We start from the raw sequence: 262849 nt of genomic DNA, 5'->3' as shown, positions 1-262849 counted from the left end.
GGGGGATTTTTCTTCAAGAGGAAAAATAGAGGCGTCCGGTTTCTCTTGACGAGAAAAGCAGAGTTTGTACAGGCGTCCGGTTTCGGATCAACGGACTAGCTTGACGGCCGCCCGGGCTTGTCGTGACCCGTGGTGGCCTAGGCTCGCGGGCTGCTTGACCAGGATGGCGGCTCTGGCCAGAGGCCCCCTGGGGACGGGGGGGCGTTTTCTTGTCCCTGGTCAGCTCCAGCCGGTTTCCCCGGGCCGCGTCCGCCGGCTCCTCGGGGTCGCTTGCAAGGTGGCCGGCGTGCGCCTTCCCACTGCCCAGCCCTTCGGGGCACCCCTTCTGAGCCATCGACCTCCTTCCCCTCCCTCTTTTGTCTGTTCATCCCATTCATTCAATTAACACTACCCAATAGCCCCCCTACTAATGGGGAAGGTTAATTAGCCCATGGGCGACTGGTGCCACCTTAGTTAGGGGGCAAGTGCCCCCCCAGGGACCAGTCAGCAATGGGGGGGAGTCCTCCCACGGCCAATCTCACCAATGGGGGGGTCCCCCACGGCCGATCACACTGACCAGGAAGCGGCCACAGCGCTCCCACTCCCGAGCTGGCGCCCGCAGGGGGAGCACCAACGCTCCCGCCTGCCCCGCTTGCCTGTCACCTACACCGAGAGTGCAGCCGGTCAGGGGATGCACCCCTACACATCGCCACCGGATTAACCGCTGCTGTGTGGGCCCGTGTTCCCAATCGAATGACTTGCGGCAACCCCCACTTCACACTTTCGCTTAGTGCTATTTCACTATAATGTTCATTTTAAATTGATACCTGATTTCACTTAGCACTCAGTGAGTTTCGTTATAATGCTCACGGTCACCATCTCGGGTCATTAAAAACAATTGTGGTCGTGGGTCATCAAATACGTTCGGTTTCGCTTAACGCTTGGTTTTTCGGGAACCAATAAACAGCGCTAAGCGGAGGTTGCCTGTAATGACTGTTTTGCAAATTATAAAGACTCATGGTGGAAGTCCTGTTGCAAACGTAGCGCCCTGAAGGACAAGACAAGATCTGAGCATTAAACAATAAACTTTTAGCTTTGTTTTTTTGAGGTTTGATTTTTAAATCTCAGTCACTCCCAGGGAAAACACATGGAAGTGGTAAATATTAATCAGCAATGTTGCCTGTGCTTCTCTTTATTGCACTAGGAGCTCTTTGCATTCCTTACATGTGCTGTCACTGCTGATTTTAGATATGACTTGCCAAAAATAGGATTGGTCATGTACGCCATTGATTTGTGCCTGAAAAATTAGAAATCAATTTGGTGAACAGAAAAAACGTCACTTTCAGATTTTTTCAGCTGCATTTTACAAAAGTGTCCTGAAGTTGACAGTAATGCTGAACATTAGGAAATTCTTGTTTATGCAAAACTTGTCAATTATTTATTACTAGTGGATGTGCCAGTTTTTTAAAAAGCTGAACTAAATGCATACATTTCAAGCTTATTTTTATGTGGCCACTTTCATGATTTCTTACACAATTCTTTTTCTAATGCAGTATAACCTATGTACTTTCACTGAAATCCTTGCACAATCATGGAACGATGACCTGACTGGAATAACAGAGACTTGGTGGAAGCGCGCATGACTGGAGCACTGTCACGAATGGGTACAAACCGTTCAGGAAGGACAGGCAGGGGAGAAGAGGAGGAGGAGTTGCGTTTTGTATAAAAGAACTGTATGATTTCTCAGAGCTCCGGTATGAAACTGAAGTTAGGCCTGTTGAAAGTCTCTGGGTTAGGGACAGAAGGAAGAGCAACAAGGATGATGTCACGTTGGGTATCTGCTATAGATCACCTGACAAGGAGGATGAAATGCATGAGACTTGCTTCAAACAGCTAGCGGAAGTTTCCCAATCACAGACCCTGGTTCTTATGGGGGACTTCAATTACTCCGACACCTGCTGGGAGTGCGTACAGCAGTGCGCAGGCAATTCAGGAAGTTTTTGGAGAGTGTTGAGGACAATATCCAGGTGCAAGTGCAGAAGAGGCCAACTAGGGGCTATGCTCTTCTTGACCTACTGCTCACAAACACAGAAAAATTGGTGAGGGATGTAGAAGTAAATGTCAATTTGGGCAGCAGCAACCACGAGATGACTGAGTTGAGGATCCTGAGGAAAGGAAGGAAGGAGATTAGCAGTGTATGGACCCTGGACTTCAAAAAAGCAGACTTTGACTCACTTCAGGAACTAATGGGCAGGATCCCTGGGAGGCCAGTCTGATGGGGAAAGGAGTCCAAGAGAGTTGGTTGTACTTTAAAGAAACCTGAAGGAACCCAATGCGCAGGAAGGACTAGCAAGCATGGCAAAAGAACAGCTTGGCTTAGCAGGGAACTCTTCAGTGAGCTAAAACACAAAAAGAAAGCTTACAAGGAGTGGGAACTTGGACAAACAACTAGGGAGGAGTATAAGAGTATTGCTTGGGTATGCAAGGATGAAAACAGGAAGGCCAACGTGCAATTGGAGTTGCAGCTAGCAAGGGACGTGAAGGGTAACAAGAAGGGTTTCTACAAGTATGTCAGCAACAAGAGGAAGATCAGGGAAACTGTGGGTCCCTTAATGACTGAGGCAGATGATGTGGAAAAGGCTGAAGTACTTAATATCTTTTTTACCTCTGTCTTTATAGACAAGATCAGCTCCCAGACTGCTGCACCTGGTAACAAAGTTTGAGGAGAAGGTGAGCACCCAACAGTGGTGAAAGAACAAGTTAGGGACTAATCAGAAAAGCTGGACTTGTACAAGACCATGGGGCTGGACGCGATGCACACAAGGGTGCCGAGGGAGCTGGTTGATACGATTGTAGAGCCACTGGCCATCATCTTAGAAAACTCATGATGATTGGGAGAGGTCCCAGACAATTAAAAGAAGGCAAATATAGTACCCATCTTTAAGAAAGGGCAGAAGGAGAATCTGGGGAACTACAGACCAGTCAGCCTCACCTCAGTCCATGGGCGCCTGGTGCCTTCTGAGTTGGGGGGGCACTTACCACCCCCAGTGGACAGTCAGCAATCGGGGGGGAGGGGTCCCTTGCTGCCAAACGGGGGAGGGTTTCTCCTGTGGCCAGAACAAGTGAAAAGGGCAAACCGCACTTTAAAAATTGGCTCTAAGAAAAGTAGTAAGCCAACAAGACAAAGATTGACAAAGATTAGGGCTTTGCAACAAAAACAACAGTTGCCCATGAAATCACTCCCTACTAAGCCATGACTGGCAGAAAAAAATGCAGATGCCCAAGCTTTAAAGGTAAAATGTAATCAGATGGACAGACAATTTGGGCCACTTGAAAACCTGTCAAATGGAAAGTTGGTGCCCTGGTCATGTACCAGGCTTACTGGGGGAAAAAACCATGTATTGTGCTCCATCAGGGCTGGACCTGCCATAATTGTAAATAAGGCTAGTCCTACTGTATATCAAATTAAAATACAGTCAAAGAGAAAGGAAATCAAATTGAAATGGGTCCACACATCACAATCAAAGGCTTGAAAACGGGGCAAAACCCTAATAATTATAACCAGATGTTAAGTGAGGCATCTGCCCTGGCAGTTTCTTAATTTTGTTTTGCAGGCTAAAATGCATTTCCCATGTAACATTACACAAAAGGAAAAATCCATGGCCTTCCAACAATTGAGTTAGTAAAATGCTTGTTATACTGTGCAAAGGGGAAAAAAACAAAAAAACCCCTGGGCAAGATGTGTTAGTAAGTACAGGTGCTTCTTTTCCTATAAGTAATGAGACCTCCCCTTTCCAATTCTGGAAGGCAAATATAGTATTAAAGGATTCAATGAGAAGGAAACCAAAATGCCTTTACCAAACCAAGACATTTATTTTTACAGGGAAGCAAAAAATAATTAATCTACATGTAATTCTTCAGGGGCAACAGTGTGCAGCCTTTAAAATAAATCAGGTTTTGGAGTTGCCTTGGGACTGAACAGGGGATGTTAAAAAATGTTAGCCAGCCAGCACCCAAAGGGGTAGGCTAAAAATAAGCTGAAATGTGGGAACAGTTGCCCGATCAATACTAAACTGCAGTTATACCCTATGTAGATGATGTTTTAATTCATGGACCCATGCAAGAATTTATGAAGTCATCTGTGCACTATTATAAATTATTCAAGATACAGGATTTAAAGTTAACAGACAAAAAACCTCAACTAGTACAGCAGGGGGTAATATATTCAGGAATCAATGGCACGGTCGAACTCCAGGTGCCTAGTGGGTAGAAGTGATTGAAAAATTGCCAGCTCCCACATTCATTAAGGGCTGCTGGTACCCTAGCTATAAGCTATCTAGCCTATCATTGGATGTTTGGGATAAAAAATGGCAAAAAGTAAAATTATTAAATGGCTAGCTTTAATTGAAGGCTACAATAACTTCCCTATCAAAGGGGGGAGCTCTTTGTTTTATGTTTCTTTATAGGAAGGCTGATGAACTGTGAGGCCTCGAAACCAACCCTGAGGAGGGAATCGGGAAGCAGGGCTTAATGAGCGCAGCCGCAAACCGATCAATTACCGGCAGGGAGCGGCAGCGTGAGAAAAGAAGAAGAGAAAACCAGGGAAAGTCTCAGTAACATGAGGGAGGCTGAGCACAGGCAATACTGACCAGCCCCAGCCAAACCTGGAAGGGTAACCAAAAAAGAGTTGCCCGGGGTTTTACGCTGGCAACAGTGCAAAGAGACTGTAGCTGCACTAGCTAATGAGTTAATTAGCACCACGGAGCACTGGTGGGACTTACCTTGAAGTTCCCAAGGGAAGGAATCCACTCCAGAGCTGACGAGCGGTTCTGGGAGAAAGTTGACAAGGCTGTTGCCTGCAACTCGGGCCGCTGTAAAAGAAAGAATAAAAAATACGCGGAGTGACTTAACATGTCGGGGGAAGTTATCCTGCAAGTACCAATTAACTTCATACCAATCTCTTTCCTCCCCTCATAAGACCAAAGTTGTGGCAGGAGAGTACAAGAGGAAACGGGTGGTATTGCGCAACCCCGATAACACTAATAATGCCCAAGTCCACATACGAACAAAGTGTTATGTGCTATTGACCACAGTTGCTAGAGCAGGACTTGAAGTAGCTGTTTTATAGATAGTGCCAATATCAAAATTTTGGCAAACAAATTGAGCTACACTACTGCTGAAGTACAAAAGATTAGAAGGTCCTTTGTTGGATCATTATCCCGCCTAGGAAGACGAACTGGTGGGAGACATTCTACTCATGTTACAGAGGATAATCAAGTGATTATCACTGCCATTGGCACACTACTTTGATACAATGTCTCCCTGCCACTAGCTTGCATCCAGGCACAGGTCCTAAGTCAAAGTACAGTTATCCAAATATTTTGTTCAGGCTTTCAGGGTCACCTTCCTATTGAACTGAAAAAAACTGTGTGGGATCACACCTCTGTGGCAGAAAGGGACCTTTCTGTTTTGTGGAAGTTGATCTCTTTTGTCTATGAGGAAGCACAACGAATTGTTACTTATATAGTCACTTGATGCTAATTCTCAAATTACTATATACCCATTGGTGTCGGTGGGTCAAGTTAGTGAGGGACTTGTCATGTATCCACGATACCACCACCAGTGGGCATATAAAGAGTGGGTGCATGGAAAACAAGTAATATGAAAGTGTGCCTGACTCATGAAGATGTGGAATGTGTGTAAAGATAATAATCCAGGGGTTGGCAAAATGCAGCCTGGGGGCCAGATGTGGCCCGCCAGGCCATTCTATCTGGCCTGCGGGGCCCCTAAAAAATTTAGAAAATTAATATTTATCTGCCCCGGCTGCCTATCATGCAGCCCTCGATGGCTTGCCAAAACTCAGTAAGTGACCCTACGCCCAAAATAATTGCCTGCCCCTGTCATAATCTATATGAGCAACATGATGTGCAACAATATGTTTTTGACATGACTAGTGAAAACCATTCTGCAGTAGTTCATGCTGAAAAAGGGTGTATTTGTATACGAACACATTCTCGCTATGTAATGCTTGATCAAATTTGATTGTATTTAATGACATTTTCCATTAACCAAAGTTTTTGTAATGTTTCATCTACCAAAAGCTGTAATTTCAAATACTTTGTGCCTTGTTGGCTGACAGAGTATCCGGGCTAGACTATGGGTTTATAAAACCATTACTCCAGTTGAGTTAGGTTTAAATTTGCCAATGTTAAAACAAGTTTTGTCTCATCCCGATGTGCATGCCATGGTAAATTCTATTAAACAGCGCAGTCATGAAACCATAGTACAGATTAAACATAATAATAAAAAAGTTTTGCAGGTAATGGAAAAAGTCCCAAGACATTCTCGGTGGGCAGTTTTGTTGAGATGGAGCCCTACTGCCCAAGGAGTTTTAAATCTAATGCTTCACTCCACTGTGGAGATAACCCAAATTGCTATGGTCATCTTTGTTGTTGTTTTAACTGACTGGACATACTGCCAAGCTTATCAGTTTCACAGAGGTTGTGTTAACCTCTACTAGACCCCCACTATGAGTCTTTATATCGGAGGAACAGAGGTATACGCTCCACAAAGACGAGGTACATTGGTGTGATAACCCCTCCATGGAGGAGTTGTCACAGGGGGGAATTGCTGGAATCCAAAGGCCTTTAGGTCTGGGTTTGATGCTTGGGCTCAGCTCAAACTGCATGCTGAGCTTGAATTGTGGTCAAGACCTGTACCCAGCAAAAGGAACAAATGGAAAAAGACTGTCCCTGACTTGAAATAGGAAGTTGGCTAACTAAATTGAATCAATGTAACCTGGGCAAAAGAGGAACAGTCAGAGCCAAACCTACCCCCACCTAAGAATGAAAAGATTTGCTCAGAATAGAAAATTCCAGTTAAAGGTAACCATATTTGGCAAACAGAAGCAAGATTATTAATACGCATTAGGAGGAAGGCTTACGTTAATGTTATATATTAAGTAATGCAAGTTATATGGTATATAAGGAGAGGTGAGAGAGCGTACTCTTTGGAACGCTCCTGAAGAGATCCTGTCATCAGTCCAAGATCCTGTCTTGACATCAGACATGGGAGCCAGGAACCCCGGGCAAAACTTCACAACCTGATCAACCAGTGAAGTTGCATTCACAACATTTCAGGGTGGTGAGCATTTGCTTTGACTAGCTACAAACCTAAAATTTTTAAATGGCTACTTTAATTTTAATTAGGATTGTATTTGTTAGGGTTCAATAAACTTGCCTTTAGTTTAGGACAACCGTGTCTTAGTCTCCTTGCCTGGCATAAGACCCATTATAGCATCATAGGGATGCAACAGGTTGGATGAATGGACTGTAAGGTGGATAGAAAAATGGCTGGATCGTTGGGCTCAAAGGGTAGTAGTCAATGGCTCAATGTCTAGTTGGCAGCCTGTATCAAGTGAAGTACCCCAGGAATGTTCCTTTAAATATATCCTTTTTCCTCTCTTACCCATTGCTGTTAACTTCTTTTAGGTGACTGTAGAAAGCTATCTGACTTTTAGTGACAAATTTATTTATTGTGCACAATGGTGAAATAATACATCATTTCTGTGCTTCACAGTACCAAAAGGATATAAGGAGGTTAGAGGCATATCTTTAACTGATTGCAGTAAGAATTAGATTTTTACCCTGTTTAAGTGCTTTGAAAATCCTACCAGACATCAGTATTTTGAAAATCTAACCTTTAGAAATATGGAGTAATTTAAAACTGGATACACCTCTAGAGGGGTAAGAATGACATTCTGTTTTATAAAGTTTCACCCTGATGTTTAAGCAGCAAAAATCTGATTCTACAAATCTTACAAGACTCTTGCATATAAATAGCAGAAGGGTGAAGATATCAATAACCACTACAAGAGATTTATTTCAAGGATTGGACTTTTCATCAAATGGTTTATTACATTCTTTTGGAACAGTTATATCTGAACACAAATTGTTATCAATGATTCATCAAACCATTTTAACAAATCAAGACTACTGAAATGCATTTACTAGAAGAGCCTGTGCTCTTCAATCTACTGACCAAATGGCCCAGCTAAGATGACATATACAACCCTTAAAATACAAGAAATGCATTTGCTGTGGTTGCTGATGTGCTAGAATTATTCATTGTGGTAAATACTTAGTAAATGATTTGTAAGGGATTTAGAGGCAAGTAATTTACAGACTGAAATTCCCACTGAGAAGATTATTAAATACAGTTACTCTTTTAAGGATTTGTAGGAACGGGTCCTTATACATTTCTCTATATTATATATATTATCCTTATAAATAGTTTTGTATGTTAATGAACAGCATTATTTAGAGTTTTTAGTTTACTGCAGTCTTATGTTTCATTCAGGAATTCTTCAAAAATTAAGAATCTTATTAAATTGGAGTCAAATTCTTATCTGTTCTTTAATGCTCTTGCCCAAAATATAGAATATAATAAAGTATAAGGAAAAAAAATCAAGCAGTTTTCGAAGCTTGTAAGATAAAACTTGTTTCCACAGCTTCTGTAGATGACAAAATATTTTAGAATAAATAAGGGTCTGATTTGTAAGATTCCTAATATTTTTCAAGTATAATGTTGAATGAACAGGAGTTAAGAATCCTTGGTAGCTCATCCTTATAATTATGTAGTTTTCTTTATAAATCCACATAAAGTCATTTTTTTTCAGATGTAATCATTAGGCAGAGTGCGATATATGAGGATGTTTCAGAAACTAATGGCAATATGCTGCCAATGCTGTATGTTTGTGATAAAGTGGGAAACTACTCAGCAACAGAGAACAACGATAGCAGCATTGTCACACTCACCCATCATTTCATACCAAATACATGTGTGACGCTAGTGAACACATAAACAACATGGCTGCATAGGTGTTAGTGTGCACCAGAGGAGACCAGTGTTCATTTGGTTTTTGTGTGTTGAAGGCATGCCGCCTAGTGAAATTCACTGTAGGATTGTATCATAGTATGATTAGAACTGTATGGTTCAATGGAAGGTCTGTGATAGGGTGGAAAAGTTCAAAAACAGCTGCACATCTGTGGTGGATGGGCCCTGGGCAGGATGACCCAACACAGTCACACTGAAGGACAACATTACCAAGGTTAACACCACCCTGCACGTGAACAGGCAAGTGAGCATTCCTGAAGTAGTGGCAGAAGTAGGCAAAAGTGCTGGCAGTATCCACCCCATTTTGCATGAGCCCCTAAATTGCTAGAAAGTGTGTGCCCATTGGGTGCCAAAGCAACTGACATAAACAATACATATGGAAGTGTGTACCCAGCTTCTGCAACATGGATGGGATGAAGGTGAGGGTTCCTCCTACACATTGTCATGGGGGATAAGACCTGGCCACCATTTCAATTCCAAAAGCAAAAGGCTGAGCAGTGGAAAGGCACGTTGCCCAAAAAAATTCTGCACTCAAGCATCCTCTGGCAAGGTCTTGCTCATTCTGTTTTGGGAATGCATGAGACCACTACTTGTCTACTTCAGGAAGCACGGGGTCACAATCAACAGCAACACCTACTGCCACATTCTCCCAAACCACCTGAAACCAGCTATTGAGACAAAACTAGAAAGCTCAAACAAGATGTTCCTCTCCAGTTTGCAAGGTTGCAAAGTGCATGGTTGATTGTTAAGACTACGTGGACTGGGCTTTGAAATCTTATCACATCAACGCTACAGTCTTGATCTAGGGCCAAATGATTATCATCTGTTTGGACCATTGAAGGAGGCTCTTTGTGGGCACAGATTTGCCAGTGATGCAGAGATGTAACTCACAGTGCAGGAGTGGCTGTCACAGAAACCAAAAAGCTTTGAGGACAGTATCAAGAAGCTTGTGACACACTGGAATACCTCTGTTACGAAGCAGGGAAAGTGGGTGGAGAAGTGATGTGGTCCAGTTAATAATCATTGCTCTTTTGGTCTCCTTTGCCACTTCTCTCTGTATGCTCTGTATAACTGACTTGCTTTGTAAAATTGACTTATACTCTTCCATCTTTTTTGTCTACAAATGTGTTTTATAACCCCATTACCTGTGCCAGAATACTCATCTATAATGTCACTACCACTCACATATGGTTTGCAGCACCTCAAAGCAGTTTGAGGTGCCACAAACCACACATGGTGCACATGCACCCATTGTCATTCTTCTAATTTGCAGTGCAGTGGGGGTTTTTTTACACCGAGAGATCCCGGGGTTAAAAATACCACCACTGAAAAAATCAGCGTGGTGCACATGGCAGCAGTATGCACTGCCAGAAAGGGAGCCTGACCAGCCAGTCACGCTCTGACTGCTGACCAGGCTCCGAGTGGATGGCTTGGCACCACTGCTACCCCAGGAAGCCCCCAGCACCCCAGGTAAGGCTGCTGGGGCCTTCCCTACCCTACCTGGGGCAATTTGCTACACACCAGAGCATGTTCAGGGGTGTGCCCAGGGACAAACAGAAGTGGCAAAAATATGAGCCTCTGCTATTTATCTCATGGGAAACATACCCCTGCACGTGTGCTCACAGGGACGCACCCACTCTGATCATTACAATTCCCTTCTCTATCACATTCCCAAGACAGCTCTCCAGATTCCAAAATGTGCCAAATACTTCTGTCCATCTTCGTACATATTTCATATACCACCGCATCCTCAAAGAAATGTCAATTCTCGTTCATTTATGAATGCTGTTAAAATTGCCTCTCTTCTTTGAAAAATCTGATGCAAACCTTGGTCCAGGCCCTTTCAAGGACCTTCTGTTCTTTCTGCTTATCACCCACAAGTCATCCAGCCCTTTTGCGCAATCCCAGCTCTGCAGGTCTTCCACTGCTTTTTCCATCTGATACAGCCTTCTTTTATTTCTCTGTGTAGACAACTGACAATGATATATGACATTTAATTTCTTCTTGTCCTATATATCTGCATTTTTACACCTTCAGCTAGTATTTATGAACTCCACAATTGTATCTTATTATTCTATAAGGCACTGTGGATTACAATTTATGTGTAAGATGTTATACACAATAAAGATGTATTGTACCTAGTTTTTTTAGATATACAAATTCTGATGTTGTAATATGTCAAGATCTACTAGCAAAGCAAAATGCTTTAATGTGTAACAACATACCTGTGTATCTCAAAATGAATATATTAGGCATGCAAAATCATTCTCACATCCCAGCTTTCACAATCCTATTTAATTTTGTTTGCACTTGCTCACATAGTGCAGATCAGCAGCAGAAACTGCCATTACTGGAAGTATGACAAACTGCTGGGCTCAAAAGTGAGCTGTGTCTTTTAATCCTACAGGGGAACTATTATAGCTTATTCCCTATCCCCTCATGAGGCATTTGTGTGCTTTGAGGAGATGTCGTGGGCACCCTAGGATGCATGTAAATTAATCACAGACCCTTGCTAAGAGTTAGGAAGTTATTCTCTGATCCAATAGAGAAAGAAATATTTCCATTTCAATCAAAACAGTAATTCTCTGAAACAAGTGAAAGATTTGTTTTTTATTTCTTTCTGATATTTTAAGAAATTGACATTTAGTTTCCAAAATATTTAGATAAAACACTGCAGAGAGAGCAAATCCACGGTTCTACTTGATGTCACACTGCAGCTTTGAGTCACCTACTGTGCCTCCTGCCTATAATTCATGCCATGAATAATGCAGTAATCTAAATGTTCTCTGTTGACTATACTAAGGGAAAAGCCCTTATTAAGCACTATGGTAACAGTTGGATAACAGTACGAAACTCTTTAGTTTAAGCTTTTGAAATCATTTTCTTACTTTAAATCTATGCTTTACAGACAAAGCTGCATTACCCAAACCTCAGGTAGAAGGACGCAGGATTCCTGATATGATTCAGCAAAGAAATAGAATGACTGATAGGGATTTGATTTTCTTGCATTAGTTCATTTCGTAAACAGAGTAAGCACTTACTCTTGAGTTGCCGAACAGCTGCTGGCAGGTTTGTGTGTGAAGGGAAATGAAGCAAATAAAAAGTGTTAAAGGTCAGGAAAGAAAAGGCCAGATCAGATCAATTCTGTGAGTTAGCCATTTCTATACATTATTGTTACAAAATGCAGGGATGCTCCCTGGTTTGGGAGGTAGACACCAGGTTAATTTTTGCCTCTATTTGTATAGATGTTCCTGAAAAAAAGGCATCAAGAGTTGCTTTTTAGGAGAAAATACCCTTAGAAAGACTGGGTTCCTAATTGAGTTCATATGGCTGGGACAAATCCTCAGTTAAAGCATTAGTTTATTTTGATTTCTTGATATGTTATTCTTTAAGGAAAACGCTTTGATGACTGTGTCTGCTTTTCCTACCAGGTAGAGATGATATTAGACTTGTGGAGGCCTTGAGCGGAATCTAAGATGCGGGCCTGTGTCTTCCTCCATTCACAATTATTTGCACTGTCTCCACCAAATGGTATCCAAAGGCCTGACTCCCCACCAGGCTATTGTCCCAGTTGTTTGGCCCTAATGTTGTCTCTCCTGTCAGGTCATTTGGCAGGTTTACAATCATAGTATATCACTAATATAGAAAGCTTCCTTATTTACCATCAGAATGGGTCTCCCTTTGGCCATTGCAGCCTAGAAAGTTGAAATACGGAAGTCTAATCATTGGGTACTGCAGACAATTGCTATTAAGCTGTGTAAAGAAAGGAGATCCTTTCCCAGCTCATCATTAATTCCTTATACCAACCTCAAGCATGACACAAATTAGCTTCACACCCTTCTTAAATGCCACTCCAATCTTCTTCCTTTGACCAATCTGCTGCTCTGTTTTCTGCTCCCTGTCCTGTGCTCCCTGCCTGATCTCCTGCTCTGCCTTCTGCTGTAGCCCATGCCCCTCACTTTACAAGTAACCCTAGGCTCCTAGAAGATATATCAAGGCCCAGAGACTTCTGGAAGAACCTGCCTTTTGCTGCTGCCTTTGCAAAAAAAGTAACCTTCAAGTAACCCTTGAAGATTATGAAACAATATAAGAGTAATTATCTATCACAGAAACTATTTGTCAACTGTAGGATGATACGCTTCAGACAATAATATAACATAAATAGCTATATTGATGAACCTTAAGTCAGCATTATATACATTATCTATTATATATATAGACTAAAACAAAACAGGATGTCTCTGGACTGACCACAACAGGGAAGGGGGAAAACATACATCGAAAGAGAGAAGTACGTGAAAAAAAATGGTTAAAGTCATACTGTGGCCAAAGCTGGCAAGCTGAGAGGGGGGCTATTGAGTTATAAAATAAGAAGTAAAGAAAAGGAAAAAAACCCAAGTGTTGTCACATAGTCTGGATAAAGAAGGAAGGAATATAAAGAGGAAACCATTTGGAGTACAGTGGGAACTGACTGGGATCAAAGACATAGATCAACCATAGACAAGGACAAGAAAGCCTGGTGCCTGATGCTGATTTAGCCTGTCCAGCAACATCACTGAGCAAAAGATCACTCCTCTCATACGTAATGTATCGTACCATTTTGCTTCGTTTTGTTTAATCTGCCAGTACATCAATGTATCCTGTATGACTGGAATGGGCTGAGTGCTCATGTATTGTTGCTGCCTCAGGCACCTCAAATCCACCTGCAGTTCAGGTGTAACCTTGTTTCCTGACCTACCTGCTACTGGGCTGCCTGTCCTCTCCCTTATGTCACACGAACACACAGAGGCTGCCCATTCCACTTGTGCCACAGCCTGGCCACCCCTACATTACAGAATCAAGGTTCAGTTTTAAACAGCTTGGGTTTTCTGAATCTGAACCCCACAGGAATTTTGAAGCATTCCTAACCAGGTTTTGGGGTGATCTCATCCCTGTTCTTAACTTTTCGTTCTTTATGATGTTCATGGATCTGCTGCACAGTAGAAAAGATGGGAACACTAATTAAACCCTCTTTCACATAATTCTCTTACAGAAGCATCTTAGCTTATTAAAAGTCAAGCTATGCCTAGAGAAATTAATTGTCCAACTTGTAAATGGAAGCCGTGTTTGGTAGGGATTTAGACAGGGATTATACACCTGGCAGTAGGCATGTCTTCAAAAGATGCTTTACTGCACAAATTACTGCATGGTAAGCATCACCATCTACACATGCAGACCCTTACTGCACAGTAATTTGCTCTACTCAGCGCCTGGACATACAAATAGCAAATTAACTAACAAGTAATTACTGCACAGTAAGGCATGTGTAGATGGCTGACCAGGAGGAAATCTGGTTTTAATTCTACTTCAGAAAGTGGTAGCTTTATAGGGTTCTGTGAGGCAAAAAGGCAAGTTTCAGCCTATTGAGCATCAGTGATAAAAAACTGTCCTTTAAGTTTGAAGGCTTCAGCATATTTCTAGAAGAAAATACCTTTGTCAGGACATTCTTTACCACTTTTTGAGTAAGTTTAAGTTAGATGCATTTTCTTGCAAGCGAAAATGCTTTATGTCATAGTTTATGGCTCTGATAATGTATCCCTACAGCCCTCTTTGCCTGTAAATGGAACAGCCTTTTAATATTTTTGCCTTTTCTGTTCTACAGAGTTTGTTCCCTTGAGAAAAGGTCATGTTTATACCCAACTGTTATACTTTACAAGGGGAAGTGTCCTGTGTTTTAAGAAGACACTCTGGTTGACTGGTTGCCATTTGACCAAATGATTCCTAGCTTTACAACCTGCCACAGACACTATATTTCATACTTACAATTTAAGACTGCTATTGAATAATTTTCACAGAGCACAGACCTCAATAATCAATGCTTATGCACATATCTTCCAGAATGCAGCATACAAGGAGTCAGGATATAGCAGTTAGAATAGCTGCCTTTCAGAGTCTGTGTTTACATCCAGAGGGTTTATCCTGGGAAATTCGAGGCTTCTACCGAGGCTCATCCCCAGATAACACAAAGAAAAACTTCCTCCAATTTCTTCAATCATTTAATAAAACAAGAAAGCAAAAGAAAAAAAAGCAGACATCTATGGTCTACATAAAATTTCCAGACACCCATGGTCTACATAAAATTATAAGGTATCAATTAAAATTTCCTCCTACAATATTAATGTGTTGGAGATCCCTGACTGAAAGAGGCAACAACTTTTCCATGTCTGTGAAAGATCTTTTACCTATATGAAGTATAGCTTTTATTGCCTGCTGGCTGATTAGCAAATCAATGAATGGAGAGGGCGAAGTTACGTACAGGGGTACCTGTGGGAAGTGTGCCCTATACGAATATGTCAGCGACTGTCTTGACTTTCTCCAGTATGAAAAATTCTTGGGTGTTTCCAGCCCAGACGGGAGGGGAACCAAGCAACCAGCAACAGAATTAAGCAGAGGGCAGAACCGTCTCACAGCAGACTTCTCTTGCTCTCCAAATCTACAATCAACATGCGGTGAATGTGGTGCACAGAGATAAAAAACTTACTACCGTCACTGAGGGACTTTTGCAGTATTACAGCCACTGTGGCTTACAATCCAGGCTCTCTACGACAAATCTGTAATGCTAGCACCAGTATGAAAATGTATTAAATTGAAAGGAATAGGGACACATGCACTCATGCCTACTAAGCCTATAATACCGGATTTGATTTTTTTTCCCGGGACTTAAAATAGAACTGAAATAAACCGTAAGTTACATGTTTAATGTTTCCCTTTGATTTGAAGTCTCTCATAGGTCACCCAGTACAGGAGGTGGGAAATAAGCTGGGTCGATAAAATTCTGCCACTTCTGCCTTCATCTGAACCTGTGGCAGCTCTGTATCCTCCGCAAGAATAATTGTATTCATTATAACCTGGGAAATCCTCCCACTAATGCTGCAATTTCTTCTTTAATAACAACACAGATGTTGAGAGCCACTGGCTTGGCTCTGGTTGTGTTGCTGTTTTTCTCCACAAGCTCACGTTTGAACAGTTCCTCAGATGAGAGGTCTGTCCATCCAGTCCATTCAACCATGTGGTCTGTTGTAAGCAGCTGATCTGGTTGTGAGACCTTTTTTTGTTCCTCTGCTTCTACCGACGCCTAGGGCTACGGGCTTTCACCATGTCATGCATGACTGTGCTTCTCTACTCGAGGGAAATGTTGAAAAGTGGTCCAACTCCTCATACTAGGAGCAGTTTGGTGAATAGCTGCTATGGATATCCTTTGTCTTGCAGTAGGCATTCAAGGTTTTTTAAACATGCCTCAACACTGCAAAACCAGCATCATGCTGGTATTGATTTTGGGTGCAAGTTCCTTACTGGGGTGACATGCTACTCCCACCGAAGGGAAAGCAGAATTTTGTTGTGTGATCCTTTGGCCAGCCTGCAGCCACCCGGGCTGAGAGTCTCTCACCCAGACAGCACCTTCTTGTTCTGTGCGGATGAGATAAGCTGCACAGAAATGGAGTAGGCAGAAGGGTTTAAGTGTTCCTCAGGTGTGTGTGACTGTGCCAGAAAATGAATGAGGTAGGTAGAAGACCCAGAAAATTAGCCATGGAAAGCTGGAGAAATACACTGGAGGAGTGTCCCAAACATACGCGGATGATACAGCTGCATGCATGTAGCAGAGTATCAGTAATAGTATTAATAGCCATGTTAAAGCAGAATCCTAGCTCTAAGCCGTATCCTATCTGACCAAGCAAATACAAGTTCAACACACATTTAAAGTGTTTTGTGAGTGCTAGAGGGTTGGTTAAACCCTGGGTAAGAACTTAAGTCTGGAGTCAACATAACCTGTCCCAGAAGCAGGCAGAGAAAGAACCACAGAAAACCAGATTTCTGCTGAGAAATACCCACAGTGGGTGCATCTATATGCGTGCCTTACTACAGAGTTCACTAATTTAATTAGCTCCACACTAATGCATCACAGTCTGCACGTACACAGGTATTAGGGCACAGTAAACTAATTAACTTTGTCATACTACTGTTGCGACAGTACTATCTTATGGCGGAGTACTTTATTGTGCCAAAATGCATGTGTAAACACTGATTGGGCATGTTGATTGTGCCCGGTCAGCCCAGCCAGCCAGAAACCTGGCTCAAATTGCTCTGGTCTACATGGGTGCACATGTAGACATTGCGCCTGGGAACAATTGACTGCGGCATGAATAGCTCCGGAGTTTACCACATTGCATTAATTGCACATAGAGATGTATGCACTGTGTCCTTGAGAGGAAGCCTTTGGGACACAGTGCTGCCTGGGAAGACAAACTCATGATAAAGGAAATTGCCTCCTGCTGTTTTATCCTTACTGAGTTCAGAGGAACAGGACTTCTTGAACACTGCAAACGAACAGGACACCATCACAGGAATACTCATTTCTATCCTTCTCATAACTGAAGACCCGGAATACTTATTAAGCCCGACTAAAAGCGGGTTGCAGAAAAGACAATTTTATAGTCCATTCCATCACAAAATAAGATTTCTGTTCCGGTAAAATATTCTCATGTCCTGAGCATGCTCCTAATTGTTGTGGTAATTCCATTGATTTGGAAATTAGCTGGAACTAGTTTGTGATTAATAAAAGAAAATAATAAGCACAAAGAGCTTTTATCTTTCTCATTGTCACATTTTAATCCTTTTAAGAACTCTTTTATTGCAAAGAGAGCTCAACATTTATTTTGTCCTCAGAGGGTTGATGAGACACTTCATTGCAAAGTAGCATAGTTTAATGCACAGCATAGGTGACACATAGGGAGGGCACGGGGGGGCGGGGAACATGCCCCCCCTAAAACTGGCCACTGCCACCTGCGTCACCACCTGTGAGTGGTCACCGCTCCACCGTCCCCCACTGCCAACACCACCATGGACGCTTGTGAGCAGTCCCCGCTTGGCCCATCCTCACTGCCAGCACCACCATGGACACTTGTGAGCAGTCCCCGCTTGGCCCATCCTCACTGCCAGCACCAATGCAGCCACCTGCAGGTGCTCCCTGCTTGTTGCCAACATGGCCCCACCGCCGACACCGCGCCTGTGGGCAATCACTGTGCCCCCCCAGCCTCAGGAGGCACATGTCATTCATGCTGCACAGTAAGCATGTACGTCTACATGTGCACGTTTACTGCACAGTAAACTTCACTAATCACAAGTCAATCTGCTACCTGCAAATACAAATAGCAAATTTACTCACAAGTAGTTACTGCACAGTAGCACTCATGCAGACGCCTGACCAGGAGCAAATGTCAGCCACCAGGGAGTGGGAAATTGCTCCCTGCCTCTGGGCAGCTCCAAGCTCCCTGCTCGAGATTGTAATCAAGGAACAGGGGCTGGGAGATCCTTATCTCCATCCCCCACTTCAGCATCACGATCAGGGAGCAGGGTGTTGGGAGGCCCTTACCTCTCCGTGCAGTCTCTGCGGTTGTGGGGCCAGCACTGTGAATTCCCACCCAGGTGGGGGCTCACTGCTAGCTGCCCCAGCCATGGATTGGGGTAGGGGGCTGGGACCTCCCCTCCCTTGCAGCTGGGGCTGGGAGCTCCCTGTTGCCAGGGCAGAGGGATATTGTCCTTGTCTTGGCAGCAGGCAGCGCCCCCCAGGAGCAGGGAGCAATGTCTCAGCTCTGGCCAGGAGCTACCCCTGGTGGCAGCAGGGGCCCATTGCAAGGCCCCAGGAAGCAAGAGCAGTTTGCTGACATTTTAGCAGCAAATGTGCTCCCCCTTCCCTACACATGTAGATGCCTGCCTGGGAGCATTTACTTGGGAGTAGCTTACTCCCAAGTAAACTGCTTCCAGATCTAATGCACATGAGGCTCATTTTTCCTCCTTGGTGTAATGAAGAAGCAGCACAAAATATACGCAGTGATTGAAAACTTGACTTTTGTTCTTTTTGATTATTTCCTTAATTCATAACAAAGCAGAACATACGTTTTTTGACTTTTGTATATGGAAACATAAGTTCATCAAAATTACCCTGTTTTTGTAATGGACTTTAAGCATCTAAATGGAAAAGGCTGAAAGTCTAACTTTAATGAAAGCCGTCAGAAATGATAAAATTATTTTGCAAAAAATGTGGAAATATCAAAATTGTCTCCATCTGGCAGAATTCAATTTTTAAAACATTTTCTGAGATGTCCCACATTATTCCAAAATGTTCATTTAAGTACATATAGATTTTGGTAAAATATATAGATTTTGCTAAAAAAAAAAATTTTCAAAAAAGGTTTTAATAAAGTGTTGCCAAGCTTTTTATCTAAAAAAAAAAACAACAACTCAGGAAACTTTTCCCCAAACCTAAAAATATTTTTTTCCCTTTTTTTTTTTTTTTTTTGCAAATAGTCTAATTTTCGAAAATAGGTTATTTTTCAATTTAAAATCTTTTTGTGAAACATTTCTGCTGTTGTAAATACATGAGCTGTAATATCTCCAGATTCTCATCAGGAAAAGAACAGTATTACCCTTTCATCCAAGACAAAATTTGGGATTTTAAAATTTATTCCAAGTAGGAGGGGAAAATGGTAATGGGCTCAGGCATCTGATGCAGTTCCTTTTACGTACAAGAATGTAGATCGCTCTGCAATCCTGAATGCAAGAGGACTGGAACAACCAGAGATTGTTTCCCTATACACAGCTCCAGAGCTCTTTCAGCCAGAACCCCTGCCCCAAACGCCCACACTTCTCTCAGAGCTGTGCACATGCTGTTCAGACTTACTGACACTTCCTTGCCTCTCTGTCCATGTGTTATCCGATTCTCCACCTACACACAACTAAGCACACCTGCTGTCCTAAACAATTCCCAGCCAAAGACCCTTTACCCACAGCATATGAATTCTTCAACAGCTTTCCATATGTTTTTGTTTTGAGCCTAAATATGTTCCTTGCAGTAAGCTTAAATAAATTGCAGTGGGTAAAAAAGTGCCTAAGATCAATTATTCCCCTGATCTGGGGTGGAAGAAACAGATGGACTTCCAACCTGGCATGTGATAGCTACTGTGATGTGCCAAGTCTCTCTTGTGCTACAAAACTCTCCACTCTTATACACTCGCTTCTCTCACAACCCAGAATATAACAGGTAAAAGTCGGTGCTGTCTTCATGGTGTTGTATGGCAGAGGTTCCTAACTAGCTGCCAAGTCATGGCACGAGCCCCCCACTTGGACCTCCGGCTGCCAGCCCAGGTGAGCAGTTTCCGCTGCCAGCAGTCATGTGCTGGGCAGTGGGGCAGCCCCAGGTGGGAGGCAGCTGGCTCCATGTGCCCTGTCCCACTCCTGTGACAGTCCACAGTATAAAAAAGATTGGGAACCACTGCTGTATGGCATGCTGAATAGCCAGTGCTCCACTGAGGAAGCATTTTGCCCACTATATACGTAGACTCATATGTAGAATGGAGTAGGTATTGCCTCATGTGGATTAAAAGTTCTTTAATTTGGGATACAGAGAAACTTCCATTCAGGGACAAAACGCAAATACAGGACAAATGCTTGGCAGCAAACTAACCTAAGGACAAATGGAACAGCCCTCTAATCAATAAAAGGCAATAACATAGAGATAATAGGTTTTCTGCAAAAAAGAGAAAGAACGTGTTAACATAAGTCTGGAAAAAACAGTGCAAATTTATACATAGGCCAGTGGGGTAAATTCTGTTTTTGATTATATGCAGGTAATTCAATTGATTTTCATAAGAACTGAACACAATCAATTTTAAATTAAAGGATGGGTCCAGCCAAGTATCATCTTTTTTCTACACCTAGACAAATGTTGGGACATAGTTTCACATTTCCTAGCACAATCTTTTGCAATCTAATTACTTGCTATAGCTAATCTACCAATATTGTACCAGTCCATCTGCAAAGGGAAGTATTTTCAAGTGACATGATTGTTTTTACTGCTAAGTAACCAGAGAGACCATTAATCTTGGTCCAGTGAACTACTCACTGCTTCCCTGTTCTGTTTCAAACTCTGAAATAGAAGTGGGCCAAGCTGTTTGGGAATCAGAGTCAGCCTGACTGCTCTCACCACAGATGTAGTGCTTTTTTTTTGCTTTCTAAAAAATATTTTAATCCCTGTAGTCACACTTGTTAGAAATGAAGGCACTGTATTGTACAATACCCAAACTTTGGGAACTGAATCTTGATTTTGTCATGTAGGGCTCACCAACCTGTGGCACAAATGGGCAGCTGGGATGAGAGGCCAGCCCGAGAAGGACTGGTAGAGCCTGATGGGGAAGAAAATCCACCTGGGATCCTTATAGCCACTGCGTTTGAGTGGGTACAGACCCAAAATCCACTGGTAGGGAAGCAGAGGTCACAGAGGATCCTTGAGAGCGTGAGAGGACATAGCCTGAAGTACTGGGGTAAATGGCCGGGTGCTGTCACAGGGCACTAAGGTGCCTGCTCCTCTAAGACCAGAAACTGCTTGGGGAGAGAGCCCAAAGAGCCAGCCAGAAGCCCACAGGTGTAGGTTACCATGGCAACAGGCTAACGAGCAAATTAGCCTGCACCTGCACCTGGTCAGCTGACTGGAAGAGGCAGGGCCCTGGGCTCATATAAACCCCAGGGCTGAGACCAGAGAGTCAGTTCTTTGCCAGTAGTCAAGGGGGAAGGAGCTCTTCTAGAAAAAGTTAAGGGAAGAGGCCTGACTGTCTTTTTGCTTCTGGTAAGATTAAGGGACTTTGGGAGCTCACCAGATACCCTGGCCTACAAGGCCTGTAGTGCTGGGGAAGAGTGGTTCTTTTCAAGGGACAGAGCACACCCTGAGCTGCTTGAATTATGTTATAGCCCAGGGGCTTGTATTTTGATTTCTGTTTGTAAGGCCAGTAGACTGGGCTGAGGCTATTGGGGAAGGAGGAGGTCTCATTGGGGACCCACTACAGTGTGGGGACCCCAGCGCCAGTGTGGGCGCAGTATCTGGGGTGCATGGATCCTAGCACCGAGGGGTGTGGAGAGAAGGAGACAAGGCTGCGGAGAGCCCAGTGCTGACCAGACGCCAAGTGAAACTAAGGCCTTGGAGGGACACTGTGTGAATGCCATCTGTGAGGCTTGGGGCATGGTAAAGGGATGGTTTGGAGCCATGCATGTAGCCCATGAAGCTGAGGGTGTCCTGAGACATCCCTTTTGGAGCGGGACCCAAAAAGCGTCCAAGAACCCACCGGGTTCAGTAGGGTCCATCGAGACCATGTCCAAACAAATTTGAGGGCAGCTTCCCTATTTCATAAAGTTACATGAAGATGTGGCAGGCAAGAAAAGGTGCCCATTGGGCAGGATTGGCATGGTCAGGGAGCCATAGGGGTATCACGGCCATCCCTGGTGACCCCATCCCGTGACAGGTGTCAGCAGGCCTAGGATCCCAGCTTGCCTGGGGAACACCCACAAAGGGAAAGCCAGAGGAGGCCAAGTGAAGTCTGCCTTGCTGAACACAGAGCACTGGAGTGTTAGGTGCAGGCACCAACAATGCCCTGCCTGCCTGCACCATGTGTGCACTTTTAGTTTCATTATTAAGTTGTGCGTTTGTCGGCCAAGAAGGCCTCACCACGCTCCCACAGGGGACCGTGTAGGCAGCTGTGCCAGGAGAATGGGCAATGCCAGCGACCCATCCCAGACATCGCCAAGACCAGAGTGGACCACCTGAGTGGAAAGGGGTGAGGTGTCGGGGTGGTGGAGCCCAACAGAAGACCTACTGGCTGAGCCACCAGGGGCCAGAGGAAAGCACTGAGCAGCACCTGCAACTAATCTCAAACAACATTAAGTTGTGGCAGGAAAATAGGCCTTGGGGCAGTGCTCAGGTGGGCAGGGCATGCCAGTGGTGGCACTGCAAGCATGAGCCTGCCATGGTCATCCAGCAGTCATGAGGCCCCTTTTCTCTTATGGTGCCAAAAAGCAGTACAACTTACAACAGTTAGCATACATATAGCCTAGCACAACCAGAACTCCCACATTATATGTAACTGTGTATGTATACACATACAGGTACTCGTATATCTACACCCCCATAGATGGATAGCTATAGCTATATATAGATTAAAAAAAAAAAAAGTGTGTGTGTATCTAATGGGAACATATATACCAAGTAATATATACATGCATATCCATATACAGGTTTCCCTTGCTTTATGCTGTACATGTGTTCCTGGAAAATGGCACAAAACTCAAATTCGCATAAAGGGATCCCACTTTACAATGTAACAAATAGGGTACGTTCCAAGACCTTGAGTGTACTGACCTCCAGACCCATTTCTACCACTTTTGCAAGACAATTTTGGTACTCACCAACAGCAGATAGTACACACAAGCACAGGGCACTATCATAATGGGGATGGCAGCTGCAGAAACACGTGTTGCGGGCAACGAGCGAGAAGCACAGAGCAACACAAGAGACTATATTTTGGCATCCGCCACTCCCACAACGCAAAAAGCAGCTGACTGCGGGCTTCCACTGCACTGATTGCTGATATAAGAGTGAATTTACCTTGCATGTAACACATTTTTGGTATAAAAAAGGTCATCGCATGAGAGTGAGTTTGCATATACAGAACCCGCATAAAAGTGAGGAAAACCTGTACAGGTACCTGTACACGCACATTTACACACAAACATATGTCACTATATAGTAACTGTATATGGAGGTTTCTCTGTGTCCTGAGTTAAAGAACTATATAGTTACTGTAACCATATAGATAGATCGATAGCTTTATGTGTATATATATCTTTATCTATCTATCTATCTATCTATCTATCTATATGGTTACAGTATCTCTTTATATCTCTATATCTATCTATCTATAGATAGATAGATATAGAGATATAAAGCTATCTATCCTATACTTACATAGGTATAGATATATAGGTATACGTGTATAGATAGATCTATCTATATAGTGGTCTAGGTATAGATAGATCTATAAATAGATAGTGACATGTTTGTGTGTGTGTATATGTGCATATGGATGTGGTATGTGTGTGTATATAGGTATGTATCTATTACACCTACACACATCACACACATGCGTATCCATAGACAGATATACGCGCACACACACGCACAAATCCATACACACGCGCACGCACGCGCACACCCGTGTGTAAGGAGAGGCGCGGGGCCGGCAGGGGGCGCTGCGCGCTCGCCTACGAGGAGGGCGGAGGGGCTGGGCGCCGCCATCTTCTCGGCGGCCGCGCCGGAGCCGGTGCTGGTGCTGGTGCTGGTGCTGCGGGCGGTAAGTGCGGCGGGGCAGCGTGAGGGGAGCGGCCCCGGCCCGGCCCGGCCGGCTGCTCCGGGGGGAGGGTCGCGGGTCGCGGGCGGCCTCTCCAGCCGTGTCGTGCCGCCGGCGGGTGCCGGGTCCCCCGCGCTGGGGGTGGGGTGCGGGTGCGGGTGCGGGGCCCTTCCGGGGCGGCAGCCCGGCCTCCCCCGCCCGGGGCCGGTGCTGCGGGCTCCGCCGGGGCCGGGCTGCGAGAGGCCGGGGCTGGTTTGCCGGCTCCCCGGGGGCACGGCACTGGTGTGGGCCGGGCCCCCGCGGCCCTGTCAAAGACGAGACTTTCGCAGAAGCGTGTCTCGCGTGGGAAAGCTCCTCCAACTTTCATCGCCACCGCCCCTTGTCCCCATCGAAGACGGCCCCTCGGGTCGCCCTCGCCTCTCCCGGCCACGCCGCCAGTCTCTTCCCGGTGAGGATTACTCGAGAAGAGCTGAATTAGGGATTTCCTCGTCCAAAATAAGGTTTTCTTTCTTTCTTTCCCACCCCGCAAATGTTTCCAGCGTGCCCTGCCGCCTCCTGCGCAAAGAAATCACTTTCCACATTTGTTCGGGTCTCCTGTGATCTCGAAGGCCTGATGCGAGAGAGACGATACTGCTTTCATTTGAGACTCGCACTCCGGTTCGGGGATGTACGTGGTAGCCGCGTTGGTTTGAGACCCAAAGAAAGGCAAAAATCGAGAACTCTTGGTGCCCTAAAATGATCTTTGCGCATCCTCTGAAGTGCGCAGACGCACGCACGCCGTCACGCAGATTCCCGTTCCTCTCTCGCCGTTCCCCTTCTTCGCCCATCGTTAATTAGAAACCATCTCCTGTTGGTTTGCCAGCGCTGAGAAACTCCTTTGCAAGGTCCTGTTGCTCGTGCGGTTGTGCGCTGGATCGGTCTCTTCTCTGATCTTCCTCCCTACGTATTTAATAATGTGATTTTTATGTTGTTTATTTATTTATTTTTTATTCAGTGGTGGTCTGTCGTGCTGATGCTTTGTGGTGGATGCATTGCAAGGTAGTTTTCAACTGTTTGCATGCAACTCGGTCTTTAAAGGACATTCACATTTCATCGTGGGTATGATTTCGGTGATATACAGCATCCTAGAACTGCTAAACATCATTTTTACTAGAAGTGCTGATGTTCGTTCCCTAAAAAGGCAGGCGTGTTCAGATGTGTTAGCTGTCCTTTTGGTGGGTCTTTATTTTTCTTGTCTGTTTTGTTTTTATTGGGGGGAGGGGGAGTCTGACATGTGAGACATCTTGCACAAGGGGCTGCTTCTACCTCGCCGCCGTCATACAAGATGCAGACCCTGTGGCGCAGAGCGGATGTCTAATCCCAGCCGTGGTGCTTCAGCAGGTCACAATATTTATTGTAATGCCTTGAACACAACAGGGCTGTTGACTTCATGCAGGAAGCGGTGCTCCTGCGGGGGTCCAAATTTGGCCAAGTTCACCTATTGTGAGAAAAACCAAACGTGTTATGAAGATCAACCACATCAGAGAGATGCCTTCCTGCTTCCTTAAGCCTATCATGATTGATGTCGATACAAAACTGTCTTTTGGGGTTTTCTCTAAAGTGATGGGACCTGGTTAGCTTTCTCTGTTTCTCTTCCTTGTTTGCTGGGTGCTCGTGCTTGTCTTGGCCTGTCTTGTTTGTATGAGCTTGCTAAACTAAGCTCATTTTGCATTTTTTAAGTGTCCTGCTTTCTTCCTTACCTACCTATGCTTGTGGATGTAACCTTGTTTGGTGTTGTGCAAGGATCGTGCAACCGTTCACGTGCTAGAAGCTATATACATGGCATGGGAGCCAAGCTGATGAAAAGAGCCGCAGGCCAGAACTGGTTCAGGAAGTTCTGCACATCTTTCCTTGGCTTCCGTAAGCAAAGGTGGGAGAAATTTTCTCTGTGGCAGAAAGAACGGTCATTAGTGCGCTCCAAAACCAGGTCCATCGCAAGTACTGTGAGGCTAATGTGGTATCTCATTGATGTCAGAAAGCATAAAAATGGGCGTTATTTAAAAGGGCTCTTTACCAGCGTGCAATTTTTTCCTGTTGGGTGGCTTGGAAAGCTCTTTCAGTAGAGTTCATGGGTAATTCTGGTAACATTAGATGCTAAAAGTGCTGTTTTTCTATTTATTGATAGCACATCCGTGGTGGATGAGAGTAGGACAAAGTAATGGGATGAGTAAACAAGAATGGATGAGAGTTTAGGTCAGCTGAGGAAGAAATAAAACAGAGATTTTTTTTTTTTTTCCTCTAAAAATGTTACCTTTATCTCTCAGAAGCGTTGCCTCTGAGATGCACTGGTAGGAAGGTAAAAGGAAAACTGAATCATCTGAACTGCCTTCTGGTTCTTCCCCTTACTTCACTTTCTACCCCCCCCTAAAAAAAGTGGACAATGACTTTTCCTCTTTGAAATCATGGCTGGAAAAATCCTTCATTTGATTTACTGATAGGGTAGAAGAAACATTCCTTAGAGAATTCTGGTCATCCATTAATTTCTGTAGAATTTAACATCACTTAAAAGAAATCAGGGCTGCTTGCAGACATTGTGGGGGGAAAAACCTAGTGCTTTACTTTAAACTTGGTGCATTCCTGTGCCAAGCCCTGTGTAAACCCAGAGGAGGTGGACCTGGCTTGCCTGAGGTCTGTAAAAATTGGGTGGTTTAGTGGGGCTTTTTTGGTGCTTTTATCTAATAGCTGATTGAATCTGTTAGCAAAAAATGCCCCACTGAAGTGCCTGACCTATATAGGTGCTACAGAGCTGGTTTGAAGCAATATGCTGCTGCTTCTAGTGAGGAGTGGGTTTTTTTTTTTGTTTTTTACTTGTTTTTTAAATACCTGCAAGTTTCTAAGTCTTTAGGGTTGTGAGAGAGAATTTGTGAGCTGATGTCATGTCATTTCCCTCAATTTAGAGACAGCTTAACAAAACACTGCAGTGTAAAGACTGTTGGCGACCTACATCCTAGCAGCGTAGTGATGTGGTCAAGAATGCCTTTGGGGCTAGGAAAGACATTTGCCACATGATTTTTTTTTTTACTTTACATTAAAACTCATACCAAGGTGCAGGATTTTTGGTCCCAAGACGGTGACCACGGCGCAGGGCACCTGTCATGTGGCAGGGTTACCCTTGTGGCCCTCAACAGCTCACTAAAACTCATTAAGCAGCCCTCCAGCCAAAATAGTTGCCTGCTAGGCTTGTGCAAAATTTCACTGTTTTGTTCCGAAGCTGTTTCGACACATTTCAAGCTCGAAACAGCAAAATCAAAATGAAACAAAGCATCAAAACAGCTTTGAAATGAAATGAGGGCACTTGAAACATTTCGAAGTGTGTTGAACCAGCCCGGTGGTGAGAGGCAGGGGAGAGCCAGGGCTGCACTCCAAGCGGCTCTGCAGCCCCATGTAGCTCAGCCCAGCGCGGAGCGCAGCCCTGGCTCTCCCCACCTCCTGCCACGGGCTAGACCCTGTGGGGCCCACGGAGCTGATCGGAGTGCAGTGCCAGCTCTGTCCACCTCCCGCTGCCGGGCTGCGCTCCAAGCAGTTCCATGGCCCCATGGAGCTCAGCCCGGGGCAGGAGGCAGGCAGAGCTGGGGCTGCACTCTGCCTCCCACCACCAGGCTGAGCTCCATGGGGCTGCGGAGCCATTCAGAGCTCAGCCCAGCGGCAGAAAGTGGGCAGAGCTGGGGCTGCACTCCACCTCCTGCCACCAGGCTGAGCTCTATGGAGCCTGCCGCTGGGCATGGACTGCTCCCAGCGCTGGTCCCAGGTGGCAGCAGCAGCCTCCTATCATCCAGCACAGATCCAGGGGCCTGCACCCCCAGGAGGAGTCCAGCACAGCCCCACAGCTGGCAAATTTTGCTTTCAAAACTTTGAGGTGCAGTTTCCGAGAAACCTCTGCACCCATCTCTTTGAAACTTGGCAGGCTTCATGCCCTCAGAAGGGGCTAGCATCCCTGCAATTTGCATCTAAATCAGGCAAGAAAGACAACACTTTAGGCATTTTCATGATTCCCATTATAGCCTATGGGCAAAATATTGAAACCATTTTGACAAAACGAAATGAGACAGTGCTTCAAAATGAAATGACAAAACAAAACACTGTGCCTTCAAAACGGAAGTCGAAACGAGATGGTGGTGTTTCGCACAGCCCTGTTGCCTACCCCTGCTCTAAATCCTCTTCTGTGAAGCACCATTTCTACTTTACTTTTTGCTGAGTAAGTTAGCCACCTGCTGCACAGCCGGTAAAAGTTGTAAGTGAGTTCTCATTGAAATCAGTGCTTGTTAAGGAAATGAGTTATTTTATCAGTATACCCTATGTCTGTTGGTCTGGCATCTCAAGAGGCTTCAGCTATCCTGATTTATTATACACCAAGCCTGCTTTCAATTATAGTACTAATAGCAAATTTTCTTTCAAATTAACCTATAATTTTGGTCATTGCTGGAGGAGGGAGGGAATATATATATATTTTTCATTTTCTATTTTGTTAAATGTATCTTGTCAGGAAAAAAATGAAATGCATTAGTACTCTCTTCTTGTATACCTTTAGATAATCTTATTTCCTTGGTGTGAGTCTTAATGTAAAGTAAAAAATACATAACAGATTCTTTCTCTTCTTGCATTGTCTGAAAGAGCTTATACCTTTTCCTCAAGGGTCTAAGATAGGATCAGTATCTCAAAAAGAAAATGTATTTCAAGGAAAAGAAATGCTAGGAATGAAATTAAATATGAAATTATATAAAATATTCAGGGGCAGTTGCATAAATTTGCACATAGCCATGTACTTCAGGGCACTGATCTGGCTAAATACCTTTTAATTTAGGTCAACATGTTGCTTTTAAAGGAAAACACTGGCAGTTTTTCATAAATTTGTACTTCCTTAAATTCACCTAGGTCCAGATTCAGATTTGTATATTTTTTGAGTACAGCTTAAAATGTAGATGAATCGCAGTGAAATCTAAATATTTCTTTGAGCTTGAAATTAAAATAGTGACATGAAAAAATAAAACTAATAGATGGGGAGAGGTAAAAATAATTTATGGCTGCAAGGGGATATAAAATTGCAATAACTTAACATGCTTCCGAACTGAGTGGTAACTAATGTACCTAGTTGATATTCTCTTTCAATGTATTTTGCCTTTTCAAATACCGCATCACTTCTCTGTTTGACTATCTCATCTCTTTTTTTTTTTTCTCCCTTCCTCTGACTACTGCACCCACCAGTTTCATTTTTCTGTCTCCTGCACTCTCATCTGTCACTTTGAGAGTCCACTGCCTCTCCTTACTTCTGGTTTAAAAAAAACAAACAAAAAAACAAGGTCCCAATTTTAGCCTTTCTTTTAACTCTTCCCTTTGTATCTTCTACATGCTTCCTTATTTCTATCAATACTTCTTCGACCTTTCCCTTACCAGTCCTCCTTTACTGGTTCACCTATTTTTTCTTCGAGTTTTAACGTCAGAAGGCAGCATTATGGTCATCTACTCTGATATTCTGCAAAACACAGAAATGACTGTTTCATTTCCAAAATCAAAGCTACCAGCCATGCCTCTTGGCACCCAGGAGCCTGAGTACCTAGATTCCTGGTACCTGGCATTGTGAACATTAGCATTTGGTGCGCACAAAGCACTTATCCTTTATGAATAGCAGAAGTGCTTTGTTTCGTTGCAGTGTGGTGTGCAAGTGCATCATGTTAGCATCCATGGGTTGCTATTGAAGCCTCCTTCCTTGTTCACTGAAGCAGGTGGGGGATGGCAGTGTTTGGGGCTCCTGTCCCATTTTGTGAGAGAATGACCAATGTAATGCTTAGAGAAACTGTGAAAGGGAAAACAAGCGTGGACCCAGCAAAACAGAGGTAGTTACTTTAAAAAAAAGTATTTCACTGGTTTCATCTGCTGTGCATCTCTTATGATCGTGAGCTTGGGATTGCTGTGGATAGGTAAAACTGTGCATTTGAATTGACATGGTAGGTGCTTAAATTGCGTTTTTTTCTTTGGCTTAATTAGTTTGAAGTTGTTTGGAGGAAAACTTATTTATATTACCTTATAACAAAACTGTGACTTCTAGGCCAAAGTTTTCAGAAGTGGTTAATGATTTTGGATATGTGAACTTTGGAGCGTCTAACTTGAGATGGTTGAAAGTAGCCTAATTACTCCCCCGCCGTATGTGAGTACTTAACGAGTGCTGAAAAAACAGAGCTCTTTAAAGACTCTCCAATATAGTATGGAGAATTACTAGTCAGCTTTTAAAATCTGGGTATTAATCTTCAAATTTGGAAACTTTCATAATTAGGGGCTTCTCAGTTGGTAGTTTGGGAGAAGGAATAGAACATATTTTCTTTCAGGTTTTTTAGCCTGTAGCTGTGATTTGATAAAAGCTGCTGATGGTAAATTGTTTCCGAAGCTCTGATTCCTTAACTATATTGAAAATAGGGGTTATGTTTTACCTTCCTTTGGGAAGTCTATTCCCTTGCTATTTGCAGGTAACAATGTCATGTAACACTTTTCTTAAAATGAACAGTCCAGTCCCCAGGAAACTTTCAGACATGGGTACCCAGAATTCAGCACCAAAGCAGCCAGGTTTTTATGCTCAGCTACTACTGCTTAGACTCATTAAATGGGAGATGACTGCTACATGCCACAAAACATGGTCTTACAGCAACCAGTAGGGCAGAGCAGTGATAAATGAATTATTTTGTATCATGTGGGAGGTTGCCATAGTAGCTGTGTACACATACAGTGTTTCTTCCTCTTTCGCAGAGCTTGTCACAGGATTTGTTGTTGGTTGCAGGTCAGCACCCTGCAGGTCACTGCATCCGCAGCAAGGAAGAGCTGAACACTTTAACTCATCTGATGAAGTGAAATTCTACAAATCTAAATTTGAGAGCATTCCCTTTTTTAGAAATGAAAATGGTAATACTGGGTGTGCGCAACTTAAAATAGACTGCCACAGGAGCCTACGAGCTTCTAAGTTAATTTTGGATTTGAAAACTCTCCAGACTTCTTAACTGGGATTTTGATGTTGAAATCATAATTAAGGCTAGTTATGTGTACGTGTAACCCTGTTAATACATATAATACGAAGGTATATGCTTTTAAAATCAGTCTTCCCATTGCATGTTTTGAACATGTCTTTTTTTTAACCAAAATGTAGGTAGCAGTTTAAATGGAAAAGGCAACAGGTGCAGCCTTAGCTTAGTACTTATGGTACAATATTCTAATCAGGATTAATCATCAAATCCTAAAAATTGACTGATATGCTGTAATATTTTCTTTTTAATTTGAAATGAATATTCATTTTAAAATTTTCTCTTGCATTATAACAAGAGCTCTATTTATATGTATTCATACACAGTTATATAAATGCACTTATTCATACACATTAGTGACATACTCATTTCCCTTTTGTGGTCGGTCCCTCCATACATTTTGTATTGACGTGGACAGTATCGAAGTCCTACTTCTCGCTTCTTAATTTGAGGTTATGCATGTAACACTCCATGATTGAATGGTGCAGAAACAGGAAGTAATTAGGAAGTCAGCCTCACTTCATTTTTTCCCCTAGAAATGTAAGCTCCCTCTCTGCACCAGGCCACGGATCCAGCTGCGGCTGCTCTGGCTGCTGCTCTGTGGCTCTGAGCAGTGCCCACCCCTGCTGTTCTGCACCCACATCTGTGCCCAGGTCTTAACAATCCCCATGCCCTTCCTGGGAAACCCCGGACAGGGGCTCAGGGACTAGGCTGGGCTGGGCCTGCCTCTGCCTGGACAAGCTCCCTTCCCTTCCAAGCTAGCCTCCCCCTGCACAGGCTGCTTTAGTGGGTCAGGGGGGCTCCAGGCCTGGTTCTGGAGACTACTTCTACCTGGAGTATCCCCTCCTCCCCATCTTTCTCCCTTATACACATCCCCTGGCCCATCACACACTCTTACACACCCTGTTGCCACCTCCCCGCACTTGCCTCCCCCAAGCCCATCACAACTCACCTGAGTGGTTCCCAGGACCAGAAGCCCCCTCAGGACTGGCAAAGCACCAGGCCAGGCAGGGCAGCCTGCCACCTAGCCAAGCCACTCTTCTCCCCTCCCCTCCCGTTCCCTTCCCTCCCCGTGCCCTGCTACACAGTGCGCCCCCAGCCATCACCTCTAGTGCTAACCCCAGCAGAGCTGCCAGGAGCCATGCAGCTGTACACTAGTGGGATATGGTGCGTTGAGTAGCAGAGCAGCAGCCACCGGCACAGTGGATGGGCACTGCTCGCCTCCAACACCCTGGCCTCCGGCCACCACCCTGGCTGGGTAGCACCCAAAGCTGCGGTCCCCAACCCTGCCGCAAGGGTGCCTGGTCTGGTGGGCAGGGGCACAGCACGCACTCCCTCCCTCCCTCCCTTCCTTCCTCCCTCCCTCCTTCACTGAGCTACTGCCACTTATGCCCCAGCTGGGCAGTGCCCCCAGCCTGAGCCCATCTGGGATGAGCCACAGCGAGATGAGGCATCCTGCCCCTGCCCTGGCCTTGGCCCATGGCACAGGACAGGGTGATTGCTGACCCAGGCCCCCCGGCAGCACAACCCTCGCCTGACCCACAGGGGTCTTCCCCAGCCCTTTTGGAGAGGGCCCCCAGTGCCCCACCCCTTACCCACCAGGGCCCAGTCCCCAAAGGTGGCAGAGGGAAAGTGAGTGTGAGCCAGCCCTGGCTAACCCAGGTTCTCAGGCATTGCCCCTCCCCCCCTGGACAGGGCTTATGGTTTCCCACTCTTCTGCAAGTACTTCTTAAAAGCTGGAACTCTGCCGGCCGGTAGAGAGCTGTTTGCAATAGGGGCAAACCCGCGTTTTCCCACTTCAAAGTGGAAAATACACGTTTTTCTCCCTTAAAGGGGGAAATCCGCGTTTTTTCACGGGAAACCTGGATCCCTGCTTATGACCGACTAACTGTGAGCGTGTGCTATCCTTAGCGATGAAAACACAAATAACAGCACAAGCAGTGGCAGAACATGATCAAACCCAAAATAATACAAATATTCTAGAGCAAGTAGTTACCATTTCGCAGGTCATTTTGAATACATTTTACATAGAGGGGAAAATGTGATCATCATGGATGGCTAATTTGCCTTCTGGGCTTTTTCAAACACTTCCAAGTTGGGGGTTTTTTTGCAAAAGGAACCAGATGAAGTTTCACTTACTCTGAATTACAGTATCAAAATGCTGAGGTATTTTTTTTGTTGAATTTAAGCAGAAAACTGACTTGATTTTTAACACAGTTCTGAATCTATTTAAGCTAAATGGCTATAGAGCATTAGATAAAATGGAGTAGGAAACAAAAATAGGCAGGCCTGGCAGGATTTTCACTCATTAGAGGAATAGGAGCAGTGCGTATGGGCGGGGCAAGGCCTAGTTATAGCAAAGAATTGGATTGCTAGCCTCAGGAAATTCAGAGTCTTCATTCCCTCAATCTCAAGTTTTTGTTACCTGTTTACACTGTTGTGCTGCGGTCTTTGTAGACATAACAGAGGGGCTTTAAGCTCTTGAGATCTGTACTGCTCAGCTGTGGTGGTATGGTGCTCAGTATGGGATGCAAAACTAGCTTGAGAAGCCAGATGCTTTCTTTTTTTTTGTTCTTTCTCATGTACAATACACCTCTGAATAAGGTACATACCTTGTTTTCCTTCATTCTGCCTTTCAAAAACAGCTATTTCCTTTAAAATATTGGTAAGTGGCAGCAAGTAACTGAGTAGCAGCAGTGAGGAGCCCAGCATGCTTATTGTGCTGTTCCATGTGGAGCACATGCAGCCTTATTTGTTTTAAAAAAATTGGGTGTCAAAGCAACAGAAAAAGAGGAGTTATTTAAAGCATTTAAATACCTTGTAAGAGTCTGTTAATCTTAAAATGTCTAATTTCTTGCAAGGATTTGATAGGGTCATCTCTTTTATTGGGCTAACTATGTAGTTGGGCTAAAGTTAGACAAGCTTTTGAATTCCAGACATTCTTTCTTGCAGACTTTATGATGGCTTTGCATTATAAACATAAGCAGTTTGAGAGTAACAGTAAAAGATTTAAAAAATAAATTTAGTTTTACAACTAGGCATTCTCTTCCATGTGGGTGGAGCTAGAAACAAGCTTGGTAGAAAATATTGGTTAATCTCCTTAGTGGTTGGGACTAATTTTCAGAATTGAAAGACATTCCAGGCTCTGGTACCAGGATCTGGTAAAAAAAAAAAAAAACAAAAACATTTTTGTGTTGTATTCATCAACTTTTATACCTGTTAGACCAAGGGGGGAAAATGATGGGTAGAGTTCATGTGACTTCCTAATGTTAAGGCCAAGGAGTGGACTTATAATGCCTGAAGTGATAGGCCTATATGTTACATACTAGAGCACCTTGCTTCAATATTTATGGCTTGGGCCACAAGTGAAACAGAAATACCATTTAGAGGTTTTATAAAGTGCTTTGACATCTGCAATGGTCCTGTGGCTCATGCATCCATGTGAGTATGGTAAAATCTCCGGCATCCCCATGGTGAGGGGATTGGCAGTTACGTAAAAATAACCCAGCAGGGGTTTTCAGATAACTCAGAGCCGGGGGTGGCGACTGCGCATGGGGGGGGGAGGGCAGGTGGCAGCAGGCACACACCAAGCAGTGGCAGTGCAGGGTAGTAGGTGGTGACAGCAGCTGCCACATGCAAGTTTCCCCCCCTTGCCCCCCTGCATCCGGCCGGCCAGAAATTCTGGTTAGTAAAGTGTGCTAGTTAGTAAAATGCCAGATAACAGGGATTTTACTTTATCTGACATGTCAAAATTAAAAAAAAAACACTATTTAGAAAACTGCTTATAATTACTGTTTACTTTGCCCAAAACATTGTCTAATAAAAACCCTGGTAATGTTTTCTCTTAATAGAGAATATTTGGATATCTGAACGGAGATATTAAAATCTCCTTTCACTTATGTTACTACTTCTAACTTCACAATCTCCTGTGCCCCTGTTCTTGTTTTTGGCACAAGGCAGTCTATTGTAATGATTTCTAGCCATGGTGGCACAGGCTGCCACATATTAGCACTAAGTGGTCAAACACCTACACACGATTCACAAGATTAAACCCAGAGTTTTCTTATAGGAATCTACAGCACCAGAAACATTCAAACCTGTTGTGGTCTTTCTGAGTTCCTTGTAAAAGAGAGAATTACTCAATTACTCTTCCATGGTCAAAAAATGAGTGAAAGCAAAACCTTGGCATTTTCTGAGGGTTGCCCTGAGTTTAGCTGGGCATGTCTTGAATCTAAAATACTGAAAACCACTGGGCTCTCATAGTAAATGTGTCTAAATAGTTCCATTATTTTTTTTCTTTGGGTAGACACTTCTCCTAACAATTTAATACATCATAATCTTAACAATAGGCACTTTCCTTGAGGAAAAAATAACCCAGTGAAAGCTAGATCTTTATGATGGTTTTCTTTATTGTCCATGGCAGCTAGTCTGCAGATCACAACAGGCCTCTTCCTTGCCGTTCCAAATAAAAGTTTGATGAGGGTGCATGATGATCTACAAGAAATCTTGACATAGGATTGACAGTGATCCATTGATTCAGAAAGTTTGGGAAGTAATATCAAAGACTAAAAATATCTGCTTGTCAAGGTGAGAGGATAAAAAGCCCTTGTGACTAGATCCAAATGCTAGGAGCCTGGAGGATTTAAAATTCTGTGACCTGAAATGGGTGAATAGTTGTACCCTTTAAGCCAAGCCAGAAAATTAAGCAGGGCCTCTGGAAAAGTCAGATAAACAAAGCTGAGCTGAGCTTTCCTGGAGAAATAAATGTTAGAAAAAAGTCCGCATTTGACTCAGCACCTGCTCTAGTGTGTCTCAGTATTTTGTCGCGCTGTGTACCCGCTTTGTAAAAATAAAACAAGCACTCCAACCGCAGCACAGCTTTCAAAATTGCCTCTGGTCTTTGAAAATAAAGGCTTTCATACTTTGAAACATTGACTTTTTAGCAAGCATGTTATTAAAACATTTTTCCTTAAGCATTTCAACTGTTAGTAACTGCTTTCCTGCTTGATAGTTGCAGCTGCACGGCTGCAAAGTGAACTTCAGCAAAGTGACACGAGAACTGTTCGTGTCAACGGGTACAGTATGTTCTGCACCGTACTCATATTTCAAGATCAAGTGCATATTAAGCTACAGCATTGTTCTTGCACTTAAATGTGAGTTGTGAGAGCATGAGGATGTACTTCTCCCTCTGATGCAAAGGATGCATTTGTTTTATTTAGGCTTGTTACATGGAAAAGGGAAAGTCTGCATTAAAAACAAGTCTGTGCTTATCCCTATCTGTCCTGAACATGTGATTATTTACTGTCCTTAATCCTCATAAAAAGTACCTGAAAGGAAAAGTAGGCACTTGTCATAGAATTGTTGCATCTCAGAGTCGCATTGGGAATGTGGTGGCGTTATATGAAATCGTGCCTGTTACGACTTGTCAGTTAAATCAGAATTGGTTTCATTTACAAATCACAGTTTGCAGGTCTTCCATTTGGATGATTTTCTCATTTATTTCTAATGTTTTTTCATATTAATCTTTGTTTTTTCTGACAATTGTAAAGAACGAAATGTTTTCGAACATTGACTGCAATTTGGTATCTCTTTCTTTTTTTTTACTTCAAAGTGGAAGTTTCCTTTTGCCTAATTCTTTCATATATTTAAAAGCAGGATTAATGTTTCTTAAACTCCAGGAAATAAGTTCTGCTAAAAACAAGTTTTGTTTAGTTCATGTATTATTAGATATTTTGCATTGGAAAACTTTATGCAGTATAGATGTGCTGATTTAAAGTTCTGGTTCATCAAAACTTAATTGTTGAGTTTTGTCAGATTTTTTTTTGTATATTTATAAAATAGGCCTGGCTATCCTGTACACACAAAATTGACTCTCTGAATTCAGGCTAGCTAACTGGCTTGCATGGTGAAGTATTATGCCACAGCTGTTAGGTGGGAGCTTGTCTTTTTCCTTTAATATATGCATCTCAGCAATTAATTTTTTAATTGACCTTGTGCTTCCATAGGACAAGGTATTAAAACTCAACTAACAGAAAAGTAGTACAGAATGACTTATTTTCTATAAAACCTTTTTATAGAAATTTACTTTTATGCAGCAGTGCAATTTTAATTTCCCTTTTACATTTTTTAAAGGTAATTTGAATACCATTGTGTTATGGAACAATGAGTTTGAGCATAAGCCTCAAAGCAAATGTTCTGCATAAGTAGGAAGTCACTTGAATGCCACGTGTTTGAAATGGAAAGATGTGTGTTAAGTTATGAGTATTGTCTTCTCTCAGGCAAAAAGGTATTCAGAAAGAGAGAGCAGTATTATTGAAGAGAGTGTCACAATGGAGGCTCTTTGAAATTTAAATGGAGTATGTGAAGGACTAACTGATGTTTGTGATGTATTTGTAATGTCTCTGCTGTTGTGATTAGAATGTTTTACTATGTAGGTGGCAAGTCCCCTGCCCCATAGAGATGAAGGCTATTTCCTTCATTCCTTTGAAATATTTAACAAGAAAGAGGTGATGTGTCAGGCAGCTAATGTAATTAAAACAATTGCCATGTGTTAAGAAATCTACCTACGTTGGTTGAAGGTTTAGCAATAATTAGCACTCAAAAACTGTCATGTTGCTCTATGCTTTTATGCATTATTTTGGCAATATAAGGTATTAATGAGGTTTAAGATGGTACATTTCCAGGAAAAAGCTAGATGTTGCAAAAAATATTTTCAATAGTGCCTTGTGCATAAACATGGAATCAGTCTGACAAGACGCTACTGATTTGAAATGTTTGGGTTGACATGCCAAGTTCTCAGGAGCATAATGTACTGCTTGAAGATTCCTCTGTATCTGTTGCAAGGGGCTGTTTAATCATAATATTCTGGCTAAAAATCTAAATAAATGCATGAATTAGAGCTTGCCTACCTTGCTTGAGGAGGAAAATATATTTAAATTATAGTATTTTCCCCCTTGGCTACTAAGCTGGAAAGTATCATTTGACTACTACGAATTGTATTGGGAATTGTTTGAAATGGCTACTATTTTATTGTCTTGTTTTGTTTTTTTCTCCCTGTGGTATGTAAAGTGATTCTTCTGTATATGCAGGGTTGAAGACATTCCTCTATCACATCCCTTCAAATAGAGAGAAGTAGGAATTTGAGACAGAAAGGTCAGCTGTTTTTTTTTTGCCAGGCATTGAAGTAGCAGTTGTAAGTGATGTTCATTTGCATTAGACTAGATCTACTGTGCGTTACTTCAATGCCTGTGCATTAACTTTGTCCACCATGCTAATGTGCCATGGGTTTAGTCTAATGTGCTCAAAGCGTCTCATGTAGACGTGCCCAGTGTAAACTAGTGCATTGATGTTAGCGAAACTTCAGTCTTGGTAAATATGAATGTATTTATCTCACTGTGTTCAGTATTGCTCAGCACAACGTGGAGAGGACAATGCTGAGAATGAAAACACGCAGCTGATGACAACCGCAGTGTTAAAGGGTTTTGTGGTCTGATGTTTATGAACCAATATTAGCTGCATGAGATGTTTGTATTTCAGAACATGTGAATGAATTATGGGGGTTGTAGCCTTGGATTACTGTGCATTTAGGATATTTTTGGAGAAATATTTTTTTTTTTTTGTCAACAAATAGTTTTTTCCCTGTTTTAAAATGTAAGGTGTGTGTGTAGTGAACTCCTAGTGGTTGTATGACACTTTTACTGTAGCAGAACAGGATGCTTTACCAAAAAGCTGTGCATTTAAGTTGACTTGCATATTTAAATTATTTTCACATAAAACGATTGAAAGGTCATTTGCATTAAAATATCACTTTGAAAGGTTTAATTATGCTTAAGCTATTTTAAAATGGCACTACAAAGACCAATGGTTAAGTTCTGATTAAAAAAGCTATTAGACTTATTTGTTTAATGCATGTTTCTATTCTTTCTGTTTTTGGCGATTAAAACATCCCCATGTATTAGCAGTCCCCACCGTGTGTATTTGGCTAGTGTGAGAATAGGAAAGTGAGAGACTAGAGTCCAAATGTAAATGAAAGTAAAAGCCAGCTACTTGTGACCCTTAGATTGAGTCACTGTTCCAGGCCTGCTGGGTTCTGTCCTCTTTACACCAGGTGAAGAATTTGTGCAGAACATGTTAATTGGTATCTATATTTCCATACTTTGAACCTTTTCATGAACTTGAGTGGCAGGTTGAGTTAGCAGGGGAGTGCCTGGAAACTGTCCATTGGTGGAGAGAGGGGCCAACAGAGGGATTTTGGGTGAACTGTTTTGTGATGTTTGGCAGGCATTTAAGGCTGGTGAAGAAACAGGAATAATTGGGAGTGGGACAGAAAGGCAGAGCTCAGGTGTGGGAGTGAAGAGGAAGTAAAAATGTATGCAGTTTAGTGGTTCACCATGACTTTGAAAAAGATGGCAGTGAGGAGGACTGTGCTTAATAGGTAGAACCGTATGTCTCATGTAGTAATCCTATCCCTGTGGTAGGTTCTTGTGTTTTATAGTTAAGTACTTTACCTGGCAGGGGAAACACCCTGTATCTGGGTTTATGAAGGCAGTTTTCCTTAAGCATTCCTGGGGAAAACTTCTTCTGGCATGCCTTAGTACCTGCTGAGGTGTTGGTGCTTAATGCCTGTTTTGTGGAAATAGGAGGTTCCTCCCTAACTCGATCCTGCAGCCATATGTTAAGTCTTTCTGGTCCATGTCCGGGTTTGCCACCAAGTATGCAGGGGGGGCCCCCCCGCGCTCCTGTGGGATACAAACCGTGCCCGGCAGGTCAAGGTATGTAGAAAAAACATTTAAAGCTGTGTCTATGGCCGAATTGCTGATTCTCCAAATCAGCATCGAATCTTCAGATTCAGTTTTAGCCAAATCGAATTGGAACAGCGATACGAATCAAATCGCTGCCCCTGATTTGGGCCGAAACCCAATCGGGTACGGCCCATTTCACACACCCCTAGTAAGTATGCAATGAGCAGGTTAAGCAAATGGAGTTGGAAAACGGTTCTGTTTACAAGCTGTAGTCAGAGGCACAAGATAATTTGAGTATATCCCTCCAGTCTTAAATCCTAGCTTTAATCACCAGTGATTTTATAAGTGCTTTATTGACCTCTAAGCTTGATACTATGGATCTGTTATATCTTACTCTTTATTTGCCTACCTCTTCAAAGAGCTAAATCAGCTGAATTGCGTATCTGACCTAGATAACTATTTTGACTTTTGAAGGGCAAAGCCTCCCAAGTAATTAAGCACAAGATGTTTGGAATCTATTACCTACTTTGAAAAGAAAACCCTCTTTTACATACTCAGAAGTGCAAAGCTCATGACTGCCTTTTTTCAGTATTTCCTGAATTTTGAAGTACCTTAGGACCCTTACTAAGAAGAGCCCAATACAAGCGTAAGGCAATACTGTCATATTACTGCTACTACAAATCATTTGTGTAATACATTAATTTCACTCAAATATTTCAACTGTAATGCAAAAAATATATATCCAAAAGCCATCTCAATAGAAAACTAGTGAAATCTATCGTGAGCATAAGGCAATCAGGACTTGTAGTAGAGAGATCTTTTATTAGACCAACAAGATTTTTGCAAAAAAAATTCTTTAGTTGTAAGCTTTTAAGTTTAATGAACTGCTGAAAGTCTCACAGTAAATTGGTCCACTTCTGGGTGTGCTGCCCTGCGTGCGGGGGACTCCCCTGTGCTCCTGTGAGGCACTCCATCCACTCCACCATCTCGGCATCCACAAGCTTCCTGGTACCTTGTGGTATGTGGAAAAAACATTTAAAGCTCTATCTTTGTCCAAATTACCAAATCTTTCTGAATCTCTCCGAATCAGTTTGGAGGGTTCTGATTCGAATCGGGAGACCCTTTAATTGATCCGGATTCAGAGATTTGACCACTGAATCAGGCCGAATCAAATTGGCAACCAAAGCTTTGCACAGCTTTGCAATACTTACCTTTTGTCTCTTTGATAACACAGGTGCAATATTCTTTATTTCATAAACCTTTTTTTAAAGGTTCTTCCCACATTTCTTGGGTGTTGAATGCAGTATTGTTTAACAAAGTGCAGTAATTTTATAACCTGGGTTGGCCTTTGAAAATAACGTATGAATATTAATGCAGACTGGAGAGAGAAGAAAAAAAAAAAAGCATCGCCCCCAAGACAGGAAACTTTGCAGCCAGATAAAGGCAAACCTTTATTAGATAGCTTTTGAGTTAGTTTTTAAAAGTTTTTGCATCTTGGTCTCGAGAGTGAAAGCTTCTGCTTCAGTGCATGGAGTCAGGCATAAAAGTTTTTGCTTTCTAGATGAAGCATTGAACCAGTATCTTTGATGCCAATAACTGCTGACAGTATGGAGAATATTTTGTAGAAGTTTGAGTACAGGAAGTATTGACTGCATACAATATTTGCCATCTTTTTGCCTTTTGTTCTATAAGGCACATGACAGGAAAATACTGCTTGATGATTTTAAACCGTAGGGAAAAACTTCTGCTTTTTTTTTTCCTTCACAGTTTATCCTTTGTGTCCAGGGCTAGTACATACCAATTTATTGTGAGACTTTCAGCAGTTCATGAAACTTAAAATAAATAAATAAATAAATAAATCCTCTCCAATAATGTAATGCTTAATTTGTGTATTTAAAGACTTGCAGTTCAGAATTGCTACTCAGTGTGGGGCTGCATGTATGACTGTAGTCCTCTGTAGTGAGAGATCTGAGGATGGCTCAAATTTTGCTCTTAATATTGAGTTTCATACTGAGATCCTTCAGTATCCTTTTGAAGTCAATGGGCGTAGAGGGTTGTCAGCTGCTGGCAGAAAGGTCCTTTAGCTCTGGAATCTGATGACTGGATGCTTCCTGTAATGGTAGGATGTGGTTAGTGTGATTTTTGTGTATTGTCATATTGTTAGGTATACAGAGAGACATTTATTTATAAGCTTTTCATATGTGAAAAATTAATGCAAATGTGCCATTATAACCTGCCTAACATCTGACTCCCCAAGTAACCTCTCTACTATTTACCAGCTATATTCATTCCTCACCACGTGTCTTTCACCCACTGACTTCCTCAGTTTACATTTTCACTGCCCATCTTTCTCCTATGTGTAATGGCCTCTGGCTTCTTTTCTGTTCCATCCAGGAAGAGCACACCCCAACTGCAGATGCTTCCTCAGCCTGATGAAGGGTATTGCAAAGAAGAAAGCTTGCAAAGGATTTTTCCAACTATTTGAGTTGGTCTAATAAAAAATATTGGATTTACCCAAAGAACCTTGTCTGCCTACGTCCTCAGACCAACATAGCTACAACCTATATGCCACTTTTAGTTTGTCACTGAAGCACATTTTTGTTCTTGCATGTTTCCGTGGCCACTGTCAACAGAACAGTGGTTCATAGGGTGCTAGAAATACTCCAGTACATTCCTGAAGAAAAGCCAGGAATTACAGCTCACTTTCTAGCTTTGGTGACCCTAGTTATGCAGACAGGGCCATGCTTAGCTGCTGTCCTCTGGGAAGCTCCTCAGTTCATTTCTATGAGGGTGTTCATAGTAATAATGTTAAGCATGTCTATAAATGTGTCCAGGGTGAGAACCTTTTATAGCAAAATTCTGTTCATTAAAAGATAACTAGAGTTTAGCTTGTGGAAAAATAAAGTGGACTTGCTTTTTTTTCATTAAAAACATTCCCAGCAAAGACCAGTAGTTCATGAGGATAGTTACTGATAGGGGATCAGAAGTTTTAAGTGACTTGCTTCTTAAGTCTTAAGGGTTATTGCAGTAGGCAGGCTCTTGTGCTGTTTTCTCTGGCCTAGAAGGGGTCATTATTACTGTCTGTGTACACCTGATATGGATATGGAAATGCTCAGAAATGGCTTATTGGGGGATATAAACTGTTTCTTTACGTCCCCAAAAGATTTCTTTTTTTCCCCTGGAGAGCATGGTGTAGGAATGATGGGGCTGGGGGAGGGAAGTCTTGCCTTTAAAGTTGTCTTTGTCTCTCTTGAATGTTGCAGTCCCTTTCACAAAAAGGGTTTGAGAACCACTGACCTAGAACAGCTTAAAGTCTTCACTGAAATCTATATTAACATAGCTGTAGGAGAAGTGAAAAAAGTTCATGCTTTGGTGAGGACACCTCTAAGATGCTGTTCCCCCCAGTTCATCTAATGCAGTGGTTCTCGCCCTATTTGCCGGAGCGGTCCACACTTGTAGCTGTCAGTGTGTTCTGTGGTCTGCGCACGCTCAACTTACTTCCTGTGTATCCATTTAAAAAATGTTTTGCATTTGTTATCTGACAGTAATACAATACAAATCAATGTTCTGTAATACCTCTCACTTCTACACTGTCAAATATCTTTACTTTTTTTTTTTTTTTTTTAACAGGATGTCATATGGGCTGCAGCAGTGTGCTGTGGGTTGGGAACCACTGGTCTAATGGAACCCATATTTGTTTCTTCTAGTCGTGTCTTACTGTCCTAAAATGACACATGCAGTGTTACCAAATCTTGCAATTTTAATCATGGGTTTTGTAATGCTTAGTGCTATTAAATCTCTGATTGCTATAGCCATGTATATATGAGCATCTCTGCTTTAAAAAAATTTTTTTTTTAGTGTGTAACCTTTTAGTTTCATCGTGATAATGGAGATAGAGGATTGAAAATAAATCCTGCAGGCTCAAAACCCAGAAGGCAATTAAAAAAAAAAAAAAAAGCAAGCATTTATCATGACTAGTCTGACTCTTGTTTTACTGCTTGGGTTGACGACACTGCTTTTAATTATACTATGTATAAATTTGCATATACACACTCAGTACATCAATAGTTGATTACAAACTTAAATATTTTAGACTTCTCTACAATATTTGTAGCTACATAATACCATGTAAAGCATAACGGTGGCAACTTTAAAAAAATATCCTGTGCACAAAATTATATTTTATAACAAACTTTCTTCTATTGTTCCACAAACCATGAGTTTGAAACTATTACTAATCGAGACCGTGATGCATAATGAGTACATTTCCACTAGGAAAAAACCTTACGCAAATGTGTTTTCTCCAGTTGGTGATCCCGAGAGTCCAAGCTAGTTAACTGATGAATTAAAAAGTGTGGCCATAAGGCTTGAGTAAACAGCAGCACTTTACTAATGTAGCAGTATCGAGACTGTGATCTGAATACATGAAAATCTTAGGATAGCTAGGAAGCCAAATGTATGTGTAAACATTTTCCTAATGTATTTTGTTTTGTATAGTTGAATTTTATGCTTTAAACCATGTGCACTTTTTTTCTTTTACAAAATTTGTAAAAAATTGGTGCACTTGTCAAAACACATGATTAAATAAATCAGGAAAGTAAATGTAAGAGCTCATCATCTAGGGGCTGAGGTCAGGATACCTTTTGCTATGAGTCTGTTTAGTCTGGTCCTTGGGACTAGAGTTGCCTTCTCATAGTTGTTAAAGCACCGAGTTTGCTTATCCTTCAGTGAATAATATAAAGTCTCTGTTTGCTCAGACATTTACCAAGGTCCTGAAAATTTTGGGGTATATTTTCATAGTTGAAAAAACAAAACAACCCTAGGGTTTGAACTTAACTTTAACATTTGCAAATAGATGTATGGCATGGGGAAATGTGTAGTAGGCACTTAATAGTTAGAAAAGAGAGTTAATGCTGCTTGTGTGAAAACGATACAGTAGGCCAGTGGTGCCTGACCTTTTTGGCCTGTGGGCCAGATGAGCGGTCCCAGATCTGGCTGTGGACCCCATCTGGTGTATAGTGCTGGCCCAGCCAGAGGCCAATTTCAGGTATGTGGGAAGGTCCTGCCTTCAGGACATAATGTGGCTGGACCATTTCCATGTGGCTGCATTGGGCCTTGCTTGATTCACATGAATACCAGCTCCACAGGGCTTGGAAATTTGGTGGTGGAGTGGTGGCGGCAGTAGTAATTGCCACCACTTTCCCACTGCCAGTTTCCTAGACCTGTGGGGAGACCTGCAGGCCACAGGTGGCCCATGGGCTGGGAGTTAAGCACGCCTGCATTAAGCTAATTTTGAGTAAGGGGTCCTTCCAAACTGGAACACATACATAAAAGTCTGGGATAGGCTACATCTGCTGTACAATCAATGGGTGCATCTACATGTGCCATTAAAGCGATGCGATAAACTCCGGTGCAGTTTGTGCCATAGTTTATCACAGCGCCTTAATGGCACTTGTAGATGCTCAAACTGCTGTGGCCCAGCGCGCACATGCAAGTGCTGTGCAGTTTGAATCAGGGTGGGTCAGCCTTTGGCTGACAGGTGTCCTAGGGGTCAGCCCCAGGCTCCAGTAGGCATCATCTGACAGCAGAGGGGCTGGCTGGGGCACGAGAGCGCCCCAGCTTGCCGAGTTCTGTGGCTAGGTGGCAGACAGGAGTCTGCCCCCCTGCTACCTGGGCTGACCAGGCACAATGGTTAGATGGCACATTTATACATGGTTAGGTTACAGGTGCACTGATACATCGGTCCAATATTGGATCGGCACTGATATAAAGAAAATTGATTGCATAGGAAATCGGCCTGATGTAGCCAATAACTTGGCTGATAAATGCTCGTGCACGCATGCAGGTGGCAAGGAGCACAGCCCGGCAGCTTGGAGAGCTGCGTGCAGCTGGTAAATCTGTTGTGGTGGAAGGGGAGTGGGGAGGGAAGGAGTGTGGGGGGTCAAATCAAGGCCCCCTGTGGTGAGGGAGGGAGTGGGGCTTGAGCTGGGAAGAGGGCTGGGGCAGACGCTGCCCTGCCTTGCGCGGGATAGAGCCTTGGCTCATGCAGGGAGGGGGGAGTGGCTCCTGCAGCTGTGTGCACCCTGGGAGGGCACGTGAGGGTTGTGCCCCCAGATCTCTGCAGCAGGGGGGTGGGGCTGCACTGAGCTTTTCCCAGCGCATGGTGGGGGGTGGGCTACACTTAGGGCAAGTGGTGGCGGTGGCATGGGGGGACGGGTTGCGGGGGGCTATGGTGAAATTTGGGGTGGCTGCAGCCTACTCCCAGCACTGCTGTTGCCCAGCCCAGCCCCTGCAGGGAATAGCCCAGCAGGGCACCTACTGGCAGCTTCAGCTAGCCCTGTCCTGCCCCATGTGGATCCAGGGGCATGCCCACCCCCACCCTGTGCGCTTCTGGGGTGTGCACAGCAGCAGGAGCTGCCCCCCCTGTTCCCTGCCCCGTCCAGCCCCAGCTGGGCAGCACCTGCCCCAATCCAAGTCCTACTCCCTCCCTCATCATGGGGGGGCCTTGCTTTGCCCCCCATGCTCCTTCCCTCCCCCTTCCCCTTCCACCACAACAGACTTACCAGCTGCACACAGCTGTATTGGATATTGGATTGGTATTGGCTGATATGCTTCCTTAAAAATCGGCTACTAGTACTGGTCCCCAAAATCTCTATCAGTGCACCCCTAGTTTAGGTGATGTTCTTTTCACTGCCATAATATAGTACTGTCCCCAACAGTACTGTCTTACATTGGCAAAAAATAGTTTGCTGCAGTCTAATAGTGTCGCATGTAGAGGCTGTGATGCTTTACACTGCAGCAAATTAGTCTACTGCTCAGTTAAGCACGTGTGTAGATGCGCCCAGTGTTAACGTAACAAGACTTGAGGCTTTTTTTTAAATGTTGGCTCATACTGCTTTGGCTCTCACCTTCCATTCCTGTTACATTTTGTAATCAGCCTTGATCTCCTAAGGTTTGCCAAGGGAACGTTCATCTTGGGCTACAAACTTCTAATACTTTGTAGCCTCCTGTTGACCCTTTGCTGCTGTTCAGGTTACAATTGATGATAACAGTAATATGTTACTAGAAAACTTCTTGCTAAAGAATATTCATTGTTTTTCCTCCCTATTATTTCTACTAGAATGTTACTGTTTTTTAAAACATTGCTTAAAAAAGGGTAAAATTAAAAACAGAATTGTAGACTTAATTGAAGGAATTCATATTTTCATCCCACTGGTTTTCGAATATGTGCATAATTGCTGTGTCGGGAGTATGATACATCTGTGTAACGTTAAAATATCTGCTTTTGTTTAGGAAGTCTGAGAGCACCTTCCTTCTGCCAGACATGACACACACAGGTCCAGAAAACTCAGAAGCTTGTGCCACTCTAGACACCGACCATGACCAAGAGTTGGCTCAAGAGTGCCACAGACTGAAAACTTTTGTCAGCTTTCCAAGTGGCTGTCCGGTCTCTGCATCAACACTAGCACGTGCTGGTTTCTTTTACACGGGAGAGGGAGACAAAGTGAAGTGTTTCAGTTGTCAGGCAACTGTTGAAGGATGGGAGCATGGAGACTCGGCAGTAGGGAGACACAAAAATATTTCCTCAGACTGCAACTTTCTTACTGGATTTAACTGTTTGAAAAATGATATGCATCCTATCCTCCAAAACTGCCAGCTCAGAATTGAAAATTGTTCTGGAAATTCAAGCCTTCAACACGCTTTTGACAGTTCATCTGACCTAAGAGCAGATTATCTTCTGAGAACAGGGCAGGTTGTGGACATGTCAGATGCCTTGTACCCTAGAAACCCTGCTATGTGCAGTGAAGAAGCTAGGTTAAGGTCTTTTCACAACTGGCCAAACTACGTACCATTAACACCAAAGGAATTAGCCAGTGCTGGGATGTATTATTCAGGTATTGATGATCAAGTGGAATGCTTTTGTTGTGGTGGAAAATTGAAAAATTGGGAACCTTGTGATCGAGCTTTGTCAGAGCACAAGAGGCATTTTCCCCGGTGCTTCTTTGTCTTGGGCCACGATGTTGGAAACATCCCAAGTGAATCTAATTGTGCCGAGGTCAGCAGGGATAGTTTATATGATGCAGAGCATCCAAGGAATCCCTCTATGGCAGAATACGATGTGCGACTCAGGACATTTTTGAATTGGCGATACCCAGTTAACAAGGAGCAACTTGCCAAAGCTGGATTCTATAGCATAGGTAAGCCAGACCTCGAGCTTATTTGCGATGCACGATTTCATCAGAATCTCCATTAATCTAATGGAGAACGGCTTGCCAGAACTAATGTTTTGCTTGAGACTTAAAGTAAATGAACAAATCTAATCTTTTAGTTTACATTTCTATGTTATTAAATGATTCAATATGCTTGCCAAGTTTATAAAATACGAATCATCATCTTCGATAATAATAACATTTGAATCTTAATTAGAAATTCCTTCCTAGCAATAGTATGTTAAAGAAAGGGAGGGTTTTAGAATGAAGGATTCTTTATTTTGTAAGCCCTTCTTAAGATGTATAGCTACTCAAGTTTCCATCTTGAAAAATACCTTGAGAGACCATTATATTGTTTCGCGTTACAAAGAATGAAACACTGTCTTACAGGTATCATTTGTTGGCTTAAAGGGAAGGACAGTATGTTTCTGGTTCACATGCAGGATTTGAAATCAGGCAGTCTGTGCTCCGCTCTTCTGTTTTCACTCCTTTGTGTGTTTTCATAGTGGCAGCACTGAGCAGCCCCAGTCGGATCAGAAGCCCACTGTGCTACAGGATTTACAAATATCCTTCTGAGTACTGGGTCTTCAGGCCCCAGAGCCTTCAGTCTCACACATGCAGGGTGCATCTTTTTGTGAATCATTTTTTCTACCTATAAAATGGGAATAAATTAACCGATGGGCTTAATTTGATATTTTGAAAGCACTTTGACATTTATATCAGAAACATAGCATGCAAGTGCCAAATAATACTTACTATTGATTTACAAAGAAAAAGTGATTTTCCAGGATAATTTCTAGGTGTCACCTTCACTAGCTGTTCTTTTCATGGTTCTTAAAGATTTTCCGTTCCATGTTTTCTTCCTCTCTCTCCCTGGCCCCCAAGTAAAAAGTATGATCCTGTCTAGCATGTCTGACATACAAACATGTTACCACCAGCTATGCAGACTTCAATATTACCTGTATTATCTCAGGATTCTCAATAAAGTTTAGCTCCTCCAAAGCAAAGTGAGATCTGCAGAAAATGGGTAGCTTATCAGGCCATCTGGTTGTTGAGTAATTCCAGGAGGACCATGTAGTTCCTGTAGGCTGAGAAGGGTTTAGTTTCTGTGGAAGAAATCTATCCATGTCATGTCATTGCAATTAACTTAATATATTAGCAGTTTCTAATTGCATCTTTATAATATCCAGTGCAGTAGAGCTGTGACAATTTAATAATCTCTCATGTCACCGCTGTTTAGAACTAAAGAAGGAAAGGAAGAAAATTATTCTGGACTAGTGAAAATGATGACCAAAAAGGTCTCTTTGAACAAGCATTCTATTATTTCCACTCATTTTAAGGGGATACTGAGATGTGATACAGAATACAGAGAAGACAAAGGAAATAACGTCAAATCCTTTTCCCCTAAAATTTTGTGATGCTGTTTTTATGCCTTATTAGTTGAGCACTGAAAGAATTTTGTAATAGGTTTATTAATAGTATTTCTGAAATATGTAACTGCCAGATAACATTGGATGAGGAAGCATTTCTGTGTAACTTTGGGTTTGTAGGGTTTTTTTAGTGTAAGTCAGGGATAGGCAACCCCCCCCACCCCAGCACACATGCCAATTAGTGGCACATGGAGATATTTTCCTTGGCATGCTAGGTGGTGTGCGAAGAAATTGTTTTAAAAAGTTTTATATTAAGTTGCTACTCTGGGCTCTCTGGAGTAGCCACAGGTCCCAGTGCCGCAGCAGGCACTGGGGGACAGAGGCAGGGGCGGTCTGCTGCTGTGCCCCCCAGCCTGGCCCAGTCCCGGGAGAGGACCGGAGGGTGGGTGAAGCTGTGGCCCATACAGGTGCTGCGAGGACCGCTGTGCTGGAGGCTCCTGGCTAGCTCAGCCCCAAGCGCTGCCCAAGGTGGCTTTTCCTGGGGCCCAGGCTCCTGCAACAGGGGTGAGTCCACCCTACTCTCACTATGCCTGGCATGCAGGGAGGTGGAGCTGGGAGCTCCCCGAGCTCTGTGTCCTGCCCCAGCTAGGCAGCATCCCCTTGTAGGCAGGACAGTTGCGGCCCATCCCTGTGGAGCTGCGCGGGCCGAGCCAGGCCCTGTTTTGGGTGCCACTGGGCGCCCCAGCCCACTCACCTGCTGTGGCCTGAGTCTGCGGAGCCCTGGGGCACCCCTGCTTCCCACCTGGGCCCTGCCCTGCTCTGGATTCTGCCTTCCCAAGAGCCCAGCCAGGCTGGTCTGCCCACGGCACCTCCCCCTGTGCCTGCTTTTCCCCATGCCACCCAGACCCTGCTCTGAGCACCTGGCCCCAGCGCTTGGTGCCCCAGTGCTGCCCCCACCTGTGTGGGACGGGCATCAGTCTGCCCAAGCCCTGGCTGTGCCCCCACTTCCAGCCCTGGGCTCAGGCTCTCCCCACTCCGGGACCATCGGGGAGGCCTGAGAGCCCTGGCCCTGGTGGCTGCTGCTGGGGTGTCACTGTCTTCCTTTGCTGAACGTTGCCTTGGACCAACCGGCCTGAGCTGCAGTCAGTTGTGGTGTGAGAGGTGGGCAGGAAGGGCACACCCTCTTTCTCCCCTTCCTTTTTTTCCTCTCTTCTCTTTCTTTTGCTTTCCTGTTTTTCTTCTCTTCTCTCTCTCTTTTCCCCTCCTTTGTTTTCTTTTTCTTTCTCTCTTCTTTTTCTCTTCTTTCTTCTCTCTTTTTCTTTCCTTTTTTCATTTTCTTTCTTTATTTCTTACTCTTTTTTGTCTCCTCTCATTTTTCTTTCTTTCTCTTCTTTTTCTCTTTTCTCTCTCTCTCTTTCTCTCTCCACTTTTTGTCGTCTTTCTCTTTTTTTTCCTCTCATCACAACATGCTTAACAAAAAAAAGAATACATAGGAATAAAGGTATTATATGAAGTTTTATTTCTCGTCACCAGGTTTAGCATTTTTAGAAAACCCAGTATTTACTGTAAAAAAAACAAAACAAAAAAACAAACCAAACAAACCCCCCATTTTTTATTATTACCTATATTAATATGCAGTGCAATGTACCCCCCCCCATCCCAGTTTTGTTTTTCTGGCATGCGGGGACTCTAGCACCTTACAAGGTAGACATTGTGGTTTTTCAGCACTCCGGCCAAAAACGTTTCCAACCCCTAGTGTAAGTATTTTTTTTTCTGGACGTATGCCTTACTACATTTCATACTACTGTACTTACCTGACTCCAAGACCACTTTGAATTTAAGATGATGCCCTAATAATTAGACTCCAGATATGGAAAATAAATAGATTTGTTATATCTTTCCATATCTACAAGGTAATTATTGGAGTGTTGTCTTAAATGTGTTCCTCTCCTGCTGTGGGAAAGGGAGTGGCAGGGGGGCAGGTGGTGAGGAACTCGAGTGGTCTGATCTCTGCTCCTTGCCTCACTGCTACCTGTATGCCCCAACACCCCCCTGCCCTCCACAGTGCTTGCTTCCGCTGCTGTCTGCATGCCCCAGTGCCTCCCCCTCCCACAGTGTGCTGCTACCACTGCCTGTGTGCCCTAGCAGCTGCTGCTCTGCCACTTCCCTCCCTCTTCTGCCCGCCCCCCCCATGCCTGCAACCCCTGGCACATGTCCTCCCCCAGCCTCTGTCCCTCACCACCTCTGGCTCCTTCTCCCTCCTTCCACGCTTTATCTTCCATCTCCAGCACTGCTCCAGCCCTGTCCCTGGCAGAGGCATGGAGAACATGGTTGCTCTGACCTCTGCCTGGCCTCTGGGGTCAGAGCCTGGGTTGGAGGTGCTGCTACCAGGCTGGGCTTGGCCAGAGCAACCCTGTGCTCCATGCCGCAGGCCAGACTCCTGCCTGAGCCATAGTAAGCGATGGGGGCAGGTGTAGCTGTGACTGACCCTGACTGGAGTTGGAGCTGAAGCAAATGCCTTGCACTTGGATCCAAGACCCTAGTTGAACAGAAATGTTGAATGAGGGCAAAAACCTCAACTTGTATTTGAGTAAATGCAGTATCTGCAGAATCTTTTTTTCTTCTTAAATGCTCACTACTTATTTGACACAATTTTGCTTCTTTTTTTCTGTAATAGAAGCTTTTTACTGAAGACTTATTGATCAGTTCAGGGCCAGTTTATTTTACAAGCATACATCTCTCATTCACATGTTTCCTTAGGTAATGAAGATAGTGTCAAATGCTTTCATTGTGGTGAGGGACTGCAGGAGTGGAAGGAGGATGAAGATCCTTGGGAGCAACATGCTAAATGGTTTCCAGGGTAAGGTACTTTTTACTGTTTTGCTGCATGCACTTGACTCCTGTTTGCAGCGTAGGCTACATACACATCAAGGGAGAGTGTATCAACTAGAACCACAAACACTCAATTTGACTAAATTTCCATGGGTTGATATGCCTTTGTCCTATCCTCCTTCAGCATCTGCCCTAGTTTGTCATGGGGGGCAAGTGCACTTCTTGGCACTAGCACTCTCCCTTCCTAGCTTTGTTTTCTTCTCTGCCTTAGGAAGCAAGGCCTTCAAGGAACATTTCACTGGGAGGCTTGCACCCTCACTCTCCCTGCAATACACTTCTGTAAAGCTGTCTGTGATGTCTACCTGCACTAGACACATCTTGGTTATTATGTAAGAAATGAATGAGCCACCGCTTGGAAGCCCAAAGGGGGGATGGAAACTGCTCTGCATGTAGCACAGTTACCTTGGGCATTTTTACATGTGCTCTTGGAGTGGGGGGGGGGGTCACTTTAATTAGAGCAGCTTTCAGAGCTAATTAAAGTTCCCAGACCATCTTGTGTATCAGCGTCCCTGTGCTTCAAAATGGCAGTGGGGGCACTTTATCTAAAGTTAGTCGGATGAAGCGCCCCTCTTGCCATTTCGGAGACGCTGGTGCACAAGACGCAGAGGCTGGCTGGAGCGTGGTAAATGCAGGGTGTCATAGCCACCTCCCAGGTCGTGTACAGGCACCCATTGTACTTGTTTTTCAAAAATGAATTGCGGTTTTGGATGTCTTCAGTTTTGGTTAACGAACACTTTACCTCAAAGGGGGATACTAGTACATTTTGTTTCCTTTCTGGATCTCCAGCTCCTTTGAAGTGTCTCAAGTTGGGCACTTTAAAATTGTTTGCCAGTTAGTCCAAAAAAGATAGAATTTAATCCTCTTTCCAGATTTTTCTGAGCAAGTACCTGGGTATAGCTTCTTCCTGCTGACTAATACAAGTCATTCGGGTCTTACTGAACCTGTCTTTGGCTTTCAGAGTTCACCCGTGTGTGTTTCCAGGAGGATGAGCATCCTGCCTGTGCAGGATGGGGGATGCCCAAGAATATTTCTGCTTAAATGTTGGTCCAGAGCAGCATCAACAAAAAGCAAAACTAGAATAGTCCAGTGTGCAAGCTGCTTTTGCAGCAAGATGTAAGGAGGCCTTGAGAAATCTCATATGCTAAACATCAGTCGTATGAAGAACACAGCCGGCTGTCCCAGGCAGGACTCCAGGGGAAGTGCATGTGCTGCCAGGATTGTTCACACACAACACAATGCTGTGGCTTTCATCTTGCCAAGGAAGAGGTGACTTCAAGGGGACTGGATCATTTTTAAAGAAGGGTCAAGATCTTGTATAGGCTTGGTCTTGCTGTTTGTTTGAGAGGTCACTTAGGACTTGATTTAAATCTGTGGCAACCTTGGTAACAAGCAGAAAGCTATAAGTAAGCAATGACCTGCCCTCCGGGCTCTGAAGCCACTCAGGTTTTTCTTTAAAGTGGGCTTAGAGCTCCAGGAAGTTTGACAAGTTTGGGCAAATAGAAGGAACTTCTGCAATCCTTGAAATGACAGTGTTATGCCTATGCCTACAAATGTTTCTAGTAATCAGATGGTATTCTGGGGAGACAGTTGCAATGTGGGAGTTTATTTGGCCTTTTCAGTGTTTGTTTCTTAAATATTATTCTTTGGTCCTGGATCTAGAATGGAATCTGAGGAGTCAGCTCAGCCTGAACTTTTCTACTTGGAAATATCTTGTTATGATTTTGCTCCTTGTTTTTTGGCCATGAAATAATATTGCAGTATTCCCCTCCCATTTCTGGCTCAGAATAGGCAGATTGACCACTGGATTGTTCACCTTCTTTGTCTAGACTGGGACAAGGTGCCCCTGGCCTGCAGAACTAATAAAAATACCAAACAGAAAAAACTCATCTGGTAACGAGCAACCTGTTGAGGCAGAACCCATTTTGCAGGAAGGTTCCCTGGTTCATTAAGCATATGGCATGAACATTGAAAGTGCTGAGAGAGGTTTTTTACCAAGAGGAAATGCCTCTTGATAAAGATAATCACAAGCAATATGTGCTCTTGCTGATATATTATATCCACTGTAAGATGCTAGGATTTGGAATCCAGTCTCATGCTTTTGTGTCAGTTCACTCCTTCTAACAGTCCACTCTATTAGAAAGTTAGCTGTCTAATGGGATGAGACTGTTGCTGGAGAGTGTAAAAACAAACCAGCAGACTTGAACAGTCTTCACTGTTAACATTCTCCAAATGCTACAAGTTAATGTTTAGACACCACTTGTGAGGGTGGTGGGAGGTACAGCTGGTGTTTGTTGGTCTCTTCATTCTTCATCTGTTCTTCGTTGTCTTTTTATGCCAGACCAGACCCTTTCATTTCAAAGTTAGCATGGTCTTGCACAAAGATTTTCTTTACATACCAAGTTCATTGCTACCATTTCAAGGTCTCAACATTGTACGGCATTCCTCCTGAACTCTTTAAAAAAAGAGACAGCTAAAAAATCAGGACCCAGAAAATGATTATAAAGACCACTTAGTATTCTGTCTCTGTCTTCCAGTAGGGATGAACTATACCCAGAGGCTTGAGCTGGTTTTGAAGGTATTTAAAAACAAACAAACAAACAAACAAACAAAAAAAACAACCAAAAAAAGGTAAGGAATATTATTATCTGACCAAGTCATTACTTACTGCCTGGTTAAAAGAATAGAATCTTCATTTAATTCTTCACAACTTGTATAATAAATCAATTGCTTCCTGTTGTGACTGAAAAATATTTTTGGTTTCTGGACCTAAGACTGTCAAAAATGCATTGCTGAAGAGCGTAACTTCTTTTTGCTTGCTATGTTTTTTAAAAATGTTTAAATGATACTATTGGCGATTCAGTTCTTTGAGAAAGGACTCCAAGAGCAGAAGCACTGCTTGCACCAGAATTATACAAAACCTTTTGAAATTTGTATGCATTCAGCTATTTTTCTGCTTGCGTAAGGTTTTTTATTTTTGTAACTAAAATTCTGTTTGAAAATAGATGCAAATATCTGCTGGAAGAGAAGGGGCAAGAATTTGTAAATAAAGTTCACTTAACACGTACACAGAGGGATTCCACAGTAAGTTGTCTCTCTTCACCAGCTACTTTTTTTTTTTTAGTGATTTTGATGGAGAAATAAATTTAAAAATGTTAACTGCAGAGCAGAGTATATTTTTAAAATCTTTGTGAAGTTGCTTTTTATCATGTGAATACAGAATGTACTCATCTTGCTGGGGTGATCTGACCCTAGCTGACTCCCTGCCCTTTGGGCAGGGGGCCTGGACCCAGTGATCTTGCGAGGTCCCTTCTAATGATCTAGATTTCTAATGTCTATGAAATCTAGTGACTGAAAGCAATTTTCACATACATTTTGGGTTGCTTATGAAAGTTAAGTGATTCAGTTGTATTTCAGTTGCGTAACAGAATATTTAGTCTGGGAGTGCTAAGTCCCTGAGGGCCTGTCTGTGTTGAAATCTTGACAGTATGGTTAGACTGGGGTGCACAGATAGTATCGTCCTTTATCATGTATAGGATTGCACTCTCCAATTAAATAATATATTGCATTAAAAAAAAAATTAGCTGTTTTACAGCTGGGATTTGATAGTTTGAAATGGGCTTTGCTGATATTTAAGTGTAACCTAAAACTTTTGTTTCCTGTCAATATTGGGAACTGTGAAAATTGTCTTTGAACAGACTGAATATTACTTTAGCAATGCCTTGATTGTGGGGTAAAGATCAGGTACATATGGTTTACTGTGAGGTAGAGATGGAATTGTTTGCAAAGTCATGTGAAGGATGAATAATGACAGCACTGATCCCTGCTGAATCTGAAATGAATCGTAGGTCCGCAGCCCTGTTTAGCATGATGAACAAACCACTGCCCTTTTCGTGTATTTAACCTTCCTTGAAATTCCTTTCTTGAAATTCTCTCATCTGTGTTTATCTTTCTCTTTTAGATAGAAGCTGCTGAAAAGACATCACTTACGGAAGGTATCGTTTTTTCTAAATAAAAGCATATGTTCTTTTATGCATTCTTCAGTGGTTTTATTGTTGTGGCTCAAATATATGGTGCGAGTAAAAGATAGTCTTGCTACTATTTTGTTTTCAAACAATTCAGTAATAGAGACTGCGCATGGTGACTGATCAGAGAACCTTACTGTTTTAAAAAAAAAAAAGCAGCAAAGGGAGCGGGGGAGGAGGAAAAGTGAGCAAATTCTTACTTCCCTGAGGAAGGAAGCTGGTATTGGGCTATTGGCTAAATACAGAAAAATAATAGAAGAGCAAACAGTAATCTAATGCATAACTCTATTCTGCAAACTTCCGTAGCCAGTAGGCACACCATAGTTAATGCTAATACAATAGGAGGAATACTGAAATTAATTTCATTGGGTTTCTTCCCAAATTCAAATTTTGGCGTATTTTAGAAGTGGGGGGAGGGGTGAGCTGGCTTGAATAAGAGTCTAATAGCCTCATTCCTGTATTAGATGTTCTAGCCCTGTTTCTTATAAAACAACAAAAAGTTGAGAAAATAGTAGAAAGACTATTTTACAGCTGTTCAGGGACCTACGCAATGAGGAAAGCTTTCTGTCACTGATAATCATCTTATGACACTTTAAACTTAAAATTACTTTAGAAGTTCAGGCTTCCAAAGTACATTCACATTTGAGAGAGAGCTTGGCTCTGTAAGCAGCCTCATCAAGGAAAGAGGAGTTGGATGACTCCTAAATTTATTCAGAACAAGGGGAAATAGCAGCTGCGCTGCTAGTATAGCTATACAGAAGTTTCCATTGAGGGAGAGGAGAGAAAAATAATGGCTGAAAATAATTTCCTGAAATCATTTGTTTATGAAGATCGAGGCCTGAAGCAGATAGCATTACAGTATTCTTGGTTGTACTGCATTTTGGTTTTCAGTTTTTAAATAATCAGGATGTTACTTGGGCTGCATATAGGTGGTTTTTATATAATCTAAAATGAAAGAAAATAAATTCACTATTAATTTGTGCTTAGGGATTTATGAAGAGTCATGCAATAATTTGGCTTTAAGTGTAGAAATACATTGTTTGAAGCAACCGTTTTCTTGGAAAAGATGCAACAGAAAGGTTAATTAACTTGTGATCTCAGGGGTTAATCTAGGACTGTAATATCAGTCAGAAGGGCTGAAGGAAGAGTTAATAGTAAAGCAGATCTCTGAGGCCTCCTTGTTTCATGTTTTGTCTTCCACAAGGTTAGCTGGATGGTTACTAGTCAGAGTTTGAATGTACTAATTTTTGGGTAACTGTTTTAACTGAAAAGGACTCTCCAGTGAATACTGCCAAGTACTGCCAATTTGCCCTTGGTTAAATTGTTTTCTCCTTCAACTTTCATTGCAGATGAATTTTTACAGAGTCATTTGGTACAGAATGCAATGCGTATGGGCTTCAATTTGTCTGAGATTAAGAACATTATAGAGAAGAAACTGCAGACATCTGGAGAAAACTATACCTCTGTTGAGGTTTTGGTCGCAGACTTAATAAATGCTCAGAAAGCAAACGCACAAGAAGGATCCAGTGAGAACCCACTGATTAAAGGTGAACATTTTAAAAGGCAAAACATTTATGAAGACTGCTTAGTATTGTATGAAAAAAAAATCCTATTGGTGCATTACTGTTGCCACCTTTAACTTCTGTCTTGCTTTCCAGAAAGAACAGGCATATAATATATGTAATTTTGAGAGAATTTAATAAAGTAGTGATGTATGCAGATCACTTAAAACCAAGTATTTTTTAAATATTCTCTCAGACAGTTACTCGCAAGCATGTTCTGCTTTATACTACAAAACAGGCACACAACTCTGACTCTGCGATAACTTAGAGAGGTTTTATAATCTGCAGTTCTGAGTTTTCAGAGGCATTGTCTATTTGAAATCTAACCACTTCCAAAAATTTTGTTTAAAAGTATTTTCAACTTTTACCCCCAGATCCTGAGTTGCCCTGCCAACTTTTGTGGTCTTGTGTTTTCCCCTGTCTCGTCCCAGCCCCCCAAAAATATTACCTTTCTGTGGCTAAATAATTCTCTCTTAGTAAACGGTGTAATGACTATTTACAGAAGAAGCCATGGAATAAACTGTGCCAGGAAACGGACTACACAGAGTACTGTCAAATGTCCATTGAAAACACACAATGAAATAAAAAGAAACTTTTGTTTCCTCTGATCTTTCCATTATAAAGCTTTTTTTTAATAGATTATATAGAATCATAGAAAATGAGGGTTGGAAGGGACCTCAGGAGGTCACATCTAGTCCAACCCCCTGCTCAAAGCAGGACCAGCCCTGACTAGATCATCCCAGCCAAGGCTTTGTCGAGTCAGGTCTTAAAAACCTCCAGGGATGGAGATTGCACCACCTCTCTAGGTAACCCATTCCAGTGTTTCACCACCCTCCTAGTGAGAGTTTTGCCTAATATCCAACCTAAACTTCACTTGCTGCAACTTGAGACCATTGCTCCTTGTTCTGTCATATAAGAACATTTTGCTTCCTGGCGTATGAGAGGCAGGAGGTGTTGTGTTGTTTTTTTTATGGTAGTACATGTAAAGCAAAACAGTATTCAGGATTCTGTGCTGGATACTCTGCAGTTGTAATGAAAAGAAAACCACCTACTCCAAAGAGTTTTTATAGTCTAAAACAAGACTGCAGATAAATACAGGGAAACAGAAGAGGCACACTTCTGGTTGACCTGATATGCAATGATCTCAGCATACCAGCATATCATGGAAAAGGGGAGTTTTAAAGAGGGTTACAAAGGATTGTAATGCATATTTATGGGTGATTATGAGGCATTCTTTCCACATGTGGTAGCAGCACTTTAGAAAGAAGCAATTTTTTTTGTCAAGTAAGGCACAGTTCAGTTGAATGGTATAGAACTGAATTAACATGAGATTGGTTTGTTCTGCAGTAAGACTTTGATTAATACTTCTGTGCTCAGAAGTGGCTACTTACCACGTTAAAATAATCTGTTTTCATGGGATTCTTTTTTAAAAAAAAAAATCATTTGAATCAATATTTCAGTCAACACCTGACATTGCTTATCTATGTATATTTCTGGTGGGCAGGTGTGATAGTATTTGTGTATTCAACACTGTACTCTTTTATTTTCTGAATTTGAGTTCAGCCTTTTTTCTTATTTGTGCATAGCACTTCATTCAGTCAGCTTTCTCCTGTGCTGAGAACTCCCTCTTACATCGTCCACAATAACAACAAAAGTTTGAGGGCAGTTGCCATTGGGAAGTCAGTGACTTTTTTGAGAGCGAATTATGCACTTCCTGGCCTCTGGATATTCTAGAGCAGCATGTCTGGAGAGTTAACTCCTGCTTGCACAGCTCTGGGAGACGTAATGGGTGTTGGGAGGCAGTGTCGGTGAGGAGTTGCTAAATTGCATATTAGTTTGCTGCCTTCTATGTGGTGGGGGAGGAGCGGGGGGGGATGATCTAGCTCTGCTGTATCAAAACACATTGTTTTATAGGGCAGAGAGCCTTGAGATCAGCTGCTGTTATGAAGTATGCTAACTCATTCTGTGTATTTCCCTTTTCCTTAGATCTTAGTGTGGAAGAGAAATTAAGACGTTTACAGGAGGAAAAGCTTTGTAAAATCTGTATGGATAAAAACATCTCTGTAGTTCTTATTCCCTGTGGCCACCTGGTTGCTTGCAAGGAATGTGCTGAAGTAGTTGTTAAATGCCCTGTGTGTTGCACAGTTATTACAAGAAGACAGAAAATTTTTATGTATTAGTTAAATGTACAACGAGTGCTGCTTGTGCAAATGGTTCCTATTATGTTGCTGAAATCATTGTAAAGGTTTAACTGACAGTTGGGATGATAAACAGTCTAGCGCATAAACGTATTTAGAGTGCCTCCAGTTGGGGATAATAGAAAGAATAAAGCTTTCATCAGTGCCCTAAAATCCTATGAATCAGTAGTTAGAGGCTGCTATATTTATGTGGTTTACAGCACTCACATTTAACTGGAACTTCTTTATTCCTCTCCTCTGTTTTTGTCCTGTCATTTTACTTGAGCTGACAGCCTAGAATATGACTCTGTTCTCTTGATTTTTATGTATCACACTCTACTAGTTTGTTGCATGTGCATAAATTTAAGTATACTCATAAATGGCATGGGAAACCTGAGTGCTCGATTCACTAAGGGCAGCGTAGGTTGAATTTGTAAGACTGCTTCTGTCATTAGCCAAGCTTCAGAGAGTGCAGAATGTGGGCAATAAACTTCAAAGGGGAAATGACAAATGGGGAAAAGTCCAGCCATGTTTCTTTTGCTATCAGCTGTCTTAGATTATATTTACTAAAGCTAGAATAGTAAACAGTCAACCCCCATTTGGGAATGGGATGAGGAGATCATAGGTTTGGGAGCAGTAACATTTCAGTGACAGAAACAAAGTTGCTGACACTTGGTTTTGTTTTCAGTCTAAAATTTAAATGACTGTCTAATTTACTCTCAAGGGTTAATTTTCTTTCCAACTTGGTGAACCAGTCAATTCCATAATTTATTTCTCTCCCAGGGGAAAATAGCATCTTTTTCAAAATCTCATAACCTCACTGACCCAGTAACACTTACAGATATTTAAAAATGATTCTCATGACAGAACTATGAAGATAACTTCTGTGATTTTTACTTGGCTTTCATATAGTTGACCCCTTTCTAAATGTGCATCAACTCTTTCTGTCCAGTAAAAAAAAAAAAAAAAAAAATCAACTAACACCACTTCCACCTAAAAGGCAAGTAATTATATTCTTGTTATTTACGTGTCACAGAATTACTTTCCCAAAGCAGCAGCAGCTTTTTGTTATGCTAAGGCCTTTTGTTTCTCCAACTAACACTGCCTTTAAAAACGACTTCCTATAGCCCAGTAATAAAAGGATCTGAAGCTATCACCAAAAGGCATGCCTCCTTCTCTCTTCCAGGCTTAGTCGGGGCCTCTTTGCACAGAGCCAGTTCCCAAACGGCCTTAACTTTGGTCCTGTTTAAACAAGCCAAAACAAATATAAACAGTGAAGCGGGGGGAGGAATGTCTTCCTCAATTTTTCCACTAGACTCGCTCATTGGCAACACCCTCAAAATGATCAGAACTTGTTTATAAAGCCATTACATCTTTGAAGAATCATAGTGATCTCCTTTATATAAAATGTTTTCTTTGACATTGTTCATATATAGTTGTCATATTGTCAAAGGAATCATGTGACGACAGAAACTGCAGTATCTAAGTATCTATTCTGGGACAACAGCCAAGGCAGCCTTCTAATACCGGGAATCCCAGGGTTATGTTTCATTAGTGAGGAGGGTGAAAGAAAACACACCTGTGGTTGCCATAGTTATGCCAACAGAAGTCCTAGTGGTAAACTCTGCTATAGTGACAAAAAGACCTTTGGCTGATGCAGGTTAATTGAAGGAACTGGTCTCAGGCATACCAGCAAAGGTCATTATAGGCCTGCCTGGAAGCACCTGATCCTGCAAAGTGTGGAGGACTCTGCTCATGTTTTCTGTCAGGGGGAATGGAGGATGCACAGCTTCTTGCAGAAGCCTTCCACAAACTAAAAACTGCAATTACATATTCAGAGAATAAAGATGTATTAATGTTCTTTCAGGAAGAAACACAAAGTATATTAGGGCTCTTTTCTACATCTTCCCTCCTCTACCCCTTCTGGTGATAATTCCAAATGCCTAATATTACTGTTCTTAGTAATAATAGTACTGTTACTTGAAAATCAAAAGTTGGAAGATAAGAGTTTAGCATCTGCTTCCAGTTCAAAGAAACTCTGGACAAGAGCAGAGGGTTGGACGAGAAGTTTTCAAAGTATTACCCCCCACCCCCACCCCATTGATAGTGCCAAATTTTAAACTTGGGTATTTCAAAAATGTATTTTTTGAAAAACTAGTCTGGACTTTTTCCCCTAAAAAGTTTTGAGCGTTTTAATGACATTTCCAACCACGGGGAAATAGATGATGAAAAGTTTTGGTCTAATGTTGTCACGACATAATTATCATGTGCTTGAAAATGCTTTCATTTCAAATGTAATGCATATTCTCAAAACACATAATCCATTTGAACTGGGTGCATTGAAAGATGCTGTGAGCGACAAGTGCTAGTTGAGGAATGCCATCACTGGGAATTCTGTTTAGATAATCCAACCACTTGGTCTCAAGATCCATTTTATAGTGCCATTTGTACGTATTCAAAATGGGCTGTATTTCCAGAATGTATTAATGTGGTTTGTGGTAGAGGACTGTGCTTTTAAAATCCAGATTTTTTAAGAATTTTATAATCTATTTTTCATTATAACTCCATGTTAAGTATGTATGAAACGATAAAAGAGCAAGATTATGTATATTTTATTATTTAACAATTTGGGCCTGATCCTGCAAACTCTTGGCATGTGAAACTTACTTCATGGGAGTAGTTCCAAACCATGGGAAGTGATCTTGTGGCTATTTCCTTTCCAGTGCTGGACTCCAGTGGACTCCTCAAGTGACTGATGTGTTATGCACATGAGTTGTTTTTTTTTTTTGCAGGGTCTGGCCCTTTTATAATGCTTGTATGTACCAATTGTAAATGTGGACATTTCCCAAGTTTCCACGTACATAATGTTTTACTCAGTTCACAAAGAAACTACATGTCAATGTTGTCCTACTTTTGGACTTTTAGTTTGCAGCGTAATCTAGAGAGTATGTTTGAGCTAGCTTCTCCTGGTTTAGCTTAGATAGGCAATGTTAGTTCTGATGTTTCTGTTTTACCTTCTTTGAATACTTGTTTTTATACAAAAAAAAAATCTGTTGCTCAAGGTCACATGTCCACTGTTTGCTTATCAGCCATAGTTCTTCTGTTCTAGAATCCTTCTGCTTCTTCAATTAATGTTCTCATTTGTGTAATTAGCCACTTGCTAATGGTGAACATTTAATTGACTGCGTTCAACTTTCTGTGTATTTGTTTTCCTGCTTTGCCATCTGATTTCCTAGTAGAGACGAAAAGGTATCTAGTGCACTGCATGCCAGAATGATCTGCCTTTCCTCTCTTTCCTCTAAGGATATGTCAACTGAAGCTAACAGGCATCATGTACTTCTGTTACTTTGAGCATTAAAGGTGTGATTTTTAATTAGAAATTGTAACGCCAATCATAATACTCAGATGTTCTGTTTACATTTTATCTTGTGCATAGTTTTTTTGTTAATGCTTTCCAATTCTTTCCATTTTCATAATCAAAAAGTTAAATTAGCATGTCATCCTAATGCTGCTTTTTCAAAAAAAAATAGCACTCAACTTTGGGGAAACATTAGAAAACTGTCATTTTTTGTTTTCAGTCTGTTTCACTTGGTTTTGAAGTTAGCAGTTTGAGCTCAAATTATTGCAGGCAAGAATTTGAATTAAATGTCATCTTAAAATATTGTTTAAAAATTACACATTATTTTTGTGTTGGGTCTTGTAACGTTCCTCTTAAATCTTGATTTAAAAATATCTAAATTTTGGATTAATAAAACTAGTTTGATAACTCTCTAGACCTATGAAATGTCCTAAATTTGTGGAAATTTAGTGTCTTACTACAAGCTTTTGTATATAGAAATGTATTTTGGAATCCTAAGGGTTAAATGATGTGTCTGACTTGGTATACTAATTAGCGATTCTTAATACAGAATATAATTTTTCATTTCAACTACATGTTCCAAACTACTGAAATGGGACAGATTTATTTTTTTAAATGTTTGTTGTGATTATGTAACTTGATTTTATGAATTATTTAAATAAAAGTAAAATTAAATTGAGTAATGTGAGCTCTATTTTCCGCTTTGAAATAGCACTTGAAACACTGCATTACTTTTTTTTTCCCCTTGTAATTTTTCAGCTGCATACATCAAATGAGCCTAGTAAATATGTATATATTAATAGAGACAAAAAGGAACAAAGTACTTGTTCTCCACAGAGAACTAAATTCTGCTTCTCTCTATCATACTAAAATTCTGTTGACGTGTCTGTAAAGTGAGTAAAATTTAGCCCCTGGGAACAGATGACTTTGAAAGGAAATCGGGCCTAGTTGTATTACACAACCTCTTCTGGGAAGTTGGCTCTTCATGGATTTTCTTCACGTGGAGCTCTAGGTAGGGATGCTTTAATTCTCAATTCTTATAGTTTACCTTTGCAAGATGTTTCTTTAGCAATTTGTGTGCTGTTTCATGAAAATGTGTTTAGGCACAGTGTCCAGGGTGCCAGGGTGGTGAGAGGCCAGACTCCCATTGAAGGTCATTGGGAGTTTGGTGCCTTTGAGAAGTCTCCCTTTGGGTGTGGTATTTTTCCCTTTTAGAAGGCAAAATGCATTTTATAAATGGGCTTATTTTTGTCTTGAAAAGCTCATGCAGGGATCATTCCCCAATACGGCCCAAGTGTGCTGAATCTATCTGCTGACTTTCTCAGGCAGGTGGTTGATAATCCCAGCCAGATCAAAGGTTTGGGGGAGTGTTTCTCTCAAGGAATCACATCTAACTAGTGGGCTGAGGAATTCAAAGGGGAAGCGATTAGGAACAGCTGTGTCTGGGGAGATATTTGAGCCAGTTTTTTGGGGTTTTTTTTTTTAATCAAAATTATCTCCAACAAGAGGATATGGTTGAGCTTAGGCAGCATGTAAATTGTTTGAGAGCAGGCAGGAGTGCCAGTGGCTCTTAATACTTGCAGCCTTACACTTTTTCCACATTGGACAAGTAAAGCAAATAAACAGCCGCCTTCTTGTATATATAACTTTAATGCAGAAGATTCTTTGTTTTACCTCCTCTGAAGGCTAGCTTTTAAAAAGCATCGCACTACTGCTGTGTTCAGTTGCAATGTCATGTTTTAAAGAGCAATAAAACTAATCAATAGTCAGTGTTCAAATTGTAATAGAGTCAATGACAATTGAGGGTTAAAACCCTCAACTTGTTAGTAAGACTTTGAGAGCTGCTCCATTAAATGCAGTTTTAAAAATTGTAATCAGTGCTCTATTCACACTAAATGTGAGAGAGTAATTAACATAGCCATCAAATTATGACAGCTTGAATTAGTGACTTTTTTTAAAACTGTTGTGACTTTTTTTCCCAGTGTCTCTGAAAGACACATCAGTGGTTCTCAAAGGGTGGTGCCAAACTGAGTATTTAGGGAAATATTAGAAAAGAAGAATTTGGGTAAATGGGAGATTCTTGGGGAAAGGCTGGGAAAAAGCTGATGACAGGACATTAGAGACCTGGAAGCTGATTTACAACCAGCATCTATTGTGGAAAATCTGTTGGAGTGGTGTAACACAATGTTGAAAGTGTGCTGCTCCTCTCTGCTGTTTGCTGTGCAGAGTGAGTCATCCCTGTCTTATTTGTACTATGTTATTTAGCAATGGCAGTTCCCATTAATTTAGGACCGTGATTCATTGCTACAGATCTGTTGGAATGTTTTACAGATATTTAATTATATATCAGAATTTATATTAAACTGGTTTAATAGTATTTATATAATGTTGTACTAGAAAACAAGGGAATTCCATGTTAGGTTAGGAGTGTTGGGTAAAATAATCTATAGATCCATAGCTTCTGTTTACTTCATACTTGTTTTAGTTCCTGCTCAATGTCCTCTGAGTGAGACTTAAAACAGTATTCATTTATTCCACATGATCCTGCAAGGTAAATGGAAGAACCTCATATATACTTAATTGTGCCTCTTTACTAGTTATGCAAATCCAAGATGAGGTATTCCTTTCCTCCCTTCTCCAGTCAACATCGAGGTGGGGGGGGAAGCCCCATCTTAGATTTGAGTACAAGTGGGTTGGTAACAATTTTCTCCAACCCCAACCCAGGGTCAGATCAGAGCTGCAGCTTCTGCCTCCTGCTGCCACTGCTCCCCTTCTCCCCGCAACCACTAACCTGCCCATTGCAGCTCTGGAGCCCCGCTCTGGTTTAGGGCAGGGAGCAAGAAGTATGTGGTGGCTCTGGCCCCAGCCTGGGCTGGAATGAAGCTGTCACCACTGCAACAACTGCTCCACAGCTAGGCTGAGACCACCAGCAGCACATGCTTGTCTTGCTCCCTGTCCCAGGCCAGAGCAGGGTCTGGAGCTGCATTGGGAAAGTAAGCAGCAGGGTCTGGGGGGTCACAGGGGGCATAGTGGGGAAGATGGCACAAGAGGAGGCTTTTGATGGTGCTGGGGACAACTTCCAGGGGGGGACAGGCAGCAGGGATCAGGGGGTCAAGTGATGGAGTGGGGGTAAGCAGGTGGCATCCCCCCCTTTAAATTTTCCACATCAAGAAGCTAATTATTTGGGGGTGTAATTCAGAATCATCTTGGATTTGGGTAAATACAACATCTTGGTTATGCAATTAATTTGAAGGCCTGATCCAAAGCTCATTGAACAGAATAAAAGAATCACAGGTGACTAGTAGAGGGGATACTGGGGGGGGGAAGGGAGGAGGAGGCATGTGCCCCCCCTGATATTGGCCCCTGACTTGGCACTGCTCAGGATGGAGCAGTTTGTTTGCCATACGGGCCGGCAGCATATTTGAGGGGGGGCGGGGGGCACTAAGCCGCTGCACAGAAGTATAAGAGTGGATATGGGCTTTGGGCCCAACCGCAAATTGTGCGCCCCCCGACTCGGCAGGCATCAGTCACCCTGGAGAAGAATTCATTGTTTTTGATTGGGCCCTTTTAAAAATAAGCGATTTTGAGACCTCCTTTTTATAGTGCAGTTGGCTTTGGCATTTTTGGCTGAATTTGGCTTAATATTAAGTATTTACAATCCCAGATTTTTGGCCAAAGACCTTGCATTTTCAGCCACCGCTCCTACAGTATTTCTGTTGTCTTTGGACATAGGGGTTAAAGAATGAAGACAGACATCACTTTAGCAATGAAACCGTGTGTTTAAATCCACATCTTCCTGAGCTTGCACATAGCCTGAAACAATCATTCTCATCTGTGATCATTCAGATGGGTCAGGTTTCTGTGGACTCTGAAATTCTGCACCTCTGGAACTTGGTATCCTTCCAAAATGCCACAGAATTCTGTGTAGAGTTTGCCATTTTGCTATGACCAAGCACTTGGTGTTTTATTTTTTTCATTTCCCTGAGCATCTGGTTGCACTGGTTGCAGCTGCCTCTTGCTTTCCAGTTGTCACCACAAGACAGCTGATTGCATTGCAGTGCAAGCTCCCAATCCACTGAGCTGAAACTAGGGGAGCCAGAACTGGAGTCGAGCTTCTAGCCAGGAAATGAGGGGAGCCAGATGCATAAATCTGAAGGCTCAAGGCTTTGGGCAGAAGTCACTGAAGTTGCCCACCTCTGGCACATGGTGTGCGACGGGGAAGGAGGTTCTGAGCTAGGTTGCTCAACCACCAGCTGTGTAGAATGTAATGGAAAAAATATTTTTTTTAAAAGTTGAAAATAATTGGTGATTTGAACCATTTTGTGTATGTGTGGAGCTGTAGTTAATGGGTTTTTGATAAGAATGGTAGAATGGGAGTGGAAAATGCTACCAGCAAATTGGGTACAAAAATCTTGCCACAGAACACAGAAGTGTTTGCTTTGTTGTACCATAGAGTACACTGTAGGGCCCAATCAACCTTCATTATCCAGCCAAAGCTAATGTCTGAAACATTTCGGATTGCTAGCATATAAACACTTGGGAAGGAAGTGCTTTTGGGTTATAAGAATTTGATGCCAGCCAGTAACCACAAATCCTTTGCTGCTAGAGCTGCATATGAATTTTTGCAAATCTGCTCTAATATGTTTTTGATATATGAAACTATTACAAGTTACTGTAGCTGCCTGTTATGCCCAATTTATTTTTAAATTTGTATGTGAATTTTTTAAGAACTGTACATGAGAGAAACCACTAACAGGAGGCTGTTCCAAAAGGAGAGAAGTAGTTTGGGGAAAATGAATTTCCTTGTAGCAAATCTTCGGTTGTCAGTTTGCTAAGGTCTACGTGGGGAATTACTAGTCAAGTTGCTCCTGTCGCGTTAGGCAAGCCCCGAGTCTTCGTTTTCTTTGACCAGTGAGTTAGTTAAGGGGCAATGGCCATTATGCTTCTCTCCGCTGCGACCTGTTGCATGCCTCTTCTCACTGTCCGTTTAGACCTGTAAAAAGCTCTCACTTGGGCAGTAGAGATTATGGCTGGATGAGACAGGTTGATGGACGTGCTTGGGCGGAACCAGGAAGCGTGGCCATTTACCATTCCTACAGCACTCCCTGCCAATGCAAATAGCTGAGGAGGAGTTAGTGCCACTTTGACTGCAGCTCTGCCTGTAAACTCCTGTGAGGGAGACGTGTTGCAGATGGGCGAGGCATCTTTTTCCTAGGGTTTTCTTGCAGCTCAGACATACAATGCCTAATTCATGCTGTTTCCATCATCTCCTCCATCCTATTTTCTGGTCAGCCCCTGCAGTTTACATTTGAGATGTCTCTTGTCCCAGGTCCCCTTTAGATGAATGGTCTGGAAAAGAAGACTGGCTATTTGTCCTCCCTTTGTGCAGCTGCTCTGCACAAAGAAAGTTTAGACGCGTCGATCTACAAACGGCTCAGAACACGAAGAGGGCTTGAGCCGAGGCAATACCCATAATTCTGGGGGCTTATGGGCACCTTTAACCCATTCTGTAATTGTTTCATCCTACGTGCACATTCATCATAAAATGCCAGCGATTTGCAACCTCTGCCATAAAAAGATTAATTAAATGTTTCTATTTGCTCTTTGTCGTCTTTTTGCTGTTTTCCAGCAGGACTGAATTCACTTTAAAATAAATAAAATGCATGTTAGAAACAGTGTCTTGGCTATAAATAAATCAAATCTAATAATACTGTTTTGAATACCTCTGCTGACAGACAAGTCTTTGCAAACTAACCTCTCAGGTAGATCTTAGTGCCATGTATAAAGCTGTTCATGTAAGGAGGACTGACACACACTACATGAAATAACAAAGCAATGACACAGATATTTTCCTCAGTTTACAGACTGGTAAAATAACAAACACCCTTCCACTCTCTAGCCCAGAAGAACATAGAAGCAACCAATTTAAAACAATGGTTCATGATATTTTTTTTTCCATTTGGAGTACTGCCAATCCTTTTGTGGGACTCCCAGCTTCTTAGCATATTTTTCATGTTGAGAAAGCTCTGCTAATTTTCTGTTGCTCTTGTGTTAATTTAGCTGTTTCAATTTATTCCCTAGTTCTAATGTTTTAGACTTTATATCTCAAAGTTTTGAGCAGGTTCTAAAATCTCCCTTTCACAGCAGATTCACATATCAAAAATCCTTTCTGATCACTTGATGGCTATTTATTAATTTATGCATCTCTATGGTATGCATGATACATTTAGCAAACATCTGTTTGTTTAGCATCACTTCATACATGGAATTTACAAGGAGACTAAGGTAGATGCATTTTTAATTTAAATGAAGGATTTATCCATGAATATCTTTAATATACTCAGAATCCATGCCTATAAAGTGCTATAATGACAGCATACTCATGAAGTATTCTTTTTCTTTCCTCTGCCATCATCTAAATCACTGATACTCAAACAGGGTGTTGTTGGGGTGAATATGCAATATTAGAAGTCTTAGGTGTACAAACAAGTACACAATTCACAAGATAAAAGCCCAGGGGTTTTGAATAGGAATCCAGGGTTTCTAAAACCTTCTGACCTGTCATGGTCTTTCTGAGTTCTTTGCAGTACAAGCATTGCTCTATTATTTTTCTGTCAAAAAACTTAGCACAAGTTAAGACCCGGCATTTTCCCAGAGGCACCTTGAGTTTATAAAGATTGGGAACCACGTAACTAAGAATCAGTGGTTTTCCAGAAATGGGCTTGGAGAGCAGGAGTTGCAAATAAGTTCTGGAGATGAAAAGGAACCAGTCCGCACCAGTTGGCCTAGCTGCGTTATGCAGATATATTTCCTGAGGTGCCTACCAATTTAGCAAGGACTTTTTAATTTGTTGTCTAAATAACAACTGGCTTCAAACTCTGAATTGTCTAGCTTCTGTAGTTTAGCGGTGAAGGAACCTACCTATAGCCTCAAAATACAGCTGAGCTGTAAACTGCCCCATTCATTTGAATAGTGCATTTCTCTAAAGCTTAATTTCAACATTGGCATAACAAATGTAATTGCTGACGATTTTAGCAGAAACTGTTATTTTGGACAGAATTTAAACCAATTCCCCCACGTGTTTCTCCCTAATCTCAAGCCTGACTTGCTTAGGTCTGGAAACCAGGACAACGTTGTATTCTGGATTCAAGAAAGTTGGCCTTGTGAGAGCTTGTCATTCCCTTGATGGATTGCTGAAGTAGTACCTCCGCTGGAGACCAGTCCTGTCTGATGATTAACCCAGGAGTAGGAAGTTTTTTCCCTGACTAAAGCTGGTGTGAGCTTTATGTGGGAAATGCAAGTCTCAATGCAACTTCTCAGGGTTTTATCTTGTAAGTCTTGCATCAAAAGTGGCATCGGCCAGCAGGGATAAACAGCTGGGGGTGGGGTGTCATGTATCGTAGCAGATAAGGTGCTGCTCCTACAGTGATCTGAATAAAGCTGCCTGTAGTGGAGTTAGCACAGTGATGATGGCTGGCAACCAAGTCTGCCTTGTTTAAGTGTTGAGGGCTAATGGCAAGTAGGAACCTCCTGCTCTCTTTGAGTCTGATGGAACAAGCTCGTCCTCTGGGATTCCAGCTACACACTTTCACAGGAACAGGGAAGTACAGTAGACTAAGAATTGGGGATCTACAGGTAGTTAGCACTATATTTTAGGAAGCTGGATGAGAAGTGGGTAGTATCTGTATAAAGGTGACACTTCTTACTGAAGAAGGAACTAAAGTAATGGTCTGAATTCTCTGCAGGAAATTATGGGAAAGTAACGTGTGTTTGTTACGTAATCCTGTAAATTATCTTGAGAGAGAAGGGAGGGAGGACTGAAAGAATTTCAGAGAATTGGGAAAAAAAGCCTCTAATAGGGAGCAGTGTTTTTCTTTCAGTTGAAACATGGGTGATTTGTTTATAGCCTCTCTCTCAGCACTATATTCTAGAGGTGCACAGATACATCGGTCCGCATTGTATCAGCACGGATAAAAGGAAAATTGACGTTATTGGCAATTGGCTTTTTTTGGCTGATGTGGCCAATAATGTCACTGATAAATGCTGTGTGCATGTGCACAGCCAGCCTGGCAGCTTGGAGAGCAGCGTCTGGCTGGTAAGTCTGTTGGTGGGGAAGGGGTGGGGCGGAGGGAAGGGGCCCAAAAAATCTTTATTGGTGCACTCCTACTATATTCCTGGAAATGGATCAGCTAGCCCCTAGTATCAAACACTACTCCTCCTCCCCACCACACTCTGGACATAAGCAAAGTATTGTCCATAAGAGTAAATTATGCTATAATCCTACACACTTAAGAAAGAGGAAAGCAGAGTTGCAGTGATTGGCTCATGTGCCACTGCTTTGAATGAGGAAGAAGTGGTATCAACATAATTCTGACAATTGCAAGGAAGAGTTAGGTGTTTGGTGACTTGAGACTGTCCTTGGATTCTGTGGTGTTGATTCCCAACACTCTCTCATGTCCTATGATGATCAGCTCAGATCTCTTGGTGCTGGTGCTCATGTTCCCCTTTTCTTAAATTGATGACTCTAAGGAACTCTGGATCTGGTAGGCAGTCTCAGTTCCAACAGAACTGGGTTGGAAAGCCCATCTAGATAGCTGTATAGAAGGCGGCCCAAGGTCTCTTAAGGATAATCCATTATTTTAATCTCCAGCTCTGAGAGTTCTGTAACTAAATCTCTTCCCCATACTTAATGTATATAGCTTTTGAACCTCACTGCAAGAAAATTTCCAACCAGACGTGAATTTTGGCTAGGATATCCTTAGCTGAGGAAAAATTAAAGAGTGAAGTTGGAGGAGTAAACATAGCTTTTCCTCTTAGACTGTACTGAGGAAAATCTGAAAATCTTCATAGCTGCATACAGTAAAATTTATTACACATATCCAATATTACAGGCAATGTACCGAAATGAGTATTTTTATTATAAAATAAATGTTATATACCTTACTTCCCCATGCTTTTTCTTATTAGACTGACTTGCATTATTCACCATCTTTTCATTTTCAATGGGGTTGATGGTCTTTTTATACCATGCAACCTCCTGCTTTTTCCCCAGATAAAGAATATATTTATTTCCTGCAAAGGGATGATCTAGTTTGTTATCCAGTTGTATATGTAATGCAACCCCTATGCTCCTGGGCCCCGCCTTCTAGATCTTCAGACTCATCAGAAATGAATTCTACTTGGTTTTTTTATTAGGGAGACTTTTCCTCTCTCTACCGCAATACTTCTCAAGCCGGGTGCCAAGACATCCAGGGGTGTGACTCAATCCTTTGAAGGGTGCCCCAAGGTGTGAGGAGATATGGAGAAGTACAGACTCATGCTCTTCCCTGCCTGGTCATTTCTCCACCCCCACTACCTGGCCCCTCTGTGAGGAGGTAAACATTGTAATATATAAGTTATGAGTCTAAGGGATGCCTTGAATCTAAAAAGTTTGAAAACCACTGTTCTACAGCATGGTGATCTTCCAGGCCAGAAGTTCTGGTTTCTGCATGTTCTAGACTGCAGGGCATCAGTCTTGTCCTTGATCTCTTAACAGTAGCTAGGAGTACACTTTGTGCAGCTTGAACAGTTTTAAATTTCTTTTCCAGCAGCAGTCTCCCAGCAAGCCCCTCCTCCTTCCTTCCATTTTGTTTGCAGTAGTCTGAGGAGGACTTTGTACCTCAGCAAGTCTTGTGGAGCTGGAATGACAGAAATCCTTTAAAGTGTTTTTAGACTTGGTCTAGTTGCTCGCTCTTCTTCATCTCATCCTTATTAAAGACCAGCGGTGTGAGTGAAAATGCAGGTTTAATGCTGTTAAGTGGGTTATTTTAATAAGGGTTTGGAGAAGCACAAAAAGTATGCTTACTACTTGAGCATTCCCAGTGGCAGGTAGAGTTTTGGATAATATGGTCTTTCTGTCAAGACTTCTCTTAATCTCCCTGGGAATAGGCCTCAAATGAAGCAAGAGGCCAACATTGAGAAACTAAGAGGAGGAGGACAAAATGTGTTCTCTCTGACATTGCCTCAGACAGCAGTCTAGAAAATGTGTTTTTTGGCTATCAGAGGAAGTAGTTTTCATCTTGTTCCCTCTTCTCCACCTGCAAGAAGTCCCAGCATCACCAGCAAAATCAATCAAAGGGAAAACTTGCAGAGAGAGATGAGGCTCCTTGGAGAATCAGTCACAAAGCAGTTCCATGTCTTGACAGCATCGCGAAGAACTGGTAAATCTTTTGCTGGTAAATATTTGACGCAATCCGATGCGACTACACACAAGGTAAATTTACTTCCTGACATCTCCACTAAATACTTGTCAAGCAGTTGGACATAATAGTATTGTCACTTGATTCAGAAAATACAGTAAGGGAAGATATGCATCAGGAATTTTTAAGATCTGAGTCAACTTTGGTGACTGGCATTGAGACGAAACCAGGCTGGAACTCAAAATGTGCAATGAAGCTGTCGACACACATGAGCATGTCCATACCTGTGCACAGGCCCTTCAAAAGTAATCAGGTTCTTTTCTCGAAGGTCAAAAGAAATGGCCCTTCTTTAAGCCATTTACGTAGTAATAATAATAATAAAAAATTATCCACTACAAATTTAAGACTAGGCTGCACTTAAACTACTGTGTTTTCTCAATAAACCAAATATGTGGAGCTAATGTTAATATTTGGATTTTATATACAGCTGGTTCTGCTTCATTGTTGTGCTTTTATCAACTCTTGTAGTAGATTCTTATGATCTTCAAAGTTTAAGCTTTTCATCTGAGCAGGCCTATTGCATTTCAAGCAAAACGATAGTTCCGCAATTTCAGCAGAAACCTTATTTTTCACACGATGTAGCTTATTCAATATAAAATAGGTGTATCAAGCAGTCAACTTCCTACCACTGTAAAAAGCAAGCATAGATGAATAGGGGCCTTCATGGTCTAGTCTTTCTATTTCTAAATTTCAAATCCCTATATAAGAAGCCCAGTTTTTAAATTTAGCTTTAAGTTTTTCACAGATGGAACACCTATTATTTCACACTTCATCCACAGCTTCAATCTGATGTTTGCAGGCTCTCATTCAGGATCAGCAACAACACCTTTGTTTCTAAGTGAAAAACATGAAATTAACACTTTGAAGACAGATCTATAACTAGGCTGGCAAGATACCCCCAAAGCCCCAAAAGGGAACTCTCCTTTGCTACACAAACACTGTTAACTTTTACCCCATCAACTTTTTTCCTCAAAAGCCATTTTCCTTTGACGACTTCTTAAAACGCAACAATTTAAGCTGTTATTTTAAAATATTAAAATGCATTCTGCTTTCAAAGTACTTTGTTTTTTGTACGTTCCTGGTCTTCTACATTTTTGGAAGGTGGGAAAAAGGGGAGAGAACTTTTATTTGTGTGATAGCAAAATCAGGTTATAGTTGATGAGTTATTTTTCTAGGGCTTTCAAATTGATTTTGCATACTAGTTAGTTATGCATCGCCTCTTGCTGCTAGAGAGTGTAATAAGGAGTAATTCAGATGTAGTCAATCAGATTAACGGTCACATTCCAGAACTCTGAATATTTTATGCTAAAAGAAGTGGATTCTAGTCAATAGGAAACAATTTACAATTTTAAAGAAAAGTTGAATGTTGTAGATGTAATGAACTAGATACTTGAACTGCAGCTAAGTGCCACCACCAAGAGATGATATGGTCTTGCTTCTAACAACTTAATGTAGAATTGCATCACCTTATATTCTTAAACTCTCTTTCCCTGACTGCTGATTACAATAAAAATGCCTGGGTTAACAATTACTGTGAGGTATTGCACAAAAGAAACACTATTATTAATGTCTGCTTTTCTCTCCAGTCACCTTTGCCTTATGAGGTGTTTTTGGATAGACTACTGAAGAATCTTAACTTTCAACTTTACTAGTACTGTTATTTTTTTAGTATTGTCCAGAAAGCCAAAATTAAGAATGATTAAGTATTCTCTCCTCTAGTTTGAGGAATAGGGCAAAAATATGCTGATGTCTGGTAATCCAACAGCAACAAGCCTATTACTATTTGTTTAGCACCAGTAACGTGTGTGACAGTACAATATGCAAAATAAAGACAGGGGCTGGTATGAAGGGCTTAAGATCTACAAAGCATACATACAAAAGAGAAAACACAATGAGGGAATCAAAGATGGAGATAATTTGTGTTTAAAAAGTATGCATCTCCTTCCCAGAGTTGTACACTCCCTTCTTGTAGGTACTGTGGTTGGAAGAAGTGGTTTTAGAGGTATCTACTGTGCGATAAATTGTGACAATGTAAAAATACATAGACTGAGATAAGAAACAGAAACTGAGGTGAGGCTGACCAGACTGTAGTTCCCTGGATCCTTCTTCCCTTTCTTAAAGATGGGCACTATATTTGCCCTCTTCCAGTCATCTGGGACCTCTCCTGGCCACCATGAGTTTTAAAAAATAATGGCCAGTGACTGCAATCACACCTGCCAACTCCCTCAGCACCATCAGGTGTACTGCATCTGGCCCTGGGGACTTGCACGTGTCCAGTTTTTTTAAATACCCACTCACCTGTTCTTTTGTCACTGTTGGCTGCTGAGCTCTGCCCAAACTGTGCTGCCTGGTGCAGTAGTCTGGGAGCTAACCTTGGCAATAAAAATTGAGATGAAAAGGCATTGAGTACTTCAGCCTTTTTTGCATTGACTGTCACTAGGTTGCCTCCATTCAGTAAGGGACCCACACTTTCCCTGACCTTCTTGTTGCTGACATACTTGTAGAAACCCTTCATGTCCCTTGCTAGCTGCAACTCCAGTTGTGCTTTGGCCTTCCTGACTTCATCCCTGCATGCCCAAGCAATAGTCTTATACTCCTTCCAAGTCATTTGTCCTGTTTCCACTCTGTGTATGCTCCCTTTTTGTGTTTTAGAATACTGAAGAGTTCCCTGCTAAGCCAAGCTGATCTGCTGCCATACCTGCTAGTCTTCCTGTGCATTGGGATGTTTTTCTTCCTGCACCCTCAGTAACATTTCTTTAAGATACCAGAGCTCTCTTAGACTCCTTTCCCCCTCAGACTGGCCTCCCAGGGGATCCTGCCCATGAGTTCCCAGAGCAAATCAAAGTCCACTTTTCTGAAGTCCAGAGCCCATACTCTGCTGTTCTCCTTCTTTCCCTGCTATTCTGTCTCTTCCTAACAATCCTTCTTCTTGGAGCACAAGCCCGTGGTTGAAGAAGCCAAAGACCTGCTGATGACACTATCTGCATAGCCACGCATTGATTTGCAAGATGTGTCCACTCCTGTCTGGGCTCTCCCCCTTGACTAGAAGGATCGAGAACACCACATGAGCCTGTTCCCTTTACCCTTGTACCCGGAAGTGACTTTTGAGCTGCTCAGCGTCACCCCTGGCTGTATATCACTTATGCCCACATGGATGAAGAGCATGGGGTAGCAGAGAGCTGGGATGAGTCTCACTAATCCTTCTCTGACATCCTGGATTCAGGCAGACCAAAGACAACAGGTCAGGCTGGCAGATAGAGGTCTCTGACCCCCCCACAGAAGGGAGTCTCCAACCACCACCACCCATTGCTTCCTCTTGGTGGCAGTGATCTCCATCCTCCCAACCTTGGGGAGGCCTGTCCTGTCCTCTTCCACCAATAAAACATGCTTCTTCTCCTCTGTTGCTACGGCTGCCTGTATAGACTTCTGCCTGCTGCCAGAGATCACAAGTTTTCACCTTCCTAGAAGTTCCTGTCCTTTTCTTCCTCTAGCACTGTCTCTGGCAGTTCTTCAGGTTTCCTTCAGCATCAAAGTGGAGGATGCTTTGGAGCCTTGCCACTTTCTCCTGTGTCTCTTGTCTGCTCCCTGAGCTATATCCCTCGCATCACAGGCCAGCACTGGAAGAAACCTGTAAGCCCACAGCACGAACCAGGACTTGGGTCGGAGCCTTGGCAGTGAGCGGTCCTGCCTGGACACGCACCTCACAGGTGCCAGCAGAGGAAGAGCTGGCAGTGGAAGTGGCTCTGGCCTTGCGACACCCTCCAGCTGCTTCTCTAGGTCTCTCAATCTGCCGCCTTTCTCCAAGCAGACCTTCCATAGTCGTTAGGGTCGGAAGGGACCTCAGTAGATCGAGTCTGACCCCCTGCCCTGGGAAGCAAAGAGCGCTGGGGTCAGACAACCCCAGCCAGGTGCTTGTCCAGTCTCCTCTTAAAAGACCCCTGAGGCAGGGGAGAGCACCACCGCCCTTGGAAGCCCGTTCCAGAGTCTGGCAACCCTTACCGTAAAAAAGTTCTTCCTGATGTTTCCCCAGCAAACTCTTCCTGAGTTTCCCTAGCAAATGCCTCTGTAAACTGGCCCATTCACTGCCCCTTGGTCCCAAAAGGTTCCCTTTTCCTTCCTAACTCGATTCTTCTCACCAAGTTTACTGTGAAGGAAGGCAAGAAAGCGTTACCAGGCTACTTACAGTAACTATGTGAAGGTTACTCTTAATTAAGTAACGAATCTTAAAGGCTCCTCTTTAAGGGGGGAGGGGGGGGGCGGCAAACCGCCTTGTTTGCTCCCCGTTCCCTGGCTTGTTGTGGAAGGGGGCAGTCTTCTTGGACACCCTCCTGGGCCTGAATGGGCTCCTCTTCCTCTAGAGCTTGTGTCAGACTGATGTAATGGCCGGGCCCTGGCTCGCTTATCTGCCCCGGCCCGGCCTGCCACCCCGCTCCTGTTCCTGACCCCCTCTTGCTCCCAGCCAACTGCCCTGTTTGCCCCACTTCTTCGCCAGCATCTTGCACTTGGCTCTCCACCCCTGCCCCGGGCCTGGTTATTGGGGCCGGCCCCCGAGCAGGCTGCTTCCCTTCCCCCAAGTCCTGCCTAGCGCAGAACCAGTCACCCAAGGGCCCTCGGGGCTGTTTCACAAATGGAGCAAAGGGCCTCCTGACTTTAGCCACGTCAGGGCACTGAGGCGCTCGCCTTTCAGGACTGGGAGGGGCGCCTCTGTGCGTGTGTGTGTGGGGGGCAGGGCCCTCAGAACGGCCGTTAACGGTCCCGGGGCGGGGGGGGGCCCTTAGAACTGCCCGCGAGGTGGGGGGGGGGCAGGGCCCTCAGAACGGCAGTTAACGCTCCGCCGGGGGTTGGGGGGGGGGTAGCGGGGAGGTGACGGAAGGCGGCAGCTGCTGCGGGCACGTCCCCTCCCCCTCCCGCGCGCACGCGACGTCACGTCCCGTCCCCGCCCCGGGCGCGCATGCGCGGCGCCTTGTTTACCCCGCGCGGAACGGGCGGCCGCGCCCGGCCGGCAGGTGTCGCCCCGCGCCCAGGAGAGCGGGCGGCGCGCGGCGGCCGCCAGGTGGCGCCTGCGCCCTCCACTCGCCCGCGAGCCGCCGAGCAGCGAACACCCCAAACAATCCCCGGCGCCGCCGCCGCCAAATTAAATAACCCAGCCCGCTCCCCGCGCCCGCCCCGGCCTCACCCCGACCCCTCCGCGCGGGGCCCGAGCGCGCCGGGCCGAGCGCGCGCCGAGGCGGAGAGGACGAGGAGCGGGGGGAGGAGGAGCAGGAGGACGAGGAGAAGGAGGAGGGGGCCGCTGCCTGCCGCCAACGGAGCCGCGGGCCGGGGCCTGCCGCCGGGCTCGGTAAGTTAGAAAATGGCGGCGAAGCTTCTGGAAGTTTGGCGGGGGCCGCGGGCGGGCGGCCGGCCGGGCGGGGAGGCCGCGGCGCAGCCAAGATGGAGGACGCGGGGCCCGGCCGCGGAGCGCTCCCGGCGGCGGGGACTGAGAGGCGGGGACGCGGCGGCGGGGGGAGGCCTTGCGCGACCCGGGCCTGGCGCTCGGCGAGCTAAAATGGAGAACCTCCTCCTCCTCCTCCCTCTCCTCCCCCTTCCCCTTCCCCCGCCGGGGCTGCCGGCAAGATGGAGGACTCGGGCATTGTGTGTGTGTGTGCGCGCGCGGGGGGGGTGCGACCCCGGGCCGCGCGGGGGCGGGGAAGGCTCCTGGCGGGGGGGTTTTGGCGCCACTTTTGTTTCGATGGCGGCCCGGGGAGGGGGGGAGGGGAGCAAAGTTTGCGGCGGTGGCGGCGGCACGAGGTCGGGGCCCGGGGCGGCCACACCCTGCGCCGCGGGGAGGAGCCGCGCGCGTCCCGTGACTGCCCCGAAGGCGCGCGGGGCCCCGGCGGAGGTTGGGCCGGCGCGGCTCCCCCCGCCTCCGGCCGGCCGGGCGGGGGCTCGGGTTGCCGAAGTGCGTCACCGGGGCCTGCTCCGCGGCTGTGCCCGGCCGCGCCGCGCTCGCCCGCCTCCGCCGACGCCGCTCGCCATTGGGCGGCCGCGCGGCCAGGGGCGGCGCCTCCGCCTGCTTCCTCGGGCGGACCGGGACGGGGAAGGGTCCGGCCGGCCGGTCCCCTCCCCCCGCTCCTCGCTCCCGCCCGACCCGGGGAGCCTCGGTGCGAAGTTCAGCGCGCTCCGCCTTGGCCCCATCCGCAGCCGCGGGAGTGAAGCGAGAACAAGAGCTGGGGCCTAGCAGCGCCTTGCAGCAGCAGCTCCATCTTGCTCAGAGGGCGCGGAGGGAGCTCGGGTCCCACCACTTCCCTGCTCCACCTTAGGATGGGCTTGATCCCTGTCCACGTTTTAACACGCACCCCCCAAATCGCTGTCGGGCAGCTTCTGTGCCACTTGTTATGGGGCCCGGGTGACGTGGCTGCCCCGGTGGAGGTGGCAAGGTTGAGGCCTTAGCAGAAGTGCTTCCCCTGCAATTGTAACGAATCTGCGAATTATGCCAAATGCCTTATGACAAGGCTGTGAAAAAGGAAGGGCTCCACTTGCTCTTGTTTTAATCGGTAGTCGCTCTGAAACACTATTTTTCCTTCTTCCAGTTTTTCTTTCCTGGGTGGTTGTGCTCTTTCCCAACTTTTTTTTTCTTTTTTTCCCATTCATGTGATTTTTTTGATATTTTTTTTTTTTTTTGCATGGACAAGTATCATCAGCTAAACCTTTTTATAGAGCTTTCTCATTTACTGAAATCTGGTTTGCTTTTCTCTTCATTAAAGATGAATGACCAATAAATCAGGATAACAAGTGAGAAATCATTAAGTGAAATTCTTGTTTTTTTGCTGCTTGCAGCAGGATTGGGCTGGGTTGAATTGTAGAAGTCCAGGGTAGCGGGATCTCCATAATCGTTTTGAGGGGTATAACCAAAAGTGACACACAATTTTGAGAGATGCATAGATTATTGCAGTTAATTCAGGTTTCTTCAGGAGTAAATCTTCCCCACCCTGGTGCCTGAGGGCAGCCTTGTAGCAAAACCAATTTTGTGTTGCTGCACACAGTAGTAGTACCAGGATTAAGAGACCCCCTAGGAGGGATATCCCTCTCCTTTGTGTAAAGACCAACTTGCTGGGTCATACAATAGCAGATTTGAGTTTATTTAACCTGTATCTAGAGAAATATTGTTCACCAGCCATGGTGGCAGAGGAAGATTTCCTTTTCTTGGTTCCTAGAGGAACACTCAGAGAGCTGCTCATGCTGTAGATTGGGTTAGGACTGGGTCTAGGCAGTGGAAAACTTTTGTCAGAGGCTGGTTGGAGATTTAGAAAACAGTGAATAGCATTAATATTCAGAAATTTATCTTGGAAATACCGAACATTTTGTTTCCATTGAGTAAAAATCAGGATAGCAGAAAAAAACAAAATACTATACCTTATTTATATTTCTTGATCAAACATGATCTTTTGATAACACGTCAAAGTGAGGCAAGGCTTTTGTAGATCTATAGTGTCTTTCTATTATGTGTTGCATTTTTAGTGTCTCGTTGAAACAACTTCAGGGAATGTTCTGGATCAGAGCCTAAAAACTTGTTTTGGTGAAAATCAAAAAAGTTCAACAGGGAGGAGGGGAATACATGGAGCCCATGGTGTTTGGTGGGTGGAGCCAGTAACTTCAGCCACTTGTGTAATTGTGTATAGGTGATAAACATTATAGTAGCCATTAAAAAAAATCAGTATATTATCAGTTATATTTATCCTCCCAATACTGTTGGAAGCATCGACATTCTGAAGAATGATGCCCACATGGAAATACATGAAAATGTCTGGCAGAGTCCTTGGCACAAAGAAGGTAACAGAAGACCCTGATGCATTGGTGGTGAGGGGGCAAGCAAAGCCCATGAAAGGGCATGGGAAAGGGGTGGGCAGTCCCTGGAATGGGGTTTAGAAGGACGGTATGCTGGGAGTTTGTGGAGGTATGCAAGTAGCTCCTGAAGTGTGCAGTCTTCTATCTTGTTCCTGCAGTTCGGAAATCATAGCTACAGTTCTTAAGCATTTCTTTTCCAAAAGGCTTATTTCAGTCACCAGTGAGTTGTTAAACTTTCACCTTTTTAGCTTTCAAGGTCAGTGATTGTGCACGTGATTGCTTGCTTGCCTTTTGGTATGGTATAGGGAGATTGAGTAAAATACCTTAAATATAGTTCTCTAACTTTCAAGACCTCTGGCAATTTTGTTTTGATCTTCTCGTTTACCAATACGGATGAAACATAGTAACAGCGATAGGCACAGTCTTCTTGGTAGTCTGGTGTAAATTGTTTTTGGTTTGACAGGTAAGGGTTTAAAATGCAGGGTGGTGCCCATTTGATTGTTTTAAATGGGATTTTGAAAAAATATTTTAGGTAGTTCCATAAAATTAAGTTGAAGGACTATGGAGAGTAGTTATGAAATAAGGCAGGCTTCTGAAGATGCCCTGAAGATACCACAAGCAAGTTTAGGGCTAAATCCAGCTCCATTTAAAGTGAAAAGGTTTCACTGGTAGTTGTTTAGTGAATATTATCTTTTGGAAAATTGTTGTGGGTCTTGCTGAGCAAATTATTTATACTTCAGAATTTACTCTTTGATCATATTTTTGCAAGTTTGCTATCTATTTCAGTGCAAAAGATGGAGGATGCATGTGGAAAATGTATGAATATGCTGTCATGATACCTTTTGGGGGGCTGATTGTATAGATGGGAGAGAAGTTAGACAAGCTTTTGGCCACAAACTAATCATTTCAGGGAATGGAAATCAAGTTACCCCTTTAGTATCATTAATAACTTGCACATAATTTACTTGACGTTGCATTCACCTCCCTCTACCCCCTCCAGAATTAGATCTCCAAAATCAAGATGGGGATGTTTTAGGTGAGGAAACTGATTTCTGTGCCAGAATGGAGGCATGGTGACTGGAATGGCTGTCAGAGGGATATGCTGGGCTCTGCTCCATAGAGGAGAGGCAACGTCCAATCCTCAGCATAACTCTCTCGCTTCAGTGCCAGAGACTGACTGAATGGCAGTAGCTTTTGGATGAACAACCAATTCAGCAACAGCTGCGATAGGGTTAAATCTGAATCTGTGGTGCTGCAGATAGAGCAAGGGTGGGCAATTATTTTGGGCAGAGGGCTGCTTACCGAGTTTTGGCAAGCTGTTGAGGGCCTTACGGGTAGCCCTGCCCCTTGACAGATGTCCTGCCACCTGGTCCAGTCCCAAGATTGCGAAGTCCCACCCCCTACCCCTCCACTTTTGCCACCAGAAGTCCCTCCCCTTGCTGGCAGAAATACTCCTTTCAGCAAGGGATTTTGCCACCTCAGAATCAGGGAAATACCAAATTATATTCTAAAAATAAAACATCTACCATATTCATTAATTTGATTAAAAAAATATTTTTGTCTTCATTTACATGTGTGTGTAGTGTACACACAGGTGATCGCACACTAGCTTAAAATGAAGAAGTCTTACTCCTGTATACTGGGGGGGGGAGGGTATAGGTCTGTGTGTGGGGAGTGGATAGGTGTGTGGGGTGAGGCAGCATGTGTGAGTATAGGTGTTTATTGGGGGACTGTGTGTGGCAGCAGGGTGGCTGGGGTGTGCTAGGGTGTGGGGGTCTACGTGTATGGCAGTGTGAGCAGGGGGGTGTGGGTGCATGTATATGGGGGGGGTGTGCTTGTGGGACTCGCCCTATGAACACACACATGCTCTGTGCCTCTCCTCCCTTATTGCATGTGCTCTCTCTCTCCCCCTCCCTCTCCCTCACTGCATGGACACACACACGCACACACCTCCACTCCTGGCCCCCTGCTCCTGCACTCCAGTGATACAGCCCAGGACCACATGGTGCTGGAGCAGCAGGCTGGTATGCAGGGAAGTAGTGAAAGTGGCCACAGGCAGAGGCTTCTGGTTGGGATGGATGGGGCTGGGAGGGGACTGGGGGGCGGAGCCTGGCTAGCCTTGGTGCTGGGTCCTGCCGGCTTCCCCTAGGTTCTACTGCCCCTGGCTCCTGTCATCTTTGACAGGCTGCCAGGAGCAGATAAATATTAATTTTCCAAACTTTTTAGGTGCCCCGTGAGCTGGATAAAATAGCCTGGCAGGCTGTATTTTGCCTGTCCCTGAGATAGAGGGTGAGTGATGAAAGTGTACAGTTATGGTGAGCCCTTGCTACGGCAGTTAAGATTGTGGAAAAATCTTTTTTTCTCTTTATTTTGATTTCCCAAAAATAAGGTGCACATCTAATTTGGGGGCATCTGGTAAGTGAGTAAATATGGTATTACATCCTTAAGTGAATAAACCATGGACACCTAGAGCTTGGTTTTGCTTTCACTCTTCACTAGAGAGTTTTTCATGCAAAACTAGTGATTGCTATCTGACATAGATGGGAAGCGGGACTACTTCAGCTAACGATTTATAAAGGTGATCCGAAGGCTGGTCTCTGCAGAAGGGCAGATGTAGCACATGCTTTGAAGTGTGTGCTATTTGTGGTAATGGTGGTTTTGTGGATAAAGTAGTCATGGGATGTACTGTTCGGTGGCCTAAATTCCCATCATCTTCTATAGATTTGGAGTCATACTGAACAGAGAAGTGACCTGGCATCATGCGCAGGTGTGTGCTTTTGGGTGGTGGTCATTAGATAAGAAATGGCAGTAGAAAGACAATGGGAAAATCTTTTTATTCCAGCAGCCAGTATTCACGAATCTTGTATTGTACAATAAGCTGAGAAAAAAAGTGTGGTGTTTTGTGAAGACAGGTTTGTCACTGGCTATAGCAGTTTGTCAGACTTGCATTTGTAGCCCATAAATTTTGACGTGTAGTATGAAAAGCCTTAAATACAGCATTTTAATAGTCTTTCTTTGTTGTGCAATTTCTTCTCAAGGTTCAGTGGTGTGTATCAGGTTTTGTATAAGCAGAAAACTTTGTTTGGCGATCACAGTTTTCATTGCTTCCCAGAGTCCAGATTCTAAGACTTCTTATTAACACTTTATGAAGAGAAATCAAATAAACCATATTTCATTTTCTAACTCTGTGTGAAATTTCATGTCTATTATGTGCCAATTTCTGTAAAAAGAATGTATTCCATTTAAGTCCGTTTTAGAGTGCAGTTCTAATTTTAGAGTCACTGCCAGGGTGTCTTTAATCATAAAGGCAACCATTGCACCTCCTCAGTTATGGTTGGGTTTGGATTTTAAATTTTACTGTAATTGCAATAGATTTTTTTTGAATAAACGTTAGTTCATTTTAATTTCAAATAGGATCTTGAAGAGGTTTCGCTTTCTAAAATGTCATGGCGTCTGTCTCTGTTGTTGTTGACTGCTTTGCTTAAACTGGCTGGTAAAAAGCATAAAATAGCGAATATAATGGAAGTTTGGGGGTATCTTTTTAGGGATATGTAACTTTTCTTAATGAACTGAAATAATTGTCTGTTGATCTGGATCCCTGGAGTTTGCAGTTACTTGGGCCATTGACCAAAAACTGTTTCTCTCTGTCTCAGTTCACTAATTTAGCTTATTTCTGAGTAGGCAGGGGCCCCATGACTAACACCAGTAATATTTTCAGTTATTGCTAGACCCATCAAAGCACGAAGAATAATTTAATAATGACGGTATTGTCAGGGAGTTGATGTTTCTTTTTTTTACTTAATATAAAAGAAAATCTCAGTAACAAATAGTTTTTACCAAGCAATTGGGCTTGGGCATAAGAAACAAAGTGAGATTGACTGTTACTCTATGGGGCGTATTGACTAAGGTACAAAAAGAAAACAGCACAAATAGTGAAAAGCAGACAGTTTTCTATCATTGTTTCTAAATGTGCAGTATTAGTGGCATAAATGCTTATATTGCATGTGCCTCTAGTATTTTGGGTAGGGGGAATCATGTGTGGCTTATTTTAACGTGTTCACTGGTTAAGCAAGACCTCTGTCTTTAATGCAGGCTATTTAGTGCTGTTAGCAGCCAAGGTTTTGACCCTTGAGACACTTGCGCTCAACTACACTTGTCAAAATTCCTTCTCAAACTTGCAGAAATTATTACTATGTGCAAAGTTACTAGTAAATATTTGTAAGGATGAGACCAAAATACTATTTTTATTTGAAAGAAAAAGCCTGTGTATGATAATCATACCTGTTCTCCCAAGCTTCCTTATGGTAATACTCTGTGTAAACAATTATCATATTGCTTCTGTTAGATCACTTAAATTCCAGTCTTAAAAATGTATACAATTCAGGTTTATTTCAATGGTTGCTTGGACTTTATAGCTATGTACACTGAAAAGTGCTCATCTTAAGCACACAAGTAAATGACCTGGGTGAGAGGAGGCTTGTTTGTACTTGAGGAGCTCAGCAGGGAAGGTCTATAGATACGGTTTTCATAAAAGACTTCAAAATAAAACCTACCCTATCTTTTTTTCTTCTCTTTCCTCCTATAACTTCTTATGCCCTTACACTTAACTGATATTTTAATATCTTACTAATCTCTCCTAGATAAATTGCCTGTTTTTACCTATGCATCATTGAGGTACAGATCAAAAATGTGTTTTTCAATGTTGTTTTTAATTAGTTCTTTTATTTAAACATGGGTATTGTTTTTCCGTCTTGTAACTGTTACTTCCAGAAATCTGCATTTTGTTGGCAGCTATAGTAACCAGGCAGCAAAGATGCACTAGTATTTCTGTTGCATCTGTGATTAGACTTCTGTCATTACTTGTCTACTAAGGATTTGCCAAAGACAGGCTTTTGCATACTGATCTACTTACCAAGGAAATGGATTATTAAAGCAGTTTACTATGGAGAGGAAAGAGATGGTTTTCTTCACTGGAATCCATTTCATGCCGTGATTTGGGCTTGCTCTTTTGTCTCCCTTCAGCATCCCATATTTAAACTGCTTTGGTTGTATGGAGGGGGATTCCTTTCAGTTTACTTTGATAATTTTCAGATTTTAAACCAGTACATGTATATCAACATACATTTATTTTTTAAATGTTTCATTCAAGTAAGAATGCACATGTTCTGTATTATTGTATCACATGACTACAGAGAACAGATTTTGTAAACGAAAGGACCTGGGGCTCAGTACTTGAAAATTGTTCAAGAATGTCAGCTCTGAAACCCAAAGTCCTCTGGGTATTTCATTTTATTTACCCTCTTGTGCTCTCTTCCTGGCCGCGTTGCTCAGTTTTCATTCTGTGTAGTAGCAGTCATGTAAAATTTAATAAAAACCTGTACGCAGAAGTGAGTGTATATACTGCAAAATACTACTTAGGTGCTGACTGTTAAATATGAGTATGTCAAGGCAAGAATTATTTTGCACCTAGTTATTACAGTCTGATTGAAAATCCCAAATCAGTAACACCAAACAGGTATTTTGGAGCAAAATAAATGACAAACTGTCTTTGTCTTGCATCTGAAGATCAGATATCAAAATTAATTATTTGTCACTGCAACAAAGTGATATTTTAGCTTTGTAAAACCCCACTCCAAGCTTGTTCGTTTTTTTGTTGTTGTTGGGTTTTTTTGGTTTTTTTTTTTCCAAGGGTGTGCTTCCCTCAAAGTTGCATTCATTCCTGTTCCCATGGAGGTTACTGAGGATATATAGTTTTTTCATGCATTGGGGGCAGGATTGAGTACATGTTCCTAGCAGGCTGGATATCTAGGATGTGTGTGCCGGTTTCCTTTTTAATTTTTTTTTTTTTTGCTAATGCCGTTGGCAGACCTTCATTAAAGACAAAATGGGAGCTGATCAGAAATCCCAACAATTATATCTCTTGCCATGCCACATGCGCATAGCAGGAAGTGCAGCTAGGGGTCAAATCCCAATCGCACCCTGTTGCTGGTGCGTGGTTCTCTGGTGGCTGGGAGCACCAGTCAGCTGATCAGTGCTCCCAGCCACAGTAGTGCACAGGGAACCCTTCAGTACCCCTGTGCATTCCTGAGGCTGGGGGTGCTGATCACCTTATTGAATGTGGCCAGCACCAATCGATATAAGGTGCAATGGGAATCAGCCACAAAGTTAATATGCACACTTTGTTTAATATTGTGGCTTGTCTGTTTTATCATGCATGAATGTGTGGCCAGGTTACTACTTAAGACATGATTAACTGGTTAATCATGTCTTATGTGTGATGACTGTCAGGGGCTTAAGTTTTTTAACTCTTCTTGTAAGAAAACCTCATTTGGCACCAACGTAAGGAACAAAGTGAAATGGAGCATCCCCAAAAATCAAATAAAAGATTAACCAGGGGAAGGAAAGAACACTGAGGAAGATGGGAAAGTTACAAGAAAAAGCTGATTGATTGCTTCTTTAAGTATCTAGTGGTTGTACAGTGCATACTATTTTACCCCTTCCAACTGAGCTTCTGTTGTACAATTTACTGACATTCAAAGCAGTTTATGGCTGTAGTAACATGAAGTGTTTATTGCTCCTTTATATAAATAAGTCCAGAAGTAGCCTGAGATCATATGGGATGTGCAAATTAAGATTTAATTGCGTCTGATGTGAAAGAGGTCATTGGGTTTGAAAAGTATAGGAGAGAAAAAGGCAGAAAGTAAGAGTTTTGGTGGTTTGTTTGTTTGGGTTTTTTTCCGGCTGTGGGAAAAACTGCCGAGTTGAAAACTGATTGATTACTTGATGAATATCGGTAGGAATCTTACCAAATGCTGTCATAGAATTGTGATTTTTTTTCTTTTGTGTGGCTTTAAAATTGGGAAGGTAAAATGCTATGGCAATGCGTTGTTCTCCAACAGAATTATTAGTAGCACTTCCCCAGTTCCCTATCCTCCTTTTGTTTGTTAACTTTCAAAAATGCTAAATCTGTTCTTTTATTTCCAATAGTAGTATGTGTTTTCTCTTAACTTCCACTCCTGTGCCATCTGCTACTGCTCTTGTGCCTTACTCTTAAAACATTTGGGACTGATATGAGGCATAAGGAAACTGATCTCTTGATCTTTTGTTGTACCCCTCATTTTTTGCCATATGAAAATGGGTGTATTTCTTGGCACAACTATAACTCGTCCATGGCCTAAGCTGCTGCGTTTAGGTCTTTTGTGTTGAGCCCACGTGTTTTAAGCTTCTCTTGGTTTGAGCAAGTCACAACATTGGTCCTTGGCCGCTCTGTTAACAGTTCTGGGTCATGGGCTGTCATGCCCATGCCCAGCCTTGTGACCTGACCAATCTAGGTATCATACTGACGTAGCAGACACATTAGTAGCTTAAGTTCTCTCAATGCTCCAAATTTGTGGGCAGTCTTAGTTTACAGTTAACTTCTTTAGGGACAGCTGTTAGCATGTGGACTTTGGGAGGATCTCAAAAAGCACTAGAAATATACAACAAAATACATTTCCTTGCCTTCATTACCACTTGAGTAGTTTTTGGGTTTGAGTAAGAGTCTGAGTCTATGCTCCCTTTCCCTTTTCTGGATTTTATAGCCTATCTAGAATGGGGAATATTTTCTTACTGTTGCATCTAGCTTTCTACTTCTGGTCTCTTCTCAACTGGCTGGTAGTTCCCTTAGGTACTTAGTTAGGTGACATGGGGAGTACAGATTTTGGAAAAACTTTGCTTTGTGCAGTAGCCAGTTTTTTGTCCAGTAAGACTTCCATATAAGTAGAGGGCCATAAGGGTTTAATTATACTCTCTTAAGACATTTGTCACTGCTCTTTGATGTTGTTGTCCAGGAAGGAGGGAAAAAGACACTAGAGAAAAAAACAGAAATTCCACATACAGAATGGACTTTGACAGTCCCCAAATAAAATACAATTCACCAGGTGTATTGATGGTTAGAGCTGTGTTCAGAGCAGACTAGGGAGTCCAGCCTGTTCACTGTCTAACTTTCATTAACTTTGTTGGTTCAGAGATTTCTAAGTGTTGCACATACAAATGGCACTGACTAAATGAATATTTCTGGGTTGTGGTTCTCCTACTTGGGTATGTGTTCTCTAGTTGTATCAGTCTGAAAATGGACTAAAATTGCATAGTCTGCGCCAGTTTCTTTACTGCTGGTAAAGTGCTTCTGTGGGACTTCCCTGCTTGGAAGAATGCCAAATAGAGTGTGTGGGAAGACTTAATACTTAGCACTTAGTATTTGCGAAAGCCTGTGAATATACAAAACACTAAATCTTTAAGATTTAGGCCTAATTTCTCTAAGAATAAAAATGGCACAATGTGTAATCATGTAAAATGACACCCTCATGTTGGTGTCACAAGGTCAAAATGCGCAGTGAATATGTTGTAGTTGATAGGAATCCTTATGATTCTGTAAACATGCATTATGCATCATCCTGTTATCCTGGAATTTAATGAATCATGGAAAACATGAATTGAGTGGTGAACAACAAGTAATCGGCTGAATTTTAGTACAATGAATCTCTGAATATTAGTAAGATAATTTATTTACTATCATTATCAAATAAGTTGAATACGTATCTCTTCTTTAGTTCCTGCCTTGCCAACAAAAAGTAAAAGTTCTCTTAATTTCTCTTGTTAAGTTTTCAGCTTAATTATTATTCAGTTTAAGGAACCTTATAATTTTGTAACAGGCAGTATTGTGAGAATAATGTTCTTTCTATCCATACTTCTAAAGCATTTATAATACTGCTTAATATTAATTTTAAAATGTCATTCTTGACTTTCAACTAAACAATCCAGCTGCATAATTTATAATAGTAATGCATTGTGAGGTGTAGGGGTGTACCGGTAGAGATTTTTTGTGGGCCAATATCTGTGGCTGATTTTTAATGAGCCATATTGGCTGATGCCGTTCCAATTCTGATATGCAGCCTCACAGCATGGAGAGCAGCTGGGTCTGGCTGGTAAGTCTGTTGTGGGGGAAGGGGGGGAAGGGAAGGAGTATTGGGGGGCATGGCGAGGGAGGGAGTGTGGCTGGGGCTGGGGTTGGGCAGGTGCTGCCTAGCCAGGCCAGGGTGGGCACAGGACAGAGCTGAAGCTTGTCCGGGGTGGGGGGGAGTGGCTCCTGCCTCTGTGCCCACCTCAGGAGGGTATGGGGGGGGCATGGGCCCTCTGATCTGCATGCAGAGCAGGGTAGGCTGCTGCTGTGAGCTGGGACCAGGGCTAGGCTGGGCCAGGCTGAGCTCAGGGCAGGCAGTGGGGGTGCTCAGGGTGGGCAGGAGCGGAGCTGGGAGTGGGAGCCGCAGTCCCTCCAACCCCTGCTTCTAGCACTGCCATTGTCTGCCCTGAGCACAGCCCAGCCCCCCTTTGTGAAGAGCCCAGCACAGCTCCAGCCCATGCTGGAGCCTGCCCTGCCCCGCATGCAGATCCAGGGGCACACCCCCCCCCCCCCCCCCCCCATGCTCCTCTGGGGCATGTGCACCAGCAGAAGCCACCCTCACACTCCCCGAACGAGCCATGGATCTATCCTGTGCTCCACTTTGCCCTGTCTGGGCCATGCGTGTCCCAACCCCACTTCTTCCCTCACCGTGGGGGCCTCGATCTGTTTCCCCTCTTCCACCCTCCCCCCCTTTGCTCCTTCCCTACCCCCTTTCCCCACAACAGACCAGCTGGACCTGGCACAGGGAAGTTATCAGCCACATCAGGCAAAAAAAGCTGATTGCCGATGCTCTCAATTTTCCTAATGTTGGTGCTGATCCGATATGGGACCAATGTATCTGTGCAAGTCTAGTGAGGGGTTATCTAAGTGTGTCTTCCCCTGCCCCCTCTTCTCCTCCCCCCCCCCCTTCCTTTTCCTGGTTTTACCAGCACGGCCCTGGTTTTATCAGCATATTACTTTTTGCAGGAGGTAGTTTTAAGGCTTAGCTAATCTGGAAGTCCCCATGAGCCTTGTCTGCAGTATGTGGTGGGTATCTTTCTGAAGTGTCTGTAGGCCACATCAAAACTGTCTTCAACTCTGAAAGTTAGGAATTGATCTGACTAGATTTTCTTGCTCGTATTTTTGATGGACTGTAAACCACTCATCTTTTTAAACCAGGGGTGGGCAATTATTCTGGGCGGAGGGCTGCTTACTGAGTTTTGGCAAGCCATTGAGGGCCACATGACAAGCAGCCAGGGGCAGATAATTATTAATTTTTTAAATTTTGAAGTGGCCCTGTGGCCTGGATAGAATGGCCTGACAAACTGCATTTGACCCACAGGCTGCATTTTGCCAACCCCTGTAAACAAAAGCCCTTGGCTGCCTGTAGGTGGTAGAGGCTATATATAGTTAATAGAAAGGCAAACGGGTTTATATGGCTTTTTGAAGAAAATTTATCGTAATTAGAATATTCTTTTAAAATATCCCCCTTCCCCCCCTCCCCTTTTTTTTTTCTTTTCTTAACCACAGCTTTGAGTTATCCCAGGCTTCTTGCCTTTCTGAAGAAAGTTTATATTTGAGAAAACTGCATTGTGTTTGAAATAGTTCCCTTTCCCAAGCAGTTGTTAAAATGGAAGTTCAGTTAAGTTTGTCAGGCCTTCCAAACATTTCTAGGGAATTAGATATTTTCCCATTATTTGAAGCATCTTTTAAAAGCAGAGGCCATCGCACATGAATTCTAATTTAGACTTCAGGTTTTATGAAGGAAAGTAGGCATAATTTTTTAACCCCAGAGAGGTAATCTCTCTCAGGTACTGGCAGCGGTATATAGTAGCAAAGTGCTGTACCCAGAGAAATAAGAACCATCGCTAAGGAATAGAGCTAATTAGCATCAGTGTAGTGTTGAGCTAACATGGCTCTACCATGTCTAGTACTCAAGCTAAATTATACTGCATTGTGCCATGTAGGTATAGGAAAAGGTTATTCAGTGCAAGAAAGTGGTAGTCAGAGCCTGTTGCTTGTCAGCTTAGCTTCTGTTTTGAATTATATCCATTTGCACTATTTAATTTTTTTCTACTAAATATGTTTGATTAATATAGTAGTCTGTCTCCCATAAATTAATCTGGGACCAAAATGGTGCTAATATGCTAGCTTAATTTGCTCTGGATGCTAACAGTTAAAAAATGGTCTAGATGTACATCATGCAGTGCAGAGAAATTTTTCATAGAGGTGTCAATCAAAAACAGGATCCTGTCAGGGATCACCAAAACAGTTCAGCCAAAGTCCCTGTAGCTATGCCAGAGAACTGTAGTACATTATTTTGTTTTAATTGGTTTACTAACATTAAATTAATAAAGACTTTTTTGTAGGTATTGGGAGGATTATAAAATATAGTAGTTGTTGACATTGCACCAACCAAATATTTTTGACACTTCAGACTCTAGTCTTAAAAGACAAAAATGTTAATATCACATTGTCAGAACCTAATATTACCTATAAATAAGCTAAACGGAGACTTGCTATTCTACAATTGTATCCATTTTAAACATTACTTCTTAAAGAATATCTGAAGAAATTTTAATTGGCATTTATGTTCTGTTTTCATTTGGACTTGTAATAAAATAATTTGAATATATCAGAACAATTTAAAGCTCTTTTCTTGTTTTTCTTTTATAATGGGCACATTGTTGAGTGATAACTTTATCTAGGCAGAGAAAAGAGTATGTTAAACACGTGTAATGCAACTAGTTCAGACTTTCTGGCAGTGTAATTGTAAATTATTCAACTGAATATTATCTGTAATTGAATGAAGTTGGTTAATATTTATATGGAGAAATGTCAAATTCTAATCCTATGTGATACTCAGAAGAAAATACTTGTTTAATTTACCATAGCATTTAAATAAGATTTAAAATATGTTCGGCAACATGTACTAGTGCTCTGAAATTAAGTGTTTGCACAATGACTTGATTAGATTTTACTGGTTCTCCCTCCCCCTGCCATTTTTTGAGCATTATTATGAAAAGTTAACTTATTTGCGTGAAAGCGCTGTCCAGGCACCAATTCTGATCAAGGCCCCAGTGTACCTATTGGTTGTTGTACAGACATGATCTAACCACAACTTTTGCTTTGAGAATATGAAAAAATAAGCTATCTCTAATATTTTGTCAGTTTGTTTCCATTGCAGAGCTAGTCTTCTGGTGATGCATTGTAATATGAAAATGTTCTCTTATGTAGGTCAACACCTAAGCTAAGGACACCAAAAAAAATGAAGAAATGTTAAAAAAAAAAAAAAAAAAAGTAAGATTACATAAATATATTTATTTTTTTAATTCATACCATTTAAAAGTGTAAATTTTCAATGATAACATTTAAGTCAGACAGAAATGTATTCCTGTGTTGAAGAAAGTAAGCTGAATTCAGGTATGGATTTCACATTTAAATACCAGCTAAATAGGTGGGTCTTTTTGTTTTGTTTTAAGAATAACTTATCCAAACTTCCAGATTAGTAAAACTTGTCCAAACAAAACATGTCTGTGTCTTGGTATTAAAATGGACATAATGTAACATTTGAAGTGCTTCAGGTGCCTAGTGGACAGATTTGCATGTTCTGTGAAATGTTCCCAAAAACTATACTGCTTCAAAACAGCACCGACGTGAAAGCTCTTCCTTTTGGACCAGTGGACCACAGGCAGCAGTCAAAACTTCTTGTTGACTATCCTGAACCCTTGTTATCAATGTTTTGATTTAAAAAATGAGAGGGTGGCTACCATCTCTGAACATCTTAATGATGGTTTTTCAGACTGCCGATGGGCTGACCGCAGTTTGGAACTTTCGGACCAGAATATTAGGCTGCCATTGATGTAAGATTGGAACAGGGAAACCTGTAAAATACTCCATTTTGCATAGGCAGCTGCCTTGCCTTATGTCGGGGGTTGTCAACCAGGGGTACATGTAATGGGGTTAGGGGGCATGTGTGGGTGGTTGGGGACAGAGTGCTGGCGCACACTACCCTGCACTGCCACCACCTAGGAGCGGGAGTGGGGGAAGCAGTGGCTCCCCTGTGCGGGCTGCACTGGTTGGCTACGGGGAGGGGGAGACGACGACTCCTCACCGCCATGTGCAAGCCCCCTCCCCTTCTCCTTGTCTTGCCCCCTCCCCCTGCTCTGCCAGAAGTGTACTCAGAAGGGGTATACTCCTTAAAGGTTGAAAACACCTGCCTTATGTGATCACATAAGAAAAAGAAGATTTTGCTAATTGTTTGAGGACTACCCAAAGGAAAGAATTAACTGCTTGCTTGAGTGGGCTTATCAAAAGTTTGTCTGTGTGCTGTTTGTGTTATTGGAGAATACTGGGCCCTTGGCAGACGTTACATTGACGTAATTAACCAGTTAATCACATCTTAAGTAGTGACTTGGCCATCAGTTCTGTGAGTTGATGGTGTGATAAAATGAGGAATAAGCCACAAAGTTTACACAAAATATATCTAATAACTTTGTGGCTGTTTCTGTCATGCCTTAAACTGAATGTGTGGCCAGCGCCGAGCCTCTTGAGCACTTGGGGAGCCTTTCAGGAGGATGGGAGTGCCCCTGTACTAACTGGGAGCCCAAGTTGTGCAACTGCACCATGCACTCCTGTGGCTGGGAGCTCTGGTCAGCTGATCAGGGCTCCCTGCTAAGGGAGTGCAGGGAGACAAGCTTGCTATTTGTCAGTGCAGGGGTGAGCCGGATCTTGGGCTGCCCCTTCACCAGCCATGTGACACGATGGGATCTGATGTGGCATCTCTGTTGCGTCTCCTGCCATGCACATGTGGCATGGCAGCATGTATGACGGTTGGGCATCAGATCCCATTGCATGTTTACTTTAACATCTGTCAGGGGCCTTGGACGTATTACTGTATTAGCTGGAAATACTCGTCACTTTAAAAATAATAAAAAGATAGACTTAACAAGGAAGCAGAGTTTCCTGGCATCAGGCATGAAAGAATTAGTACAAAATCTAATTGTACAAGTGCTCCCGAAACATGCATAGACTATTATCCAGGTTTGCTTACCTTGTAGGAAGCATTTAAGCTGTTACTTGGAAGTGTTATGTTTTGCAAATGAGTTGTTTTACAGTAGACCAGTTACAATTAGTGGAACTTTTTCAGCTAATGGACAAGAAGCAAATTTATTATCAGAGCTGTACTGAAAATTCTCATTTGAGGAATTGCACAGATGGCTTTGTTGCACTAGAACTTCCAGTCTGGTGAAGACAAAAGCTGAAGATGGTGTCAAGGTGTGGGGAGGGGAAGGAAAAGGAATGGAAGGAGGATGATCAGGGAGGGCAATCAAGAGGATGAAGTTGAAAGAAACACAGCATTAAGTGCAGAAAATAAAATAGTAGAAACTGATTAATCCCAATGAGAAGTACTCGCCTACTCCTTTTTGTATTAAAAATATTCTGTGCTTTCTGTCAGTATTAACAGCAAAGGACTAGAAACTACACTAAATAGCTTTTTTAGCAAACGGTTCATTTAAACTGTTCTTTCATATATTTATAATATTTAATGAAGACAGTTGCTTAAATTGAGTAGACAGCCACCTTTAATATATGGCCTTGTCCATATAAAAATAAATGGACGCTGTGAACCTGACCTTACAGTATTTCTAAATGTAATCAAATGCATGTCCTGCCTTGTTGTTGGCTGGGTGCCAAAATTGGTTGGTTTGCTCATTTTTGTTGTAGTTTTTGTTTTGTACCTTTCTCTAGTAGGCGGATGGGATGATTATCTTTACTTACAGAGGCCTTGCCTTACTAAGCAAGTCAAACTTCTTTTCTTTTTAAAAAAGTAAAAGACAAATTTAGTCCTTAAAGCACAGAGAGGTTTTTTCATTTAATAACATGCCTTTCTTTGATGTTATAATCTCTGTAAGCTCCTGCCTTTTAATGCAAAACTAGCAAAGTTCTCCTTAGTCATCAAGAATTTTTGACCATTGAGAAAATAGCTATAGTAGGCCTGAGTATGAGCCATTTTCTGTACTTGGTATCATCTTGTCTCTTACAAATGTTGAACATTTCAGTCAGTATCTTCTGGAGTGTGTCTGGAGAAAAATTATTGGGTATTAAGCAGTCCCTTGACTTTATGATACGTGCTGGCAGTTCTTTCTCTATTCTAAACCTGCTTTTCCATCAGGTCAGAATTAGAAATCTGTGTGAGACTTCTTTTGAAAAAGCATCACTGTGGATTCATAGATTGTAGAGTCGGAAGGGACCACAGTGGATCGTTGTCTCTGACCCCCTGCCCCTGGCAGGAAAGAGGACCGAGGTCAGATGACCCCAGCCAGGTGACTGCCTAGCCTCTTCTTGAAGACATCCAAGTTAGGTGACAGCACCACCTCTATTGGAAGCCCATTCCAGATCCTGGCCACCCTTATTGTGAAAAATTTCTTCCTAATATCTAACCTAAATCTGCTCTCAACTAGTTTATATCCATTATTCCTAGTCACTCCCTGGGGCGCCCTACTAAACAGCACGTCGTCTATTCCCCGTTGACCTCTCCTAATAAATGTATAGGCGGCCACAAGATCTCCTCTCAACCCTCTATTGTGAAGGCTGAAGAGATTCAGCTCTCTCAACCTCCCCCCGTAGGGTCTTTCCTGAAGGCCACTAATCATGCGAGTGGCCCTCCTCTGGACCCTCTCCAGATTCTCCGCGTCCCTCTTGAAGTGTGGCGCCCAAACCTGGACACAGTACTCCAACTGCGGCCTGACCAGTGTTGCATAGAGGGGGAGCATCACTTCCTTTGATCTATTAGTCATGCACCTGCTAATGCATGACAAGGTGCGATTGGCCTTGTTGATGGCCTCGTTACACTACCAGCTCGTGTTCATTTTGGAGTTAATTATGACTCCAAGACCCTTCTCTGCCTCCGAGCTGCTGAGAAGGACACTCCTCAACCTATAGGTGTGCTGGGGGATTCCTCCTTCCCAGGTGGAGTACCTTACATTTATCTTTATTAAATTCCATCCTGTTTCTCTCTGCCCATTGATCCAACCTGTCCAGGTCGGCCTGAATCTGCTCCCTGCCCTCAGGTGTACTAATTTTGCTCCATAACTTGGTAACATCAGCAGACTTGGAGAGGGTGCTCTCTGTGTCCTCGTCCAAATCGCTGATGAAGATATTAAATAACATCGGTCCGAGGACCGAACCCTGCCGGACCCCACTGCCCACCTTCCTCCAGGCCGAGAAGGAACCATCCACCACCACTCTCTGGGCGCAGTCCCTAAGCCAGTTGGCCACCCACCTGACAGTGTAGGCGTCCGCTCCAAAGTCTGCTAGCTTCCCAATGAGGCTAGGGTGCGAGACTGTTGAAGGCCTTCCTAAAGTCCAGGAAGATGACACTGCCGAGTCCAGGCAGTGTGTGACCTGGTCATAAAAGGCTACAAGTTTTGTCAGACAGGAACCGAAACCTAGTGCAAGTTTTTGGGTGCGTGAAATAGATTCTCCCCCTTCCTTCTCCCCACCTCCCAACTAATGTTCACTGAGAAGGTGCTTTTGGCTTCCTTTTTCTCTTGTGAAAGGACCTAAAGCAGGGTTTGCTAATATGTGTCCTTTGGGCCAGAACAGCCTGTGAAGTGGTTGGATCTGGCTCAGGAAGGTCTGACTTGTCCTGGAGTGGCATACCGTTGCACTGTATAGCCCATCCTTTCTGCAGCCTTCCTTGCTGTTCTTTGTGCCTGTGTTCATTATGGGAGGTTTGCAGCAAGAGGCCAAGTTCCAAGCTTTGGGACATGATGCCAAAGTTGCTGACCCCTGGCCTAAATAATGGAGTAGTCACAATGCCCTCATTGCCTTTTACTGTCTGTGGGGGTGTTTTGTGAATGCGTGGCTTGGGTTGCTTTTTTCTAGTAAGACAGTGAATAGATGAGAGCATGTGTGTGTCCCAGCAGCATTCCAGAGCTGATATGGTGGGAGCCAGCAAATAGATGGGTTTGAATAAATCCACTCCTGAAAAAGAGGCTGATGGCAAATGTCTGACAAGCTGAGGAGGTTGCGTGAGCTACCTACAGTTTTAAGGAACTTGATATTCTGACAACATTGGATTGCATTGGGTACCAAACATATTAGGCTTGGTGGGCTGGGTGTGGGACCAGTTTGCGGGCCAGATTGGACCCCACTATCTTTAACAACCCTAGATTACATGAGTTCCTGGAGCTCAGAGCCATTATACTGGCCTGCATGGTATTCCTTACAGAAGTTCATTAGTGCTTATTGCTGGGAACATAAGCTACATATTCCAAGAGTGGGAACCCTTTTCTTGTCACTCTCTGGTAGCCTCTATTTTTGTTCCATTCCAACTGAGTAGCCTGACTTTCATAACCTTTTTACCTCCTGGGAATAATTGGCGACTGATGCATTTCCTAAACAGGTAGTTGTTGACCTATCAAAAATGGTCCTTGAAGAGAATAGTTACATGATGGATCTTGTGCTGTAGGGAATCCTTCTGATCATGCACATGACCTTGTGCGTTACTAAGAACAGCACCAAATACCAAATCTTTTTAGCTCCAGGCCAGAAATGTTATTGGATGTTGTCTTTTACGGTAGTCCAGAAACCTGCTTTCATTTGTCCCTGACTTCCAGATTAGCTTCTAAAATCAGGAGGACAGGACCATAGTATCGATCATTCTTGTTCACATGGGCTGAGACCATTTCAGCTGACACCTGTTACAAAAATCCATCAAGCTCCTAAACCTGGGCTTTGTCTATGCTGCCTTAGCGATGAGGTGACACTAAGGTGGTTGGGCCCCCCTGTCATAAACTCAGCTCTGATGAAAGAAGGAATATTTTTATTTACAGCCCAGCTTTTCTGAAAGACAGAAGCTCTGCCTGTGTTAGACCTTACTGACAGCATTGCATCCATCCAGGGGTATTTTTGGGCATAGTTCTATCAGCTGCAGGGTTTGATCTCCTTCACGTTCCTAATGTAGGTAAGCTGACTGTAATTAAGGCCACCAGGTACTTTCCCCTGATAAGGAACCTGGTTGTTAGTTTGTAGAGACAGCTCTGTCTCTACAAGCCCTGGAAGTCATGGACTTGTAGAGCTATAACAAACTTTAGCAAAAGGTACTTGGTTCAGAGCTATAAAATACAGCTATAAAATACTATATTTACTCAAATATAACATAAGGTGTCATTTCCCCTCCCCCCCCCCAACCCATCAGCTTGGGGCGGGGAAAAGCCCCTTATATTATATTTACATACCAGCAAAACCCCTGTCATTAAATACATTGGCTGTTATTAAACTGCTGCTAGAAGCAGCACGTGATCCATCCTGGAAACCAACTGGGAAGTTGATTCAATATAGCCGATGTTGAGCATACCCATATTGGGCAAACATACTGATTTTAAATGTTGTGTTTTGGGTCAAATTGGTTCCGAATTCTACCAACTGAGCAGAGTTCAATCATTTAAGTCTGTGGTGCTGCTACTGGCAAGTATCCTACCTCCCAGACTCTCTGGCCTGGAGCTTCAGTTGCTTCCAGATCCATGGCAGGCATCCTACCTATTATAAGACTAGGTTACTGTAGCCCATCAGCACAAGTGTCCGTTGTGCTCAATCCCCTCTGGTACTGACACTTTTTTGTCATGGTGAACCACTACATCAAATACGTTTTGAGGACTACCTCTTCACTCCCACAGCTGAGCTGTGCCTTTCTTTCCCATTTCCAATAATTTCTGTTTTTTCATGTGCCTTAAATGTATGGCAGACATCACCAAACTTTTGTGTAGCCGAGAGGCTTTCTCAGCTTGTCGCATGACGTAAGTGTGGCCCTGCCCTCTGTGGGGTGGAGACAAAGCAGGCAGCCCTGCACCTCATCTTCATATAAATTTTCTGAGGGTCCCTGGACTTGTGACCAGAACACCCATTTCCAGTCATGAGGGAGGGAGGAAGGGTGGGGGGGGTAATTAGCACATATATCCTTTGTGAGGGTATCTGGAGGATCCACACACTGAGGTGGGCTGAGGGGTCACCATGGCTTGAAACGATTTTGACTTTGCTGAGGCCCAGCCCAGTGAAGTATGTGGCAAGTCATGATATCATGCACAGTTTGTACTTTGTTAGAAGTAGATATGAAAGGGTTGCTCAAAAGAGTCAGACCCACAGCAGTAGAGCTATAACAAACTGATTAGCAAAAGGTGCTTGGTTCAGAGCTATGAAATACTCCAAAATACCCCACTTTGCATGTATCCATATTGCTGTAGGTATGTTTATTTCAGTGTCAGTATTTTTTGGTCCCTTGCATTTCAAATTAACAAGGAGGGCAGGTAACAGCTGCAGTTCATGGCTAGAGTCAGATTCACAGCAGTCTCCTACACCCTTCTGCAACTTCTGCTGCCCTCTCCTCTCCCCCCCCTTTGCAGCTTCTGCCCTGTCTTCTGCACCCATGCGCTCAGTGCCCCCCCCCCCCCCCCCCCCCCCCATTAGGGTCATGTACATCTCACTTCCACATTGTGCTCAGGAAGAGAATGCAGCCTGAGCAGGGGCTGGTGGTAGAGGGCAGCAGAAAGGCTGCAGGAAGAAGAAGGGGTGGGGTGGCAGAGATCAAGGAGTACCTTACTTTCTCTCTCTCTCTCTCCCCTAGCCACTGTATTTCATGCTGTAGCAGTGGGAGGAGTTGCATTCAAGACAACCCTCTCATAATTAGATTGTACACTGGAAAATTATAACATTATTACATTTTTTCATATATAGAATCTAATTATTGATGCACTGTCTTATATTCATGGTAGTCTTATATTGGAGTAAGTATGGTATCTACTGGAAAAAAGTCATTCATATTGTTATAAGTTCTTAATATGGTTCATGTCTCAATACCAAAGATCCTGTACTATCTGCTACACTTGGAGATGAGGGACTAGACGTCTATTCATAACTAATAACTTTAATTAAACACAACAGTTATAGCTTGCCATCCTCCTCTGTAGCTATGCTCAGTCACCCAAGTTTCTTAAAAGCTTCTTACATATACTTTACCCACTAGCCAGGGAATCTAGTCCTGCCTGGGACCTTGGTTTTATTTTTCTCAGACTGTGGAGCCTCCATTCAAGAATCTCTCTTAGATTCCTTCCTTTATTGCCTCAAGGGTGGACACTTAGCAGAGGACACGGGCTAGTGCCCACTGCCCCTCAGATATAAAGGAACCTGTGGCTGTTGCCCAGTGAAACTCTGCCCAGGGCCATGCACAGATGAGTGAAAGGAAGATGGCCTCAGAGTTGCCAGGTTCCCTCTGGCCAGCAACTTTTCTGGTCTGGTAGATGGAAATCTTAATCAGGGCAAAGAGGAGATTAACCACAAGGTCCTTTGACTTGTTGGGGCTGCACACAGAATTTGTGTATAAAATAAAATATGTGCAGACTAGGGGTGCACTACTAAAGATTTTCTTGGCGAATACCAACAGCAGATTATTCACCAGGCATATTGGCTGATACTGATCCAATAAGTGATTTACAGGAGCACAGCCAGGCAGTGTGGAGAGCAGTTCCCTGCAGATAAGTCTGTGGAGGGGAAGGGGCACGGGGAAGGGAAACAACGTGAGCGGGACAGATCAAGGCCACCACAGTGAGTGAGGTAATGGGGCAGGGACTATGCCGGGGGGTGCTGCCCATCTAGGGTGGTGAATGGGACCCTGGGGCCAGGGAACCATCGGCAGCTTGTCCAGGGGATCAGTGTTCTGGTGCTTAAAAATGGTGCTGGGTGTGTTTGAACTAAAGCTCATCAAATGAGCTTTAGTTCAGGTGCCGCCGCCACCATCTTTAAGTGCAAGGTCACTTTTAACTGGAGCTGAGCAGGGTGAGGGCAGATGCGGACTGCCTGGTGTGGGCTTGGGGCTCTCTGCTCTGTTGCCTTTGCCCGAGAAGCCATGTGCTGGCCTTGCGTCCCCCTCCCTGCCTGGCAGCGGGAGGCATAACTCGCCACTGCCACTGCGGCCCAACGGGCAGGGGATGTGTGGCTGGTGTGCGGCTCCCCGGGGCAAAGGCAGCAGGGTGGAGAACCCCAAATCCACAGTGGGTAGCCTGCTTTCCCCCTGTGCACAAATCTGAGGGAGGGGGGCACATCCCCCGGGGAGGCTTTCCATGCCTCCCTGAGGGGTGTACACAGCAGTGTGGACCTGCCCCACCTCCCCTGTGCCCCTTGGATGAGCCACCTGCGGTCCCAGGGTCTCATTTAGTGCCCTGGCCGGGCAGCAGCTTCAGCCTGTCTCTGACCCCCCCCCTTCCCCCTCCCTTCCTCCCTGTGGTGTGCTTCATCTGCCCTCCCCATCCCCCCCATACTCCTTCCTCTCCACAAACTCACCTGCAGGGTGCTGCTCTCCACACTACTTGGCTGTGTTCCTATCCTTGTGCATGCTGCAGCTGCACACATGCATGCAGCATTCTGGGGCTCCAGCCAGAAAGCATATTATATTTATTGGTGACATTGGCTACACTGGCCAAATGCTGGTAGCTGATAATGTTAATTTTCCTTTAATTGGTGCCGATCTGATATGGCACCGATTTATATAGGTGTACCTCTAGTGCAGACAAGTGCAGCTAGAATCTCAATAGGTTCCTGTGGAGGGGGAAAGAGGCTGCAGATCCGTGAGCACAAGGTAGGCATCCAAGGTTTCCCTCTGAGCACAGGATGGGAGGTGGGGGTCTGTAGGGTGTGCCAGGTAAGCCCTGTGCATGAGTAAGCAACCTAGATCACTGGTGGCTCATGGGGTTCAGGTGGAATACAGGCTGGTCCACTGAGGACCCTCAGTGAAAGTGTCCCATCATTTGACGTCTGGGTAAGAAGTGAGAGTGGGATGGTGAATGATAGGCGTAGCTCCGGTTAAAAGTGACCTTGCACTTAAAAATGGTGGTGGCTGAACTTGAACTAAAGCTCATTTGATAAGCTTTAGATCAAACACAGAAGTAGCAAGGATGGCTTTCTGGCACAGAAGTAGTAAGGATGGGCTGTCTGGAAGCAGACTGGTTAGATGCCTGCTAGCTTATGAAGGTGGTACAGTTTGGGGACGGAGGACTGAGCAATTCTTGAGGCAGGATCCAGTGCTGGTTGGGGACCTGCATCACATGTGGTACCAGCCTGGGGCAAATGCAGCATGGATCCTGGACCAGCTGGAGCAGGCCCCCCACGCAGTGCAGTTCTGGACTGGCCCAGGTGGATACCATGTGGCATGGGTCTTGGGCTGGTCAGAGTAAGTAGGCACTTCATGCAGCGTCTGTCCTGGGCCCTGTGTGGCCAGTTTGGCAGCATTTGGGTCAACCCTGGGGCAGCCCAGGAGCCAGATGATGGAGCTTTGAAGCTGGATTGTTCTGCAGACCTGATCTTTGATACCTCTCTCCTAAATGGTTCACAAAGGGGAGCTTTTCATGGAATTCTGGATTGAGTTAAATATTTAATAGATTGCCTCTTTCCTGCACCTTATCTTCATTCATTTCTCGCATATAAGAATCACTTGAGAAAATTGAGTTGTGACAAAAAATGTCTCCTGTGGTGCACCTGGAATTATACAAAGTCAATTTGGATTCAGGTTGAAGATTTCCTTATCTGTCCTTCATCTAAATCAGAATAATCTTGGGCAAAAAGTGTTTTGATTGGTGAGATACCTTTCGTAACAGATTTTAGTGGACAAAGAATGAAAATTGTGTTTTTTAAACATAGTATTGCTTAACATGCTATTATGATATTAGCTAATTAAGGTATCCATTCTTTAGAGGTCTAAAGAGCGAGACTTTAAAGCTAGAAATGCCAAACAGCGTTGTTAGCCTCCGTTTGCGATTCTCTGGTAAGGTCTGAGATATGTAGAAGATGAGGCTGGAAAGGACATGGAGAGATGGAATCAAGCAGAGCATTAGGGCTAAGGCAGTTGACTTGACAGAAGGGACCCAGAAGAATGGTTTGCATGAAATCCTTGCCCTCCCTCTGTCACTTTCCTTTTTGAGGGATTGAGGTAACAATTTCTTATACTCATAGAGCAAAACTCCTGCCAAAAAGGCAGTTCCTTGCATCCAGGACGAAACAGCAGATTTAACGTGTTCAGCAGTTTGGGTTTAATTATCTCTCTGCCCTTCAATCCCACTATTTTCTAGTTGCGTTTTAGGGTCCTTAGTAGGAATACAGAGCGAGATGGAGAATTGAAACATAAGATACCAGGCAAGTGGATTTTACAGCTCAGTTTAGGAGACAGCTGTTGCTTAAAGCATCAGAAAAGTATGAAAGTAACTTCTGAATAATTCAGTCATCTTCTTTGGGCTGAAATAAAAGAGGAGACTATCTGTTATTTCACCATGGACTAGGACTTGTGGCCTGTGTCTGCAAAGTTACTAAAGAGTGCAGGAGTGAGAAGTTTATAATTTGAAGGAATAGGTCTGTGTATGTGTTTACCCAGAAAAGGTGAAGTTGTATTTTTGCGGGGGGAGGGGTTGGGTTTTTTTTTTTTTTCAAAAGTATTTATTTGACAAAATATGGCTAACTTCTGTGAATTTAGAGTTAAAAAAAAAAAAAGAGGGAAACTTCTTTCTAAATAGTTGTGGAGATTATGGAAATTAAATTCAGTAAGTAGGTTATGTAATTAGAATTTTAGGTAGTCTTTAGCTATAAATCTTCATGTCGCCTTAATGGGATCAGTCCCAGTGTCTTTTGTAGAACAAGTATCAAATCAACTCCTAAGAAGACATGTTAAAAGTTCGGTGGGTGAATCTATTTGGGAATAAATGCCCAAGTAAAAAGGGCAGTGATTTCTTTTGTGGCAGATATTTGTGGAAAAATAGGGATGGTGGTTTTTATTATCTTCCTACCATTTGTCCATAAGTGCTGTAAATTAGATCTGCTTAGATGCTGCCTCTGGTAACATGATGGCAAAATGACACTATATTGTATTAGACTCTGGATCTGTTACTTGAATGGGAACAGGTTCTCTTTATCCATGACTGGTCTTTTTGACTCAATGTCGAAAATATAGATTAGAATACCTTTATATCTTTTCATGACTTGTGAAGTACTCTGCAGAAATAAGTTTTAACTCAGAAAGCTTATCAGACTTAATCATTATAGGTGTGTTAATTCCAAGTAAAAATACTGATTATCTAGCTGGTGCTGAAATCTCATTGTAATGTAGTGCCACTTACACAGTGGTTGAACCCCCCACCTCTCCCTTTTCTGGCAGGAGAGTACCACATCTGTCCTACAATCTGATGTAGCCCTGCAGAGGTGGATTGCTGGTCATGTGTGTGGCAGACTGGAATGTAGGACTGGAAGGGACGTTCTGGGCCTTAGAGTTTAGCGCTGCATTTGCAGACAACCGTTTGTCCCAAGGAGTTCATAAGACTATCCAGCCTCTTGCGTCACAGGTGCAAAAGTGCCCCAGACACATTTTTTCATGTTAAATGTTTTGCATCTAGAAATCAAAAGAACTATGGAGGCAGTTCAGAACTGTAAAGTGTGAATGTCTTGGAGAAAATAATTGAACAGGCAAGGTAACTCAAATCAGAAATCTGAGGTGGGATGCTATTTTTAATGTCCTTTTTTTCTTTGGAAATGGGCTTTATCCATCATCAGTAGAGAAGATGGATTGGGTGATGCAAGCAAAATTTCCCTCAGGTTCTGACACCAATGGTTGGGCATTCATTGTGAAGGGTATGTTGGTTTTACTGTGATTGTGCTTTCTCAAGGTATATTCTCCCTTCAAAAATGTGAAGTTGAGAAAACAGCATACTGATTATTCTGTAACAGGGCTGTCAAACTTCTTAGCAGCTGGTGGCTGCACATTGTATGGCCCCCAAATGCCAAGTGGGGTGCAGGGGCAAGAAGCAGAAACTGCAGGATAGAGGGAGAACCTGGAGACTCCCAGCAGCAGCACAAAGAGATGGGGAGACTGACAGCCAGCTGGCTGCCTGCAGGATGCATATGCCTTGGGCTGTGAGTTGGACAGCCTTGTTCTATATAGGAATTTTGGTTCAAATTCTTGGGGAATCTCCTTCATCCTGCTTGTGTTGATGAGGGCAAAATTATCAGTTTCCTTCTCTACCCTAGAATAATTTATTTCTATTGTATTACTTTGACGTCATGACAGTAATGTCTGTCTTGTTTGGCTTGTCTCTCTGCAAACCTACCGTGGAAGGATGCCTGTCATGCTAGATTTGGCTTGTCTACCTGCAAATCTTAAATGGAATGATGAGGAACTTCAAGAATGTAAGTATTTTTCATCTGTTTGAAAAGAGGAAGCCAGTGTTACCTGCTTTTAATTAAATAGTTTCTGCAGAACTAAGTTAATGTAGTTCCTGCTGTTTGTTATATCTGCTGTTGCACCTTGAAGTTAGATTGTGAGCTCTGATAGAACTGTGTTCCTGTTGTGTGTGTGTCTGACACCTAGCAAAAGTCCAAGGGCAGAGAAATAGACCCTATTGAAAAAATGAGGAGCAGGTGGGTCATCTTTGCTTTCCTGGTTGGGTAAAATTGGGGTTTTGATGCAAGTGCATTTCACTGAAGATAAGATGAGTGATTTTGGTAGGTTGGGGAAGGGAGGTTTTACAGGTTAGGAACAATCCCTTCATCATTAAGTATAGCCAGCTATAGTGAAGAAATCTTGCATTTTGAGGGGATTTTTGGAGTCCTGATTGTTCTTAAAGAAAGTACCAAGTAGGCAAAGGACCTGTAGTTTTCTTTACCTGGTTAGATGACAGTGACAGTATCTCAGATCTGGACCATGCCACAGTTTTCCATGTCTTTACGAGCCCTTCAGATTTGAGGCATAATCTATACCGGGGCAGGCAACCCCAGGCATAGGTGCCAGAGCGTGGCACATGAAGGCATTTTGCTTGGCATGTGTGACTGGGGGTGGACAGCAAGGAAGAGGCCTGGGCTATGCTGACACAACAAGAATTTGGCCCCTCGCGGTTCCCCTGCCTTTTCCCCCAGCACACCAATATTTTTTAAGTTAAGGTTGCCGGTGTTTTTGGCACTCTGCCCCAAAATGTTGCTGATCCCTGTTCTACAGTGTTGTGCTGGCAGAACTTTGCATGCATCTACAGAGTGGCAGAACTCTTCCCTTCCATCTCCATCCCCAACTCTTTCTGCCAGTAGAGATATAGTACTGAATCTCTCATGTAAATGACGGCTTCTGATGCTGTCTAACAGCCAGCAGAAGGTGTGTAGATACTCCTGCTTGAGCAGTCTGTTTAGCAGCTGATGCCTTCCTCATTTGTTCTTCATATTGTATTGGTACAACTGCTGTAATGGAGCTGTCTGGAACTGCCAGAGGTGTGTGCGAAGTGGAGATGGTCTTGTGATATAAGTGGCAGCCGTTGTCTGCCACCAGAGCTTTTTTCTGTGGCAGAATTGGGCAAATGTGGACAAAGCCTGAAATTTTGCTAGCGCTCTGTACAGGATGTTCCTCACGCCAGAGATCTTACCATAAAAACTGTAGCTCCCAATGAAATCAGGCATCTCAATTTATTTAGCAATGTTGTGTTTCAGTAACTTTCAGTTAATTGCCCTAGCTTCCAGTTAAAAAGGAAAGCATTACTTTTGATGCCTAAGTTCATGTGTGGTTTGACTCCTTAATACTTATGAAACCACATAACATCCATGTCATCAAAAATAGCGGGTCAGTTTGGATTTTGAATAGTCGGGGATTGGTTTTAGGGCATTCTGAGGTAGCGGCCTTTGGATTTTACGTTCTTTCCTCCTGTCCTAATTCCTGTTGTCTTAATAGACCTAGAGTCTAGTGACTTTGAGAACAATACAATGCCATTTCATAGATTTCATAGACATTAGAGCTGGAAGGGACCTCTGAAGATCATCGAGTCCAGCTCCCTGCCCAAAGGGCAGGAAGTCAGCTGGGGTCATAGGATCCCAGCAAGATAAGCATCCAGTTTGCTCTGGAAGGTGTTCAATGTAGGCGCTTGAACCACCTCCGGTGGCAGGCTGTTCCAGACCTCGGGGGCTCAGACAGTAAAGAAATTCTTCCTTATGTCCAGCCTGAAACAGTCTTGTAGTAGTTTATGACCGTTCGACTTAGTCGTCATCTCTTGTGGCGCTCTGGTGAACAAACGTTCCCCCAGATACTGGTGGTCACCCCTGATAAACTTATAGGTGGCCATCAGATCACCCCTGAGCCTGCGCTTTTCCAGGCTAAAGAGCCCCATGGCTCTCAGCCTGTCATCGTAGGGTCTGCTTCCCTGACTTCTGATCATGCGCGTGGCTCTTCTCTGGACTCTCTCAAGTTTCTCCACATCCTTTTTGAATTGTGGAGCCCAAAACTGGACGCAGTACTCCAGCTGCAGCCTCACCAAGGCCGAGTACAAGGGGAGAATGATGTTCCGGGATTTGCTTGAGAAGCATCTATGGATGCAAGCCAGCGTTCTGGTCGCTTTACTAGCCGCAGCATCGCATTGCAGGCACATGTTCATCTTGTGGTCAATGATGACCCCCAAGTCTCTTCCATAGTGCTAGCCAGCGTAGCACTGCCGAGCCTATAAGGATGCTGCAGGTTTTTCTTCCCCAGGTGGAGAACCTTGCATTTATTGGCGTTGAACACCATCAGATTCTCGTCCGCCCACTTGCTGAGCCTGTCCAGGTCAGCCTGGATCACCTGCCTCTCTTCTGGTGTGGATGCTTTGCCCCAAAGTTTGGTGTCATCGGTGAACTTGGCCAGTCCGTTTCTGACTCCAGTGTCCACATCATTAATGAAGATGTTGAACAATATGGGTCCAAGGACAGAGCCTTGGGGGACCCCACTGGTCACAGGACACCACGATGAGTGACTTCCATCAATTACTACCCTCTGGGTCCGACCCCGGAGCCAATTTTCCAGCCAGTGGATCGTGGTGGACCCAAGGCGACAATTGGCCAGTTTCACCAAGAGGTGATCATGGGATACCAGATCGAAGGCTTGTTTCAAGTCAAGATATATGACATCAATCTCTTCTCCCTTGTCCAGGTGATAGGTCACCTAGTTGTAGAAGGAAATGAGATTGGTCAAGCAAGACCTAGGTGCCATTCAAAGGTGTGATGGTCAGGTTAATAGCTTATGTTTTGGGACTAAATCTTGACATGCTATAGTGGTGACTTTCGTTAGAGTAACGTGCATGTATCTATCTACGCTAGTGATGGGAAGCATTTTAATAACCATAAATAGTAAAGCAGCGTTTAGAAGTACATTTTATTCTTGGGGTTCTAGCACCATGCCCAAGGTGCACAGCAGAACTCTTGTTTCAGTGGAAGTATAGGTACGTGATGCATCTACTAGGTGTAGTTTTTCTGCTCAGTGCCATCACTTCAGTTGTGTAGGATTTTGGGGTAGATTAGAGGGGCATGCTGTAAATCTTCCAGAACTTCCAGACAACTTTGAAGGGTTAGCTTGTTAAATATTATAACATTTTAACTACTTTTAAAATGAATGGGGAAATCTCACATCTTCCTTTTACAGCATCACTAGCGTTGGAGGCTGAGGATGTGGGGATTTCATGCCAGGAAGGCAAATTGGCTATTTGCTAAAGAACTAGTTCTGTGGCAACTCTTGTATACTGATGTGCAGTCAGGATTTGAAGGCTGAGGATATGCTGTTAAACAAATACTCTATCCCTTTTCTATCTTGACATTCTAGGGATGCAAACCACAGTGAGGCCAAAATAATTTTTGCTACTATAAAATGACCTGAGGAAAGAAAGGAAAATGTTAAGACAGCTGTGGAGAAACTATCCATTACCCAGTTTGGCTGCTCAGGCTGTGCACTTAAGTTAAGCTCTGGGCTGTAGATGGTTCCTGCCTCTCCGGGGGTTTCAGCTATATGCTGGCAAATCAGTTGTTGACAGTCCATACAACTCTAAAAGTTCTCTTCCCTCCCCCCCCAAGCTAATAAGTGGGAAATTTGTGCAGAAACGGATAAAACTCTACAGCTACCTGAGTCTTTTATTATAATACTTTCTAACATGAATTTGATTTGCCAGTCCTCCTTTTTTAATGTCAAAGATTGTTAATGTGTAATCCCTTTTATCACACAGTTGGTTAGTTGTATGTCTCTTACTGGAGTATTTTTTTGAGGTTTCTTTGTTAAAAAAAAAATGTGGTTAAAATCTAACATTTTGGACTTATGTACCTGTTTAAGCTTTCATATAAGATTGGATCTTCTTTACTCCATTTCTCCTTCACACTAAAATACTGAAATACTTTAGGGGGTGTTATTTCTGAGGTTTTGGGGAATTTATAACCCCTGAAAATTGAAAACCCTTGTGTATACAGTCTTCCTTCCTCACCACCTTTCCCTCTTACTCTCACAGAAGTTGCCCATAAAGGGGATCCTTCACTATCTTTGGAGATCTGGATATTGTTTATTGAGGCTGCTTTAATCAGCCTTAAGTAGATTCAAGACAATATCTTGAAGGCATATCTTTTCCCCAGGGACTTAGTGTATTTTCTCCACAGCGCTCCCAGTCCCTGCTGCTTATGGAATATGATTATCAAGGATCAGTGCTGAATACTTAAGCATAGCCGCTTTGCCATTGTAGGCAGTTTATTCCTCTGCCTCTACTTCATCCATCTCTTTGTCTATTCAGGTTCTTTCTCAAGTGTCTTACTCCTTTTTCCAGGATCATGTCTGTACTCCTTGTTTCCACATATAATTAATTCTCTCAAGTGAAACCATAAGCTTGATGTATTTCTTTATGTATATAAAAATTAGCATCCATTATATTTTTTTTTCTTCTGTTGTGCTATAAGGTAGAATATATAAATTAAGAATTTTTCCCCTTCACTAGTTTTCTGTTTCTCTAATTTTTTTTTTTTCAGTTGATGCTCTTTGTTTTTATTCAGGAACACTTCTTGTGTACCTAATTTTAGGAAGTTCGTGTTTATGTGCAATAGGGAGAAAAATCCAAATTTCTCTTGTATTGTGCATGCTAAGCTTACTGGCAGTAAATATACTTCAAGACCTACTAGTGCAGTACTACTGAGACCATAGTTCCTTAGAGCCATGAGTGACTCTTTAACATATTACCTGTGCCTCCTCACAGAAAATGTTATCAAAGTTCCTTGCCTGCATTATTTCCAGCGATCATGAGTTCTGCAGATAACATGCTTTTTTGATCTCTATCAATCATGGTATAAGTTCTGCATTTTATTTTCTTTTGCTCTGGAATGTATTTGCTGCAATCCATAAGTGGGTATGTTATGTTCTTGTTGCTCCTTTGGTTAATACTGACTGCTCATGTGGTTCTTGAGCCAGGCAGGCCTTGAGTAGCACTGTGCTAGATTTAGGGGGTCAGCAACCTAGAGTCTAAGGGCCAGATCCAGCCTGCAAATGTGGGACTTTGGCTGTATTCTGCAGGCCCCATCCTTTCGCACAGGCTAATGCTGGCAGCAACAGGTCTTACTTTTCGCAAGGTGAAAAATATGCTTATGCATTTTGTTTTTGACTACTTAAATTTGAGTGGTGGTGGCAGCTGGGATAGAAGCACCTGTCTGCCATGGAGGGAAGTGTTTTTTTTTTTAAGACTGCTGCTCCTGAAGTTTATGGACCTCCCCCCTCAATAATAATAGAATATTAATTTTTTGGTGTAAGTCACGTTGCAGCTAAGGTTAACTGTAATGGAAGAGAAATATATGCCATTAAATGCATCCTTAAAAATTATGCTATTAAATCCTAACTGAATTTCCACACACACCATTAAATAATCATCAGCACCCAAACAGTCTTAATTCTTGAATATATTAATGTTTTTGAGGTCCAATCTAACTTCCATGCATAGCTGAAGTGTGTATATGCTCAGCTATTCTCCGGTTTTGATTTAGATTGGTATATGGATATCTCTTTTTTTAAATAGGAAATGATATATACATATTTTTTTTGCAGCATGAGTAGCGTATATTTGTCTTCAGTTATGTTGTCCAGTTAGACTTGCATGGACTTATTTTCTTCAGTAGGAAGAGACTACTATATGCATTGCACTCAAACTTGAGATATGCCAGTGATATTTGGCAGAGTTAAATCGTTAAATTTTTGTTTGATTTTTTTTTTCTGAAGATTTGCATAAAAAACAGGCGTGGTATGAGTAAAAGGAAAGGTACTAAAGTTAGTAGCTTTAAGAAAAAGCTGCCTAAACAATACAGTTGGACTGTGTAAATTCTTGTGACTCTTGTTACATAGCAGTTAAAATCTCTTGGAGTCTTGTCCATTGAGACCCTTTCTACTGTAATTTGGGTGTTAACGTTATTTCTATAGCTTTTCAATATTGCTACGGTCTTGAAATGACATAGAAGTTTGAAAGTGTTTTTTTTTTCTGTTTGTCTATACTGTCTGACTTGATGTTATGCTAGGTCTCTGCTTTGTGTATGAAATTCTACATGCAATTAGGTGATATAGTTTGATCATCCACTAAAGGTTGTTAACTGAGCATCCGATGACATCTTGCATCATGCATATCTTATTGTGGAGCAGCTAAGAAGTGTTTTAGTTTGTCAGCCCAGCTCCCCAACCCTTCCATTTCCAGCCTTTATTTCATTGTTAATTTTTGCAGTCTAGTTCCAGTTCTCTGCTATTTCTCTATTCCTTGGCTGCCTCCATCTGTATCTAAAACCTGTCTTGGTTTTCCCCCATGCTCGACTTCCAGAATCTCTCTGGTTTTTTCTGTGCTTCATTCAAGTCCATTGCCCACCCCTTTGCAATGAGAGCCTTGCCCATTTGTACCTTACCAACTGTATCAGCTGTTTGAAATGGTTGCACACCATCCTGCTTCTTTGCCTGCCACACACTTCCCTTTGTGATTCACTTGGCTGACAAGGTTTCTGGCAGTAGAATACAATTAGACATTTTATGTTTAAAGTTTTAAGTTAACTGCATAGTAATTAAAATTTAAATCGCTTTAATGAAGTTTTTTGGCAGACATCTGTTTCATAATAATTGTTAATCTTAAGGTCTTTTCTATACAAACCACTTCAAGTGGAGTGTCTAGCTATTTGTATGAAATTTGGCATCCTTTAACTGATTAATATTTAAGCATGGCAAAAAAACACTAAATGTTCTAAAACACGTTTTGAACATTACGGTTCAAAATTAGTTCTTTTTTTATTTCTAAATTGTAAGGAGAAAATTCTTTGTGAGCTATTTTAGCCATCAACTAGACCAAATGCCTTTCTTCTAATTAGGAGTTGGAGGACAGGAAGAATATTGGGTTACAGTGGAGGTCTGGACATGACCCTAATTGTAGTTACTACTACCATGATTTCAGTATTTTTAACAGTAATAAAAAAAACCTTACGCTTCTGTGAAAAGCAGTATTGCAGACTTATTTTAAGTTACTTGCAGAATGAATTTATGGCATTTAATGATGTAGGATTATCATACCCTATAGCAAGAATGTTTTAAGTAGAGGTCAAGTTGAACAACTGCCAGACCTAATTTATCTTCAGCCAGAAATTTTCTTGTCTAACAGTCAAATTGGATACTACTGTTTCCTTGAGCCTCTCTGCTAAGATTTGCAACTCTTAGTTTATGTTAATCTGTAAACCCAAGACTGTCTCCATCTTCTGGTGCCAAACAAGGTTCCTTGGAGAGTGCAATTATTAGTTATGCCGTTCACATTCATAACATTGCAAGGAGTGAGGTATTGATATTTATGGTCTGTAGCGCATATATCTTCCGAGACTTAACAAGGGTGTTGTGAGATTTAATAGAAACACAGTCCATACCATAAAACAAACACTTTACTGGGGAGTTTGAAAATCAGTGATTTGTTTCATTGGAATTTTTTAAGCATAGGAGAGCATATTTGAACTTTAGGAATCTAGAACTTTAGATTTTCAACATATTCCTATAAAACAAAGCAAAACAACCCCCCCCCCCCCCCCCAATATTTTTATCTCTGGAAATTACACAAGTCTAACCTTACCTAAGGATGATGGACATAAATAGTAAATACTTTAGAAAGGAAATAAAAAGTTGCTCTTTAAAGCCAGTTGGTTACTAATACATTCACAACCTGTGTATAAAGTGCATTAGATTAAACTTTAATCTAGATGTGTTTAAATCAGGGGTGGGCAAAAAGTGGCCCGGGGGTCGAATGCAGCCCGCCAGGCCATTCTATCCAGCCCGCAGGCCCTCTAAAAATTTTAGAAAATATTAATCTGCCCTGGGCTGCTTGTCACATGGCCCTCGGTGGCTTGCCAAAACTCAGTAAGCGGCCCTCTGCCCAAAATAATTGCCCGCCCCTAGTTTAAGCAGTGGTGGCCAACACTTTTGGCAAGCATGTCACATGTTAAGTTAAATGCATATGAAAATGGCATCACTTTCCAGAGCTGCCAAATCCCATTGCCACTTAGTTAAGGGGAAACAAAGTTAACAAACCTATGGAAAGTACTTTGTTTTATCTAAAAATAATCCATTGCTATTGCCGTTATTTATATTTAACTGTTGTGTGTGAGCTATTGAATGCATAGTCCTGAAGATACTTTATTTAAGCCATAGACATTTTTTAAGCATGTGCTGATTTTGAGGGGTATTGGTTGTAGCCGTGCTGACCTAAGGACATAGGCAAACAAGGTTCTTTGGGTAAATCCGATATTGTTTATTAGACCACTAACTCAGCCTTCTTCAGGCTGAGGTGTTTGTACCCGAAAGCTTGCAAAGAAGAATTTTCCCAACTATGTTAGTTGTTCTAATAAACAATATTGGATTTTACCCAAAGAACCTTGTCTGTTTATTTTGAAATACCTTAATGCTGTATGCCTACTCTTGTTCATCAAGGCAACAGCATGATGCTTTTCAGTTGCTATTAAATATGAAAAGCAATTCGTAATATTGAGAGGCTCTTTTAGTAAGCAGAACCCAAGATTTGTACTATATTTGCAATGTAAATAGGTTAACATTAATGCAGATAATTTATCAATGATCCATTATTTTTAAGAAAAGTGGTTCATGAGCCATTAGAGCACTTATTTCTTTTAAAGTTCTTTAATTGTTGGTACCTCATATAATGCTACATATTATTAAATTAAAAATAGTATCTCAGTTCATATGAATTCTAAACCAAATTCTTTTTCTTAAACCGGTCATTTGTCCCCAGGTTTCAGGAACAATAGCAAATTAATTAAGAATTGATATGTTGTTTTTTTTTATAACAATTACTTCAGTTCCAAATATTAAAATGCTTATTTAACTAATAAGGGTGCACCAATAGAGATTTTTGGGGCTGATACCAATAGCCAATTTTTAAGGAGGCATATTGACCAATACCAGCCCGATTTCCGATACGCAGCCCGGCAGCTTGAAGAGCAGTATCTGACTGGTAAGTTGGTTGTGTTTGGGGGGGGTGGAGGTGGAGGCAGATCAAGGCCCCTGTAGTGAGGGAGGGATTGAGGCAGGGACTGGGCCTGGGTCAGGCAGGGCACAAGACAGAGCCACAGCTTGTTGGGTGGTGGACAGCTCCCACTGCCGCATGCAGCCACGTGGGGACGGGGACGGATGCCCCCGGATCTGTGCAGGGCTAGTGCCAGGCTTCTTCCCCCCCATACCCTCCTGGGTTGCATATGGCAGTGGGAGCTGTACCTGCCTGCCCCCCCCCCCCCCCCCGATGAGCTGCAACTCCATCCTGTGCCCCGCTGTGGCTGTGCAGCGCCTGCCCCAGCCCTACTCTCTCACCAAAAGGACCTTTACCCTCTCCCCCTCCCCTGCCATGCCCCTTCCCTTCCTCCTCCCCTTCCACCACAACAGACTTAACCGCTAGGTGCAGCTCTCCAAGCTGCCCAGCTGTGCTGCACTGCAGTGCCTATGTGCTGCACTGCGGTTGTGCATGCATGGTCCGTTTGTTGGTGATGTTATTGGTCACATCAGGCCAATTTCTGATGCAGCCAATTTCTTTATATTGGTGTCCATCTGATATCGCACCAATGTGTTGGTTCACCCCTATTAACTAAGGGCTAATTACTTTAAATATCACAAACCTGTCCATAACAAGCTAAACTATTTTTAAAGTATATTATGTGATTAGGTTGGAATTAAGAGAGGCATCACAAGATTTTGATAAAATGCTTAATAAGAACCACATCGGCGAGAATAAGTCACAGCAGAGTTGTTGGGCATTCTTCTTGATGAGCTAATTTTGAAATCAGATCAAAGAAGGACTGTCCTTGAATCAGTAGCTATAACAAGTTAATACCTTACAGTAAGAAATTTAACTATTAGAAGAGAACATTGTAGAAAGAAGGAATGTGTTCACTGTGCTACGTAAGTACTACAGCCATCTTACGATCAGGGATCCGGGTTTTCTGTTTCCTACGGAAAAATGGAGAAAACCATGGATTCTCTGTTTTTATCGGAGAAATCCATGGATTATCTGCTTTTGCAAAGAGCTCTTGCCGGCTGGCATGTGTGGCCCACAGACTGGCACCCCTGTTCTCCCCCCCCCCCCCGGCTCTGCTCCTGGGAGTGGGCACAGGGGCATGCTCCCCCACCTTATTGATCTACCCTCCCTTTCCCCCGCCCCTTCTGCCCACACACACTTACTTGCTGGGGTGGGTGTCTGCATGTGACTCTGTGCCTGTGGGTTTGGGGGGCTGTTGTGAAGAGCGTCAGGAGGGCTGTTGAGGCTGTGGGGGCGAGTGCAGGGCACCAGCAGCTCTGGGGGAGGGGTGAGCTGTGGGGGGCCTTTAATGTTTATCACAGATTTTGGGTTTTTAATCAGGGAATTCGCAATTTTTACTCGGAGAAAACCAGGATCCCTGTTCATGATGTAGGATAATCTATTGGAAAGAATATAGTAGCTGTAAGCAGATACTGTTAATATAAATGCTTACTCTTCTGCCTGAATTTTTTATCTGTTTGAAATACTTATTAATTGGAAGAAGTTAGAGAAACAGATGGGTATTTTTCTGGTGTACATTGCAGCAATTTTGGTGTAGTCAGTTCTGTTGCTGCACTTGTATAGCTAATTAATTTCTCTTGCATGTGAGTCTTTCTCTTCCTTTGTATTTTATGAAAACATTCTAAAAAGGCATAAAACCCCACCAAAATAGTCAGGGAGACTTGGTAGCCAGTATATTAACTGAAAACCAGTTAAAAATGAAATTGCTTCAAATTAATGAAGTTTTCTCCAAGTCCACCTGAAACTCCAAAATAGTAAAGATCAAATACTGAGTCAAAAGCTAAAAGCTGCAGTGGATGCCTGAAGTAGTTTTTAGTGCCACAGCTGCAGGAGGAAACGCACATTCCTTAGGTTAACCCAGTGAAAAACGTGTTATGGGTTTGCCAAATAGTGCAAAAAATATCACAAACTTGGATTAGAACTAAAATCTTCAATAAATGTTATGATTTTCAAAAACTACAGTATTAATTGCAGTAACTGTCTCTAAAAGGTATCATTGATAGCTGTCCCCAAATAGTAGCTGATTGGTATGCCTTGCATAGCAGCAGCTAATGAACAATAGCCATAGGGAAAGAGTGTTCTGTATCTAATTGAAATATGATCCTGCATATACTTGGTTATATGGTTTGCTTGCGTCCAAAGGCTGAATTTCTTTCACAGCCTTCACAAAAGCTTATGCTTAAAAATACTTTTTTCTTGAATTTTTTTTTTTCATGTGGTAAGTGAACAGGACGGTAAATACCTGAAACCATTTCACTATTTATTTTTTTTTTAGTGCTAACATCTTAGCCTGTCAAGATCATGCTTTAAGATTATGGAAGAATTCTTATAATTTAGCGAGCTGGGAATGTAGGATAGAATTAGATTTGTGTTGTTCTGAGTGGGGGGGGGGTTGGACTTCACAGCACATGTAGGCTGTTCCTGCTGCTTGTGCAAAGAGAAATGCAGGAGAGAAGAAATGAAGAGAAGATGACTCAACTACTCAGTCCTACCTTTCTGCATCACTTCAGCTCCTCAGCAGAAGCTGTAGCTATTAGAGTAGCTTTTTTACATGATTTCAGAACCTTTAATTAATGTTAACTGCATGATGCGTTTTTTTCCTTTCCAAAATTAAGGGCTTTTAAATGGTGTACTAGTGATTTAAATTTTTTTTTAACTGTAAATTTGACTCCCATGCCAGGTTAATTTTGTTCTTACATTAGCAAGCAATTAGCCTGCTTTACGCACTATACAACAGTGATTTTTAAGGAACATGCACCTAGGGGTTGACTCGCAGCAAATATTGTTGCAGTTTAAATACCCTTTTTGTGATGGTGCACTAGTTCAGTTTAAATTTTGGCTTATTAACATATGGTAGTTTAGAGCTTTTTAGGCCTTTGTGGTTATAAAACCCTTAATCCAGGGGTGTCACACTCACCTTGTGCTTCAGTCTGGGTTCTTCCTACCATGCTCCTTAAGAACTGGATCCAGCCCATGGCATGCGGCAGCAGCAACTCTGGCACAGGGCATTTGGTGGAAGTAGCAGCTCTGGTAATCCAGTGGGCCTAATACTGGTTTTGGCCCATGGGCTGTATGTTTGACATCCCTGCAACAAGCATATTTTAAATACCTTCTAGGAAGCTCTAAAATGCTATAGGGCCAGCTCAAGTCCAATTAAAAGTCTGTGGGTTCTTCCCATTCATTTGTTGCTTTTGAAAATTCCTTCTTTATTTTTATTTAAGAAGGTATTGAAAGCAGCTGTCTTATTTGTTGCCTTTTTACAGTGTATTAGATAATGTTAATTTCTTTTTTACATTGAGTTTCATAATAGCTAGTATAAAGCAAGCATGTGTGCCCAGGTCTGTCAATGGATATAATTATTGACTTGCCTGCAGTAAGCCCTTTATGATTTGAGGAATTTCTTCAACTTGAATACTCCGATGGTTTTGTAGCTTTTTTTTTAAAAAGCACCTGATATGTGGAGACCACTAATATATAGGGTGATGTTATGTCCCGGTTTGACCAGGACAGCCCTAGATTTCATAGGCCATCCCAGCATCTCAGCTGGTTGGCTAAAATTGAAGAAAAAGTCCCAGATTGGTTGTGCCTGACCCACCTCTTCCTGTGCAGTAGCTGGAGGGTGGGGGGACGGGCTGGGCTGAGCACTGCTGCTTCTGCCTGGGGCATGGATTGGTGGGCCAGGGCTAGGGGAGGGGGCTGGAGCTTGGGAGAAGGTCAGGACCATCTGTGTAGGGTAAGCTAGTATGGCTGCCCACTGCTGGCAGCCTTGTGCCCTCCTGCTGGGGCCCAGGCTGCACCTGGCAGCCCTTGGTGGCTACTGGGGATGGTGGGGAGGCACCGCGTGGCTGTGCAGCTCAGGCTGTTGTGGGGTTTGGAGGGTGCAGCACAGAGGCTGTTCCCCACTGTTGATGGGGGCTGCTATACGCAGCCTGGGCCTTGTTAGTGGCTTCAGCGGCAGGTGGCCATTCCAGCTTCCCCCCACACAGGTGCCTCAGCCCCAGCCACTGCATGTAGGGGATGGAGCTTAGCAATGAGCCTCCATGCTGTTTTGCCCCACCCTGCTCCACTGTCAGGTCTCCTGGGAGCTGTATCGTCAGGGGTGGCGGGGAGGTGGGGTAGGGGTGCATGTGTGTGCATGCATGGCAGCCCCCCCTCCAAATCCCTGATTGCCTTCAAAATAATATGGTCACCCCACTAATATCACTTGTAAGCTGATCTAATTCTAGGTCTCCAGATGTAAGCTTTCCATACTAACTGCCTCATAATCTTACTTCTCAGGAACTGGGGGGAGGGGTATAACACTGTTGATATTGTATAAAGACTAGTTATACAGATTATAAACCTTCTTTAGTAATATCCTGTGTTCTGGGTAAGGTAAGCAGGCCTATACATTTCATGAAAAATTCATGGAATGTGCTCATGCTATCTCAGTTGAACAAAATCTGATCAGAACCACAAATTGCTGAAGAACTAGAGTGGATTTTGCCTTGTCTGCTCAGGGAGAATAGAAATTAAAATGTGGATATTAAAGAGCTTTAAGTTATGAGTAGTGTATGTAGCACAGATGTTGCTGTTGGCAAGATTACAAGGATAACTTCAATGAGAGGATGAAATGTTTTTAATCTAAATTTCCTGCATTTTAGGAGGAAATGTGACTTTTATCAATATTGGGTGTGAATTTGCTAATTTTGTGTTTTTTAGACTGACATTTGCTATTTCCTTAAAAGATACAAGGTCATCTTAGGTGTTAGTTATATATATATAACACCTGAGAGAGAGACGCGTGCACACGTATGTGTATATTCCACTCTTAAAATTCCACTTCAGATTCCGATGGCATAAAGCAACTTGTAGCATTTGGTCATCTTCTGCATCAGTAGGTCTGTCATTTGGGGACTGGTATTGATTATCCACCTCTTGAATTCTATAACAGAAGCATCAGGAGCATCACTGTGAATGAAGTGCTCTGTTTCTGTTCTTGGAATGATAATGCCAATAAATGTTTGGGCTGTATACTGGTGAAGGCTCCTTTGTAAAGCTTCCATTTGGCTTAAGACTTATAATTAAGTTATGTGGCTTACTAGATGGGTAAATACATCTACATATAGTTAGATGGGGAAATACAACTACCTCACAAAAATATGCAGCAAATCCAGCCTAGCCAATATGTTAGCTTTTTCATTTTAGAGTCAGTCCAGCAGAGGCCAATGAAATTCAGTAATTCTGCACTGCTGCAGTACTAATAATTTACTGTTTGTATTGCAGTAGCAAGTTGGGGGAATCCCATTTAGTAGGTATTGTGTTATGCATATTAAAAGATGAGGGCCTCTAAACCCCTGCTTTTATCTTATAGAGTAGGCAACCATAGATCTTCTGGATCATGGCTTTATGAGCAAGAGATCTAGTGAGGTGTTCGACAAATTTGCTTGTGGCTGATATGCCCAGTTTGCAAGTGACACAGCTTGTTACAAGTTTCATATATCCATATGTTGTCTGAATTGCAGCCCAAGTTTACAGCGTGCTGCTTCCTTCTTTCTTGCTTTGCTTCCATCCTCTGGATCAAAGCTGCTTTACGCTGAGCTGCACCCAGTGCCAGATGTTCCCTCCAGATTGGACAGGATGCTGTGCACTCCTCCCAGCTTTCTACATTAATGTTGAACAACTCCAGACCATTTTTGCACACATTGTGGTACTTTGAGACTTTCTAAAACAGTCTCAAATCTTGCTGAACAAAGTATTCTTGGGGATAGTCTTCTCCCATTCTCCTATCATGGCCAAGCCATCTCATCTTGCTCTTCTTGATGATTGATGATTTTAAGTGAGTCAGTCCTGCACACTCTAGCACCTCTGTTTGGCATTTTGTTTTCCAACTTTATTTTCAGGATCTTGCACGGGTTTCCATGTGGAAATTTTTCGGTCTCCTGAGGTGCCTAACATATGTTGTTCACATTTCTAAGCCATAAAACAGGGATGATAGTACACAAGTCTTGGAGATTTACATCTTAACCTGAATTGAAAGTTTATTTCCTGCATATCCCTGTAATAGACTGAAATTCTTAGATGATTTTCTAGTTTTGTTAGCCAGTTCAGTCTGAAGGTCAAGATTCATAATGATTGTAGAACCCAAGTAGCAAAAGTTGTTGTGACAACACCAAGAGATTTACCCTCCAGAGTGATGTTGGGCCCTAGTTCTTCCACCCCTTGGTACATGGTCACAGTCTTTTTGAGACTTAACTGTTAGCCTGAAATTCTTGCATGGTGCAGAAAATCTGTCCAAGAGCTTTTGCAGGGAAGATTCACTGCAAGGAACCAAGGCCATATTGTCTGCAAACAGGAAGTCTTCAGAACCAGTTCTTTCACCTTGGTTTGCATTCTAAACCTTACAGTGTTGAATAAGCCTCCATTTAGTCTGGTTTGAAGACAAATGCCATCATTGCTGTCCTTAGATGCATGAGGAATTGGGAATGAAAAGTAGATGTTAAAAAACGTGGAGGGTAAGGTTGCACCTCTGTTTTACTTCATTGATGTTAAAGGCATTTTTGATTCTTTGATTTCATACGCTACAGTTTCCTTCATTCCTTGGTGTAATGAGCAAATGATGTTCAACAGTTTCGGGGGGCAACCCAGTTTCTTCTGAATAGTAGAAAGCCCTGTCAACCACACTGAAGGCTTTCATCAGAGTGAAGGCTATTTTTTTTTTCTCTACACCTTCTTTTCCAGTTGCTTGACTGAAAATATCGTATTAGTGGTGGAGCATCCCGAGTAAAAACTGCATTGAGTTTTTCAGGATAGATTCTTTCACCTAGAGACTGCTGCTATGGAGTATAATACAAGTGACAACTTTTCCAACTATGTTCAACAGGGAGATACCTCTATAGTGGTCACGGTTGCTTCTATTCCCCTTGTTTTTGTATAATTGTACAAAACAAGCATCTTTGAAATTTTGCAGTACCGTTTCCTCTTTCCAGCAGAGCAGTATAACTTCATGGAGCTTTCAAAGTAATTCATCATCGGCACACTTGTAGATTTTTAGCACACAAGCAGTTGTTGCCCAATGCCTTGTTCCCAGAAATTGATTTAATAGCTTTCTGCAAGTGTTCTAATGTAGGTTCATTGTCCAAATCCATCATAACTTCAAACTGTGCTAATCCTTTCAGCTCTTCATGCCTGATTTCAGTCTCACTGCAGTATAGAATTCCATAGTGTTCAATCCAGGGCTCGAGGTTTTTGTTGATCAGCGATGACATTGCTATTTAAGTCTGTCAGTGGAGCTATTTTCTTTTTGACTGGACCAGTTGCTTGTTTGATGCCTTCATACGTTCCACTGTTATCAGCTGCTTTCTGAATATCATCACGGAATTTTAGCCAAAAAGTTTGGGCACGCTTCCTAACCTCCTTTTGCATTTCTCCTCAAGCCTTTCTCAAATTTTCCAGGGCTTTGGTGTTGGGAGATTTCTTGTAGGTGATTAGTGCTGTCCTTTTGTTCTCAACTGGCAGTAGAAGAGTATGAGAGTGCTCTTCAAACCATTCTGCTTTTTTCTTGCATTTTTTTTTTTTTTTTTTTTGCCAAGTGCGGTTACAGCAGCATTGTATGTGTGTTTTCCAAGCCTTGGTATCCGAGTTGTTAGGTAAAGTTGCTTTCACAACTTAATTGAATAATCTGCATCTTTCTATGTCTTTAGAAATATTTTTAAATTTAGAGTAATTTAGAATAATAATATTTAGAAATCCAATATTTAAAATGTAATAAATTTTAGATAGAAGCCCAGCCTAAATAGACAAAAAAGGAAAGCAGTGAGAGGGGGACCAGATGCACAAAGTGACATGATTTATGCAGACTATAACAGGAGGTTAGTGGAAGAACATGAAATAGAACTTAACTGAGAACAATACAAGTTCAGTGTCCTATCTCTCTGCCTGTGCTCCCTCTCCAAAGTATATTGAAGTGGTTTATCACTCGGGGGTGTCAGTTGAAACTAAATTAGGATTATTCAGTCTGCTCTAACTATGTAGCTTCTTTCTTGTTTGTTTTGTGTGATGTGTGGATTTACTCCATATCCTTTGCAACAACCAGGAAGGGAGAATTAAAGAACTATTTGTATCTTAGGAGGTGGCAGGCCTTATTGCTCTGTGCTTTAGTTCTAGTTAGAGATTTCACAGAAGCCTAAAGGAATACAGGCAGTCCTTGACTTGCAACTTTCTAAATTGACACCTTGTTTCAACTTTATGATGTCAGTTTTGACTTTACAGTGCTAGATCCAATGCGACGCCATGCCAGCAAACAAGTTTGCTGCGTCGCCCATCTCCTTGGAGAACATCTGTCCAAACTTCCTTGGACACTTTCTTTAAGAAAGCGGCCAAGGCTCCAGAAAAACTTGCAGCCAAGACTCCTGAGAAGACTCCAGCCAAGAACCCTTCAGAAAGTCCAACCAAGAGCCTTTTAAAAAGTCCAGCGAAGTTAACTCAAAGAAGTCCTTCTAAATCCATATGATTGCTATGTATACTATAAATACATAAATGTAGCTATATTACTCATCTATAATTGACTGAGTACAAAATTCTGGGGTATTTTAGGTGAAAATAGGGTATTGGGTCTTGGTTCAGGAACCAATCCCCCATTTATAACATTGTTTCTTATGAGGAAATCGGTTCCAAGTTGCAACGTTTCGCCTTAAGATACAATTTGTTCCTGAAAACTGCATCGTAAATCCGAGGACTGCATGTAATTAAAAGCCCAAATTGCACAGATTTCTCAGTATGATTTTAGGTACCTCCCTCCCGTAGGCTCTTGAAAAATCTCAGCCAGTTAATCTTTACTTGCGCCCCCCCCCCACCTTTTTTTTTTAAATTCTGGAGCAAGTAGAGGTTGGAGTATTTACTTACCTAGAAACTACTGCTTCAGAGGGCACTTTTCAGAATCTTTGCCTCCTTAGTTAACTTCCCTTCAGAGGTCTTGGATATTTTTAATTATTTTTTTTTTTAAAGCATCTTTCTTGGCTCTTATTTGTCAGTCTTTAGATAGCCTAATTTATATCTTTGTCTTGTTGAATGGGCTTTTATTTTCTTTCTGCAAAATGAAGCTCCCGTACAGCCCAAGAAACCAGTTGATGGATTGCAACCTCTGGAGAGCATCCTTTGGTGGGGGGGGAGGTACTTTGTGACATATAGTAGGTGGCTTAACTTTCACTATGTTCCACTACCCACCATACTCAAATGAATCCAAGAGGAGGCTTGTTGTCTCTCCCGGTTGATGAAGGGGTGAAAAAGTTTGCCTTGCATGTGAGTAAATAGAGTAATAGTAATCTTACCCTATTTAAAAAAAAAAAAAGTGAAAAAACCCTCACTGTTCCTGGGTAACAGATTTAACAACAAGTTTGCAAGGTATATATATGCTTAAACCCATGTCATTGCATTTTATAATACCAAACAGCTCAGTTAGTTATTTTAATTATTTTTTCTCAAAAGTATGTTGATTTTAAAAAACAAAACAACGTAAACTTGTAACTGACCCATCTTGATGAAATTCTGCACTTTTCAGAATATTTAAACGTATACTTAATAAATAAAATCAACACAAATCCAGGAAGTCTTCTATTGTAGAACAAGCCCATATGCTGGGGTCAGGCCCAGCATTGCCTTCCCTGTCTTGTGCGCCTGGATTGGATCTGGCCCTGCATACTGGGATTGGATGCCTGATCCACTGTGCTCAGGGCTCCCCAGGGTATCGGGAGTGGTGCCACCAAATTTCTGGACCACTGGGGAGCCAGCCCTGCAGGCCTGATGACATGGTACTGCAGGTAATACCCGGGGCTGAACCCCCCTGCTTCCAGATGTTCAAAATTTTAATTATGCTGTGTAAGAGGCAGTAAAACAATTGGAACGTTCCTATTCTGATACCAAGAAATAGCAAAATCTGGATTTAAAAAACAAGATGGCTTTTTATCTTGCAATGAAGGATGCTTGGGAATCTGAAATGGAATAGATGTTGCCCTGCGTGTCATAGGCCCTGCTTATCTTGGCGTTCTGTTTACAGGAGCTGGGTCACTACAAACTTCTTGTGGAAGTTAAAGGAAACATTGTGAACCTTGTTCATAATTCTGAATCTAGTCCTTGTTGCCAGTTGGACAGGTCTCTTAAAGAAGAAACAGAAATACTGCTAGTATTATAACTTTTCTTATAAAATCTTACAAAGTTTTGTATATCAAACAAACCACGTAGGAAAAATAAATTAGAGTATGCATATAGTCACATTGCACCTCATTTCAGCTCTGGAATTGTGTCTGCCAGGTGATTAGAACCACTGATAAAGGGAGCTCTAACTTAATTTATTTTGTGTTATGTTTTAAGTATTTTGGAGTGGTTTTTTTGTTTTTGTTTTTTGTAATTTGAATAAAGCTTGATGGCATTTGACACAACACCTTGTGTAACTTCAGAAAGAATAATGCACTTTTTCAGACCTATGGGAAATACCATGTAGCTATGTAAAACTTGTGCGTTTAAAAATTCCTTCCGAGTAATAATTTGTTATGGTATGTAAATATAATAGGTGGAGGCATATTTTGCTATGGAAAGAAAATACCTAATTGACCTAAAAATGATATATTTATACTAGGCTTCTTTGCTGACAGAGTTTTAAGTGGAAATCTTTCTTGGTTTTTCTTTTCAGTTTTTTCATGTTGACAGTGCCAGGCAGAACCACTAAACCAATACAGTAAGAAGAAGAAAATTCTTGTAGTACTCCAATAGTAATTTCTGCACAGCTGATTAAGGAGCATCAGCATTTTTCAACATTGAATGGTCCACCCTAGGGCAGAGGCTCCCAGACCTTTTCTTCTTGTGTTACCCCCCTCTGGATATACCAGCTGCTCACAAACCCAGCATACATTTTATATTTTAACTCTTTATATGTCCATTATTATAATGAAAATTGAATCCACTATCACACATTTTTCTCCTGTGTACACTCCAGAGATCAGGAGCCCCTGTTTTAGGGTTTATATTCAACTTCTGAGGAGTCACAGGATGCACACCACATAGGTCTCCTGGACATCTTGGGCCCCTAGGGCTGTGGCACCTTGCCTCCAGGGGTGGGGACAGAAAGGTGGAGACATCTTGGCAGCAGCAACAGTCAGAGCTATGGGTGGAGTGGCAAGCTGGATGTGAGCCCACAGGCTGCAAATTGGGTAGCCCTGGTCTGTCTTATTTGTCTCCCTTGCTAAAATTGTTACCTTTCTGAGAGCTTCGCAATCCATTGATTTTCTTTCTCATACCAGTACAGTTCCCATTTTAGGGATTAGGAATTGAGACACGGGGAAGGTTATGTAATTTGCCCAAAGTTTCAAATGGGAATTAAATCTAATCTCTTGTTCCCCTTCTTTGTCTGTAAAACCATCATTCTTTTCTTAGTATTTTTTACTTGGCTACAAAGATGATGAAAGCATCTTATTATTTGTCCTGATCAAATTTACCTGGAGTTGTAAACACTAAGTACAGAAGCAAAGGTGGGTGGGTGGGGATGTGTGTGTGAACAAGAGACATAATTTAAAAGTTCATAATTTCTAAGTGTTCTAGTTAACTAATGTGGAACAGTGTAAATTCAGATAAAGATGTGGGTTTTTTTGGTGTCTCTTGCAAATTTAAATATTCAATAGTAAACTTTATCTTGGAGTACTATATTATTGGGTCATTTACTCAGATAATGGCTTAAATGCAACTGTATTTTCACAGCAGAATTAATTTGAATTAGCTTGGCTTTGGTGAGAGTGGCCATACTGCAAAATAACACTTGAGTTAGTGCATGCACACTGGCGATCTTCTCATTTGTCTGTGTTGCACAGACCTTTTCAACTACATCCCATGGTTCTTAGTGTTTTCTGGGCTAAACTGCTTTTTTAATTCTTCAATTTCCTAGAGAGTGAATTTGTTATTGGTGCATGTTGTGGGAATTGTGGGTGGGTGTTGGAAGACAAATGGCATTCAAGTGGCGCTAGCTGTGTTCTTGATACAGAATGGTTATGTTAGCCATTGATGAATTGTGAATTCTTGAATTCTAGCTTACTCTATTCTTGGACTAAACTCGTGTTAAGAGCATTTACCACATTAGGTTACTGTGTGCATAGGACTCTGAGATAAGGGCAGCACACAACTTAGCAATTTTGCAATGAAGACCAGCTCCAATTTTGGGTATTGTTTCATGCTTAGTCTTTGCTATTCATACTAGTCACAAATGCTTCTATTTGAACCTCCATAACCTACAGTTATTTTTGCATAATTAATTAATTGTGTCTGCATATATTTCAGTTGTTGCTTCAGTGAATCAAAATGGTATTTGTTTATCAGTTTTTAATTGGTAAGGTCTAGCATAACAATGCTATTTCTTTAATCTGTAGTAACTCACAAGGGAGACCAACTGGTTCGAAGAGACATGAACTTTGTGAGAGAACATCTGACGACATAGGCTGCTGCCCATGAAAGCTAATGTCTCTCTGAACCAGTCTGCCTCCCTACCTTATCCTCTGCCTGACATCAGACTTTGAATCCTCTTGCTGTTACTTCTTGAACACACGAAGCAGTTGAATAAAGTCATAATGCTTTTGCATTGTCTTTGATACTTTTCTACCCCAGGAGAGCCCAGAGTGATTCCAAGTATTCTTTAATCTCATTCAATGTTTGTTCAAGAAGTTTTTGGTATATTTAAACTTTTTATATCGAGAATTGGCAAATGTAAACAAAATGTGCTACAACATTATTGCTGAATAACAATGCATTATAAAGCTTATTGTGCAGGAATAACTAGGTCAACCTCTGGGTGACCTGTCTTTTGGAGTTTCCTTAGTTAGCTTTAGGCTAGAGCTCCACCTTGTGATCTTTCAGCATGATACATTTGTTCTAAAAGTTAATAAGTTAATTATGTTTCAGCAAAACTTAGTGGCTTTCTGAAGTTCATAAATCATTTTTTCAACCAGACTTTGAAAATTTTTTAGTTATAAAATACGCATCTCTGAGTAAATAATATGTGTATATATTATTATATGAAATTAAGGTGTTTAGTACTCAGGTTGGGTTTTTTTTTAAGACGGCTACAGTTTTGTGATAATACAGGAGTACGTATATAGACTTTTCCTTAGAGTGATATATGTGCCAGCACCTGGTTTGAAAACTTTGTTTCAGATTATCCATAGTAAGGACACATTTAGACAGTTTGTGGTTTTCTTTTGGTTGGAATGGGATCTGTCAAGTAGCCATACTTACCTTTATTAGTTTCTGACTTTACTACATCCAAACATGTACAGTCTTTTTTTCTGTCTTTAACGACATCTCAACAAGTGCCCATAACAAACATTTCTTTGCCCTTTTCTGTTTATCTTTCTCAGATAATCTCCCTGTCTAGTTTCCCTCCCCTTATTTTCCAAGTCATTTTTATTTCCCCTTGCTTGGATTAATGTGGCTGCCTAGGTCCTTTCCAGTCCTATGTCCCCGTGTAATGTTGTAAGCTCTTTTGGGGCTCGTACGTGTCATTCCATTGTAAAGCATTTTGCTAAATAAGTAACTTACTGGCTTCTAACACAGTTGGCCAAATGTTGAGCTCTCTTTTCGGTTCCTTCCTTCATTAAACTACAGTTCCATTCCCCTCGGGAAACTGTGCAAGCCCAATTGAATCTTTTTAGCCAAGACACTTCAGCTCCAAGAAGGAGCTTGATATTCCTCTCCTGTTTTAATTACAAGTCCATTACTTACTTTGGCCAAAATGAGCTGATTTTTCTTTTCTGATTTTTCTTCCTTGAAATAATTAGTCTTACATGGTGTCACCATGAAACTTCAGACGTAGGTTTTTTTGTTCTAATTTGTTCAGTTTCTTTTACTTTTCTTTTTATTCAGGCAAATATAAAAACATGACAACACTGGAGTAACAGTTGTGTGAGGTTAGAGTTATTACATATTTACAGGAAAATAAATAATAGACAAGAATTCTTACCACTTAGCTTTCCCATATGTAAATATAGCATTCATTAACGTTCGAACAGTCTGGCCAGACACACACTGGTTTACTGGCTGGTGTTATTATGTATGGATACTATAATAATAAACTATTAATATAGTAATAGTATAATGTATAACGTTATATAGCATGTGTGCACACATTAAAAGCTACAATTGCCTTTACTTTTGCTTAATATATAAGAAAATAAGTAAAGCGTATGTCTGGTCTAGTTAATATAACTGCAGTACTGTTTTGATCTCTGTGTATTGTTTTATACATTCTTGCCTCAAAATTTAACTTTATTTACAAAAGCCTCTGCTTACCTTCCTCCCCTTCCCCCTACAACTTTCCCATCCCAGTTTTCCCTCTCACTTGGATCCACAAATAATCCTTACATTTTGCACCCTTTACCTTTTGCTAAAATGTGGAGCATTCACCCCATCCTTCAGGTGGGATGGAATATTTAACCCCTCAATACCTGGAAGATTTGACTCCCAAACTATAAGGAAATCATGGCGCTGTATCATAGGTACTGGTTTCTGGGGAGAGCTGTTTTGCAGAGCCATATCAGACCTCGACCCAGTCTCTTCTCATGTTTATATCTTTTCCCCACCCCTCACCCTTTGCTTTTAAATTGAGGGCATGTCTTTACTTCCCCGTTTTCCTATATTTCAGTCTCCAACACTGTTTTTTAAATTTCTTTCACCCTCCCGTCATGATATTCCCCCTTTCATATTTTCTTTTAAGCTCCCTCAGATTATTATTCAGTTGCACCCAAATCCTCTTGAATACTCTTGGTTTTGCGAGTTATTCTAGTCGTCTTGTCCTTGTACCTTGCCGTCGTCTTTCTCCTGGGTTTAAGAATTTGCCATTCAGTATAGTGGCGTTGTCTCACTGTTTGTGTGTGTCATTCTCTTGCATTTTATACCCTTTCAGAGAAGGATCAGAAGTCTCTCTAACCTTCTGCAGAAACTGCTGCTTTTGTTCAAAGCGGCAAATGTAGTATCGTATCTCTTGGTTTGTTTGAATTGGGGAGAGCGTAGAGCAGCGGTCCTCACCTTTTTAGGCTTGAGGCACCCCTTGGATAATGTAAGTTCTTAGTTTTCACTTTTTTTCTCCTATGGAAAAATAATAGAGCACTTCTTCTGTTCCAGAAGAACCCTGGAAGAACACAGCTATATGTGGATTTCTATTTGAAGTCTGTGTTTATCTGTTGAATCATATTTGTAAACCTAACAGTGCTGCTAGCTAGCATTGTGTGGCACTGCATAGCACAGTTGAGAATCGGAAGGCCCCCAGGGTGCTGTGGCTCCTGGTTGAGAATCACAGGTGTAGGGAGCTTGGTACGCTCTGTCTGTCTACAGGGACTGTTTTGTTCAGCTGCAGGAAGGAGTGGGATACCTGCTCTAAATATTCTGCTCAATGGGGAAGTCTTCTTATTCTACTGTTGTTGCTTCTCTTGATATTTTCTATAACCTAATTTTTCTTTGTAAGCTCCTTTTCTTCATTTTACTTTGCAGATTTATTGCTGATGTATCTTCAGGTCTGTGACCCTGCCCCCAGTTTCTTTTATCTCTGCCTTGTTTTGTATCAAACTGGGTCTGTCTATAAAGGATTTTAGAGCTTTGATTTCTGAGATGAACTTGCCAAAGTTCTCTCTGGTCAAAGGGGCTTGTTTTGTTGGTCTCCTCTGTGCTGCCTCTTCTGTTTTCCCCATGCAGCAGTAGCAACCTCTGATTCTGCAGACCCTGTGAGCTGTTTTGAATGAAGATCTTCCAGCGAGTTTCTTCTGGGGAGTTAGGTTTTCAGATTGATCCCCTTATGGTGGGGTACACGTCATACAAACAGAGGAATTGGGGTTTTTTAGCAGTTGGGGGGGGGACGGGGATCAGTGCTGTTTGTGGATTTTGCCATCTCTGCCATGGCGGTCTAGCTTCAGGCAGCCATCTGCTCCAGACGTGTAATACGATCCCCACAGGCATCTCGTTTTAATTGAGGACTGCTTTAATTTCAGAGCATTGGGTGCACCAGCTGTATAATTTAAACTTGGTGATAAAGATAATTTTTAAGCAATTGATGCCTCTTCTTACTATTCTAAAAATGTTTTGGTGATTGTCTGAAACCATTTTCTTGGAAATATTTTTACACCAATTCTGATAGTGAGGTAGTTTAAAGGACTGTCCTTGCTTTGATGCTCTGAGGCTTTGAACAAATAACTTTTCTCTAATTTAGGGAGCAGATGTGTATATGAATTACATATAAAGGGGTTTTAAAAGAAGTCATAATTGCAGATGGACATGAGGAACCCTAATTTCCTATAATAGGGTTGGTGGGGTGGGTGTGTTTCCAATTTTTTTTTTTTTTTTAGTAAAATGAAAATAACAGATCCATGGATAAGAGCTGTATTGAGCCCTGCATGTCGTTGGCTATGTCAAAATTAGGGCTGGGTAGTGTGTTTTGACAATTTTTCCTGTTGAATAGCAGGATTAAAAAGGACTGGGGGAGCGTGAGAGAGGTTGTTGCTTGCTTGTTTTTGAGTGAGAGCTTTTAGTTTCGTGCATATTATCTGCTGGGGCAGTCAGCTGCTCACTGCCATGACCAGCAGCTACTTGCTTTTTTACAGTTTGGCAGTTTCTTTTATTTTGACCATCCTGCTCCTGAGAAGCCTTTTCTGTTGACAGTTTAATTGCAACTTCTGATATTTTCCTGTGGGGAAAACAAGTCCACAGTTCTGGAACAACAAAAACAGAAACCTTTCATTTGAAAAATTCCTGTTCAACTTTTAGTTAGACTTCTTGTAACCAAAACACAGGCCTCTGCCACTTCCCAAGTGCAGTACCTGGTAGTGGTAACAGAAAGAGAATGAAATTAAGGGGTGGGGGGGAGTCTTGGGTTTTTTTCCCAGTAGATTTTACAGGTGTTGGCTAAACATCAAGCTAATGTTAAATCTATATTTTCTTGGTCCTATTCCAGATTGTGTGTGGGAGTACTTTTTAGTGGTTACAGACTTTTCAGCATTTGTTTCCGTCCTGCTCTTTTCTTTCCCTGTTTCCCTCAATTCCTGTCATGCCTCTGCACTCAACTTCATTTCAGTCTTTTTCCATACTCGGAGCACACGGGGAACATTGGCAGCACAGGAGAGGCGGTTTCTCTCCTCCATTTCCTGTGCTTGAAGCACCAATGGCTTCGGGTAGCCAGAAGGAGCAATTGCAAGAAAAATCCTGCTCTGCCCTCTGCAGGACTGAAATTATGCGTGCTCAGTTTAGACAAAGTCTTTGCAATGTATAGCTGCCAAACTCTAGCCTCTACTGAGCATATCCAAATAGTAGTTCCTTGTAGATTTTTGGTTCCTGTTCCATAACTATAGTCATTACTGTGCACTCTGTTCTGTTACATGGCAGTTGTTTTAATTGTCCACTGACTTGCCCTGTTAGGACACTGGATGGGCCACTAAACTGCTGTAGCAATTCCTGTTACTTCTTTGTCGAAAATGGGACAATCTCACTAGTCTTCAAGGTAGATAATAAGTTAATGCTTGTTAAAGTACCCTAAATAATAAAGTTGATAAACTCACATACTAACCACATTGAAGGTCAGAAAAAGGTGGTGAAAAGAACCAGTATCACTCTCAGCCCCTCTTTATGGAGGTACTCAAAAAAGTTAAGGTGAATCAGAGGTGTAAAGTTGATAAACACTACATTTAAAGTGTATTAAACCAGTGTGAAATCACATTTGTACTTTTGTCTTGGCTTTCTCAGGGCTCTGTGCTCAACACTGTTTACTGCCCCCTAGTCCAGAGAAGATATTGAGCCTTTTTCTTAAGTTATTCTCTTCTAATGTGACCTAGACCTGAGGTATCAAACTCATCTGGCTGTGTGGGCTGGATTGGGCTCAAAGATTGGCACTGCATGCTGGAGTCGATACGTGTTCCAGGCTGCTTCCCCATGCCTGGAGCTGGTGTGTGAGCCCAATCCAGACTGGCCGCGTCTCAAGCGTGTGCATGCCATATGCAGTACATGGGCCCAGTCCAAGACCCATAGGCAGCACTGCGTTCCATGGGCTGCATTCAGCCTCTGGGCCGTATCATTGACACCCCAGACCTAGACTAATGGCATATATTCAACACTTACCATTTGTTCTTTGAAAAATGCTTTAATAGGTACTATTTATCTGTACACATTTTTATTATTACGAAGGGGCTGCAGGAGCCTGAGGAGAATATTGGCGGGGGGAGTAGTAGATATGCAGATTTGTATTAAAAAGGAGAAAAAAAACTTCTGATTAAAGGATGATATATAGGGTGTTACACAAACATTTTGAACCTTATTTTTTAGGTTCTGTTTTCTTTAAAAAATTAGGATTAATATCTGTCTGTATGTTTGTTTTTTTTAATAGGAATTGTCTAGAGCAAAAGGAAGAAAAGCAAGTAAGCTTGCATATTACGGACTGGTTTCTGAACATATTTCTAATACAGTGGGGTTACAGAAGATGATAAAGAAATGATAGCAGCTCCAGAAATACCAACTGATTTTACTCTCCTTCAGTAAGTAATTTAAATTACAGTATTTACATTTTAAAGAGACATGCACATTTTTGTAATGGTAATTACAGTGTGTACAGTTGCTTTTATAATTGTTAAAAATGGCACATTTTGTGCAACGATAGCAAGGTTATTCTATCAAAGAACTATGGCAATGTAAAATGTGAAGTGTTTCTTGAATAATGTCTTCAGTATCCAAGGTAATTTAAAATAGCTCTTTTACAAGTGACTTTTTTTAACCCTAGAATAGATTTTTAGAATCTTTTTAGTAGAACTTTTTTTCCTAGGAAAAGCCATATAGCTATGATCCTGAAATGGTTTCCCTTAGAACAATATATCTTTCTGACAATATATCTTATAACTTGCCCTTTGAATTAAAAGCATTTTGGTCAGGAATACTTTTAATGTCAAATTGTATTCCTTCTGTTTGGGGAATTGGGGGCTTGGTCTTAACAAGCAGACAGAGTTACTTAATCCTTGTGTCAAGTGCTGATAAAGTCTTAAGATGGGAGAAATTCAGTTATAATGCGTGCATAATAATTCTGCTAGTCATATATTATTTTGAGAACAGACAAAATGTGATTTTATTTTATTTTATTTTTTTAAGAAAGGCATGAATAGATGGACATGGGGGAGGCAGGGTGAAAATGTACTTCTACATTGATCAACCCTTTAAAGACTTCTTCAAAATAAAATACATGAATCCATTTGTCTAGTTCACTTTATTTAAAAAAAAAATAGCCATGACTTCAGGTAAATACACCTGAGTTTTGAAACTGCTTGTAAATACTCCTATATAAATGATTTTTTTCAGATTTGTTGAAAACATTATACAAAGTAGGGATTGGGAAAACTTGAACACAAGTATAGTTGGTAATGCTTAAGATTTTCTTTAAGTAGAGCCAAATGGTAATCTGTACAGCTGGCTTTGGATTTACATGCTTTTGCCAATACTGCAGCTAAGGGACCATCAGCCCCCCCCCACTGAGGAGGGGTGTATGCAACAATAGCTGTTGCTGGCAACCCGAAGGTGAGTCTTTTAGTCTGAGAAGCCCCATGGGCTAGATGACCTGCTTGCTTGTGTCGGATATGACAGGCACAATAGTTGACACCCCTGATTTTAGGCATGTGTGAAGGGATCAGTAAGATTATCAAGTACTAAGGAAATTTAACAGTTGTGGGGGAAGGGGGGTTTAGGCTTTATTTAAAGGGAACAATTGACATATTTAACTTCATTTGGTTTTAAACTGGTATGAGTGTGTTTAGACAGTCTTTATTTCAGTTTAAGCATGACATGTTTCAATTTAACAAACTAATTCCTAATTAAAGGTGACCTGAAATAAACACTGGTTAAACCAGTTAAAATGACAGAGGCCAACTTTTTGGTTGATAGATTAAGCCCCACAGCTGCCTTGAGGGTCACTCTGAGTCCCTTTTTCTGCCGGGTCTGTTCTGCATAATGGTCCTTTTCTAGACTGCTGCTCTGCTGCCTGCCTTCTCGTTCATCTGCTGCATGCCACTTGTGGAATGTGTGCCACAGGTTGGGCACCTCTGAGGCCACAGCCTTTTATGTTGGTTTAAATCCCTTCACGCTAAACTTTATAATTTATGATGTTTTCAGATGCGTAGAATTTGCATTGTGCTAACACATGAAATACCTGACATGCTTTGGAAAGAAAAATAGTTTAGAGTTAATCAATACAGGCTCTTTTAGGCTGCTTACAGACATTCAAAAACTCCAAGCCTGAATTGATTCAGTCTTTGCAGGTTAGTCTAATCTGCGTAGATTGAACCAGTAAGCAAGTGAATAGACACTCACTTTTGATTCTGGAAATGCAGCCACATGCCTGCAGTGGCTCACACTAGAAGCCTGGAGGGTGTTAGACTGAGTCCTCCCTTCCCTTCAGACTGGAGGGAAGCTGAACTGAGGGGAGTGGGGGACGTGACCAGGCCCTGGTAGGCTGAGTATGACTGGGAAAGAGTTTTAAACCGCCACCTTGGCCTGCAGGGATCCCAGCCTGGCCCAGAACCCCCAGAGCCTCCCTCCCAGCCAAGATGCAATCCCTCTGCACCTTCCCAGCTGCTGGGGCTAAGGTTTCACTTGGGAAGAGTGATGCCTGGGCTGGCCCTGGCCCCAGCCCCCACAGTGGAACACAGGGCAGGCTCACTTCCTCAGCCCCAAGTGCTATTACCTGTATCTTCTGGGCTGCCAGATGCACACTGCTGACTCTTCCCCTACCCAGCATAAGTGGAGCAGTACATCCCCTTGTACTAGGCACAGGGCTCTAAGTGCCCTTACAGCTTCCCTGCCACCACTGTCGGGGGGCCTGCCCTGGCCATACTGGTAGGTGCCACCTGTCCCACCAAACTGCGGTCGTCTGTTGGGGCAGGTGGTGGGGAAGCCATGGGTAGCGCCCCCCAACCTGGTGCATGCTACGTGGGGCTATTCTGCACCTATGGCTTCCCCATCACCCCCGGTTTGTACCTGCAGTCAACTGCAGATCAGTGACATGGGCGGCACCTACCAATATGGCCAGGGCAAGCCCACCTGATGGCAGTGGTAGCAGAGAAGCCATGGGGGTAGAGCCTTGCACTTGGTACACAGAGCAGTGCTGCGTTGCTGTTGTTGGGTAGGGGAAGAGTCAGCAGTGCATGTCCAGCTCATTGGCCCAGGGGATGCAGGTAATAGTGAGTCCACACCGTGCATGCTGCTGAGGGGGCTGGGGCTGGCCCAGGCGCCATTCTCAAGTCGGTAGAAAGGGCTACTGGGCAGGAGCTGCTCCCTCAGTTGCATACTTGGGTCAGCTCTGCCCTAGGCTAGTGCCAACACTGGAGCCCCTTCCCCATCCCCTCTCTCCCTTCTCCTCCCCCCCCCTCCCCCCCCCCCAATCCCCGCAGCCTCTTCTCAGCAGGACTCACATCCAGAATGGAACTGCCGTGATTCTTCTGTGCATGTCCCCACATGGGCCTGGGGCTGGTTGCTGTCCCCTCTCTTCCCTGATCTGGCCTTTGCTCCTTGGCTGCCCCAAGTGAAACCTCGGCCCCGGAGGCTGGGAAGGTGCAACGGAATCACAACTTGGCTGGGAGAGGGCCTCTGGGGGTCCCTGGCCATGCTGATCCACTAGCAAAAGTGGGGAAGAGCCTGGCTGAGGTCCATGTCGGTGGGACGCGGCGGGGGGGGGGGTGGAAATTAAACCTCTCTCCCCTGTTGAGGCTGCTTCTGGCCATGTCCCCACAGCTCCAGCGGTGAGGGGGTGGGGAATGGAATGGCTGGCAGGGGCTGTTCCACTCTGGTCAGGCCCACCCAGGCTGGGGTCCCCTGTGGGGGGAGAGCAGAGAGCATAAACCCCCTCCCTGCCCCCCTTGCTTCAGGGGGCCATGGTTGGTCAGCATCTGGCCACGCCTCCGCTCCTGCTCTGGCTAGAGAGCAGAGGGGCGGCTCCAGCCCTGCTCTCTGAGGCAGATGCCACAGCCCAGCCTAGAGCTGAAAAGCATGTTGGGATGCTGGGGGACTCTGATTTAACCTAAACCAGGAAGGGGTCTGGGACAGAAGTTCCATAAACCGGTTTGACCTCAATTATTTAAGAATGTTACTACATTCAACCAGGTTTATCTTAAACCAGTTTCAGCCATTTTGAAGCTCCTTTATGTGCACTGAACTTATGTTCTGGTACAGGTTTAAACCAGTTTCTGATCACTTAAACCATTTTATGTGTAACTTCTGTCTCTAGGCATAAGGGTTAGGACTGATTTCAATCTATCTGAATCTTTTAGATAGTAGAGGTGCACCAATATATTGGTCCATATCATATCAGCACTGATGAAAGGAAACTTGATGTTATTAGCAATCGGCTTTTTTTGGCTGGTATAGCCGATTTTAATGTCATTGATAAATGCCGCACGCACGCACACAGCTGCAGCATGCATGTGGCCAGGAATGCAGCTCAGCGGCTTGGAGGGCAGCATCTGGCCAGTAAGTCTGTGGGGGGGAGGGAAATGTGTGGAGGGGCAGATTGAGGCCCCCAGGGTGAGGGAGGAAGCTGAGCAGGGGCAGGCAGCCTCTTCCCGTGGGCGGCTCATCCAGGGGCAGGGAGGGCGGGTCCTGCTGCTGTGTGCACCCCCAGGGGAGGCATGGGGAGCATGTTCCCTCTGGATGTATGTGTCGGGTGAGGGTAGGCTGCGGTGGTGGAGCTGTGCTGTGACTGAGTTCAGGGTGGGCAGGATTGGGGTGGGTGGCAGCAGTGCTGGTAGGAGGACTGCCTGGGGAGGGGGGCTAATTTTGGGAAGACTCTAGCCCCCCTCCCAGTGCTGCTGCATGCCTCAAGCACAGCCCCAGGGCGTCCGCCCGCCCCCCCCCTGGAAGAGGCTGGCACAGCTCCTGAGCCTGCAGCCCACCCTCGCCCTACACATAAATCCAGGGGGCACATGCCGCTCCTGTAAGTGTGTGCAGTAACTGGAGCTGCTCTGTCCCTGGGACGAGCCTCCCATGGCTCTGTCCTGCCCTGCCCTGCCCTGCCCTGCCCCAGCCCCACTCCCACCCTCACTGTGGGGGCCTTGATCTGTGCCCCCCGCACCCATAACCCCACACAGATTTATCAGCTGGACGCTGGTCTCTTAAGATGCTGGGCTTCATATCAGCAATTGGATAGGTATCAGCCAATTATAGCTGGTTAATAATTGATTGGTATCAGCCAAAAAAAGTCTTTATTGGTGCACCCCTACTAGATAGATTTTCAAAAACAGGAATGACAAAATGATGATAGTTCTAAGACTTTAATGATTTTTTTTTTTAAGCGTGATCAGGGCTTCAATTTTCTGGCTTTATTAGTACCACGTGAAGAAGCAAATGTGGAAAAACTTTCAGTTTAAATCGCCTTTTCAGATGATTGCTTAGAGCAAGAGTCAGGATACATAAATTACAAGGTCAGTGACAGTACTGACTTGGATATATTACATCATCTCTATGTATGAAAACATGCACGTAATAGTGTTCCAAATTTTGTACTTAACAAGGACTGTAAACATACTATATATGTGAAACTTGGTGAAGTTAATAATGCCATAGGGGTAGTTTACTCTCTTCCCCCCCCCCCCCCCCCGACTCCTTAAGTACGTACAAAGCTCTTTGTTAAAATAAAAGTTTAGAGAATTCTAACTGGTATTTTATGATTCTAGCTTGAATTTATCTTCTAAGGTAAATGGCTTTTGAATCACTGTATTCACACATCTCTTAATATAAATAGAACTCTTGTTGATGCATACACATATTTCATGAACTTACCAAGAGAACAGGCCTCTTGGTTTTTGAGGCTGAGGGAATCTTTTACTTTTTAGGCAAGCGTTGCAGATGGTAAAATATGGAATGTTGTTTGATAACTGAAGTATACATGCAAAACATCAATAAACATTCATGTTCTGTGAAGAATCTAGTAAACTCCTGTTTCACCGGTTGTTTTCTTACTCATCTTTTTCTCTTTCATCAAAGCAAGAAATCGAACATTTTGTTCGGTTAATAATGCAGAAAAACAAAAATTATATATTTATTCATCTACCTCTGAGTGTTTAAAATGAAAGGCCACATTTAAATACTTGTTCAAGTGGAGTTGATATGGTATCTTTATTGAAGATACAATTTTAGCTCTGCTATTTATATTGCTGGCTTCCAAGGAATTATGTAACCATGTGCTTTGTCTTTTCAGGGAGTCTGAAACACACTTTTCTTCTGATACAGACTTTGAAGATATTGAAGGAAAAAATCAAAAACAAGGCAAAGGAAAAGTACGTTTAGTTAATCCGGGATAATGCTTTTTTGCTGATGGAAATGAACAAGCACTTGTTTTGGTGCTTGTTAGTTTTCTGTATCATAGTGGGGAAAATTGGCTTGTGAATAACTCATACCTTTTTAAAACATCTCAAATGAAGAGAGTTCATATTCCTACTTGTATTTAAGTACAGAGGAATATATTTGCCTTTTAAATGCATGTTACTAAGGCAGTGGTTCTCACCTGGAGTGCCAGGCACGTTGGAACTAACCCAGGTAGAACTGGACCGTAGTATGCCTCCGTTTTCATGCCTCCTTATGACTTGTTGGAGTCGAACCAGGAAGACTCAGCAGGGGTGACTACCTGCCTGTACAATGTAATGCCAACAGGTGCGCCTTTCTGTAATAGCTGCTTCTCAGTTCGGCTCCAGAGTGCCTTCTGAAAACAGATGCAAGGGACACTTCCACCTGTCTCGCGTGCTTATTTTTGGGAGATGCCATGCAGGGTTGCCTTGAGGAAGGAGGCAGCAAGACCACATGTTCCTGTCACAGCCACTTCCCCATCTGACTCTGCAGGAGTTGTGCAGTGAAGTTTGACCTGGCTGTGGTGGCAGTGGGATGATTGCAGTATGACCCTATCAATTGTTTACGTATTAATAATATCATTATAATGTGTATATTGTGCATAATATATTTAAATTCAGATTTTTTAATAGAGTGCTGCTACATTTTGAGAAGTTTTGGAGGGGTACTTTGAGTCTAAAAAAGTTGAGAACCACTATAGTAAGGTATTGTCAAAAAGAAGCTTTAATTGTTCTTTTACTTCATTCCACTGAAATGGTATCTAAGCTTAGATTACATGCTGATTTTGTTTATTGGTCAATATAATTTTGGTGCTCTTCATGTTAGAAGTACTTACAAATAACGAAACTCAGCGAAGACTTTTTAAAACTTCCAATAAAATTTCTAGCTGAGGATTCCTTTGTCCTAGCAAACAAAGATAATTAAAAATAAAGCTAACCTAATATTTTATTATTATAACAATTGGTACTTTTCCCCCTAACAAGTTTATTTTATCTGTGTACTCCTCTTATCTGAACTTTTTTCAAAACTACTACAGTAAGTACTCCCTGTATATCTGAATTACCTGACAGACACTCAGGAGAGGAATGTCCGTTTTGGAGTATATTGTAAGAGGATTTCAGAAGCTGTTCTACTCATTTACCCAGATTTTTTTAGCAAGTGGAAAGCAGTTTAATAAAGTTGTTCTCACTAAGTACAAATATTATATTGCTGACATTTTAAAAATAAGTCTGTGTATGACTACTTTCAGGTTAGATCCCATTTTCAAATAAAAGAAGTCATAATAACTCGACTCTTTAGAAATCATTGTTTACATAATAAGGAAGTCTTAGAGTTATTTGCATCATTATTAGTTTCCATAGGGTGATAACTTGACAATAATTTAAATCTCACTTTTGTTTGCAGACTTGTAAAAAGGGAAAAAAAGGCCCAGGGGAAAAGGGGAAAGGTGGAAACGGAGGAGGGAAGCCTGGTGGTCCAAATCGGATGAATGGGCATCACCAACAGAATGGTGTGGAAAACATGATGCTGTTTGAAGTAGTTAAAATGGGCAAGAGTGCTATGCAGGTAAGAGCTGCGTCTCTGTGGGACTTGAAAGGATTTTAAATTTAAATTTATGCCAGAATTGATTCTTTGCAAAAATAATAATAGTAATAAAATCAAAGCAGACTTTTGTGCAGTCTTTAATACATTTTAATGACAGGCATTTAAAAAGTCCTATGATTGCTTAAACCCAGATTTTGCAACGTAAAGAATATAAAGTGAAACTGACCGTTTCATTGTCAGCAAGAATATAGGAAGTAAAAAGGGTGTAAATAATGACAATAAAAATGACAATCACTTTTATAATGTAAGGGGTTACATTATTAACCTTCCTGAGGACGTGTTGGTTTGCACCTTATCTTGCTAAGTAGCTTCAGATGACTAAATATTCAGACATGCATAATGTTGATAATTACCAGGATGGCTAATAATAAAACTGCAGTTTTAAATGGCTTGGCGGTTACCAGAGGTCAATAAACATTTTAAAAGGAATTAAATAATGACCAAGGGTAACTCACACATTCCTCTTTTTAAATAAGCGGAGGTAAAAAAACGGAATTACATTTCTATCATTGTTTTTGCTGTAACTTTCTAATATGCTGCCTACTGCTTAACAAAATGATCTGAGCAGGAGCTGGTTTGGATCCTGGCTAGGAAATTTCGCTCTGTGATAAGTTTCTGGAGTAGGCAGTCCTCAAGTGATCTTGTAAATACGGTTATGAGGTTTGTGCACAGAAACTTTCCAGAAGAAAAAGCTGGTTTGTTGACACCAAGACATTTCTTGGAACCATGTTGATTTTGACATATCTTCCACGGAGGAGTTTAATGGAACCCTGTCTGCCATATTTACCCCTCTGCCACCTTGGCAGAAAGACTGTTCCAGGGTTGGTGCCCTAAGATGCCAAGGCTCCCTCCTGCAAAACTTAATTGGGGGCTGCAGAGCTTGGGTTTCCAGGTAGAATTGCAATAAAAAATTGTCCAGGCAAAACTAAGTTTATTTTAGAATGTTTTGGATTTGAAGAAGGGGGGGGAGATGTTTTAATTTCTATTTTTTTCATTCTGATACAGAACACTTTTTGGAATTCCCACAGAATGAAAATTCCTATTTTTAACTAACTTGAGCACCACATTTTTTCAATAGGTAGATATAAATCCTTCAATAACCTATCTAAAGTGGTAAAATAAAAGTACATTTATTTGAAGGTTGCTGGCAGCTGTCTCTCCAGATCCCTGATGGAGAGAGCCTTGTGAAAAGAAGAGTTAAGAGTGGTTCATAGTCTTAAATTTAGTCTCCTGGAATCATGAATTACTGCTGGGAAGTCTGCCTAAAGAGGCTCCATTAATCTCTGGATGCCACTGTTTCAGTGTTACATACTCTTCCAGAGCTTTGTCCGTGAAGTGCAGGAAGGCTTCTGTTGCATAATCCCTTTTCCTCTAATTGTATGAATACATAAGACAACTGTCAGGGTGGAAAGGACCAGATACTAGGTTTAGACATCCTTTGATATTGCTATATTGGTGATGGTGGCTGTTTCAGTTTCAGGTTTTTGCTAATGTTGACCCTTTCAATAAGTAGGGTTTCTCCTCCTAATGCAGGAGGTATATGGTCCCACTAGGGGGAATGCCTTACTGGATTTGGTGTTGGCTAGGGGGAAGGACCTGGTAGGGGAGCTGCAGATTCGTGGTCACCTTGGGGACAGTGCCCACCAGTCAGTTGAATTCACCATATGGTGTAGGGTGGGTAAGATAACTAGTAGGGTGGAAGGGCTTGACTTTAGGAAGGCTAACATCAGTGTGCTTAGGAGTTTATTCAGTGACGCACTGCAGGAAAACAGCATTGGCAAGATGCGAGTCCAGGAAGGGTGGTCGTTCCTAAAGGAAGCGATCCTTTGGGTGCAGAGGGAGACTATCCCAGTATGAGGGAAAAGGGGGAAAGGAGCTAAATAACTTCCTTGGCTAAACAGGGAAATCCAGGGGAGCCTAAGAGCCAAAAAGAAGGCATATAGGCAGTGGAAGCAGGGGGAAGCTACCAAGGAGGAGTATGACTACTTGGCCTGCACTTGCAGTGAGGCAGTTAGAAAGGCCAAAGCAACTACAGAGCTGAGGCTGGCAATACAAATTAAAGACAACAAAAAGTCTTTTTTTTTTTTAAGGTATGTAGGGAGTAAAAGCAAAACACAGGACAGCATAGGACCTCTACTGAACAAGGAGGAGCAATTAGTGAAAGACAGGGGGGACAAGGCTGAGCTATTCAATCAGTTTTTTGCCCCAGTGTTCCTGAACAGGGCTCCAGATAAGTCTCCTAATGGCTTCTTAGATGGGCATCAGAGGGACACCAGCCTACCAGCTGTTGACGCTGACTTGTTGCAGAGTTATTTGGATGGCCTGGATGTGTTCAAGTCAGCAGGCCCGGATGAGCTGCATCTGAGGGTACTAAAGGAATTGGCCAGTGTTATAGCAGAACCACTGGCATGGCTGTTTGAGTGCTTGTGGCACTCAGGTCAGGTCCCAGAGGACTGAAAAAGGGCCAGTGTGGTCCCTATTTTCAAGAAGGGGGAGGAAGGAGGATCTGAGTAATTATAGGCCAGTCAGTCTCATCTCCATCCTTGGAAAGGTCTTTAAAAAGATTATGAAGAATCATATTTGTGGGAGTCCAGCGGGAAAATAATGCAGCAGGGAAACCCGCATGGATTCGTAGCAGGGAGATCTTGCCTGACCAATCTGGTTTCGTTTATGACAGGGTCACAAAATGCTTAGACGCAGGAGTAGAGGTGGATAGTGTTTTCTTGGACTTCAGCAAGGCCTTCAATACGGTATCTCATCCTATTCTCATAAATAAATTAAGAGGTTGTGACATAGATGTTTACACGGTCTGTTGTGTGACAAATTGGCTTAGTACTCGCACCCAGAGAGTGGTAGTAGATAGGTCAGTATTGACCTGGAAGGATGTGGGTAGTGGGGTTCTGCAGGGTTCGGTCCTTGGACCTGTACTCTTCAGTATCTTCATCAGTGACTTGGATGTGGGCGTGAAATGTACTCTGCCCTAAATTGTGTAGTGAAGTGACACTTCAGACAGTAGAGAATGATTGCAGGCAGATCTGGGCAGGTTAAAAGAGGTGGGCAGTACACAATAGGATGTAGTTTCAACAAGAGCAAGTGCAGAGTGCTGCACTTAGGGCGCAGAAATATCCAGCACATCTACTGGCTGGAAAGTGACCCTCTCAGGAGCACAGAAGTGGAAAGGGATCTCAGAGTCATAGTGGACTCCAAGATGAACATGAGTTGTCAGTGTGACGAAATCATCAGCAAAGCTAGCTGCACATTATCATGCATCAGCAGATGCATGACAAATAGATCCAAGGAGGTGATACCTCCCCTCTATGCAGCTTTGGTCAGACCACAGTTGGAGTACTGAGTCCAATTTTGGGCGCCATACTTCAAGCAGGATGTTGATAGACTCAAGAGGGTCTAGAGGAGGGCCACTCCTATGGTTAGGGGCTTACAGGACAAGCCCTATGAGGAGAGACTGAGGGACCGGGACCTCTTCAGCCTACGCAAGAGAAGGCTGAGAGGTGATCTTGTGACCACCTACAAATTTCATTAGGGGGACGCAGCAAGGAATCGGAGATGCTTTGTTCACCAGGGCGCCTCTTTGGGTAACAAGGAACAATGGTCACAAACTGACAGATAGCAGATTTAGGCTAGACATCAGGAAAAACTTCTTCATGGTAAGGGTGGCCAAAATTTGGAATGGGCTTCCAAGGGAGGTGGTGCTCTCCCCTACCTTGGGGGTCTTTAAGAGAAGGCTGGATAGGCATCTGACTGGGGTCATCTGACTCCAGCATTCTTTCCTGCCTAGGCAAGGGGTCGGACTCGATGATCTTTTGAGGTCCCTTCTGACTCTAGCATCTAGGAATCTATAATAAAGTATAATAGAGACTTGAACATCTTTGAGTGGGGCAAAAATGGAAAAGTTCAGAAAGCAAAGGATAGTAGGGCTGTGTGAAGCTTCAGTCCCTAATTTGATTCAGCAGAGATGTGGCCCGATTCGGTGGCCGAATCTCTGAATCCGAACCGTATCGGGGACCAAATAAAAGGTCCGAATAGATTCAAAGCTCTCTGAATCTTTGGAAAAGATTTTAGAGAGCTTTGATTCGGAAAGTCCCCAGTGGCTGCAACAGGGAGCTGCAGCCGGACTTGGAGCTGGTAAATACTAGGGGTGGGGAGGGAGGGCTGGGGGAAGGGACCATGAGGGGGACCCCTGCCAGCCCCCATCCCCTGCCTGCTCCCCCAGATCCCCCCCCAATGGCTGCCCCTCCCACCCCAGCTCCTGGTGCTTTATAGAAAAACCCCAACTCACCGGCTGCTGCTGGGTGGGGAGTGATCCCCATTGCCCCACGCTGCATGGGGGGCTCTGCCACGAGCCCCCCAGACTCCCCATAGCTGCCCCGCCTGCCACAGCTCCAGCCCTTTAAGAAAAAAACCCAAGAAAAGCCCTGGACTCACTGCTCCTGCAACGGCCTTGGGGGGGCTCATGGAGAGCCCCCCACGCAGTAGGGGGCAGCGGGGCTTGCCCCCCCACTCAACAGCACTTGCTGAATTGGGGCTTTTTATTTTCAAAGCGCTGGACCTGGGGCAGGCACGGCAGCCATTGCCGGGCTGGTAGAGTGGGCAGGGAATGGGCCTGGGTGATTTGGAGATTCAGCAGCAACTGAATCTCCGAAACGCATTTGGCCGAATTGATCTGGGACAGTGATTTGAATCACTGTGCCCCCCCCCCCCCCCCCCCCCCCCCCCGAATCAACTGAATCTGAAGCAAATACTAGCTGCTTCGCACAGGCCTAGTAGTTATATTGGTTCAGAATGTGAAAAAATCAGTGCTTTAAGAGAATGTGGACAAAAGTTCTTGCGTAGAACCAACAAGCACCTCCTTTTGCATTTATTGCTTATTCATATTCACAAGTTTAAGCTATACCAGCAAAAGTTATGCCTTGTATCATTCACATGTCTCTGTTGGGGCATTAGCTGATACAACCCTATAAGTATATTTAAGATAGCAAATTTTTAAGTGTAGAACAACATCTTAGTCTTTGCCCCAGTCTTCAAGACCTCTTGTTATAGCATCACATAGCTGATACTCAAGGAACAGTTCATGAAAAGTTCAACGTTTTAGGGAAAATAGGGAGTTCCTGGCAGTCTTAATCTGGAAGTAGGTACTGAAGTGTGGACTCCAATGAAGTACCTGGAAAGAACTGCTTTTGTAGATTAAGAAACATTATTTTGTTTAAAACTTAAATTTTCTTCTAAGACTATGTGTTAGGAAGCATAATAAAGTTAAGCTGTAGTCTTTTGTTCTGTTCATACTGTGTGTGTGTGTGTGTGTATGCATATGTTTTGCAGGGGTAATCTGTTAGTTTTAAGAGTTCCGTTTGCTAATAGATGAAAAAAATTACATGTGCTTTTGTGTGCTCCTGGCGCTCAGTAATAGGTTATTTTTTGCCAATTTTTAAAAAGAAACAATGAGTTAATGTTTTGTTTTGTTTTTTCCCCCACCCTCCCAGTCTGTAGTGGATGACTGGATAGAGTCATACAAACATGACAGAGATATAGCACTTCTTGATCTCATCAACTTCTTTATTCAGTGTTCAGGCTGCAAAGGTAAGATGCATGTTGATATACTGCTGTACGTTACACCTGCCCATTTTCTTATCATTAGGGCTAGGGACCTACCTAAACTGGGGTGAGGTGAAGGGTTTTTTGCAGCACACAGAACCATTTTCACGAACATTTCACAGCAGCCCTGCCCCTCACTGATGATTGGTCAAGAGGTCCTGAAGGCCCCATCCATTGCTACTGATTGGTGGAGAGGGCTGTCCTTCTACTTTGTCTACCAAAAAGATGTGGCATTGAGTAGTGATATTTTGCGGGCCTTCATTCCTTCTTCAGCTGCTTGCTTGCCTTTTTGTTGGGCTGGAAGGGTTTCTAAAGATTGATGGACGGGTATTTCCCTGGTTATGGGATGTGGGCCTACTGCCCTCACAGCACTTCTGTTTTTATTGCCTTGACTTGAAATTTCTATAAGGCTCTTGAATTTTATTTCGGTTGATTTGATTTTATATTTTTTTGTGGTGGAGAGGAGGTGGTAAGAAAAAAAATATTAAGATGTAATGTATTCTTAATGTCTGTTTTTTTTTTTTTTTTGAGATTTTGAGTTCACCCTATCCCTCACCTTTAATTTAGAGTTATGAGAGCTTGTCTCTCAAAGAACCTTGTCCTTTTATGTGAACTTGGAATTTTGTATTTTTTTTTGTATTTTTGTAAACTGTAGGTAGGGGTACCAAACTATAAGGTTAAAAAATGACTGTCCATTTTTCTAGATGTGGATACCTTTAAATATTTTAAAATCAAAACTTTAATGTACCCTGAAGTTATTTTCAGTTTGAAGGGAAATTGTTTTTTATATCACTGTCTATGGGTATGATATTGGTTCAACCTCTGTACTTTAATAGTGCTTCTAAATGCAGGCAATAAATATGCGAGATGAGATTTATTTTTGTCTGGCTGTGTAACTTGAACATGACAAACAAAAAACTTGTACCTATATTAATTGACAGGTGTCCAATTAAATTGTTTTGGGTAATATGCAATCTGCCATTCCTCTTTCATATCTACAGTACTAATCTAATGTCTGTGAATTGTAGGAGTTGTTACGGCAGAGATGTTTCGACACATGCAAAATTCTGAAATAATCCGAAAAATGACTGAAGAGTTTGATGAGGTAATGCTTTAACTTTCAGTAATTTCATGTGACCCACAAAGCTTTTCAATTTACCTGTTCACGCTGCTAGATCACATTATTCCCAGAATTAAGTTTCAAAAATAGATGATCTGTTAAATACATGAATAGAACTTTGTAACTGGTTTTAATGACATGTTTCTTGAGTGAAAGCCTTGAATAATTCATGTAATCAAAATCATATCAGATGTAGAACTTTATTTTGTACATTGTTGTACCTTTTGAAGTCAAATTTGAATTTGATGTAAGTATGAAAAATACAGATCCCTTTACAGGAAAAAAGACAAGATGCATTAATGCAATATTATTTCTTTAAAATGGAAATTGTGAACCTGAAACCTCATCATGAGGAAGAGCTCTTGAAAGCTGTTTGAGCCTGATGGCACTGTTGGGAGGGGAGGGACAGGGGAGCCTTTTCAGTAGCATCAGCCTTTCAGAATGTTAAAATTATGCTTCCAGCTTTGTGTGCTGCCAGGTTATTTGAAATGTCTGCTTGTGTTAAAAAGTGAAGTTGAAACTCTTACATCTAGGCACAAATTTAATTTCAGTATAGTAAAAAAATGATACTAAAAACGTTAGGTTTTTAGCTTACAGAATAGCACTATTATGGATGCAGAAGCAAGTTTTAAATGAGTCTAAAAGAAAATAATCTTCTTATAGCATCTTGGTCTTTGCAAATAATACCAGCAAGTATCAAAGGTCCCAAATTGACTTCTCTCGTGTTCAGACGTAACAGGCAGTTCGTTGTTAGCCTTGTGTGGCTGTTTTGGCTTAGGAAGTTTGTCTTTCCTGTGAAGGCTAGAGCCATGTTCATTGATAGACATTTTGGTGGTGGTGACTTATTTCAGTTGCAAGACTGAGGATCTTTGGTCACCAGATTGTCAGCCAGATGTTATCCAAAATGGAGTAATCCTTTATTTTTTGAAGAAAGCAGCTCTGTATAGTTATCAAGTTAGTCTGGTATTCTCATCCTGCCAAGTTGTTGATGTTTAAAGGTCAACGCAGCATTTAGTCTGTGGTAAACTAGCTATCAAAGCGCTTGTACTGTTTAACAAAGACAGTCTGTTCATCCTTTTATCAAATGATGCCATAGTTATGATAGTAGTTTCAGTAGAAATAAATTGAGTACTTCAGTACACACGTCTTTCAGTAGGGGTAAAATATATCCCTAGATGCACCTCATTTGCAAGGAAAAAACAATCAGCATAAATGTTTTCTAAAGACTAATAGCCTTCCACTGTTTTCCTTCAGTGGCATTTTCTGGAATTTATTTTTCTCTAAAAATAAAAATAAAAATGTAGATGTCTTTGGAAGAAATGTTTACAAAAAGTAGTGTTCTTTTGAAGAATTTTCTGATTTATATTCTCTGATTATTCAACTAACTTTTGCCATATATTTATCCATGGTCAGCACAGCAAGCCACCCATCTTGGCTGAGGTTTCTAGGCACCATGATAATGAAAGGGAAATTATATACCCCAGATACCAGACTTAAATTTGTTTTGAACAAGAATAGGTTGTCTTAATCTTTGGGTGTCAGTCAGTTTATTTTATATGTATACGTGGGGCGCTCTTATATTTTCAGGTAAATATTTTTTTAAAGTACTGTGTATTCCATCTCTATGCTTACTGCCTACTTCACTTCACTGCATAGCATGAGTCTAGCCCCAAATAGTGGTTCTGTATATAAACAGAAGTTCTTGGCATATTTCAGCCTCATGGGCTACTTTGAAGCTTAATTATACTTTGGTTAAGAGCATGCTAACTGTAACGGTCTTTTTTTGTAATTTATTGCACTTGGTTTAACTGCATCTGAAACAGTGAAAGAAAAGCAGCTGTCAAGGTGCTGCTATTAGAAGCTTTGAAAATGAAAAAACAGGTCAGTACTGGGCCTGCTAATACTAATACCGTGGCACTAACTGCTGTAATTAATGCTTGTTAAGTTGACTGCACTGTCAGTACTTTGTACTTAAAGAGCATTATTTACATGGAGTTCATATACTCGGGTACTTGGAGGTAGAGGTCCAGGTACTTAAAGTTCTAAGTCTAGACCGTTAAACTGAGGAGTCTGCTTACTACTCACTAAATTTATTTTACAAGCTTTATGAATCCTTAAATCCCAATGACTTGAATTTCGTTCATATCATACTGATGGTTTTCCACCATTTTGATGGTTTAAAATTGCCACCTTGTTGGTTATTGCCTCGAACATTGAGGTGAGTCAGTCTGATCCGTGATCATTCTTGCCTTATATTCTAATAAAATAAGGTTGCTTTAAAACGTAATACAACACTTTTGCCTAAAATGGTAACAGATTTTTCTCAGAAATCAGTGTATAACTCTGGATTTTATCATTAGCCTTAGGCTCTGCAAAGTAAAATGAAATTTTTGTCATGTGTCAAAAGATGTTCACTTACTGCTTGGGAATAACTGTAGGCATTCAAAAGTGTTCTTGTTTATAATCTCTGCCAATAAGACCAAATACCCTTTCTAGTTTTGGACTTTCTGATTGGATTATACTCTATATCAAAACCTGTTTCTTATTAAGTTAGAGTTCTAGTAGCAGAAGGATTGGAAATAATGTATGTGATGAGTACTTATGTTCTCTTCTGTGTTCCCATAAAATCCTCTCATACTGATGCTTGGAATTAAAGTCTACGAAGTATTGTGGTTTCTTGCTCAATGTTAGATCAGGATGACAGCCATTCAGTCCTTCTAAGTGTGCACCTTAACGTTCCTACAGAAGTGTAATGTTGGTAGTGTGTTAAAGGGCAGGGGGGGAGGGGGGGGGGGCACTGCAGAAGTACTTACTGAAGGCAAATGAGAAATCACTTGTCAGATTTACTTGTTGTCTGGACATACCTTCATGTGTTTCTCTCACGAGGCTTTGAGAAGTCATTCTGAGGCAGAAAGGCTCTCTGTGCATTCATTGTTTTCACTGGGTGGTAGTGGAGTTGTTTGTAGCATCAAGAATGTTCAATCTGATGCACCAATGGCTCTTGATATCTTTATCTCAGCCGTGATTCCATGTCTCATGAGCATCATGGCTGATGTAGGAAATATTTATGTGGCACTTCTGGTTAGACTAGATGAGGGGTGCTTAACCCCTAGTCCATGGGCCAGATCTGTCCCACAGTGGTGTAATCTGGCCTATGAGACTCCCCAAGAGTCTGGGAGTTTGGTAGCAAGAGAGCAGTTGCAGCATTAATTGCTGCTCTCTTTGACTAAGTACAGACTATCAAAAACCTTGAGACTAAATTGATTTAATATTAGCAGGTTAGTCTAAACTGCGTAGATTGAGCTGAGAAGCATGTGAATAGACATTCATTTTTGGTTCCAGAAATGCAGCCACATGCGTGCAGTGGCTCAGGCCAGAAGCTGAAGGGTGCCTTCCCTTCCCTTCGCTTTGGCAGTGACTGGGCAGCTGGGAGGAAAGCCCTCAGGGGCTTTTTCCCCCATCCCTGCTTGAGCTGAGTATGATGGGGGGGAGTTTAACCCCCCCCCCACCCAGGGTGTGCCTAGGGAGGAGAGGAAGTAAGAGCCCTGGCAGGCTTTTTCCCTGCTGTCCCTTTGAACGAGGACATGGCCAGATGCTGGCCCAGGCTGGCACTTTGAGGGGGGGAGGAATTAAACCCCCTCCCCTGCTCTCCATGGGACCCCAGCTGGGGGTTAGATAGGTCCCTGTGCCTGAAGAAGGGTGTTTGTATCTGAAAGCTTGCAAAGAACAATTTTTCCAACTATTTAGTTGGTGTAATACAAGATATCCCATTTACCCAAAGAACCTTGTCTGCCTGTGTCCTTAGACCAACACAGCTACAGTCAACAACCTCTATATATTATATGCTTTCATATTGTATTTAATTATATGGTGGCTAAGACTTTAAGAAGTTTAACCTTTTTTCTGTTCCTGTTTTGTTCCTGCTTATAGGATAGCGGAGATTATCCACTTACTATGGCTGGTCCTCAGTGGAAGAAGTTCAAATCCAGTTTTTGTGAATTCATTGGAGTACTCGTCCGGCAGTGTCAATATAGTATCATATATGATGAATATATGATGGATACAGTGATTTCACTACTTACAGGACTATCAGATTCACAAGTCAGAGCATTTCGACACACTAGCACACTGGCAGGTCAGCATGCTTTTATTTATTCCTATTCTGTATTCATTTTGTTTCCAGTCTTGCCTGGGAAGGGACGGTTCTATTTAAAAAAACAAAACAAACAACAAAAGTTGTGAATATTTAGATTCCAGGTAATTCATAATCTATTGAATTGGATTTACACAATTTTTCCTTCCCCCCAATATTTAGTTATATATTCTGGCTCAGTTTTTTGTTTTGTTTTGTTTTTCTTTTAGATTTGATCCCACTTTTAATTAGGAATTAAAGCAAGTAATTGAATTTTTATATTAAAGTGAATCTTTGGTTACCCAAATCCACTGAGAAGCTGTTGAGATAAGTGAAAATGTAGTATCTTGTGAGGAAGTACACATGCTAACATAGTGTGAATAGTATAAAATAGTAGCAGACTTGCATTTAATAGATATATGTGATTTAAGAGAGCAGTTATGATACTACCAGTTACAAGTTACTGTATTGAACCTAGGAGTAGAGATGCAAAATGGGGAGTACTCTGTAACAGGTAGAAGTAGTCACATTAGTTGTTTGGTATAGTACTGTTACTCTTATAAGTAGAGTTCGTTCTGTATTCATGTGTGGGGGAGAAGGGGAATACGCGTCCACATGCGTGCGCGCACACGTTTAGTAGAACAAAATTGCTGTGCGGATAATCTAAGGTTTAGATAATGGAGGATGTCAGATAAACAATGTTTCTTTAAAAACAAAAAAAATCCCTAGTTGTGCTGTGGAACGCATTTGATTTGTGGTTTTTCTGTCTCGTTGAGAAACCTACTAGATCATTGAACTATATATTAAAGTATATTTGTTATCTCCCGTGATAAGTGCCATTCCTTCTGAGAGATGTTTTTAGCTTAGCATCCATCTTCCATTTTTCTATTTTTAATTGACTGGGTTATTACTTGTAGTAAAAATTACTGTGCTGTTAGTTGCAGTCTTGGGGGGGTTTTTTTGTTTTGTTTTGTTTTTTTTTACAATCTCTGAATACCCTATTTTCATTTAAAATAGTTTAAAGAGCTTTTCTAACAGTGAATCAGTCACTGAGAAAAGTATAAACCTTTCTAAGGATTTCCTGTTCCATTACTGTTTTTTTGTAAACAGTTCAATTAAACTTGTCTGTCCATGAAAACGAATAAGATAGGTAGGTAATGTTTGTCTGAAATAGCCTTATACTTTGGAGAAATGGATATTAAGTTATGGATGACTGTCACAGTGCAAGTGATTCCTTAGGACACCCAGGTACAGGTGGGTAGGAAAGGCTCCCTGAAAAACAGGGCAGGTAGGAGCAACCAAATTTGAGGAGGTTTGAAGTTAACTTGGTGGTGGCTTCTTTCTTGTTCAAACCGTATCTGGGGAATGAGGTGAATTTGGGCCATATGTATCCTGGACTCTTGAGAGCAGGTTGGACTCTTGAGAGCACTTTTTAACAAAGAACTTGCTGGCTCTCATAGGAAGCTAATTTCACAATCAATTCTAGTTATTCAAGTGCTATAGTCAGTGAAATAGAACTTGGCAGATGCTTCTTGTTGCCTGACTCCTGCAGAGACGCATTGAAGGCATTTATCATAATTACCAGAGAAGCAAAGCCTTATTACTCTAAGGCAATCATTTTCAGTTGTTCTGTTGGTATTCTACTGTATAAGTAATGTAAAAGTAGCTACTTAAAAAGCAAATCTTGCGGCTCTTACCTAAGCAAAATTCCAGTTGAAATAACAATGGGCTGTACCTAAGTAAAGGTTGCAAGAGTGACGCTGCTGCTGGTTAATGTCAGTCCAGAAAAAAAAAATTGCTTTTAATTAGGGCACCAATCAATCAGCCCTTACTCACCAAAGTAGCTGCATTGATGTCTGTTGAGCAATTTCTTCAATTAAAAAATATGGCCTGGTATCATTGATTATATGCAACCTGTCTGGAACAGGAACAGTCAACAAAACTCACCTGTAGCTAGGATTTAGCTGGCATGTGGTGATTCCTAACATTTGAGCTGCAACTTCTGCACTTCTTTTAATTCTGACAACATTCAGAGTTCATCCATACCATTTTATGCTAAACTCCTCTATACCCTGCAGTCATGCCTGCTCAAACATTTTTATTCTCCTTTTTGAAGTATTTGTTCATAAAACCTTCTAGTCTTGTATATGATTCAGTATTTGTTGTTGTTACAAAAAATATAAAGGGGATAAGTATGTTTTTAATGACTTCTTTCTCCATGTAGAGTCACTGAATCAGAATGGCTTACTGAAAACCATTTTCCAGCTATAATTTGCACTTTAATCAATTATCTAGCACAGGGTTAGGCTACCTCCGGCACTGGCACCAGTGTGGCATGAGAAGACACTTTGCCTGACACTTGTACCTTGGGGAAAGGGCTGGGGCTGCACTGCCACAACAAGGATCAGGCCCCCCGCAACTTCCCTGCTGTCTGTCCCTGGCATGCCAACAGCTTAAACGTTGAGGTTGCATGCCTTTTTGGCACTCTGCCCAAAAACATTGCCCACCCCTGATCCACCATTTGGACTGGCAAACACTATTACTGTGTATGGGTTTCCCTTGCTTTATGCTGTATATGTGTTCCTGGAAAATTGAGCTTAACTCAAATTCACTTTACAATGCAGCAAATAGGGTACGTTCCAAGACCTCGACTGTACTGACCCCCAGACCCATTTCTACCGCTTTTACAAGACAATTTTGGTACTCGCCAACAGCAGATAGTACACACAACCACAGGGCACTACCATAATGGGGATGGCAGCTACAGAAACATGTGTCGTGGACAACAAGCGAGGAGCACAGAGCTACACAGAAAACTATATTTTGGTGCATGTCATTCTCGCAGTGCACTGCACTGCACCAAGCAGCTGACTGCGGGCTTCCACCACACTGATCACATAAGAGTGAATTTACCTCGCATATAATGAATTTTTGGTATAGAAAGGGTCATCTCATAAGAGTGAATTTGCACATACAGAACCCGTGTAAAATGAGGGAAACCTGTATTTGTAAATAAAGGACAAGAAAGTTAAATAAAATGCTCTCATCAAGGGGATGAGAAGAATTCTAAAGTGGCTTTATGAAGTTTGTTAACTAATTTAGTAGTGAAATACTTTAATATTTCCTTGGCAATGTATCTTGGCATTTGATCATCCAGTTGAATTAAAGCTTTTCTGAGTAAACATGTGTTGCAATTCAGATGACATAATAACCATCAAAGCATGAGGAAAATCAGAGCTAATAGTATAGTAAACATTATGGCATTTAATTCATTATATACCTTAATAAAGGTTAATAAATAATGATGTTTGAATAGCTCTTGTTTGCTACAGTGGTAGTGACCATGCTTTTATTTAAATTTAAGTGTGCAGGATGCCTTAAAGTTTAAAGGAGAATTAAATAAAATAATCATACTTTTTCCATATGTATATGTAAGTGGTAGTAGGGTGTTGGTTTACTTTTATCATAACTCATTTATTTGCATCTTTCTTACATCAGATAACTTTTTTTAATCAGTCCTCATTTTTTTTTTTTACTTTTTTTGTAGCTATGAAGCTGATGACTGCTTTAGTGAATGTGGCATTAAATCTTAGTATTAACATGGACAATACACAACGGCAGTATGAAGCAGAGCGAAATAAAATAATTGGGAAACGAGCAAATGATAGGCTGGAACTCTTGCTACAGAAAAGGAAAGAGGTCAGAGCAATTGTCAATATTTCTAGCTACTGTGTTTTATGGACCATTGGAGGGAAAATGTTGATGAAATGACAAATACCATTTTTTGTCCTAAGAACTGTTTTTTGGAAAGGGAGTTTTCAGTCATTTGGGGCATGTCTTTTGTCAAAGGACTGTGGTAGGGTGCACCCCACACTGCACCCTGTGATGGATGTAATGTTGCTGTTAGTGACTGCTGGGCATGCACCAGTAAAATTGCTCAGCATTGCATATTACATCTATTTTGGGTAGTAGCATGTAAGCAGTGGCATGCTTCATTGCTGTGGTCCCCAGTGCAGCCCTTTGTTGAAATTTTTTTCCTTTCATTCTTTCTTTCTTTTATCTTTAAACCATACATAATCAACTCTGCCCAACAACTTAATTCTGTTAAATGCTGAGAACATACTTCTGAATATTTAGCTTTTATAGGAGGAGGCAGACATAGACCATATGTGCAATCACTTGTCAAAATTCAGTTGTTGCAGCCTTAATAAGGTGAACGAGGAACAATGTAATTTTGGGCACTATTTGGGGTTGGGATACACAACTTTTCATATATTGATTAAAGGTTCAAATTGAGGTCAGTTTCATACCATCTTTTCAGTGCTATATTTTTCTAAGATAAGGAAGATGTTATCTCAGTGTAGTAGATGTTTTTTGTAACATGGACACCCATCTCAGAAAAAAGTTTTTGGTATAATCTTTTCCATAGAAATTGACTATCTTGGGTCAAAACTGATGCAAAGTTGGGAACCTAAAAACTACCTCTATCTCTCTCCCTTTCTGTAGATAGGGAACTTCACTAAGTTGGGAACCTAAAAACTACCTCTATCTCTCTCCCTTTCTGTAGATAGGGAACTTCACTAAGGTACTGCTGTCAACCTAGCACTATTCATGATCCCTAATTTACCTTTTTTTTTTATATTGTAAGGAAAGCAGTTAATTCTGTAAAATAATCATCCCACCTGTTTAGAAATAGCACTTCAGTTTATTAAGCCAAGCATTTTGGATTGCTTTTTTACTTACTACTATTTATTTAACTTATTATGAAAATAAACATTACCTGTTTTTCAAAGGCGTACATCTTGAAGGTCTCATCTTTTGAACAGTCACACATATGAGCAGTCCCACTGAATTCAGTGGCATTACCATATGTGTTTCCAGGATCAGTGCCTAACAGCACACAGGAGAAAACAGTGTAGGAATCAAGGCTTTCTCTAGCTTATTTTGTTGCTCCATATTTATTTGGTTTTTAAACTTTCTCTGTGAGGTTTTCTTAGCTTGGTTTAATTTATCCATTTTTTTGTTGTTGAAAGTATTAGTTTGAAGGCTGTTTTCATTTAATGCTTGTGTGATTTCAGTTTTTATTTAATCATACTGTATGCCAAAATACTCTGTAATTTTCCTTCTTTATCTCATCCTTTTGTTATATTTATTTCATCTTGTAATTCTTTTTCCTATTGTTTTGCTCTTCTTCTTGAATGTAATCTTTCCCCCCCTTCACACCACACACTATATATGCTTCAGTGGGTTAGTGTTACAAAAACTGTACCCAAAGTATGCCACCTGCTTTTTCTAACCTTTTTACCTTTCTAGTTACCATAGTTAACTTTTTCTTTTTCATTTGTTCCCTTGTTATTTAAGAACACACCTGTCTAGGGAACTTTTTGGATTGCTATATAAGAGGTTCTCTGTCTTGTTTCTTTTGATGGACCATTGGAGGGAAATGGTCCCTGGTATTTCTGAGTCTGTATCTGGGTGATGTCATTTACAACACATACAGACTTTGTCTGCTGCATCAGTGTGGCTCTGACTTTCCTCATTACCTCTGCTAACCCATTCCACTTTTTTACAGACATGTGATGCAGCAGAAAAATAACTTGTTTGCTGCTCTGTCATTATTCAGTTTTCCTTCAAGTCTCTTAGCTGACTTTTCTTTATCTTCTATGCAGAATTTAAGCTTGTGATCTCCTTTTCTTAAATCTCTGTTTTGGGGTACTTGTGTGTGTCCATATCTGGAATGTTACATCTTCATCTTTTCTAAGTGTTATACTCTTGCAGAGGAGGGGTTGTTGTTGGTTTTTCTAACTCAGTATTTTTACCAGACTCATCAGATTTCCCTATCCTGACCAGCTGGGTGATGGGCAAAGTGATAAAACCAGTAAAATTCAGAAATGAAATAATAGCATGATTATGGAACCTCTCTGTTTGCTTGATCTCTTGTAAGATGATTCACTTGTATGTTTTAGCCTATTATCTTCTCAGGGTAGGAATGGTTTCCCCTTTTTGTAAAGCAGCTAGCATTCTTTGGGCACCATTTTAATAATATTTGTCCATAAAAGCATATGAAGTGTGTTAGAGATGGATTACTATTATTAGGCTTAAACTGGTATTAATTATACAAAGCAATTAGTTGTTCTTGTCAGACAAAATTGATTAGGCAAAATGGGTTTGCTGAAGGCTAGATTGCTTGTGTAGAAGAGGAGGAAAAATCTCTTTTTCCCCTCCCTAAAGGTCTCTGTAATAGGTATTGACATGCTACAGTATTTGACGTCTGTTAAATATTAAATTGTGATACTGAAAATGTGGTATTTACAAATACTGCAGAATAAGCTTAACTACCAAAATAATTTTGAATCTGTTTGGTCTGCAGTTAAGTCTTCCTTGTAAGATTCATGAATGAAACCATATTCACAACTGGTAAAATACTTGGATTATTTTGTTTAATAACATCACTTAGCATCTATGTACTATATTCTTATTTTCAGCTTCAGGAAAATCAGGATGAGATAGAAAACATGATGAATGCAATATTTAAAGGTGTTTTTGTGCATAGATACCGGTAAGTTTACTGTTAAGTAATATGTAACTTTGTGAACTTTTTGTAGGGTTGGTTTTAAGTCCTTTTAATCATGTAATTTGATGCTTCTCCCTTGCAGAGATGCAATAGCTGAAATAAGAGCTATCTGCATTGAAGAGATTGGAATTTGGATGAAAATGTACAGTGATGCCTTTCTTAATGACAGCTATTTAAAATATGTGGGTTGGACTATGCATGATAAGGTAAGCTTCATGTTATAACAATGCTGTTTGCGGCCCTGAGTTTTGGAGAGAGAAATCAGTCCATCTCTTTTCAAATTACTAGGCTCAAAATAGAATTTAGTTTTTGAGCAGAGGGACCAATGAAACTTGAAGTCATCATAATCAGACACTAATCCCATAAAGCATTTGGCACCAAAAGTTTTATTATGGTCCAGTGCCAAGCAGCAATATATTTAGGTCACCCTGTTCTATATGAATAGTATAGTTCATATTGGTCATCTTTTTTACGGTATGTTTGTCTAGATTTTCAAAAGTGAATGGCAATTTCTGTATACCATGGTCTAGATTGACAGCTATAAAAGGGGCTGACTTCTCAAAAAGTTGGCTTTCTAAAGGAGGTATTGGCTGTAATTAAACTGTATTTTACTGTGCATGATTGAAGCTGGGAAGTTTGTCTTTTGGGGTATGGACAGATTTTGAAACACATTAGGAAGCATTTCAAAACAAAATGGTCAGCCAGAAAATGCACATGCAGCCACTGTCCCAGCCCCAGCTGGAACTATTGAAACTTGTTATGGGCTATATGCAGCTGATTGCTCTGCTTCCTGGATAGAGAAGTAGGTGGATTGGGGGATCAGAATCCCAGCTCCTATGGCTGGCTGCAAGGGAGTCTTGCTGGGGGGTGGCGGCAGCAGTAAGGGCACAGAAGTCTAGCAGGTGTGTGGTGGGTTGGGGTGCTGGATCTATCAGGGGTCTGGAGAAGGTGTCAGCTGTGGGGCAGGAGAGCCTGTGGAACAGATGAGGCATCTTACTGCTGGGATATCCAGCTCTCCATTTCCTAACCTCTGCTCCCCTCCTCTCCAGGAGCAGTGAGGCATTGTGGAATTGGGGGCTGGAGAGGTGTAGGTTCCAGGTTCAGTGCAGGCATGGAGATCTGGATGGGAAGGGGGTGTCAGAGCAGCAGCTTGCAGCAGGTGCTACCTAGCCATAAGATTCTCATTGTGGGTTATCAAGCTACTGTGCAGGGCACCCACTGCAGGGATCTCAGTGTTAAGCAGCCAGAATCTCTTCTGTCCCATCATCCTCCATTGGAGAATAGAGGTGATTTGAGGCTGGAGCACCTGTAACCGGAGAGGGAAGAGGGGCTCTGGGAATGGTACCTGGTGGATGGACAGGTACCAGGCTGTCATCCCTCCCTCACCTGTGGGAGGGATGCAGAGCAGAGCCATGTAGGATTTTGGAGAACCTATGGGTGTCCCTGTTTCCATCCAGACATAACACAAAGTGAAACATTCCAGAATAGCACTTCATTTCAAGAGATGCTATTTCTGGAGTGGTTCAGCCACTTGAGAGTGTTTCAAGAGAGCATGTACATGTGTACAGCTGGCCCATTTGGAATATTTTAATAGCATTTGAAACTATTTTTGATCGTTATGCCTTTCTTCACCCAAAGTATATAGAGTACACACTGCGCTCTGTTGTCTTCAGCTGTTTTCACTTCAGCTTAAATGTTTCACGTTGTTTATACTGTGGGATTTCTAGGGCTTCCTGTTTCTCTGGATCTCTGGAGCGTTTAAAATACACCCTGGAAGGGCAAAACAAATGTGTAGGCAGAGGAATTATGTCATCTCTCAAACTCTGTGATCTCCATGTTCTTTCACAGCATCTGTGAAATGAACTTGGGTTCATGAAAATGTGTGTGTGTATGTATGCATACACGTCTTATTTGCTTAGTCTATAAAGGTGCCTTCTGACTTCAGACTAACGCGGCTAACTACCTCACTCACTCACAAAAACATACAGTTGACTAATATTACTTGAGAGCTATGCTAATGGTGCCAATCAAATAATAATATTCCATAATGTAACTCAGGGCCTAAGAACTGAACTTTGTTTAACTAAGTTGAATTTTAGAGGGGAGAGTTGTTTATGCTTTGAAGACTTAGGTGCATGGCTTTTAAAATTGATTTATTTTATCTTATTTTATTTTAGCAAGGAGAAGTAAGACTCAAATGTCTTACTGCTTTGCAAGGGCTTTACTATAATAAAGAGCTTAATTCCAAATTGGAACTCTTTACCAGTCGATTCAAGGTTAGTATATTTTGGTATTTAAAAAAAAAAAAACCCCTGAAAATTTAAGCTTTCTACAATTCCCTCCCCAACCCCAACACTTAAACTAGTTTATTTTTTATTCCTAGGATAGAATTGTGTCTATGACTCTGGACAAAGAATATGATGTTGCAGTCCAAGCAATAAAATTACTTACTCTTGTTTTACAGTAAGTACATATCTCTTATGTCCGCTATAACTTAAAAATATGCATATGAGCAAAGATTATGGTTTAATATTAGATAATTTTAGGCAGAAGATAGAGGTTTGTTTTATTCATCATGTACCTGAACAAATTTTGTATTTAACAGTGTTTCTTCTAGTCAGAGCATCAACCCAATCTTCTTCCTACTGGAGCTAGAAATACAAGGTTCTTTTTTTTTTTTAAGTGCTCATACTGGATCTCAACCTTTGTAGTGTATCAGATATTGGGCAATAACTTAAAGAAGTTGAGGTTTCCTTTGACTCCTTTTTCTTCTGCTCTGTTATTAGACTTAACAAGTTTTTGTTTTATCTTCCCAGGAGTAGTGAAGAAGTTCTGACGGCAGAAGACTGTGAAAATGTCTACCATCTAGTTTACTCAGCTCATCGGCCAGTAGCAGTAGCAGCAGGGGAATTTCTTTATAAAAAGTAAGCGTAAAATATGATTAACTTTATTTTGATCACCTTTCTTTAAGGGCAGTATTCAGCATTTATTAATATCAAGAATATAGTTTTGCTTTTTAATTGGGAAAAGACATTTTTTTTAGTAAAGAAGTATTGATGGAAGATGCTTGTGTTTTAAAATACGGTATCATTGTTAGATTTACTGTATTCATAAAATGGCAACGATCAGTAGTACAGTTTGTAATGAGATCTACATTAAAAAAAACAAAACAAAACAACACATGTTGACTAAACGTGGGAATCCAGCTCTGTCACAGCTGCTATCTGAACCCTGCTACACTAGAGCCCTCAGGCTGTAAAGACCTCCATATGAAATATTTCAGAGTATTTTAAAAACACTTTTTATAAAATGTCTTATTTTTATAATGTAGCATATGTGCAAAGCCTACTCTTATAGGATTTCTTCAGGGCCTTTCTCATAGATTTTACACCTGTGCTATGGCTGTCCCAACTAAATCATACCAATAGGTACATTACACCCTGATTTTTGTTTATTAAATATAAGGAATACTATATCATGTCTGAAAGCAGAGATTTTTTTCTGGATGTACCAGGAATCTGTTTCTTTACCTCTCATCCATCTTATTTGGATTAAAAGTTCTCTCTGGCCCTTGCTACATTATGTATATTATTCTAATTGTGACTGGTTCATTAGGCAATAAAGTTAGCCACACATGCAAATGATAAAAATGACAATCCAGCTATAAAAAGACCCAACCAGCTATAAAGTTAGTGCTTGAAAATGTGTAACAGCTCTATACCAGGTTTCTGTCCAACTTTTAATTCGAATGTGTAGCAGGACCCTCTGTAGTCTTGGTATATGTACATGCTGCATCTTGTGCTTTATCCTGCTCATGTAGGCATCCATTTTTTTCTCCTTTCTGAATAAAACTACTTAAGGGGCTATGCAATATCTATCCACCAATTTGTAATACTGTAAAGCAAGGGGATTTGACTTTGGCCTTTAACAAGCTCATATGTTTAAAGTTGCAGTAGTCAAATGCTTGAAGAGGAGCATTTACCAAACCCTATGACTTGGATTCCGTGCCACAAAGAAACTTAATAGCCATTTTTAAAATTTACAGAGCTGCCAATTGGAACTTAAGGTATGCTTTTTCAAAAGCCTCGTTACTAGTTTGTATAGAGGCTAGGTGCTAGAGGCCAATCTCAGAAAAGTAAATAGCAGAACTTCAATCTTTGTCTTCATTACTTCTTATTATCTTCTACAGAGGGTTCTGCAAAGGGCAGTTTTATGAGTAAGGACGCAAGACTTCATTCCTGTTCATGAAGTGTGCAGATATATACTTATCTATCTTTTTCTCTTAAAATGTGGTTGCCCTAGGATCTGTCTTAAGGACCCAGTGAAATCAAAATGACGTAAATGTAGAACAAATCTGAAAGTAGCTGATTTGAGAAATCCTCCCCTTCTAAATATAACGTAGGTCCACACAACAAAACATTAAACATTTCATATCCAGACATTTGTGTCCGACAGTGATTGTGGCAATGGTTATGAAGGATTAAATAGGTTTTAAACATTTTTTTTTTCTTAGGCTTTTCAGTCGCAGAGATCCTGAAGATGATGGAATGTTGAAAAGAAGGGGGAGACAAGGTCCAAATGCAAATCTTGTCAAGACATTAGTGTTTTTCTTTCTGGAAAGTGAAGTAAGTTGAATTTATATTTTTTCTGTATCACTTGAGAGATTCATTCTTTCTTGAAGCATGCCCATATTAATTTATATCATGTTTCTTTGGGAAATGACATACTCATTCTGTATAGCGTTACACATCTTTTGAATGATCTGTAGAGTACAGCAAACCAGCTTGACCATGCAGACAGCAAGTCTGAAGTCTGAAACAGTACCTGAAATATTTCTCTTTCTATAAGAGCATCAACAACAGGAGGAATTAAAAGTTGCTTTTTGGGGACCATGCTAATATTGTATAAAAGATTTATTATGACTAAATAAAATCAAGTGTCACCTACAAAAACATAATGTAGTACAGAAAATACAAATGACAAAATAACCCAACAGAGTGAATTAAGCATCTAGTCTATTCTAGAAGGTGGTTAGTGCCTCGTGTAAGTGAAAAGGGGTTAATGGTGCGCTTTCAGGTACAGACTTAGTCAGGAAAATTAGGGATGTAGTCAGTGTGTGCTCACATACAGGTTTGAATACAGACTGCTCTCACAGTTTGCATTCTGCTGCTTTAAACTCTTTCTAAACGGCCCCTGTTGGTGTTTTAGCAACTTTGGAGTCAAACACAAAATAAAAATTCATTTCCATACTAGCTTTTCTTTTAAAAGTACTGCATTTAATATTCTGTTTAGCGGTATCTCTGCATGCATCTGTCACAGAGTTAAAAATGTGTGTGTGTTCTGTACCGGCAAGGGAGACTTATTGTTGTATAGCCACTTTCATAGATAACTGTCCTGTTGACTGAATATAATTGTGTTGTTTTCTTGGGTGTTTTCTTCAGTTACATGAGCATGCTGCGTATCTTGTGGATAGCATGTGGGACTGTGCAACAGACCTCCTGAAGGACTGGGAATGTATGAATAGTCTTCTATTGGAGGAACCACTCAATGGGGAGGAGCGTAAGAGATTTCAATATAACTTATTGTCCCAACTAATATGTAATTTTTCGGTATTTGGTATACTTAAGTTCCTCAAACTAACTTACCTGAACTTCAGCTTAATTTAAGCAGAGTATAAATAAATTTAGGTACTTTCTTTCCAGATTACTGAGAGTGATTATAGTCATAGTATAGCCCATAATAGCTAAAATTACAGCCTTTTGGAGAAGATTTTATTCATACCAGAATTTTAACTCTTGAATTTTGGGACCCACTGTTCCCTTTACTAAAGTTTTATAATATAGCAAAGACTTCTATGCTCTTCAGCAAAAGATAAAAATATTTTAAAGGAGTTGAAACAATGGATTTTCCATATTCAGTTACAAAGTCAGTTACTGATGCTAGCCTGAAATAATAATGTGTGCATGCCTCCTTGTTTTTAAGACAGAAAGTGTTTAAACGTTGATCTCCTGTTCATAAGTATGTTACTCAACATGCACCAAAATGGGAGTATATCAGGAAAATTGTAGAAATTTCAGCTTTCCCTGATAAAGATGTGGGCTGGGTGCAGTATGTTCAGTTCTCTACACTGCAAGGGAGCAGCGGGGGCGACCCCTGGATATCCACCAGTCAAAAAGAACCCATAGAAAAAAGTGGAGAGGTATACATGGGGGCAGCATGCGCCACTCAAAACGGGATTCTGGCCAGCTGCAGCTATACTGTGGCTGCTGGCCAGGCTTTGCACAGCAGGATTGCCACTGCTCCAGCCCTGTGAAGCCCCCAGACCCCCAGGTAAGGCTGCTAGGGCCAGCCCAGTGCTGGCCTCAGCCTCCCCTACACCACCCAGGGTAACCTGCCACATGCCAGAGGGTGCATGGCACAGGCATTCCCAGGGACAACTTGCAGTGGCCCAAGATGTGCTGCTGTTACTTGCCCCCAGGGAATCAAACGTCCATGCATGTGTGGACGTGGTTGTGAAGGCAAAATTTGGTCCCAAAATGCTCACATCTGTCAGTGTTCATATTTGGACATCTAAATCTAGCTTAACTAAACCTGGTAATGAAAATAAATAAAATAATTAAAACTATCTGTAGGAGGACTTCTGGAGCAGTGGGGGATACAGAGGTGGCAGGGGCAGGCAGCAGCCGTAGCTCCAGCCGCAACCTAGGGCCTGAGCTGGAGCACCTGCCTACTACCCCCAGCTCAATTCCAAGACAAGGAGCTTTCTTTCCCTGTGTTAAAGGGGGAGGGGGGATAGGGGGAGGGACCTCATCTTGGCATTGAATAAATACAGTATTTTGTACTACTTAAATATCCCAACATCACTTCTTAAGTGATCTTGCATGATGCAGTCCTGCAAACCTCCTAAAAAATTGTTTCCATTAGCATTTAGTTCCTGCCTTCTTCCTTCTGACATTTTGCCTGACTTGATATTGCTACAAATTAACTCTGTACACAGTGCCATTAAATTATAATTAGCATTAGTGATTGATTAGAGTCTCAAAAAAGTTGAGAAATTAAAATTCCCAAAGTTCTTTGATTATAGAAATAATTGAAAAGTATAAATAACACAATTCAGTAGTAGCTTAAAATTGCTATCCCAGTGCCTACTGTTTGTTCCATGGCAGTTTTCCTAACAAGTAGAAGACAAGTATGAGAAGATTTCTGCTTCTTCTGTAGCACGTCATCCTCTGTAAAAGCAGCAAGAGGAATTGCAGTTAGATCAGCTAATTAAACAAGCTTGATCCTTTAAAAAATACAGGCAGTCCTTGGACTTGCAACAAAATTGGTACCTGAAAACTGTGTCTTAAGTCGAAACGTTGCAACTCAGAACCAATTTTCCCATAGGAAACAATGTTATAAATGGGGCATTGGTTCCTGAACCAAGGCCCGATACCCTATTTTCACCAAAAATAACCCAGTATTTTGTACTCAGTCAATTATAGATGAGTAATATAGCTATGTTAATGTATTTATATTGTAAATAGCAATCGTATTGATTTGGAAGGACTTTGAGGTGCCTTTGCTGGAATTTTTGAAGGGCTCTTGGTTGGACTTCTGAGAAGACTCCAGCCAAGAACCCTTCAGGAGTCTTGGCTGCAGGTTTTTCTGGAGACTTGGCTGCTTTCTTAAAGAAAGTGTCCAAGGAAGTTTGGACAGATGTTCTCCAGTGAACCTGTTCGCTGGCGTGGTGTTGGATCAAGCATCGTAAAGTTGAAACTGATGTCAGAAAGTTTAAACAGGTGTCAGTTTATAAAGGTTGTAAGTCGAGGACTGCCTGTAAAGAAAAAGGTATGCGCTTCTACCTGATAAAATTGTAAATGCTAATGATAAGCGTTTCTACACTTAGTTTTCCAGGAAGTCTAGACTCTACATACTGTGCTTGTGGGCCATGATGGTAGTACATTGTGGGCCCGTGTAACCTCTTAATAGCAGTGCTGTTGAGGACTCCCTTTTTCTGAGTGTTTGGATAACAAGCCTGTGAAAAGGAGCATTAGTGTGCCGATTGTCTTAGTTCCTTCCAATCACAGAGGAAAGCCAACAGGAAACCTCATCCATGTCTTTGGACAAGAATTTGTAGGAATAGGCTATTGCATTGTCCCAGGTGTGCTTTTTGAGAACAGGAGTGCCTGTCAAACCTATGGACATTTATATAGATCTGGATGTTCAGATGTCACAAGATGACAATGTAGGGCTGCCATCTTCTGCTTCATGAGATATGTTCCAGTACTGTGAACTTACATTAGCATAAAGTTAGTAATATTAAAAGAAACTGACTTCTAGGGTTTCTTTTAAAAAGAATTATTAGACTTGCTCTTTAAATGTAAGAGCTGATCTATCTGGATCAGTGCTATCAGAGTTGTATCATCTTTCTCCCATGGGCTTCTTGTTCTTCCAAATGCACCTTGTGTCAGTATCCTTAGTAGGGGTGGATACCATCCCAAGCGTTTGTACCATCAAGTACACCCTGTCTTATACAGGACAAAGCAGCTAGATGCTCCAAGAAAGAAGGTTTTCCCCTGCCACAACTGGAGTTGGGGACATGCTCACAGATGATAGTGTCTGGAGAACAAGAGTCTGAGAGAGCAAATATTTTGCCTTGTCACTGATAAAACATTAGAGAAAATTGGATAACCCCCTTATTGCTAAAGGTCAGATACTAGGGTACCCTGGGGGTTTCTTTCGTGACTCTTTGTGCTGCGTTCTAGAGCTCTTGTATCCGCAGGTAGCTTGAAACAAAAATTATAGTTCAGGTCATTTGGATTTCCCTCAGAAACCAGAACAAGGGTGTTAATTTTAGGTTCAAATACATCTGAGGACAATAGGAAACCATCTCCAATTTTGTCCCACAGGGGGTGGTAGGTACAGGGGGGTAAAGCATAAACTACCACATAGCAATGCCTTTCTAAGTAGGTTAGTTTATGCATTACAGTGATCTAAGCATGTCTGATCCAAGCACGTGCTTGATTGAGATGCAGCTGCTTCACTACTTCATGTATTTTCATCTTAAAATTTTGTTGAGTTGCTGTTTGGTGCTGTGTTTGTACTTGTGAAGTGTTCTTTAGATCTGGTCTCTAGATCAGCTGTGCAATTTGCTGAAGTAGTCTTTAGCATCCTTGCCATTTGCCAAACTTCCAAGAGTGGGAATAAGCAGAATCCCATTGAGGTATGAAATGTAACCAGAGTTCTTTTAAGATGAACCAGTCTGCCTTCCCCTCTTAATCTTCATTTAAATATTGGAACTGAGTTCAGTGGTGGAAGGAATGGAGATGACAGCCAGTTCGTAATTGGAGCTGTGGTGGAAGGAGGAGCAGAGATTGTGAGAGTGCTCTAGTTAGACGGTTTCACTGTTCCAAGCTGTACTACTGACCCTTGTAGTGCTAAGTTACTGCATCCTTGTAGTGTGAAGAGGTAATCTCGTAAAACTTTGGTTACATGTGAGTAGCTCTTGATCTCTGTAAAAATGGTTCTATAGTTCAGCCTCAGAGCTACTAATGTACATACACAAAAATACCCATCTTGCAGGATCAGGGCTTTGGCTTACATTTTTTGCTGATTATGTAGGGAATTCAGAACAGGTTTTTGGTGCTTTTCCTCTAATTGTGAGAAAATAGTAAATAAGACAGACCGCACATCTTTTTCTTTTTTTTTTTATTTCAGCTTTAACAGATAGACAAGAAAGTGCACTGATTGAAATAATGCTTTGTACAATTCGACAAGCAGCTGAATGCCATCCACCTGTGGGAAGAGGAACAGGGAAAAGGGTATGTGCTGCAGAGAGACTGTGTAAATCTATAATTTTGTATTTTAAATATTTTGTTCACAATATTTTGGTGTTCACATCTTTCTACTGCACTTCTCTTAACAGTTTCAGTACTCGATTAAGCTAGATGAAAATTGTTTTGTTCAGTACATGTTTAGAGTATAAGAAACTGTTCCTGCTTACAGAAACTGAAGAAATGGCTTTTCTGAATTTTATACATAACCAACACTTGGCTGCCTCATTTTCACATTAAACTTTTAACAATATTTAATACATTTTCTTAAACTGAATATATTTACACTCCTGTTTGAGAAACCACATTTCTTGTTACCACAATCCTGAAAGTCATTTCTGTTTAGTTTGCTCCTTGGTTTTTTTCAAAACAATTTATCCCTAGTATCTGTTCAGAAGCCAATACCTCTTTCTACCTGAGGAGTATCAGCAAAATAAGGGAGAAGGAAATGGTTCATGGTCTTTTTGAAGTACTTAAACCACAACTTCCCATAGTTGTCCTTGACTGTGACCATATTGCTACGCCCCGCCCCCCGCCCCCCCCCCCCCATCTCAAATACTAATTTCAGTGAATGGGCGATTGTTGGAAAGGTGCATCTACCTAGTCATTCAAATGTGCATTTACAAATTCATTTGGATTAGAAGACTGAATTGCGTTTATAAAACAGGAAAAATGTATAAAAAATTATAATCAGACTGACAGACTTTCTGTGTTGAATTTTTTTGCTACTTAGTGGTAAACTATCATAGACTACTCTGAAAATTGAAGTAGCAACCTTAGTGGCATTATGTGGATCGTGCATTTTCTAGTGGAAACTCAATCATCCAGATTTTAGGGTGTTTGTTCTGAAGCAAACTCCCTGAAGTAAAGTGATTGACTACTTCAAAATTTGGCTTAAGTGGATATCATTTTAAATGTTAGGATTAAATCAGTCTTTGAAGAGTCCAGTGCTTTATCAAGTCCCTAAAAATATGAAACGGTGATATCTAAGATTTTTTTTTCAGTTATAAAATTTTATATCAATAATTTAGGTGCTGACAGCAAAGGAAAAGAAAACGCAGTTGGATGACAGGACAAGAATTACAGAGCTCTTTGCAGTGGCACTTCCTCAGTTATTAGCAAAAGTAAGTTTAATTTTATTTGAACTTTGTAGTTGTATATTGTAAAAACAATAGCCAAATGGTGTATGTTTCCAAAAGTGTGTATGTCATTCAAACTGCAATGTGTTAGAAACTTTTCGTTTCTTTATAGTTTTTAATAGTACCTGGATATTATGCAGTTAATAATATAGCAGAAGTATACAAAAATCCCAGAAACCTTTTCATTGATTAATTAATTAATTATTTTTGTTAATTTGACAGTATTCTGTGGATGCAGAAAAAGTCACCAACTTGTTACAGTTACCGCAGTATTTTGATTTGGAAATCTATACAACAGGGCGATTAGAAAAGGTAAGGTATCATAAAAACAAAATTGTAAGGATGGAGTAAGAGACCTATAGTATCTACCAGTGTAGATGAGCCTTTTTCTGGTTATTTTTCAAGATGCTTTGAAAACCTAGGTTTGACTTTCTGAGTTTTGAGGGCTGCTTTCCCAAAATCCAGTTAGGCAAACTTCATGAGGAACATCCAAACATTAGGGTAGCAAATGTACTACATTTGAGCCTGAGATGCATTGTGTGGTGAGAAACCCTTGTGTTGTATTGCTGTATATTCTCACATACAGAATGCCCCAGAATAAAGTACACAACTTGTTTTTGAATGGCACAATGAAGAAAAAAAGAACTTTTCCTTCTAGTAAGTAACTGAATAGCAGCAGCAAGGAAGCCAAACCTGCTCATTGTTTTCTGTGGATCATTTGAAGGCTTTCCTTTTGCTTTCACCCAGTAATTGGCAGAAATTGTTTTTAATGTATTTCCTGGCATATTATACACAGTCTCATCCCTCTTTTGGAGGGGAAAAAGGTGCATGTCTGTAAGAAAATACCATGTATTGTCACAGTGTGGCAGGAGACCCTTCTGTTAAATTTAAGGTGCATCTAAGTGACACAATGTAGTGCTTTGCAGAAATGTCTGAGCTAGCTTGTTCAATTTGAACTGAACTATGAACATCATGCTTTGGAGAAATATCTTTAGAGTAAATGTTCTTACAGTACAAGTACTTAATAAAACAACAGTATGGCATATAAGAGAGATGATGTGTATAGTTCCGTAGTGAAAAGTTTTACTAGTGTGTTATTTGGAGCAATTTCCCCCCCTCCTCCCCAAATATGGGTTATACCTAAGGTATATGACTCAGCCTTGTGCAATACTGGTTCTTTTCAATAATGGCATCCATTGGGACCATATTCACACTTCATGTGCCTTCGCAGATACCCTAGCTGGTGGTGTAAGTGATGAGGCAGTTCTGCCTACCACCTAATTCTTTTTTTACATTGAGGCTGCAGAAAGGAAAACAAAATTACCATATTCTGAAAAATATGAGCACTCTTACTGTGTAGGGTTGTATATCAGAATGCTACTCTGCATGTTACTCACTTTCCCTATTCTTGAAGATTCTTTTGTAAGCAAGACCAAACCTATCTTCCCTGAGAAATAAATGCAGCTTTCTGCTGCTGATAGTCCAGATAGGTTGGGAGCAGATCATTTCAGTTCTGCTATGGCAAGGCAAGTGGTTGCTCAGTGTTCCGCTCTTGAGCACAACCTCTCAGTTACCCCACATCTTGGTAACTTAGGAGAGAAGAAGAAAAGAGCCAGGCACAGAATTCTTTCTTCATTCCAACTAAGGGCCTCAGTTTTTTCTCCAAGCTTCATTCTTCAGGAACTGTAACTCCAGCTCCAGTGCTGTGTATTCAACAAAGTTGAGTTTTGTATATGTTAAATTTGTAGTCTTCACCAAGTTCCACCTTAATTTGTGTACTGATGCAGATCGCTCCTACTCTAAAGATCAAGTTGTCTAGAACAGTGCTTTATGTTTTATATGATACAATCATAAAAGTAATAAACAAGCATAAAAATCTTGCTGCTACAATTGGAACATTATTTTAATGAGCCTTTTATGAAGTTGTGATTTTACTTTTGTAGCATCTGGATGCCTTACTGCGACAGATCCGGGATATTGTAGAGAAGCACACAGATACAGATGTTTTGGAAGCATGTTCTAAAACATACCATGCACTCTGTAATGAAGAGTTCACTATCTTTAACAGAGTTGACATTGCAAGAAGTCAGTTAATAGATGAATTGGCAGACAAGTTTAATAGACTTCTTGAAGACTTCCTGCAAGAGGTATGTAATATGTATGACCCTCTTTTTCTAGTCTTTTAACGCCTTCATTTTCTTGGTGCCTTACTGGTAGAAAGTCAGGCAGAGTTACACCTTAAAGAATAACTCGTTCAAAAAGGAATGGGCTTTCACAGGCAACAGCCTGCTTCCTCAGATGCTATGTTGCTGCCGTAAAAAGCTCATGCCTCTCTGAACCTGTTAGTCTCTGAGGTGCCACTCTGTCCTGACTTCAGTTTAACAAGGTAAACCATTTCTGTCCTTGCTGCCTTATTGCATCAACTGCCAAGTAAGGGGAATTACATTCCCTCTAATTGGGAAACAAAAACTTGGAAAGTAATTATATCATCACCATATAACATGAAGAGATGAATATTTACTGAATATAACATGGAGTGAACCAAGCCAATTTGTATGATATTAAGTTACAGGTATTTCTGCCTACTCTTCTACTATAATTTAAGTATTGGTGGGGTTACAAGCTGCTTAAAGGAGGTTTTTTGTTTGTTTGATTTTGTTTTTTTACGTAAATTATTTTATCACTTCATTTTATATACAGTGTAATTTTTAAATGACAGCGTTCCAAAATTCACAGACTTTGCAAACTCTAGTAACTGACATCCATGCATTATATGATTATGTTGTATTTGGTCTTTTTTTTATTTGTTTTTAATAAATTGCTTATAATACATTAAGCCTAAAATCACCTTTTTCTGCTCATTTCTATGTTTAGATAATAAATCCTATTCCACTGTTGTTTAAATAATAGTGGGAGGAAAACACAGGGGGCATCAATGTATTAGTTATGGTATCCAGAAGTATGATGGAGCACTGGAAGGATGTATAAAATACTGGAATTGTTTCCCAAGAGAAGTGGTGGGAGTTCTATATCTTTTAGTATTTTAAAACAGAAAAGAACAGAATAGTTTTTTTCAGAAGTGTTTCAATCACCACCACAGAAGTGCAGCCATATAACATGATGACAAAATCCCATCCTTGAAAATAAACTAGGATCTTAAGTCATTTTATTGAGTTTTTACTTCTCATGTGTGCTAACAATGAGAAGAACTTCAGTGGCTAATGGCTCTTACTCTCGAGTCCTCACTGCTGTTCTGCTGTCTGGGTAGCTCATGAAGGTGTGCTGTAGGGTCCTTCCTGCACCCCTGTTTACCCTCTTAGGATGTATCCCCATGGGCGGAAACGTGCATTTCCTTGGGGACCACAGCACAATGTGTGGCCCTGCTGCTTGCCCCCAGGGAACATCTGTGCCACGTGTGCTCAGCAACTGTGCTGGCCCCAGCAGCCTTACCTGAGCTCCTGGAGCTGCAACTGCAGTGATCCGACAGCAGTTCCAGTTCTGGGTGTCACGTGCTGCTGCCACATGCCCCCACCCTGTTTTCTTTAGGTGTGGGTTTGTTTTTTTTATCTGGGATCTCTGTGTCAGAAACCACCCCCCCACACTGCAAATTAGCAATGCGAGGAACACCTGCATATGCAGTGCTGTAGACGGCTCTGCAGCACTGCATACCACACATTCACCCTCATCTGGACATGCCCTTAGAGTCCCAAGTGTTTGTGCCTATCTCATGGAAGCAGGCTGGAAACATGCATACAACTCCAATTAACTTGCTTTCTAAGGAAAGCTAAAGGGCAAAGTACTATTTACTACTTAATTGTTCTTGTTGTTTTATAATTCTCTGGAGTGAGACCATTTTTCCTCCTTGATTCTGCTGCTTTAAAGCGAAGGGTACATATAGATGTCCAGTTTCTACCAGGAGAATCGCTTTTCTGGTGGAAACCAGGTGTGTGCAGACGTCCAGGTTTTTTTTTTTTCCCTAGAGCAAAAGTGGCCACTCCAGGAATAACCAAGGTTAAGTCATTCCAAGGAGAATTTCTCCTGGGAGGCTGAGTGTCTACACTTTCTCCCAGGTTCACTCCCCCTGGGGGCTAGGGGAAAAGGCTTCTGTGCCGCCTTGGGACTGGGGTGACTCCAGTCTTGAGATGGCATGGGAACCAGCTGCTCCTGTCTCTCTTATGGACTTGGGAGGGGAGGAGCAGCCACCAGCTCCCCCCTTGCTTCTCACACTGAAGTTCCTGGTGTGAAAAGCTTTGCCACGCTGTTTCCTCCGCTTGGCTGCTGGGCACTGGGAGCTGAGCAGCAGAGAGTCTGCTTCTCAAGCCAGAGTTCTCAGTGCGAGGAGGCGGCAGAGGCTTTGCCCCACTGCTCCGGGCCACCAGTTGCCAAGTGCAAGAAGCATCTCTTTCCCCTGCTGATTTCCTGTTCTCCACTCCTTGCTGCTCAGTCTGGATGGGGAAAGCTTCTCTAAGCATGGCTAGCCTTTAAATCTCTGCTTCCACCACACAGCTCTGTGGCAGGAGAAGGAAGGGGAAACCAGCGTACAGGGAAATGGGCTCAGGGAGGCTCTTCCTGGGGTAGTGAGTCAAAGCCCCTGCCCATCCTCATACTGGAGTCCCAGGTATGTGGAGTGGGCAGCGGGTTTACCCCATTGCTCTGTCTACTCAGCCCCTCACACTGGGAGCTGAGCAGAAGGAGCAGTGCTGCAAGACCCCTGCCTGCTTCTCTCAGTTGAGTCTCAGGAGTAAGAGACAGGCGAGGGTTTGCACCACTGCTTCCTGAGACTGGGAGTAGAGTGGAGAACATCCTTTGCACCACTGCTTCTCTTTGCTTCCCTGGTCTGGGTGGTGAGGAAAGCAGCACGGCACAGCCCCCTGTCTTGGGAAAAGGGCTGTGGGCTGTGCTTCATTTCCCTTCCCTTCAGTCCATTTAGGAAAGGAGAGCAGCCACCTCTGTTCCCTGACTCTTCCTTAAGCCAGACACTGCTCTGCTTGGGGAAGGGACTGGGGGCTTTCCCCCAGTACTCTGCTCCTGAAGACCACTCCTCCCCACCCTGTTCTTGGGATGGCACGAAGAGCATGAGAGAGCAGTTGGCTGCATACTAAATATCTGTTCTGCTCCCTCTTCCCAGAAGGACTTTTATCAGGCAAATTTTCCAAGAAATTTTACCCAGTAGAAACAAATGTCTGTACCCTGCCTGTTTTGGTAACTGAAGCTGCCTAGTGACTGACCGTTTGTAATTACCTGTTTGTGTGAATTGGCATGCAAGGGATATACAGGTATTAGGCTGGCCCAGGGAACTTTTCAGGGGTGAATCAGGGTATGTTGCTAAAAGGTTTAATCGACTGAAGTTTTTTGTATGTTTTTTGCCTAGGTTGAAATACTTGCTGTATCAATATTGACCAATGAGCAATCTGCTCCAGTATCTATTATCTGACAGTGGCCTCTGCTGGACTCTGCAGAGAAAATTGAAACTCCTCTAGAGCATACTTTTGTCCAGTTAGGCTAACACTTTATGTGGCAAACTTAAATAACTTTATCTGGTTACTAGTTTCCCTGAAATAAGAAAATTGATAACTCTTATACCATATCCTAGGTGTTCTGTATCATGTAACTGAACTTCTCCTAGCATATGTATGTATGTATTTGAAATCATTCAAAAATGTTGGTTTCTTCATATTGATGTTGCTAACTTTGCTGGAAACTTTTTTGCATATAAATTACAGGGAGAAGAACCCGACGAAGATGATGCTTATCAGGTCCTATCAACATTAAAAAGAATCACTGCTTTTCACAAGTAAGTGAAATGTATACTGAAAATCTTGCTTTTCGCACTCATATGCTGGTGTACTAAATTGATCATGTTATAATTTTGTGTGGAGCTTACTTCTGTTCTGTGTAGATAACATGCAGATATATATGATGTTGGCAGACGTCGAATAGAAGATGAATCAATTGTATTTACAGCCTATATTTTTACAAAAGTGTGTTTATTATTTACTGGCAAGTTAAACTGATTTTTTTTGTGTGTTTTTCATGAGGACACTTAAAAGCAATATATTTAATAAACATTTAATTCCAGAATTAGTGTAAAAATTCATTTTGTTACGTTTTGTGTGTTTTTTCTCCTTTTGCCAGTGCTCATGACTTGTCGAGATGGGACTTGTTTGGTTGCAACTACAAGTTATTGAAAACTGGGATTGAAAATGGAGACATGCCCGAACAGGTTTGTAATTAAAATGTGAATTTAAGTTAATCAGTGAATATGGCTTGTCACTGTTCTTACTGGTGTATTTATCTAACTCTCTTCTATCTTTAATTGCAGATTGTTATTCATGCACTGCAGTGTACTCACTATGTAATCCTTTGGCAGCTAGCAAAAATTAGTGAAAGCAGCTCCACAAAGGTATGTCATGCTACCGTAGGGTTAGCAATTTAGATATTTGCACTTAACCACAGGGCCATTCCTCAGATATCTGATAGAAATTAGTTTTCATGGAATTCTGCAAGATTAATTTCCTGTTAGAAACTACAGCAGGTCTAGGAACTTTTTAACCCCCCCCCCCCCCCCCCCCCCCCCCCGGTTGCTGTGTGAAGAGGAGAGATGCTGGGTATGCTTTCCCAAATCATGATTGAGAGCGCTGACCCTTCTTTAAAGTCTTCTAGAATTCTTGCACAGCGCAACAGTAGGGGATATAAACTTCGGGTTGGTTAGTGTCGTCATGTTGGAATTGAATTGTATTGGGTTTTCTTTTATTGTGTTGCCACAAAAACATTAAACCTTCACCCAAAAATTTATGCTCTGTTGAATTAATGGAGAGGAACCAAAAGAATTATTTTAAAGTTAACAGCAGTTGAATAATCTTCTAACTCGTTGCTGAAAGTTGTCAAATGAGAAATTATATGGTCTGTTTTCTTTTTCTAATGATACTTTAGAGCATTGGATATATTAGACAAAATTTTGAAAAACCTTCTTGGCAAAATAGAACACACATTTTGTATTTCACTTTTTTGTATTTATTTTTATTGAGCATTTTATGTAACTATAGATTTCTGGGAAAGCAAATAATATTCTTCATTAAAAATGTAAAACTTCATCTGTTTAATTACTCTGTAAAATGCTTTATTTTAAAGGAGGACCTTTTACGTTTAAAGAAGCAGATGAGGGTGTTCTGCCAAATCTGTCAGCACTATCTGACCAATGTAAACACTGCTGTCAAAGAGCAGGTTAGTGACTGTTCGTAGCTGTACTTTTTCATAATATTTTCAAAGCTGTTTAAAAAAAATAAAATAAAAAGTGATTCTGGTGTTGTCAGTATAGGTATATGATGCACACAGCATGAATGCTTGATCTTGGTGTCTCTACTGCCTGGGAAGTCATGGATTTGGGAATTTGCTCTGTCTGCAAATTCTTCACCTTCCAAACCCACAAAGATAGGGATGTGTTTTCCTCTTGGGCAAATTGTTGTAATCAGCCTCACGTCCAGGATATCTTGTATGCATCTCTAGAAAACCCAAAAGCACTAATAACAAACTTGGATCTTTTATCTTGGATGAAAAATGTATCCTATGTTCAGACCTGAGATCCTTCTACTTCATGGAGTGTGGGTCATCTCAGCTCCTTGATCTGAGAGGGTGGGGCAGGGGGCGCGGAGGTGCTGGGGCTGTTTTTTACAGAGATTTTCCAAGTGAATTTCTGTTGATGAAGACAAGAAATGACGTATTCAAGTATTCATCCTAAGACCGTTAAACATACTCCATTAAAACCCAAGCAGATTTTCATGATTTTGTCGCACGTAAGTAGAAGGCCAGCATACATCTCGTATTCAAGGCACAAAGTGTTTGTCTGTGTCCCGAGTGAATGAAACAGGGAATTATTTGAAGGTTGAACTGTTGGTTTAGGTGGAACTCTGTGACCACCTTGGCTACCTTGCAGTGGTTAGGATGGACACCTTTTTCTGTGTTCTCTGTAAAACAGCCCCCTCAAGCCTTATTCACACATTCACAAACCATTATATATATATATAATCCAGTCCATAAACTTCAGAAACTGTATGGGCAAAGGCATGTCAGTCTCCTAAGGCTGAGGTTTCACTTCAAGAGACTGTTTGTTATTTTGGAGTTCACCATGGTGGAGTAGCACATGGGCAGCCACGTGAATGTTACTTAACTTTAGAATAACTGAAGTTCTGTCAGATGTACTGTGCATATATGCACATTCTGCATCCCTGTTTCCCATCCTGTTTTTCTCAGATCACTGCACTCTTAGGTTCATAGTGGAGAAAATGCTCTTGTGTAATAAGCCTGCTCCACCCTTAAAAGTCCTTGGTGGGTGGTTTATGCAGTACATGCACAGCAGTAAAAAATAAATAAATAAATAAATAAATAAATAAATAAAAAAAAAAAAAAAGCTCAAGCATATGAAGTATGTGTGCACACCCAGAAGGGAAGCATTTTGGTTACTTCAGAATTAACTTTATTTAATAGGTCAAATACAATTAAAAGTAATTAGATTTTTGGGTTGTGAATGTTTTGGATCTGATCTGAGGAGTGTGTGTGCTTGAAACAACTCTCCAGAAGATGAATTTGGCTGTTTGTTTGTTAACTTGATGCTTTGTTTGGTTGATTGGATTGATCGTGGCTTTAAGTCACTTCAGAGCAGATTGTTTGCTTTTAAAACATTTGCTTTTAAATTTGACTGTGTCAAATCCCAGTGGTATGTTCACAAAGTAATTTTTTAAGGTTTTCCCCACTAATAATTCATGACTTTTATCTTCCTCGGAGGAATCCAAGAAAGGAGATTCCCTTGAGGCTCTTGTCCTAGAAGATCTGCATCTCTCCCCGTCTTTAACAGGCAACCCTGCAGTCTTCCTACTTCGGGTGTTGGTGCCTAGTGCCTCAATCATCCCTAGCAGCCGACACAGACAAGACACAGGTGGTGGGGTGGGAGGAGGCATCCTGGGACTGGCTGAGTGAGGAGACTGGGATTAGAAAGGCCATGACTAGAAGGATACTATTTTCTTCTGCACTTGTACAGACGCGTAACAAATGGGCCACATGCAAAAGAACAGGTTCTATTTTTCCCCCCAGCTGCTGTGTAAAAGGTCCAGGCAAATGGAGAAATTAATAAGGGTGCATAGTAAGTATTCAGGGACTTGCTTCATTTACAAAAAGTTACATATATTTTCTGATAGCAATGAGGACATTTTTTACATTTTCGTTTCCTTTACAAGATGTTATCATATCTTTCAGCTAGAACTTCTTCTAAGTTAAATTCTAAACTTTCACACAGAATCTTACAAGTATATCAACAGATGTCTCTGGCAGTGTTCTTATCTGAGTCCTATCCGAATGCAGCAAGCGTATACGAAGAAACCTTTTTGTTTACATAATTAGTACCATTGAATGTCAGTTCACCTGTTCCATGGTTTGCAGGGTTGAGCTTTGAACTTCAAATAATTTTCTGCTATGGAAACTTTAGCACCTGCTTGTCTTTTAAATACATTGGAAAATTGAATTTAGTTTGTGAAGAAATTTAGGATGCATCTGTCTTTTTCTTTAACAGGCTTTCACAATTCTGTGTGATGTGTTGATGATTTTCAGCCATCAGATTATGACAGGAGGAAGAGACATGTTAGAGCCGCTTGTTTACACTCCTGATTCTTCGTTGCAGTCTGAACTGCTAAGCTTTATTTTAGATCATGTCTTCATTGACCAGGATGATGACAACAATAGTGCAGGTGTGTGCATCTGTGTGGTCTCACTTTGTGTTCATATCCATGTTGTTCTGGCTTGTGTGCTCATGTAAATCTACTGCCCTCTGTCCTGACAAGTTGCATTTGTGTGGCAGGTCTACACTGCCTCTGACTCTTGGGAATGATGCTGTAAAAACAGCCTCACCTTCTTATTCCAACACTGCATGAGTCAAATGCCAAAAAAACAAATGTAGTCACCATTAGAGCATGTGCTAGGTGCAAGCCAGTGGCTGTACCTGAACTTGAGTGTCAGTGGTACATACCGAACATGTCTACTGCATTTTTTCCAGACTTCGGCAAGCTTAGAGGAAAGGCAAGTGGGTAGGGCCCATTTTCTCCATGGGGCCCCCTAACACAGTTGGAGGCAATGTAGAAATTCAGATTGGTAGGTACAGGGCAGGTGAGGGGATGAAAGGAGCATACTTACACTTGTCGTGCGGATATTAGCTTCACGCTTGGCTTGTGTCCATGTTTCTAATTGCCTGTATGCATGTCTTTAAATGAAAGAACAGTTCTATTAGCCCATTATCTCATCAGTATTCAAATACAAAAACCCATAGATGGAAGAAATTATTCAGTGTGATATAAGAGTTTTGATCTTTAACCAAAGAGGAGAGAAAAATTACACATAATATCGAGGAAAACATATCAGTCAGACTTGTTAGACTGTGAAAGAGAAGAAGCATATATTTCATCCTTTCAGATACTTAAAAGTTAGACTAGCGGAAAGAGTAGAAAATCAATATGAAGAGCAACATGCGCGTGAGCATGCTGTTCCCTACCCTGCAGACTGAAATCTTTAAGTCACTCTAAGTGTAATTCCCATTCCAGGAATGAGTCTATTTATAAATCTTGTGAAATTGTTTTTCTTGAAAAGCTGAAAAACACGTTTAACAATTCGTTTCTTTCGGTCTCTGAAGAATTTACTGGTTAACCTAGAACCTAAGGGTGTGTGTAGATGAACCAGGGCCACTAAATTGAAGCAGTAGGTTTTCAAAAGCACCACTTCAGTTTAGGGCCTTTCAAGTCCCCATGTTGTGTACACACCTGAACTTACCTGCCTCTCTGGCGGTGGGGATGGGAGGGCGAGCTGCCGGTGGACAGAGTGGTCCCTGGCCTGGGGTGGGGTGGTGCTTCTCCCCGTGGCAGCCCTGCCTGCAGGCACCCGGCTTGGGTGATCTTGGGGAGCACTGCAGCTGTGGAGGAAAGCACTGGGCCCCTGCGCAGCTCAGGCAGGCTCCAGGGGAAAAAATGTCTTGGGCTGAGCCCGCCTTTCTGTGCTGCTGCCAGGCTGCCTGCAGGGCTTCCTGTAGTGCTGCAGAGCTGCACAGAGCCCGGTGTTTTGCTCCATGGCTGTAGGGCAGGAAACTAAAACTCCTCAGAGGAGTTTGTTTTCTGTGTCGCAAGTCATTTAAGGCGCATTACGCCGCTAAATTTGCTGCAGCGGCGCAATATGCCGCAGATGCGTGCAGACACCAACACCATTAAAGCAGTGCAAAAGCATTTAACCTGCTTTAAACTGTCGTACACATATGCCCCTCATTTCATATACAAACGGCCTAAGACTAAAGCTCAGTGCTCTTTCTCTGTCAGTGGCAAGTAGATGTTTTAGAGGGCTTGTCTAGATGATTTATTCCTCCTCATACCTTCTGTGGCACCAGCCATCATTGGTTTAGGTTAAGGCAGGTGCTGCATTTAGCCCAAGTCTGGGAACAGGTCCCATGCGAGTCAGCTCGGACCCAGGAGCAGCCCTGGGTGATGGAGCTCCACGGCCTGGATCTGGCCCATGGGCTGGATCTTGAACACCACTCGTATAATCCCTTTTTAAACGGGGTGTATACTTTCTGCTTCTACACCTCCTGTGGTAACAATTTTTGCAAGTTAACTGCACTACATAAAATTTAGGACAGCTTAATGGGTTAGTTAATCAGCCTTGACCAAATTAATGCGTGCGCTTCAGTTATCCCGTGTCTTAGAGCACATTGAAACTTTTACAGTTACCTTTATAGTTTGCTCATTACCTGCTATCTTTGGTTCTCTTGGATACACTTGTAGTAATACTAATAAATATTTTACAGAGAAAATTATTAGTTTAATAAGGTTTCAGAATGGAAACTAGATAGCCACAGGTGGGTGTGATAAGACCTTTTCAGTTTGGTCTCAAGTAACCACAATTAAAGGAGTTTTCACAGAATTCCACGAAGCATAAAGAAGGCTACTCAAAGGGCTCTAACGTGTTGTTTTTTAAAGTGCAACATAATCTAATTTTCTCTTCTTTTCTTGAAAAGCAAAAGAAAAGCAAGTGCTAAATAACTGGGAAAAAACAATACCTTTGGAGTTCTAGTGGAAATATATCTAGGTCACCACAATTTAACTTTTGCTAAAAGAGGCTTCAGCAATTTTACAGTTTGATAATGAAAGAGCAGTTCTTTAAGATGCTTTCATTAAACCGTTAAATTTTGACCACACCTTTATACACATCAGTTCTGCCACAAGAGAAGTCTGAATTGGTTATTTTAATTCTAGCCACGTTCTAATCTTATGTCTGCACAGAAATCTTAACCACGATGGCAAACGTAGCAGAGGGTTGTGCATTTGCTACTCCAGCCCAAACAACCTCTATATCCCCCTTTATTCTGCTAACAGATCTGAGAATAGAGCTCTTCAATCCTGACTCCTTTTACTTTACCCTGACTACTAGAACACACTTTGCTCCTTCATGTTAATATTAACTTAAAGAGGGTAAAGGCTAGGAACTGTTAAACCACTAAGTTAATATTTCTGAGTTCAAAACACAAGCAACAACAAAAAAAAACAAAGCACACAGACAAACAAGCCCCTTGCCCCCCAAATAATCTGGGATTTCACTGTTTTCAATTCTTTCCAGATGGACAGCAAGATGATGAAGCTAGTAAGATTGAAGCATTGCACAAAAGAAGAAACTTGCTTGCAGCTTTTTGTAAACTTATTGTATATACTGTGGTGGAAATGAATACTGCTGCAGATATTTTTAAGCAATATATGAAGGTAAGTCTGAAGACTGCACTTTATAAAATGGTGAACATTTATTACAAAACAAAACTTCAGTCTAAGACTCTATTTCAGCTGTCATCAGACCTTTCCAGATACTGGCTTCTTTATACGAAAGAGATTTTAAAATCAAAATAATTACTACTTCCCAGAATATTTTTCACATGGGGAAAAATTTATTCTGATGGATTATGCTTTCCTTTTAGCTGTATAAAAAATTCTGTAGAACTGAGTTTTAACCATATTGGGTATATTTATTTTCCCTTCCTGATGTACAACAGACTTCTCTCCTTATTTCAGTATGGAAAGTTAGCAGGCTTTTTCAGCTTGTTTAGGTGTATAGAAACCAATTAAATTATGACTCAAATTCAAACACAGAGGAATATGATGGTTTTTTCACATGAATCCCATTCTAGCATGCTTTTTTTCCCTTGACCTTTTATATAAGGGAAAATTCATTGGATTGGGAAGAGAGAGACTTTTCCTACCAGATAGAAATATTTCTGATTAGACTTATCACTGCCTTAATTCAACAGAAAATATCTTCTAGGTATCCAGTCACACGTTAATCTAGAATGTTCTTGTTGGGGCATAATTAAATCTTTGCTCCAGGTTTGTAAGCGGGTATTAGATATTCCATGCTGCCCTATTTGAGCATCATGCTGCTTGCAGATGTTAAAAGAAAAAAACAAACGGCACTTCACCTGAAACTTGTTGTGTTCCCGTGCTGAGCCCAGCGCATGCTGAGAAGAGGCAGTGCGTTAGGTGGACCCAGCTCATCTGACATCTGTATAGATCAGGTGCTTAAGTGGGACTTTTTTTTATCTAGTAGCTGATTGAATCAGTTTTAGATAAGCGCCAAAACCCCATTGAAGCGCCCAATTTCTACAGATGCTGTAGAGGTGGTGGAACTAACATGCTGCTGCTTCTATTAAAGCATGTGGGGTTTTTTTTGTTTTATTTTGTTTCATGTCTGCATGTAGCCCATAGTGCAGGCAAGTTAAAGGATAAGGCTGTGGAGGCTAGGTAGCTCTTGTGTGGAAGTGCAAGATGGATACCCCTTTTGTCTTAACAGCTAATGAGATCTCCTCTCCCAAAAGTCAATACAGCTATTCATTGTATATTTTACAGATGTGATTCAGGGTCAGCCTTGAAACTAAGTAGGTCATTCTGCCTCTGTATAAAGATGACTGACATAAACAAAAGTATGAAGACAGTGGAAAGCTTCTCAATTTTTTCAGTACTTTTTGGGAAGTTTTTAGTTTATAATTTTGATAACAAATGAGGAAAAAACGCTTAACACTTCTTATTTCGTTGAACGTACATGAGTTTACTTAATTCATTGTTCTCTTCTAAAGTGCTGTGCAGCTAACTACATTTTACTGTTGTCTAAAGTTCAGCTGTTTTTCATGGCTTTTTTCTAGTATTACAACGATTATGGAGATATCATCAAAGAAACAATGAGTAAAACAAGACAGATAGACAAAATCCAGTGCGCAAAGACACTTATTCTTAGTTTGCAGCAGGTAAGAGTTGTGTACTGTGATATTTTATATACAAGGACAGCTCTACTATGCATTTTGTACGCAGGCAGTGTTAAGAACTAATGAAATAGTGTGTAGAGGGTTATGTCAAAGGGAGATATTAAGCTTAAAAGTAACACATTGCAATAATTTTCTTCGGTGACTTTAAAAGTGTTGATGCATGCGTTTTCTTATTTTGATAGTTTTTATTATCGTAAGCTACTCTGAGCCGTACTGGATTGCTTAGGATGTAAATCTAAATAACAGTAATAATGTTTTCAGTATGTTAACAGTAATGTTAGCAATAATGCATATATTAAAGGAAGGTGAGGAAAAGAATAAAAACTAATGAAGGACACTGAGACTTTATGCTATTTTTCAGTTCTGAAACAGTAGTTGGAGACTCCTGTTCAATTTAATATTGTGATGATTGTGTTGTAATTCAAAACATTTATGAGGTTTCGATTAAATCAACAAGAAAAATAGTCTCTTTTTACTGTGCTTGTCCTAAAAAGGAAGGAAAACATTTCTGCAGTATTTAATTATTCTGTTTTGCGTTAATATTTGGCAGAGGCTTCATCATCTGTGAAGTGAAAATGTAGTTTCTTTCTTCAGATAGTGGCATCATTCAGATGGTCTGAATGGTGGGCTGACTCCCACTTGAACTCTGGGATTCCACCGGAGCAGTAGCCACAACCTGCGTGCACTTTTTGTATACAGTTTTTGTTGACGCTTTCCAATTGGCTAAAATTAGCATTTTCTGATGTCACATGAATGACTGCCATTACATCAGTCTCTTCTGCACATTCTATAAATAGCCCTAATGATTTTAAAAAGGTAGTAAACAGTACAGTAATGAAAGCCACGTGATACTGACTTGACAGGAGTTCCAGTGACAGTAAGGAGGAGTGCTAATAAGAAGAATTCGGTTTGTAGTAAATAAGACATTAAACTTAGAAAAATGCTAGAAAATGTGTCAATGGAAGTACATAATAGGGAAGAAATCTTGCTGAAAAGATACTCAAGTAGAGGTATGAACAGAAACTAGGAGACAACCTTGCGGTGTGATATGCACATCATTGACCTCTTTCTGTTATAAACAGATGCTTCATGGACTTGGTTGCTAATAATTATTCTGTTTGTAGCCCTTATATAACTTGTATAAGTGAAATGTATAGAGAATGCTAACAAAATGATTGGGAAGCTAGAAGAGTTGAGAGTAAAAATAGTTCGATGTGTGCAGCTTTGCCAAGTATTGATGTCTGCGCATAATTGAAGGATGTAAATACCAAGGAAGAAATCTGGGCTGCATTGAAGTCAGTGGAAGCTTTGACTTCTGTGAGGCCAAGATTTCACTTTTAAGATTGGGAGAAGGAACTTGATTTATGGTATTACACAGGTGACTTAGTAATGTATAGTAGTATATGTTGAATAGGCACTTACAGACTACTCTGATTGGGGTTTCATAAAAACCTACATTGATGGAAGAGAAATATCTAGGGCAGTAGTTTTCAACATTTTTAGACTCTAGCGCCCCTCCATAATTGTTGGGAGTCAGGTAGCTCCTCATTTCAAAATAATGCATTTATTGCAGTGCTTACCACTTCTCAGGATACAGTGGGAAAGGGGTGGGAAGCGAGGACTTCATGGCTGGGCAGGGATGAGAGCACCCTGCAGCACTCTTAAAAGCATCTCATGGCACCGCAGGGTGTTGTGACCCCCTAGTTTGGAAGCACTAATCTACGGTAACTGTCAGAAAAACTGAAAGAACAAGGTGTCTTTAAAATGTTAAGTAGCCTGGTTGAGAATGTGCTGAAAGTCATGTTGACCAGGATACAAGTTTTGAGACTAAGCACAATATTAGACAGTGTACTTAAAAGAACAGTTCTGAATAGTCCAGAAATTGCGCTTGTATAAACGTAGGTTTATGTTGTCTAACTATGAAAAGTTCATTTTTTTTCAAATTACAGGAGTGGGAATCATGTAGTTCTTGATCAAGTTTTGTCTATTTCTATCTTTTTGTTAACCAGTAAATATCTTTCTTCCTGATTATTTTATACAGCTCTTCAATGAGATGATTCAAGAAAATGGTTACAACTTTGACAGATCGTCACCAACGTTCAGTGGCATTAAGGAACTTGCTCGGCGCTTTGCTTTAACATTTGGACTTGATCAGCTCAAAACAAGAGAAGCTATTGCAATGTTACACAAGTAATTGACTTTCGTTGTTTTTGAAAAAGCTGCTGATTTTGAGTCAGTGTTTTAACATCAGGATTTAAAGAAGGAAATTTGGGGAGCTTATCGAAGTGGTGTACTAATCCAAAATGCATTGGCAAAATGAAAGTTCTTCAATTAGCACTGATCTCTTATTAGTGAACACGGGTTTTTTTCTATTGTTAGTGGTTTTTCAGAATTTTAGATGGATGTGATTGCACCGTGCCAAATGTGGGGGTTTGACCGTGCCATGGCAAGATCAGAGCTAAAGTACTGAATGGTTATAGCTCATCAGCCACATTTTAGGATCCTGTGAAACCTCTGTATTAGGTCGTGAAAAAAATAGCTTTAAGCTTCTGATTGTTGACAGCTAGAATTGGTCTGGTTGGTTACTGGTAAGAGTGGATGTTGTCATTTGGAAGGACGAAGCTTGTTTTCTGAGTTCAGAGGATTAAGGTGAATTGGGTGATAGCATCTCCTATTTATCTAGGAGTAGCATTGACAGATCTTAAGGATTATTATTAAAGGAGGTCACACACTTAGTATATCTGGAAGAATTTTTTTTGACCTAGAAACTTTTGTTCATGGAAGAGTAATACAACTCATTAGGGACTTTTTGGTACTTTAATGTTGTTGGGAGGGAATCCTGTGGAAAACTGTATTTGATACTCTTTTGTAGAGAGATTTATTCTGATTCTAAATCTTAAACTTATTTCCAGAGATGGCATAGAATTTGCTTTTAAAGAGCCTAATCCACAGGGTGAGAGCCATCCACCTTTAAATTTGGCATTTCTTGATATTCTGAGTGAGTTCTCCTCCAAACTTCTCAGACAAGACAAAAGAACAGTGTAAGTATTTCTATTTTAATATTTTGAAGTTTTAAATAAATATATGAAATGTCTTAGTTGGGAATCTTTAACTATTGCCGCCTTTAGCATTAGATAGGCATAGTGTTCCTATTGCTAATACTACAGTACATTTTAGTAATCCTGAAAAGTAATAGAAAATCATAACCATGACCAAGTATTTTAGCAGAGTTCCCTACTTCTTATAGGAGTAATACCAGCACAGTCAATTAAGAACTAAGGAAAAACTTGTGTATATTTGTTCCTAATTTTCTTAACTTTAGATTGGACATTTCTGTTAGATGAGGAAAGCATGAAGACCGTGCTGATTCAGATTTGAGTAATCAAATTTGTGTACTTTGAAATATGGGAATAGCTTGTTGAAGAAGTCTTTGAATGTTTTTAGTTATTTGGGTTGTTTTTGGTGTTTGTTTTTTTTTTAGGTATGTTTACCTGGAGAAGTTCATGACTTTTCAGATGTCTCTACGAAGAGAAGATGTGTGGCTTCCACTCATGTCTTACAGGAACTCTTTATTAGCTGGAGGTGATGATGATACTATGTCAGTTATTAGTGGAATCAGCAGTCGAGGCTCTACAGTAAGAAATAAGAAAACAAAGCCAGCAACAGGGAAGCGGAAAGTACCTGAAGGTGTGAACTTTTCTATTATGAAGTATACTCAAGTACCTCTTCAAAATTAATAGAACCTACTAAATAAACCAAGGCTCTAGCTTTGTATTTTTATACTTGTTACATTAATTACTGACCTTCTATAATATTTTTAAATCCTAATTTTTGTTTATGTATTTCGTGCTATGATATGACATAAATGCTTAGAGAAAATAAAAGGCAATCTAATTACTTAATTGGAAGTACAGAATCGAAAGGGTTTTCAAACAGTTACTGCAGTGGTCAATTGTCAAGGTTTTTTGGAGCTTATTTTAATAAGTTTCTTAATGGTTAAGGAATTGGGCTTTGGTAAAACAAAGTGTAATGTTCTTAAAAAGTATTATGTATTTCTTAAGTTATGTTTAAGTAACTTCATTTTTAGCTGGACTTGAAAAAATATGTTAATACTGTTTCTGTTCTCCAGCTGAAGAAAGCAGTAGTAGTGATAGCATGTGGCTGAACAGGGAGCAGACAATGCACACACCAGTCATGATGCAGACTCCACAGCTCACTTCCACAATCATGAGAGAGCCCAAGAGATTGCGACCTGAAGAGAATTACATGGGCGTCTATCCTATGCAGCCTGAACACCATCAAGCTCCACTTGATTACAAGTATGTAGAAATGGTGAATTAATATATTGTACTACTGCTCAAATACAAATCTAGTTCACATTTAAAGGAAAGTAAAATTCCTTTTAAGCACACAGGTAACGTGGATGTTGGCCCAAAGACAACAAGAAGAAGCAGCTAGGCAACAGCAGGAGAGGGCAGCAATGAACTATGTCAAACTGAGAACCAACCTTCAGCATGCCATGTGAGTAAAGTTACTGAAATTGTGGGTGGTTTTGGTTCCTCATCCATGGCTTTACTCATAAGAGAGGGGTTCGTGTTTTTTTTTTTTTTTTTTTTCCTTGGCCCAGTGCTTGTAGGAGTCGTGTGAGAGTGCTGCAGAGCTATTAGCCTATCGGTTGATTAGCTAATTGACAGACAGTTAATAAATGGAAAGTGGGCAGACCTTTCATCAAGGTGGTCGCCTACAGCCTGGTGCTACCCCGTGCTAAAAATAACAAATTGGCAAATAATCAAAGACAAAGCAAATAATCAGAAATAGGGAGAATAAAACCAACTATATTATACAACAATAACCGATAACAAAATATACAGCAATACGAATCCAAAAACTCTCTTCCCTGTTAACAACAAACAGTGCAGTGACCCACACAGAAGAGTGGCCACTGGGGGTGTCAGAGAGCAGGCTCTTGCTGCCAACCTGTCAGTGAGACAGCAGCACATCAGTCACTCGCCACTCTGACACCTCTCCTCCTCCACCCCCCTCCCCCGCCACTGAGCCCTTACTTGTGCCAACAGTCCCACAAAACACTGCAGGGGATTGTCCTAGGACTTCACTCGAAGAACATGCTGGACCTGGACCATGCAGACCATAGTCTGGATTGGGCCCCTAGATCCTCCCTCAACCTCTGTCCATGCTTTTACCAGTACTTTTCAGTACAATTGTAATTTATATCCAGCTGTATGTTAGGTTCCAGGAAATCCTAATAATTTTGCTACACATTTAATATTCAGGTCAGTATTAAGTATATTTTCTTTACATTTTTGCAGTCGGCGTGGTACAAGCCTAATGGAAGATGATGAGGAGCCAATTGTTGAAGACGTAATGATGTCATCGGAAGGGCGAATTGAAGACCTCAATGAAGGCATGGATTTTGACACCATGGATATAGACTTGGTAAGCAAATTAAAAATATATTAATTTTAATTAAACCTGGTATTGCAGTTAATCAGTTCTTATATTTCAGTGTTCTTTGCACAGCAGAACACGTAGTGGTTGTATTTTGGAGAAAAAAGTTGGCTTTAACAAGTCAACTTTGCTGCAAATGTTGGCATCTTGACAGTGCATTTTTTGTAGTTACTAGTTTTCTTGACATTTTATTTTATTGAATCAATGTGTTTTAAAATAATTTGTCACTTTTCTTACCAGTTTTACTATTCGCTTGCCATAAACGGTGTGCGTGTGTGAAATAGTTCAATAGGAATAAGTGTTTTCCTAGGAATAAGCTTTTACGCTTTTTCAGTCAACATCTACCTTTAGTAAAAGAGAAATTTTGTTTCTCTTTAAGTTGAATTACTATTAGTGTTTTGGATGATCTTTCATTTCTTGCTGCTTTTTTTAGCCACCATCAAAGAATCGGAGAGAGAGAACGGAGCTAAAACCAGATTTCTTTGACCCTGCTTCAATCATGGATGAATCGGTAGGTTTAGTAAAATGAAGGGAAAGTTAAACCTAAATTCCAATCATAAGACTGAACTATAGGAATGTGTATAATTGGAATGGAATATCAGAGATTTGTATTTGCTTCAGTATTAAGTTGTCATTAATGTATGTACAACTGATATTCAGCTTTGGGCTGAAATTCACTTGTAAAAAAAAAAAAAAAAAGTCAAATGCTGAAAATACAGTAATGAAATTGTTTCAGGGGCGTACTTGGTAGCCGTGTTGGTCTGAGACAAAAAGACATACAAAAAACTAGAACTCTTGGTTCCAAAACGATACCTTTTATTAGACCAACTGGACAATGGCTAGAAAAATTGTCCTTTTCTGCAAGCTTTCGGGATCAAAGTCCCTTTGTCAGGCTCTGGGAAAAGTGGTAGATGGTACAAGGGGAATTATTACCATCTTGTACCATCTACCACTTTTCCCAGAGCCTGACGAAGGGACTTTGATCCCGAAAGCTTGCAGAAAAGGACAATTTTTTTGCCATTGTCCAGTTGGTCTAATAAAAGGTATCATTTTGGAATCAAGAGTTCTAGTTTTTTGTACCTTATGAAATTGTGATGCTTCATATTATTGATATTGATTGTTTCTCATCCCAGATATGTAGGTGATATAAATAATCTTGAACATATTAAGTAGACACGACAGAAATACTACGCTGTGTGTGTGTCAAATTTGCAAGTATCTAATTTTTCATGTTTTCAGTGTAGTATTACATCAGCTGGTCAAAAGCAAAGCCCTTCACCTTGAAAAGAGGGCATTACTTAGATCGTGGAAAGGCATTTCTTAGGGAGCAGTTATTTGTGTATTTTAAAGTGTAATTGAACATTAAGATCAAGATACATTTGTGACCAGCTAAGCTATTCTGCTGATGTTACAGCCAATTATCAACAGTAAGATAGCTGGGATCTCCAAACCAATCAGCGTATATGCACCCCACACTACTTGTGTTAAATAGGTTAAAGAGAATCTAAATGGAAGAGAAATGCTTAAGTGTATTTTCCTTACCTTTGTAGTCAGCGCAGGTATTTTCATTTTCCATATTAGGCTTTAGCTGCCTTTGGAGCTAAAGCTTCTGTAATTCCTATTTTCACTGCCACCCTTTCCCCTTTTTCTCCACCCTACTTTTTCTGTTGTCTGCAACGCACTCTTATGAATTTGTCATTTTAAGTCAGCTGGATAAGCTATGAACTTTAGTTCCACTTGTTTATGACAACATTGAATGGGCAGTAACAAGCTCTAGCAAATAGGCAGCCAGTTTGGCAGGTAAGGGCATCAAGAGGGTGTCCTGAGCATCCTGAAAAATTTGTATGTGTGCACATAAGCTCCCTAAACATAACTTAAAGATTTCCTCACTTACTTGTTCATGTGTTCCTCAGGTAACTGATTTAGTGCACCTACTTCTTGAAAACTTTCATTTCATATTTAAGATTCAGTGTTTTGTCCTCATCCTTGCTTTTCACAAAGCGATAACCATGGAACTCTACTAGTAATCTTTTCATCATCTGTCTGAAGTGATCACTTTCAGCATTCATTAACTTGCTATAACTGTTCTACTGTCAACAAAATGCATGGTTACAGTGTTTCTACTCTGACAGTTCCAGCGTCAAAATCACTCATCTAATAACTTTTACATTGGTTTGTTTTCCCTTTTTTTTTGTTGCCATCTATCTTCAAACATGCACAGAACACATACTATGGCTCAGGCTTTCCACCATAAAATAGAGCATAAAGTAAAACATACACCTGTACCTGCAGTTTGGCAATGATTCCACACGATGGCAGCATATTACAATTTTACTACTGCAAAGAGCTTTCAGAGTATGTAAAATGAATTAAGGAAATGTGTTAAGACTGCTGATTCACATTGTTTAAATTGAGGCAAATCTATTGTTGGGCTATTAGTTATTTCAAAGGTAATGATTAGTCCATATAAAAACATGGCTGAAATTTGTATCAGTATTTTAATTACATAAATCAGTTTATGTGCTCAGATTTCTATAAACACAACAAAAAAATCCTCTGGATAGGTTTGCTGTAGTTTCTTCATGTAACCGCATCCCCAGATGCCCCCACTCCTGGAGTTTGTGCCCTTCTGCATGGACCATGGGAACATTAAAGCAGTTAGGCACAGGGTGGACCCATCATAACCTATGTGCACACATTGTCCAGACAGCTATTATTTGGAACTGATTTTTAGTTTGTAAGAGAGTCGCAGTGGCTCCCCAGTTCTTCAGTACTTGTTCTGTGGTCCATGACACCTAGGATAACTGATACCTCATCACACTGTATTTCTTTGTGTGCATGTTGTATAATTTACTTTTGTTGCATGCTGAGTGACTCCTTTTGTTTTAGTAGCAAGATCAATGGTAAGAGATGGTTTAGATCCAGAGGGGGAGGTACCTTACCAGCAGTACCAGATAACTACTTGCTGCAGTAGGAAGTGAAGTTTCTTTTATGCATCTTCACTGCTCTTTCTGATCCTCAAAGTCCAATACAAAGCAAGGCAGGAAAATGAGCACATGATCCTGATGTTCTTGGTATGGGCTCGCCAATGGTGGAACCTGCTTTCAGTGGCTTAGGAAACTTCTTCCTTGCTCTCCCTGTTGTTGGATGTTTCCTAGAAGTGTGAGCAGATACGTCATCCTGATCAAGCTTTCCTTCACTTTAATCATGTAGTCTGTCAAGTGAGGAGGCTTTGGCTTTATCTGATTACTGACTAGTTGGATTTTTCTGAATGTTGCCTCCATTGATACCTGCTATTTAGTCTCTGTATCCTGGACAGCAACTGAGGGACAAGATGTCTTCTTTGTAGACATAGTCTCTGCACCAGGCAATGCATGCTTATAGACTACCCCATCCCAGACTAACTGCTCTCTAACAGTTCTGGAGACTGCGCACCATGGCACTCGACTTCAGATTTGAGCCTGTGGAGCTGTCATCTTCAAAGAACTCCAGATAGTTAACTCATGGAAAACTTACTAATTTTCAGCTATTACCTAAATTCATAGGAATATGAAGACCCGTGCTGCTTTTTGATGGACCTACGTTTTAATTTCTTGGGATCTTCTAATAAATACGAGTTGTTCTGTTTTCAACACTACAACAGACTTTGCAATTTCCTCTGCATCATGGCTAATTTTGGAATGAGGGAAGGATAAAAACCTTAAATATGTTCAAGGCATGTATTTGTGCCTTAACATGACATTTAATCTTGTCGTACTCTTTTTTACATGTATGTTAGAAAATGCAGAAACCTATAAATTGAATGCCAGGCCATTTTTAATACATATTTTTCTCTTTTAGGTTCTTGGGGTGTCAATGTTTTAATACCAGATCAGCAAATAAATCAGTGGTGAAGTCATTTTCTAAGTGGAAGAGGAAGTTTTTAAATACAAAATTGTGGTAGATACAGTGAAATTCTGAACAGATTTTTCTCTAAGGAGAATGACATGCTTTCAAGATCAAGTGCATTGAAGGGGCAGTTTTGTTTGCCTGAAAAATGAAATGTAAAGGACAAGTAAACAATTTGAGGATAAGCTACAGTTTTTGTTGGAAAACCAATGTTTTATTTATGTGTTATCAGTTTATTTCCAAATCATAACAAGTATTGCCTCCTTAGTTTTGATCTAAAAGTCTGAGAGGGGTTTGATACCAATTTGTTAAGGCCCTCTCTTTATTCTTTGCCTGGTTGTACTAAATCATGAGCTCTGCTGGATTCCTGTTTACATTTGTGGACTGAAATGGTAGATGAATTGATTTTTGTAGAGTAGTAGAACCAGAAGTTTTGACATTTTAAATTAAATGCTTAAATTGCATCAAGAGAAGCTTTGTTTTAATTATGATAACCACATAAAAAAGTAAATGTAGCAGAAATTTTATCGACACTTTTTTCATTTAAAATGTTTTTCAAATCCAAAAGCATCACTATAACCTTCTCTGAAAGGTCCAGAAACCACGAACTTCCAGAAAGCAACAGAACTCAATCTTGCTTGCCCATTATCAACCCTGAAAGTTTGCTTGTCCTTTAAGAAAAAATGTAATGTTGTGAAATTCCTTCCAGTAGTGCCACTGTATTTTGTCTCCAAATAAAGAAGCTTATTGTAGTATGTTTGCAGAAAAATTCTAAACAAAAATTATACAGCTTATTAGAGTGTGGGAATAGGGATCTAAATTTTAAATAAAATTATATATATATATAAATTGGTGCTGATTTTATAATTGCGCAGTTTGTTTAGTTTTTTCTTACTTTTAAATTCCAACTTAAAATTATGAGGTTTCAGAAATATATTGAAAGTTTAACAATGTTTAAAAATAGAAAAGCATGAGAATTCATGCTTTAAAATGATTTTTAAATTTGTATTTTATATTGTTTTATCTATCTGTCTTTGCAAGCAGTCTTCAGGTTAAAGATACTTCTAACAGGTTACAGTACATTTCCTCTGTATGTAAATTAGATTGGATAATAGAAATTCATAAACAACCCATAATATTCTTTGAAAGCTAAGCTTTAAACTTCATTTTGTGTCCTTTCATAAATAAATTAAATCAGTCTAAAACAGAAAGTGGATCTATGCCATTTTGACATCAACTCATTTTGCAAGGCTTAGGCAGCTAGACATCATTTTAAAGGAAATATTAACTTATATTACATATGTATATTTTTTGTCAGTTGTCTCTCAGTTCTTGAGGTATATTATTTTAATCATTCCATGCCTTAATATGCTTGCAATACAAGAATCTCCCCAAATGGGTGAATACAAAAAGGCTTCCTGTTTCTAGATTCAGAAAATAAACATTGGGCTGTGGTAGCCAAAAACCATAGGTTATCTAAAGGATCATGATAAAATATAATTATTTTACTAAATCATGGGGTAACAACAAACTCAAAAACAGATCTGCCTAACTCATTTTACGTAAATAAATATTCTCATGTCTAAAAGTACTGCCTATATTGTTTTTCACACCACTGCATTTAATAGAACTGCTGAGAGGACTGTATATATGATTTTAAACTTAAGTTGATTTTTTCTTACTCTTGAAGGAGTGTTTCTTTGTGAAAGCAGTTCTTACAGCTTTATGTTTTCAACCAGCTAAAAATGTTTTATATATTTACCTTAACCTGTTGTCCTCCACATTCTATTGTCCTAATTGTACTGTTTTCTGATTTGTATTTATGTCTTGAGACAGTAACTTTTTGAATAAAAATAAACCTACAGTATGTTGTATGTTTGATCTTTTTAAATCGGGTAGGGGAATACAATGAAAATAAGGGTGTAATGCAAATGTTATGTTTATAGAAATCAAATCTTTTTCCATGTCTTTTAAGTGTTTGTCTCAAGAGTTGGGATACTGTATGGAAAACTGCACTGTTTTATATTTGTAATAAATTGTACAAGTTTTTAAAATGTGAATAAAGCACTAATTGGGTTAATAATTTAAAGTAGAAAAGTTATGCAATCATGACTGTTTTAAATGTTCTTTAATCTGAGGTTAATTGCTATACAGAACATTAACTGTAAATACAGAGTAAGATTTTCTAGTGTTAGTACTTGAAAATAAAATTAAGTTTTGTATAGTTCTTTCATATGCCAGAAAAATCAATGGTTAATTGATTTAAAAACAAGGAAGAGTATGGGTTGCCGTAGCCTTTCATTTCTTAAAGGATTGTTAACATTCTTTACATTGCTCACTATCTGATTTTACTGCTTTTTGAATTCAGATGCCAGAAGTATAAGAAAATGATCTATTCATTAACACCAAGCCATAATTGTGGCATCAGTTGGCATGCCTTTAGGGCTAGGGACAGAAACTACATGCGAACCGGTATAAGTGATCAGCAGTCAGTTCAGATCTGTAATCCAACTGAAGTTCGGTGCACATAAACCACTTTCAAAATGGCCAAAACTGGTTTAAGATGAACCTGGATGGATGTAGTATCAGACTTAACTGATTTAAGTTGAATCAGTTTATTGAACTTCTGTCCCAGATACCTTCTAAATTCAGGTTAACTCAGTCTCCCAGCATCCCTGGATGCTTTGCACCCCTTCCACGAACTCCCCCTTGGCCCAAGCTGCCTGTACCAGGTGAGCAGGGAGGCATAGTGTCCTTATAAATGTTCAGTCCTCTTATATCCTACTGTTGCATTTCTAATGCTGTATGAAAGTGTGCCTCAAGTTATTTGTGCAATTTTTTTAGAAAAGAGATTTCCTTTCCATTAATTTTTGTTCTCTTTCAAATTTACAGCACCCCAGTGTGTTGCATTATATCATGAAAGAGGATAAATAATAATGTCAAGTATGACTTTTACCTTCTTTTGACCTCTCATCAAGTTGTATATCTTTCCTTTCAAACAGTTTAGTTTGTTTTCATCTCTTTATAAGAAAAGTCCTTCTCAGGTTCCCTAGTAATAAAGCAGAGGTTTACAGTGAACGTATTAATAAATTTTTCTTGAGTTGCGAGTTAATTTGGAACTGGCTAAAGTGTCGTTAAGTGGCTCAAATTGTTCCTATCTAATATTCTTTCTGCCTTCACATTACCCTTGTACTTAATTTAAGTCTGATTTTGGTCTGTATTTAACTAAATAATAATTTACAGTTTTTGCCACTTTACTGCTCTCTTCTTTTGGTCTTTTTCCAAGTAAGTGACATAATGTATGAGTCTGTTGTGGAACCTGAAAAGAAAAATATTAACATATACCCATGATAAAAATGTGGTGCTTTATCTTAGACATTTTCTGACTCACAATAGAGCTTTGCTTATCACCACATGGCTGCTTAGTTTCCTTAAAGGATTATGCTTGACAGCCTTTGTCAAATAATTTTTTTGAAAATCTAAATGAATTGCCAACTTGTTCTTTTAATCTATAATTTCATTAATATGCCCAAAGACTAATAATAGATTAGTGAAACTCAGTTTTTCTTCACAGTTTACTGATTATAATCCTTGCCATCTGATTTTCTAGATCTTAAATCTATTTCAAATGCTTATTTTAAACGATTAATAGCTCTGAAGTGAGCTTAGCTTAAGTAATTCCTATGATCATTTTTGTCACTTTCAGCATTGAAATTATTGCCTGGGACGAGCATATTTCTGATTTGTTCTGTAGCGATTAAGGCCATGTACTGGTGTTACGTTTCTACTGGGAAAATTTCAGCTCTCCCAGTAGAGACCATGAGTTAGACAAGCACTCACTATTTCTCCCAGAACAAAAATAACCTGTCTCTGACCTGGTAGATGCCCCTCCCAGGAGTTTCCTGCTGCTGACTTCTCCCAGGGACCAGGAATTGAGTGGCAGAGAAGTATTCCATATATTTTTTTCTAGGACTGGGGTCACCCTAACTGAGGAAAATTGGGGGAGCAGCTGCTGCTTGCCTTCTCCTACACCCAGGCAGAGTTGAGCAGTGAGGAAAGGCTCATTGTGCCTTGCTGAGACCAAGCTGCTGCTGCTGCCTGCTCCCCTGGTGTAAGGAGCAGGTAGGGGGGCTTTGCCCCACTGCTCTAGTCCACCATGAACGAGACAAATGGTGCAGGCCAGCTTTCCATGCTTTTCCTGGACCAGGATCATCCCAGATTGAGGAGGGCATGTGGAGCAATGGAGAAGGGAGAGTTGTAGGCTGAACCCCTGTACTGCTTGCTCCCTTTCGTGGAAACATTTCTAGTGATAGAGAAATGTCACTACTAGAAATGAACATCTGTTTAAAGCCATAAGCTGCACACTTGTTTTGTGATAATCTGTTAAAAACGCACCTATTCAAGAAGAGATCAAATAAGAGAGTATCAGCTATATAATTGTGATTGATGCAAAAAAGAGCAAGGATACAACTTAGTTTATTTGTCAACTTCCATCTCTTTCTTTCATCTCTTCAGTTACTACTACCAGTCCTGCTTCTCTTATTTAATTACTTGGCTGTTTCTGACTGAAAAATCATGGCCTATCCTCTTACAACCGAAATGTTTGCAGCTAGACTCTGTGAATATATGCCTTCATTTTGAATAGTTTGAATTTCTTGTGTCTTTCTTCTTAAGCATTACAAGCTTATGAAAACTGGGCAGTTCATTAAGGAACTTGTCTGGATACAATGTCTTACTTTTAAATATCAAGAAATGGATCCAAATGCCACTGAATTCAATAGGAGCATTTTCTTTTAACTCAGTTTTTTATTAGGCCCTACACTTTAAAATGTGGCCCAGTGTTCTAAGCAAATTCATATCTGCTTTTTTTTTTTTTTTTTTTTTTCCAGGTCACGTGTAGTGTCAGGCTGTCCTGACACTAGTTTTCTTTATATAGAATGAGATTTTAAGACTGTTTAATAATCACTTTGCCAGGGAGTTGTTTTTGACCAAACAGAACAAAATTTAAAACTCCCGATGGTTAGAAGAACCAATTTATTTATATTACTTTTAATAAAGCAGTTATAAAATACTGAAAAATAAAATGTCTAATATTGGAGTAGTAGCAGTCCAAATTCTGTTTTTAAAATAGCCCTTAAAAATAAGAGTGTATTATAAGTACTTTCAAAGTTGAGTCTGATTGTAAAAAAAATACAGAAATGGTAATAATTTTTAGTAAGGGTACATGACACAGATTTCAGAATGACAGAGCTTCATTGATCCAGTAGCTCTTCAGCTGAGGCAAGAAGCTAGATGTTGGACTAAATTCACTACTGAATGAAAAAAACCCCAACACAATTCAATTTCTAAAACAACAGTTGTAGAAATTGAACTATCAACTTACATTGCTGCCGGAGGCAGAACTTTGGCAGACATGAGATAGAAGGCAGGACTATGTCCAGGAAGTACCAGCAACAAACATGGATCATTTTAAATTCTGCAAATGAAACTCTAGCCCATTCAAGAGAAGATTATCAGGTAAGAAATTTTTATTAGCTGAGAGACCTCCATCCTGGGTCCTAGCAGTGTGTTTTGAATTAAGCTGCCAGGACTAAATAGGACAGTGTGTTATTGGGGAAATAAGCATTTCTGTTTAATTGGGTTTCCCTTTATGTTAAGGATGTGTCTTGAATTACTAGGATTTGGCCGTAGGAGAAATATAGCGTACAGTATTGGGTCAGTGTGTTTGACCTTTTACATTTTAAGACTTGCTATTTTTCACGTACCTTCCTACTAGCTTGTATTTCCATAGTCTCATTTATTTTGTTGCCTTTCATGTCTTGAACACCTTTCACAATAGGAAATTACTTCTTTAAATTGAAACTGATGTTGTGCCTTAGTTTTGTCAATAGATGATGCTGTTTGGTTGACTCAGAGCTGCTGTGTGAGTGGTCGTCATCTTAGCCAGCTTCGGTGTTTGCCCAATGACTAGAATTCAGAAGAATACTTCAGCATGTGACTACTCTATTGGCAGTTCCATGTGAAAGCTTCTGTTTTTTACCGCACCATATGATCATTCCAGGAAGCCATGTGTTTCGCTTTTTTCTTTTAAATGGCAGTTAAACCACAGTTTTGAGTGTCACAGATCTCTTATTATTTTAACACATTTTTTCACAGCTTTATCTTGTTTTTTTTTTTTTTTTCAGACAGTTAAACTTCACTTACTGTATAGACAAAAAAGCAAACCACATCCACTTGTTTTTCGTAGTGTGCACAATGGTGCTTACTGATAAGATATGGCATATTTATGCTTAGACTGCCTTAGACATAATGCTCTCCATATCTTTACATTTAAATACTACTGAATTGTATAAGAAAGTATTAAAGACACGTGAACTGATAAAACATGTTTCTTCGTTATTACGCTTCCTAGGTTGTAATCTTTTGCCTTTTAAAAAACAGATTATTTTTGTGAGCATCAGTTGTTGAAGCTTTCCATTATAACCATGTCTTGAAGTGCTTTAAAACGTATGTAGTAGTCTCAGTAGTGGTACTGATTCTAAAGGTATGGCAATGCAGCTTTTCCCATTAAATTGGTACCTGTATTCTTTGTATCCTGCTTGAAGGTGTTTAGTTTTGCAAGTTTTACTGTGCAGATGTTCATAATTGTAGGAGATGATGCATTTGTACTTTTCTTGTGGCAACCCTAACGCGAGTTTCTACTAGGAATTTGGAGGATGGGGTCTTTCAATTTAGCCTTTTCATTCATTTCACTGGTGGCTCTTGGCAACAGGAGGTTTTTAGGAAGGTGTCTAAGACTAAAAGGTGACAGGTATTCTATTCTTAAGTAACTTCCATTGTCTCCCCTTTTTTTCTCTTGCAACACTGCATCTTCCCTTTTAGAATAACTTTTAAGTAAGTCTTCCTCAGTTCCCTTTGTGTCTCATGTGTAAATGATATGCAGGACTGACAAAGGTTGCCTTTTGTAGGCTTGACACAAACTGAGTGGTACACTGTGAAGCATTTTACAGTCAGAGTCCATAGCAGGCTGGAGCTGAGGGACTTGAGATGTGTGTTTTTTCTCATCTTTGCTCTTTAAGATTTATTCCTACCTGATGAATCAGACTATATAGTTAATTGCATAGGCTTTTGTTATGTATTATGATAGTTTCAGGTTTTTGTCCAAGTTAAACTTCAGATTGGGAATCTGGACTGAGTTTAGAAGCATCTTCCGACCACAATTTTTTTGCGTTTTTCGGTTTGAAGCATTGTATTTGGGTCACTCTGTCCTTTTTCCAGAGTTCAAAGGACACTACATCATTCAGACAGTTGGGTCCCTGCTGGCAAAGAACACTAAATTTCTCCAGAATAGTTTTTTCCCATTTCTCTGATTAGCAGAAATGAACTGTGACTTAAATAAACCTGCTGGAAATTCAAATAACTAACTTTTTTTCTTTTACGTTTATTTGGAAAAAGTAAGGAACAATTGAAAATCTTGGCCAAGGAGATATGTTAGACTATCATCTGGAAATAAAAAAGACAATGCTGCTGCATCAGCATGAGAGCTGCAAATAGAACAAAAGACCTAATACAACTTTGGAAATAAAGGTACTGGTGACATTTTAACCAAGAAGCTTTCTTAAGGAGAGGTTTTATACAGAGAAAAAGTAAAGCCAACTTAACAGAAACTCTAACTTTGTTTCTTTTATAGATTGTTTCTGAAAAAGGTATCGTGGTTGAAATGTCACTGCTGTCTTCACTCCATTCTCAACATGAATTTAAGGTGGCCCTTTTGTTCCAGCCTCTCATTCTGTATTTAACTGCCTAGGAGAAGATAGAAGCTAGAATCACTTCTTCTGCCTCAAGTGTAGATAGCAATGTGGGGTGGGGGCTAGAGGGGGACTGTTCTCAGCAGGGTATTCATAAGATGATAGAGATCATTTTGACTTCACTGTCAAGCTGGCATCTCTAACTCTTTGACCTGTAGAATGGAAGCTTCTGAATGTAAGAATAATGACTTCTACAGAGATTTGCGACAAAGGAAGGTTTTCTATTAGAATATGAGGAAGGCCAAAGTATTTTTTTCATGATTTTGGATAGGTGATCTGGGAAAAGACCAGAGATTATAGACAGAAGTTCAACACACAAAGCAAACTACATGCTTATATTATTAGCAGAGATCCTGGTTTTCTCTGATTTAAAAAAAAAAAAAATAATCCCCAATTTTCAGATTAAAAAAGTAGCCCATAATCCACATTTCCATGATTCAAATGAAACACCACTATATATATATATCTGTATCTGTCTGTATATTAGTGGTATTTCACTTTAATAACAGGTTTTGCTCCCTGCCCCCAGGAGCTGCAGGCTACTAGGGCAGGTTCTGCCACCGGAGCCCGGACAGGGACGATGTCCCACTGACCCAGTAGCAGCAGCCCCCGCTCTGAAATCACAGGAAAAAAGATCAGCCCGAGGCCCACAGTTGTTACTTTTAGGTTACTTTTTTTAATCGGAGAAAACCAGGATCCCTGGTTGCTAGAAATTAAACTGAAATGGCAGTGCTAGTACAAATAAGGTGTGAATAAAGTTAAAATTAGTAATAGGCATATTAAATACTAGATAATGTCCTGTTCCAAGTCGGCTGTTTCCCAAAGCAGTGACCAAACCATTACAAAAGGTTGAGTATTTCATAGCCATGTTCCATTTCAATCCTACGTATTGTAGCTGCTTAATCTCATTTCTCTAATGCTATATCAACAGCAGATGTGGGCAAATCATGAAAACTTATTCAATGAATTCAGTCCCTTTCTGCTTTGATTTGTCCAGACCAAACCTGAGTTTCTCCACTGTACTTGTTCCAAATTATTAGGCAAATTAATTCTGACCTATATCATATTAAAGTTCATAATAGGTATTTGATACTCAGTGGGTGCATCTACATGTGCAAATAATCCGGGAGCAGCTTAAAGTCAACTACTCTGGAGTAAACTCTCACAGGCACATGTCTACATGTGCAGGAAAGTGGGAGCAGATTAGCTGTGGCCTTGCACAGGGTACCTAAGGCAGCCAGGGTGAGGTCTAGTCTCCCCCTGGTTGCTAGCCCAGGGACCACGAGACAGCTGTCTCCTGGCAGGGGCTGGGATATTGCTCCCTGCCCCCAGGAACTGCCTGTTGCCAAGGTGATCACCACCATTGGTGCCCTGGCAGGGACAATGTTCTCCTGCCCCAACAGCAGGGAGCTTCGAGCCCCTGCTCTGTGATTGTAGAGGCGCCCACTGAGATCCTTATCTCCCAGCCCTGGGACCACGAACCTGGCACTTGGAGATGAGGATCTCCCAGCCTGGGCCCCACAACTGTGGGGCTCGGGCTGGGAGGTAAGGATCTTTTCTTCTGTGATTTCAGAGCGGGGGCTGGCAGCTCCCTGCTGCTGGGTCAGGGGGACATTGCCCCTGTCCTGGCTATGGTGGCGGAGCCTGCCCCAGTAGCATGCAGCTCCTGGGGGTGGGGAGAAATCTCCTGCCCCCTGCTGCCCAGCTGATTGGGAGCATATTCGCTATGTGGGCACACACGGACTCAGTAAGTAATCTCTAGTAAATGTTCTACTTGCATTTGCAGGTAGCAAATTTACTCGTAATTAGGGCAAATTAATGCATAGTAAGCTTCTGCATGTGTAAATGGTGATACTTACTGTGTAGTAAATAGCTCTAATCTCAAGTAAAGCATCTCATGTAGATGCACTTAGTGTTATTTTGCCTGGTAACAGATGTTAAGTAGAGGCTTACCTTCTTTGCCAGAATTCTTTTGAAAGCTACATCACTGCTTCCTGACACTAGGGAGTGCAAACAGCACGATAGAGAAGTGTAGTCTGTATATGCGTTCTGTATCAAGACACGAGTTGAAGTACTTTTTACATCAAATTTCATTTTAATGTGATGTGTATGTAGGCAAATGCATCAAAGCAAAATGCTTTACAGAGCTAAGTGTAGACCAGGGTTAAACAACATTTTTAGGCAGAGTGCTAAAAGCACCCGCAACCTCGATTGTATAAGATGTTGGCATGCTAGGGGCAGATGGCAGGTGAGCTGCGAAGGGGCCATTCGTTGTGGCAGTGCCTACCCCTGGTGTAGCTGGAATAATGGTTAGGCACAGAGCACTCTTTATACCCTTGGCAAGGGTATAACATCTGGCCCCTGCTGGAAAGATAAATGGGAACACTGGGCAGAAAGAAGAAACTTTCTAGTCTAATGATAGTGTGTGGGCAGAAGCATGGAGCAGAGATTTACATGAGTGCTAAAACCTAACTGATGATTTGCTAGCTATGGTTTAATAGCTATAATATTTAAGTGCTGCTGTTCTTTTTCAGTCTTGGTGCAACAGAAATAAAGCTCATTTGCCCTGGAGAAATTCCTTGTTCTTGTAGGAAGAACAGTGGTTTAGATGAAGAATCCTAACCGTCTTTGTAAAGGGTGCAGTAAGTTTCTTGTGGTTTGACTGCATTGGTTGGTACTCGTAGAAATTACTCTTCTTCTAAAAATTGCAGCACAAGTCTCCTTATCAAAGTTCCTTAAAAGAAAATGCTGATGCTTGTTGCTGGTTTATAGTTCATCATCTTGATTTCTTTCACCCTTTTCATTGGTTTGTCTTCTGCTGAATATTCTTATTGTCAGTAAATAGATAAGACTTCATGAGCAAATTCAGTTTGCAAACTGTTAGTGAAGGAGAATGGTGCTTTAATTTTTATCACCAGACAGCAGAGTGATTCAGCAGTTAATTTGGATTCTAATGCAGGATAGTGGAATATAAAGGTAGGTAATCAACACTGACATGTAAATCTATACTCTTGAGACAAGTTTCCAGTAGCGGGCAGTGATCACACCAACCTGCTTCTGAATAGTGCTCGAAAGCCTTCAGGTTAGATGCTTGTAAGTACTTCACAAGCAAGTCTGGCATATTTTGCAAGGTATTCACCAGATGAAGATTGCTAATTAGAGTTGGAAGGTACTAGGGAAGGCCTTGGTGTATATTTTCAAAATGTCACTGGGGATGTTCTCTCCTCCCTTCCTCTCCTCCTCCTTGCCTTTTCTGTTGGGGGAGCGGAGAAACCTAACTTTTGTCATCTGCTGTAAAACTCTGTGCACAGAATGACCTATATTTGTGTAACTCTTCCAGCCTTTCTTGCGTTTTATTACATTGCACCTGCAGGTCTTCACACATCATCAGCCTTTACAAGAGCAAAGAATGGAAAAAGCAGAGAGGTATTTTGTGTGCATAGATTAATATAAACTTAAAGGCATTGCTTTTTTTGTGGAGATAGGTGTCCAAGGGTCATAATGAGCCACATAAAGGGAAAAGATAAAATTTGTTAACAAGGCTGTTATTCCATTCATACAGAAGAAGAATAAAGGTGACGAAAATATATTACTTAAAGCAGATTCCAGAGCTTTTGTCTCATATAGTCAAAGCACTTTGGTGCCTTTTTCACTATATTTTATAGACTGCTCTTGCAATTTTTTCATTACTGCTTTAGCCTAGGTAGTTCTGATGCAAATATTAAAACACAGATCTTATGAAGGATGCATTTCTGTGTTTTTGGTCCTACAGGCAGCCAAATGTTTAGACAAGTCTGCTCTTTTTCATTTTTATGTATATGTATATAGGAGCTTACTACAACTCTTGAAAAGCTATAATGTTCAGACTTGCCTTTCAACTGACGAAAGGTTACCTTTAAATGAATGATCAGAAAAGGCGCATATACTTTGACTTCTAGTACCCTAGTCAAACGGTCAGCTTTTACAACTCGAGAATCTATTAAAATGTTGCCACCTTTACAGGAAGATCTAAGGAAAAATATAAGAGCAGAAAGAATACAGGGAAGGATTTTTCCTCATGGGGGGGATAGGGAAGAGAAATGCTACAAGAGTTTTTGTCGCTTTAACTGTTGTGGAGGAGCAGTGGAGAACAGCTTTTCCATTTACTCAGTGATAGGATTTGTGGAATCATTGTTTTAATACAGGATAGGAAATCTACCTTAATTGAGGATCAGGAAGGTAGGGGTAGGAGTTGCCTGGTTCTGGTGAAAGTTTGCACACTTTTTGCAGGCAGGGAAAGTCAATCTTGGGTGGGTCACATGGTTTTGACTGGGTTAAAGGAAGAAACTTGTTTAGACAATAAGGTTCTGATTTGGTGGCTCTCAGTTGACAGTAAATTCAGGCGTAGGCTGCTGCACACATTTTGACTTGGGCTGACATGTATCAATATTTGTATTTGTTGCGGGAGGATTTCATAGTTAAGACGGTCAGGGATTTGGAGAGCAAAGGCATACCAGTTTTAACCATGGTCAGTAGAAGAGTCAACTAGGGGTACACCAATAAAGCTTTTTTTTTTTTTTTAGCCTATACCATTGGCCAATTCTTAACCAGCCATATTGGCCAGTAGTGATCCAATAGCTGATATGCAGCCCGTCATCTTGGACAGCAGTGTCTGGCCGGTAATTCTGCTGGTGGTGGGGAAGGGATGTGGGGGGTGGAGGGGATTTGCAGATAGAGGTCCCCGTGGTGAGAGTGGGAGTGGGGCTGAGGCAGGCGCTGCCCAGCTAGGGCAGGGCATGGGACAGAGCTGCAGGTGGTTAGTCTGGGGGACGGGGATGTGGGGGTTGCTCCCTATCTCTGTGCACACCCCCAGGGGAGATTTGGGGGGCATATGCCCCCCCTGGATTTGTGCATGGGGTGAAGGTGGGCTGCCCACTGCAGGCTTGGGACCAGGGCTGTGCTGGCCTGGGCTGGGGCAGACAGTGGCGATGCTGGGAGGGGGGCTATGGAGTGGCCCACAGCCAGCCCCAAATTTACTGTATCCCCCCTTGCAGCACCACCCCGACCTGTTCCTAGTGCAGCCTTGGGGCAGCCCATCCTCACCACATGCACAAATCTGGGGGGCACATGCCTCTCCCCCGGGGTGTGCACACCATCAGGGAGCTGCTCTCCCTCCCCACACCCGCTGAACAAACTGCAGTGCCTGCCCTTGTCTCAATCCCACTCCTTCCATCACTGTGGGGGCCTTGATCTGCCCCCCACCATGCTCCTTCCCTCCCCCATGCCTCCCCCCCCCACTGGCCGGACACTGCTTTTGACGCTGCCGGGATGCACTCCTGGCTGTACATGCACACGGCATTTATCAGTGACGTTATCAGCCAAAAAAAGTCGATTGCCGATTAATGGTAATTTTTTCTTTTTATCAGTGCTGATCCAACATGGGCCAGTATATATATTGGTGCACCTCTAGAGTCAATGCAAAAAGAAAACATCCCTAAGCAATCCAGGAAATAACATTTGATTGCATGTACTGTAAACATAAAGAGCCCCACAATTTGGATATCACCCATCCCTGCAATAACAATGAGGCAAATTTATTCTCTTCTTCAAGTGAGTGTCCAGTTCCACATTCCACTCTTGTTACATGTGCAACGTGTGCTCAAGCTCAACAATTTATGACTGTAAGATGGAAGGGCTTATTTCAGTCTCTGGGCAAAGCTGTTTTCCATTGGGTACCCATAATTGGATGACTTATAAAGAGGGTGGCAAATACTTTTCACACTGCACTGAAAGAAGTGGCTGGCATTCTCCACTCAGCCACACAAAGTGATAATGGACCTATCTGACTGGTTTGCTAGACTGCCCATAACAGCTCCATCTTAGGGAAAGTGGATAAGGAATGCCAGACCCTACTTGGGATGGGGTATGTGTAGGGCAGGGGTCAGCAACCCCTGGCACATATGCCAGAGCGTGGCATCCAAAGGCATTTTGCTTGACACATGTACCTTGGGGTGGAAGGTGGGGAACCGACCAGGGCTCCACTGCCCCAACAAGGATCAGGCCCCTCAGCTCCCCTGCTGTCCACCCAGAGGCATGCATGCACTTGCCATCAGCAATAAGCCAGGCTGGGGCTCTGCAGACTTTGATGCAGCACCTTTCAGGCTGCCTGCCCCAGCTGGCCCGGGCTCTGGGTAGGTCCTTGGCCCCCACCACAGAGCCCAGGCTGGTCACATGAGGCAGCAGGGAGGCTGCAAGCTGCTGTCCTCAGGTCTGTGGAGCACTGGTCCAGCTCATTGCTTGTGACAGGTGTTTGCACACCTGGACGGATGGCATGGAAGAGTCTGGGGCTACACTGCCACAACAAGCATCAGGCCCCTCATTGCTCCCCTGCTGTCCACCCCTGGCAGGCCAACATGTAACAAGTTGAAGTTGGGCTGTTTTTTGGCACTGCCCAAAACCGTTGCCGACCCCTGCTGTAGGGTATTTTTAATGCTCAAGTCAGCCCTGTCCACTATAGTAGTAACTTTTAAAGCCAGAAAACTTGCCAATACAAGAGTACTCCAAACAGCTGAGTCAGAAGGACTGGATTTATTAGGACATTGTTGACTTCAGCTGCTCATTTAGTCCACGATTTCACCTCTAAAGGTTGCTCCAGTGAAACATGCATATGGGCAATCATGTGACAGAGAAAGAACCTACTTATTTAAAGTACTGGAGTTCTTGGAGGTTTGTTGTCCTGTATGTCCTGACACAAACTCTCCATCTCCTTTCTTAGAGTCTAGCCCACCCAGGATTGAGAAGCAACTGAGGCATAACCTGTGTGCTCCATTTTTCATGCCCTCGGAGCAAAAAATGAGGAGCGCAGAGCACGTGCACCATACAAGTGCTGCTGATTTTGAACAATTAGATTCCTGTGCACCCACAGCAGAATGTGCGGAGGGACAACACACCTCAGACTCTGGGTACCATTAGGTAAGCGACTTCTCTTTATGGAACAACTCCTAAGACTAATACGTGAAACCATACAACCAGTGCCATGCATTAAATAAATGATGAAATAAGTTATTACATTTGATAGATGGTTTCAGTAATAGCTATGTATTGCCCTAATCAGTGCCTGAAAGTGGAACATGTGAAATCATCTCTCTCAAAAGTGGGTCATGGAAGTGCCCTTCCCTATTCTTGCACTGACTCGCTCAAACCTTCCTTTTCCTGAAACAGTTAGTGTCCTTTTTAGTAATATTATTCGTCGTATTGTGAAAAAATTAACTGTTAAAAGGAGGTCAACAAAGCACTCAAGTTTTTACAAATTCTAACTAAACACACATTTTAATTTCACATTCAGCTCCTTAACTAATGTTGTTTTATATACAATTTACAAGATTGCCTTTCATGTTTAATTTGGTGCAATTGAAAAGGATTTCCAGATTCTGTCCAGTTTGAGTCTGTTCAGTACTGTAAGGGCTCTTATCTTAAGCAACAATTAGACTCTATAGGAACTTCCACTTACAAGCAAGATAGTGTTACAACTATAGAAAGCATATACAGTAGTTAAAAAATAAAGGAAGTTAATGTCAGGATATCCAATGTTATTTGTTCCTCTCAGTGACTGACCATGTGATGTAGGACAGGACTGAGCAATTATTTTGGCCAGAGAGCCACTTAACGAGTTTTAGTGAGCTGTCGAGGGTCGCACATAATCTTTTAGAAGATATCATTTTAACAAATTGCAGATAAAAACAACAGATCGGATACTAAAAATCAAACGTCTACTATAAGATTTTAATTTTTTGTTTTAATTGTCCTGGTTTATATTCTTTTTGAGTAGGGTATATAGAGGTGATTGCATGACAGCTCAAAATAAGTCTGAGTTGTATATTGTGGGGGTGAGGAGTGTGCACATGTGTGGGGGGCTGTCCAAGGGCTAGGTCCAGGGAGCCAGCTGGCGTGGGGGCAAGGGGAGCATGCAGTAGAGTTCTCCCAGGTGGTGCAAGTGCATTTTGCCCCCTCTACCCCCCTGCGCACAACCAGCCTGTGGCACTGCATGGGACCAAGCCCTGCCTGCTCTCACCCAGGGCAGCCAATGCCACGCTCCTGCCCCACACCCAGCGGGGCTGCTCCTGGTGCAGCTGCAGCCACCTGGGTACCGCTCGACTTCCCTTGCCTGGAGTGGCTCCTCCCTGTGCCAGCCCCAGGCAGGGGAGGAGGAGCTGCTGAGTTATGAATATGAAATGTTTATAAATAGTTCTGAGATGTTCACCTGGACTTTGAGTTTAAGAAAAAGCGTTTTAGCCACTTCAACTGGTTTCCGTTCAGTTTGGCAGGAGATGGTATGGAAAATGGCAGCTAGCACATGGCAATGGAGACAGCTTTGAGCTAACTGATTAACTTCCTTGGGGAAGGCACTTTAGGGTCCAGGGTTGTAATTAGTGAACTGTTTGGCGTTAAATGAGGATTTAAGTTTTCCATTTGTGAAGCAGGTGCTGTCAGAAGCAACTTCTACTCTTTCACCTACCAGGAACAGCAGGTTCAGTTGTGAATGGTGGCCCTGACTTGCTGCTAATGCTTCCATGCCTCTGTGTGCCAGCATGTTGAATTGTAGGGAGGAGCACATTGCTCTTGATTGCAACATGGCTTTGCCTGGTGCTCTAATTCCGCAAGAGACTCTAGTTTGAGAAGATCCTTTCTGGCTTTATGAAATAATTTAGTGCTGTGAATGGCTAGATGGAGTGTGACCCCCTTCACCCCTGTAATCACTCAGTAATGTTCTGTCCAGCGTTGTTCTTCCCAAGATTTCCCTAGCTCTAGCTACTGTCGTTCAGTTTGGGGAACTTCTTGAGTAAGCTTTTCAGGCATGAAGATATCCACCAGATCAGCAGGTGCCACCAACTATTTGCTCAATTCCCTGGATGAATTTTAGCAAAAAAGGGAAGGCCCTGCCATTACCCTTGCCTTCCAAAGGGTTGTATTTCTATATCTCCCAAAACTTAAGCGACTGACTTCTACAGTGGTTGACATTAAAATTCTTGTTATAGAAAAGATTAACTATTCTAGATGAGCCAGAAGAGATTGGCAAATAACTGACAAATTTCATTAAATTCTTTAGGCAAGAATTTTTGTGGGTGATATCTTACATTGGACCAACTGCATGCGTGAGCTAGACTTGGACAGATTTTTGGGTAGCACAGTAAGTAGCTGAGAAGTTGCATTAATGCTATAAGCTGGTTACTTATACTGGAGTTGTCTTTCATACCAAGTATCACATGCTAGATATAAATGACTATAAAATAACTCTTTACCTTCCCCAATAGCCATCGATATGATTACCACTGGAATAGAACAGGGGGCAAAGGAGAGTCCAAATTGGGAATCGGTCCAAAAGTAAGGAAAAGCACAGGTATCATTCCTTTTCCCTTGAAAATCAAATTGGGAAACAAGAAATGGCTCAGGGTATAAAAAGCCTCTACTGGAATAGGGAAGAGGAGGGAGAAGATACCAGGAAAGGGCATAATGAGTATGGTAAGGCTCGAAGTAAACTATGAGGGTGGCAAAATGGAAGGAATTAACTAATAGTAGCTGAAGTGCTATTTGGTAATAAGGGCTTCTTTCTACATGTATTGTGCCCAGGGAGGAAAAGACTGAAGAGACCAACTAATGATAGCATCTCTGAACTGTTTTTTACAATCTGTATGTAGAAAATAGCAATGTTCTGTGTGGGGGAAAAAAAGCCCTTTAATCACTATGTGAAACAAAAGAGGAAGTTGCAAACGGATGTAAGAGGGAACTTAAGTATAATAAATCTAATCATTAATGATCAGTTAAGAAATGCTGTGTTGACTAACTGCTCAGGTAGGTGAAGTCAGGAAATGCAGCTCGCTACTCCGATGATGAAAGCCAGACTTTGGCTGGTGGAACTTTTTGTTAGCACGTATTTTTCCTAATACTGATCTAAATCGTGTGTCCCACCTTTTGAAGTTCACCTATTATGTATTCACGTGTGCTTCATTGATATGAATGTGAGGGTAATGCTGGGGTTGGTTCAGTCTAGCCAAAGAAGCATTTCCATAGAATTTAGTTAGCAGTCCCATACCCCTTTGAGTGGTCCCAAGATGGTTGTTTCTGGAACCTGATCATGTGAGTACGAGCTGGTGGTCTCAGCTTCATTTCAGCGTCCAGGAACCATTTTCTGCCTGAGCTTTTGAGTACAGTCACACAACGGTAGTTCAACAGAACATAACCCTGATCCGGCAGCTAGATCAACATGGACCCATTGGGAGTCCAGATTGCTCCACATGGAATCCAAGGTGCAGGGAGAGCTACTACTAGTCCTTTTCTCCAGGGTTTACAACAGAATGGGATTAAAAATATCACTTGTTAACAAGGACCAAAGCCCCATGTCAGGGTCTGGAAAAGCAACAGAATGTACAAGAAGACCCAACCACTTGCAGGGGTGGCAATATTTTATTTTCCCTGCTTAATATGTTAGTTCATACAGGAATAAAAAGCAAGGGGAAAGCACAGGCACTGCGGCACAGTCTCCAAGCAGCACAGATCATAGATTAGTACAGATCAAACGCTGAATTCCAGCTGTCCGATTTCGTGACATCAAATAAGGAATCAATCTTAATAGCTAAATGAATGGTTTTATCCTGCTGGATTAAATATAATAAGGCAAATATTTTAATACCTGCTGTTTGCATGGTGAGGTTAATCAGGCCCTTTCATTTAACTGGGGCAGGCAGCGCAGTAGGGGTAGCAAATACCAGCCCATGGGGCTGAGCTATGCTAGAAGCACTTAGATAACTGGTTTTTCCCTTATCGGAGCCTGTAGCAACTACATAGGCGTCAATGCAGCTGTATTGATGTTACTGCTGCTATGTTAAAGCTTCCCTCCAGTTAAAAAAAACCCCAAACTTACAAATAAAAGGAGCTGCATCTTTTTCATAAGGAACTTGAAGCCTTTTTGGGTTTTAGATTTATTTTTTAAATAAAATTTCAGGCTAGAAGCATTGTCTATCCTGCTTCTATTGGGTGTGAAAATGTTCTCTCTCTCTCTCTCTCTCTCGGCCTAGAATACAGTCCCTGGGAGTTCATCAGCTGGGCTCTTGGAATCTAGTTTAATTTTTTTGCAGACATCAGGGATGATGGACCAGGGTGGGAACGGGAGTTGGTTTTAGTGAACTAGCTCCTGTGCCATTCATTAAATCAATGAATTGATGTGGTAAATTATTAGAGGTTTCCTTGGGAACAGTCAAGAGTCCCTTGGGGATGGGTGGGAGGGGCTGAGTCGAGCAACGGAGAATATATTGGTGACTGGCAGTTGACCTGAGACTTAGCAGATTTTGCTTCTGTTTTTATTTTTCCACTGATTGCCTTCTGATGTGAACCTCGACACGCCATTTAATTGCTCAGTTTTCCCCTCTGTGAAATGGGGCACTGTAATGATCTTACAGTAGCAAATGTTAATTCATTGATGCTTGTGCATAGAGCTGGTCAAGAGCTTATGGTTGCCAAAATGTTTTTTAATGGGAAAATGTTGATTCCTTGAAACTTTTTTTTTTTTTTTTTTTTTTTTTTTGCCAGGAGCGACTAACAAAAGCCCTCTCAAGAAAGACTTCTGTTTCCTGATGATATTTCTGGTTAGGGACAGACAAGACCATACCCTGCACTCCCAGAATAGCCCAGTGATGAAAGCATGTGTAATGATGGTTATAATCTCTTACTTGGAAAACTACAGAAGTTGGGAATTGGGAGATGGTCCTTCAGCCAGGTTAGTTGGTGCAAGTGAGAGACCAGGCATCTGCAGAGATTGCCTACTGTCCACAAATAAAGTGTATTGTTGTTTATTGAACCCAGTGATCATTACAGCATGCTTCTGGGATGGGGGACCCAGCCTCAAGTGTGATCCAGCTCAGCCTGGGTTTGAGCAGGGACTTGCACCTTGGTCTCCAGGATCTCAGCAGCACACCCTCACCCCAGCAATTCCTCTGTTCTGGGCAGAAATCCTTATCAATTTTTCACAAAACACCTTGACAGCTCTAAGTTCATCTCCATTACAGAACAGGGACTCGATTGCTACCTTTTTGCCAGTGGGAAACCATTTCCTATTCAGCATTTATTTCAAAGTGTGTTTTAAGCTTTTCGGGTGCTGTTGAACTGTGCTGTTAGTTGTTACGGTGAGGGATTCATGCTAGGAGTTCGTTGCAGCGTGCACATCTTGAGGTTATATGCTAAATATCTTGATTTTGACAACTGCTTGTCATTTTTATGTTGTTCTTATCTCTTTGCTGTTGTAACTGCTTCCCTCTTAAAGCACTACACTCCAGAGACATTAACTCATTTATAAATGAATGCTGTGTTTCATCAACCAGAGTTTCTTTGCCTGTTATGAGTTCTACACTCTTCTGGCCTTAAAATCGACACCAGGTTTTCAAGTAAGCAGCACCTATTTCAGACAAAAGGAGTGCCTGGGAGGTCAATAGTTTTATGAATCAGCTTAAGTGGAAGTTGGAGCCCTGAAGATTTTGGAGTTCAGGTAGGTGGAGCAGCTGGCTTTCTTTTGGGTATCTGGCCTTTAAGCATAGGAGCCTTCTTTCTAGCATGCATTAATTAAATCTTGTTCAAACCACCTCCTCTGTGAAACTTTCCTTTGCAGGGTTGCAGAAAAGGAGTCAATGATGGGCTTGAATATTCCTGTTTTGTGGTAGGTAATGTAATCAAACATCCAGTAACCAAACTCTCACAAGGTTGTCATGTGTTCTTTTGGGGATCTGGAATATGCCTTTAAGGGCAGGAATGAAAGTTTACAACCTTTTTCGTAAGACTATAATGGGAAAGAGATTTGATTTGTGTTGTGTGCAAGTAGTGAAAAAATTGAAGTGTAAATAAGGGCTGTGGAAATAATAAATCTGACACTGCCTTGGGAATTGTTAGCTGGTAAATTTGAATATCCTGTGGCCCAGACAAAGGAGGTGGCACTAAGGCATATTTCTGTTTTCACTGACTTGAGAATGCAAACTGCCCAGCTGTAGGAAAACCAGCAAGGGAGGAAGTGGAGAAATTACAACCTTGCTTTATGAGAGCTTGGCTATTGGATGTTTGATTTAAATTCCCTTCCGCAATATATGAATATTCAAGCCCATCATTGACTCCCCTCCTGCAACCCTGAGAAGCAACGTTTCACAGAGAAGGTGGTTTGAGCAGGATTGAGTTAATGCATGCTAGAAAGAAGGCTCCTACAGTTAATGCATGCAGCTAGGAATCACTGAACTTTCCTAGGTTTCTATTTCCTTGTTGTTAGCTGATACTGTACATTTAACTGTCTTATGAACTATTGTCTGACTGGGCTTAGAGGACCTGAGATTTAAGATAAAATGTAAGGGTAAAGTAATGCTCTTAATAACTTGCAAATTAAATCAATCGCGTATCTAGCTTAGTCCAAAAGTATTAAAATTGGCTGGGTTTAAAGTACCTATCTAAGTCTAGTCAATAAAAGCTTCCAAGCACAAGGCTTGTTGAATTTATCTACTCAAGCGAAAGAAAGAAAAGACTCTGAAGAGCAGCTTGTACGCACCGCTGTACGATGTGTTATTCAGGCCAGCACTGGGGCTGCACAGACATACCACGTGGCGCTGGATGAAGGGCATTAAAAAGAAGCTGACACTTTGCCCAGCTGAATGACCAGTGAAGAATCTCTTTGGAGGACATGAGACCCATTTCCAATGAATTGGCCTTAAAACCAATACGAGTGTTTTCAGGGAAACCAACCAGGTATATCCCCCAGGAGACTGACTTGCTCTAACGGCTTTTAAAGAGCTAGTTGCTCTTCCCACTTTTTTTGATGAGCTGTACTATGTGGGCATCGTGCTGTCCCAACCTGCCAAATTATCCCCTTTCCCATCGAGCTTTAACTGGGTGACTTGGAGAACACCATGACCTATTAGAACATGCCTGTCTTCTGCTATAGGCCTAAAATTGATCCAAGACTTGTCTGATGTACTGGCAGCCTCATACAAGATTCCCAGCGCACCAGACCTGACGACTGATCTATTCTCAGCTTTGTTCTGGAAAAGATTATGAGACTGGGCGGTAGGCTTTCCAGGACAACCAGCCTGGGATCATTTAGATTAAAGTGAGGAGGACATTCCTTGTTCAGCATCTTTTCCAGCCAAGACTCAAATCAAGAGTTTAGATTTTATATCAGTGGAAATGAAATGAAAACCAGTGCAACCATTGTGGGGAAAATATGCATATGGTTTCATAATGGACCTCTCCAGGTGTTCACAGCAGTGCCACACCACTACTGCTAAGCATTAGTATTATTTGGGAACTGTATGTTTCCTGGGATGCCCAGATAGAGCAGTAACTTATTGCTGAGTACTGTGGAGGCCAGCATATTAGAAATTAAGAGATTCAGGGCATTTGTGCTCAGTTAAGTGTTTAGGCACATGGGCCTTGATTTGAAACCAAGTCTGTCTCTCTCACAGGCTGCGTACACACATTTTAATGACCTGGAAGAGTTCTCCCAGATTTGTTTTCCTGGTAGAAAAACTTATCTGGAGACCCCTGCACAGATGTTTGAGTGCTGAGCTGCTGTGCAGCCAGAGGACCCCTGCTCTATGAGCTCCCCGTCTGCTGGGCAACGTGACGGCAGTGCACAGAACAGTCCTGATTGTGCAAGGCAGTCTGCTTCGGGCAATCGGGGGATTGTCTCCCTGCATCATAATGAGAACTCCCCTGCTTGGCTGAGCAGTAGAGTCCAGCCTGAGTTGCACATTTTCTCCCTGAACCTGTTGGGGGAGGACTAGAAGCAAAACACCCTGGGATACTGGAGGACTGAGCTGCAGCTTCTCTCAGGAGGTATGTGTATAGAAGTTTGCTCTCCCAGGAGAAACTCTGGGGAGCCATTTAACTCTCCTTGTTCCTAGATTGTTTCTCCTGGAGCAGCCATTTGTGCTCTGGGAGAAAAATCTTGAATGTTTGAACATTTGAGGTTTCTTTCTACTGGCTGACAAGTGACTCTCCCAGGAGAAACTGAATGTCTGTATGTGGCCTCATAAAGAACACGTGAACAAAAATGCTTTCAGATCCATAGCAGAAATTCATCCCAAGCCATATGGCCAATTGTCTGTGAAATCCTAACAACAAACTTATTTTTCTAAGGTATTTCCAAGCTTTTGGGGATTTATAGATGTGCTCTGGGAGGTGGTGGGGGGCACACTTTAATTAGCGAGCCATGCTAATTAAAAGCACCCAAGCGTCACATGTATTGGTGTCCCTATGCTGAAAAAATGGTGGTGAGCTTTAGTTCAAAGTGCCCCACCGCCATTTTTCAACATGGGGACACTGATGCATGGGATGCTAGAGGCTGCTGGAGCACATTCATTTCTGCTTGATCAAGTCTGCTCCAATGTGCTGCATTTACAGTGTGTTGGAGCAGCCTCTCTGCATGTAAGTGCCCTTGATGTTTAATTGATCTTTCAAATTCTCCCCCACCCCCAGAGCTTGAGTATGAAAGAGAGAGAAAACTCAGTTTAGCTTCTTAATCCTTTCATTTCTTGTCCCTTTCTGCCCCCTCCTCCCCCCCCCGCCCCGTTCTAGTCTACTTTCATTTTCCTATAAAAAAAATCTTAATGTCATTGTACAGCGTAATGAACCATGTCACAGGAGAGTAGGCAGATCACACAGAACTTTTCACTGGTTCTCAATGAAGAAAACTATCATTCCATTAATTTTCTTGCCATAAACAAGAGACAAGACCTCGGCCAGCACAAGAAAACGCTACTGATCTTTCATAAGAACAACGGATCATTACACCCCATCAATTTCATGACCTCTCCAAGTAGTTTGTGAACTCTCTCTAGGACTGAAGAATAGGATTGGCAAGGGGCCTGATAGCTTCATTTCAACAGGGGCTTATAGCATGAGTATTGCTGCCCACATGATTTAAAACTAGCCCAAAATCTTTATGATGCTGTTTGCTTTAACAGGAGAGGTAGCCCTGCTTCAGAGACTCAAATCCCTTTATTGCTAAAGTGTTTCTTTCTCAAATTTTCTGGGTCCCTGGTTGGGGATTTTCAAAATCAGCTAAGATTTAGGTACCTAACATAATTAACTTTCCATGGGAGACGGTGAGCTTTTACTTTCCTGAAGCACTTGTGCAATATAAGCTGTTTCTATCTAATAGCCAATACAGTTTTATATTCTCTAATTGGGCAAGTTTGAGCAAGAAGAAAGAGGAATGAATAAAAAATGTCCATGGCCTTAACATTTTTCAAACATAATCAGCAATTTGCATTTCCAGGTTGGTAGAAGCCTGGGAGGGTCTTCTAATGAACATCTTCTATGGCGCGGTCTTTTTTTCTTAATGGTATTCTTTATCAGTGGGGCCTATAGTATGACCCATTAAAGTTGCCCAGCACTTTCCATTATAAGACCCTGTTTTCTCTTGTTTGTAACTTTGTCCAAGTTAACAGTTTTGGGATAACATTTTCCATGACAATTTTTTTTTCCTCTGGCTGAATATTTCTAAAGAATTTCAGCCTAAACAGATCAACTCTTTCTGAGAAGGGTGTTGTATTGTCTTTTTCCCTGTGTTTAAAAAAAACCCAACAAACTTTTGATTCCCTTTCCTTAGCTTATGACTTGACTTTCCAATCCTTTTCAATTCTATTATTGTTATGAAATGTAACTTTTTAGCATTTTTTTTTTAAACAAAAACCAAACTGTCCTGTTTGGGGGTCTCCCTGTACTGCTTGGCACCACCATCTTGGGATGCCGTCCTTCTCAGCCATTTCTTGTCCTCTGTTAATCACACTACCTTTCTTTCATTTTATCTGAGAGAACGGATACCTGGAGCTGCTTTTATGTTTGTCCTAGGATTTTCAAATGTGCAGTCTTTTGTGGTAGTGCCATATCCACCTTCAAGGGATACTCCAGGAGCCTGTAATAGCCCAGAGAGTCCCATTTTCCTAGGAAATGCTCCAGATCAGCAGAGACTAGGCCCTGAGTAGCCCTTTAGTGAGTCACCTGAGATGCTGTCTGCCCCACCTCCGACTGGGTTGGGAAGGGTGGACTGGCTGAGAATGAGATTGGGTTTAATGAAAGGCAGAATGAGGCTTGGGCAGAGAGTTAAAGGGGGAGACAAAGGGACTGGGACGGGGATGTGTGGGGTAAGGAAGAGAGAGGACTTGAAATGGGCATAGAGCAGTGAGGGAGGGAGATGTAGTTGGGGGAATATATTTAGAGCAGTCTCCATGACATCTCCTTCCACTCCAGAGCCAGCGATGGGACCCAGGATTCCTGATTCTACCTCTAATATCAGCAATTATCTCTGAAGCTCAGTGACAAATTGGGTCCTTATCTTCTCTATGGATAATCAGTTAATCCGTTACTAGAAGTGGCAAAGATGACTGGGTGGGCCCGTAGCTTCCAATCCCGCTGATGAACCGTGCACAGACCAATATTGTGCCACATGATGGATATTCTATTTTCCTGTTTTTTGTTTTATTTTCTTGCTGTTTTTTTAAGAGTAAAACATTTAGGTTTTTAGGTCATGAGCATCGTTCTTCCTTTCTCTCTGCACATTCAAAACACAACTCGCATTGACTTCAGTTGCCCCTATGAGCGTCATCTCAGAGAACACAGAGCACTTGGGTAGAGACCACTTGTGAAAAGTTGGTTTTAAGCAAGTTGCTTATTTTCGCACAGGAACTGTGCAGAGGCAGAAATATAAGCCAGGGTACCTTTTACTCTTTCCACAAGTCCCTATCATATTTGCTACGCATCCGCTAACTTCTGTAGCCCATGAGGCAGGTAGCAGTTGCTGTTCATTTGTTCCGAAGGCAGGTCCATTTTGTGTGCAGAGTGAAGCAGGGTCCTGTGGGGGAACAAGTGAGGATCATGTAGCTCAAGATTGTATTATAACATAATCATAATGGCCAAAAACTATCACAGGTAGCCCCAATTCATTCACTTTGGAATGAATGAGCGTGGCACCCTAAATGTTCTTGCACTATAGCTTTTTGTGTTTAATATGCATCCAGATTCTTATAAACAGAACATGCAAGACCTTTCTTTCTTCCAAGACCTTTTTCTTCTTGCACTAGCAGAATACCGGATGTCCTGGTCTCTTCTGTCTGACTATCCTGTTAAGCCTTATAACACCTTTGTGTCCCAGCACCCACTGAAAGCAAAGGAAAAGAATTTCCATCAGTCTGAAGGGTCCTTAGATCAGACCCGAAGACTAGAATCTATTGCTTGTGGCTTATGTGGGCCTCAGGGTTAAGAAATGACTTCCTATGGCTCTCCTAGAATTGGTGGGAAAGCCAGAAATAGAACCGGCGAGTCTTGTCTTGTAACCTGCTTCCTTTACACATTCAACCTTGGTGTTTCTGTTGAAACTTTACTTTCATAGGTTCATATTTTACTAACAAATATGAACTTCACCTTTAAGGGAATACCTTACTGTACTGACAAAAGGCTATTTAAAAAAAAAACTCTTTAGGCCTCAAACCAAGCCCTTGCCCTCTCTCTCAGCCTTTCACATCAACCCCCTAATAGGGTGCATCTTTCATACCACCCGGGTGTAGGTGTTTCATTACTTGTATTTTAAGTTCCTCCTCTTTGAAATACTGGAAAGGCGAAGAAATGCAATGTCCACCTTATGGTGCTCATTCAAAACCAGCTGAGTTCACTGCCCATCTTCCAATCCTAAGAGTTGATTTATTAGAATGAGAATTTCTCCTTGTAACATTATTCTGGTTGGCTTAAAATGCCTCTACGAATGGATCTTTTTTCTTCATAGTCACAGAGACTCAAGGAAAAATGTCTGATTGCATACCTGGGCATGTACTATTTTTCAGCCAATCAGAAAGCAGCTTATCTATGTAGCAGTCTTATGTAGTTCCAGGAACAAATCATTCTGTGGATGAAAATTCAATTTTTTTTAAAGTGTCAGACACCCAGCAGACCTATCAACTGGTGTGCATTTAATTTGAATGGGGGGCCGGGGAGGAATTCAAGGAGACTGCAGAAAAATTACAGCTGAGGGCTGTTCAGAGAGATTTCTGAACATGCATATGCCATTAAATAACTGTGCTTAATGTTGATTAAAACTAATTAAATTTCTTGCCACAGATCCTTTTCCCCTTCCTTAGGTCTTTCTTCCTGCTCTTCCCTCCCACTGCCCCCCACTGCCCTTACGTCCATTTTAGGATCTCATGTGGTAGCTGCTGTGGGCAGATAGAAAGTGTAGGAGAGCACTGACCCCTGAGGCTATACACTGCTGATAAAATGAAATACAAATTGCATTTTCTTAAAGTGAGGAGGAAGCCTGGGCATTTGTGTTCTCAACTTTTGTCGGCACTTTGGCCTGGGGTTGTATAGAGGCCAAAGAGGAGAAACATGCCTAATTTCCATTGGTCATGGCACGTTTAGTTGAGAGAGGAACATGCCACTTTGCTAATGAACTCCTGATTGGCCTCTCTCTGATGAATCTGAGGCAATTTCCTTAAGGAAGGCAAGCTTTTTCAGTTAATGCATATTAGCTCTCCTGCTTTACAACCCTAGTGGAGGCAAGTTGAAAGAAGTTGTGTTGGTGTGATGTTGTATTTGTGATGGTCTAGGAATTGCATGAGAAACAAGGATCATTGTGGGTGATATCCATTATTGGACCAACTGCATGGTTGGGATAGACTTAGACGAGCTTTTGGGTGTGGAACGTTCTTCATCTACATTGAGTCCCCAAGGTCGTAGGGGAACAATGCTTCTGAACACGTCTCACCTCCTCCCTTCCATTTGCATGTACCAAACCCAGGAATGCGGTGGTGAAGCCATGTTGGGGTTTGTGCTCAAGCATGCCACACAGTAGACCTTGGTCTGACTCTTTTCATAGGAAGATGCAGATAATGTTGTGGCCTACAGTGTCTTTCATTTAATCCTAATGGCTAGGAACAGACATTGCATTTGTCTCTGGACAAGGTGTACTTGTGCTTGCCAATGCCAGGACACAATTTCCGTTCCAGGACAAACATGCTGAAGTATGGGTATTCTAGGGTCCATTAATCAGCAGGCATCATGGCAGGGATTCAGGTATTCGCAGTTCCCCTGTTATGGTTGCAAAGTAACCTCTTTCCTCTCTAGCATGAAGCTTCGTCTTAGGATCCCCTGAGCATGTGTTAACCTAATGAGTAACCTCTCTGTTGTAGTGGTGGCAGGGCAGAGGCAGTGCCTTTCTCCCCTGCCTTTTACTTGTGGCACGTTCCAGGTTGGCTTTGGTTTTGTGTGCGAGGGGCCGGAGCAGATGATTTTCAGGACTCTGGATAAACAATTGATACAACTGCAGGGGACTGGACTTACTGGCTTAACAGATCCTTTCTCGCCTTGTGCTCCTTTGTTCCAGCGGATGTGATCTATTCGTCCCACAGTAAAAACAGGTTTGTGTGAGCTGAGGTCGTATTTAAGACAGTAAAAGTTCTTGCTTTTTAAAGTGGAATAACCAAAGCCACAAGAAAGGCTGAAAGAGAGGCTTTGGGGTGGGAGCAGCATACCATGTAGCATTGTACGTGTTTTATAGCGTTTGTGGAGCTTACTTGTATATTGGGATCTACGGAAATCACGATTGCACAGATTTTGCAAAAATCCGGCATTGCTCATAAAAGTGGGCATTGCTCGGGAAATCCACAAGGGGGAAAAAAAACTTACTGAAAATAAAATGCTGGCTCCCCGGAGGGGTCAGCAGTTCTCTGGGGGCTGCGGCAGCCCCCCAGGGTGGGGAAGGGGGAGGCTGCCAGGAAGACGACTGCTGCTCCCCTGTTGCATGCTGCCTGTCATATGGGCCCTGCCCATCTCCACCAATCAGCAGCAAGGGGCAGGGCTGCATGATGGGCAGCCCTCAGCCAGTCAGTAGTGAGGGGTGGGGCTGTATGACAAGCAGCCCTTGCAATTGATGAGCAGTGAAGGGCGGGGACACTGGGGCCTCTTCGACAATCAGAGACTTCGAGGAGGGGGAGCTGCCATATTGCTCGTGAAATGGCTTCTGGGCCCCAAAATTAGTGGGGAGCCACCTTGAATTAGGTAGACCCCACTTACATATGCACTATAAATAATCCCAGTTAGAGAAATGGGAGGAAACTTGGTGTAACCAGTTTAGAAGGGGTTCAGAAGGCAAGGCCAGCCATTTAGAACTGGGTTTCATTGCAAAATTTCAGCGGCGGTATTGGTGGACAGGACCTAGTGGCCCAAGGCTTCTCTTCCTATCTTGTCTTCTAATAACTGAGCCTGCCCAGTGATGGCATCAAAACTGTGAGGTGTTTGATTTGTGTGTGTTGTGATGCTAGCGTGAGCATCAAAACTGTGTCTACTCAGAGCCTTCAGCACAAAATGTCCAAGGCAAAAAAGGAGAAGCAACACAGGATGAGAGCTGCCTAAAAAAAATTAAACGGGAAACAAATGTACTGATCTCTTACCAATTGGTGTTCAAAAAAGCTGGGTAAAACACCTGTGGTGAAGCAGTGACTGATGACGGTAAGTAAGTGGGTGGCTGGGTGATCTGGACAAACTGCCTGTTAATGATAATGATGACAATTGTTTTAAGCTCATTTTCCTTTGTATCTTACTTAAGATTGAAATTGATTTCTCAACAAGTGACAGCAGAGAGAGTAAAGGGAGGCGTTTGAGTCCAATCACTGAGCAGTATTTGAGACAGTAAATCTCTCTTCATTTGCAGATTTTGAATGAGATGTGGTAGCAGATGAAGTTGTAAAATCTTGGCTGATAGTGGAGCCCATTCTCTTGAGTAAGATAATGGGCTCATGAATGAAGGTTATGTCATATGCTAATATGTTGGTGGTGGCAAGAATAGCACTGTAATAAGACCAGCGTTGCTTTTTCTTAGCCCTTAAAAATTGTTGTATTTAACTTCTTAAATTGAAGGCTAGTGATATATTAGGAGGCAAGGACGTCCCACTAAATTACTCTTACTTTGGAAACCATCTATGCCTCAACCACTGATCATTACAGTTAAATATTGATTCTCTTCTTGTGCGTGCTGGGCCTGACCCAAATCTGGAAACCCCCCAAACTGGTTTTCGTGCTGCTGTTGTGTTTGTATAGCACCTAATAGGATGAAGTCACAGTATTATTTATTGCAGTAGCACCCAATGTCAATGATGGAATTGAAAATGGAACTGAAACAAAAATTAAGATTTGTAGTGATAGTCATTACGATTTAGAAGCACTCCTCTACTTTGAAGACTAAGAGGTTGGGAATTGGGATATGCTCCCTCAGTTAGGGGAGTGAGTTAGAGAGACAGACCAAGTATCTGCCTTAGTAAGAGGCAAGAGGTTGCCTTAGTACTCTACAATGAAGTTCATTGTCTAGTTCTTCTCATTCATCTAAGCCTGTGTTTATTGAACCTGGGAATCATTAGAGTCCAAAGATAAGCTAGTAAAGCAAACTTTCCTTCCTTTTTTGTGTCCTTGGTACAGGGTATTTAGCAGAATTCACAGATATCTGACAGGCTGCACCATGAGCACTTCAGCTATGGCCTCAAACTTGCAACCTCTGAGCTGTCACCTCAGAGCTGTGTGCCTTAGTGCTTGCGCCACCCCAGCACCCACAAGGCTAACTGATTTCTAATAAAAGCCAAGTTGAGTGGCAAACTGTCATGCCTTTGATTCTCTCAAGGAGCACGGTGCTAAGCACTCCTGAAGGTGATATTACACAGCACAAGACCCAGGCTGAAGTTTCCAAAGGAACCGATGTCCAGCTTCCACTGAAAATATCGCAGCATGATCAGTGTATAAGCACGGCTTTCAGGGAACGATTCACCCTGATGGCAGGATTCTGGTTCCATGGAGAGATCCGGGCCCGCTGCTTATTTTTCTTGCGTTCTTGCCCTCTCTTATGCCCCCTGCCAACAAACACCTTCAGTTGAACCCTCTGCAACCAGTTCACCTTCACTAGTGAGCTTGTAAGTGGATGAATGTGCTCATTTCTTCCAGCCATTTCATGCATCTTCTGAAGTGCTCAGCTCTGCTTTTAGGTGTATAGGTTGTAGCTGTGTTGGCCTAAAGACATAGGCAGACAAGGTTCTTTGGGTCAATCCGGTACCTTTTATTAGACGATCTCAAATAGTTGGAAAAAATTTTCTTTGCAAGCTTTCGGGTACAAATACCTTTCGTCAGGCTGCGGAAGCACCTGCAGTTAGTGTGTGCTCTTCCTGCTTTTAGCGCCGTTACCAGGCACAGTGGTGCCAGCTCCTGGCTCTCTGCTGGCTTTTCCCTTTCTCTTCTGTGCAAATGCTCAGCTGCTTTAGCATCACTAAAGCAAGGGCTATGGCAGAATATGTGAATAGATAACAGATGTAAAAGCGAGCCATGGGATGAATATATTGCTGATAGAGAACAATTACCATATGCCTCGCAATCACTTTTCCCCTGTTCCACTAGAGTACACCTGTGGCCTTGCTGGCACAGCACTTGGTTGTATTGTGGGAGACTCGTGTATTCTGCACTGGGAGGAGGGGGAATCTTTCTATGCTGTACTTTTTTTCCCCCCCACTCCTTACCCCTCTGCCCATCTTTGTCCTCTGGAAAGCAAACGTCAGGAATAAATACTTACTTCCTACATTTCTATCAATATCCTAAGGAGTGTGAGTTGGAAGAGCAGCCATCAGAAGAGTTGAGCAGGGGTGGGCAAAATATGGCTCACGGGCCGGATCCAGCCTGCCAACTGATTGGATCGAGCCTGTGGGCAGGCAGAGGCTCCGGCAGCCGTGTGGTGCTGGTCAGCCGGGGCTGCTTCCAGTATGCCAGGCACTTTCTGGGGCAGGGGATACCACTAACACAGAAGTGGAAGCATAAATCCATTGCATCCACTGTTGTCCAAATATAGCCAACAGCTGCCAGGTCGGGGCTACAGGTATGTGTTGGGGGGCAGGGCATGCTACAGCTGCAGGCGGGTTGAGACTTATGTGTTGGTTGTAGTCCATAGCTATGGCTGTGTTTTGGGCAGTCCTGGATGCAGCTGTAGCTGCTGGGTTTGAACTGGGGCAGGAGTGGGACATGCTAAAGTTGCAGGAGGGTGCACTCCAGGCAGGGGAGTGTGCTAAAGCTGGTTCAGGCCTTCACATTCATCACAGTCCTGGGAGGGAAGGATTGTGGGGGGCAGGTGCAGCCCTTGATGGGTCACCAAAACTCATGAAGTGGCCTACCATCCCAAATAATTGCCCAGCCCTAGTCCTCCTCAGAGCTGCAATGTCCTGGTCTCACTACATGTCTCCCTAAGATGATTTGGGCAGCCCCTCTCAGGCTGTACTGATTGTGTCCCTCCTACTCCCTCCCACCTGGGGAGTCTGCAGTGGTGTAACTGTGATGGGGCAAACTGGGCACCTGCCGTGTGCCCCAAGGAGGGGAAAGGGAAGCAAAAAAAAAAAAAGGCTGGCTTGTGTGTCACTGCAACGGCAGTGGTAACGGGAAGTTACGCCTGCCCCTGTGCTCTGCACGACTGGCTGCGTCTCTACGCTGCTGGGAGCCTGGCTGGCCTTGTCATCACTTAGCGAGCGCAGCAATCTTGAAGAGCAAATGCCAGATTTTACCAGGTGCTTTGGAGTCCAAGCTAGCGGAGCGGACATCTTGGAGACATCAATCCCTGCAGTTGCTTTAGACTCTTAAGGAGCTTCATTTTTAGAGTCTTCTTGAAATGGAGTACCACATAGACTGGTATAAGTGCTCAGAAACCAGTACAAATTGGTACCGCAACAGAAATCCAGTGCACAGAAACCGCCTGCAGAATGGTCAGAACTGGTTTAAGATCAACTTGCCTCGATATCTTACGTAACTGATTAGGTAAAATGTAACTGATTTAGGTTAAAACCCTCTAGAAAGGAGCTGCAAGAGCAGATTTAATCCAAAATATGCGGACTTCACTCAGTGCCTGCTGGGCCTGGGGTAGGGCCAGTATTGAGGGGAAAAAAACACTTAAGAGCAGAGCCTGCACACAGGCAGGTTTGTACCATCCTGTGCATATGTAGTTCAGCTAACGGAGGGAGCTGTAGATGTTGAAACCACCTCTTGAGTATTCCCAGCCCATCTGTCTGTACAAACAGTCACGTCAGCCTTGAAATCGTGATAACTGTGTGTAAACAATTTTGGCTTGCAGGTAGACTTCAACTGAAATGTTTCATAATATTCAGGAACTTGCCAAACCTACTTTAATTATCATTGATTACACGCTTATGACACCCTGGATGTCACCTTACATGCATGTGTGAAGTAAATTTATGAGCCCAGTCCCAGACTACGCACTCTGAAGGCTCCGTTATGTCATCTCTGTCCCTCCGCAGACCAATGACCAAAGAATAAGACTGTCACAGATACTTTCATCAAGCAAGCCATCAGAGAGCAGTGGTACACACCAGATCGACCTTTACAAGCAGGCACATGCTTGTAAATCGAAAGCAATTCTTGAAAGTTTTTTCATTTTTGTACCCCAGTTTCGCATACTGGTTTTTGAAGGGTAGAGATGGTCCCTGTCTGGGATGTAAGTGCAGACTACAAAGGACAACTCCACCGTGTAGATTTAGGGCATCCAGGGAATAAGGGAATACATGGAATTCTCTTCTCCCCTCCATGGATGGAGCTTTACACATATAGATTTTGCTCATGATAGAGGAAGTTTTGTATAAATCCCTGCTGCCAGTGTGAATCCTGGTTCCAAACTTTTGGCCTTGTTCTCTGAACCCCCTCTAAACTGGATTGAACTGAGTTTCCTCCTATATCTTTCCCCATCCACATTTCATCTCCCCTTAGACCTCAGCTCAGACTCACCATTGGTGCTTCTGCCATTCAGAGTTGGCTGCTTCTCTTTTCCGTTCCTTATTCAGTTGGCTTTTTTGACCACGCTGGACATTATAATGCTGTGTTCTTCTCCCACTATGTGTTTTTTTGTTGGGGGGGCAGCTGTATATGTAGGAGGTGCTATCTGGGTCGGTTTATCAGCTCTTAGTTAAGTCAGCAGCCTTTGCGTAGGCCTTCGTGCTGGGTTCTCTACTGTAATGAGAGTATGTTGTAATGTGGGAAAGTAGCCGGTTTGCACTACTGCGATGATGATGTGGTTTTAGATTTTATCAGCGCCTCAGATGGACTGCAGTTGAATCTATGCACCACATGTCTATAATAACGAACCCTTAGTTGCTGGCTTGATATTAATACTGCATAGCAGATCTCTAACAGCCCATTTGGGCAAGTGACCACCTGGCTGCTCTACCTGGTTCTGCATAGTCTCTCTGCATCTTTACTCTTGCATGATTAGATAAGGAAGAAAACAACATCGATTTCACTCAGTGTACTTTGATTTTGAAACTATTCTGAACTTCAGCTAAAAGCTGCTGCCAGGACCCTGCAACAGTGAGTAAGAGAAATAGCCATCAGCAGTAGAATAATGAAAGTTTTGGTCCCTCTGTACAGACATCTCAAGATGCAATGGTGAATCAGCTGCAGATTATTCTTGGCCTGCAGACTTCAGTCTGCGGGAGCAGCTAAATAAATCTCACTCGTAGAGATCGTAAACTTGGCGGGGGGAAGTGTGGAGGAAGGGGCTGATGTCTCTTGCGGTGTACCGTCTAAATGCAATGAACACTGACATGTATATTTTTGGGGAAGAGCAGACTGCTGCTGTTTATGTGCCAGCTGTGGGCACGGGGCTGTTCCGTGTTCAACTACTCCACAGGCACCAATAAACACTTTAATTTCTTTTTCTAATGGTGAAACAGGGTTTATGGGGATTAAATGCAGCAGCTGTCTAACTGACAGGTGCCTGCACCAAAACAGCCCTGTCCCGGCTTGTGGCAAATTAAAAGAGTAACAATCTCTTCTAATGTTCCTGAGCTAAAAAGCAGCCCACGTTCTTGACTGATGCCTTTTGTCGCCTACTGATTCTGTCATGGATTCCTGCCTTTGGGGAGTTCCCCACTTGTCCGTTGCGTTTTCATTTCATCCTCAGACTTGGGTTTCAAAAAATGATTGAATTTTCTGTAGACGTTACATTCTCCTTCCTTTCACTTCCCTTCCCTTTTTTTGCATGCCCCTTGGAAAAAAAATTCAGACACTCCAGCCTCCCTGTACCGCTCTAGTTTGTGGGTATGACACTGGGAAACCAGCAGTCCCACCACTGCCTGCTGGAATCTGCCGATAATGGAGCCTTTGGGGGACCCCCACCATGCTGCTGTATAGATATTGGTTAGCTTGCTGCTACTCTCGAGTGGGTGATTTACTGAAGCTGAGTGATGCTACTGGGTTGGGAAGGGTTCCTTGTTCCGGAAGGAGAAATTAAACGCGAGTCTTGAGTAGAAATGTGATTGTTGCAAACTGAAAGATAAAAGCTCCGTTCATTTGTCCTGTTACGTTGCACTGTGTGGGTAGCTGGCACTCCACAGTGGGAGTGCATATTGGTCAATACTCTTGCCACTGGCTGCTAACTCTGTGGTATCACACCATTCACCTGTGATAGCAATCACAATGTGTGTAATACAGCAGTGGGCAAAATATAACCTGTAGGCCATTCAGCCCACCACAGGATTTTATCTGGCCCAGTTGCAAAGAGCATCCTCGGCTGTGGTGCATGCAACCAGTCCTGCTGTCCTTGGGTGTGCAGCAGGGCTGGGGTGATGTGTGGCCGGACTCATCTTCCTGGCAGCCCCAGTAGCAGCAACCCCTTATTGCTGCAGTTGCTGGACCTGGCCCTGCTACCCAGATGCCTCTGGCCTGTCCACCCTGCATCCATCGCTGGGGGCACCAGACAGAGCAGGCGGGCAGGCAGGGTCTCCATGCAGACAGGCCTGGGACCCTGCGGGTAAGGCATGCTTGGGCAGGTGGGGAGCAAGATAGGTAGGTGGGGCTGGAGCCAGGACCAAGGGGCAATGACAGCACAGGGCCATGCGGGGAACAGATAGTGGCTCTGTCTCGGGCCCCAGCCCCATGCTGTCACCACCCCACGATCTCAGCCCTGGCCCCAGCCCACCTACCCACCCATCTCAGCCCAAATTGCCCACCCCTGGTGTAATAGGATGTCTAATGCTGAGGGTATAGATACATCACTGATGCAGAGCGTGAAACTAGTCTGAAATTAAAAGGCTAGATTAAAAGAACCAGCCAGTTGCCTCTTGAAGATAAAACAGTTAATGTCTGAGCGCCCCTGCTTACTCCCCATGCGGTCACATCCAAACTTGTCTAACCTTTTAATCAAGAGCAAAATCCAGTCCAAAATCAGGCAGACAGGCAAAAAAACAAACAAACCCCCAAGCTCCAAATAGCACAAGTACTGTCTGGAAAGGGTTACCCAATCATTTTTGAAAGCTCATATTATTTTTCCTTTGTCTAATTAAAGTTTATATTTCCTGAACTGACAGCTCTATAAAAGGAAATCATACTGCAGTTGACTTCCTTGACTAAAGCAGTTGTCAGATTTTTGGCTCCTTTTTCTTCGTGTTGTGGTTGTGGGCGTGTAGCTGACATCACTGCTGCCCGGGCTGATCCTTCCTGAGCGTTATGGGAGATGGTGCTAGCTTGTTGGTTTCTCACCTGGTGCAAGTGCATCTCGCAGGACAGCATCTGCTGTCATGCGATGATCAGGACTTCTTTAGTAGCAGGGCAGAAGTGACTTTCAGGTCCAACTCAGAGGGCATGTGCAAGGCTGTGAACGTGAGGTCTGAGCGAGGGGTTTTAAACTGATGTTTATAAACTGGTGGAGCTGGAATAGAGGGTAACAGTTTCTTAGTACGTCTAAGTGGATGTATACTAACATAGCTGCTCCTACATTACCTGGACCCTTTTTACCACTTGTAATGTAAGCTGGACTGATACGTCCCCTGCTAATCAGTTAGAATGTCTTATACAGGCAGTCCTTGGTCTTATGACACAATTGGTTCCTGAAAACCATGTCTTAAGTCAAAACATTGTAACTCAGAACCTATTTTTCCCATAGGAAACAATGTTATAAATGGGGGATTGGTTCCTGAACCAAGGCCTGATACCCTATTTTCACCAAAAATAACCCAGAATTTTGTACTCAATCAATTATAGAGGAGTAATATAGCTGCATTAATGAATTTATATTGTAAATAGCAATAATTTATTTGGAAGGACTTCTTTGACTGGACTTTGCTGGACTTTCTGAAGGGCTCTTGGCTGGAGTCTTCTCAGGAGTCTTGGCTGCAGGTTTTTCTGGAGTCTTGGCTGCTTTCTTAAAGAAAGTGTCCAAGGAAGTTTGGGCAGATGTTCTTCAGGGAGATGGGCGATGCAGTGAACTTGTTCGCTGGCATGGCATGGTATCGGATCAAGCGTCATAAAGTCAAAACTGATGTCAGAAAGTTGAAACGGTGTCAGTTTATAAAGGTTGTAAGTCCCGTTCATTGTAACTCAAACGTCTGTAAGTCGAGGACTGCCTGTATTCACTTCTTGGTGTATAATTATGTCATCATATGCATCTCCTCTGGGTCAGGACCCTCATTTAAATCCCACTAAGGTCAATGGAAGTCTTTTGATGGCTCAAGATCATCCCTAGCTCTCACAAATGACTCCTCATTTCTCCTATCCTTTTTCTGGGTGATAGTGAAGAATTTAATTAATTTTTTGCTGCTTGCGTGTCCCAATTTTTTTAACTGGAAGAACAGATGATATTGCAAAAGACTCGTATTTGCAAAAAACTCATGTTGTCATTAGAGCTGGGTGAGAGGATTTTTCCTTTTCTGCAAAAACATTGAGGTGTTTTAATTTTTTTTTTTAAATCCTATTCTGTTTTGGGAAGAAACCATAACCCTCTAAAGGTTTTTGTGGTAATTTTGTGTGTGAAGAAGAGAAAGGCACCTCCCCCTGCACCTCAGTTCCCCTGAATAATGAATGTCCTGACCACTAGGGTATTCTGTGCTAATTCTCTCTATTTCTTCTCTTGGAATCATTCCAATTTGTACGAAAACACTAGATGAGGCAAGGATTTGAACCTGGGTTTCTTGCAGTGGGTCAAACTCTTCACCCCTCCCTAGCCCTGGAAGAGTTGGCTACACGTCCACCATGGAATAGCTTAACCAGAAAAGATTTGGGAGCGGTCACAGCCCAATGGGTAGTACAGTTATGCAGGTTGCGGGAGAGTGGCACAGTTGCTCTTTGAACTTGTATTCTCCACTCCTCAAACGAGTGTCCAAACTATTGTAGGATGGCTCGTGCATGCGGGCTCTCATATATTTTGGCCAGAAATTTCTAGCGCTGAATGAGCTTTCCCGCTAAAGGCCCACGGAAAGCAGTACACTCCTGTGAAAGATTTCAGTTCTGCTGAACTTGCGATTTCTGACAAAAGAGGTCTTGTCACCAGGTTCCCAAATGGCACTAATCACCATTTGGTTTTCTAAAGTAATAAGTAAAAAGCGCAAGAGGAGGAAGAGCTTAGTAAAAATTGCACCTGCTAAGCAAACAGATTCTTATCGTGTCAAAGATCCCTGTGCAAAAAGGTGATGACTGAGTGCCCAGCTCTGTGAGAACAGAGATGGAGGCTTGAGCGTAGTCATTACGAAACCCAGACGTGATTCTGGGTTCCTAATAAGGTAGGTGATCTGCACTGTTGAAACACCTTCAAACATGTTTGCTTGCCATCAAGTAGCATCTTTGAGGGAAAGGGTCATGGTGGGAGATGAGGTGTGCTCCAGCAGGCTTTTGCTAATGCAGTAGCTTGGAGTTGCCAACCCTTACAACTTACGGCAGCCCTGAAGCTTTTCTGGGCTGAACCCGGTGCCAAACGGGTCCCAGACTGGCAGGACGAGGTGGTTGGTCTCTAAAGGCAGTGTACACCTATAACTGAGCCTTGCCGTCTGCATGGAGCTCAGCTTTCACTGTGCTTTGTGAAATAAAGTATGCAGTCTCCCTCTGATGCTTTTCATCATCGCTCTCTGAAGCACTTTGTAAGTGCTTTTACTGAAGCATGTAAGACCTGTCAGTGGGTTGTGGCCTACGTGAGGTAGTAGTTATCCCTTAGGCTTGTCTCGATCTCTCCTGTGTCCAGCACTAGGAGAAGAGGTCCTGTGCACTGTACTGTACAACCCGGCATGGAGTATGCAACTTCGCAGCTCAGACTCCACAGAAATGTCTACAGGACGTTTAACTGAAAGCACCGTGATCCAAATAAATATTAGTATCTTTAATAGGAATGGAGCAATTGTTACGATCATTAGATTTTTAGGAATACGCTTCATTGGCAAAAACGCATTTTACCTGTGCTGAATTAACATTAGCTAAAGTCAAATTAAAGGAAACTTGCAGATTGAAAAGTACCACATACGAGTCTGCATTGTCACCTGCACTTATCTTGGTTTTAAAGCACTCTGAGGTATCCGCTGCATTTAACAGGCATCCTGACTCTGACTAATGATTACAGCTGTACATAGGATAGAAAGATTAGAGTCTCAGTTGCCTGCTTAATATGTAAATGTACCCAGTTATGTGCGAGTGCTTTTAATGAAGTAACTTGCACTTCTGTTTCCATATATCAAGAGTGATTGATGCTAAAAGCACCCTAGGTGCCTTTTGGAAACCACAAATGCAGAGAACCTGTTTTTGTCTCCTTAAAAAAAATTTTTGTAGACCCAAGGTTGAGATTTCCTGGGGGGGGGAAAACAGCCCAGTCTGAGTTTAATCTAAACTAATCCACATTGTTGGCCTCACTCCTGCAGTATCTGTAAATTCTCAGATAGAAATAATCCATCAGGATCTTGTGTAACAATCCACACAGTATCTTAAATAAACCGTCTCTTTGGCTGTAGCTTACAGCTGACACCCACTGTAAATTATCTGGTGATATCCTATATGAAAGACTCTAGATTGAAATGAATGCTGTTGTGTTAAATGCATGAGGTCCTCTAATATTCTCTGTGTGGGAAGGAGGCTCATTCCCTGGTCTTTCCTACCAGCTAATATAAAGCCTTGCATCTGTTGCAAAGCTCCTTTCATGAAAACAAGTTCTTTCGCTTGGGTTAAGCAAAATTGCAGAGCTAAATAACAGCAACAAAAAAATCATGGCCAAGAATAAAAAGCATCATTTGATTTGTGCGGTGCAAAGGTAAGGACTTCCAAAGGGACAGACAAGTTCTGCGTGAAAGATGATGTCTCTTCTCACCGAAACTGGACCTGGAATAAAGCGACACTTATTTATGCAAGATTTATGGCAGGATCCCTTGTGAGGAGGATGTGATTTACCTGCAGTGTTCAAACCCATTAGGGCCTTTGGAGCTTAGCAATACAGCTCTCAACTTGAATGTAGAAAGGGTAGCTCAGGCCCAAGGTCCAGTGTTCACTCTGATTTCCAGGGACCTGGCACTGAAGGCGGTAGGACATCCCCATGGCTGCAGTCTGCTCCAGTACACGCACGTGTGTCATCCTCAGGCTCCTCAGTGGGACTCTGGGTAAAGCTTCCTCGCACTGGTCCATGGACTTGTGCTCCTGGGCAGCAAAGGCCTCTGCAGGAGCACGGAGCAGCAATGGAGACATGGGGCTCACAGGCCTTTTTTGCAAATCCTTGGGTATCTCCAGTCTCCGTGGCTTCCCTAGGGCAAAACTTACCCCCAATATAGCAATTGTGTGAGAAGTTCGGCAAGAAGATCCTTAGCTAGGAGAGGATGAGGTTGTAGTAAAGGGCTAGGAATGGGGCAAGGGCAGGCTGCGTATTCCTGGGGTCCTTAGCCAGGCAGCAGGGCAGGCTGGCACCTCATAGACCAGCTTGATCCATAACTGAACCCTTCAGTCTGAGCTTTTCTGTTTGGACTGAAAGTTGGTCTACGAGGTGCTGCCCTGCCCTGCTTTCTGTCCAACTCCAGACTAACATCGTCAGCTAACTGTCTCTGGGTTTCTTGTGTTTGCTTTCTGTAGGTATTTCTGGATTTCTCTGAGCAACAGGTTCCTGGTTCAGCTGCATGACTGTTATGAAAGCATCTTTAATGCAATGATGACAACTTTTTTTTTCTTTTTTCTTATTTTGCCAGTAGAAGGGCAACCCATGACACACTGCCCGAGAGGAACCCCTTCTGAGTCAGATCAGTCTTTCATCCTGCCCCTAAAACCACCGTGCGTGTTTCAAATTCACTTTTTGCAAAATAAAGACCATTCTGCTGCATCCCTCGTTGAAACCAAGGAGAGAAGTTTTGCAGCGGTTGTAAAATTCAGTGAGATGCTGCAAGCTAAGCATTATATAATGTCTGCTCTCTGGGATTCTAGCTGTAAAGCTTCTCAATTGCTGCAAGATCTCACAAAGATAAAATGCACTACAGTGCATTGCTGTCAGAGGAATTTAAAATATTCAAATCCTGTTATATCTCTCCCTTGCTCCCCTCTTTTGCTATCAGGTATTTCGGTGGTTGAGAACACACAGCACTTTCTCCTCTTTTTGAGATCTGTAGAGAAAGCTAAAAAGCTTCCCTGTCATTTCAGGAGACTCACTGGTCACGATAGCTAGGTCTGGTGGCACCGCCTATACAGTGGTCAAACCCTTTCCTTAATGAGACCCTGTTTTAAATTGCTTATGATGCTGACAGACATTAACAATGAAGGCTGAAACTTTCCGCTCTGAGTTTCTGCCTCCACAAGATTTCCCTCCCCCCCCTGCTGTTGAGCCATTTCCGAGACTATGGGGAAAAGAGCTGCTTTGCAATGTTAAAAAAGACTCAATGAGGGTTTCTTTGAAAAGCTCCATCTGCCTCATGCTTCAGAGCAGCGGCTCGAAATCTGGAAGGCAGGTGGGGATTGCTTTGTTGGGAAATCTGCCCAGAGCCTTGTTGAAAAATTTCCCTTCTCCTGTGCTCACTCCTTACCTGTCTGGGTTTCAGCAGCTGACTCTCAATGAAGAGAGCAGGCGCCGTCCCTTCGAGTGTGTGTGACCAGACAGTGCTGTGGCATCTCCGCAGAGACGGGCGCCCTCAAGCCAAAGGCTTGGTTTTTCCCTGGAATGGCTGCCCATGGCTACCAAAGTTCAAGCACTGGGACTGGCAGCACAAGCCTGTGGTTTTTTCCTCTCTGGCCTCCTTGGTGCCCATGCAACAGGGAGGAAAGCCACTTCATTTTAATGCAGAGGGGACAAGAGCAGGACCGGCAGGGTTGCAAGAGAGAAGTGGGAAGGATTCGATTGTTACAGGGATCCTGATTGAGGAGACGAGAGCTGGAGTCCGGCAGGAAGACAGAAAGATGATGGGAAGAGGAATTGGGCAGATTTGAAGCGGGTGTTGCAGAGCTGGAGGTAAAAGGTGCAGGGTGGGGGGACACATTCTTGATCAGGACCTGGAGCCACTGGATGAGATCTGTGACTGGCTGGGCAAGGAGACCAGAAGAAGGAAATACAGAAGTGTTACAATGGGGGGGGAAGAGGCATAGGCAAGAAGCCCATGAAGGCAGACAAGCACCAGGGGCCAGTGGAGACGAGACATGTAGGGAAGGCAGAGACGCAGAATGGGAGGAAGGGAGAGCTGTCGGTGTCAAATCCATGGAGAGGATAAAAACGGCTATCGGATATTTTTGTTAACTCAAGTAACAAAGGTCTCTGCCATGGTCTGACAGGTCCCATCCTGCTGCTGACCTAGGCCAAGCATCAAATCAATGTCTTCTACTGAATTCCTAGTTTTTCTGGTGGGATTTCAGCATGCTGAGAGGGATCTGCCTCGATTCTAGGCGCCGAGCATGCCTTAGCCAAGGCTACAGGGAGGCGTCTCTGTCTACTCCATCCACAGCCGGGAGCCTGCTCCAGAAGGGATGGACTTTCCACTGTTGTTGACAAAGCAAACATAGATACCTCATGGCAGGGTGGTGGTGGCAGTGGGGCCCCTTTGTGCAGGGTCCTTGTTCAAGATGTGGGAGTCAGAGTTTCTCCTCTGCATAAGAGGACTCGGCTCCACACCTCCCCCTGATGGTGCTGAACCATCAGGTTATAGGCTGGGCTGGCAAGAGCGCTCTCCATCTCTACTTTGGAAGATGTGCCCCTGGCACGCATCAGGCATTAAAGAGGCCCTGCTAACCTTACTCATACAGCCCCCCCCCCCAAACAGGAAGTGATATGGAGCAGAGAAGTTAATCCAGGGTAACTCCAAGTTTCTGAACTTTATTAGCCTCATCAGCTGGCAAACGTGAAGGAGAGTATTTTTAAATAACAATGTGTTCAGAAACTTTACAATTGGAATAAGATATTTCCCTGTTTGAATTATGGAGCATTAATTTGTGGATAATTGTGCTGATTTGCATGGAGCATTTTAAACATCTGCCTGATGATTATCTTAAACTAATTTGTTATACAGAACTGAATGCACTGGTGTCTCTGCCGGTGTTTAGAGCAGATGATTCTCCTGCCACCAGAAAAGCTGAAATGGAGAAGAAAAAGAATAAACCTGCGCAGGTGGAAAGCCAAAACATCCTTGCAGAGTTCAGCGCTGGCTTTCTTGATTTCTCCATTTAGACTGGGGGGAAAAATTGCTACGAATAGAAATTGCATGGAAGGAAAGAAAAGCTCTGCCACTACCCTGCTGTGCACCCTTGTGCTAGTCACTTCACTTCTATCTGTTCCCTTCCAGCTTCATCTGTCTTGCCTCGTTAGAGGAAAGCTCTTCAGGGCTTTGACCATCTCCCTCTATATGTTTGTACAGTCATCCTTCTGCATCAATGGTCCCTCTCCATCTTCAGTGGAGGCCAGTAAATGTTACCCTCGTGACCTCAAGTCAAGGGCAACTCAAGTTCTAAGAATTCAGATTAGTTCTGATTCCTCTGGTGCTTGCGACTCAAAAGTACGTATATTTTTTCAACTGATTTTTCTTTGTTTTGCTGCCAACAGCCTCAGAAATCTTCATGTTACGACTCTGTCCGCTCTGCCTAGCGTTATGTACTACTGACGTTTGTGGAGTTACCAGCAAAAGCACTAATGCCTCATAGACTAGGCGCTGCACAGCTAAAAAATTAAATGCGTCCCATCCTAAATGGACAAGTTTGCTCTTAATGAAGGGAGAATAATAGAAAGGAAAGCCGACAGCAGAAAAATCAGCCCATTATTCAGCCTGTCTAGGAGACCAAGCATTATACCTTATTCCACTAATTTCTGATTGACTGTACCTATTTATATACATAAAGCAATCCACATTTCTGTCAGTGGCTTTAATCTTTTACTTTCTATTGAGAGGCTGACCTAGGATTCAGGGGAGTAACTATTGTAAATTTGGAGAAAACGTCATTATCCCTCTTTTATCTGATTTATAAGTGCATCAATGCACCTGTTAAACCCTCCCACACACAATAAAAGCAGTCGGCACATCAGACATTAACCGATCAGAGCTCTTTAATGACCATCAAAGAGGAGGAAAATGGCAGAGTCGTTAGCTTGCAATGATATCTTGGCAGAGAGTTATCAACTGCAAGCCTATACAAGACCATCCATAAATGGTGTGGAAACAAGTACAGAAAAGCTGTAGCTATTATGAGCTAAAGTATCTTCATTCCTCCTCCTTTTATAGTAGAGGTTTGTATAATGTGTTCACTAGGATCAGCCAAGCTCTTTATTGGAGGGGGGAAGAAACTTGAAATTGTAGATTGATTTACTGAATCTCTCCTTAGCGCGGTGTCTGTGTCATCTTATTTGTTTGTACAGCTGCTAGCACAATCAGCCACTGGGCCATTTATAATAATAGCTCCATTCGGTCCACCTTAAAGTGCCTGGATCTCAGCAGTCCATTGTGATTTATTTTGATGAAGAAAACTCTATGGTTCAAGAGTTTCAAAATTAACTATTGATTTTGGGCACCTCAATTTACAGGTGTCCAGCTAGGAACATCTCACATGGGCCTGATTATCAGATGACAGGTACTCAGCACTGTCTGAGAGTCAAGTCCCTTAACAGCATCTATATTTTGGTGCCCAAAATCACTGGTCACTTTTGAAAATATGAACCTACACTTGTGAGAAATTAAAAAAAAAAAAAAAAAAAAAAAAGCAAATTATTGTTAATTACCAACTTGGAGATGCAGCTAACTAGCTCTTTGCCCTGAAACTTTCCAAGTAAGATGCTAAGATGTCCAATATAAGCAGGATTAAGGGTTTTTACTGTGCAGTAACATGCACATGTAGAAGTGTGTGCTTACTGCTCAGTAAACTATGCTAAATGCGCATTACTGCATCTCATGTAGACGTGCCCAAGGATAAGCATAATCTTACAGGATGGGTCTTGACCACTGCAAAGTAGGGCTGGCTGTGCAAAGCTTCAGTCCCTGATTCGATCTGGCGGAAATTTGGCCTGATTTGGTGGCCGAATCTCCAAATCCAAATCTAATCCGGAGACCCTTTAATCTCTCTGAATCGAATTGGAACTCTCCAAATTGATTCAATTTGGACATAGACATGGGTTTAAATGTTTTTTCTACATACCTCAAGGTACCAGGCAGCTCGTGAATGCTGAGATGGTGGGGTGGATGGATCGTCCCACAGGAGCATGTGGGGACCCCCAGCATGCTCGGCAGCAGACCCGGAAACGGACCAGAAGCACTTCCATATTCGGTTCAGATTTGGCCCAAAATGGGGACGGTGATTCGATTTGTTGATTCAGATCACTGTCCCTGATTAGATTCGGCTTGACAACTGGTGCCTCCTGGGTCTGGGGGGACACCTGGGGTCTTCCCCTGGCTGATCACTGAGCCAGGGGGGTGCGGGGGGGGGGCACTGCACACTCGGTGGCGGACCCAGAAGCGGACAGGAAATGCTTCCAGTCCACTTCTGGGTTCACCGTTCAGCATGTTGGGGGCCCCCCCCGCACTCCTGTGGGACACTCCATCCGTCCAAGCATCGCAGCATTCACAAGCCACCCTGGTACCTCAAGGTAGATAGAAAAACCATTTAAAGCTGTGTCTACGTCCGAATCACTGATTCTCTGAATCAGCATCGAATCTTCAGATTCTGATTTGGCCAAATCGAATCGGGGACAGTGATTCGAATCAACGAATCGAATCACTGTCCCCAATTCGGGCTGAATCCGAATCGAATGTGGCCCGTTTCACACACCCCTACTGCAAAGCGAAGCTGGCCGGATTCTCGCCTTCCACCCAGCAGTAGAAGGTCCCAACTTCCCTTCAGTCTGTGCCTGCTATTTATAGATAACTGGTTCTGATAGTCTAATAAGTGGTCTCTGATTGGTTTGATTTACATTTCTTTGTTTCACTGAAACTTGTAGAACTTGATTAAACTAGATTTATTATGGGCTAAGAAGGTACCAGTTATTTAGGATTTATCTCCTTGAGAAAGTAATGCTGACAGTAGGGAGAATCGTTTCTTTTTCCTTCCCATGGTAGAAAGCTGTTCTAACCCTGGCTGTCAAGGCTGCCTTGTTCTTGCTGAGGACTTGTGCTCTGTCTGATTGTCTAGTGAGACAGGTGGGTTGTTTTCTTTGCTCTGCTGACTAAGCCAGCTGTAGCACCTGCAAGGATTTACACTATGGTCGCTCAGGCCAAGGACTTTGGGGCCTTTTCTGCTTAGCCACATTTTGCAGCTAGTCACTCAGGCACAGGCTTTGAGGCCTTTTGCTCCTTGGCTGCGTTTTGTTACTGCTATGTAGGCCAAACTTAGGTCTGGAGGCCTGGCTTACACCATCATGTGGTTAAATGTACTCCAGTTTCCTGTAGCCTCTGATACGTGGTGGAGGGAGGCAGATAGCATCTCATCCAGCCACCTTCACGTGCACAGCCCAAGTGGCCACAGACTGATCAAATGGGGACAACTTTCACCCTGGGACTAGGCTTGCCCTTTCACCTGGGAAGTATGCCACAGCTTCTTTGCCACTGCAAAACAGAAGAAACCTTTGAGCTTGCTCCCTGTAGGAGAGACATCTTTATGCTTCATACTGTTAGACTTCCCTGGATGTGCCCTTTGGAGAAGTCCGGTGAGAAGATTCCTGTTTAAGCGGATCCTTCCACTTATCAGGTATTTGAATTGCTTGGTAGATCAAGTACCAACTACGAAAGCAAAGTCACTACAGCACTGACACTGGCAGAAGTCCTTGCTATTAAGCTGTCTACATGTTCCAGAACCAGTGAAATGTTTGTCAAGGAAGAATGTGTGTTGGCAATGTTGCTTGATCTATATTTCAAGGGCAGAAATGAAACCATACTTCCCCATGACGCGGACATAAATCATCAGGAAGAGTCTGTCATAAAAAGCTGCAATCCATGACATTGTCCCTCTCCTCCTCCCGCTTTCTACCTCTTGCATGCAGGGCAAGTGATCTATTCCTGGCTTGTTCCAAGCTGCAAAATGAAACAAAGCAACAAGCAAGCAAGCAAAAACACCCACTTCCGAAAACAGCAGAGAGAAGTGGCTGCAGCAGAATGAGCAGCAAAACCCGTGGTACCTTATTTTGCATTCAGAAGCACAATTTTAACCTGGCAAGAGAACGATGACCTGAAGGTTTCCCATTCTCCTAAGTTACATTTGAGAGTTTTACGTTCACACCCAAGCAGCTACTTTACTTTATGCTCTTTGAGCATCCAGCATCCTAATTAGGGTTCATGTATAGAGATTGATCTGTCATGTCAAAAAGCCAGATTTATGGACAAACTCAGCTATGTTAAGGTGCATTGGCCAGACTGGAAAGAAGAGCCACAATCAAACCATCAAAATAAGTCTGCACTGGAAACCTAGCTGAAGTAAGGAAGAAGTCAGATCGGGCTATTTCAGACTGTGATAGTGCTCGCAACGCTGATGGCTGCAGGCCCACAGATCTTTAATCTGCAGGCCTCTTGGGAAAGGTGTACTCTGGGTCATTTATCTAGCATTGGTGTAAGGAGACAGACATGTTAACACAATCAATGCTGAGTTGATTACCTTGCTTTGAGGCAGATGCCTTCCACTCAATATAGGTTGCAAAGGCGATAGGGAGGAAGGTCTATACCATTCACGTCTTCTCACTTTTAGTCATTGTTAGGTTAGACAGGTGGATGGGATGAGTTCAGCCACAGGTTGGTTACAGAGGGCTGAAGAATTTATTGAAACCCATAGTGAACCATTAGTTAACGCTGATCTCAAGTTATTTCATCATTCATCTATGAAACTATAGGCTTTCTTTTGATAAGGGAAGTGAAAAGTCACAGAAAAATCTATGGCTAGAGCTGAGGACAATATATTTATTTGGAATTAAAGGAATCGTTGACAGTGGCAACAGTCCATATCTAGATAAAGCTATGGTAGAACTGTCAAGGATAATGCAGTGTAGCAGTATGCTATAAATATGTCTGTTGTGTACGTTGGGAGAAGTGTAGGATTTGGATATACTTTAATTTTCAGTTAGAACTCTAGAGGATGTGAAACAGCATCTATCAAATTTAGGCATTTAAAAATGAGAAGATCCAGATAGCTTGCATCCAGAGAGTTTTGAAAGACCTGGCTGAGGAGCTTTCCAGATGGCTAATGCTGTTTTTTTTTTTAATATGTTTGGAATACTGGGACAAAATTGCAGGGCTGGAAGAAAATAAATGTGCTGATACTTAAAAAGGAGAAATGGGACAGCTCACGTAGTTATAAGCCTGTCAGCCTGACATCAGCCTGATGCAAAATAAATAAACAAAAATAAAGGGAATGGTTGATAGAGGATGCTATTAATCCCGAATTAAAAGAACATAATAAAATTCATGCTATCAACAGGGGTCCATGGAAGATTGGTCCTGTCAAAACTAAGATGGTAAACATTTTGGAGGAGATTATAATTTTGCTTGCTGACAAGGCTATCTTTGTAGTGTAATGAGACTTCTGTAAATCATCTGGCTTGGGACTTTGCAACTTTTTGATTTAGAAATGAGAATGACACAAAGTGAACACACTGCACACATTGGATTATTTTAAACTCTGGGAAAGTGGCAGGCCTTGAAATAGAATTGGTAACGGGGAAACATTGTGCAGGTGTGTTTCTAGTGGACACCTCATGTTGCCTACTGCTATTTTGCAGTGTTTCACTTGTGTCTGGATAGGGATGACATTATATAGAAAGGGAGAGAGAGCAGGGGGACAGCCTTCCTGCTGTCCAGCCATTGTGTCCTGCTCTGGGTCCCTGCCAGGTGCTCACTGGGAGCCTGACCCCAGCCAGACCTGGAGCAGGACCTACTGCCACGTACTCCATGCCCTGCCAGACCCTGCCACAGCTGAAGCTGAGCCCTCCAGCTCATTTCATGGACCTTTCTGCTGGATGAGGGGGAAAGTGGACTCACCTCTTACCTCTCTGTTCTGCACTTCCATCCCAGTGAGGTGAAGGGGAGTAAAGTGCAGAGCTGCAGGCTTGGCTGGCATTAGAGAGCTGTAGCAATCTGAGATGCTGTAGGCAGAAATGGCCCAGGGCTGTAGACGTGACCCCTCACTGGAATGCTGCCTTTAGGAAAATGCATTTCACTGGGAAAGGCTTCAGTTGGTAACCCTGCTTACGGTGTGGGAGGTCATGGGCCTGTAGGTGTTTTAGACATGCACAGTCAAATGGCTGAGGGCCTGGTTGTGCCATTTCCTGATCAGGGCCTTAAATTGAAAAGTAAGGGGTCAAGGAGGGCAAAATCCTGCTGACACTGACAGGTATGCACAGCCTGCAGGAGCCCCTTGTGCAGGGGGCAGTGGGAAGCTGGGGCTCAGCGTGACCTGTGCCAAGGTAGGGAGCACTCCCCCTTTAAAGGCATTGTTGCTGAGGCTGGTTAACCCTCACTTGTAGATGGCAGCTGAAGGTGTCTCACTACTGTTGGCATTGGATTTTGGACCCAGATGCTTTGTTCCGGTGGGGGACCCAACCCTCAGACTGACCACAACCTTTCCATTCGATTATAGGCAAATTTATTGACACACAGTGATAACAGAAAAGAAACAATGCATGCAATCAAGCCATTCTATATATCTACCAATCCTAGGGCTGTCATCAGCGTCAAGAAATGTCTGACCAGGATGCAGGCTTCATTCTGAGGCTCTCTCTTAGGTGTCAGATGTCAGCAGCCCGGAGGTGGGATGCTGAGGTTCCCCCCCCCCCCCCCCCCCCCCCCCCACCAGTGGGGTAGATAAGATGGGCTGGTGGTATGCCCTCTATCCATGGTGGCCTTGGGGACTCCTCTCAGGGAGGAGGACCCTTTGTTACACTCAAGTCTCTGCTTTTGTATTCTCCTTCCCTCCTGATGACTCTCCATCCGTGGCTGTCACTGATTGGTCTCTCTATGTTCATCATACTGTTCACATTCTGTTTAATCATCATATTCCAAGCCCATCACATGCACATCCCTCCCAAAACAGGAATTTCAGGCCCCCCTCTTTGGCCTTGTGAGCTAGTGCCACCCTATCTCATGCTATGGAACAGTTTTGTACATGCCCACAATCTCCCAGGCTATGTGTATTCTGTTGGCTTTGTTGTGTCTGGGTTAGGCACCCTGTCTGCCTCGCAGGCTGTGTGAAACTGTGTGACCACCAGGCCTTTAGAAATCAATTAACCCCTGCTGCCTATCTTTAACCATTCTAATAAATATACATAGATACCTATCAGCCAGTTTCCTAAAAGCAAACTTTTAAATACCATTTTCAAGCAATCGACTACCAAGGCCCAGATCTGCAGTCCTACAGGGGGTGCACGCAGCAGAGACCCTATGGCGCTTCCAGATATAATAAGTGGCAGTGGTCCTGTGAGGCAGTAGAAATCCTTACTGACAGCCCTAGAGGCAGCGGAGCAGCTCTCCCATATGGCAGCAATCCCAAATGGCATGAGGGGAGGTAGAGACCTGAGTGGTGCTCCGTAAAGCAGCAGCACAGGCTCTGTACCTTAGCAGTGACTCCAAGCGGTTAAAGCAGTGGCAACAGCAACCCAGGTAGTGCTCTTCAGCAGTGGCATTCCTCTACCCAGCACTACCCCCATGCACTAGGACTGGTCCCTGGAGGCCTGGTGCCAACCCTTCCCACTGGGATTGTTCCATGGAGGCCCAGCACTGCCCCCTCCTACCAGGATTGGTCCTTGGGGGGCCTGTCACAACCTTCTCCCACTCCAACATATTGGGATTAGGTCCTGAGCCCTGGAACTGTCCCCTCCTTACTCCCCACACAGGGATTGGGCCCTATGGCTCAGAGCTGTCTCTGCTTGACCTTACATGCTGGGATTGGGTGTCTGATTCAGCACGCAGAGCCCAGGGCTCCCTATAGGTCTGGTAGTCTGGTGGTAGGGAAGTGGTGCCTTCACTCTCCCACCACCAAATTTTCAGACCTATGGGGGCTGGAGGATGTGGATCTGGCCCATGGACTAGGGGCTGAGCACCCCTGATTTAGATGGTTGCGATGGATAATCCCTTGAATGTGAGCTTCAAGCATGATGTAGCCAGCAGGGCCAATATGATTCATTGTCCTCAGGGGAATCTTGAGTATGGGTAGGGTGATCAGATTTGGCATTTGTACAATGTCTTTTGAAAAGCTCCATCCACTTCTAGTGTCCGCATTTTAAGAAAGAGATTGATAACATGGAGAGAGTTCAAAGAAAGGCCACAGGAATGATGAAAGCATCAGACAACATGCCCTACCTTGAGAGACTCCAGAAACGCAACCTCTTTAGCTTATCAAGGAGAAGATGAAGGGACGATTTCATCAGTTTGTAAGCATCTATGTGAATAACAACACTCTGATAATGTGGTCTTCAGGATTTAGTCAAAGGTATAGTAGGGTCCAAGGGCTAGAAACCAATGCTCGACAAGTTCAGAATAGAAGTAAGACACAATTTTTTTTTTTAACAGTGAGGGTACTGAAACATTGAAATGACTTCCTGGGAGCTGCAGTAGATTCTCCATCACTGGCAGTTTTTAAATCAATATTAGATTTTTTCTTTTTCCCCTAAAAGAGTTCAAGCAGGACTTGATTCACCAGTGTGCTGTGGCCTTTGTTATGCAGGAGTACAGAGCAGTTGATCACATTTCTCCTTTTTGGCCTTACATTCTGTGATTCCATGAAAACCAATTGAAATCTAAAATAATCCTCATTTTCAATACATTTAATCACAACAGCAAACTCTCCTCCTAGTGGAGCACTTCCAGGTCCAGCGGGGAGTGCACTGGGTGCCCCTCCCAGCTCGGCAACTGGTGCCTACTGGGTCTGGGGGGGCATGCAGGGGCCCCCCATGGCCGATCGCTGAGCTGGGGAGCTGCAAGGGGGCTCCCCAATGTGCTTCCCAGTGGACCCGGAAGTAGACTGGAAATACTTCTGGTCCACTTCTGGATTTGCTGCTGAGTGCACAGGTCCCCTTCCCCGTGCTCCTGTGAGATGCTCCATCCACCCCAGCATCGCAGCATTCACGATCCATGCCTGGTACCTTGAGGTATGTAGAAAAAACATTTAAAGCTGTGTCTATGGTGAAATCGCCGATTCTCTGAATTAGCATCGAATCTTCAGATTGGATTTGGCCGAATTGAATCGGGAACAGTAATCTGAATCAACAAATTGAATCACTGTCCCTGATTCGGGCCAAATCCAAATTGAATACAGCCTGTTTTGCACACCCCTAGGTATCAATAGCTGTATATGCTTCCCAGTTACAATGATTAACTTCCTCCTTGTAACGTAGTTCTACATATGCTGGATAAACTAAGCGGTACAAAGCCAGGCAAAAGGGACTGTGAAATAACAGAGGGAAAGATACGCTTGAATGCCCATCCTCTGCCGCCTTTCTCACCTGCCATGTCATGCCTCAAGAAAAGTCCAGTGGATCTCTAGAACATCATATAAATATAGAGCTCATTCCCTCAAGGAAACAGAATGGGACAAAATTGCTGTCTTCTCTATGAGATCAATAATAACCTGCAAGATGTTAAATCACCCTTTATTAATCTGATGAATAAGCCTGGTACATGGATCAACAGCACAGAAAATAAAATGTCTGCCCTGCAGCAAAGAGTGTCAGCTATGGAAATGGAAGTGTCTTTCCTTTTATCTAAAATAGATAATTTTGAAAATGAGGTTAGGAGATCAAACTGACATGTGAGGCTTATCAGAGGTGAGATATACTTCTCTTTGGAAAGCAATTGCATGATTACATGGGCACTAGCGCTTTTCCTCTACCCCAAATTTACAAGGCACTACAGAGATGATCATCCTCACCATCTGTAACAGGACATGAATTAACAAGATCCTGATGTGGGAGCTTGCTGGCAACCACCCGGTCTGCCGACTAGAAGGGCTCTGGACAATTGGTGGGATGTTCCCACCAATCAGGTGATGGAAGGGGAGAGGCTTGCCCTGACCCTACCCAGGAGCAAGCTGGACCTGGGTGAGAACTAACCCCCCACCCTTGCTTTGATTGGTCCATTTTCAATCTGGGGGCAGAGCCCCTGGAGGGAATAAAAAAGCCAGCACGCCCAGCACACAGGACTGTTGCGCCAAGGGATGTAGAAGAGGGTGAAGAAGAGCTGGTGGAGCCGGCCAGCAGGGTGAAGCTGTTGCCCCTGAAGAGCTCGAAGACTCTTTGCTGGACGGGGAGCGGCAAGCTGCCCTGTCCCCCAGTTCCCCGCTGCGAAGGAGTGTGGTGAGCGGTGCACAGACTGGTGCATGGCGGGTACAAGAGGGACCGAGACCTTGGGACCTGCTCAAGGCAGCTTGGGTCTCCAACCCCGGCACACAGCCAGCACTCGATGCACAGAGCTTCCGGGAGCGGACCGAGACCCTGGGAGCTGCATGAGGCAGCTCAGGTCTCTAACCCTTGGCATAAGGTAGAACCACCAGTGCATGGAGCGGTGCACATGGCCCTGAGCGGTGCTGATGCCCGGGAGAGCCCAGGTCAGATGTACATGCTCTTTGAAGTACTCCAAAAGGGTGCTAGTGAAGTGCTTTGCTTTTTGTTACACATGCGTGCTCTACACAGTGTGACAGAGGTCCTATGAGTCCCCTCCAGCATCCCACGGTGCTTTGTTCTTTTCCCCTCCGCCCTTGGTAGTGGGGGACAAGAAGGTAGGCTATCAGTGAGCACAGACTTGCCACTCTGCCTCTGCTCTCCTAGTGTCCCTCTGCAGGGGCCAGGAGCCCGCAGACCTCCCCTTGCTTGGCGCTGGGATTCCTGCTCTCCAGCCCCAATCCCTATGTACATCTGCATCTGGAGTCTCCAGGCTCCCAATTTTTGCAGGGGAATTTCCTAAGAGAGCAGAGGCAAAGTGGCAGGAGACCAATCCCAGCTACCCCCTCCACAACCACAGTGTGTGAAAAGGCTGTCTGCCAGTCTGGTAGCTAAACTGTTCCTTTTGAAAAATGTTTCCAAGCCTTTTATACTTGGAAACATTTCAGATATTATGCCTGCCCACTCCTTGAGAGGAAATGACTGTAGGTGGACTCCTGTGATAGAGATGGGGTTGTAATAATATACTGTCATCTTTACCTAGCTGTGCTAAGAATAAAATGCATGGAAACAATGGGATTCTCTCTGAACATCTGTCTAGGCCAATCCAATGCATCTTCACGGTGGTGTGCTGATTTAAGAAATGTTTTTTTTTCTTTCTTTTTTTATAAAGCATCTTTCTCCCTAAATTGTATTCATTTGTCCAGGACGTGGTTGACCACCACTTTCAGGATTCATTTGGAAGGCAATTTATTTAGCTGATTTAGTTTTGAGGCTGGGTGTGAACTTTGCAAATGGTGCTGTTGGCGGCAGACCAAAATATCCATCATTGTGGCTTTTGCTCTGTTAGCTAGCCCAGGAACGTATTCGACTCTTACAGTCCCTGCCCTTTCTAACCCAAGTTTTCCTTTTTATTTAATTCCTTTCTTTGTTTCTAATTTGTTTTTGGTGGTTGGTTGGTTTGTGCTTCGATGCAGCTTTGCGTCTGCTTTCCCTTGTTTATCTCCGTATTAGAATCGTTTTTCTGTAGAACCAAAACGTGCAATTTCTTAAATTGATCAGAAGCTGCTAAGCCCAACAGGTTGAGGTCAACTCAGCTCAGCAACTCTGAGGATGCTCCTACGTGCCCTCTGCCACCGTTGTCCCATGCTCAGAACTCGTCAAATCCTGTGGACTTCAGCGAGTAGACAGTGATGGTACAATCAGCCATTGACCTGTGTTGAACACTGGAGAAGAGCAAATGCGGAGAAGGTTCATTGTGTGTGCTGCAAAATCATCCCAGTCCTGATAACCAGTGGTTCTCAACCTTTTTTGTACCAGGACACATTTGTAAAAAAAACATGCATGGCTAGTCCCGACCCAGTAAATAGTCTAAGTAGAAAACAGCCCCCTGGCCCTGCTGGTTCCCCTCACTCCCAACCCACTGGCCCCTGCCTCCATACCCTAGCCCCTGAGTGTGTGGGGCAGTGGGGAGGGAGGCATGGGGGTCCCCAAGAAACCCCTCGCAGGCTGGATCTCTGCTCACAGTTTTGCACATTTTTTCTCCTTTAAAGGAGAATCCATTTTTTAGTGTTTGTTTGCAACCGTTTCATATATTTTTGTGAATTTTGGGTCTTGACCCAGGAGTTGAGAAATGCTGCTGATAACCGCTCGGGCTCTGTCAGGTCTGAGCAACAGCAGATACAAAGATTGGGGATGGGTGAACAGGTCTGATGATGACACGGGGGTTGGCAGAGTGCAACTGTGCTCGTCCTCTTGGAGCTGCTTTGGGTCTACAGACCTAGCAGGGAAGTGTGAAACACGACCAAATTATTTCAGCCAGTAAAATAAGCAAGTACGATACACACGGGGGCCGGAATTATTGCATCAAGTGCTGCCAACTCTTGCGATACTTGGCGTGTTTCCTTAAGCCTCAGCCCCTGGACTTCTCTCACTTTCAGGTTTTGTTTAAAAAATGCATTTCTAGCTCCTATGTTTGCAGAGAAATGTTTGAACATATGACTCGCCTCTGACATTAAAGCTTGGCGGCCAGAAGGCAAAGGAAATGAATGGACAAGGTCCACATATATTTAGAGCATCTCAGGAGTTTTAAGGCACTCTCAAGATATTGGGAGTGCTTATCTCATGGTTCTTGCAGCACAAAGTAGGGACACTTCTCTGACCATAAGCACATGTTAAGATCCTATCCAGAACCACCTCACACAGAAAGAAAACTACCCAGGACCCAATTTATTGACCGGCGAGAGGGAAGACCTACATTTTATCTTGCTAAGTTTTTAGAGTCTAAGAATTTCAAGATTGTATGCTTCTATTTCTATACTGATCCTTTCAACGTCCAACTTTTGTCTGTGGGAGGGTGTAACAATAACTTACGGAGTTTATATAGGGCAAAACTGCTATCGTTTCTACATAAACAGTGCCATTCAAATCAATGGGTCTATTTATGCAGCTACTATGCATAACTATCCTTCCTTCAACTACTATGTAGTTGGAGGAAAGATAGTACCCCTGGCGTTTACTGTTTCAGAGCACTGTGCTCCAGCATTAACTCATCAATTTACTGACATCAGTTTCAGCTCTGCTTTCATATTGAATTTCTGGCCTAGTAGGCAAATGTAATTCATTCTCGCTTCCTCTTTAATATAGGGTACTGAATGCAGTTAGGTAAATCTGGGATGAGAGGGAAGGTTTTTAAACTAAGATATTTATATCACGGTCTTATCTTTTTTGCTAAATTGCTTTACAACCCAGCCATAATCACTGTGACAGACATGCTTGATTGAATTTCATCTTTCCATTAATCTAGAGAGCATCTTTGCCAGGTGAAAATGAAGAATTATGTGTATCTGGTAAACTGTGTGTGTTGAAAAATTAGCCTTTTAATATTTAGTGTGGAGATTCTGCTCTTTTATTAGACAAGCAAACTTTAGGATTAGATGCCTTGGAAGCTTATCATTATAAGTGTGACTTATTTTTGAAATGGGTTTTCCATAAAGTAATCTCAGAGATTAGGGAGAAATATTTTAGGCTGTAGTCAGAAACCCACATGCTGGCAAAGATTAAGACATGGTATTGAGAATATGTATGAGAGAGACAAGGCAAAGGTGACTCATTTCCGTAATGCAAGGGATGAAATTCTAACCAAAGAGGGTAACTAAAAAACCATATGACAACTAATATTTATTGTCAGGTGCAGGAAGATGACATTTCAAACCATTGGGGAAATTCTGACCAAAATCTCTCATTATGAACACAGTTTATTATATAGAAAAGAAGAAGATAGCTACTCAAAGGACAGCATATGGCAGGAGGAGAAATGTAATGCAATCTGGGCAGGCTTTTGATTTATGATGACAGAGGCAAGAAGGTACAAGGAAGGCTGAGTGAATGCTCTGCCCATGCTGGTGTCTGAGGAAGAAGAAGAGCAAGACAGCTGGGTGTTTAACACCTATTTACCAGCTAGTTTTCAAATTCACACCTGGCATAGGTTGGACACAATGCCTGCTTGCTTCGCTAGGCATGGAATTCGTTTGCACCTGGGCTCAGTTTAATCCATGTTTTCTTTTTTGAACATCTCAAAGCAATGTGCCTCTTGTTGAGGTCACTTGACTAGACTTCCCACTCATTTGCTTACATCCATTATGGCCCCGGGAAGTCGCTGCACATCTGTAAAATGGCAATAGCAATGCTTCCTATCAAGAGTTCCCCGGTAGGATGCTGCAATGACTAAATACCAGACTATAGTGAAGTCTTAGTACTATCATGCTATATACCAGTGATTTAAAAAAAACAAAAAAACTCCCAAGGCAACGTAGGAAGGATAAGTTGATTCTGTAGCATGAGCCAAACAGCAATATATTTTTATCTTTTCTATTCTAGGATTTCATCTCGCCCAAAATTATGCAGCCCACAGAATAGCAGGGATAGTCAATGGTCAGTTTTCACCCTTTCATTGTCATTGCAGATGCAGCCTCACTTATCTGAAAGCAGGTATCCCATATGGTGCCTTTGTTATAAATATAATCCGGGCCTGGAAAGAGAGGCCAGGAACCAGAGGAAGGGCAATAATCTGTCCCAGATGGCAATTACAAAGAGGGCTGGCACATATCACGGGTTGAATGGACAAGTGGCTGAGACAGGTGGCCACCCCTGAGAAGGGACTATAAGCCCGAGCTTCTTTTTTCTTCTCTTACTGTCACATTCACCACAAAGAAAGAAAGAAAGTGAAACAGCTTGCATTTTGTGCAGGCAATGACCAATGAATTAGCCCCTCAGCATACCTCCTCAGTACTTCTGCTCTCTCCCAACGTGTCCGCGTTCTTAAGCACAGTCTGTAACAAATGGTAGCTAAGGATCTGATCCGACTCCCTTGAAAATCAATGGCCGAGCCTACTACCATAAAATTAATGGCAAACCCCTCATTGATTTCAATGGAGCAGGATCAAGCTTTAACAGAAGTGTTGACAGAGCTCTAGCAGCAAGAGAAAACCGAGGCTGCTTAATATTTCTCCACCTTTGAAATATAGTTACCTTTCAAGAGCAAGCCCAGATCCAAGTGGCAAACTAGCCTTTCTTTAACTGCATGATCCAATTCAACGGGCATTGAAGGAGTATTTGGTACCATGCAGAATTCCATCCACGAAGAGCTGCAGTTTTATTTCTCAGGTTGTCTAAATTACTCTTTTTCATGTAAAAAGGGCATTGAGGGAGGATATTTGTTTGATCATAGCCTTGGGCACTCCACACACATTGTCACGTTCTGCAGTAAGGGCAACACTTTTTACGTAGGACGTTACTGCAATTAATTGTTTTGACACACCATTATTACCATGGGGCAGGAACACGTCATTAAGTTGATTGGGCAAGGATGCATTATTAATTGTATAAATTGGCTTGTAGTCAAAGGACACGAACCAGCAATTGCAGTTAGTGTCACTATGAAACTGATATTTGAAACAGCACGCCAGGATTTGTAGCGGTATAATGCTGTCCTGCTGTTGCAATATTATTGAGATTCCCTCAGTGCAACTTGTAAGAAATGAGTCTTTAATTAAACCGGATTTCCCCCTCCCCCCCCAAGCAGGATTACATTTAATATCTCTGTTACTGTGTTGCATATATATATATATATTTTTTTTTTTTTTTTCCCCCTAGCATACGCATGAAGTCTAGCAGCCTGAATAATGTAGGTAGCTTTTCCCTAGTTACTACTGAATGGTTAACGGCTTTATACTTAACAAATGAACTCGCTGACCTTGACTTGTACTGAAATTATTTAAGGCTTTTGGGTGCATTTTCTTTGGAAAAGTCATTTTGAACAGAAATAGCAGAGCAGAAGTCATAGGAACGTTCACACGCTATCATTTATTCTCTCCACATGCAGTGTAGATGAAGCAATTTTACAGCTATTGTTACACTATGCAGGATCCTTTCTTTGTATTAATTACCATGCAATAGAAAACAATTCATGTCCTGCATCTTTCACGCAAATGTATTCTAAAGTACTTCACTGCTGGTTACAGTTTCTACATGCAAATAAGAACACTGTGGAGGTACAATATATCATGTGCATGTGGTATGGAAGGGTTGGCTAAATTTCAGGGAGAAAATTTAGCGTACAGAAATTTGGAAGTGAATGAGGGAAGATTTGGTTAAAAGTCTTAGGGTAGAGAGAAGATCTAGGTTTCACATATGATCAGAAGATGGAGTCTGCTAACAGGCAGTATGTTTCAGATGGACGCTATTAATTGAACCGTAAGGCATTGCGATGTCTCTGCTAAGTAGGATATATTTTGCATATATCAAGTTTTATTGATGATCTTTTTTTGTTTGTTTCTAGGCTGTGAAGACTGAAGATCTCAGCTGACACTGATGCGCTTTCATATAAATCTTGCATATGGAGGTCACGGACTCATTTAAGAAGTTCACTCCTCTGTCATCTTTCTTAGTCGGTAGCTGAGTGGCAGCTCTTCTGCAGTACTCTGATGCGTTAGGTTAAAAAAAAAAAAGCTTGGTTAGAAATTCAATACGTTTCACCAACACAGATAGGCGAGGAGCTGAATTACGGAAGTTTACCGTCTTCTTCTAAATGGTAACGAGGGGCTTATTGTTGCTTTAACAATATTGCAGCTTCATCACCAACCTAACACTTCATGGTTACTGCTAAGATTGTATCAATTAAGCTTCATTAGAAACTACTTTTGTTACCATATTAACTAGCCTAGCACGCACACCTCTCCCCCTTCTTCCACTGCCAGCGCTCCAAAACTGGTGTGCCTGCCTTAAGCCAGGAAGCTGATCTTTCTTCAGGGGAGTAGAAGCAAGCAGATGCTGTGTTTTAATATCTCCCAAGACAGCTGCCACCTCTTCCAGCAAAAAGTGCAGAGTTCAGCATTAACCCTCTTACAGCTGTAGCAATTAGCCGAGCGTTGCAGCTTGTGCCTGAAGGGCACCTGAGCTGTCTTGGGGCAAGTGACCTGCAGCATGCAGTCTGCGAGATCTTGAGGAGGTTTGTGGTATGGAAACAACGTTTTATTAGTTACAGGATGTAACAGCATCTCCCACCAGCGGTGGGAGTGGCACCTTTTTGCGGCCACTCTAATCCCACCCCTTCTGCTGTGGTCTCGCTGCAGGTACCATCCTGTCCTTGCCTGCAATACCTCAGCTATTGTGACAACTCGGGGGGACTGCTTCCAAAGACCCGGGTGGTGGTCCCGGGTGCCCTGCCTGCGGTCTCTCTCAGGCTTTGACGGCCTGGTCTCAGTTCGCCGGGCCTCTGGCAGCCCACCAACTCAGCAATAAGCTAAGCCCCTCTGTGCAGCATCCTCAGTGGCCTCCATTTCTTGCCTTCAGCCGTTCCAACACCTCAGACCCTAAATAGCAACATAAAAGAAAACACAAATGCAATCAAGTGCAGCTGCACGGGCGACTGGTGCCTCCCGAGTCAGGGAGGTCCCCCAGCAGGCGATCACCGAGCCAGCGGCAAAACCAGAAGTGCACTTCTGCTGGCACTTCTGGTTTCATGCGTAGGTTTTCAGGGGGTGCACGGCTGATCTACACATTGCCAATGGCAGCTGGGGTACCTTTCTCTAAGCTCCCTGCTGGTTTCTACTCAGTCCTGCTGGCTTCTCCCAGCGTGGGACCTCCTGGGCCTACCCCCAGGTCCCAGTCTCCTGTCTTGCTCCTTCAGCTAGCACAGCCAGGGGCGATCTCCAGTTTCCTTAATCGTTTTAATTTGCTCCTTCCTTTAGCTCTGCCCAAGTCAGGTGCAGGCCTTATATAGCCCCTGGCTCCTCCTCCTCCTGAGCTGAGGGCACCTTATTATGCCAGTACCTAATTAGCTGCCAGCTGTTCGTTATCTGGGGTTCTGCAGTTTTCTAACCTGCTCTCAGTAAAGAAGTGACAGTCTTGCTGCTGTCCTTGCAAGCGTTTGGTGCCTAGCCTTTGTGCTATCCCGTTACACCAGGAGGTTTCTGCTGCCTCCCCCAGACTGTCTTCCAGGATGCCGCACTTCCTACACACTTTGTGTTATTCTGTCACACACTTGTCCACTTCTGGATTTTTCTCTGGAAAAATCTTTTTCCTACATTCAGCCTTCCAAAAACGAGGCGAAAGTCTTATTTGCGGGGCATGTTGTAGATGAGAACAAAACCGTATCTTAATGCCGGAAATTTAACGTCCTGTTTTTTGGCAGAGATTCCTAAAGTGAAAGAGAGTTGTGTTATAAAGCGCCTCAGGCTTAAGTGATTTTTTCCCCTGTCTGTATTGATTCATTAAATAATATAGAGAAATATAACAGTGCCTTATAATAGCTGATAATCTTCTTGCTACTCCAGACTGAAGCTTTTCTTTCTTATGTTGCTTCTGAGGACTTTGCATTTTTGTGAATGAAGAACAAGATGAGTGCCGGGGGAAAATATGCTTGTTTAAGACTGAATCTGCCAGACATGATGGGTGGTGATAAAAGTTTCCTATGTTTAAGAGCTAAGAGACATTTGCCTTACATAGGTCAGTCTATCACACTTTATACACATAAAATGGTAAATTAAACCTCTGCATTTAAAAAAAATGCTTATTTAGTGAAAGATCTGATTAAGACATTTTGTCATGATTTGTATTGTGATAGCATCAAAGTAGCCAAGCAAAGAGCAGCCTTATTGCATTAGGCCCTGTTCAAAGCCGGTTTCTTTATGTGAAAACTCACAATTTAGAGAGAGGATGAGGAGGCCAGTTCAATAGAATGGCATGAGAAAAAGATGATTTTTCCTGCCCAAGTTTGAATGCACAACCCTTTGTTTTATTCTCTTTTAATTGAGGGCTGAGGTGACGTCCTTCACAAATTGTATTTTCTCTTCTGCACGAAGTGCTAAGAGTTTGCATCACGGTGGTTTTCACAGGACTCATCGTGCACTCAGTCCACGTAGCTGGTGGTGTTAACACTTCATTTTTCAGTTGATCACCCTCCTTGTGCTAGAGGCTTTGTGACAGTCTTCACAAAATCTAAATAAAAAGTAAGACAAGCCACAGCCCATAGAAGCAATTGTTTTCTATCATTTGTCTGGCGTTATCAGCTGCCGTTAAAAATAATAGATGGGCTTAACATCTGCAATTAGGTTGTATACGTGCACCTTGCCATGTAGAATATCTGTGCGGTTTTCCAAGTCTGGCAGAGATTCGTTCTGGTTTAAGAGCATATCATTCCCTCAGATTGGTTTGAAGGTACCAATTTACAGCCGTGGGCATCTTTTATTCTCTTTCAATTGGGCTTCCACATCTAGTAACTGTACGAGGAAGGGCTTCTACACGGAGCATAGATGAACCGCACGTATTCAGAGAGATAAGGGATGTTAATAGAAAAGGCCATTGAAAGCCATTGCCCATGAACAGAATCATGCCGGCCTTGGACATATAGCTCTATTTGGGAAGATAGCAGCTATTTATGGGCTCTGCATCACAAAGCGTGCACAGAGGAGTTGCAAGTTTGTTAAAGGTCAGAAGTTGGATTGCGAAATTTGGTGATATTTCACTCGAGTCTGTGAACACTTCATTGCTAGCAATTCTTATCACACGCCATGAATGCCCTGGGTCCTTCCAGGTTCTCCATGCGAAGTAGACAGTGTGGCTCAGGTGACTGTAAAAGAGTTGAGCAACCATTTGCTCCTTGCCACTGTTTTGAAACTTGTCTGTGTGGAAGGTGAGTGAGGCTGAGCTGTTTGTGTGCGTGCTGTGAGAAACAAGGCAGGTGTCACAAACCATACTAATCATTTCCTAAAACAAGTAAGTGTTTCAGTCTGCAGGATTGAAGAATGCAGACATGAAGTCCAGGTCCACTTGTGCTGGTCTCGGCACCAGGCAGGACAACTATTGCATGGGTATCAAGTTAACTTAGCCCTTGAAGCTGGCAACTGGTCCCTCCAGAAGAGAAACAAGGCTTTTCTGTAAGAAAGACATGAGTCAGCTGCACTCTCTAAACAGAAGGGTAATTTCTCCAGGAATATCAAACCGGCTTTCTTTGTGCAGCTTCAGTTTTAGCTTTTAAATAAACAAAGCCTTAAACTTTTCTGTGCACTCAATGGTAAGTAGCTGCGTTTCCTCATTATAAGCCGGCTCCCCAGCTGGTGAAAATCACTTGGTGGAGCTAAGCCAATTTAAACCAGCTCGTCTGAGTGTCTCTCTTGCTTTTGTAAGGTCTGGCAACAGCAAACCAAATGCTGCTGTTCCTAACCAGAATCCAGCTGCCACTGTTTATATTTTTGGCATTAAAATATTTGTGTCTTCAAATACTATTTATTTCAGATCTTTTTCTAGAAAGTTGGAAAATTAAAACTGTGAGATTGGTGATCCGTTCTTGCAGGCTAACCACCAAGCAAGCATTTCTTAAGAAACTTTTCGTTTCTTAATTCGGTTTAAATTCTTCAATGATGGGTATGTTTTTGGACGCAACCCTTCCCCCCCCCCCCCAAAAAAAAAAACAACAAAACCCCACAAAACTCCCAACTCACGGTACATAATTTAATTTAATCTTAAAATGACTATGTAAAAATACATTAGTGATACGCCAGATAGATATGCAACCTAATATGATACCCAGGGTAGTGGCAGAAGAGTCTTGCTTCTTCAATATTCATTTCTTATTTTTATTTATTTTTATTATTATCCATTTATGTATATTTTTATCAATAGCTGATTTGCATGTGAATGTGTATTATTTCCACAGCCCTTGAAAGGTGCTCTAGAGAATAAATAAAGGCATATTGCTTTCCGTGACCAACTGAAAATTGCATTTGAGATGGGATATGAAAGACACGGGTAGCAAATAGTGGGAGTGTGTTGAGCTAAGGCATATTGTAATATCACATGGTTATCGTCTTGGTTTTCTAGTTGATGTTTGTGGGCACAGCAAGATGTGCCAAGGCTTGGTGGAGGGGGGCAGGCGTCCTAGGAACTAGTGTCATTTAAACATAATAATTGGCTTTGTAGGGGAAGCTGTTAACTGTTTGAATGTGGTGGATTATCTCCCTCCACTTGATCAGAGGTGAGTTTTAGGGGGTGATTTGGATGAGGAGAGCTTGTAGGTTTTGCTAGCAGGCCTATGGCACCGAGGAGATTAAAAATCATTTGTCTTCAGTCCTAGCTTGCAGGCTGCAATGAGGATTCAGGGAGTTCTGCGGGTAGAGGATAATCTGGAAAAATACCTATGGTTTTTCTAATTTGTGTTGTAGGCGTTAATTTGTGGACAATTTTCTAGGTAAAACAAAGGTTGAACTTTTGAAGCACAAGTACACTACGTGACCTTTCCAGCATAAATACCACTGTTACTCACTGTCAGGCTTTACTGAGTGCTCTGCCCCTTGACATTCAATAAAGCAATAAAGAAATGAAATGTACTAACATAACCTTTATAAAAATAGTTAAAATGATGATTTAATTTTTAATCTCTTGTGCTGGTGTTAAAATAAGCTCAATAAACGTGGGGAGTAAATTAAATTCTGCAGAAATTCTATTCAAACAGCATGAAGGTTATGAGAGAGAGGGAGACTGACAGACACCAAGAAATTCAAACCCATCCTAAATTGTCCATATCAAGAAAATGGACAAAGATGCTACTTGGGGATTGGCTTTCCTTCTACCCTGTTAGTTCATTTGTGTAGGAGCCTTAATTCCAAAGCAAGGAGCAGTTGCCTCCCCACGCAATCAGAGAAGTGAACGTAACAGGGCAGCTCTCGGCAGGCAGAGGCGGCGAGCCTGAATAACCTGTCCTTTCCTTTTCCATTCCAGCTCCTCTTTCAAAAAGGAAAAGAATAACTAAGGCATGGAGCTGGGGTGGAAGCTGGAGAAATAACAAAGTGTGTAGGAAGCCGCTAACGGCGTATCCTCAATGCCTCTAGGAAGTGCTGCCGTGAAGCACCACGCTTCTGGTCCGTGTGTACTAAACTCTGAATATGTGTAACGTGCCTGCCCTTGGCGTGGCACTGGAAGTGTGCAGTAAGCTTTGCACCTTGGGTGTTTTTATTGGTATGTCCTATGGGTGAGCGCAGTTTATTTCTGACAGCTGTAGTGCATGTAGAGCAGGCATGCCAGGCTTCCCTGTGGCTCTCCCTTGCATGCAGTGGAGATGTGCCTGTCTAGGGCCCTACACATTGCATCCCCTAAGCTCATCTTTTTTGCTTTATTTTGCTGTCTTCATCCTCTTCATTGTTTCTTTGGAGATTTTTTTGTTTTCTTTTTCACCGCTGAAGGAATGGAGGTGACGTGCCCTATATTTTTGTTGGAAAGCCGCAGACTTTTTACTATAGAAAATGAAATGATTTATTGGGGGAGTATCATACATGACTAGAGGAAAGGCAGGGGCTGTCCTGGGAGGTGCTGGACACAACTGACACTTCCCACAACCCTATATACACAAAGGGCATGCTAGCAGCTGGAAATCAGAAGCCCTGTGTGCTCAGTTATAGATGTGTGTGAGGCTCAAGCCCTTTTTATAAATATGTGCAAAGGAGCTTCCATCCAGGAAGAGCACACCCCAACTGCTGAAACTTCTTTAGCCTGACGAAGGGTTTTTGAACCTGAAAGCTTGCTTAATAACTTTTCTCCAACTATTTGGGTTGGTCTAATAAAAGATATCAAATTCACCCAAGGAACCTTGTCTGCCAAGGAGCTAGAATGGCATCTTTCCCTGGAGGATCTCAAAGCACTTTGCAAACTTCTGCTTTTTCCACATACCCTTAGAGGAGATGACTATAGCACTCCTTTTCCAGTGGTCTCAAGAGCTGTTTCTACCTCAGTTGTGTTTGGCTGGGGAAACTAATGCTCAAGAAAATGAGAACTATTTGCCCAAGTTCCAATTTTTAACAGCAAAAATGTGGTAGCTTTTACTATCATTTTCTTTCCAGATTTAATCCTGCTCATCTAGGGCTGGCTGCTGATTGCTTACATGGTGTTTAGATACCACTTCGATGGGGACATAAACATTTTCTTAACAAATAAATAGGAATATAGAACAAACGGGTATTTCAGCTCCGCTTTCTGGCCAGCTGCACCTCTGCCTAAAACTTTCCTTATGATTCTCTGTACAATGTGGGCACATACTTCTTTATGGATGGGTCTCTGCCTGCCTGGGGAAAAAGCACAAGCAAAGAAGGAAAACTCTGACACCACCATGACATCCCAGAGGCTCTTATTGAAGAACTTGCATTATTTCTTATAGCTGTCCAGAGGTTTGTGTTTCTTCAAAGCCAAAGGATATTACAGTAAGGAATGGGGAAGCCATGTTCAGGAGGTATTGGCTACTTCTGCAGACATCCATATTGTGTTCCTTGCTGGCCAATTTGTAGAAACCAGTATAAATTCAGCTCTGGAGACAAACCATTAAGAGAGGAGAGTAATGGGAAGAGAGAGAGAGACAGGAGGAAAAAAAAAGAAGAGTTTACACTGAAAGAGAAAATGAGCTGCACAGAAGGAAACAAATCTCACCTCCAGGCAATAAAAAGGTGGACGAACATTATGTTCTAGTGTGCACCATTTTCTGGAAAAATGGTGACATCTAATAGCAGGAGTTCTGGATCGCTGTGCTAAAATCTCATTGTATCAATCAGCCCCCAGTGCTGGGAGCTCGGCGGCTTACCAAACCGCATGCTTCCTGCATATGGAAATCATTTGCTGGACAAGTTTGAGTGTGTATGTTCAAGAGGATGAAATTTTAACAAGGCTTCAGGAGAACAGCTCTTTATCTCTTGAAGGAAATGAGAGACCAAGAGGTCAAAAATTAGTGGCCCAGTTTCATATCATTAGATTGGTCTCCGATCAGGATAGCAATGAATATACCATATTAATAGAACAGTAATGTGTAGGACAAATGGGATATGATAAGGCTTTTTATAGCAGTACTATAAATACTCCATTCCTACCTAGTTTTACTAATGAAAGTGATGAATGACATTTAAGTACATATAAAAAGGAAGCTGCTTCTCATCTACGCAAGAGCATATTCACCTTTTTGTGATTTCAAAAGGGGGAAATAACCTGCAGTTTACCTGCAGTATCAATAAAGACTCATCCCCGTGACACAATTTGCTGTCACACAGGTGCTAAATCATAACCTTTTCCTTCAAGAGGAAGGTATATAAGGGATTATGATAATTTCATTGCTGAATACATATTTTTGCTGCAAAGCTTATAATATTGCTTTTACTTTCCATTCATGCACAGTAGCTTCCTTCCATGGCGGGGGTCCCAATTGCATGATGACATGACTCCTACAAGATGAGAAGGGAGAAATAAAATAGTGATGAGGGTAGAGAATACCTGCTGCGGGACTGCTCCTAGCCCATGGGACACTGTTTTTGTTTTGTAGTGTTTCAAACGCTTGGCTTAAAAAAAAAAAAAAAAAAAAAAAGTTCATGTAAAATATTCTTTGTTTAAATATCTGTTGACATCTCAATTGTTCAGATCCCTTCCATTCTTCCTCCCTTCTGTGTTTGTCTGGTAAGTGAAACAACATGAATGACGCCCAGGTTAGTTTTGTTCCATTTATGCGTTGTTCTTTTCCCGAGACTGCCATTTTTTTTCAGTGACGATTCGCATCCATTCTAATATTTTGGTGACAAAAAGGCAAAGTTGCAGGGTTTTCTTTCTTGCTTTTGTTATTCTGTCAGGCTGTCAAAATGGCAAAAATGTTGATGAATTAGATTGGGAAAAGGAAAAAAGAATTTAAAAAGTGCCAACCAAAAAAAATGTAATCCCAAATCCTGGGGAACATTGTTGCTAATGTGTTCAGCAGTGGGGAAAAAAAGGGAGCGAGAACCCAAACAACAATAAAAACCGTAGTTTTTAATAAATCATTTTAATATATATGTGATAACTAATTTATATATATTATTAAAAACTGAAATGAAAATTGAAATTCAAAACCAAGTAACATATCAGTTTGGTTTTATTTCCATATCCCGTGTCCAAGAGCATTTTGATCAAAAGCATATTCCTATAGAAAAAACAGTATCTTCAATTCAGTCCTGTATTTGACAGGAATTTTTCAGACCAAAAATGTTGACCAGCTGTAATGAATGGTGGCTGGGGGAGAGAGGAGGGGAACACGAAGAATTTGAGTCAAGCAGAGAGAAATGATGTCTCGAGTTGGCCTGGTAAAACAGCCTGACGAGGTCTTGGCCCCGAGAGAGAGGTTCTCCAGTTAGACTTTTCTCTGCCTGCTTCCAGCGAGGTCCGGCCAGAAAAGCCCATCGCACATCCCAAGAGCACACCCCAACTGCTGAAACTTCCTTAGCCTGATGAAGGGTTTTTGAACCCGAAAGCTTGCTTAATAATTATTCTCCAACCATTTGGGTTGGTCTAATAAAAGATATCAAATTCACCCAAGGAACCTTGTCGCACATCCCAAACTTTTGCTCTCAAGAAAACTCAGGCTTTCTGTTCTTGGTTATAAAAGTCTGTGCTACTACTGCTTCTCCTGACACCAATAAGGATCCTACTATAGGCTTCGGAGTTAGGCCCACTATTAATTTTTTTTTCCATCAGTGTAGCTTATGATATGACAGTGAAACATGATATGCCGAGTCCAATATGATATAATGTTTTCACTTCTGGCTTGCAATGAGGTGACTCCAACTGATTTGATACTGAAAGAAAGAAAGACCCTTCCTAATGCATTAGGCAAGAACTGTCAAAAGAAAAAAAAACCTTATTTTTTTAAATAAAAATATTTCTCCTGTTCCTTTTACTTCATTTTTTTTTACAGCACAAATGTGATTTTTTTTTTTTGCAGCTGCAGCTTGTGATGTGAGCCAGAAAACCAATCTGTGCCCAATGTGCTTAGATAAAACTTACA

At 42.2% G+C, this 262849-nt stretch overlaps 2 protein-coding genes and 1 long non-coding RNA gene across 10 annotated transcripts; 2 read left to right on the top strand and 1 right to left on the bottom strand.

Moving 5' to 3' along the window:
- Nucleotides 1-23999: 23999 nt before the first annotated feature.
- Nucleotides 24000-64137, top strand: XIAP (X-linked inhibitor of apoptosis). 6 transcript variants are annotated; one of them, XM_059732831.1, is made up of 8 exons: nucleotides 24007-24086; nucleotides 24623-24750; nucleotides 47161-48065; nucleotides 52208-52307; nucleotides 55342-55420; nucleotides 56298-56331; nucleotides 57711-57908; nucleotides 59910-64137. In XM_059732831.1, coding segments are annotated over exons 2-8 (1512 nt in total). In that variant the 5' UTR covers nucleotides 24007-24086; nucleotides 24623-24748; the 3' UTR covers nucleotides 60104-64137. The 6 variants fall into 6 exon arrangements, with proteins under 6 accessions (XP_059588816.1, XP_059588814.1, XP_059588815.1 ...); XM_059732832.1 differs by having other exon boundaries at nucleotides 24008-24086; nucleotides 24623-24967; XM_059732833.1 differs by lacking the exon at nucleotides 24623-24750 and having other exon boundaries at nucleotides 24000-24086.
- An 8164-nt stretch (nucleotides 64138-72301) lies between these two features.
- Nucleotides 72302-78698, bottom strand: LOC132252172 (uncharacterized). The gene is made up of 2 exons (XR_009464004.1): nucleotides 77696-78698; nucleotides 72302-77563 (listed from the first exon to the last, which is right to left on the bottom strand). It is a non-coding gene; the product is annotated as an uncharacterized LOC132252172 (long non-coding RNA).
- Nucleotides 78699-78851: 153 nt separating this feature from the next.
- Nucleotides 78852-195727, top strand: STAG2 (STAG2 cohesin complex component). 3 transcript variants are annotated; one of them, XM_059732828.1, is made up of 34 exons: nucleotides 78852-79034; nucleotides 134199-134346; nucleotides 140043-140121; nucleotides 141593-141754; nucleotides 147292-147388; nucleotides 148432-148508; nucleotides 152454-152658; nucleotides 156203-156354; nucleotides 159141-159214; nucleotides 159312-159435; nucleotides 161407-161505; nucleotides 161613-161692; nucleotides 162046-162153; nucleotides 163743-163854; nucleotides 164671-164788; nucleotides 168929-169032; nucleotides 170076-170168; nucleotides 170406-170495; nucleotides 172127-172330; nucleotides 175907-175977; nucleotides 176319-176406; nucleotides 176506-176586; nucleotides 177315-177407; nucleotides 179746-179920; nucleotides 182823-182962; nucleotides 184390-184491; nucleotides 186551-186699; nucleotides 187422-187550; nucleotides 187991-188196; nucleotides 188639-188828; nucleotides 188917-189030; nucleotides 189837-189963; nucleotides 190409-190486; nucleotides 193816-195727. In XM_059732828.1, the coding sequence occupies exons 2-34, from the start codon at nucleotides 134303-134305 to the stop codon at nucleotides 193837-193839; spliced, it is 3789 nt and encodes a 1262-aa protein (XP_059588811.1). In that variant the 5' UTR covers nucleotides 78852-79034; nucleotides 134199-134302; the 3' UTR covers nucleotides 193840-195727. The 3 variants fall into 3 exon arrangements, with proteins under 3 accessions (XP_059588811.1, XP_059588812.1, XP_059588813.1); XM_059732829.1 differs by lacking the exon at nucleotides 78852-79034 and adding an exon at nucleotides 80504-81505; XM_059732830.1 differs by lacking the exon at nucleotides 78852-79034 and adding an exon at nucleotides 106639-106658.
- Nucleotides 195728-262849: the final 67122 nt, after the last annotated feature.

Source organism: Alligator mississippiensis, chromosome 8, assembly GCF_030867095.1.
Source record: "Alligator mississippiensis isolate rAllMis1 chromosome 8, rAllMis1, whole genome shotgun sequence".
NCBI classification, from domain to species: Eukaryota; Metazoa; Chordata; order Crocodylia; family Alligatoridae; genus Alligator; species Alligator mississippiensis.
This window is presented reverse-complemented; position numbering and strand designations above follow the sequence as displayed.

What these genes read in the sequence shown, in the direction of transcription:
- XIAP (XM_019487780.2), top strand. Translation starts at nt 25,096, where the DNA reads ATGCTTTGTGGTGGATGCATTGCAAG. An exon ending in AAAGACATCACTTACGGAAG is followed by an intron (nt 56,332 to 57,710) that starts GTATCGTTTTTT and finishes CTTTCATTGCAG; the next exon opens with ATGAATTTTTACAGAGTCAT. An exon ending in TGAGAACCCACTGATTAAAG is followed by an intron (nt 57,909 to 59,909) that starts GTGAACATTTTA and finishes CCTTTTCCTTAG; the next exon opens with ATCTTAGTGTGGAAGAGAAA.
- STAG2 (XM_059732828.1), top strand. Translation starts at nt 134,303, where the DNA reads ATGATAGCAGCTCCAGAAATACCAACTGATTTTACTCTCCTTCA. An exon ending in TTACTTACTCTTGTTTTACA is followed by an intron (nt 161,693 to 162,045) that starts GTAAGTACATAT and finishes TTATCTTCCCAG; the next exon opens with GAGTAGTGAAGAAGTTCTGA. An exon ending in AGAATCACTGCTTTTCACAA is followed by an intron (nt 175,978 to 176,318) that starts GTAAGTGAAATG and finishes TCCTTTTGCCAG; the next exon opens with TGCTCATGACTTGTCGAGAT.